The sequence below is a fragment of the Labrus mixtus genome, chromosome 4 (assembly GCF_963584025.1).
Source record: "Labrus mixtus chromosome 4, fLabMix1.1, whole genome shotgun sequence".
NCBI lineage: Eukaryota > Metazoa > Chordata > Actinopteri > Labriformes > Labridae > Labrus > Labrus mixtus.
In genome coordinates this window covers 25,379,259-25,595,968 of record NC_083615.1, presented here as the reverse complement: position 1 = coordinate 25,595,968, position 216,710 = coordinate 25,379,259, and the positions used below count along the sequence as shown (strand labels likewise).

Sequence of the window (216,710 nt, the reverse complement as noted above, 5' to 3'; positions counted from 1 at the left end):
GAGTATTAGCAGCTTTTTCTTTGAGTCCTTTCGCATTGTGATTTATATCAGAGCATTAACGGCACTTCAAAGACTGGTTACATGTTAGATTTAAAGTCTTCTTTAGCCCCAAATGTTAATGTTAAATCAGACTCTATAGTTTATAATATATAAAGACAGTTGTACTGCCACTTTAATGATTTACACGTTTGAGAACTTTATTTGGCCCACAAAGATAAAAAATCTCAGACATCGTTTATGAAACATTTCACATTTGTCCAAAAATGTGACAAGGTCAAAAATGTATATTCAATATTAAAGCCAACCATTGCCACTTACACACCTGCAACCTCCCACACACACATAACCCACACACACATAACCCACACACTCATAACCCACACACACATAACCCACACACTCATAACCCACACACACATACACAAAGTCAAACATCCAGATCCTGAGAATGCTTCCTGATCATGGCATCAAGCTTCTCTGTACCCCTCTGTACCCTCTGGCAGAGACCTGAAGCAGCAAAGTGTGACACGTGAGAGTGTGTGTGTGTGTGTGTGTGTGTGTGTGTGTGTGTGTGTGTGTGTGTGTGTGTGTGTGTGTGTGTGTGTGTGTTTAGGGCCAACATGGGCAGCTGCACTGCTTGTGTGTTAATGAACAGTGCCGTGCGTTTTCACATTATCATTCAGCACAGCTCCCCCCCCCCCCCCCCCCCCCCCCCTCAATAGCTGGTCCCCCCCCACCACCCCCTACTCACACACTCACAAATCCCTGCTCCCTCCGTAAAGGCCTGCTTTCCCACCATTGTGGGAGCGGGTGCTGCGGTGGGCCAGGCTGGGGGGCAGGGTGGGAAAGAGCCTCCAGACTAGACATGAGCAGATGCCTGAGACATTAGACTGTCGTGCAGATCACTGGGGTCGGGCGAGCCGCTGAGTTTTAATGTGTGTGCAAGTATATGCGTGTTTGATATGTGTGTGTGAGGAGGGGGGGGGGGTGTTAGTCTGGGCCATGACGTGCCACCTGACTGTTCATTAGTCTATTCAGCCTCCTCTGCATGTCTGAGAAGCATGGAGATGTAGCTTTCCTGCCAAATGAGAAGGATCTCACTTGAATTAGACATGCAAACATACATGCATAAAGGTGCATACGCTCAGGCCTGAAACACACAGGGGATTAGAGGTTATGAGGATTTGATACAATGACATATTCCCTCACATTGTATATACACTTTTGAGCATTTTAGAATATCTGAGTTAACACTGCTGGGTGTGATTTTTCTTAAATGCAAGCAGCATCTATCTGACATCATGAAATCTCACAGGACAGTTAGCATGTCACCAAGGATGACTCAGCTAAGGTGATGGGTGTGTCTAACAAGCAGAATGATGTAACCCACTGTAATGATTATTAATGAGCCTCGTACTGTACGTGTGCCTCCACATGATGTGTTAGGCATGTGCAGCCCACACATCAAAAGATTATTCCCTCTCTTTATTCGTGTGAAAGACTCAGAGCTGTCTTTGTAATTGCATTTGCGCTGCTCATCTGTGATATACAGTGCATTGCTTAAGGCACATTTGACAGAGGAGAGAAGAAGAAAAAAAAAGGTGAAGGCGAGGTATTAATCTTGGAGATACTATAGCTTGCTCCATCCTACATTTGTGATGCAATACTGTGCTGTATGTAAGAGAAAACAGAGGAAAACATCGGTGCATTTTGAAATTGAAAAGGAGAGCTTTGCATACCAAGAAAGGGTTAAAGACACATGTATGTAAAGGAGGCAGTAGAGGAGGAAGGTGTAGCACATCCGTGGCCATGTTTGAGACAGCGCCGTGCTACTTCTGCACGTGCTGATAAAGTTAGCTTGTGCTAGCCTGTGTAGTGCCACGCTGAAACGATTTGCATCTGCAAGGACCTGGGCATGGAGGACTGGTGTGTGTGTGCTTATTGGTGTGTTCACTTGTGTGTGTGTGTGTTAAAGAGTGTTTGAGTGTTGAAGAAGTAAGAAGAGAGGATTTTATGATGCTGTATGTGATAGCTGCAGCAGTCGACAGATAGGTCCATACAATCCTCTCTTCTTACTATATTCATCACACAAACACTATTTCACACACACACACACAGATATACATACATACACACACCAGCCCTCCTTCTTGCAGCTGCAAATCACTTCAGCATGGTGCTACACAAGCTAGCTAAAGCTAACTTCATCATCACATTCAGGAGTAGCAATGAAAGGTGATCAATGCACTCCTTCACCGTTCTTTGCAGTATTATGTGCACACAGAATATTTATGTGCGTTATGATTTCTATCTGTAATTCAATGAACACGGTTGGATAATAAAAACTATGCAATCAAGATGAGTCATATTTTGTTGCATGTTACAAAGACTTTGTAGAAACAGCTTAAGAGGTTTTAATCTGCTTTGAAACAAAGAGTTTTTCAATTAAGATTATCCGAAAAACAGAGCGGCCGACTGGCGAGGTCAGCGGCTTTGACACCGCGTCAGGAGGATTTAGGATCTGAGAGTGTCCGTGATTCTTCCTCTGCAGAAATGTAGTGATACAATGACTTTCAATACCTTCTTGTACGTTGCAAAAAAAATAATAAATGAGAGTAAAATGAATTCTCCCTCCAGAAAATGTCAGAATATAGATGATTACCTTTCTCTGCTTTCGCCTCCCCTCCCTCTTGTTATTCATTATTAACTATGTACTGATTTTTTTGCTGGGAAATTATTATGTGTGACATGATGAAGCGACAGTAGCCGGTTTCACTTCCAATAGAGTGCTGGTGAAGCAGCGTTAGCCATTGAGGTGATGAAATGTTAATACCATATAGCTCCTGGGTTACCTCTTTGGATTCTCCTCACTGTATGTGGACTGTATGAATGTTTTAACGCCTCCTCTGTGATATATAAAAGCCCGCCTCATGGGCCGCCCGAAGTCTTGGACGAGTTCCAATGTGGGTCAAGCGAGGCTCATCGGGTTTTTTTTCTAATGCAACTTTGGCCGAGACTAATCTAGCACAAAGCCTGACATTAAGTATCTTAGAGGAAGATGGAGAGAAGTTTCTCCATCTAAGGCTTTGCAGATTACGTCTGTTGGCTGTGGCGTCCCTGCGTGGGGGCCCTGTGAGCTCCAATGAAAGTAGACGAGAATTAGGTGACTGAGCCTTTAATACAGTGGCCCTTTGTAATCATATCAAGAGGAGATGAGGTGCTCGGGTGAGGAGAAAAAGGGGAATCCATTGGGTGACCTCATTTTCTGAGACGTGTCTGTACAGTACGCAAATGTAATAAAAGGTTACAGCAACAAAAAAGGGAACCATACCAAAAAAAGGATATTTTGTTTCTAGATGGATGTACGACGATGAATCACTCAGTAAGCAAGTCAAGTTCAAGTATGTGGGTGCAGGTGCTCTGTCCGCGGAGTAAAGACAGTCTGTGGCCACCCTGGTGTTCAACAGGAGGAGGAGGAGGAGGTGGAGGTGGGTGGATGGGGGGTACATAGCCTTTGACCTCTGCAGGGGTTGCTATGGGAAAGAGGCCCGTCGGCTCAGTAATGTACGTCTGAAAAGGCCGAACTGTCAGAGCTGTCTAGCAGACGTCAACCCCCCACCACACACACACACACACACACACACACACACACACACACACACACACACACACCAACTATCTCTAACCCATTCACACTCTCTCACAGATGGCACGGGCCAGCTTGGGAATGTTAGCTGCTTTCTGTTCATCAGACACCGTTATAATTCATCACCACTCTACGCTTCTCCCTCAGCGCTGGAACTCTTCTTCCCAGTCGTGTTTCCGCTTATGTCAAAGCAGTGTGTGTGTGTGTGTGTGTGTGTGTGTGTGTGTGTGTGTGTGTGTGCTTGTGTCTAGAATCTTGGCTTTTGAGACATCAAATACCATCATTGTGGCTGAAGCATCACTCTTCATCATGGTTTCCATCCCTTAGTTATATACGTTAAATTTGGCCACAATAAAAACTTCCCAGCTAACATTTAAGTCAGCAGGATTTAAGACAATTTACTCAAATGCACAGGTGTTGTATCAACTTTCATAGAGCACTAAAACGCAAAATTGACTATTGTCCTGGCTCTGAGTAAATAAAAGAAGAGTGGCCTTCCAATTGTAGAGGAAGTAACAGTCTTTGAGGATTTGATGCATATTTTCTAGAAACGATATGCTTCACATGACATATTGGTTATTTAAAGGAGAATATATATCTAATTCAAGCTCTTACTAGACATCATAGCACCCTGTTTTCTTTTGGAATCATATATTTTTGATAAATAACTAAATGAATGGGCCCACCCTTTCAGTAGTCTTTTACACCTGATGTTAATCCATATGAAAAGAACTACACATGCAGACAGTTACAATAATCGGTGATATCGGTAAACTATATTTTCTGTATGTCGATTTCAAAATAGTCAGTGCTCTATGTTTCAGTGACTGCATGTCAGTGAGGGCATGCAAATCCACTGATTGTAATACACGCTAGTTTCCATGCCGCCTCTGTAACTGTGTGCAAGTGTGTCCTCATTTAAGGCTGCATTCATTCAGGGGAGGGGTCTGAGGAAGAAAAGAGCGTGTATTTGCATACGCTGCATGCCGTCTGCAGAGAGGGAGCAGTCAAAAAAAGATGTCAGAGGTGCACAAAGAGAATGGGGACAAATCCTTCATTGTGAGCTCGGTGGGAGAAAGGGGCTCGTCTGAATTGGGGAGTGGGCGAAAATTGACAGAGAAAGAGTTTGGGCTGGTTCCCCGCAGGGATAAAAGCCTTGAGATCCCTCCGTGCATACAGCCTGAAAATGGGAGAGTAGAACAACACGCAGAGCACAGGGGCCTTTTTTTTTCTCTCTTTTTTTTTTTACATAGCATGAAAAGGAAGTTTGTTTTTCTGAAACACTGCCTGCAATTTGTGAGGTACAAAAACCAAGAAATCGCACACAAAAACAAACTCAGTATCGCCAAAACATAGCCGTCAGAGAGCTCTGCTTTTCAGAGGAATTATCAGCTAATATGGACTTGTTCTTAAATCTCCTTGGTCTCTTTGTATTTTTTATGTACTGTGTTAACCTGTGGTCCTTTCTTCTATTTTAAGTATACATGTTTTTAATGTCTACGTTTTATTAACCGCTTAACACTTTGCATGGTTTGGAAGCTTTAAAGTTTCAATTTTCAATTTCGGAGTCTTGACAAGAAATGAATGATCCTCTAATCTACTTTTTTAACATTCAATAAGAAAGCATGTCCTGTGAAAAAATCCTCTCATTTGTCTTTTATTTACAGCCTGAGTTGTGAAATGTTATCTTATTGAAGCTCATGCTGTGGAGGTTTGTTTGTGATGCTAATAGTTCTCTTCATTTCTCCTCAGGATGGGACAGGATCTGCAGGCCCCTCTTGAAGGAAGAGACACGAGGAGATCATGGACCGGACTCGCCAAAACGAGTCACTTGATCTTAAACCTGGGAGATTTATTATCTATCACAGATAGAGAAATTATATGTTAAAGGACTGTCGGACAAAAAAGATACTGTGTAACCCTGTAATGTATAATAACCTACAATCTTATAAATTATTTAATTTAAAGATCCTGTTATATGTGACTAGATATTTCTAGTACAAGTGTATTATTTTTCAAACGAAATCTAATTACCTTTCTTGCCTTTATAGGTTATACATATTTTAATTAAAATGTTTTGTTCATTACGATTAAACCGAATTCATATCTATGCATTTTTTAAGATACATTTTTTAAAGTTCACTGCTGTCAATGACTACTTCATGCAATAAAAAAACCAACAACTTTATATCTGTGTTGCAGTCTTGTTTTTAAGCAATATGGTGTTGTATTTAGTAGGAAACTGATAACTTTTTTTCTCGATTATTACATTATTGTTGACATATTTCAAACGAAATGGTTTGTGTTTCTTTCCTTTTTTTAAGTGGAACAATATTAGTAGCGTTTGGTCCATCATATTCAGGAGCAAGAATGTAAATGAAGAAATCGAAACAGGCCAGTGGGTTCAATAGTAAAGCCTACAGGGCCTCTTTCCTTTTTCTTATAGAGCCACATTCTAATGTGTGTGTGTGTGTGTGTGTGTGTGAGAGAAAGGGTTTGAGTGACCCCGTATTAAGTTTTAATTAGGAGGAGCAGACAGAGGAACGTGTGATGAATCATTGTGGGGAGAAAAAGTTCGTCACAATATTCAGCGGATAATATGATCCTGCCTGCTATTCAAATATATTGTTAGTTTTCGTTCCGTTTGTTGCCGATTTAAATTATTCAAGAACAACGTAAACGGGTTATATTTTTTTAAAGATACAAACACTGGATTTATTTAATTGAAGGCATTATCGAAGCATGAACACGTGTATCATAAATGTAACTTGGATTTAAACAGATATGAAACTCCCATTTGAAGTTTACTCCAAATCTAAATGGATCACTTCCCACCATGCAGCGCTCAGTTTGGGCGATTAATCGGGTTTTGATGGTTTTGAGGGATTACAAGCCGTCCGGGTGTCAGTCGGATGGTCGGACCTCAATCAGTGTGTCCGCCTGATCTGTGTCCGGAGTCAAACAACAGATGGACACGCGCGGGGTCAACAAGGGATTATTTCTTTCTCTAAGGGCTTTGTTGAAACAAACAAAACAATAATCAGACAGGTCCGTTAGTTACGACTGAAAATAACTCCGGAATTTAGTAATTTTCTCTTTTTAAAAACGAATAGCTTAGTTAAACTGAAAGAATAATAAAGGTTTATTAAATAGCGTGTTGAGACAATACAAATGTGACACGTAATGACCCTGATTTTTTTAGTGACATAAATGTTCATTCATGTTAAAATCATTTTTGTTTTACTTCACCTGTTATGCTACTGTGCTAGCTGTTAATTCAACCTCATAACATTTAAAATAAGCCTAAAATGGACCACAAAAAACCTCCAGCGAGCTGTTTGACCTACTTAATGTAAACATGTATTTTAATTTGAGCCCAATAATTCACTGCTTTCTTAGAATGTCTCATTTGCACCTAAAATTAATTTAAAAAAAGCATCTCAATCTGCTCTGGGAAGAGACATTAAGGAGGTCAGGAGTAAAAATTTATTTGGCAAAAAATTGCATGATATGATAAAACAAATACATTAAGCACAACAGGATCCAGAAAACAAGATGCTTATAATAATATACAACCAAAATAAGACTAGTATTTTATAAATATATAAAGAATATTCACAATTAACGTCAGAGAGCTACAACAAAAATAGATTAAAAACCATCACCCCATGTATAAACAGTATGTAACGACACTATATGTGACATAAACACTAAAATCAGCCTCATGAAGCAATGGAGATTTGTCTTAGAGGCCCATGCAGGAGTCAGCATGTTTTCAATCCATCTAAACATACAGCGGCTGATCTCTGTGATTAGTTCCCCTCTGTGGATGAATGGAAACCAATTAGTGAAATCAGCCTGTGTAGAAGTTGGCTGGAACGAAAGCCCAAATGATTCTGTAAAAACCTGGTTACACTGCTGTGAATTTCATCATTAAAAAGTGTTGTACTCTGTTTACTGCAACCTAAAAACTATGCAAAAGTTTGTAAACAAATGTTACAGAGCTTCATGTCAGCTTTAGTATCTTCAGTATCCTTTTCCTGCAGAGGTAATTGCCTAAATCAGCTTTTCTGGGTTAAAATATTGCTTTCTGATGAGTGTCAGCTGGTCAGGGACCTGTTGTTTAAGTCCCTACAGGTCAGAGGGGTCAAGAGGTCACGGTATGGACAGCCCCCCAGAGGACAATAAACAGGCTGGAGGGAGGCTGAGGTCACAAGCAGTCTGAGCCAGAGCAAAAGGTCAAGGGCCGCTAATTAAGTGGCTATTTCCTGCTATTCCCTAGTGACCACTGGACACATGGATGGACTGGAAAAAGCATGAAGGAGTCTATTCAGACTAAGTTAATAAAACCTGGAGACCAGTTAAAATAATGAGACAGGTTGAAATAGATGACTGGAACAACAGATAATAAAATGGAGAAACAACAGCAGGCTCACCTCTTGACAAGCTTTTACAGAAGGAAATAAGATATATGTTTAATCAGTTGTTTTACTTAAGTTTACCAAACAAATCTTTACAAATTTAGAAAGTTTTTTTGTACTAAAGTGTAATATATTTTTAACCTCATTTTGACTTAGGAACACGATTTAATCAACCACGCTGGAAGAGTTTCAACCCAATAATCTCAGATCCAAACTGACTTTTCTCCTCTAAAGAAAGGGGAACAGAGAGGGAGGACTCCAGGACTGTAGTCGAGGAATTCAAACATTTTGGAGGGAAAGCTGTTTATGCCTTTCCAGTCTCTGAATGGGTCTGTGTGCATGATCCCTTAGCATAAGAATAGAGATGAGGCCAGTGAACTCCTCTGACTCTGACCTTTCTCCCAGGATGTGAATAGTATCACTCAAGAGCCGCGCAGCATCCTTTCAATCCAGACCTGAGCCCTGCCCTCGCCTAAACTCCTAATCAGGCTGATTTAATGTCTCCTAAAAGTCCTTCCTCCTCACACACACCATTGCTGCTACAGAGAAGTTTTGTACTGAACTGCAGGCTCACCCACTCCACACAGCACTGCCTATGGGCCCCTTCGCTTTAGGAAGTTGGAGGAGAAGGTTTGAAACAACAGGGGGCTTCTCCCTCCATACAGTCTGGGTCTCTTATAATCAATTGGTTCCTCCTATAAGGAGCTGATGCTTAATCCGCAACTACTATGGGTATGCCAAACAACTGACAGAATACACACTACTTTAGAGGAAACATCCAGATTTAGCTGATACTGAAAGACAAAAAATTTAATAAACTCTTATGACAAATAATGCTGTAAACCTATAAGCAACACTATTATGTGGCCTACTCCTATTTTTTATTTATAGGATTCGTCATTTAGGGGTCTATAAACTTTATATAGCCCAATTCTGTCATGGTGTGTAAGCAAAAGGAAGCTCCGATGTAGTGCTGAAGGAACAGCGCCAACAAGGAGCCTACACTGATCCTGATCCGAACAGAACTCAAACTCAACATCATCTCCTGAAGAGGAGCGATGTGGAGTGAAATCTCACCCAAAACCACAAAAAGCTGTCCAGGATGACGGTCAAATCACAGCTCTGTCTAATCGTGTTAATATTTGTGTTCATTTCTGAAGTTTAGATATCGGCCTGACTTGGCTTTCAGATGATTTTTTATCACATTTGAAGGAACAGAATAGCCTAAGTTAAACTCTATGTGATTGTTAGGCTAATTTTATTTTATTTTAGTCGGACTGAATACATAGCCTATATGAGGCAAAAGATTACTCTCAATGTATTTTTGAATGTAGAAGTGTGTAAAAGAATGAGTTGATTGGATGTTCATTTCATCCCCTTTAATTACGACTTTAGTGTTTACAGCCAAAGACCCCTCCTTTGATACGTAACAGCGTCAGTGCAGCAGCGTGCAGCGCCTCCTGCCCGGCATGTACTGAAATAAGCTTCAGCCTACACCTTTTCGGTCTTATTCTCTTGCTTATTTTTCCCTTTTAATTCTAGAAAAGCATTAACGTAATGTTTATTTCGTTTTGATTTTTAGCAGTGTAGGCTATCTGATCTTGTACAAGTTGAATATGACGGAAACAAACTAATGTGCTGTAGTTGAACTGAGAGCAAACTTTTACCACCTCTTTGTATCTTACTCTACATCTTCTTCTAGATTCAAGATAATCTTATTATTAGTCCCAAAGTGAGAAATGTGTTGCTCTTCACCCATGCTGCAGCCATAAAAACAACACTACATAATTCACAGGCCACATGGCACAAAACAGCGGCCTTGTGGGCTTGTGTGTTAACATGAAGTAGCCTACTAAGACACGGGTTGAGGCCAGAATGATTTAATAAACTGCTTTTGACTGCTATCAGTCCCAGATAGGAAAAAGTCCGGGAATAGGGAACGCAAAATGTGTTTTCTCTTTGGTTGATAGTGTTCTGAAGTCTAAGTCTGTGTCCTTATTTACCTCTGTGTAGTTATAATTAAATACTATTTATTATTCTATAGTCTACACAAAAATCTAACAACTATAAAAAAATAAATAAAAAAAAACGCCCACAGACTTCACGCTTTTATTTTAGTAGGCCTAATATATTTTAAGGAGAAAAAAAAACCATCTTTAGATAGGCTATAGATGTTTCAATTCTGACTCGTGCGTGTTGGCTAAATGAGCTTAAACCAGATATAGTTGCCTACAAACTCTGTTACGCTGAAAGTCAATGTTAAAGCATATTCAAAACTCAGAAATTCGAATTCTCCGTAAAGGATCAATGAATTTACTCTCACATTTATAAATAAAAATGTTTTGGTTTTTTTAGCCAAATGTAAGATTTATAGTGATTACATTTTATTTGACTTAAGCCCAGTAAAGCTTAACTTATAAACTTGTTGTTCTACCTTTATATCTTTTGTGGGCTTGGACATAAAATAAAACAATAACATGTAGGCTACATTGTCATTTAGACTCCATCATTTAACATAGAAAGTGCACATCATTGTTATTCAACCTTTATTTAATCAGGTTTGTCTTCAGACAAGAATGACATTTTTTAGGAGAAACTTTAAAAATAGCAGCAACACTTAGCTTTAACATAAAAAAAAAAAACATACTGCCTTGTATGTAGATCTGATTTCACATACAGAGGCTGCAAGATTAGGGGCTACATACAGATGAGATGATACTTGACAGATGATGCAAATGCAAGCAAACTTGGTAAGAACACAGTGATTGTGTGGTTTGTACTACACGTAGTGACTTTCCTAATTGTGTAAAGTGACAAGAGGAAGCTTTGAGTGATTGTTATTTAGCTTCTTGTCATCTTTGTTATTATTTGCAAATCATGTCAACTGTGTAGAAACATCTGGTTTTGTATTGTCATTTGATGTTGCACTCCTCACACTCCTGACAGCAAAGGTTAAAAAACCCTGTATTTGCTTATAAGGAAGTTAAATGCTTTAAAAAAAAACAAAAAAACAGAATGATTGAAAGAAATCCATGTTAGCAGAGGGAGACTGATGCAGAGTTAAAATTGACAGTTTAAGAAATATTCTGATAAAAAGAGAATAAGTGCATGTCTGTAAAAGGTGCAGAGGCAGCAGGGAATAAAGCCAATGATGTGATGTGAGAGAAAGAGATGAGAGTCCATGTTGAGACGCTACAGCTCTGTGCGCATGCTCACATGAGGCGTGGAGGGGGCTCATCAACACAGCTCCTCTCTGTGTGGGTTTGCATCTTTCAAAAAGCTTCACAAGGATGCAGTATTCCCTTCTCTCACTGGTATGCCATTACCAAGGCATGCTGATAAATCTTGGCTGTGATTGGCTGCGAGGCTGTGAGTCAGCAGTCAAAGGTAAGAGGTCAAATGTAGCACGACTGCATGGAATTACTGTGACTGAAATCTGATTCATTTTAGGAATTAATAAATTATGTGAACATTTTTAACCAATTTTGAAATACAAATATGAGATAATTTCAGACACATTTTTATTATTTTGAAGTCAACCATCATGCATACCAAGAAAGATAGAATAATAATCAATGCAATCAAATAAATGAGTTTTGATGTTTGTCATCATAACTTCTATGTCCCTGAGGTCTTTGGGTCTGTCTCTGCAGGAATTCAAAGCCACATTCCAACAGGCTGATTTTAGGGTGATTTACCATTCAGCATTCATATGGACACAGGGGACTTGAACCGTGTCTGATGTGTGGCTGCTGTGTTAACCTGTGACCCCAGACTGTCTGGAGGGCCACGGTGACAGAGAGTCAAGGTCAAGGGGAAGGGGGATGGGGATGGGCGTGTGCAGCATCTGACGGGTGGAAGGGCTCCCCTGTCTGGGAGTGCAGAAGCCAGACAGTCCCAGACGTCTATGTGAGGGGAGGATGGTGTCGTGTGTGAACCCCTTCAGATCCCCACATCCTACCCTGTCTGTTCCCACTCACCTCCGTGGCCCTGGAGGGGGGACACAGGGGCCCGCTGATGTCTAGAGATCGGCGGGCTAATGGTTCTCAGGCTTGAGCAGGAGAAAGAAACATCTGAATATTTCTAACTCTACAGTTTTTATCATATTCTTTTAATTTGTAGTCTGCTTTCTGTTTAACTTACACAAAAGCTTTTAGTTATACCTGCGACAGAGAAGCTTTTCTTTTACTTATCTTCATTCTTTTCTTTCACTTTCAAACCATTATTTTAAATCAGTGTACATAATACCTTATTATCATCCAACAACATACGCATAACTGTATATTAACTTGTTTACACCACTTTTGTACACATATTACATTTTAAAATAAATTCAATAGATGGATTCATTGTGTAGTTCTCTTCAATGATTTTTCTTAATATCCATCCATGCAGTTCCACACAGTCTGTACAAGACGATGTCAGGTAGAGCTGCACAAATAGTACTAACTTGCAGCACAGGGTACTGGTCTCTTGAATTTTTTATTTAAAGTGTGCTCTTATTTCAGTATTTTTAAAGTTTGTTTTTTCATGGTGTTATCTTTCCATTGACTTCAATTTTCTTAGATTTGACAATATTTAAGAAAGTCTGTAATCCACTAAATGTGATTTAGAAAACGCTGTCATTTTAACGTTTGACCCCGTACAGAAAGTTGTCCACTTTGGAGCTCCCGTCATATTTCTATTAATCATAGCAGTTCCACCAACGGGTCATTTCCACTCCCAACTCCTTTTCACGTTTACTTAAAGAAAACATGATCGAGATTTAGCGACCTCCAGACACTTATATAAATATAGAATTATTAGTAATATTCTGTCATAGAAAACAAGGGTTACCAGGTCTCTTTTCCACAATTAAAATGCCTTAAGTTTCATAGCATGGGCATGTAGACTTCAAATCTATCATTCATTATCTATTACCTATAATTATCTAATATTCAATTCATAGTCATAAGATGATTGACTTTCAAACTGGTTTTAATGGCAGGATAATGCTCATTTGTGAACTTGCTCATTTTAGATTTGAGGTCAGCAGAGAGAACCTTTTCCCCAGGATACAGGTGGAAAAAGTCCTCTGGTGTCAAACTCTGCAGTAAAAAAAGATCTGCTCTGTGAAGCTTGAACATCCAAGTAAAGAAAAGCATATTCTAAATCAGAGTTTGGCTAAAGGAGGGAGTTTGAATTTAAGGACCATTGCCAGCTGCATACTTATAGTGGATAATAAACGGGTGATTGAACATCTTCTAGAAGCAGAAACAGCTCCCTCTACAGGTAATAATTAGTTCCCCATTTGTACAATGGCAGATATTTGATTCAATTTGCCCCAAACTGTCTGTTCTCTGTAACAACCCAAATATCCTGCCTTATACACATACACAATCTTCTCCACACATGCTCACACACACACCGGTCACAGATATAAGGCCTCCCCAGACCTCCCGGGTGATCCGCAGTGGAGCGTGTAGCCACCTGTCAATCACCAGATCTTGGTCGCCTTAAGAGAGACATTTCGTCTGAGACAACGGCAGCCTGTCCCTCCCCATACATTCTGCCTCCCTTAGCAACCATGGCCGTGTGACTGAGGGGCTTTGTCCCTTCACAACGGGAGTCCGCCATTGAACCCAGAAGCCCGTAGCAACCAGAATTAGAGGGTGCCAAAATGGGGTCTTTTTTTCTGTAACTGGGGGTGAAAGCTCTGTTCTTGTCCCTGCGTCTGGGATTCATATCAGGGGCCTGAATGGCGTCCCCTCCTCCTTTTAAATGCTGGTGTAACGGAGCGTATGAAGGGGCTAGCGGTGAGCGGATAGGATCATGGATAATCTGCTGTTCCTCTCCACTGTGGTCCGATAGGGACACTTAAGCAGCCTCTGTGGACAGTCAGTGGTGTGGGGAGGCCTGTGGATACCTGGGGCGGGCAGAGCTTGGGGCGTCATTGGCAGGTTGATCACAGAGGTGAAAAAGTGAGGGGCAGTGTTGGAAGTACTCTGAACATTTACTTAGCTAAATAGGCCTACAAAATACAAAAAAATACCTTTGAATAAGAGTCAAATGTTCAAGAGCTTATTCAATCAAAAGTTGAATTTGCCAAATCTACCTTTACTTTCAAAAGTTCAGGAAGTTGTTCTGCAGAAAAGTGAAAGTTCAGAAAGAAGAAAATCTCTGTAGGAACAGGGAACAGACGGTTCAGTAGAGCTCAGTTAACATAGATGGGAAATGTACGGGTGGGTTGGTTTTAGGGACTTTCTTTTATGGCAGAAACTTACTTAAAATAAGGGAGCAGCTCACCTTCAGTTACTGTATGCAAAATATAGAAAGCAAATTGGCCAGGGAGCACCTTACAACCTGAGCATATAAGATCAACTGTCAAACAAATACAGCATACAAATATCGTAATTGTTCAGAAAGGAATCTTCCCCCCAATTGCTTTTTTATAAGTCACCCTATGCTGTGTTTTATGTCACCAGTTTGTCAGAAGACCACATGATTTATAATCATTAAACACCAAGTTCAGTGTAAAAAAAGCCAGTTTTTTAAGACCTTGCAGCAAGACCTCTGTTTAAAAAGGTCCAGTAGTTAAAATATGATGAGGGGTACCCACAGGACAATGAGTTCACCCGTTCTTGCAATTCTATCAGTCAAATTCATGAAGTGCAGACGAAAGTACAATATTATCCTCTGACATGTTGCAGAGTACAAGAACCTCAGAACTGCACAGAAAAATATGCACAAGACTGATAGTGGGAAATTCAGGCGCTCGATAAGGCCCTGCACCAGGCATAAAAAATGGATCTAAATGGTCGGAAAGGGGAGTTTTCACCTGCTGAGATGTAACCTTTACTGGAAACTGCAGCTGTATGTGATGGAAGTGAAAAGAGAATAGAGGAGTAAGTGCTTGAGTCGTTTATGAACAGTTCTATGGACTTGTGGTTGCTTTCAATGGGGGATTTTACTGCTCTCTTTATGAGGGAGTGAACATGGATCCTGAACGCCTCTCTAAGTGCTGTAAATCTTCCGAACTGTAAAGTGAATTCAGAGGTGTTTTACTGCAGTGACTGACACATATCTGTAAAGATTAATACAATCTAATGAAAAAACTGGCAGGCAACATAATAGCGGTTGCTCATATCACATTGTTTTCTTGGAATAATAGGAATAAAAAGCCAAATAGCCATCCCCAGTTGCTCTAACTCGACCTCCCACGTTGGACTTAGCCCTGTAGTGTTCTGTCCACTTTGAATCACCATGAGTAGAAGATTACAAACTAATCTCAACCTACAAACAACAACTCTGGCATGCAGAGAAAACATGCTTTTCCTGGTATGTTCTTTATCATTAATGAGCGTCTCTGCAGCCCCCTGTATGGGAGTATGTTTTGTGCAGCTCCTATTATATACTCTGGTCCTACACCCTTCTTTCCCACCCTCGACCTGTCAATCAAAGATCATGATTGAGCCCGGATGGCAGGCAGTCAGTCATCAGCAATGAAAGTGAGGCCTCATTCTCTGCCTGTCCCTCCCCCTTTTCATGCCCCCTTGCCTCCTGAAGTTTCTCCTTCTCACCTCTTCTGGACCCCCCTCTCCCTGTACAGTTTGTGGAAGTCACATATGTGGTCAGCATCTCTGCAGTATCGGAGAATGAAATCTTCAGACATGGCCGCCATAAGGCTTGGCTCCCTCAAACTTGGAGAGGACAGCCAGGCATCATTAATAAATAAGTACGATCTAGTTTGAACAGGCCTCTGCATTTGCCCTTTAAGCAGCTAATGAATAAACATGAGCAGAGTTGGGCGGGAACTGCATGGGGGTAGCATGAGAAGAGGCCCGGTTTGTGTGGGGTGTATACGTGTGTATGTATTGGGGAGGAGGAAGGGGGTATTGAGGGCAATGGGGCAGCCTTTCTTCCCAGCAGGGCTGCATCTCTTTTAATTGGAGCACTTGTGGCACCATTACCTCCTTTACTCAAACACGTTACTGATGACAAAAGAAAACAGTACTAAGCCTGCCTTTGTTAGCTAGGGGACGGGATGAGGAGATGGATTCCTCGCTGCTACTCATGTGTGGGAATCGTTCACACTCCCACCGTAAACTGCTGCTGGCGCCTTCGACCAAGGGAACAGGACAAGCACACAGGCAGGACATGAAAATCACAGCGGATGGACAGAAAGGCTGTTTATCAGATACAGAAATAAACTGCACATTTATGGATGAGCATCAGGTTAACTAGGCGTCAGGGTTGCAATATTTTGTTTCTTTCTGAATGGATCGCCTCATGATGATTCTACCCAACAAATTGCAAAAAAAATGGCACCACTGATCAGTGTATGAATCCACAGGAAAACTCTCAGTCAACCTTTTTAAAATGATTGACTCCAGTGTATGTGTTGAGCCCTGTTATTGACCTTGCACTTTATCTTCCCTTTGACCCGAGGACATGAAGAGGCTGGTTTGTTGTTGGTCACCACAATGTCCCAAGAGAGCAATAAGGGCGTTTGACATTTGCCCTCAGTCTGACCCTACTGGAGAGGAAGCTCTGAAGGGTTCATAGATGGGACTATGAAGAACACGTGGGATCTGAGGCTTTTTTTGGGGGGTGATAAATACTGTTAAATCTTATTAATCCACTATTTTCTACAAGTGCTCAGAGATATTCAGTGTTGCACAAAAAATGCTTGATTTGTGACATTTGCACAACCCATATGACAAAGTTACAAGACAAAATAACTGTTTATTAATTCTCTTTTTGAATTCTCAAAATTGAAATTAAATTTCCAGCATGACATAAGTGTACCGATGCTTACAATTTCTAAATGTACAAATGTCAGGTGTTGACAAAATCGTTCATTGTTCGCTTAAAAAAAAAAAAAGGATTCACGCCTGACCTTACCTCCTCTAGCAGTACATAAACCTTTCATTAATGGGTTATATTAAACACTATGAAGTAGTTGTGAGCATGTGGGAATCATTTTTTAAAAATCCCTTTTTGTACTTTTTGTGCATACACCTACATTATACTGTTTGATAAATATTAATGAATGTAGTATGAGGTTGAAGTCAAAAGTGTTAAATATGTTTACATGGCAAACTTAACTTGAAACAAACATCGGTTTGAATTTACCGGTCCAAAATCAGCAACATAATACATCTCAGTGTAAAAGTTGTACATGAAGACAAACAAAATCATTTTGTTTTAAAGCATCTATTGGCACTACAAGGACAGGTACAAACAAGCCAAAAAACAACAACAAAGACGTAGAAATTTTACATAATATCAACAAAGAAATGAAATCCACAGCATTAAAATCCAACTTTTCTTTTCATATTTAACTGGCAGTCTGATACATCAAACAGATAGGGGAAAAAAACATCCAAAACAAGGAAAAACTAAGATGTGAAAGCCCCTGCAGAAAGTCCCTAAAGTGCAACTTAGGATGTACAACAAACTATACAAACACATTGTTTTACATGGTTTTCAATAATTTGGATCAAACATGCTGAAATGTTTTTGTCTTTCAAAAAAAGGTGTTGTTAAGACATATTCATCTATTTTTAAAGGAAAAAAATTAGTTACGTTTACCATCTTCTCATTTTTGAAATTAGGGAAATAATTATACTAGTATCTGGATTATTGCATTTTATGTTTTATAGAATTTTTGATGTTAATATCAATTGATTCTTTCAGGTAAAAGAAAAATAGAATTAGATTTTGGGACCTAATTAAAGGCCAACTAACCCATTTTAAGACATGAACTGTAATTAAATAACAGCTTAGTTATTGGGTGAAAATAATAATTACAACACGTGAATAATTCTGTCCAGCAGCAGAGAAGAAATAAGTAATGGGCCATGAGTGATGCAGGCCGCTCAGGATGAAGGCCTGGTGTCACTTCTGATCCATGTTGAAATTGGACTGAGCTCTGAAATGAAAAAAAAAAAAAAAAAATTCATTGTGCATGCCAAAAAATACTTAACCATTAAAACACTTTTAGTAAACAGATTACACAGTTTTGTTCCCGAAAAATTAATATTTTAATAGATTCAGATTAGGGTTAAGATTTGGATAAATTTTGTTTGTGCATAATCAGACATTTGGCTTGAAATCTTATAGATTCATGCTACATTTCTTTTTTTATTGATAGAATCATCTCTATTTCAAGTCAACATTACTAATGTGACCAAACATCAAGGTGACTTTGAAGAGCAGCACATGCGGAGCTGTGCTGTGAAAATCAACAAACAGCACAGGTGAGCCTCATGTGGTCTCACTTAGCTCAGGGTCAGCATCAGCATATCATAATGTAGCCCTCACAGAGTGACAGCAGAGGTGCCATGCTGTCTGCAGATACATCCTGGCCATATGTGTTCACACACTATGAACAGAAATTCCCAACAAAGGGCAGGAATAACACAGAGTCACATGCAGCTTGGGAAGTTTGGATATGCTGCCACCAAGAGGACACTGAATGAATCACATGTCACAGCAACAAAGGCACCATACCTGCATCATGCGTTGTGTAAGGAGAACAGCGTGTCTCTAGAAACAGTGTTGTCTGATGAAGTAAGGGACACTTACATTTCTTGGTTCAGCATGTGGTTGTTGTAATGAAGGACTGGTGGTTCACTCTCTTCATCGTCAGGAAGCTGTGAAAAATGAGACATAATGATTTTGTCATAGCACAACACACTTGTCAAGGTCATAAAATGGAAAATTATGAACTGAAATTCTGTAAATAGAGGACTGACGCAGCTCACTTAGTTTAAAAACAAAACAATGGAAAAACAGTCTAACTGGAAAGGAACACATAATAGTCAAATGTCGCAGAACAGGAATAGCATAACAAACTGTAAATCACAGCCAGGATGAAAATTATGTAAACATAAGACCCTTTGACTATCTCCTGTAATGCATTGTGGCTGAACTTGCTTCTGAATGGCTCTTCACAGAAAATAATGACAAAAAAAAATCGGATCAAATCAGAAGAAGACGGACGCACAGAAGTGCCTCGAGTCAGCAGGTTTGAATAAAAGCTGACTGACGCTGCAGATTATTCATGGTCAGGGTTTTGGCATGATGTGTCTCTAAATTTACTCAATACACAACATTTTAACAAAAAGAAACATGTTATGAAAAGTCAATTGAAGTTATTTTTAAAAATGCAATCTTGAGATTTCTAGTTTTTCATTTTGTCTGTAATCTGTAATAATAATCTACACACTAAATTGACAGTCTCTATCAATGTTCCTGTTTGAAATTGGAAACCTCTCGTTTCTTTAAATAATCATCTCTCACCTCCCAGTAGGACTCATCATCAAAACAATTGTCATCTGCAGGATCTCGCCAGATAGGTAATCTTAAAATACAACCTGAGAAGAACACAAATAAAGTCATTATTGTAACACGCTCAGTAATCTGTCAAGTATGTACGAGTGTGAACACACTCGTTTAGCTACAAACATTGTGTAACACCTATAAGCATCTGTTTGTTGCCACGTATATGATCCAGCTAAATGACAGTTTCAGTGGTTATTCCCTTACCGACAATGATGCCTCCACCTACGCCGAAGCAGATTGCCACACAGAGTGCTGCAGCCTGTAGACCCCCCTGCCGAGAGGGAACCGTGCTTTCGAAATCACCCTCGAAGTCAAAGGTGTTTCTCAGCCTTTAATGCAAAAAGAAAGAAACTTATAAAAGTTGACGTTAATATGTATGTAATACTATCACCACATTGTTTTTATGACCCTGCTCTCTCCTATTTGTAAGCGGGGGCCACTCACCCTTCTTTTCCATAAACTGATGCAGATGCAGCTGCAGCAGTAATGGCCCCCACAATGCCACCTATGACACCGGGTATGGCATGCAGGTTATGGATCCCACATGTGTCCTGGATCTTTAAATACTTCTCCATGAATGGCTGGAAGAGACATGATTCATAAAGAAGTCTTAGCTGCACAATTTGACTTTGTGCTAAGAGACATGGATTGTGAAAAACAGCTGATTTAAGAAAAAGTTACTGATAAAGTAGTGGCAGTAACACCTCCTGTGCTCAATAAGTTATCTATCAAATTAACTCTAAATCACCAAACTTAAATATAGAGAAAAATAATTAGTTAGCAAATAGAAAATGTATATTGAAAGTATTTTCTTCTTTTATGTTTCCTTGAATAGGTACATTTATAGCTTATTTCTTGGGTTGACTGATGCATCCTAACATTCATCTCATAAGAACTCAATGGCTTACTGAGAGGTAGATATAGCCGAGTGTGGAGATGATGCCACAGCAGAATCCTACGATCAGAGACCCGTAGGGCATTAGCATGAACTCTGCTGCAGTTCCTACTGCAACACCTCCAGCAAGAGTGGAGTTCTGGATATGAACCTGAGCAACAAGAAAAATAAATGCATCCGTTAATGACAGAAATATAATTGATGTAACTGTTTGTGTTTACTTAATGTGTAAAAACAAACGGTGCTGGACGTTACCATGTCTAGTTTCCCGTGCTTCTGAACCAGGCTGGAGATGGCCACAGTGGTGAGCACAGTTGAAGCCAAAGAGAGGTAAGTGTTTATGGCTGCTCTGTGCTGCCCATCGCCGTGGTCTGCGATGGCTGAGTTGAAACTGGGCCAGAACATCCACAGGAAGAGGGTGCCTGTATGCAGAAAGCAGGGTGGACTTCAAAAATCGAGCTGCTCTTCCAGAATTAAAGTAAATGTGAAAGTGTAAAGAATGGATATGTAATTGAATCATAATCACCAATCATAGCAAAAACATCTGAGTGGTACACAGAGACCTGCAGACGACTGCTCTGCTCCAGGTTTGGTCGATACAGCATCCACGAGATGGCAAGACCATAATAAGCTCCAAATGTGTGGATCACCATAGATCCTCCGGCATCTCTGGCCTTTAGGAAAGATTAAGAAACATAAGCAGAGTAATAGCATTAGAGAAAATGTGTTCTTGGCGGGAGGTTTATCACTTGCACTTCAAAAGTATTCTGAACTGACTTTGGCCACAATGTTTTGTTTTCTGTCTCTTCAAATGAAGACCATTAAACTGACTCCTCTTCAGCTATCCCATCTGGATGAAATTTATTGAATCCATTATTGTTTTAAATTCTTTACAACATTTAAATGGATTTGCTGATCCTGGATACCAAAAGATGTGACTTCCAGACCTTGATCAATCTCATCATTTGAATAAACTTCGCCGTGGTTACTCCTTAAGTGGAGGCACGGTTTTTCAGACAGAAAGTTGCTGAATGTCACAGCTTCTTGGTGATTAAGGTTCAACACATCTAGTACTAAATCTAATCTACAGTCTGTGTGTTTTGTGGGGTGTTATGTTCTGTTTTAAACCTATAGCTGGATATATTCATTAATTGTATAAAAGGAGAAAAAAATTCAACCCACATGAATGAGATCAATAATGATATACTCCTCCACAGCGAACAACGTGATCCCAAACAGAGTAAGAACCATTAGCTGGACTGGACTGACTTTACCGAGCACTGCGCCATAGGCGATCAAACAGCCTGCCACACAGAAGTCAGCATTGATCAGGCTGAAACAAAAACAGTTAAGATTCAGGGAATTATAAAGAAGCACCTGAACAAGAACCATCATACCATCACTTAACCAATAATAAACTGTAAATCGTATCTCACTCTCTTACAGAAACACACAGAAGTACAATTATTAGATACACACTGTGACTTGGTTGCACTTAAGCACTATCACCTCATGATAAATACATTGAGAACTTGAGAAAAACCTCAAAATTACTTTTCAATTCCTATTCTGATCTTTCCATCATCGTCAAGGGAGTGGAACCAGCCTTGCATTAGCAGCGCCCACTGGAGGCCAAAAGCTGCAATAAGGAAATTGAAACCCACGGCACCGAAACTGTACCGCTTCAGAAATGTCATTAGGAAGCCAAATCCAACAAAGATCATCACATGGACATCCTGGAAACCTATAGGGCAAAAACAGATAAAGGGAGAAGTAAGGAGGATGACTGGAGCTGGAACAATGAAAAGAAAAGACTGTGTTGTTATTCAATCGTTGGCCCTTTTCTGTACAGAGCTGGCATGCTCAACACTTACAGTATACAGTATGGATAATACTCTGGGAAGCAGACACAGCTGTTAGCTCATGTTTTATTTGGCAAATGTTTCTGGTCCCACTTCAGTAAGATTATCACCTGTCCTAATTCAGTTTTGATACAATAACTGACAGGTGAGCACACTCTGAATCTGCTTAAGGCCTGAATATGAACAAACTAGATGTTACTTCACTTGCAATTAGTAAGTGTTGGTTTCTTAATCCTGTCATGCAAAGCTGCAGCTGTGCATTATGCATAGAAACTAGATGTTGGAATTAGCTACCTATACTCAATGTAATGGCTGGTTGTGGTGTCCAGAGATATTATTGGTCTGCACCTGTTAATGTTTTGATTTTAGTTTGATGCTTTCTTTGAAAATATTTTTGATCTAAAAATATTTCCCTCTTCCTCTGTCAGTTTCATAGTCTTCCTGTAAACAGTGATCCTTGTACATTACAACTGGCTGGAGGTCATTCTGGTTGTTTGTGTCACAAAAAGCTGATTGAAGGAAAGAAAAACATAAACATTATTATTATTATTGTTAATAAGTAATTAAACTTTAATCTTATCTGACGGTGACTTCATAATATTGTTATTAGGGTTGTTATAAAGCATTATGAAAAGATGAGTATAAATGAATTACATGTACTTCTGCATGAATGCTACGCACGTGGAGACATTGTATACAGACAGTTTGCTTTGACAACATGAAGTCACCACTGTGCAAGGGCCACGTGAGGGGCATATTAGATCAGAGAGAGGAATCTCATGGTGATGACAAGGACGTCACTAAAATAAATTACCTACAGAAATGTTGATATTAGACATTTATCTTAAATGTATTAGCTTAAAAAATCCAAAGAGACAAGAAAAAAACATGATTTGCATCCATTGTAATGCAAAATTAAAATACTAGAACGAGAAGAAAAAAATTACATAATCAAGATTAATGGCTCAATGGTAAATGACAGCAACTATATCTTACATGGATATCAATGAGATTTGATTGAAAGCTTTGGAAAAAAAAGTAAGTAAGATTGTGCTGAATTTTTTTTTGTAAGATCACAAATTCACAAAATGAATCTTCAAGCTCCATTCTAATAATCATAACTACCGGTACTTTGAACATATATTGCACAGAGCTTATTTTTATTGTTGGTAATAAACACACTTGAAACCATTCAATAAGGTGTCTCTACTTTGTGGGACAGTCACTGTCTACTATAACCACTAAACAACAGTATGTGGACATACCAGCATAAACAATAAAGTATCCTTTTTCAACGCAACACTGGAATTGTTTGGCACACCTCAGGGAAACAATAGCTTCATGAATAATTTCCATCAAACACGGTGTAATGTTTACAGCCGAACAAAGAAAAAATGCATCGGACATGTCAGGCTTTACTCTTGACAATACAGACAGTGGGCTTAGTGTTACCGTGACGTTAGCATGATGTCTTATTAGTTTCCTGAGAGCAAACTGTGTCAGGACATACATTTGATCTTCTGACATCCAACACCAGATGTGAGATGTGAGATGGCTTCATGATAGCCAGACACTGACTGTTGAGCGAAGAGTTCACTACAACCACACCCATACAATACAATCACATGCACACACCCAATATACAAGCAATCAATAGATATGGTTACAATAAACAAATTCCATCCACAAAAAGAGGAAAGGTATTTCAGCTCAAATTAATCAAGAGAGAACAATCTGAGCGTCAGGGGAAATGTGCACCTGTGAGTGATCCTGCAGCATCTGATAGATCAGCACAGCCTTAGAATTATCATCAATTAGTTTATTCAAGAAGAAATGTATTATAATGCAATTAAAACTCATAATAACAGTCCACATATTCATAAAAGGAGAAAAATGTTTTGAGATGTTATGTATTAAAGAAAGTTGAAACTTAAGTATATTAGTGAAACAATTGTTAAAAGAAATGCAAAGTTACTTACTTGGATATCTGAAGTAGAAGTCATTCTCAATGTCACTTGATATATTGTTAATTTTCCTCTCCTCTATCCAGTGTGGATCTGATTCCTTGTTGTAACGAACAAACACCCCAAACAAGATGATCATGGCTGTTTGCCAAACGAAGCAAACCGCTGGAAGACTCAGACGGACGTTTGTGTTTTTTGTTCGGTCGCACATTTCCCTGAAGCTCTGAACGCAGCCCATTGTTTTTGGTTAAAATAAAATTCTCTAGTGTTCTTTAAAGGCCTTGAGCATCTCAAGCACAAGTGAAGATGAACAGAGAAGGGTGTTTGCTTTATTGTGAGGACACTCCCACTGTCACTCCCTCCACTAGTGTACTTGAAATGAACTTGACTTATTTCTTTAATGATCTGAAATGTTCATACAGACAAACATAAGAGAATAGCTTCAACTGCACTATTGCTAAGTGGTAATTTATCCCCCCCCCCAACTATTCTGTATGAGTGTTAAGCATCACAGTTTCATAAACTGTACTCTTACATGATACTCATAATAAAGGACAGATGAAACCTTGTATCAAACTGGAGAAAGAAGATATCTCGTGGGACATCCTGTAAACACATCGTGTTGGATACTAAACTGGTAAGGTTACACAAGGTCATAACCCGCCCAGTTAAAGAGGGATTGCATAGTTTTGAATTATTTTTATAAACATCCTCCCTTTGCGCAAAAACTCTTGTCAGAGAAAGATACACTATTTTGTACATGATATCCGATCGTAAATATTTAGACAGTCCTCTAGAGCACCTGTTTTTTCCTATTAGCAGTCAGAGGGGTGGGGTATTTTTACTCTCCTCTGCAGGGCTGATCTCTGAAGCATCAACTGTAAATAACGTGTATCCATGCTGGGCCCCATCAGAAAGATGCATGACAGGTTTGTCTCAAGTCAACCATCGCAGGTTCAAGGTGGAGACATGGCTTATCTTTATTCTTTTTACAGGGTCTGAGTTTCTGCCCTGTTTTTGAGGCCTATATAAAATAATCGATTTTACTTAAATTATTATTCATATTCTTCAATAAAAGTAGTCTTTCATTTTTTATGGGAGAGTATACAGTTATCTCTAAAGTAATGCATTAACACAAGGGAAATATGCCACAAGACTGTATGGTGAATCTGTCCAAGAAGCCAATGGCTACTGAGCTTAGCTTTGCATAAAGATTGGAAACAGGCTCAAAGCTCAACTTGCTCTATTAAGAGGTTTAAACAAAAATCTACCACTAAGTGTTCTGAAAGCTCACTATTCAACACAAACTACCATTATTCTATAGGACTATCTTTTGGATAGCTATATGTGAGTCAACGTATTCACATAGTGCCAATTTTTGTATATTGTACAAAAACATTGATTGGGATCACAAATTATGCTAAAATGTGTCGCTGCTGTGTTCCAGGTTATAAGTTGTTTATAATTCTAGTATAATTTCGCCTGCATTCAATAAATAAGCAACTTGAGACATAATTGATAATAAATTAGGAGGTTCTGCGGGCTGTATTCCCAGTTTAAACAACTCATTTGATAACCTTTAAATCTCAAGCTAGAAAGCTAGGAAGTGCATTGGAAGCTAACATTTCTAGCTATATTACTTTTAGCTAGAAATTAACCTTTCATAGACTACTGTATTATTAAACATTATCATACTTTCCAGCTAACGGTACTATAGCTAGTGAGGAGAATGCTAATCTTAGAAGGTCAATTTGCAAACTTGAGTGTTGCCAGTAGACTTACCAGGTAGTTTTGTCTTTTTCAGTTTTTAAATGAATATTCGCTTATCAGCTGCTGGCTCTAGCATTGGACTGGGCAGGTAGCATCACAGGTTAGCAAGTAAATAATAGGAAAGCAGAAAGTAATGTCTTTGGGGGCAGTTCCTGTGTTGATGTTTTGTCCCTTTGTCTTACCTATGGTGATGTTTAGAGTAAACTTCTCCGTTCTTGACCCACGCAACGTTTACAGTGGCAAAAGGACGAACATACACGCACATGACTGACAGGACTTTCTGGATAGCAATAGCCACACCTACCTCTTGTTTATTGTGTCAGGAAGGTCGAAGTCACAAAACTTGAGATAATACAGCAGCTTGTGAAACTGTCTATTTTCTCACATGTCCTCTTATGATGGAAAAGGGAATATTTGTCTTGAAATAATCGGTTAATATATTGATTATTTTTTAAAAGAAAGCAGGTGACTTTCTTTAACAATAACAGCTTTTATAACATACTGTAAATCCTCACTTACCCACTTTAAAATTATTTTTAAAACCCTTACTAAACCTCTGAAACATTGTATTCCAACCACTTAGAGCACAGACTAGACGTATCATCATTTTGAGTATTAAAGAATAAAAGATCAATGATCAAATATGGAATGAATGTTTATTTTTTTTTATTTTTTTTTATAAAATAGGCTTCCATGCAATTTAACATCAAATATTGTTGCCAAAAACCCTGAAAAAAGAGCTATAAATATGGTTAATACATTAAAAAACAGACTTCTTTTTAACAAAGTCCAAAGAAAATATATTTTACATTAAATGAATATGAATCCAGCTAACATATGGGCATAAGGAAACTCTTTAATTAAAACGAGTGAGATGGTATCTGTGCTCATTGATCTTACTGCTTAGCTGAGCACTGCTACCTTGGTGATGTAAATCTGGCAGATGATGCGCTCTTTGGGGATGATGTGTAGCATTGATAGACTGATTTATGCACTTTGAGCAGGCTTGCTGAAGCAGCTCTTCCACCTTGAAGGGGGAGAAATGTAGTCCTTTTTTTTGGTCCACAAGTTGTCCAGATATTGTACACGTTATGCAGTACGTGTTAGTATTAGAAGCTTAATTCTACATTCATTCGAGTGCCAGCTAAACATTTTAAATGTAGAAATCAGTGTAGATTTCTGAATACATCCTAAACACGCCAAGTTAAAAATAAAAATGGTTCAAAGTTATTAAGGAGCTATTTGAACATGACAGCTAATACCTTTACCCTTTCTTTTCTTCCACTTTGGCTCCAAGGCAAAATCTGACACTCACTGTTGTCACATCATGGGAATTTCAGTTTATGGAACTTTAATGTTGAAGCATCCCGTTTCACTTTGCTACAAACCAACAACCTGACAGCAACACCTTTTGTTTTCCATTCATCTTCATCTTGTAAAACAAACTCTCCAAACGAAGTTAAAAAGATGAGAAATCAGACGGATCAAGCTGTTAGCCTCCTGACCTGCTGCTGAACTGACAGACAGATGCAGCGCGCAGAGCTGTCAATCAAATCTGCCACAACCCTTACATGGGCATAGCCGTTTTCCTTAATAGAATAAAATCTGATGAGTTATAAAAAAATGTATAACTTAATTTATAACCCCCCACAGTGAGGTCACTAACTAATCAGATGTATCTCGTTTTTTGAACCAGGCTGTAAACATGTTAAGTCATGTGGTAAAAACGGGCTGTGGGCTTGTGGCACTTCCGGCGCTTCTGCAGCCAGCCTCAAGCGGAACCTCGAGGAACTGCAGTTTTTTGTACTTCCGCATTGGCTTCATTTTCCGAGACCGGAGGTTGCCCCTTGGTCTAACCACAAACCTGTTCACAATGAGAGGATAGAGCCCATGTCGCTAAAAATGCTAACTTAGACACTAGTCAGTGAGATATAAGTACAACAAGTACTCTAAACCACTCGACATCTAAGTGACCAAATCTCTGAATCTCATCAGAACAGCAATGGAACAAAAGACTGAATCAGAGTCCTTGAGCTGGGGTGATATCATGGACATGGAGATGGAGGCTGAGGACTGGGAATATACCATGCCATGGGCCAGCAGCAGCATCTTCCAGCTAAACCAGTCCAGAGAGGTCCCCATGAAACCACAAGATAATACTCCCTCTGAAAGGGTGGAGGAAGGCCAGGGGCAAAGCCAGCAGAGAGAAGTCCCCATGGAGCCACAAGGTTATACTCCCTCTCAAAGGGTGGAGGAAGGCCAGGGGCAAAACCAGCAAAGAGAAGTCCTGACCAAGACACAAGCTAATCCTCATCCTCAAAGATTGGGGGGAGGCTACGGGCAGCACCAGTACCCCTACCAGGGGCCCCCTGGTCCCTGGTATGCGAGACGCCCACCCCCTCCCAGATGGCAGGTGGAAAATGATCTCAGGGCTCGCCTGAGCGATGCAACCTACCATCTAAGACGAGAGAGAGGGATGAGGCAAGCAGTGGAGCACATCAATGCGACCAACCAGCGCAAGCTGCAGGAGTTACGACAAAGGTGGACGGAGGAGCATAACACCACACTCGAGCGTGAAAAGGATATCAGGATGTTAAAAGAACAGCTGAAACACCTGAATCCATCCTTCAGTGTACCGGACGTGAAATATTATTCCTGCAAAACAAGAGAGGAGCACATAGATGTGATTGAAGCTCAAAATAAAAAGCTCCAGGAGAGAGCCTCAGGGGGTCCAAAGTTGGATGAAACACTGAGAGCTGAAAACAACGCCCTGGAGAAGGAAAAAGGCCATGCAGGAGGAGGAGTTTATGAGACAGCTGGAGTTCTATATGACGGAGGCAAGTGCATCTGACTTCACTCTTATAAGGGAGGATTACACTGAAGACTCTGTCGAGGAAACTCCTGAGGAGGTCAAAGAAGAGACAAAAAGTCTGAGTCCATCCTCCAGAGCAACAGAGGAGGACTCAAATAGTGGCCTAATACAAGAGGTCCTCGATCTTGTTGCATCTCAAAACAACTACATGCAGGCTGAAATGTTGAAATCTGACTCCTATCAGATACAACTCAGGGAAATCAGGCATGAGCATTCAGAGGCAGTTGACCGGTACAAGAAGCTGGTGGAGAGGTTTACGTCTCAGAATAAATCCCTGGAGCAGGAGAAGAAGATTCTTAAGGAAGAAAACCGTGAGCAGCTGGAGAGCTTAACAAGTCAGCTCCCAGCTAGAACAAGGCTCTGTGACGAGCTGATCCTGAAACTGAACGTTAAGGAGGAGACAAGTCAGGTGTTGCAGAAGGAGGTGGAGGTGCTCCAAATGCAGCTGGAGCAACAGACGGTTAAGTGTAACAATGAGACCTCCATCCAAAAGGAAAACACCCAGGTAAACAGCACCCAGGTAAACAGCACCCAGGTAAACAGCACCCAGGTAAACAGCACCAAGGTAAACAGCAAGGGTGACACTCCAAATGTGGTCCAGACAACAGCTGAGACGGAGGAAATCTCTGTGTGGAGGAGGTTTAAAAAGGACATCACTCCAAAACACCGTCGCAAACACAAGCATCTCAGGGGGAAGATGCAGGACCAGCAGTGACAATCTCAGCACCCACCAACCACCCCAACTCCACCCTCCCCAGCAGGCTGTAACAGGCTGCAGGGCAGCACAGTGAAACATGTGAAGTCCTGACAAACAGAAGCCAGCAGGTTTCTTTCTGTCAGGACGTCACATGTTCCCATTGTGTCTGTGTGGGTTTTTTTCTCCGGGCGCTCCGGTTTATCCCACCCAAATAAATTGGAAAAGAACTTAATTAAAAATAATTTGGTAAATACTTAAATAAAAACTTAAAATCAATAATAAACCTTCTTTCTAGTTGGATTTCTGTAGAGTATTGTACAGTCTATGTATACTGTGTTTGCTGAGTATCAACTGTGTAAACAGAACAAATGTTCAAATGTATTGTTATTTTTAAGCCTTATGCTCCATAAGGTAATTTAAGTATTTTGAGGTCATCCAATGACACATACATATTAAACAGGTGTTATCTTCTGTGTCAAATGTCAATGAGGCCTTACATCATGATAGGAGGATATTCAGTCATAACAGTCATTTACATTAATTGTAGTTACAGCTTGCTGCCTCTGAGAGGCTGAGGTCATGTCATCATGCAGTCCAACTTCTTATCAAATGTAGAGTTTATTTTAACTTAAGTTCTCCTGATGCAGATATAGGACACAGACTGAATCTATGCTGTGTTAATGGGGTATATTAGAACTGTGTATGTCTGGTGGTTAGAGGATACTACTAAACACGTTACTAGATGCAATCTGACAAGAAGAACATTGAATTAGAGGTTTGACACAAAACTCTGAAAAAACGATAAAACAGGGTACTCAGTTCAAGAAATAGTGATATGGAGTGATAAGATATGGAGATGTTTCTGTCATGTCTCCTGACTTCAGGAGTCTTATTATGGGCTAACAAGTTACTAATGAAATCAATCTTGACCTTCTCTAAATGTGTTTGCAGCAGGATCCCCTAAACCCTTTTTCTTTACCAAAGAGATTAAAGAAATCAACTTAAAAAAACAACAAAAGGGGCGCTGGTGGCGCAGTGGTTAGTGCGCGCGCCCCATGTATGGAGGCTGTCGTCTCAAGCGGGCGGCCCGGGTTTGCTTCCCATCCGTGGTCTCTTTCCTGCATGTCATTCCCCACTCTCTCTCCCTGATATCCAACTCTATCCACTGTCCTATCTATCCACTGAAGGCACAAAAAGCCCAAAAATAAATCTTAAAAAAAAAAAACACTGGTAAATGGTATTCTTTCTCACGCCACTCAGTTGATTTTCCTGGTTTCCAGGTTACAAACAAAACAGAGGCCCCGAGGAAAATGTGTAACAGCTAAAAGCACATAAACTATGTTGTTAATTTGCAATATTTTAGCTTGTAGTTAATTCGTTTTTTCTTACAGTATGTAACGTCCCTCGATTACTTTGGGATGAGGGGAAACAACAATCAAAGAATGAAAACTGGGAATGGAGAAAAAAGATGGGGAATTATTTATGAACAACTTAAAGAAGGTGCACAAATGAAATGAAAATAAGCTCCTATCAAAAAACAACAACAAAAAAAAAGCATACCTTTGCTAAATTTAACGCTAACACAAAATCACAATCAACAAAAAGAACCACTTAAACGGCACGTCTAACAACATCCTTTTTGACCACTGAAGAATGAATCTCAGCTCTGGCTTCCACACATGATCACTGCATGACCCACTGGCTCCTCTCTCCTGCTTTTTATGCTGTAGGCCCTGATTGGAGAGCTGCAGCAGGTGAGTTCATAGCCGCACAGAGACGGAGGAGCAGCACCTGGAGAGCAAAGGAGAGAGAGAGGGAGAGAGAGAAAGGGGGGGTAGAAAACACTCAGCCCCCCAGAGCATGTCACCGAGTATGATTGAAAAAGTGTTTGGTGTGATTCTTATAACTTATAAGATGAACATATAAACTGTAAATAAAACTGTAAAACCTGCAGCAGGCTCCAGGCTCTGTCCTCCTCTCATTTTCAGTTCATCCTCAGTTCAAGAGACGTCAGTGGAGGAGAGGAAATCAGAGTCCTGAGAGAATGCATAAAGAAACCTGTGCAGTTTTACACACTCACAGCCCGTACCCACTATGCACTAACACATACAAACATAAAAATATACCTGAGTCACTCACTCTGACAAACACAATTTTAAAATGAGTTCGTTTGCAACTCTATGTTCTTGTTATCAATAATTCATATTTCAAACAAACAAACAACAACTTTAATATAAGGGGAGCTTAGCTCTGCAAAAGCCCTGAGAGGAAAGTGAGAAATCAAAATTCTGATCTTCATAGTTTTTCTCTGCAGTGTTTATGGCTTCAGAGCAGGTTTTTAAAAAAAGTTATCTTTATTAGTTCTTCAGTTGTTATTTCATCTTTGATTCAGGCAGAAAAGAAAGATACATATACACGTTTCTTTTCCTTTGATAATAATAAGTTGTGACACTCATTTTGTTAAAGGTCACATATTGTGCAAAATACACTTCACCATGTTCCTCTAATTCTAATATGTGTCTCTAGTCCGTCTACAAACCCCCCAATGATGAGAAAAGTCGATCCTCTCCGTCTTTAGCCTGCTCCACTTTCCTGAAAATGTGTGCTCAAACAGGCTGTTTAGAGATTTTCCCTTCATGATGTCACAAAGGGCAGTAACCCCTCCCCCAGGTGGGTGACACTCCCACTGCTAGGTGTTTGTTCTGCCCTCTGAGCCCTCTGAATGTAGTGCTTTTGTTTGAAGTCTTACATCAAATACATGAAACTGCTGCTCTCATTCAGATCGACTTAAAAAATATATAAGCATCAGCCGAGATTTTAACTTGCTTCCTTTGAAAGGCAGTAGAACTGTTTAAACTCTAAACTGGCTCTCTAAAGTGGTCTTTGGTCTCTGATTGTGTATGCAGAAGCTGTCCTGATTATTGGATGTGCAGCTCTCTCGTCATGCAGAAGTACGCGGTCACACTGGTCATCTGTACCGTGCTGTACCCAAGCACGATTGCCCCCCCGCAGCGCCATTCCCACGCTGGCAGGCGCGGCCCGCGGTCACACTACACAGGACTATCCGTGCCACGATTACCTCTTGTACATAACGTCGTAATACAACACATGCACGCTTTATGTTATTATGAAGCATGCTCAGTTTACAAACAGGCGGACGAGAGAGAGAGAGAGAGAAAGAGAGAAAGAGACGCACAGTCGAGTCCGCGTCTGCACATCAGAGAAAAACACAGAACATGACAGCTACTTTACTGACTTTACATCTTATTTTAAAACATTTTAATCAGACACAGCAATAAAAAAATAAAAAAATAAAATAGACGCGACCGGCCGAGTCCGCGCGCGAGTCCGTGCGTGAGTCCGCGCGGACGCCCGCACATCGGAGAACAACACAGAGAACATGGCAGCTACTTTGTGTCTTATATTGAGTCATTTTAGTCAGATACAGACATGAAACTCTGGATTTCTCCATAATGAAGGCTGTCAGCGTTGTTTACCCGCGTGCTTGTGCTCGTGCATGAAGTGTACCGTGCTGAAGCACACCTCTCCGAAATGTGCCAAAGCCAAGGAAGTGTACCGTGCCTGAGCACGATACGGAGCGGTCACACTGGTCAAACGAACTGGACTTTAGCGTTGAAGCGTGCTTGGGCACGGTACGGATGGCCAGTGTGACCGTGCCCCGGAGGACTATTAAATCAAGGAAATCAGGACTTTAGTGGGTCCTACATGAGCTGAGACGTGGCCGCTTTACCAACAGGGCTGAGCTACAATCATTATTCAGCTTTTACTGTATATGATCCACCTACTGAGAGCAGTGTGGGATGTTTTACATGGACATGGAGGCAGAGAGAAGTAGAGCCTGAGCAGATTCTAACATGAGAGAAATAATCAAACTAAATATTTCAATTACATTTTAATATAAAACACACTGATATTTATATTCTGGTTAAAGTGCTCCCTCAAAAGCCACGCCCCTCACCTACATGCACGAGCGCCGTTGCTCCAGAAGCGGACCTCAGCTCATCGCTTGCATAGTGAAACAATGTTGTCTGATGTCTCATTCAGCGGTACCTTAACAACACTAAACTTTATCATAAAAAAACATGACTATTGTACTACTCACAACGGCCAACAACTAATGCACTGTATAAACTCCCTCATTGTTGGCGCTTTGAGTGTGGGCTATAGACGCAAGTGGTAAAGAACGAGCAGGGAGACGTGATTGGTTCATCAGATTGGTACCTCGTGGCAGACATTGGTCGAAGTTTTTGCAGGCTTACAACTGCTACAGATGACTAGATTTTCTTTGTTCCATTTTCAGAGCATGAGTTATTAATTTCTGACAGGACCTAAAGACAACTTCAACCAAAATCTTAAAAAGTGGATCTGCAGAAAATGACCAACCTTGCCTTCAAGTTGAAAAATGTTGAATGTAGAGAAAGGTTGTTTTTATTAAAAAGCACCTATGACATAATGGTTAAGGCTTTAACGAGTGGGTTTGTGAAGTCTCTAAAAGATTCATGTTTTTTTTCCTTGTTCAGATTATAATGATTCTTTGATTTGAACCCCCTCTTTTCAGCCACACCCTTCTTTCACCTGAAAGCTAATGACGCATGACAATGCCTTTGTTAATATTAATTGCAATCAAAAAAAAAATTCAGCCATTTTCTAAGTTACCTGGTGAACTGGATCATCCTGCTAGGGATAATTCCCCGACATGTATTCTACAGATTTCCAACTGATGGAGGCGGAGCTTATATTCCTTAGACCATCACATAAATAGTGGAGCATTTCATTTTTCCAGTTTGTTTTACCTGTGAACAAGTGGGGGACACCAATTACAGATTTTTCAACTATACAAATATTTTATTCTACCCCGTTTTTTTATCTCCCAGCCTGACCATTCTTTCATAATGAATGCTATGAAGGCATGACCTTCATTCATTAAAAGTATTAATTTATTTTCATTAACACTATTTTAGAAGTTACCTGCTTGGTGCAAGTCTCCAACAAGTATTCTGCAGACGTCTTTATGGAGACAAATGTTCCTTAAATACTAAAATGGAATTATGCGCTAGTTTGAATCCACTGGTTATCTGAGTGTGTTCCTTTAATGACGACTAACTTAGACTGATCTCCAGATCATCATAAAGATTATCCCTGCCTCAGCAAAATGTGTCTCTATATATCTTCTGTTTCTATAATTAAATGTTACATCATGGGCCTTTGCACAACAGATATTTGCTGTATGATTAACAATGGGTCTGTTCCATTTTCTTTAACGCAAAAAAATCCCAAACACTTTCAACCAGAGCTTATGAGAATAGTAAAGGAAGTTGGTATATATTTATGAAGAATGATATTAATTATGCCTGTGCTATTCCAGCTTTCTTAAGCCAAAGTAAAAACCCCATTATGAACGAGGTCTGTCACAAAAAACCCATCCAAGTAATGGAACTCAGAAAGTAACTACAGAAACGTGTGCATTGAGGGGGAATGCTCCTGGTACTTTTTATTTTGAACCATTTAACATGACACAGCCATTGGTTTGATAGTTAGAAGAGATGGGTCAAGACATACAGCATACAGCATAGCACTTAGGGTATAATGGGTCGTGAAGAAACTCCTTTTTTTTTGGTAATGGCACAATATTTTGTGTGGAAAACGTGAGCTCAAGCACAGTTTTAACAATGATTTGATGTACGAATCATACATCCATCACAAGACGAGTAAGCTCCTGTTCCAATGTGTGAAACTCCTCATCAGACAGAAGATACTTTTGGATGGTTTCTATAACATCTCTCTCTGTAGTGAGCTCATAGTCCTTCTTGTTTTTAAACGGTAAATGTCCAGCCAGCTCACAAAGAGCGACATTGAAGGCAGACTCCTCCTTGGCACCAAAGCATGACATTCTGGGCCAAACAGCGATACGAACGCCTTTTCTTGAAAAGGGATCTTTTTCAGACATGGGCGGACATCCTCTTGTTAAAAAGAGATTGTGAGCAATGTTACCCTCAACAAGAAAGTCTGTGACAAGACAGACGGCTCTGGCCACTTTCTCCACCTGCTCTGATTCTGTGTAAAATAAAAAGCCTCCAGGAAAGTCCAGCAGGCGATAAAACCCCATTTCAGGAACCAGTGGCTTTCCTGGTGTAGATTCTATCTTGAGCTCGTGGTCCATGTAGTACCCATGTAGGTGTAAGTGATTGACTGACGCAAATGCTCCAAGACTGTTGAACCCCACACGGAAGCCAGGATCAGAACTTAGGAGCACAGACTCGATGCCAACCTGGATGGCAAAAGTGGTCAGGACCTGTGGGAAACATTGTGAGGGATCTGGAACAAAGAGACAATGTCCAAACTCCAGAGGGCTGACATTGACCAGCACAACCATCTTGCAGGGTTGCTGCAGCTGTCCACTTTCATTCCCGCCCTCATTGTCCTTTATCATCTCGAAGATGATTTCTTCATGATTTATTTTGTTGAAATTGAACTGTTTAGTATTGAACTCCTGTTGAATGCTCAGGATCTCCTGAGGCTTTCTTCTCTCTATCCCTCTTTGGATATTCAGCTGGGCCACAAAGCCATTCGGGCCTGGCAGTATACGTGTTTGAAGATCCCCCAGGTGATAGCGGAAGAGTCCTCTGTCCATCCTGTCTGTCCACCACTCTTGGATAGTTGTGTCAAACTTTGCTGGCACAAGACGGTTTGCCCGGTTACGACGCACCTCTGTGACAAAGTCCTGGCTGCTGTACACAAATGGCAGAGGCATGGTGGGGCCTGCTGGTAAACAATGAGGCAGACAGAGGTAATATGACAGTAAGGTGTCATTCTGCTGAATCATCACATAGAGAGTTGTTGTATGTGGAAACATTGAGCAGTGAAACCTAATCCTTCTAATGGGAACTATCACAGCAGATGAAGAAGCAACAAACTCATTTGAAAATCTGAAGCAGTGGATGTTTGCAATTTTAGCTTTTAACAAATGGACGAAAACATTCATCAGTAACCTACATTATTGCCAGTATAATCGATCATTATGATTTAATGATATATTGTTTCATTTCAGCTGTAGAAAACAGAGGTTGCAGCTTTGAAATATAATAAGCACGGTTACATTTGTGGAGGTCTGAAACATCATACTCATAAAGGTTTGTGACAGAATCTCCAGCTGACTATTAACAATACAAAACCTGAAGGCTAAAGCTGAAAGACAAACATACTTAGAGATATACAGTGTCGTGAAAAGATCGGCAGCCTACTCACCTGAGTGTCACGAATCGAACAAAAGATTAAATACATAAGCAAAGCCGCTACTAACTCTTCTTTTCATGGTTAATCATTCAGTTTTTATGGTGTTTCCTCCTAACACCGGGTTTTACCGGTTTATTTTTTACAGTCTATGGTTTCACAGTTAAAAGTATTCTTCTTCGTCGGTGTTAACTGTTGTATTTCTTCTTCTTCTTCGCCTTCTTTTGAGTTTTATCGCGGTTGGCAAACGATCTTAATGGCGCATTACCGCCCCCTGCTGAGTGTAAATCAGAATTTTGGCACATGAAAACAAAGAACATAATAATAATACATTTAAAACAATCTGTATATCAACCCTGTTCTTTTCATAAACACAGGTGAAGACACAGCGGACCAGGTCAAACTACACATGATACACAGGGCCAAAAACTACAAACAGGAAACACTCAAAACTAAACACAGGAATATCAACAGGAAAATACACACAAAACAGAGAAACATGAGGATATAAATGACAAAAAGGAAGGAAACCCCAACTAAGCACCAAAATAAAGAATAAACTAACTAAACAAGAGTAGACCATGACACATATAACCCACTTAAACCTTAGACCAAGCTGTAAAACCAGCTTATATGTGACTACCAAAGGTATAATAACATACAGTAAAGCCTTATTGTAAACCCCCTTGTACTGGAATGGTCTGTCTGCAATATTTAACTGTTGAGTAGCTCTCCAGTTTTCCCCAGCTGACACATGTAGGCTCAACTAACTTGAAAGAATGAGCAGCTGACCAATCAGGCATCATGGTTATTTTAGTCCCTGCATGCTTTTAGAGATAAAGCAGGCAGTGATTGGCAGACCTGTGTATGTCTGCCTCAGGATTCAGGGACTCACCCAAGTCAATGCATCTTAGCAGATCAACTGAACAAGCTGAATTCTGATATCATAAGGACAAGTACAATATAGGATGGAAGCAAGCAACCACAAGGTAAGTAGTTACCGCTGTGTTAAACAAATTCAACCCTTTAAGCCAGAGTTGTTAAAGGATTCTTGAGTTATGGCCAATTTGTGTTTCTTGTGTTTCTTTCTTGTGAAATGGTTCACCCTTGTGAGAGCTTTAAGAGTAAGACAATAGCAGTTTGATCGGTTTTGGTAGAACAGATGGCAGCCTGGTCATGAATGCCTCTAGTTATTTTAAACACCAACAGAGTGTCTATTACCAACCCATACATGTAGCACTCATTAAGCTAGCCAACATGTAATCTTGTTGTGAAACATAAAAGTTATTTTTGTCTTACTTTTAATAGATTCAGTACTCGTGTCAACTTTCTATTTACTTTACATTATACTTCAAAACATAACAAGATTTTGAAAAAAATAAACATACTGTCATGATCATGTCAGCGAGTCCTAATCTTTTATTGTCTGACCGTTTGTGTCATACTCTTTTTTAAGATGGGAGAGAAAGCAGACGAAAAAAGTCACACTCTAAATATAAATGTGACACCAGATACTGATGAAAACCCAACAGCAAATGAGACTCAGTCATCTTCAACAGTTGTTATCCAAGGTATGTTATGCATTATATCACTGGCTAGAAAGACCATTTGTAAAGTTTCTTTTGAATTTAAATTAAATCATTTTAAAACTGTTTGTGGTTTAGACATTTATGTATGAACTTGGGGTTGCTTTCAACTGGATTAATTTGTCTCATATATAATGCAAACAAAGGGCAAGAATAAAGTTAATGCTTTCATAGGCCTTTTATTCAAGTATTTTGAAAAATGTCTTGTCACATCTTATGATAAAATACTAAATATGTTGTGACTTCTGATTTTGTTTCTTCCGAGAAGCAACATTTTCACGATACAGAATAAATCAAATGAAAGATAGAACAGATTAAATAACTGATCAACATTTCATAACAGATTCCTTCAACAGATTTTGATTTTGATTGTAATACATTTTATATCTCACATAATTATTTGGAAGAACCATACAAATCACTCATACATATCCTGACTCTACACAGTGATTCCATCTAATGTTCTGTTTATTTAATGTTTTTAAAGGCCGGCCTGATCCTGACCCTGTGGTCCAACCTGGTGCTGACACAGATGTGAGAAATGCTATTAAGCCCCAACTCCAGATAACTTTAAGGACATTTACTGTCAAGAATGGTGGAGATCTGAAAGTAGAGATCCCAGTGGTCGGGCACCCAGCACCAAAGATTGAATGGAAAAGAGATGGCCAGGCAGTCAAAGAGACATCCAGGCTAGAGGTTTCAAACACGTCATCATTAACACTTCTTCATATCAGACATGCTGCTAGGGAGCACACTGGCCAATACTCTATTATTGCAAGCAACAGTGTTGGAAAATATACAGGAGAAATCACAGTGGTTGTCCTTGAAAAGCCCGACCCTCCAAAAGGCCCTGTGAAGATTGATGAGATCCAATCTGACTACGTTACCATCTCTTGGGAGCCACCAGAATACACAGGAGGCTGTCAGCTGGACAACTACATCGTGGAGAAAAGGGAAATCTCAAGTACTGAATGGCAGACTGTGTCAGTGACAACAGTTAGAACCACAATTAAAGTCACCAAACTGAAGACAGGAAATGAGTACCAGTTTAGAGTGTTTGCAGAAAACAGGTATGGGAAGAGTACTGCAATCACCTCTCCTTTCGTGATTGCACAATATCCTTTTAGTGTGCCCACTGCTCCTGGCATCCCCTTTGCATCCACTGTGGCAAAGTATAACATGGTGGTTGAATGGGAACCTCCAGCCAAAGATGGAGGAAGCCCAATCATTGGCTACCACCTTGAACGCAAAGAGAAGAACAGCATTTTATGGACAAAACTGAACAAGCTTGTCATACCTGATGCTCGCTTCAAAACAAGTGGACTTGAGGAAGGCATTGAGTATGAATTCAGAGTCTTTGCTGAGAATACTGCTGGACTCAGTCAAGCAAGCAAAATATCTGAATGCTATGTGGCAAGAGACCCCTGTGATCCACCTGGTAAACCTGAAGCTATTGTTATTAACAGAGAGAACATCACACTTCAGTGGGCAAAACCAAGGTATGATGGTGGAAGCACTATTACAGGCTATATTGTTGAAAAAAAGGAGCTCCCAGATGGCAGATGGATGAAGGCTAACTTCACAAATGTTATTGAGAATCAGTTTACAGTCACAGGTTTGACAGAAGACCAAAGTTATGAGTTTAGAGTAACTGCTAAGAATGGCGCTGGTGTTTGGAGTACACCTTCAGAAAGTGTAACCATCATTGCTCAGGATGTTATTGAAGGACCCACAGCATTCATTGATCCTAAGTTTAAGAGCACTTCTGTTGTTCAGGCTGGTGAGACATTCATCATTGATGCGGATTACTTTGGAAAGCCCCTTCCTGAAGTAACTTGGTTAAAGGATGGAAAAGAAATTGACAAAGTTACACCAAGAATGGAGGTCAAAAACAGTCTGACCCATACAACTCTCATCATAAGGGACTGTACAAGAGTGGATGGAGGACACTTTCTCTTAAGCCTCAGTAACATTGGCGGAACTACATCTGTCCCAGTTAATGTGAAAGTCCTTGATAGACCTGGTCCTCCAGATGGATCTCTGAACGTGAAAGTTGTCAGTGCAGAGAAGTGTAATCTTCACTGGAACCCCCCTCTAAATGATGGTGGTGCTAGTGTTTCCCACTTCATCATTGAAAAAAGGGAGACCAGCCGTGTGACATGGACAGGTGTGGATTCTCACATTGAAGCTGTCAGTTACAAAGTGACAAAACTGGTACCTGGGAAAGAATACATATTCAGAGTTGCTGCCATGAACAAATTTGGGGTTGGGGAATTTCTGGAATCCGACCCCTTCATTGCACAAAACCCATTTACAACACCTAGTGCACCCTCTACCCCTATAGCGAGTGCCGTGACTGGCGACTCTGTATTGCTAACATGGGAAAGGCCTGAGACTGATGGAGGCTCAGAAATTGATGGCTACATCCTGGAGAAACGTGACAAAGAAGGTGTTAGGTGGACTAAATGCAACAAGAGAAGACTTAATGACTTGCGTTTCCGATGCACAGGGCTCACTGAGGGACATTACTATCAGTTTAGAGTATTGGCTGAGAATGCTGGCGGTGTTGGGGAACCCAGTGAACCAAGTGAGTATATCAAAGTATGTGAAGCTTCCTATCCGCCTGGTCCCCCGACCAACCCAAAGGTGATAGACTATTCCAGCAGAACTGTGTCTCTGACATGGTCAAGGCCCATCTATGATGGTGGAGCAGCCATCAGTGGGTTTGCTATTGAGATGAAGGAAGCAATAGAAGATGAGTGGATCACATGTACACCAAACACAGGGGTAGAGAACACAAACTACACTGTGATGAGACTGACAGAAAATGCTTCTTACAATTTTCGTATACGTGCGATAAACGCAGCTGGGGTTGGAGAGCCTGTGGATCTGCCTGGGACTGTGGTAGCTGCTGAAAAACTGGAGGCCCCAGATATTGAGCTGGACAGTGCCTTGAGGAAGATTGTCAGTGTTAGGGCCTGTTCCACTTTACGTCTCTTTGTCACTATCAGGGGTAGACCAGAGCCTGAGGTTAAATGGTCAAAGGAAGGTGGTGCCTTCAGTGAGCGTGCTCAGATTGAGGTGACAAGCTCCTACACAGTGTTATTGATTGAGAATGTCAATAGAAATGACTCTGGAAAATACGTGTTGACTGTTGAGAATTACAGTGGTTCAAAATCAGCTTTCATCAATGTCAGAGTATTGGACTCCCCCAGCGCACCAACTAACTTAAAGGTGATGGATGTAAAGAGAGACTCCGTCTCAATCTCCTGGGAGGCACCTCTCATTGATGGAGGAGCAAAGATTTCGCACTATATAGTAGAAAAAAGAGAGGAGGCTAGAAAGGCATTCACAAGTGTCTGCAGCAACTGTATGAGAAACTCATACAAAATTGACAATCTCCAGGAAGGATGCTTTTATTACTTCCGTGTCCTTGCTGTAAATGAGTTTGGCACTGGCTTGCCAGCAGAGATCACAGATGCCGTTAAAGTGTCTGAGGCTCCACTTCCTCCTGGCAGGATCACACTGAGTGATATCACTTGCAATAGTGCAAGCATCTCTTGGGAGAAACCTGACCATGATGGAGGAAGCAAAATAATATATTATGTTGTAGAAATGCAGGCCAAGGGAGATAACACATGGACCACATGTTCAGAGGGTAAAGCACATGAAGTGACTGTTAATGGACTGGCAAAAGGAAAGGAATATTTATTTCGTGTGAGTGCTGTGAATGAAAAAGGGAAAAGTGAACCAAAGTCTCTTTTGGTACCAATCACAGTTAATGATACAAGTGCTCAGCCCATTATCAATTTGCTGTCCAACATATTCAGTGTGAAGGCCGGAAATGATTTAAAGGTTGATGTTCCATTTAAGGGTGTACCACCACCAACTGTAGAATGGAAGAAAGATGGCAACTTGCTGAAAGAGACAAGCAGGGTAAATGTGTACACATCTGACACATCATCCCAGTTGACCATCAAAGATGCAACCAGAATAGATGCTGGCATGTATGAGGTGACCGTAGCAAACTCAGTTGGAACCACATCCATTGAAATCCATATAAATGTTTTTGAAAGACCCGGACCACCAAGTGAGCTCAATGTGGATGAAGTGAGCGCTGACTTTATATCTTTGTCATGGCAGCCCCCACATTATACTGGAGGTTGTGAAATTAGTAATTATGTTGTTGAGAAGAGAGACACAGGCAGCACAATATGGCAGACTGTGTCAGCTACAGTTGCCAGAACATCAATCAAAATTCCTCGCCTAACACAGGGCACTGAATATCAGTTTCGTATTGCTTCAGAGAATCGCTACGGCAAAAGTCAATTTGCTGAGTCACAACATATTGTTGCTCAGTATCCTTTCAAGCCACCTGGTCCCCCAATAAATCTCCGTGTTGTAAATTCCTCCAAGTCCATCATGGTAGTGGCATGGTGCAAACCAGATAGTGATGGTGGCAGCCCTATTACTGGTTATCACATTGAATGCAAAGATCAAAGCAGTATTTTGTGGAAAAAGTTAAACCGAAATCTGTTGACTGAGAACCAGTTTAAGGTAACAAGTGTTGAAGAAGGTTTGATATATGAGTTTAGGGTCTATGCTGAGAATATGGCTGGTGTTGGACCATGCAGTACAGCATCTCAGCCTGTAGCAGCTAGAGACCAGTGTGATCCCCCGAGCAGCCTTACAGTCACCAATGTAACTAATAGCTCAGTTTCTCTCTCATGGGACAAGCCAGAATATGACGGTGGGGCTAAAATAACTGGATATGTTGTTGAGCGTAAACAGCTTCCAGATAGTTGTTGGCTGAAATGCAACTTTACAAATCTACTGGACACCTTCTTTGAAGTGACTGGCCTGGAAGAGGGTGAACAGTATGATTTTCGCGTGATTGCCAAAAATTCAGCTGAGCTGTTTAGTGCACCTTCTGAAACCACAGGAGCTGTTACAGTACAACATGATGTAGAGCCACCTAAAATTACAATGGAAGACAAATTTAGGCAAGCAGTTGTTGTAAAGGCAGGAGAACTCCTAAGAATAGATGCTGACATCTCTGGCCGCCCTAACCCTACCGTGTTTTGGTTGAAGAATGGTAGAAATATTTGCACCAAGGGAAGGGTTGAAATTATTGCAACAAAAACACATACCTCTCTACTTATCAGAGAGAGTGTTAGGAAAGACTCTGGACAGTACACTCTGACCTTACAGAGTACTGGAGGAACAACCAATAGAGCTGTTACCTGCAAGGTCCTGGACAGGCCAGGACCACCTGCTGGACCTCTGGAAGTCTCTGGACTCACAGCAGAAAAATGTACCCTGTCATGGGGACCACCTAATGAGACTGGTGGTGCTGAGGTCATGTACTACATCGTTGAGAAATGTGAAACCAGCCGTGTAGCTTGGATAATTGTGTATAGTGACATGATGGCAACTACTTGCAAAATAACCAAGTTGCTCAAAGGAAATGAATACCTTTTTAGGGTAAGAGCAGTCAACAAGTATGGGGAGGGCGAAACATTAGAAAGTGAGCCAGTTAAGGCCACTGATCCATTTACAATCCCATCTGCTCCAACGGATGTTGAGGTCACAAGTGCAACCAGTGATTCTATGACTATCTGCTGGAAGAGACCTGCCACTGATGGTGGTAGCCGCATCAGTGGTTACATTATAGAGAAGAGGGAGAAGCAGGGTGTTCGCTGGGGTCGTGTCAATAAGAAAGCAGTCTATGACTTACGCGTCAAAGCCTCCTGCCTGCATGAGGGATGTGAGTATGAATTCAGAGTTATTGCTGAGAATGCTGCAGGGCTAAGTGAACCAAGTTCTCCATGCCCTCTAACTCTGGCAGAGGATCCAACGTTTCTACCTTCCCCTCCTGCAAAACCCATTATAGTTGATTCATCCAGGTGTTCCATTACTCTGTCATGGAACAAGCCGCTGTTTGATGGTGGAGCTGCAGTCACTGGATACAAAGTTGAATACAGAAAATCCACAGAAGACGACTGGGCAGTTGGTGCTCATAACACAGATAAAACAGAGTTTGCAGTCACTGGACTCACACCAGGGGCAGTGTACATTTTCATTGTCAGATCAGTAAACAAGATTGGTATCAGTGAGCCCAGTCCTGAAACAGAACCTGAAGTGGCAATGGAGAGAGAGGAGGAGCCAAGGTTCGAAATAAGCCCTGAGATGAGGAAGACCCTGATTGTTAAAGATGGTAGCTCCTTCACTTTGACTGTGCCTTTCTCAGGCAAACCTGTTCCCAGTGTGACATGGGACAAGACAAATGTAGACCTTAGAGTGAGAGGATTGGTCAACACGTGCAACTCTGTGACCTCAATCACAGTGGAAGGGGCAACACGCGATGACTCTGGCAAGTACATAGTCAAACTGCAAAATGTTGCTGGCTCTGCCTCTTTGACGCTGAATGTCAGGGTTTTAGATTCACCTGGTCCGCCAACAAATGTAGCAGTTAAGGATGTGACAAAGAACTCTGCTACTGTTTGTTGGGATATCCCAGAGAATGAGGGAGGAGCCTCTGTCAAGCACTACCTTGTAGATATTCGGGACATCAGCAGAAAAGGGTGGACGAGACTAACGGACAAATGCCGCCGACTGTCCTACAAGGTATCTGACCTGGAGGAGGGAGGAATCTACTTCTTCAGAATCACTGCTGAAAATGAGTATGGGATTGGTATTCCAGCTGAAACCAAGGAAGGAACAAAAATGACAGGTACAAACATCTAAATTATTAGTAGGAATAATAAAAAAAAAAAGGATTGTAAAATGATCATCTTTCCCACATTGTTTTATTTCTTGCTTTAAGAATTATTCTCTTTGTGTGTGTTTCAGATACAACAGACTGGGAGACAAACCAAGGGGCTTAACTCTCAAGAGCTTGAAGTAATCATCTGCTGAACCTCCTGTCAAAATTCCTTGTCTATTTCTTCTCTTCATTCAGCTTTGTTCAGAAAAATTAGTTAGTATGCTTTTGTTACAGAAGATGTAGGCCTACCGGTAGTTTTTTTTAAATAGGCCTATTATCTTGTATTTGTTTTACGATGTTTTAAAGTAATCATTATTAAATATTAAAACATTTTGATGCTGTGTTTGTTTTGTTTTTGGCTAATAAACGATGATGTTAAGATCTACATCAAATGACTGGAACTTTACTTTGGATTGGTTTTCAAAAGTTATATAGCCTAGGTTACAATAGTAAAAGAGAAAGCAAAAAACAACCAAAACACAGAAAAAAAGACAACTGTGTAAAGATGAATTGTTTTCCATTGTAAAATTTGATGAAGAAGACTGACACTCCATTTGTATGATAGTTCATGGCTGCATCACATCACTAAAGATAATTGTTGTACACAAACTGGACATAGGCCAAAGCCTACTGCAAATCAACAACAACAATGTTGTAATGTATTATGTATAGGCTATATCTTACGTTTTTTAACACTTTACTCCAATTAAAAACAACATTTTAAGATTAAGTTTTCCATTTTGATGATTTGGATTTTTTTTTGATTAAGTTGATTGCAAAAGCCTAAAAAAGTAGTTTAAGAATAACCAGGGGCACTCTTGAAATTAAAGTTGAAAGGTAAAGCAGTCCAGTCTCCTTTACTTGTGAAATGTCTCAAATTAAAGACTCAGTAGAGTTAAATGTTTATTAGTAGCGCCCTGTTACTTGCAGCTGTTTACAAGTGTGTCACTATGGAAACCACTACGTAATCAAACAGGAAAGGGAATGCAGTGTGATACCGGAAGTACGCCTTGTAAAACCAACTACTTGATAATTCCGCCAAGGGTGAGAAGCCAACAACAAAAGTCGTTTTTAAGTTTAGAATATCAAGATGGGAACTACAGCAAGTCAACTTGGTAAGGATTTGCTTTCAGAATACCAAGTAAGTACCTGAAGTGATCCCCAAAAGCAATTATGTTTGTAAAGTTGATCGAGTACCGAAAGTTGCGTGCAGTTGTTGTTACGCCCTGTAATAATAACCAAGAATGACGTAGGAGCTATATTTTGGCATTTTAAGCACGTTTAGATTTACTTGAAGTCTGCAGTTGTATTATTTAGTTTAAAGTTAAACTTATCACTTTTAATAGGTTTTTCTTGAAGTGCCAGTAATCATGTCATGACGCCTGTAAAAAATAGGAAATGCAAATTTTGCGAGTCTGCATGCATTATTTAAGGAAGTACTATTAAACTATTAAACTAACTATTAAAAGTAACACACAAAACTTGTTTTAAGTTACATGTAGCTGTTGCCAATCTAATAATAACCACTTTGACTTTCAGGAGCTGACATTTTTGACAAAACAAGAAATTCTTCTGTGAGTGATCCTGCATGCCACAGAACACATTTTTTTTTTAACCAAAATCAGAATGTAATCAATCTAGCACTGCTTTTCCTGAGTAATCATTATCTTTTTGTTTAGTGCTCACAAGAGATTCACTGAACTGCTCACGAAAGATGAGAAAGATCTTCCAAGCGTAAGAGTATCGATGGGAAGGATTCTTGCTCTGCCAGAGCTAAAGGTGACAATATATTTAACATCAAAACAGACTGATGTGCTGCTCATTGTCTATTACGTTCATTGTTCAATGAAAGTCTTGAATTTCTGTTTTGTGTCTACAAGGAAGTGCTACAAGTATTTTTTTTGTACGTCTATGAGGAAGTGCTACAAGTACTGATAAACTGAACTGACCCTTGTACCTTTTGTCGTCACAGTCAAACCCTTTCAGGAAACGAATCTGCCATGTTTTCTCCACATCTGAGCTGAAAGATGGAAGCCTGACATTTGAGGACTTCCTCGACCTCTTGAGTGCCTTCAGCGACTCTGCTACCTTGGAAATCAAATCCCACTATGCATTCCGTATATTTGGTAAATAAGACTTTTTTTTTTTTTAAATGTAGTTATTGATTTAAACACAAGGATATCTGACTGTATTGTGCTTAATGATTTACAGACTTTGACGATGATGGAACTCTTGATTGTGGCGATCTGGAGAAGCTTGTTAATTGCCTGACTGGTGAGACAGATGACACAAGACTAACGACTGAAGAAATGAGGCAGCTCATTGGCAATGTGAGTTCACAATTTTAAACAGTAAGGGGGGCAAACTACAAAATTCAAACACATTTTGGTTGCAAGTCGTTAACCTTCATCCCCCCCATGTTCTTCAGATTCTTGAAGAGTCTGACATTGACAAAGATGGAACTGTGAACCTCTCAGAGTTTCAGCATGTCATCTCAAGATCACCAGATTTTGTCAGGTGACTATAAATCATATTAATGTCATCACTAATATGTACTTTTACAAAACAAAATGTTGTTTCTTGTTTACTCTAACTGCTTCTATTATACTTTGGTTTCCAACAGTTCTTTCAAGATTGTGCTGTGAAGACCTCTAGCAGGATGTGGAAAAGCATCACCCGATAAATCTCATTGTGTTTAATTTTCAAGTAGAATAATTTTTAGATATTTGCCTTAAATTATATTTACATGTACTGCCTTGTCATGAATTGTTTGTGAAATATAAATCTGTATTTTTTTTAAATTTCTTTAAAGAAAATTAAAAATATTTCCAAAAACATTTTATTATAAAAGTTCTTTGTTTCAACAAACAGAAGGGAATCCCATTTTAATTTGAAGTACAAGCTTTTTCTTCCGCCTTGACCACAGCAGCAAAAGTGTTCCACGCTCCGCACACAACATCAACCACACACATCTGCTGCTCCCTGAAGAACTCCACACGCCGGGGCTCATCCAAACTGAATAAACTCTGGTGTCCAAGTTGGCCGTAGTCACCTGAAATAGTAACAGAAGAAAAGATGAAAGTTTAAGACATACTTAAGATGTGCTTAAAGATAACCTATTGGTATCGGGAACATGCTACAAAATGTAAAGGATATAAATATGTAGGTTCAAATTTAAGAAGCTTACCCCAGCCCCATGTGTAGAGGTCACCTTCGGCTGTTTTAAGAACATTTGAGATAATGATCATGAGGACTTTTGACTTGTCAAGAAATTGTGCATCAGTTGTTCAAGTGGGGTTTCTTACTCGTTACAGCAGCTGTGTGTCGGCAGCCACAGCTGACTGTCCTGATTTCACACGGTGGAGTGACATCCAGCAGAGCCGGGAACGCCTGGATTGATATAAATACCTCTTCGTGTTTCTCTCCCTCTTGTGGCTCTTTGGCAGGAGGTGTGGTGGCATGCTGGCATGGTGCTCCTGATCCTGTGTATTCATAATTTCAGTGCTTAGGACTTTTTATTTAGTTAATTCAAGAGGCTAATATAAGCAGCAAAATGGGCGACAAACATGAAACAAAAGTTAAGAGGATGGTGCGTACACAAAGTTCCAATAACTCAAATGCTTTCTATACCTTAGTTTAAAGTGCAATATAGTAATGACATAGATAATTTAGTTAATGTTCCTTATAATTTCAAACATATATTTAAAAAAAAGGTAAACATGGATGTCCTTTCAGATAAAATAATGGAGAATCAGTCGGCCCTAATGACCCTAACAGTCCTCTTATCTGTTATTCTCCTTTAACCAATTGGCAGCATCCTTTACAGAAACTGCTGAAATGTTTGTATCGAAGATCAGGGTTTTACAGGCGTGAACTGTACCCCATATTGTATTTCTTTAATATCTCTTCCAATAAGGAAACATATGTACCTGCTTGTTGGCCTGTTTGCTGCTGCAGAGCTTTTCTTAGACCTCGTGATGGAAGTCCAAGCTGGCCACTTTCATTCCAGCCCCATACATAAAGGTCCCCTCCATCTGAAAAAATAAATAAATAAATAAACGTCATTGGAGGTCAAGATGATGCTATAAACTGTTTTAACATCCTGTAGGACACTCACCACTGATACACACAGAGTGCCAAGCTCCTGCAGCGACACAGCTCATGGGCATCCCCCAGAGTGCTTCAACTGCTCTGGGCTCCTCTTCAGAGGTCAGGCCTCCATGCCCCAGCTGACCATGGCTGTCAGGTCATAACATCCAAATGCAAAAGATCAAGGTATGCATGAAGTTCTCGTTGATCACATTCCATACAAAAAAAAGGATGTGAGAATTGTATACCTGCCAAGTCCCCATGTGTACACAGCTCCAGAGGCAGTGAGGAGGATGGCATGCTCTGCACTCAGTGAGAGACTCTTGGCTTTCAGATGTGGTGATAAGGAGCGATAGAAAGGTGGCTTCATGGCTATGTAACCCCCAGGGACCAATGGGAGACTCAAAGGGGGTCCTAAGAAGCAACAAGATGTTATATCCCAATGGAAGTATTTCAGGTGTAATAGAAGATCAGCAAAATTAAATGAGTTAGGGATTAGGCTACCTCTGGTGTCCGGTTGTGTTTTTATTTCCATGCTCCATGCCGGAGCCTCCACTTCTTTCTGCAGATCCCAGGACTCAACTCTGTCCGGGAAAACCAGGGTCAGGTAAGATTCACTGATGAAGGCATCTGTACAGCCACTGCTGTGTTTCACATAAGACTCTGCACAGAAACCTGCCAGACTCACATGGCTGTCCCCTGATAAATAGACAACAGAAAGAATACACCAGATTAAAACTATGTAAAGGCTGTGATTCATTTACGTAATAATAGTGTCAAAGTGGAGCGCTGTTTGTCTCCTGACAGACTTACCATCCAGAAGAGAAGATGCTCTTCGACTCCAGCTTGCTTTAATTTGTACAGATTTCCAGCAGCAGTCACTGCTTATGGTTAGCTCTGTCGGGCTACTCACTGTTACGTCCTTTACAGCGTCGCTACTTTCTCCTTTGGGTGCTTTGACGTGGACATATATCTGTCCAAATGCATTGAAGCCAAAGCCAAACCACCTCATCAGAAAAGCTTGGGCTTGGATTGGTTTCTCATTGAAGCGCAGTTATCCGCAAACTTTGAACGAGGATGTAGTTAGCATCGGGGAGTATTGCGCATGCGCCCTCGTAAGGCTGCATTTAACATTTGACAGAGGAGATTCAATTACTCATTACTCATGATTCATTACTTTGCATGAAGGGAAACGACAGTTCGGGTACAGAGATTTTATTTTTTTCTGCCCATGTGTTCAGTCAACAAAAAAACTACAACAACCAGCCATACAATTATCACACTTGGAATGTAGTGGAGTGACAAGAACTGCAATGACATGAAATACAGAAGCAGACAGTAATAAAACCATTGTGTTTCTGCTTGTTGTTCTTCAAGAACAATTATATAAAAATGAATTAAGTAGAAGATCGGTAGGATCGAATGGAAATTAAAGAATATATTTTTAGGAAGGATAGCCATATATTGTGTAAATATGAGGCATGTCAAGATTAAGTGAAGAACATATAGAGTGGACAATTTAGTCTCAATGTGGAACTTTCAGCATAATAAAGAAAAATAAAATGTGTGTAAAAACATTGTGAAAAAAACAATCAAAGCTCATTTGTGACACACTGTAAGTATGAGCTGGTTTTCATTGAATACATTTCCTCTTTTTTTTGAATGCCTTAAGTTTCTAGTTAAGACGTTGGAGTATTTCAGCTTGTGCCCCTCCGGACTGATTTTCTGCAAAAGTGAAATCACTTCACTGGTCCCATATAACCCTCAGAGCACTTAACTTTGCCTGGAGGCACATTCACATACTGCAGCGGTGCTTTCATGGTTCAGGTTCTTTGCTCTTTCCCTTTCCGTCCCTGGACATTATGATGTTGTACTCTATTGCCTTGTCCAGACATTTCTGAGCGATCTTAGAAATAGGCTCAGGCATGCCCTCTCCCCCCTTTGCCAGGACTGAAAGAATCTCCAGAGCTTCACTCTCTATGAGTGTCTCAGCCAGACTCTTCTCTGCCTGCATCATGTTGTGAACTATGACTACTCCACGATGACGCAGGTCAGATATTTCACTGAGCAACAGTGTCTGTACAATCTCGAGCCAGTGGGTTGTCTGAGAAGAGAGGACAATAAGGGGTCATAAAATAGAAATATGATTCATAGAAGTATGTGACAGTGCAGACTGGTGGAAGTCAGGGGGCAGTGGTATGCTTACTGTTCCAGGGATGCGGGCGCAGAGCTCAGGCAGCTCAGCTGTCAGCATGGCCAGAGTTCCTGCAGCAGCCTTCCGCAGCCTCTCATCCTCCTCTCCGCTGTACAGCACAAGCAGCTTCAAGCGATCGCTCCCTGTGGCCAGGTACAGCTTCTGCACCTGAGGACAACACCAAAAACTCACCACTCGAACTTTTCAACATGTATGTGCCACAGAATAATCCATGACTGTCTTTTTAAAAAAAAAATGTTTTACCTCTGTGCTTAAAACCAGATTACACATGCACTCTGTGGCAGAAGCTCGGACCAGTTCGTGCTCTTCAAACATGTAACCTTCCACTTTTGGGACGGCCTTCTCCTTTATGATCTTTTGTCTGTGGAACAACACAAGTCACCATTAAGTAAATGCCCTCAACAGTGAACAATAAATGTGAATTAAGACAAAACAAGGAAGGCAGAGTAATACATCATAAAGGCATATGCATTAAAGGGACAAATTCACTGAAATGAGGTCTCCTTAGTTATGTAAAAAAAAACAGGACCAGCTCACGACTTTGATGAATAAAATTAAGATGGCCAGCATTAAGAGATTTGTTTGAGAAGTTGATTTGCAGAATATATCAAAAAGTAGAAAAAGTAGTGACACTATTGGGTTTCTGCCAACAAGTTCAAACTCTTACAAAACCTGACCTGACTGCATTACATGTACAACAAGACATTGTATTATATTCTTAGGAGAGACCTCCCCCTAGTGGCAAACCTGAGTCTTTCACTGATGCCAGCCAGGTTGGTGATAGCCATGAGTGCTTCGAAGTTTTGCAGCAGGGTGCATTCAAGACTCAAAAGACTGACCAGGGGACGCACCACTTCATAGATCTGACAACAGAAAGTCAGACGAGGTTAAACAGCAAAGTTCTTTAGGTTTGTTTTCAACTTAGAAGCTTTTCTACAGAATGCAGTTGTCACCCTTTCTCCTGGGAAGGCGATCTCTGGGTTAGATGTGATGGTTATCTTTGCCAACGCTTGTGCTGCTTTGATTTTACCAACATCTGTGTTGTCAGACACCAGTGGTATCAGAGCCTGTGGAGTAGAGAGAATAATCACTGTGAACCTCCTAAAGGCAAGCCGTTTGGTCAGTGTGCAGAAAAAACACCTGTATATTTATCACAATGCTCTACCTTTCCTCCCCCCTGTGCCACCACTGTGCCTCGGTCCTCCTGTCGCTCCACCAAAGCCAAGAAGACTCTGCCAAGAGAAATGGCATTTACAGAAATTGTACAGGGTGAAAACAGTGACAGGGAAATAAACAAAGTGTAATTTCCCTACCTGCTTATACACTCCCTGCAGGCTTCAGTAAGGGCAGGACTCTCATTTTTGACCATACACACCAACGCAGACACCACACCAGCCTCCAACAGCTTCGCCAGTCTTTTCTCCACATAGGAAGAAGCATCCTGGCAGACAAAGACAGACATGTTTATGTAGCACAACAAATCTTTGAAAGAGAAATGCAGGCAGAAAAAAACACCTGAAGAGTTAGAGAAGTAAATAAGGGCATATTGTTTGATGTTAGTTCTACATAAAAAAATAATACCTTGGGGTGCTCCTCAGGCACATGCTGCTTTGCATACTTAGCCAGCTCCACCATCTGAGGGTCTGGTTTCTCAACATCATAGCTGTTGGTGCAATTCACTAATGTGGAGCCCACAGCAAAGAGCACCGTCTTATCTTCAGACTGATGGAACACAGGGAACAAAAAACAAGATCGTCAAAGCTCTTCTGGTCAACACAATACTTTTTTTTCGTATAATCCCATGTGAAGGTTTCAAATAGTGTCAAAAAAAAACTTCTGAGAGGGATCCGACATCATTGAACTAGTGTCCTGTTTTCACAAGTTGATAACCTTAAAATACATTCTCAAGTCAAACCTTAGCGAGTTCAAACATTCCCAGGAGAGCATTCTTGTCCTGCACCAAGTCCTCTTTCACATCAGCATCAAACGTGAGGTAGGCGAGGCCTTCCACCGACCACCGGCGGGAGGTTGCAGGCAGAGCCTCGTTACATAGCCACCTACAAGAGAAAAAAAGTACAGCTTGCTACATATTTTTATATGCAAGAAAAAAACACTTCTTAATTGTTGTTTTGAATCAGCTTTGCACTTTGTGGACACATCTTTCTTAATCTGTACCCAGGTTCAATAATCAACTCAGGCAAACATACTTCCTGCACTGCTTGGCGAGCTTAAGTGTGGATCCCTCTGCAAACTGCTTCATGCTGAAATCTGTCCCTCCTGCTGATCCAAGCTTGCACAAACCCTGTGTAACAACAACCACAAACCATAGTTCATTTATTATTATGCAGAGATGGTCTTTTCTGCATCTGTCTAAATAAAAATAGTTTTGCTGTGACATTTACCACCAGGGCTCTAACACGTATCCTGTCATTCTCGCTCTTCTTGTAGAGGTCCTTCAGAAGAGCAACACCATTGGCTGTAATGAAGGAGGCTCTCTTGGCCTTTCCTGCAGCATGGATAAGAGCCTCCACTGCCACCTGCTGGTGTGTAACATCTTCCGAGGCGCACAGAGAGATCACTGCATCCATCATTCCTGACATCTCCATGGTTCTGTTACCAACCTCACTCGGTCCTTGGAGGAGCACGGATACTGTCTGGATAGCCCGCAGCTTGGCCTCCGGGCCAGGTCTGCTGAAGTGTTGTCTACCAAGATAAGTATCAGATAAAAAAAAAGGTTATGGAAAAACAATCTACTGTTCATTCATAGCTGCAGCATGAAGCAGCCCAAGTAAATAAGACTAAGGGAGCTATCAGAATAGTTTCAGTGTCTGACTCACTGCACATATTCTTCACACAGTTTGTTAAAGTTCTCCCTTTCTTTGTCGCTCTTTAGGTCATCGTAGAGTTTATTAAGCAAGACAGAGCAGCTCATGTGGGAGTTGTCTGTAAGAGGAATCCCTTCTGAGAGCTCAGGGACCGTCCCAGCCACTTCCAAGATTTTCTTTAAACCTGACGGAAGACAAAGAGTTCATTAATGCCAGATAAAGCTAGTGGCAGAGTGTCTGAAATGGACATGAGGCTGTAGTTTGTTATAGGGATTTGAAAACCCACAGTAAACATTCATTCCTTCTTCATTTAGTAGTGTGAAATGTGTAATGGATATGTTTGGCAGAGGGTCTATATCTGTTTTGTATCCATCATAGCATAAGAGGTATGTGCAGGTGTGTTTCATACCCTGGTCTATCACCCATAGGGTGACCGAGTTATCTGGGTTTTTCAAAGACTTGCGAGGAACTTGTTTGACCAGGAGGTTGATGGCGCTGTCTCTGCCCTGTCCTGACACACTGGAAGCTGACATCATTTCCAAGAGGTGGCGTAGCATTGAACGTAGCTCTTTGGATGGTTCTGTGTTAAATTTATAGAGTCAAAGTTGGTTAAAAGAGCACATAGAGACAAAATAAAAAAAACCTTGTGATAGGTCAACTTTCAAGTGTGGCCAACTTCAAATAAAAAGAAGGCCAGAGACCAGACTCACCAGGAAGAATTGCTTCATCTTTCCCTCGAATTTCTTTATTCATTCCCTCTGTCAGAGCCTCAAACATAACCTGCAGCAGGTGGCAGGCAGCCAGAGACACAGCCGAGGCTCCTGATCCCATTACTGCACACAGCTGCTCCATTCCCAACTCATTCACTATAGCCATAGTCTAGGAGCAAAAGTAGATTAATAGTCAACAGTAGGCTACAAATCAGCACAGCAATCAACTAGCATTGTGTTGAGTACATTTCTTCTTGACCTATATGGATGTAGATGTAAATAAACATCTACTAATCTGTGCTATAGCAGACATTATACTAGATCGAAAAAAATTGATAGAAATGTAAGAAATATAATACAAATAAGATGGTCATCACCATGGAAACACTCCCTGTATTTACTTTAAGTTCCAGGCAGAAAATATATATTTGCATGCTTTGAATTCAGTAAAGATGCAATGGAAAGTCACACTTACTCTGGACTGATGCCCTGTACACAACCCCACAAGGGTTCTCAAGGCAGAAAGGACGATATCCTCCTGCTTTGATTGAAGAAGTTTCTGTATAAGCTTCACTCCATCATTTCGGAAGATCTGCTCAGCCCCTGCGTCTTCTCGAGATAAAACCACTAAATTCTGGGCAGCCTGAAATCACACATTGAACCGTGTTAATTTGGTACACTACAACTTTTCAGACAGATAAAAGTCAAAAATGAATACATACAAGTCAAAACACAAAAGAAAAGAGTGAACTATTGCAGGTTATTATGTCTGTTTATGTTTGAGCTCCCCTTACCTTCTGTCGATCTGAGTCACCTGCAGATGCATCTAAGAGGAGGGAGAACATTTGCTGCACACGAGCATCCGTGGAGTTTAGTTGCACCGACTACAAGTTCATGAGAAAATACTCATATTAGCAACACTTTCTCCAGGTCACTGTTTCAAATACAAGACACAGTTCTCATGCCCACTATCTGAAAACAAAGAAAACACCTTTTGCTGGATCTGTGCTCCCAGCTGTCTCAGCAAATCCTGGAAGGCTTTGTTTTTAGGCTCCAGCTGGGCACACTTCTGAGCATCCATAAAAGCTTGGTCAAGCCGACCAAGCTTGTGGAAAGCCTGAGCTCTCCTGAACCTGGCCTTCACATCACCTGGGTCAGTATCAAGGGCTGCAGAGAATACCAGTTGTCAAATTCAATACATGAATGCACCTAAAGCACATAGATATTTATATTTCCATATGGGGTGAAAGTTGTTAAACCAATACTCTAATTTTACCCGTAATTGCAGCTTATCAAACTACCATTAACTTGCTAGTACTTCCCTCAATCACTGATAGGTGTTAAGAGTAGTTCTGAAACATACTGTACCCAGGGGTCTAATTTTTATCATCATTTTATCATCTACCACAGTGTAAAAGAGTTGCTAAGCTGTAATTCAAATAGAATAGAATAGAATTACTTTATTGATCCCAAACTGGGAAATTGTGGCGTTACAGCAGCAGGTTATCCAAACACACAATATGAGTAAAAAACACAATGTTAGCAAATCTAAACACAATATAATATTAAATACAAAGTAAATAAGCACTAAAAATATCAAAACTAAGAATGTGAATATATACAACCAGGATTTAACTAAGCATGTGCCTTTGAATTGCCCCCTGGGGACAAATAAAGCTTTTTGACTTGAATTGAATTGATTACTAGTCTTAAATAGGAAGATTAAATCTGGAAGATTAACTCTAAATGTGCAAGAACAGAGTTGTAAATGATTGTAAATTAAATATGAAAGATTAACTCTAAATGTGTAAAAACAGAGTAGTAAATGGACAGTATTGACATAAGTTAAAGTGCATGAGTGTAGACATATTATAAGCAGAAACTATACAATAATGCACTATTTTTTAACACATTGCTCCCCAAAGCTGATGTCACTCAGCATCCATGTTTTGAAAATACATCCCAGATAAAGTCCTCAGCAGGATCTAGTAACTGTAAGTTACTACGCCTAAGGATGGAGCATTAAGTGTGATTACAATAGAGATGTATGATTTTAAATTATGGACTATTTCATAAAACTGACCTGACTTCATTTTGTTGGGTGATGTGAGGCTGATTTATAATAACATAAAAACGTCTATCTGTGATGTCTAACATGAGCAGGTGTTTACCTTTGGATGCATCAGCCTCTGCCTTGTTAAACTCCTCCAGCTTCAGGTAGCAGGCACATCTGTTGCGGTGAAGGACAGCTCTCTCTGTCTCTCTGTCACTCAACTTTAATGCTTTAGTGTAACAGCAGGCAGCACCCTGCATATCTCCTGCCTTGAACAGGGTATTCCCCTCCTCCTTCATAGCTGTCGAGTCCTGGGTTCAAGAGAAAAGGTTAGCTACAAGAACTCAGCATGAAGAAAATGATGAAAACTATCATCTGAATCAAATCTGCGAAGCTACAACAACAGACGACTATTTGGATAACTTACCTTTTCTTTTTCGCTAACTTCCATCTTCACTGTACTACAGACAATGCAAAAATTACTTTTAAGGATAATAAAATATCTAATTACACTCTACTTTTCCCACAAACAATGCTCACTCCAGTCAAACTACGTTACATCTTGCTTCGCTTCCGGGTGCCAGGAGCACGTTGATGACGTTTAGGTGTCGGTCCCGCCCATCTGCCCACACTACATGACCATAAAAGGAAGATATGAGCCTGAGCTTCCAAAGCGCCCTCTCTGCTTTATTTGGTTAAATATCCAGGCTGTCCACAAAGACACTGTGGGGCTATGAAGCTGCACATGAAATAAAATGAGGAGAAAAATTCTGACTCAATGTTTTTTTATGCATTCAGCTATGGTTCAATGAGCCTTTTTCTGTTTTTTTTTCTGTTTTAAACCATTGTCTAAAACCATACTGTATGAAGGGATTATAAATTGAAACTAATTGCTGTATTAAAAGTTAATCGATCATTAAATAAGGCTTAACAGTTAAGCAGCTGAATAACTTTTAGATTGAGTGACTGAGAAATCACTTTCTCATGACCTAATCCCTTCATAAACAACCTGTTTAGCATTTACAACTTCAGGCTTCATTAATGTAAACAAATTGTCAACATTTAAAGATGTAGACTTGACGGACTGGCCCCAGCGGCCATCGGCCACAGCAGCCAAAACACAAGACCAGCCTGTCGGCAGCAGCCGTCTCGCCGCTATTTTTATATTTTTTCGCCATTATCAGCTTTCTCCATAGAGCCTGTTAGCAATATGGCAGACATTAAGTTTTGATTCTGGGAGTGAGTTCCCACCCACTGATCTGTGATTGGTCTGTAGCTTCAGTGGTCGAAAATATGAGGAACTAGCATTGCAGTTTCACCCCGCTAACAACAACAGCTTCCTGTGACGCAAAAATCGTCATTTTGCGTCACTGGAAGCTCCTTTTCAGACTTAGAAATACAAAGATTTCCCATCTCAGGGGAAAATGAGGGTGGGATGCACGACCATTCAAAAATACTACCAGATTTCTAATGATACAAAGATTAATGCAAATGGATGAAGTATCCCCTTAAGGATTTCTAAGACCTGAAAGAAAATGAGAGAATAAACATTGATCAGAGGGATATTTTGAAAACCTGGCAACCCAATAGTTAGTTTTACCCATAGTTTGTTTTAGAGCTATGAAGCATTATTAAACAATGAATTAACCATTCAAGACTTATATAAAGGATGTTGTACCATAATTCTTTCAATTCAAAGTTTCAGAAGCCCAAAAACTTGAAATAAAGTATAAAGTAAAGTATTAAAAAATAGAAAATAACTGAAAAAGAATCAAATAAATCAATTACACAATAATCTGACTTAGTCTTAACCTGAAAGGTCCAAAATGTACAATACATTCACCACAACAACTTCCTTCAGTTCACAAGCACAAAAGGAAGTGCACTGGTGTGGTATTTCCCGCATCAGTCACTTGGGGACTCTCGTTTTCCAGGATGGGCTAGCATCATTGTTGTACACCTTAGTTGCCATAGAGACAAGGTACTTCCCTTCAGGCTGCGTGCTCAGATACACCTGTTCAGGCACTCAAATTACGATACCTGCTTTGTGACTTAGAAAGAAGATCCTTCATGGATAGTTGGTAAATATTTTCTAAAAGGCTGGGCTTGCTGTGAAACCTCATACCAGATCCACAGGAGATCCACGAGGCCCAGCCCCAGCATCAGTGAGCCAAAGAGAGGAGGCCCAATCTGAAATCAAAATAAAAACCAGCTGTGTAAACATTTATTCATCTTCACAACTTTGTTTAGAGATAGATAATACCTTCAGGAAATCTATTCATTAAAAAATCTTCTTTCTTTTAACTCTCTGAAAAACACTTTTCTCAACTAAATCATACAAATTTTGCTGTGGCAATGTGGATCACACCAAAATCTATCAGTCTTTCGTGACTAAACAAATCCAAAACAACACCATCTGTTCATGTCGTGTCCCACACAATCTGTTTAATTTATTAATGGAATGTCAGCTAAGCTCCAGTTTCCATAACCACAGAAAGAGCTTCTGAATGATCCGTCTAAAGAACTCAATAATGGGACTCGCCTGCAAGGCAGCATTGTATTTTACACAATGGACTTCTCAGGTTGTTGTTTTTTTTACCCGCGCAGTGGTGTTCAATTTTACAGATGTCACACAAGTCATTGATGATATAATAATCAGAAAAGGCAGCAATGTTTGAGCCAATCCATTTAAAGGACAATGCCTCAGGCAGACAAATTGTTGCATCATGACACATCTTCACATTACTTTTCAGGTGCATCCAGTGATCGAGTTTTTATTAGATCTGAATCTCTAAAAAAATAAAAACTCCACAATAGCAGATTTTTTATTTTTATTTTCGTACAACCTCATAAATAACTTGGTTTCATTTGCTTTTAGCCTAAAGTTTCAAATGAATGATTGACCTATGTTTATTTTATGCCCTGAGTTATCTTTTCATTGGACTTTTGGATTTTGGACCTTGTGAATAATAAAGGTGATCCAACAGCCAATACGGGTACATCCCACCAATACAGGCTTTATGATTCTTCTCGCCTAAAGGCTGACCATTCTGCATTTAGAAACAAAGGCCCCCACCCCCCATACAATGTTCGACCTGGATGAAAGTTTTGTGTGTGTGTGTGTGTAGGCTATCTCTAGGAAAAAAAGAAAGATTCATGATCAGTTACATAACTCAATGTTAAGGGTTCAAAACAACAGTTGTTTGCACTCCTGATTTACTCAACCACTTGTTTATACTGTTTTAAAAATACGTTTTTATATATAGTTGTTTTTATTATAAATTAGCTTATATATGTTCCCTATTCTTCATTTTAATTTTAATTAATATTTTTTTATTTAAATTGTACTGTGTTCACTTTCTGTCTGCAATCTTTGCTCTTTGCTGCTGTAACTCTGTACATTTCCCCGTTGTGGGATAAATAAAGGATTATCTTATCTTATTTTAATAAACTTCTCGCTGATTACATTCTCATCATATTCATTCATCAGTGATTCAGCCCTCAAAAAATTAAATCATGCTGCATTGCACGCTTTTACACACTGGATTCATATTTTTGTCTCAAAAGGAAATAAAAGGTTGTTTTTGAAAAGCTGCTAAAGCTGTTGGCCAATCACAGACTGATGCGCAGCTCCTCTCCTCCCATGATGCTTTGCAGCAGCTCAGTGGCGCTAGCTGCTGCAGAGGCTAAGCTAGCTGGGTCAGTCTGTAATCTGTCAGCCTGCAGCTAAAAGCACGCAAACCTCTGGGCTCCACACACTACCGGATTACTCTCATTTTACAGGTAATGTCTGATATACTTCTAATGTTGTTCACACAGAGGTATGGTCCCAAGGTCGTTCATCGATGTTAGCTGACGTTTAAAGACATATCAGTCACGTATTGTCTTAATGTTATCAAGACGATGGACATCCATGTACCAGCACAGGCTGCAGAAACACAGATGTGACTGCTGTTCACCGACGTTTATCATGACACATCTTCACAGTAACGCTGTTGTCTCTTGCTCACAAACCACTCTAATGTGGAAACTTAATAAAGGAAGGTGTCGGTGCTAGCGCTAGCTTGTTTAGCTGCGTATTCGTGATCTCCAACCAGAAGTAACCGGGATTACTAAAGTTTGACAGGCTAATGGGCTAACCAGCTAAATGCATTAACCATTTGCTGTGTTTCTGAGATCACACTGGGCAATGCAGGTATTTGTATTGCCCTTAGGTTTTACTGGATAGCTGCCCCTGTGGTAAAAGTCAAACAACATTAACCTCATCATGTGTGCCACTTCCCAGTCATTTACTGCATCTATGTGAGTTTCACAGAGCAACTTGTGATCTGTGTTTAAAGTGTGTCTCTTTAAAGCAGTGTCTGTCAGACAACACAGCGGACAATCTTCCATGTTGGTTGTGTTTATAATCAGCTCCAGATGGTCTGAAATACAATGTTAGTCCTGCTGACAGTGAGGCTGTTTGTCAGCCAGTCTGAAGAAATACGTGCAAGGTTTTTATCCCACCTCTCTGTGGGATTTCTAAGATTGTCCCAGCTTGAAGAGAGCCGATTAGAAACGTGTGGATTTGCACACACAGAGGAAAGCAGGAGCACCTATTAGAGAGGAATCAGGGGAGACTTTGCTCAGCTTAATGAAATTATCTTTCAGATCGTACACCGTTTTTCACTCTAAACGTAGCTCCTTTATTTGTGCTTTTGACAGTGACACTTTCTCTCCAGAAGGCTGTGTACATATTTTTGCATGCATTATGTTAATCAACAACTTTCCCAACAGTTGAAGAAGACCCTCTGATGTGATTGCAACTTTGGATCAGAGAACAGACTTACCGCCCGTACTCTCACAGTGGATCTGCTGTCACCAGGCTACTGAGAGAAGAATGACATTTGTCCCATTTTAATTCCTGGGGCTGCTTTGGACAGAGTTGAGGCTGCATAAAAAGCTGCTGCTCTAAGCCAAGTTGCTCTTTTTCTCAGCCCATTTCTTTGCAGCCTAGTGTGCAAGTGTTATGGCTCTGGAGGCCAACTAAGCAAAAGGACAAAACTGGAGGATTATGTTGTGCAGTGGTAGTGGGCAATGGACTAGGAGAGCACAGTGACAAACATCATGCTGTGGGGACACTAGGGTCCCTGTTTGAGCCCCCTCTGTGTGGTGCTTTTTTTTTTTTCTTTTCCTCCAGTCTCCTCTGTTTGGATGGTTGAACACAACGGCTACTTTGAAGGAGACCACCGGTGGCTGTGGTTTGGCCAAAGCTGACAGACTGCTTGCCAGCTATTGCTGATTTAAAACACTTGTCCACTTATACCACTGCTGTAGCCCACATCGCCGTGGTCTCCAGTATGGTAAGCGGAGGCTGGAGGCATCATAAGACTGGAACTGAACCATCAACACAGGGGTAGCTGGTTACTTTCCATCTTTTTTTCCCCCCTGCACTGTGAAGGATTACATTCCAGTTTTCAAGGACTTATTTTTTTCTCAGTGCTGACATAAAAAGCAGACATAAAAAAAAAAAAAAGGTCATAAAGAAAAAAGAGGACTGCTGCCTGGGAGGATGAAGCTGAGGAAACAGGTGACAGTTTGTGGTGGGGCCATATTCTGTGTGGCTGTGTTCTCACTGTATCTGATGTTGGATCGAGTCCAACATGACCCTGCAAGGCGACAGACCGGCGGGAACTTTCCACGGGTGAGAAAAATGGCTGTAGTGGTGTTTATCATGATGTGTGAAAGCTGCTTTCAGCAGTTATTGTTGTTGTATCCCTTTTTAGTGTGTTTTGTTGTGACACATGAGGTGTTAGATCTAAGCAGAAATTTACATAAAAAAACAAAGGCACAGGAGCCAATGTTGGCATTTTACCTAATCCTGTAACACAGAGCCCAACTAAGCTTAATGTGTTTTTTAAAATGTTTATTAAAATATTTATCATGTACCTATGTATCATGGTATAAAATGTGTTGTTAGGCTTGATAGATCTGCTTTTTGTTACCTTGTCTGAATCAAAGTTTTAGTAAATCACAGATTATGTAATTTCTAGTCATGAAACAGCAACAGAGAAGAAGAATGTGGGCTGGTTGACGGAGGTTTTACAACATTGCACAGCTATGCGATTTATCATTTTTGCTTGCACTTTTGTCTTTAGAGCCAAATCTCAGTTTTGCAGAACCGGATAGAGCAGCTGGAGCAGCTCCTGGAGGAAAACCACCAAATCATCAGCCACATAAAGGACTCTGTGATGGAGCTCACAGACACAGGAGCTGTGTCTCCTAGTGGCCACCTGCCTTTCAGAAGTGCCAATGGTTCCTGGGTCCTTCCCTTCGACGGCCGCCCCACTTTCCTGGCTGTTAAGCCACAAGATTGCCAATTTGCTGCAGGCAGCCGTGGTCAAACGGATGTTCAGGTGGGATGATACAAAAGACTTTTAACCTCAACCAAAAGGTGTTCTTATAGCCTTATCAGGGTTGATTTAGCATATTTATTTATGGGCCTTGTCCCGGAGCAACTGATGAGTTTGTGTTTTGGTTTTTAGATGCTGGATGTGTACTCCATCCTGAAGTTTGACAACCCTGATGGCGGTGTATGGAAACAGGGCTTTGACATTACTTATGAGCCTGAAGAGTGGGACAATGAACCGCTGCAAGTGTTTGTGGTCCCCCACTCACACAATGATCCAGGTGAGTGCAAAGACAGTCTGTGATTTCCCATTTCTGCAGATAAAAAAGGTATGGTCTGTAGGTAAGGCATTCTCTAATTGTGGGCTGGTGGTAGGGACACAGAAATCATTCTAAATTGTATTCACTCTTATTATTAATAGGATTGACAGCTTAGCTGTAAACATTGCATTTGACTTCAAGGCTGGATTGTCTGACATTTTGTTTTGGATTGACATGTCACATACTTAGCTGAAAGTTATGGATTATTTGACAGGCTGCTAAGACATTTACATTTTGAAAACTGGTTTTACTTTGAAGCTGAACTTGATTAAACTTTGCTTTTGTTAGAGTTATGCAGCGTTCAGTGTCCTGGGTTGACAGAACCAGAGGTCATATTGACAGCTGACACAATGTGAAAACAGGTTCACTTGTATTAGGCTTGATTTCGCTCATGTAGGCTTTTTTAATTTAGTTTTTTAGCAAAAAGCAACTAATCTTTTCTTTTACACTTATGAGCTCTGATTCCTCTTAAAAATCCTCATCTCAGTTGTGTTGATTTAGTATCCACATACCTGCAGAAAGATCCTGTGACATGGTGTATATGAGCTCACAATATGACAGATAAGTGACGTGTTTGTCACAGACTATGGTTAGACAGCATTGAACACTGAAAAAGTTCCTTTTAGCCACTTTCTTTTAAACCACTCTGCTGCTACATGGCTTTCTGAGAGGGAACGGCCTCACCTGAATAAAATATGACTTTATTTTTGATCCAGTGCAGTGCTTTTTCTGCAGAGTCTCTTACCTGCCCAGTTTTCTTGTCTTTTTTAATAGCCAGCTAGATAAAAAAAAAAAAAAAAGGAGTAGGGGTGTTTTGTTTCCAAAACAATCCAATTTGTGTTGGACAGTCTGTTTGCAAACTGTGGTGTGAAAATTGCTCATATTTATTTTGGCCTGTTAGGTTGGATCAAGACTTTTGACAAGTACTTCACGGACCAGACGCAACACATTTTAAACAACATGGTGGTGAAGCTGGCGGAGGATCCCCGCAGGAAGTTCATCTGGTCTGAGATTTCTTTCTTTGCCAAGTGGTGGGAGAGCGCAGACATACACAAGCAGGAGGCGATGCGCAAGTGAGTCACGGTTGATAACTCCTCAATGCCTGTTGGCCTTAAGTACAGTGTTTTACACAATGGGTAGTTTGTGCTGGCCGATTGTGGTCGCTCTAAAAATAGTTTATCTGCTTAGTGTGCTTCTCCCTCTTCAGGGCTGGATTATCATCACCTTGCTTTCTTAATCCTCTCTGTTCAACAGACTGATCCTTGGAGGGCAGCTGGAGATTGTGACAGGCGGATGGGTGATGACGGACGAAGCAAACGTTCACTACTTTGCCATGATAGACCAGCTCATTGAAGGGCATCAGTGGCTGGAGACAAATCTAGGTACACAGGAAAAACTTGTTACTGTTTTGGCCTCAATAACACTTCTCCATCCTTCATGATAAAACCTGTGCCTTTCATCCTGCATGTAGCCGGTGTAACCTCTCACTCAGTGGGTGATGAAGTGCTTTGTGCTATTTTCACTTCACCTGCTGAGGACAGTGTTGTTCTAAAAGATGCATCACTTCTTCGATCTCATCCTAAACCTAAACTACTTGCTGTCATAGGTATTACTCCCCGCAGTGGGTGGGCGGTCGACCCTTTCGGCCACAGCGCTACGATGCCCTACCTGCTGAAGAAAGCCAACCTGACCAGCATGCTCATCCAGCGGGTCCACTACTCCATCAAAAAACACTTTGCCTCCACCCGCAGCCTGGAGTTTATGTGGCGGCAGGCCTGGGGTGAGTGGACCAGAGATAGAGACGTCATATGATTCATGTGCTTATCTGTGTTGAGCTGATTGCACGATGAGTCACGAGTTCTCTTATCATGGCATTTGAAAGAGAGGGAAACTTGAGGAGAAGAATCAGTGCATAATAGCTTAAAAAGAGCCATCTTCGTTATGATTTCCTAATGAATTGAACATCTGCCTGAGATTCACAGTCCATTTGTTCGTAATGGAACAATCCTGGGATATTACACAGTCAGCTGCTATTAATCTGAGTTGATTTATTCTTTTGGGGATTCATTTAGTAATGAAGAGTTAGTTTTATGCTGCTTTGTCCAAAATGACTCTTGACTGTCCCCAGTGAACACAGTAGACCTACATGGAAAATCTGTTCATGTTGACGAGCGCAGTGTGTCTTTAATAACAAATGACATCCTTACTCATGGTAATATATAGATGTCTTAAGCAAGTCTTTTTTGCCTCATTGATAGACACTGGATCCAGCACGGACATGTTTTGCCACATGATGCCTTTCTACAGCTACGACGTACCTCACACCTGCGGGCCCGACCCCAAGGTCTGCTGCCAGTTTGATTTCAAGAGGTTACCAGGTGGTCGCATTAACTGTCCCTGGAAGGTGCCGCCAAAACCTGTGGTGGAGGCCAATGTAGCAGAGAGGTGAGACACGGGTTTGTGAGCTCTAACTCTGGTTAAGTGGTTAATCAGTTTTATTGTTGAGTTTGTTTAAGTACTTTCTGTTGACTTCATGCACCTATCGAGGGACTTCAGTTGATCGGTCAGTTATCAGTAAAATCATCCGCAGCTTCTTTGATAATCGATTCATTATTCCAGTACCAGTAACTAATTTAGAAAAACGACTAAATACTCTCTATATTCAGCTTGTGAACAGCAGGTATATCGACATGTTCTTGCTGCTATGCGATGGAGTGACATGACAAGGTGTCTGAAGGTGATTGGTTGTGTTTGGGAAATGGTTTGGTCCATTCAACCCCAGGCTAATGGGCAGAGCAATTGATGATGACAATAGTCGTGTAATGTGTATGTTGGCTGCTTGCATGACAATAAATGCCAATATGGAAATGCATAGGACATTATTGAGGTTATTTTGAAACACAACTACACAGTTTGTCAACCCCTGAGCACTGAGGTTTCAACTGTGAAGCGTCTCACACTCTATGCATCTTGGTCTAGTCTCACTAATAATGTTTTTATGTCTATTATGTACATTGTCAGAATCCAAAATCCACCATTAGAAAGACTTTATGATCTACAATACCAAAAACATATAACTTTTCTTGTGCAGTGTTTGGATACTGCTGTTGCACGTCTTAGTGTTGTGGCCTCTTACAAATAAACTTAACTTGAACTTACGCATAAGAGCCACAGAGAGTGGATGAACCAAAGGAGACCCACACAGACTGCAGATATTCACACAGTCTCATTAAACCTCTTTTTAGGGACCTTTAAGAACTTTCCAGAAGAGACATTTCAGCAGCTAATGGAAAATGTCCTCAGGGATAATTTGATCATCCTCTTTCCGAGGTCACAATGGTTTTCTGCAAAACTGGAGAACGAAAGTGGGATAGCTCAAATGCCAAGAAAGTGACCTTTTTTATTTAATTTCTCCTACTTTCTCTTTTCATTCTCTCATTAAGGGCAAACCTCCTCCTAGATCAGTATCGTAAAAAGTCCAAACTCTACCGCAGCAAGGTGGTCCTCATCCCCCTGGGAGATGATTTCCGCTACGACAAGGCCCTGGAATGGGATCAGCAGTACAGCAACTACCAGAAACTGTTTGACTACATGAATTCTCACCCCGAGATGCACGTTCAAGTGAGTGATGATTTGTCATCCGCCACAAACCAAATATATGTTGTTGTTTTATGCATCTTTTTTGATTTGTCTCTGTGCTTCCAAGTGTGTGATCTTATCGAGTGTCTGAGTTTACAACCTAACTTGTGATATTGAATCATGCTGTGGTATTTTAACACTCTGACGGAACAAAGAATCTGTCACGACTCGTGCTAGATGACAGGTGCATGCATAGTAATGAGAAAGGTTCTTTGTTTGTCTGTCTGTGCTTGGCTGATGTATTTTTGTAAGCGTGTCTGTTTGTAACGTCTGTGCATTTGCTATTTCAGGCCCAGTTTGGGACTCTCACCGACTACTTCAGTGCTGTATACAAAGAACACGGAGTGCCCCAAGGGTCCAGACCTGCAGACTTCCCGGTGCTCAGTGGAGATTTTTTTGCCTATGCCGACCGCGAAGACCACTACTGGACCGGCTATTTCACCTCCCGGCCTTTTTACAAGAGCCTGGACCGTGTTATAGAGTCGCACCTCAGGTGAGGCGGCTTTATCCCCACATCACTTACACATCCTGTTTTGAATACTGAAGCTGTTTCTGTTTTGCATGGCACACAAGATGAAGGTGTGGTGTGCTGTTGTTGGCAAAACACAGGATAGGAACATGGTACAACTTCAAATGGATAGAAAAGTAATTAAATGTGAAGTATCACTAAAACACTATCAGGCAACAATATAAATAAAGATATATATATATAACCTGGGATAGGGGCCGTTAACTTTCCATGTTGTGGTTTATGTTTCTCTTTCTACTGTTAACTATTTGAACTATGTTAGTCACATTAACAACAAAAATACATCCATCAAGCCAGTAACAGGTATTATAGAGTTGGATTGGATAGCAGTGGGCTGCAAACAACCACATGTAAGCTCTCACTCTTACAAAAGAATCAGCGGTTGATATGTGAACACCTTGAGTTGACTTAAAGATGTCTCACTTTCGATCGCTGGTCAGTGCTAACTGCTCCGTGTCCTTTAGGGGGGCAGAGATCCTCTACAGCCTAGCAGTTGCGAATGCTCGTCATGCTGGGATGGAAGGGCGGTACCCGGTCTCAGATTATGCCCTGCTGGTCGATGCGAGGCGGACTGTTGGCCTCTTTCAACATCATGACGCCATCACTGGCACTGCCAAGGAAAATGTTGTTGTCGACTACGGTACCAGGTAAGGATCTTAGGAGAGAAGGTCTGTAATCATGCCTTATAGTTTGTGATTTACATTATACAGACAGATTGTTCCCTTCTCTTTTGAATCCTCAGTCACTGTTTCTATTTTTAACTTGTTTGTTCAATACTTTGAAACAAAGAAAAAAAAGTTGCTGTGACTGCTGCAGTGATCCATTTAATGATTCTTCCTGCTCCTCCTCCCTAGATTACTGCGTTCACTTATCGGTCTGAAGAGAGTCATTATCAACGCTGCTCATTTCCTGGTGATGAAGAACAAAGAGTTTTATCGCTTTTACCAGACAGAGCCATTCCTAGAGACGGTAATATCGAGGAGCAATTCCCCAACTGAATCAAAAACAGTTTGAAAAACCTGCATGTTTAGTTCCTTGTGGAAGAACTCAGTGTGTCTTCCTGTTCTCTATTTTTTCCATTTCTGTAGGATGACAGGCGGGCTACCCAAGACTCTCTGCCTCAGCGCACTTTAATCGAGCTGGACCCTGCAGGGCCGAGGTATTATCTGCATCCCCTCACATCTTTAATCTCCCCCCTCCCCCTCCTTCAACCACTCATCCACCGTACTGTGTGTCTGATTGCTTTTCCCCTCTCTCTACAGGTACCTGGTTCTGTTCAACCCCATTGAGCAGGAGCGGCTGTGTGCTGTGACTATGTTGGTCAATACGGTCAGGGTGCGGGTGCTCACTGAGGACGGACAAACCCTGCCGGTGCAGCTGAGCGCTCAGTGGAGCTCTGCCAGTCAGATGAGTGCAGAGGTATTCGAGGTAAGACATTAAATTCATTAGGCACCGCAGGTTTCCGCATAGTACAATTGGCGTACCACCAGCCCAGCTGCAGTGTCTCACATTATGGTCTATTCACAAACTGTTCAGTCAGAAAACTGCTGTGCACTTAAAGCAATTTTCCCAGCTTTTGGTCCTTAGTCATTATTGTTACGTGCTTTAAATTGAAAGAATTTAGACCTAAATCCTCAGTCAGAATGATTTGTGTGAGAAATGTAAGCTGATGTGTTTAAAAGATGGACTTAAAACCACTACATGACTACAAATGTCCCATCTCTGAATCTAAATCTGACATTACAACTGTCAGGACACTTTTTTATGAACTAATATAACCTAAACAGTAAATAATTAAAATACAAAACATGTACAATGGAAGAGCTGTACAGAAACAGTGTCAGATGATGGTTTGTCTAATTTTATAGTGTGAGATATTTGCACTGTGTGGTGTGTACACAGACGATACTTTATGTCCAGGGTGCATTCCCATAAAGACACATCTGTTGCTGTTTGAGGGAATCGTTAAGGTCATATCCATCAGTATATAAACTTAAGATAAGTTTGATTTAAAGGTGTTTTTAGAGTGTGAAGCCTTTTGTGGCTTAAAAAAGAATCTCGGGGATTAGGTTTACTAAAGTGGGAGTTTACAAGACCTTTGTTCATGTTCTTCATTTCTGCTTTGGGCTGGCAGTCTCAGGCTACATAAGACACTCAAAGCAACACGGCTGTTCGAGTGTACTTTTGGCAATCAAGTTGCACTGTGGGTAAACAAGCTGTCTGACCCTGTGTTACATGAGGGAGGTTGTAGATCTGAGGAGAACTCCTTCAATTACCTCTGTACACTTTTTGTATAAAGCATAACTAACTTAAGCTTCACAAATCTATGTATGTGTTAAAATACCCTCCCCCCCATTTTTCTGCTCATACAGCTGTACCTCAGAGAGAGTCTGTGGTTGTTTGGTTGATTGACCCCTGACTCCCTAAAGCTGTGAAAGTATTGACAAGAGAATGTTTTTATTGAAATGTAAGAATAAAAATAGAAGTACTCCAAATAAAAAAAAAAACCTTCATTAGAAAAAGGCATCAGAGTGTGCTTCTCACCTCTTCCCTTTTGAAAAGTACCTGCGAGCTTGCTCTTGTGTTTCCTTTAATTTCTCCAAAACAAATTTAAAATTGGAATCAGCCTGAATCATTGATCCCTCCCCCCCCCCCCAAAAAAAAACTCCAAAAACTTTAAATGTATTTACAGTGCTTTATCTTCTCTCCACCCACAGTTTGTCATAAATGTAAACGAGACACAGAGAAACACAGGCACATTAGAACAATCACTCATCACATTTTAATTATAGCACACTGCTGCTAATGTGTAAATGCTTTTAATTTTTAATGAGTGCTTTATGGTCAACACTCGACATGCAGATCAAGAGAGAGAGAAAATTAATTCAGGGCTGTAAAACACAAGCTTTGAACACACAAGTGTTTGTTTGGATGTCTGGATTAATTGATTCCACTCGACTGTTCTTCCGCCCAGGCAACATTCATGGTTCGCCTGCCCCCCCTTGGTCTAGCTGTCTTCCACGTTTATGACGCTCCTGACTCGCCCATGACGCTCCGCTCCGACACCCTGCTGAGGCTGTCGGGTCGCGACGTCACTGCTCGTGCCGCTGATCCACTCCCCGTGCGCTCCCAGCAGTCCGACCCTCAGACCTTCTACATCAGCAGTCAGACTCTCACTCTGGGCTTCTCCGGATCCACCGGCCTGCTGGAGGTTTGTGATTTATCGATTCACAACTTCTGTTGAGGAAATCCTCGGTAGAGATTCAGAGTTGTGTGTAGTGACTTTGATCTTTTCGAGGATAAAAGAAGCCTGAGTTTGATTTCCCAATAAATCCCTGCTGCTTGATCAAAGAGAACATGGCATGTGTTGTTGCTCGTAAAAAAATCCTTTCATCTCCTTCTTTAATATATTGTGTTCTCCTTCTTCTTCCTCTCTTTTCTTTTTTGAATTCTCCAGAGTATCAAGCGTAAGGATGATCCTCAGGAAGTGAAGGTTCAGATGCAGTTCATGGTTTACGGCACTCGTCCCTCCAAAGACAAAAGTGGAGCGTACCTCTTTCTACCTGACGGGAAAGCGAAGGTATTTTCTCAGTTGTTGTTTCTCGGATGTTTACTCGCAGCTCAAAAGGCTTTGATAGCGTCTCTTCAGTGGATGTTGTCATTGTGTCATGCTGGGACGCTCGGGGGGGGGAGAAGGAAGGCACACTGGGTGCCGTTCCCTCTTTTCACTTGATTTTAAAGATAACATTTTAATGGCTTCCTTGCCTTACTGTACTGCATCACTCTTGTTTTTCTTAGCACTTCTTCTGATTTTCCCTCTCCCTACTTACAGCCCTACAACCAGAAGGAGCCTCCCGTGGTGCGCGTGGTGGAGGGGCCTCTTTTCTCGGAGGTGGTGGCACACTACCAGCACTTTCAGCAGACCATTCGCATTAACAACGTGCCAGGTAATAAACACACACTGAATGGAATCGGTTCAAATAGCTTTGTGAAAGCTTTTCACGTTCAGTTTAAAGGCACCAGATGGTACGATGCAACAAGGGCCAGTATGTTTGACAAAGCGACTATTTATAATTCAATTAGGTCAGCACTTTTCCTGTAAGCAACCTCTTTTATACTTTTAGAAGGCAAAAGCCAAATAATATCTGCAACAACAAGAACAACAACAACAAAGAGGAGTGAATGGGAAAATAAGATCTGAGTGCTTGAAGTGAACACTTTATGGTGTTTAATGTATTCTCTTCATATCAGGTGTGGATGGGTTGTCGATAGACATCAGCACCACGGTGGACATCAGAGATCAGACCAATAAGGAGCTGGCTATGAGGCTAGAAACAGACATCCAGAGTGGAGGCGTCTTTTACACGGATCTCAACGGCTTCCAGGTCGGTCAAACTTTTGACCTGTTTTTGATGGACACTCTTTTTGAAGCGGAGTGAAGTCGTGCGGTAAACTACCCCTGATCTTTTACAATTATTATTCATTTTGCTTGTAGATGCAGCCTCGTCAACACCACCTCAAGCTCCCCCTGCAGGCCAACTTCTATCCAATGCCCAGCCAGGCGTACATCCAGGACAGCCATCACCGCCTCACGCTGCACACTGCTCAGTCTCTTGGCGTCAGCAGCCTCGAGAATGGTCTGCTTTTTTTTTTATTGCATTTGTTAAATGTTGTCATTTTTCATCATTTTGTTGTCTTATTTTTCTCTGTCCCCGACCTTTTGTAGTACTATACCTTTCCCACTATTCCCCTAAGATCTTATCAGAGAGCAAACCAGTTCGTGCTCTCGTTAATGTACTCCGCTAATCCTTTTATCATCGTTATGTGAGTAATGGCGGCGTCTGTAAAGGACGAATAGCTAATAGTGTTTTTATGTCCGTTGAGTGATGTCTTTAAGTTCAATAAAAAGGCTCTATATAAAAGCCATTGTCCTTGCTCCTCCTCCTCCTCCTCCCTCAGGCCAGCTTGAAGTGATTATGGACCGACGGCTGATGCAGGATGATAACCGTGGGCTGGGTCAGGGCCTGAAGGACAACAAGAAGACGGCAAACCGCTTCCGCCTGCTGCTGGAGAGGAGATCCATGGGCAACAAGGTCAGAAAGATGACAGCGAAGGCGGTTATTGAAGCCGAGCGCTCTTGAAATTCCAGCCCACGTGTCTGGGTCTGCACTGTGGAATATAATAAGAGCTTCATGTCCTTCATTCTGTCTTCATTAACACCTTACTTCATGTTTTTTTTTGTTCTTATTACCAGCCATCTGTCTCTTGTTTAATCCTCTTTAATGTTACTTTCCATCTCTCCTCTTTCCCCCTCATTACATCCAGCATGATGGCTACTATGCCAAAGTCTCCTCCTTGTTTCACTCTTTCCTCTCTAAAATCTTGAGTGACCGAGTTCAAGAGGTAACGTTGCCTTGGTAACAGTGAGGATGCTCGTTAGTCTTCATCATAGCTTGTGGTCTGTAGCTCCTCCAGTTCTTTTTTTAGGTCTCCTCTACCTCGTAGCCGTAGCTAAACCAGGCCATCTTTAACACAGCTCCTTTTGAAAGTAACAAATGATAGAATCTGTCTGAGTAAATGAAATGACAAAAGCTGCAGTTTGATCATCCAGCTCTGTGGAGAAAAAAATGTTACTTAGTTGAAGTTTTCTGGCCTGATGAAAAATTAAACGTCTTTCAAAAAGTATTTAGAAAATGACATCACATCGTCTTCTGGCTGCATCAAAAATATGTCCAAATCGATTAGCTCTCTTTGTCTGGATTACAATTTGTAACAGTACGAGCTCTATTTCTGATAAATTAGATCTCATTCCCTCTGTAGGGCAGTCAGGAACATTTTCTAGAGTTGAGTTGTGGATGTTGTATTTGTTAAAGCGTCACTCCTCCCTGTGCCCTAAATCTGCCTCTGCCCCTCCTCCAGATGGAGGACAGTGCAACAACAAGCTTCCCGTCTATACTCAGTCACATGACCAACGCCTTCCTGAACCACGAGGTCCTTGCGCTGCCCGTCCTGCCAAAAAGACGCGGGATCCCTCCTCTGCAAACCTTCGCCCCTCTCAAGTCCCTTCTGCCCTGCGACTTCCACATGCTGAACCTGCGCAGCATCCAGAGCCAGGTGACCAGAACAGACAAAGAAAGTCATGTTGTTTTCAGATATTCAGTGGTTTTGACTTTGAAAAATGTCTCCTGTGGCCATTCTGTGTTGTGTGAGCAGAAGGACCCCCACTCTCCGTCTGCGTACACAGCTATGATTCTTCACCGTCTGGCGATGGACTGCGGCGTCGAGGCTCAAAACCTCGGCTTCAACTGCACCACCACACAAGGAGAGGTGAGGCTAGAAAATCACCCCCATTCATTTTGTATTGCAAGCTGTGCTGGGATACGTAGTGACACTGCCAGCCTGGCCTGCATTGCTATGTCACATTAGGACATAATCATCCATTTAAAGAGAGTTGATTTTTCCGTATATAAACCTTGTGGAGTGCTTGTTTGATTGAAAGACTCTTCGATTAGAGTAACCAATGGTGGTGGGAAGTGCCACTCTGGGTCTGTACTTTGCAACTTTCATTTAAGACTGAGAGCTGAACTACTGCACTGTTAAAGCTATAGCTTTATTTTCAGATTAAAATTTTACATTCTAAAAAAATATCTCAAATAATACGACAACTTCTTACATGATAAAGTAGTATGACTGCTATTTTTATCTACAACATTGAAGTGCTGCTTTAGTGTTGAATCCAGTGAACATTTTGATACATACAGGACATTTTGTTTCCCTGATTCCCTCATGCTTTACTGTTCGGCAATATTTGTAAATAAATAAATAAAATATATATATTTTTTAAATATTGCTTCTTTTGCCTTTTTTAGTTTTCTACATGCTGTTAGCCTCACTTGAGATGTGGCCTCCATATCTCTCTTTGTGTCTTATGTTTCCTTCTACTCCTCCCTCTACAGCTGAGTGTATCAGGACTCTTTAAGAACCTGGACCTGCAGCTGCTCCAGCCTGTCTCCCTGACTCTGATGCACTCCAGCACGCCTCTGGCCAACGACTCCTCCATCAGCCTTGATCCCATGGAGATCTCTGCCTTTAAGCTCAAGCTGCGCTAAAAGCTATTCACACTCAAAGAGGCAATAAAAAACAAAAAACAAACCATACTCCTTGGACCAAGAACCAGTCCGAAACTGGCCACATACTGGCAACAGAGGGCTCTGAGTCTCTCTGTCTTTGCCGAGCAGAACCACAAACACTACAGCTGCGAGAGGACGGCTCCACTGTAACAGGACCGACTGCACAGCAGGGGGCAGGCGATGGCTGTTACTGTGGATGTCTCTTGAGAGCAGGAAAAAAAAAAAAAACCTCCCTGAACTCGCAGCAACACATGAAAGACTGCATGGATCAGATAAAGTCGGGGATCTCTCTGTAATCAAAAAATGAAATCTGAATCGGTTCTGCTTTTTTAAGAACGTATGTCTTTTTTCTATCTTTGCTCCATCCTGGACTGAACTACTGAATGTAAATATATCCAAATGACCTAAGGGGGGGAGGGGGGCTGGGACTCGTGCCACATCAGAGTGCAATTTACAAAGCTTTATTTGGTGAATGGGTTTCTAATTTTTCTATGTACGCGGTGAAGGAGACGCATCACAGCAATCTTTTTTTTTTCTTTTTTTTTTTTTTTTAATATACTTGACTGCAATTTCATTATTTGTTCCCGACAGACTCGAATGCAGCAAAGAGAATGTGTTGTCTCTTCATCTCAAACTGCGGAACTGTGGCTCTGTAAGCTAACAAAGATGTCTGCGTCCGAGAGTCCCACGTCACCACGGGATAAAAATGCGATCTTTTATCATATCAGATGACTGTTTACCCTCTGTTGGCTGCTTGTACATAGTCTGAACACTTTCTTTCACTTCTCTCCCCCCCCCCCCCCCCCCCCCCCCTCCCCCCTCCCCCGAGCCTCGTTTCTGCTGATGACAAAAAAAAACAAATCTGTGCAGGAGGATCTGTGCATTTCAACGTTCCTGTCAGTCATTCCTGTGTTTGAACTTCACCACTGAGAGTTTGGCTGTGTTTACCACGCTATATGCAGTAGAAGAGTAGACAAAGACTATACCTCATTTATTCCACGTGGCAGATAATTCAGTGTGTGTCTGTATGTTCATGTGAGATTACAGTGTGCACTATCAGGGAACATTCACAGCACTGTTAGGCCTCATTATGTTAGTATGGATGTCTGTGGCAGGCAGTGGGGTCTTATCTTTTGAGGAGGGAGGGAGCTTTGTGGAACTATAGTTAAACGTAGTAATAATCTATTAAAAAAAACAAAAAACAGACAAACTAACTCAAGTGGTATCGCTCTCATCAGATGGATTTAGTTTCAGATATCTGCTTCCAATTTTTGTGTGCATATTGATCGACCCCTTTAAAAAAATGTCCAAATTACTGAAATTCGCTCGGGGCTATCGATGAACTCTGGAGTGTATCTAACCACAGAATAGCGGATATTTCTTGGAACAAGTTGCAGTCTCACTCACTAAATGAACCTGGAACAATTGAATTCATTATCAAGATTGCTGTTGATCTTTTCTTTTCTTTTTTTTTTATTCATTACTGCACTTTATTTGTCATTATCACCCTTATACAAGCTAAATGGAATATGAATTTTGTGCTGAAAGCATTAAAATGTTCTATTTGGGGGATAAAAGTGGACAACGTGCTGTCATTCCTGAAACGCTTTGCCATTGATCAGAAATATTTCACTGATCGTGCTGAGGCTGATTCCTATTTTAGGTTGATTCAGAGTTTGGTGTGTGATCATTTGAAAATATTATTTTTAGAAAAAAAGCGTAAAAAACCTGCTTGATTTCCAGTGTGCTGTTGGTGTGCACTCTGATAAGACCATGGGTTACATAAAAGAGATGGATGTTTCTCACAGCTGCACAAAATGAAAGCAGCTCTGCTACAGCAACATCCACCAAATCAAACAAAATATATTGAATAAAAAAAAAAAGGTTTTCAGCTATTGGCAATGTGATGAAGAGGTTCCAGGTTGCATCTCCTCATGCACATATAAAACAGCAGACTTTGTGAATTTCCTGTATGATAACAGAAAAAAAAACAACAACTATAAATGGGAAAGCGGCGGTGAGTGAAAACTGGGTGGGACAGTGTGTCTTGGAAGGAAATGTTGCTGCTAAATTTTTTAGATGTAATTTTTCAAAGCTGTGAACGCTTTGAGTCAAACTCCATTCATCTACATGGCTGGTGGCAGTCTGTGGAGAGGGTTTCTTTAAAAGTTCAACAAAAAACAAAAACTGTCTGTGCTTCAAGACCTCATTTGAGATAAAAACTTAATTTGGATGAAATGGTCCATTTAAGAAGTTGTATCCAAACAAACACAGGGTTTCTCAGTTTCTTCAAATGGAGCTGTTTTTTTGTTTTTTTTGTATTCCAGCTCCGCAGTGGCTCTTATCCCAAGGCCTTACTTTGCAGCATGCTCTGCCTCCACAGTGGCCGTGGAGGATGTGTTCATCTGTGTCCAAAGCTGAGGCCGAACTCCTCGCAGCTCACCTGTGTCACACTTCATGCTGCCCCGCTGTGTCCCATCATTTTAACCGCTCACCTGCTTCATTCTTCATGAGGCCTCCTGCCGCTCTCCTCCTCTCTGCCCGATGTCTGGTTATTATCACAGTTCAAAAACTCCCCTCTCATTCTCTTAACATTTCTGTAACACCAGACTTCACACTGCTCCTTCGATTGCACTTTCTCCTGCCATCTTCAGACCTTGCTACGACCTCCTCTCCCTCCTTTCTGTATGTCTCAGTCTCTGTATAGATGTCCTTTTTTAATTTTTTAGAATGTGATACCCGTGTAGCGCTGTTTCTGTTTGTTCAGAGGTAATATAAGAAGGTAATATTTCATCTATTTGTTAATTCATGATGGATTTAAGCTGCAGAGGAACAGAGGAGATGAATAAAAATCACTTTATCTGAAACTAATTAGATTCCTTCAGTATTTTAATGCACCTGTGAATCCTGACTATTTATGATGCTTTAATGTCTTCTTGTTATTAATAGAGCTGTTTTACTTTCTGTCAGTAGGGGGCAACATCGAGTCAGTGTAGCAGTCAACTCCTTCAGATGCTGTTAGTTTGGGGGGTAGAAGCAGGAATTGATTTATTAGTAGTTCCAGGTTGAGGACTGAGCAGGAGCAGAATCTTTTTCATACTATTTCATTGAGGGTCATTGAGAATGTCTCCACTTGTGTTTGGCAATAATGTTGAGCTTATCAGTGACTTCTGTGAGCGTGAGTTGAACACATAAGAGGCTTCTTTGTTCTTCTTGAGTCCGTTATGCATGTTTACACAGCATGAACAGAGTGTGGTGGCAGAGTCGCCTGAAGCCAGGCGGCTGATGAAGTCTGTGGTGGCACCCTAGGGACACTCAGCCTCTACATTTTTCCTCCAGACTCTGCTGCCAACTATATTTGTCTGTGGAGGAGGAACAAACACTCAGTTTGTCACAAACAATGTTTGCGAAGGATTAATTCAACTGGAACCTCAGAGTCCAATTGATCTGCATGTGAAAACGGCTAATGAGGAACTAATTTGTTGTTTTGATTAATCTAATATTTCTTGTTGTCAAGCCGAGTTAGCAGACAGCATTGTGCAGAACACGACAGCTAATTAATAGACGCTAAAGGCCACACAGTGAAAAAAACAAAAACAAGAATCATGTAATGAGGGTGTGAATGAAGAGTTAAAGGCTTTCCAACAGACCACCTTCCTCTGCTACAGGAGCCAATTAACACACACCTTTACATTCCCACATACAGCATTTATAATGCAAAGCTTGACACATCACAGGGGTGCTGAATTGTGCATTGAGTTTTCCCACTAGATCTAATTATGGACCACAGAATGATTGTACCGTCACCCATGAACCCAGTTACCTGCCTCTGTAGAGCCTGTGTTTGTGGAAAGCTGCTAATGAACAAAGCTGCGACTGGCGGGGAATTGTTTTTCCTGCATGCAAACAAACTGTCCCATTTAATTTCAGCTAAACTTTTAGGGTCCGTCCTCTTGAAGCTTGGGAAAACAGTGTTTGAAGGATTTCTGGCAGCAACTGGATCGCAGGCAGAAGACGTGAATACTGGCACTTGATGAAGCAAATCACCCTGAGTGAGGGAAACACAGTCGCAACAATGACTTACAGCCACGAAGAAGAGATGAGCCATCTGCTCTCCAGAGTTCTGCTGCTCGTGTCAGTGAGCTGAATTTGAGAAGCATAAAACCCTGAAACTTTTAAAAACCTGGCAGTAAAGACACTCGCAGTCTGTCTATGCAACAGCTAGTCGTTTTTATTCCAGCATGAAGCTGTTCTCCACAATATTAACATCCACTGTCAGTTAAATAAAAAAGGATATAAAACAAACATAGAAAACATCTCTTCAGTTATTTATCGCTGGAACCATTGTGGCCTTTAGATCCAAAGTGTGCAGCTGTGAGGCCACACTGCTTTAGAAGAGAAATAAAATGTGGGTTTGTCTTTTAATGTATGGCACTGAGAATAAAAAGGGAAAGAGGTTTATCCTGATGAAGACGTTCTGGTAGAGAAGCCCCAAAATCAATAAATACTCTGTGGGGGGGAAATGAAGAGAAAATGATTTTTTTTTTCTTCTTACCAGCGGCAATGAAGAAGACAAATGTTGTAAAGGTCAACCAAGCTGCTCCGGGTTCAGTATTTCTTCATTTGACTGGGAAACAGCTCTACCCTGCTATGAGTCAATGAGATTTCCTTGACTGATGTATCTGATATGTCAGTGCTGCGGTAGCAATTCCCACTGAGCCGTGATTGAAAACTGAGCATCCTCCGCAGCTTCCTGCTCATCAAACAGCCTGCAGGATATTTTATTATGTCGTCCCAGTACACTGCAGAAATCTTCCATTTAAAGTTTACTTGCAATTAATGAGCAGTGTGCCAACTTCACAACCCCAAATCTGCCAGGAATCTGACAAAACATAACAATGCCAATTCATTAGAGCTCCATCTGTGCTGATGTTTGTGTTGGGGGTCAAATCAAACGCTCATGTTGGGAAGGGGATGCACTATTCTCTTCAACTTCAGTTTATCCAACATAGAAAGTCAATTCAATTCTTACCCTGCTGTAAAATGTGCTGGAGGAATTTTAACAAGAGGTCGTTGATTCATCGTTAAAATGTGAGTATGTCAACAGGGTTATTTTAAGCTCTGATTGGTTGCTGGCCTTTAAGACAAACCATTTTTTTCAGAGACTGGGGGTGAGGAGTTTGGAATATATGGTTCTAATAAGCTGCCTTTGGGGAAATGTAGGATTCAGAGTTTGACCCCATTGATCCCATTATACTGAATTTACTGGTGTATAACAGTCAGTATATTTTAGCCACTGCTGGGGATATTAACCGATCCTTAATAAGAAGTACTTCACAGGTGTGTGATACAAAAAGAACTGGACAAATCATTATCAAGCAGGTCAAGTTAGTTTAAATTAAACCTTACGTTGGTGGAACAGGATGCTGACTGAATCTGACATCTGAATATGTATGATAAATAATCCAGGTTGAATAACTACATGAAATACACATGATAGACTCTGGAACACATTTGGACGGTTTGCTGATTAGGGCCTGCGTTTTTTTTCTTCTGATTCTGTGTTATTCTCATTTGTGTATCAGCGCCACACACTCAGATCTTAACACTGAAGAGACCTAGTTAGATGGAGCTCTGCGTCTTGATAAACGCTGTCCTCTCGCTGTGACCGTCCACCTCCTCGCTGTCTGATTCAGACTGGTAGGTGATCATGTCCTCGTCCCCCCACACAGTGGGGATCCCCCTGTAGCATATTCGTGCCTTCCTCTCACGTCCTTGGCTGAAGCCAAAACCAAAACCCACCCGCACCCCCCTGGTCTGTGAATAAACAGAGGGCAGTTTGGTCCTCCAGCCCAGAGAAGCGCCACCTGAGCGAATCTGCAGCAAGAAGAAGACGCCGACGAAGGCCGCCAGGATGAAGGCACAGCTAAGCACTGCCACGACAGTGGGCAGCTGAGTGGACGGCGTGACGCTGCGCCCCGGAGGTTCCTCCGCTTCTCTGCTGTCGTCCGCTTCCGACAGAGTCTCCTCCTCAAGCTGCTCTCCGTCACCCTGGAGTCCTCCAGATAGGGGGGATTTCCGCTGGACCTGGTTCTGGTGCAGGCAGGAGGTGAGGACCAGGTGGCTGTGTGTGGGGCAGGACAGGCAGTCTGTGGGTCCAGTGTCAGAGCAGGTGAGGCAAGTAGGGTTGCAGGGCAGGCAGGCCTGGACTGAGGACAAGTCCACCCAGTTCTCTAGAGAGAGATTGAGGAGCTGAGGGCCTGAGCTGAAGCCCGGTGGACACAACTTCACACAACCCTGCAGGAAGAGGGAGAAGCCGGGGCTGCACTCTGGATGGAGACATGAAAGCACAAGGGAGGTTAAGTCAAATTAAAACAACATCAAGTAACAACTTCATCATGAGTTCATCTGATTGTTTTCTTGATTGACTGATGGTCAGTTAGATCTGCAATAAGTGCACAATGACAATCACAGTTTTCCAAAGTGGTGTGACACATGACTGCTTATTCATCTCAGTGTTAAAGACACTCAGTTGGACTGCAGTTGGTCGATGCCTGGGAGCAGATGTTGATTTCCAGAGGATCATACTTGGAAAGAAACTGCTAAGCTAAGATCCATTTTAAACCATACACTATTTATTCGTTTAAAACCCACATTTGATATCGTTCATGACTAGTAATCTTTGCTGAAGTTAACATTACTACAAACACATATACACTGAGTAAAAGATGTTCACAATATTCAAAGGTCATGACTGGTATATTGAGCACATCTTCCACTTTCTGTTACAAAGTTCGCTCAGGAAACCTTTCAATTAAATTTGTAGGGAGCGGTTATAAAACTGGGACACTGTATAATAAGGCGTTCCTGCTAACGCTTGAAATGTTTATTGTAAATAAATTATGGAGAAGTCTGGGATGATTAAGAGGAAAGCGTCTGAGTGCTTCGGAGCAGAACGAGCTTCTGACCTCGTCTGCCTTTCAATGAGGGACTCATCGTTCTGAACAGTTGTTAAAACACGTCGCACCTCTTGCAGTGAAACAGTCTTAATCTTCTCCTGCTGCTCCTCAATACGTCCCACACTGATTCTAACTAATGTGACATATGGCAGTGTGCACTGAGTGTGTGTGCAAACAGATGCACAAGAGGCTTGTAGATGGGCGATTTGTAATCACAACATTTGCTTTTCACAAGTTGAAATACCCAAAACAGTCTGACCAAAAATCCTGTTTAAACGTAATCTGTGAGCCGGAAAGAAACCCAGAATCTCACCGATACAGATCTGCTGGGCATCGAATGTCTTGCAGCTGTTGTTGGATGGCCGAGGGAAGTCAGACGCTGCGGGGTTGACAACGCTGGATCCAGTGCCCCACAGGGTGAGGGTGAACTGACTCAGCACACCTGAGAGGGCAAGAGAGACATGGAGGAAGACGGAGTGGGATAGGAAGAGAGATGAGAATATCAATGTAAGACTGCTCAGACAGGGAACATTGTGAACCAGCTGAGAAAGGGATATGGGGGTGGAAGGAAAGGAAACAAGAGAAGAGGACCAACACTGGAGGAGGATCAACACCCGCAGAGGAAGATATGTTTTCTTATATCATTTCTCTACCTGCTCACAGGAAGAACAATCACAGGAAAGCTTCAGGACTTAATGAGTTAACTTTGTTCCACAATGTGCTGCTACAACTGCCTCTGAAAACTCAAAAGTTTTATAAAAAGCAAAACAAAAAAACATCCACAACACAATCAAGTTCATTGTCAAAAAGTTGCTTTTTTTTTCTTGAGGAATTTTTTTTCCTGCTGAGCAGCTGGAAGGTTTTAAACCGGTTTGTTTAAAACCTTCCAGCTCCCCCCGGTACCAAAAACGGTCAACAACGGATCAGAGAAGAAACGGGACAGAAAAAAGAGAAACTGAGCAGAGGAGACATTTTGAGAACCCAGAAAAATATGCAAGAGGACTTGAGATGAGGAGGGGGCATTGAAAGCTGGCACGAGTGTAGGTTTGACATGATGTGAGCAGACTGTACTATAAATGATGATGAGCAGGGGGTTACCATAGTCATGTCCAATAGGAGATACATTCTCTATTTCCAGCGTCCATTCTCCTCGGGGGTCCTCGTCCCATGAGTGGGTGGTCATAAAAGCCCAGTCGTTGAATCCCTCTGAGGAGAAGTCATTTGGTCTGAAAGAAGAAGAAGGAAGGAGCTGAAGTGTCTGTGGTGGTTTATTTTTTCTGTGGCAGAAAACACAAAGTCTGTTGTTTTACTTTTGGGAGTGCACAACTCAAACACACGATGTTGGTGTGTGTATTACAGTGTACCTGGGGAACAGCAGGGTGGAGCGTGTGCCCAGCGGGCTGATGAGATGAACGGCCAATTTGCCTCTCTGGTTGTGGGAGAGAGTGAGGCGAGCCTGAACATGTTCCAGAGAGCTGACATATTCCGGTCGCCCCCAGCAGGCATCCACACTCGTGCTGAACACCAGCTTGTTCCCGATGTCTCTGCAGGTTTGACACAAGGAGGGGAGAGAGGTTAATGTTGTGTGGCTGCATGAAGTGGACCCAGACAATAAGACAGTGCTACAAAGCTACCAGAGCGTCCAAGCTTTGGGCTGAACGAGGTGACATCCATCAGGCTGAGCAGAATGATAGAACAGCAAGTTGCTGGTAATGAGAGTAGAACTCACTGTGGTACACACACAAACTAACACACAAACACAGAGCTTTGAGTCGGCCCTCTTACCTCGGTTCTGCCAGCATGCTGTGAACACACTGATGCTGTGGCCCCACTGTGGTCCAGTTCTGCGCCAAAGCCACCATAGCTCCAGCATCCAGGAGACCGTAACCGTAGGAATGACTCACTGTGAAGAGAAAAAGGTTGAAGAGTTGAAAGTAACCTCACGTCAGAGAGAAATCACAGTCAGTCCATTATTTAGTCTTTGCAGTGAAACTAGAGCTTTATTTATTCATCTATTCTGCACTCAAAAATAGTGTGTTGTTTAATGACTTGTCAGCAGTTTGTAAATCAAATGATTTAAGAACAAAATAAAATCTAAATAAAGGAAATATCAAACACTCTTCTTTTCGTCTGTGGTAACTGAGATCCAGCAGGAGAACAAGAAGTCATGACAGTTAAACAGAGTAATGATGGCACCAGCAAGAGGACCAATGTAATATTTCCAGCTCTGTTTCTGCGTCACTTAATGTGCTGACTTTGCAACTTTGTGCAGAGGAGGGTAAAATTAAGAAATTAAATTACCACTATTCAATTATTTATCAAGGGAACTATTTGATGCAATAAAATGTGGCATGCTCAAATACATTTCTTCTTCTCAGTGTCTGATTAAAAAAAAAAAAAGAAGTGAATTATAACACATTTTCTGATAGGCTAAGATAGTGGCATACTGTCTGTAACACTTTTTTTTAACACAGTTTTGGTGAAAGAAAAAAAGAGCTCACAGAAGAGTGTTGGGGGAGCAAGTCTCTGAGGAGTGCACAGAAGAGGAAGCTTGAAACTAAGTGAGAGGGGTAATTATTATGTGATTATGTGCATAATAGCAGGCACTCACTTGAATTTACTTTGCACACGACAGATTTTTGTTTGCATGAATTAAAACCACTCTCTGCATGCTAATGAAGTGTCTGCCAAATTATTTATTAGCTTACAAAACTCTTCTCCTGTGCCCAAAATGTTCCACTGTGTACATGGGATAGAGGTACAAATATAAGCCCACGTGATCCCAGATTAGTCAGGCCTCTACCTCTCCGCCCCACTCCGTTGGTCCTCCAGTCTCCAGCGCTGAGGTGTCCGGGCCGGGACGTTCTCACCACCAGGTGCTGCATGTCCCTCCAGGTCAGGTTCATGCTGTAAATAAACAGGAAGAAAAAGCAGAGTGACCGGGATGACTTTCTGTTGTGCTGCGGGTATTACTCCCTACATAATGCACATTATGAGACTGTGCAACTGTGCAACAATACAGCAGAGGAAACATAAGGAGCTACAGGATGTGGAGAAGGTCAGGAGTCTGTAGCCACACCTGAGATGTGATCTAGCACATCATATATATAGAAAGGACAGTTTTACATTCATGAAATATTATACTCACACATAGCAGACGCCCTCAGGGACGTGTCAGTCACCCATAACAAAGATGTGAGCACACACTGTGGTTTTAACACCATCATAGAACACCATTATTAAAGTTACATCATAACCTACTGCGTGGAAAGGTCAGGGAACACAGTAAAAGAGTGAATACAATACCACAGAGAACAGTGTGGACTCTCTGTAATGACAATTTCTAATGAGGTCTGGGATTTGGGGGATGGAGTCACCTTCCAGTAGCAGTCCAATAAAAAAGTTTTTTTTTTAAAAACAGAGTTTTATTAAGAGGCACAGCAGAGAGGCATCCAGAGGAGATGCTTTTTGAGTGAGGGGAAGACTGCTCCGTGGGTTAAGATAATCAAACCATGAATCACTCAAAGCAACATCAGAGTTGATAGAAATGGGAACACAGAATGCACTGTGGCGCATCACCTCCGCCGCTCTCTGCATCAGCATTCACATCTCACATCCTCTCATGTGTTATTAATGGACAAGATCCCCCAACCACTCAATGTCACCCCGGCTAAAAGCGAGGGGGGGGGGGGGGAGAAATAATAAAATGAAAAAAAAACACCAGAAAGCCAAAACACCCTGTCTATTAAATGATTCCATCTCCGTGCCTCCAGTGTGATCCCAGTCTGATAAACCAGCTACCCTGTTATTACCACCGCCTGTCAGAAAGGGTCGAGATGGTGATGGGAGGGGGCTTGCTCACTGACAGAGACCGACTCCGGTGTTGCTGTTGAAAGTGAGAGATAGTCTACATGTTGTAAACATTCGCTCTGTCAGTCAGAGCTCCTCTCGTTTCATATCTGAGGTGACAGAGGCGAGATAAACCTGCGACACCGCGGATGTTTTCCTGAACTGGGCCGTGAGGAGAGACTGGATCTGATGCGACACCTGTCAGCTAATTGCTTATGTGGAAATGAAAAAGAGTTATGCAAAGTGAAGGAGTGTTGACAGATAAGAGAACTTAACATGCATGAACTATGAATAAAGATAGGGACATAATGGAGAACACATTAGAGCTGCTGACGGAAACTTGGATTGTGACACCCTGAGTGAGTGATAAAGAGAGACATCCTGGGTTTAAAATCTTCACTAGCGGCCCTACAGGTATTCAGATGTCTGTGTCTGTCTGTGTGGGAGGCAGCTGCCTTTTGGTCTTGCTTATTAACTGATTATCAAACGCTTGATTTGCTGAGGAAAGAACTCGTGGGCTGGGATTTAAGGCCAGCTCTCACTCCCAGATGCGTGTGTGAACTTTCAGACGTGAGTGCCAGACAACCCTGCATCCATACAAACAAACCTCCAATGGGTGCACAGTAGAGGATAAAAGATAAGGTCTATAATTAATTTGAAAATTCAAAGTCTTTCCTTTAGCACGTCTGTACACCGGCTTTGTCTCACACTCAACCCATCATTTACAACTGCCTTCTGCAACACACTGTTAGAGTTTAGCACCAGTTGGGCTGGGGGATAAAATCTGGATAAAGTCAGGGTGAAAGAAATAGTGAGATTTTCAGGTGTGCAGTGCATGCATGAAAGGGGCTGAACCTTCGATGAACCTCATCAAACTATAAATAACTACGACATTAACTGCTTGTTTTTTTGTTGCACGCTAAGGACTCATAAGATGTCAGAAATTTCTCAACAGAGGCACAGCATAGCCTGGCGGTTATATCGCTACAGTCCTCATCGAAGCCGCCGCAGGTTCAAATCCGACCTCGGCCATTTGCTGCATGTCACCCCCCACTCTCCCCTTGGGCATTTCCTTTCTCTCCCCTGCTGTCCTCTCTAATAAAGGCGAAGGCTGCTTGTGTTTGCTTTGTAGATGGATATACTTCTTGAAATAACAACGCAAAGGAATGATTTTATTCTCTGTCACTCCAGGTGGATATTTACTGTGTACCTCAGAGCTAAACAAATAAGACATGCACAGAAATATTCAGGCTGCTCTATAAGCTTACATGTTTGCACAGCACTGGTGAGTGATTATATGAACAGGGGTGTCTCTCTCCCTCTCAGACACACTGTCTTCAAAGCACAGATGTCATTGATTTGTAGTTAAAATGCCATTTGATAGCCTCGTTTTGGAAATATTGTCACAGGTTTAAATCAACAGTTTTTACATTTTCCTATCTCTGCTGTTCACAAGATTTGTTTGAAAATTATAATAAGATCATCTCATAAGAAGCCTTTCCCAAATATAGTCAGATTGAGTATATCAATTGAAACAAATAAAAGCCTGAGGTTTTAATTAAAGGTTTACAGTATTTATTTGTGGTAACTTTAATGACAAGTCTTTTATGTGCAGAGCTGATGCTTAAAGTCAAGGCTGGAGAGAGAGTGTGTCGCAGCTGCATGGGTAACTAAAAGAAATTGCATGAAGCAGAAATAGTGTGTCATGCTCACTCACTTTGCCTCCAGAGCCAGAGCAATGATCCCAGCAGCCAGCGGGGCAGAGGCGGATGTCCCAGTGTGTGAGTCTGTGCATTTTTGCCTCAGGTCTGTGGTCACCTTGGAGACAGGAGAAGAGAGAGAAGTGTACAGAAATTCAGAGGGAGACACACATTTAATATAACACACATTCAGTTCCCAACTTAAGTGTGACTGAGACGAGTGAGGGTAGAGGACGGTGTGAGCTCTGCCTGCAGCAGTCAGAGACAATACGGGGGGGGGAGGGGGAGGAAATTCATTCTCAGGTCTGTGGATTCTTGCCAAAGGGTTCACAGCCAGGGCACTGAATGTCAGCCAAATCAGGCCAGCCAGGGTCAGATGATGGTGAGACAAAGTATGTTATCACTCCAGGCGTACCTTTGCTCTCGCTCCCGGCCAATGCCAGAAAGCTAACGAGGCCCGTTCGGGTCATGACGGGGACACGTCGGAGATGACAGGAAGCCATAGAGGGCAGGGACAGCGGTGATGGTAAGAGACACTTTCTTGGTTTGAAACTTTTGGCCTGACAGATTGTGGCTCTAATGACCATTATCAGGGGAATGAAATCTAAATGTCAGAGATGTAACCAGCTGTTGATCTCAGAGCTAAAAAACCTTGAAGTTCTGTAATGTTTTATTCATCGTTTTTAATTGAATTCACCGACTTAGGGCTGAAATTACTGTTTCATACGGAACAAGATAACATCACCTAGAAACTTTTTGTTACTATTTCTAATATGTTATACAAGACCTGAATTTAGTAAAGACACAATGATTTGCAGAGTACTACATAAACCATTTGTATGCGATGCTAGATTTAAAAAAATGTGAGATTTCTAACTGTTGCATACAAAATACCTCAACAGACATCAGGGGACCATACAGTCCAGGCGGGATTTATTTGGAGCCCTGGCCTGCTTGTACTCAAATGCTCCAGACACAAATTCACCCGAAGTGATCATGAATACTAGTTGAGGATAAAAGAAATCTGTAAGCACTCACCCTTACAACAAATGACTGCTTCTGACAAAAAGCAACAGTACAAAGCAAGCGCTGCGGCACATTTCAAAAGCACTTCAGTTTCATCCATTTGATGAGTTGTGTTTGCTTGCCTGCAGCGTGCCTCTGGTTGATTTCGGATAGAATGGCAGATTCATGGTTGTTTTATGTTATTCGATGTCCCTGAGGCAAATCTTTTTCTTCAGCTGACAAGCAGCTTGAAGGAAGCATGTGGCATCTCTCAGTGTTTGTCAGCTTGGCTCACTGTATGTTGCACATCAGTCACTCTGATTCTGACAGTTTGATGCCCATGTTTGATTTGAGACACACAAGAGTAATGTGAATGCACACTTGAGGACGATTCATTTTGATATATCCACATCAGCTTGTTGGCCAATATGAAGTATGAGAAGTACTTGTGTTTTTCAGTTGCTATAGATTCCGAGTATAAAAACAATCCTACACAAAACTTGAGATAATAAGAGTTTTCAGTGTGTGTGTGTGTGTGTGTGTGTGTGTGTGTGTGTGTGTGTGTGTGTGTGTGTGTGTGTGTGTGTGTGTGTGTGTATGCACCCACTATCTGTTTCTCCCCCGGGTTTCCAGAGCTGAAGGTGGTAGCGAGGGTGGACGAGCAGGGCTCGCTGTACCACGGCACATTGCCGGACTGCGTGGTGCTGCTGATGGACAGGGTGTAAATGCTGTTGGTGTAGCCGTCACAGTTGCAGCTGTCCTGCTCCCGGCCACCATTACCCGATGCCCACACAAAGATGGAGCCAAGTCCTCCACGTCCCTGTGGAATACAAACAAATATATATCCTCAGACAAACACAGAAAAAAGGACGAACCAAAGCTTGTTGAATGTGAAAAATTGCCTTCGACGAAGACGTTTGTCTCGCTGCTAAAATGCCTCGTCGCTTATGTGTTCAGAAACAGTGAAGCGCTGTAGGCACAACCCTTATTAATACATCATAATGTCAGGCAGCAGAACATCAGATAACAAATAGGAGAGATGTAATTACAAGATCTACTCAAGCTGAATACAATTTAGGGGTTTGACAAATGACAGCAGGATATCTGGCAGTGAGACTGTGCGCTCTTAAAATACACAACACAATAAACTCACACTGAGTCCAGTATGGAACGGACTGCCAACATGACGGTTGACATCTCAGGGAGGTTTATGACTCAGATTAAAACTTAGTATTCAAGCAAAACAACAAAGAGAGTCATTTGTCAACTCTGAACATTACTGAGATTAGACTGCTCTTTTGGTTCTGAGACACACAAAGCCTTTGCTATGCATTTGTCTCCAGTAGATTAGATCACTATAACTCTTCATTTGCTGAATCGCCACAGAAATCGATGCACCACCCTCAGTTTGTACAAAACACAGCTGCCAGGATGTTCACAAGTTTTAGTTTTTGGGAACATATTCTGGATTCAAGTTACATTTGTCAATAAGAATAGATTTTCATGCTTTACTAATCATTTCTAGCACAAGGATTGGCCTTCCTACATGGCTGACCTTCTTATTCTCATTGCTGAACCTAGCCCGAGGTCTGCTGACCAGTTGGTGCTGACTGTCCCCCTGGGGTCCGGGTGGACAGAGACAGAGGGCAGCAGGTCATCTGCAGTCAGAGCTCCACAGCTCTGAAATATCCCCTCAGTGCAGAACAACCTCTGAGCCCTTTCGTTAAACTCTTAAAGACATATCTATTAAAAAATACTTTTAATAAGGTTTACATTTTCTGACACAATGCTTCACAAAAATAAAGAACCTTTTCTACTTTCTTAAACTCTCTCTCTTTTTACGTGTTCTTCTTTAGGCATTGTTTGTGTTCATGCAAAGAGGTAAACAACTTAAGCACAGACGGACAGTAAATACAGGTACTTTATAGTTATTAAATATTAAAGGATATGATTAACACACAAGGTAATTCAACGATACAAAAAGGAAAAACACACACACACACACACACACACACACACACACACACACACACACACAGAATGATGCCAAAACATGTTCCCACCGAGCTGTTCATCTTCTTAGCCTTTCATTTAATACAAACTTCTCAAAAAGCAATTTACTCATAATTATCAAAACTTTGTGGATGTATGTTCCCATGAAAGACTTTTTTTAACGAGACATATTTATAGCAAACACGTCGGCTCCTTTATTATTGTTTGTAAGTACAAGGGATCCAGATCCCATTGTGGTTCTTCCTTTGCTCGTGTTTCATCCTCCATTTAAATGAGGCTGTGACGTTCTCTGTAATCACGCTAACAAAGGAACAAACTGCATGAAAGCCTTCTTGGCTTAAGTTTGTAAAACTTTAAGATTTTAACTTTTCCTTTTCCTCCTACAGTCTGAACCAAGTGGGCTGATACCACACTCATCATGAAGAACACAACAAGAGACTAAGAAATTCACATGATGCAAAAACAGAGAGGAGAGAGTGGACGGACCAGAACAATGAAACAGGTGATGAAGAGGAACACATCATTACGATGAAGAAAACACATGTTGCCTTTCCTCTGCAAGAATGTTTTGCTGCTCCTGTTGTTGTTAGAGATTGTGATTATCTGTCTGTTCTGCGCTCTGCCTGCTTGAGTCCTGGCCTGGCTGTTAAGAGAATAAAAGTCCCATTACACTGTCTGTTCCACTATTTTTGGCTTCACACTCCAGACAAACACATAGATACCTGGATGTTTGCTACCTAACCAATGTTGTTTCTGTCTTCTCTGATGCAGATGATCAGATTCTAAGGGATTTAGGGCCTGATTTACGAAAGGTTTGCATGTCTTAAAACGTGTGCAAACTTGATACCACCAGCAAAAAAAGTGCTATCTGATCTACTAACGGCGCGCAGTGAGGATTGCGTCTTTCAAATGAGCAAAACAACATGCATTGTCCATTTAGTACGTTTGCCTTAATGAATATTCAATATGGGGCGTTTCTGCCCTAACGTGCAAAATACTGGGAGGAGAAAATGCAAACAAGTCAAGTTAGTACACGCATTGCGATTTACTAAACCTGACAAAAAACTGCGGTGATTGTGACGGTGTCTGTATTTAACACCTTTAAAAAGAACGTGCTAACCCAGGAGACCAGTGTTACACACAACAGGCTGCTGTTATTGAAGTTAGGAGGAGACATAGGCACAATAAAAGATGGCATATAGATTGTGATTTTCCCCACATGTGTTTACATGTTTCAAATGACAGAAAAATAAATGGCATGCATTTATTTTTTAATTTGATTCAATATTCTAATCGTTAAGGAAGAGAAACACCTGATTAAACTACAGGCTATTGTTGCCATATATTCAAATAAAACTGAACATCCACAGCCTCTGCATTGTATAGAATTTCAACATTGATATTTATGTCTTCCTATTTCCCTCTTGTCGCCAACATTATATTTTAAACTGGGGATTTCCTTTTTCTCGGGTTGCGCGTCTCTCCCCCTGCTCGCCCCCTCCGGTGCGCTCCTCTCCATAATGCGCTCGTCACCTCCCTCTACGGCCCCTTTATGCTACTCTGTAGGATACTTGGATGGGGGGACCTCACCACTGCTTGCACCTACATCTTCGACACCTCTTTCCAGAGCATTTATATCCGACCAGACAAAGCGCTGGCCAGCTGTCTGATGCGCAACAATGTGCAGAGTGTAGCGCGCCCGGTCCACAGAGGAGACAGCTCGCACCTCCTGCGCAATGTATGACACTTCATTCTTAAGATGAAGGGAAGAAAAGAGAGGCCCTGATTAATGCTGATGTTTCCTTATAACCATTTTTTTTGTAATATTCAGATTTATCTCCTATAACTCAAAAGTATTGTGCTTTTATTTGCCTCTCTCACTAATACCTATTTTGCGCTTGCAGTCATCCTGCTTTCTGTCCACACTCTCTCTAAACCAGTAGAACACGTAAAAACCTAACTTAAATAGTACCGCCTCCACAAGGTTTGCACCTGGTGTCATTCATGCAAATTTTCATAGTAGATCACCCGCAAAACGCCCACCAACCACACGTGCAAACTTTTGGAGTGAACACGCAATTTAGTACTCTTTAAATGGGAGCTGTTGTTTAGAGGTTTTAAAACAGGATTATTCATTTCATTTTCTTAAAGGATTCTGACATTTCCACAAAGAAGGAAACAACTGTACGTGTGGTGCAGCCTGAATCATACTGTATCGTAGCACAGGAGTCCTGAGCTGGAGCTAATACTCCTAAACCTTTCATCCACATTTGTGACCTGACGATGCCTTTGCTGCAGGTTACAGAGGCCAGACGATAACACTTCAGTGCCAGGAGGTTATCTCTCTGCCAGGAGAACACACGCTGAACCAGAAAGATCCTGTTGTGCTGCTGACAGGCAATTTCTCCTCACTAACACACCGTGATATGTGGAGCATTCCACATTTTGTGATGGGACTTATGAATCATTCTTTCCCCAAAGAAAATCTGCCGTTTCACTCATTTACTCGCTAATTGCTGCCTTCTTTGAATCCAACTATTGTTCGGCGTCAGTGCTCGCTGCTCATTTTCCATTTCCTCCTCCCTTACATTTATCATTCAGCTCAAGTCTTTTGATGTAGCATGCAGACACATGACGAATGATGACATTAGCCTGAGATAATAAGTCATACTCTTCGATGTCTCACTCTACCAAACTCTGAAGGACTAGTTTGAGGGCAATTAACACGCTCACCTTGAGGCGTCCTTCTCTACAGTTCATCTCAGAGACATTCCATCCATGAATGACTCAGGAAATATGTTCATGTCTCAGATTTCTATCATGCTTTTTGCTGACATTAAGGAAATGTATCTTAATGTAGCTTAAAGGACTTGACATTGGGGAGGTAAATAACAGCATTCCCTTCCCTGTATAGAGTTGGATGAGAAGATGAGCACTCAACTCATCTTAGTATTTTTTTTAACTTGAAGCTGAAGCCAGCAGTTTGTTAGCTTAGCTTAGCATAGAACCAAGAATCACAGGGGAAAACGCTGACAAGCTCCGTCTAAAGGTGTCAAAATTGCATTTGGTGTGAAGCTCAGTAATAACCTGTCATTTTTTTTCACCTTTACATCAATTCAGATGTAAAATGTTTCGTCTGGGATCAGCTGCCATGCTCTCATTGGAAATGACAGGTCGTTTACATGTCCTGGTGTAGCGTTAAAAGTCTCGCTTCAATATCACTTTTGGTTTCCCCAGACTTTAAACTGAGTCCAATTTAATCCTTCACTCCAACCATTCAATTTATGCAATTTTTAACCTTTATTCAATGCTACCTTAGCTACAATCATCATCCACTGAGGCAGACGCTGATGCTACAATGAAAAGAAAAAGCTGCGCTCATGATACACATGAAATGGCATGTTTTTGTTTTTAACGTACATTTTTGTAATAACTAACATTAGTGAGATTTGGAGGAGCTATTTGGAAAGAGATGGAAAGAGACCAGCTGTTTCACCCTGCTGACAGTTTTAATGCAAAGCTAAGATAACCCTCGGCTGGCTTTAAAGTCATACTTACAAGACAGATATGATTATGTTATCCATAATCGTACAGTAATAACCGACATGTCACCCTGATACGAACCTTTGTCTAACTGTAATAGAGCTGATGTGAGTTTGATAGTGATGCTGGACGTTATTAGTGATCAGCTCTGACTGACCTTGGTGATTCCCTGGAGGAAAGCCTCTTTGGCCAGCTTGGCAGGACCGTCCAGTGACTTGCCGTCGTCCTCTGGGCCCCAGCTGGCGCTATAGATGTGGATGTGCTGAGAGTTGAGGCTGAGAGAGTGGGCCTCCACCACGTCAGTCACCTCCCCATCCAACATCCGAACTCCTGTGACAAGAACACGCAAGGCAGTGCAAATGAGGTTTACCAAACTAAAGAGATGAAAAGGTGTGGAGAAAGTGACAGAATGACAGATGGTGAAGAGATACTGAGCAGATGAATTTAAGCCTCAGAGATAGGTGGAGAGGTATCAAACCTGAGGGGGGGGGGGGGGGGAAAGCTGTGTGAGATGACAGGAACAGAAAACTTGTCATAATAATCGCTCAGACTGCAAATTTCCATTTTATCTTCTGCCACAAAAAGAAAACAAACAAACACATAACAAACCAGAGAAAGTGAAAAAAAAAAAACTTCACAGAGTTCTAGATTTTAATGACTTAGCCTTCAAAGCTTCACCCACAAAAGCTGCTCCGACAGATACTACATGTTTCCACCGTCACATAAACAAAAAACTCAGCTGGTTGTTAAACCGAGAAAGGCCCTTACTGACCCCTGCGAAGACACAGAAAGAACAAGTAGACTGCAGATAAGAGAGAGCCACACATGCACACTCCCACCGACAGAGTTTACAGAGCCTCCAACAGACTGCTGTGTCCACGGGTTATCACCAAATGTCACCTTTCATCTGATCATACCTGAGCGCAACGCTGTCTGAGCCTTTGAAGTGAGCAGCCTCAGATCAGTCCTCTGAAAATTAATGGCTTTAGAGAGCCGTGAAATGAAACCACCCTCAACTAAGGTCCATTACTGGGAGAGGACCCCCGGACCCCCAGACCCCCGGAGGCATCAGCACCACTGCCGACGTCCACATTAAGACTTCAATAATCCATTCGAGACAACCTGTCTGGCCCTGCAGGCACAAACACATGCCAGTGGGGAAGAAGCCAAAGCTGTAATTACTCTGTTGGCGTCAAGACTCGGTGTGACACAAGTTTGAATACTGAGCAGCTTTAAAAAAATAAATAAAAAAATGTACTGGGCTTAACATGCAACACAATGCACAGTGTTTGTTTGGTGATCATTATACCGCGGCTGCATCGAGTAGTGATGATAATAAGTGTTGTAACAATGCTCATCAACTTCCTGCTGCTTCACGGTTACTTATTAAGAAACTGCAGAGTGAGTTCCCTGCAGCTAGTGAGTCAGAAATAGCAGGTAGCAATGCTATCTGTGTGTGTGTGTGTGTGTGTGTGTGTTTGGAGTACACACAAATACAGTAGGAGGGGGGGGAACCACAGACTGAGCCAAGTAGGGTCAATTACAGGTTTTTAACTCTAATCACAGATCATTGCTCAGTCAGGGTACACACATTTAGTTGTCCCAGTGAGCTCACATACACACACACACACACACACACACACAAACAATCGAATTGGGGAGTAAATCACAACTGTTTATAAACAAGCGACCCCAAATGACGTGAACAGATTCACAGCGGAGTTATTTATGAGAGCAGGGGCCAAAGCGTTGCTCTGTCGGGAGATGAATAGTAATGAAGACAAAGAAGGGGAGTTATGAGAAACATCTGTGAGCGAGGCTGCTCAGAGCTCTGCTGAGTCCTGCTGGCTGCCAGCGTGTCATTGACAGATTGTCTGGTGACAAGGAAATCTAAAAGCCTCGCTGGAAAACTTTATCAACCGCAAAGACTTTTTCAACCCACGATAAAGAAAGAAAATCTTTACGATTTAATTTGTGATTACAACAAGCATTATTGCATCTGCACGATAACAGCTTTACTTCTGTTTAAACATGAGTGTGCTCTCAGGGTCCTGTTTTGACTGTATTTTGTAAGAAAACTATTTACCATGGTAAAAGACAAGTGCAGTGGAAGTGAAGTTTTTTGGCTTCAGTATGCTTCCAAACTCAGGTTGATCCATTTTCACAAAGGACTCAAGCAAACTCTTAGAAAATCGAGCTTGCTTTTATGTGTTTGGCAGAGGAAAGACTCAAGGTTCAGGCGAAGCTCCAGAGGTTGTTAGAATGAAGAAAAGAAAAAAAGAGTCAAATTCACTTCGTCACAAACTTAATTCTGAAGCCTTAATGTTTGTATGATCTCAGTCTTTGTTATAAGAGCTTTAATACTGGTTGGGTTGGTAATATCTTCATATTATGTAAGAGACGTGATGCTGGCAGACTCGAATGAAGCAATGATCTACCTTATGGAGGAAAAGTAATCAAAAGCTTTTTAACTCTCTTGCAATAGATCAAGGACAGCTGAGTGCTAGTTCTATCCTATTCTATCTCTGCCGGCAAAAATATATATCAGCTGGCAAAAGAGAGTCAATGGCTTAAAAAATCAACCATAATGGATATCAGCTATAAAACCTGTGCTAGGTCTTTAATAAAATGTGAAAACACACCTTTATGTATGATTCCGATTCAGATCCCAGACTAATGGGACATTCCAGATTACATCTGAATTTGATGTGCCTTTCATCTCCAATTAAAATAACAGAAAAACTAATTTCAATGAATGACAATAAAAATGGCTCCAGGTTAAAAACCCCACAGGTACACTTGACTCACCTCCAATTCTAGCGTTAAAGGCCACACCTACACCGCAGACACCGTTGTTGGCTGCAGCTGCCACTTCTCCTGCACATCGAGTTCCATGTCTGAGGAGAGGAAAAGATTCACAAAGGAGATGTAGCATGAATAGGAGATCAAAAATTGAGGCTATTTACACATAAAACGAGGGGGGGGGGGGGGGGGGGGCAGGCATCACAGCAGCTCTACTAAATACTGGCAGTAAAAGAGGCATCTCCCTTGACTGCGCCGAGCTTTTAAACAATACAGTAGCTGAAGTGATGCTAAAAATACACCACAGGCAAAATAGGAGCATAGACCCAGCGGCACTTGTGAAACACAGTGAAAAGCTGCAGATGATGAGAGTTTGCAAAGATACAACAAGGTGTGATGCGGCCTCTGAATTAAAAGGTCACTGGCTGGAATAGATTTAGAATTCAAAATGTATAAAAGCACAAGAGTGCAATTCAAGCGGGTCATGATGTGTAATTAGAAGCGACGTGGAGAGGCCAGTGTTACAACAAGAGAGGGTGTACAATAGGAAGGTCAAATAACCATGTGAGGCATTAAAGCTCTCCTGACACAAGAAAAAAAAAAAATCAGTTCTCAACATTTATATCAAAAATCTGGTGGTTATTTACAGGTTTATTACAGGTTATTTGCGTCTGTTTCCAGCGATGTCCATCAAATCTGATTAAACTCAACCACACAGTCATGGCTAAGAAGTAGGTTTAGAGATTTCACAAATATTGTATATAACAGAGAAATAAGTCAGGTTTCAAAAGAAGGTCTATACAGTTTAACTCTTTTTCTTGTCAATTTGCTCACGGGCGAGAACACAGAGGCTTATTCCAAGAATGTGAAATGCTTCTGATTCTGGCTCATCAGGTCTTTAATAATAAAACAACATCTGCAGAGTTTAATATATTTTGTACACGTGAGTGCGACAGTGAATGTTGTGAGTTTGTATTAAAACAACTTCTTTGTTCTCGTCTTCCTTTTGCTTTTTAAACTCCCGTCATAAAGTCTACAGGGCGGCAGGATAAAGGCTGTTCCGCTCAAAAAGAACCCGAGGAGAAAAATACATAAGACTGAAGCCACAGCCTTAACTAACTCGACCTAACCTTGATGTTTTTGATGTACATACATTATTCACTCAGTTGCTCATTAATATATTCAACCAGTCTTGTGTTTCAGAGATCAGAGAGGCTCCCTACAGTGTGATATCAAGATGTCAAACACTTCACAAACAAACACACTCCGAGCCCCCTAAGAACCTGCTGTTTTTAACCTCCGGTTAGATCTTTTAAATGCAAAGAAAAGTCTCAAATGAAACCTTTACTGCTCTGCATCTTTTCAGGCGAGGAGCTAATAGTTAATGAAATGGGTTCAATGTGTTTCCTTGACTCCTGGGGACAGAGCGCTGTGATCAGACGGTGAATAGATGGATCCAAAAGAGCGTTTGGCATTTAACACGGGTCATTAAGATCGTCTCCTGATTATAGTGCAGATACCTGATTAGGAGGTGTACAGTTTCATGCCCCAGTCTGGGTCGTGCTGCGTTAACGTTATCTGAACAAAGCTAATTACACGGACAGCATTGTTTGAAAAGAGCCATAACAAAATGACTTCCTCTCTGATCTCCCAACCTCCCCCCCCCCGACTAAAAGGCAGAGGACAAAGTCGTTTTCACAGGGTCAGAGCACAGCGACGTCTCCAGCTGGGACCCTGATTAAGACTCTGTGGAGCTCTGTGATATATTAGCCACCTGCTAATTCTCAGTTTTGTTCACTGTAAAAACATTTGAGCAGAGGATCACTGCTGCTTTATTCCTAAAGTCTTCTCCGTTTTAACGAGCTCAGAGTTCAGGACGTCAAAGAGCTAAAAGGAACAAAAAAAAGAAAAACCCTCTAATGTGCAGTGGAATCCTGCCTCCTTAGAAATAGTTTATCACATGACGTGATCTGTCAATAACTACAAGCATTAAAGTGATTCCTGAACAAATAATCATCATGCCTGACAGGGCTTATTTCTCACTGACAGATATGCCCTTATCCAAGGACCTTGGCACAACATATGGCACGGAGCAATACATCACGAAGGCAATTAAAATCTGATGATTGCTATGGAGAGGTTAAACCACATTGCTTTACAGCTAAGTGACTTATAAATGGCAGCAGTTGAGGGACACTTTACGGCTCCCTTATGAACAATTTTTGAACTCGGGGGTTAAATCAGGACTGATTATGTGGCGAGACAATTTCTCCAACTTTTATGTAGCACAAGCCGTTTTTGTAAGAAAGGCAGCTTCAACCATCATAATCACCTAATGAGGAATGATTACAATCCATCATACAATTGATCTAATCATTAATGAAACATGAAACGGTTGAAAGGGCTGGAGGCGCAGTCCACAGTCTCAGTTATTCATATTCCAGATAAGTTGATGTCTGTTCAGCAGGACATCCCTGTCTGCATGTTAAGTGTTGAGGCCAGCTTTTAGTGGGGTTTATTCGCAGCACTAAAGAGGAACAGGCCGGCCCACTCATTACATTTCGAGCTCACCACTGTGTGCCTGACAGTCTCCGACTGGCTTTGCTATGCAGGCTCGTCCATACAAATCAGTCATGTTATTATGTGTTGAAACACTACGGCGTGGGTGCCGAATTGTGACTGTCAGTCATCTTAAGACAGAACAAAAAAAAAAAAGCTATGAGAGCAATAGCCGTTCTGAGACTGACTCGTGTTTAAGAATCATACCTTACAAGAGAAAAATACCAGTGAGAAGATTTTACTGCAAGATGCCAGGGAGAAAATCTGGGCATCAGTACTCAGGACAGAGCTGGCACAGTTTCACCAACAGCATGGTATTTATTCCCCTGTACCTGCTTTACATAGAAATACAAGTAGATGAAAACTGAATTTGAAGACATTAGTGCTTAATCCCTAATTTAATGTAGCAGCTTGTCATAGATGCACACTATTTACTGAGCTATTTTTCTCCGTAATAAATCTGAACAATAATAACCACAACTTTAAATTTGCACTTGTTTGTTTTTATTTCACAATTGAGATATTTGAGTAATACAGAGCAAACACAGAGAAAATACTGATTTCTAATGGGAACATATTCTTACACTACCCCTTTCATACAACAGCCTGAATGCATTGTAGCCATCAACACTGGCCAAAAACACACACACGCACACACGTGCTTGCACATACAAATTCAGTCAGCACCACGGCCGGTCCAGATGGCTCGGCACACAATATAACATGCTTGCTCTGTGCAGAAATGTGCAGTTGAATTGCACTGCAAATAGCAGCATCAAGCGTGACCTGTCAATGACTTTTGTTAAGGAAATCACAAAGAAAAAGCTCGCCTTAAAGCATTGCCTTTGGGGAAAAAAAAAGCTGCTGTGGAAAAGGAATTGTTTTCTTTTTATCCCGATCTGATTGGCAACTCTTGGATTTAGCTGCAGTGAAAGCTTCAGCTTTAACAATCACTCCCGTTATTTTCTAGCTATTATGGTGTGTTTGGGGGGGGGGGGGTCACCATTTGGGTGCAGTTATCTGCATTAACATGTAATAACTCATCTCCAGCATATAAAACAGGATTTTGTGCTCCAAACAGCACATAACCTCAGACCAAGAAGCTGTGGCCACAGATGTGAGGCCAGGCAGCAACTCAGCCAGGCCGGGCAGAGTACAGAGCCAGAGGCTTAGGAAGACATTTAAAGAGAGGACACACACACACACACACACACACACACACACACCACACACACACACACACACACACACACACACCACACACACCACACACACACACACACACACACACACACACACACACACACACACACACACACACACACACACACACACACACACACACACACACACACACACACACACACACACACACACACACACACACACCAAGATAACGCTGAGTACCATCTGCATGTCCACGCTCATGTGTGTGTGTGTGTGTGTGTGTGTGTGTGTGCAAATGAGTGATTGGCCTGGATTGAATTCAGCTAACACAGCCAGACAGCTTAATATTTCCAGGGAGGCTCAGATGTGCCAGAGCAGACAAAGGGATTTCAGATGAAGCCACAATTTTATCTGTCAAATATCCGTGAAATTCAATGATTTCCAAGACACTTTACTGAATGCCTCCATTCTACATTAATCCTAAATTGATTTTCGAGATGTCAACAGTTGGAGGTTGGAAAGAACTGTTTGATTACTTTATACCAGAGACGTGGGACAACAACAAAACATAAAAAAAAAAAAAACACAAACACAGTAAATAAATGTTCAGTATGTGAGCAGGAGGATAGTCAAAACTACAGGCTTTGTCCCAGAAAAGAAGTAACAAAGCTTGAACAAAGTTTAGATGAAGGCCGCTAATCTGAAGACATTCTGTTTTCATAGCCAAAGTGACCTCTCTTATCTAATCTGAAGGAGTGAAGGAACAGAATGAGGTTATGCTTTTATCTCTGCTCCTCTGCACAAGGCACCGTATTTGGTCAAGTCATCGCTCTGACATTTACCTGAGAATGTAGATACCATGCCCAACACCATCTTCCTGAACACGATGCAATGTAACCACAGACCGTACAGAGTCAACAAACTGTTCAGTATGTAGAGACATCCAACATAAAGATACTCAGATGTCCTTCAAAACAGAAACGTCTCATTGTAGGTGACACTTATATCGAGCCCTATATTTGATCTTATAGAAACATAAGGGAAACTTTGCTGTGTCGCCTGCAGGAGCTGAGATCAAAGCGCCGACCTTCTGATTGAGTCGTGTCCTGTCTTTCATTCACTGTGACGGACAGCAGATTTATACCCGAGTGTTTTTCATGTCTCTATTTGTCTCTATTCTCATGCTCTAAATCCGCATCTATTTGTAGATCTGCAATCTGAAACTTGAAAGGGGTCTAAGTTCCATTAGGTTTAGGGACACAGATTAAAGACAAAAACAAAAATGTAATCAAGTTGTAGTTTTTCTAAGATTTATTTTGGGGCTTTTAATGCTTTAATGACAGGACAGTGGATAAAGTTGGAAATCAGGGAGAGAGAGCGAGAGAAAAAGAGAGAGACAGATTGAGTTTGAAATGTCATGCGAGAAAGGAGCCACAGGTCAGATTTGAACCCGAGCTGCCTCTGTACATGGGGCTTGTGAGCTAACCACTAGGCCACTGGTGCCCCAGTAAAATCAAGTTTTAACCCTTAATTTTGACCCAAATTAAAAAAAATCCCCCATTTCCCACAATGCAACTTAACCGCCACATTCATTTATACTCATCCGATTCCTTGATCCTATGAAAGGGGTTATAGGTTTTCTAAATCTGTAAAAAAAAAAATTCATGCATGTAAATGTCTTGTTAAAAATACAAATAAAAACACTGAGTTGAAATAACTTGTGTGGTATAGAGAAATATGTTTTTTTTTTTGGGCCTTTAATGAAGAGATAAGACAGTGGAAAGACAGTGGATAGAGTTGGAAATCAGGGAGAGAGAGTAGGGAATGACATGCGGGAAAGGAGCCACAGGCTGGACTTGAACCTGGGCCGCCCACTTGGAGGACTATAGCCTCCATACATTGGGCACTAACCACTGCGCCACCAGCGCCCCCCTTAATTTATGACACAATTTCCAATACTGTGTTTTGCTTTTATCTGTTCAATCATTTACATCATCTATCGTACAGATTCTAGCAGCGTGACGCTTTTGAAGTCGCTTCACAGCCATTTCTGTAACACAGTTCTTAAGGTTAACATCTGTTTTTTTGGTCTTTCTTTGTTCACATCTTCAGCCTATAACACTAAGTCAGGGACATAAAAAACAACAACTATATAAAGCTCCTCCTCAGCCACCGACACACACTGATATTTGAACCGGCTGAGTCTTCCTCTTTGTGATGAGTAAACAGTGGGTGTTACTATTCACGGATATGAAGGAGAAGCACATTATAACTCTATGCCGACATGGCAAACCTTCACATACGCTAAATAAAACTGCGATGTGTAATCAAACACTGAGGCATTGAGTAAACAGTTGAAATATGACTGTGAACACACATAAACTTTCATTAAGTGTTTGGGTTGTGTTGTCGGGAGCTTGTGTGTTTATATATGCAGCACCACGTGTGACTGATGTCTAACCCCTTGCTCGGTTTAACTGTTGGATCCGTGTGTTGGCATTGCTTTGTTGGTTGATATCTGTTTTTAGAGGGTCTGAATGGGGTCTGCGCACTCCGGCTGCCAAAAGGATTAGGCTATTTTCTGCTCGGCTCAGCTCGACTGTGGCCGCAGGCAGGTCTGTTCAAATGGTTACACTGGAGTGTGAAGTGGATGTCTCGCCATTGTGTAGCTGAACACAACGGTGCTGTCTACAGCCTGGTGAAGAAGATCATCTTTCAGATCTCAGTGTGAGGAAACATACAACATAAAAGTAATAACTTATGACACTGATACCTATACGCAATTTATATCCTTTGGACATTGAGGGGAAAAAACTAACTTTAACAAAAGGAGGGACATAAATCTAAGTGCCTTTTATACTCTGAGGCAGAACAGTAACAGCTGTGCTTCTCCCTGAATAAAATCTATTATGGCTGTGCTATATGGAGCACCATGGCAGGAGATGAAATAAACTTTTTTAATAGGGCCATTGTGTTTGAAAGGACCATTACTCAATGATAAGGTATGTGAAAAAGGAGATAAAATGAAAACAAAGATCCACAGTGAATCAGAATGAGTTACTGAAAACAAACAAGAAAAAAGCCTGTCAAATAAAGTGTTGTAGACAAGACCGCACTGACCAAGACATACCAGAGACCAGAGTGCTCAGAGGCCGAGACAAGACCAAGACATTTTGGGATTTAGACTGAGTCAAAACCAAGACCAAGGCAGGAGGAGACCGTGACAAGACCAAGACCAAGACCATAAATCATCATCTTGGATTCAGGGGGGCGTGTCACTTATTTAGACTGTGACACCGAGAAGGTTGCAGTTGTAACCAGGGGGGGCAAACCAAACTACAAATGAATTGAAGTTATTCTTAGTTTTAGAAAGGGGCGTTTTTTTCTTCTCCTAATCACAGTAATGACTTGAGAAAGAATCAGTGGTGGTCTTGATTTAAAATCTGGAGTCCGCTCAGTCCAAGACCGATACAAGACCGAGTTAAAATGCTTGCGATTCGGAGACGAAAAATTGGTCTTAAGACCAACACCAATCTCGAGTACGACAACACTAGTCAAACAACAAAGCATGTTTAAGTCATGTAAAATCAAAGAAATGTGTTGGGAACAAAAAAAGACTCAACATCACCTGACATGTCTGAACTGGAATGTCTTTACACACCAGCCTTAACTTCCTTTTCAACAGTTTACTATCAACAGGGGAGGATAATAAACTGAGACCACCAGAAGTAACTAATTCAGGGTTAAGTGTTTTGCCCAAGGACATATCGGAAGTTGCAGTAGCTGGGTATCGTACCCTCGACCTTCCCGTTGAGAGACAACGACTCTACCAACTGAGCCACAGCCGCCCCTATAATACTAATCAGCTAACAGTTATCAGTTAATTACAGAATGGGGTTTGGTCACCTCCAATAACCGTGGGATTGCCTCTTGGAATTGTTTGGAAAACTGCAGCTTTCAATCATTTTCTCTTGTAAAAATTATTCAGAGGAAACCAGGCAACGAGCCAGAGGAATCAGGTTAGAAGAGTGAGGTCTCTGCCAACATCACCTCTGAAAAGAGTGCCAGGCTGTGTGGAATATAAACAAGCCTTCCCCAGCAGAATAAACAAGAGGAGGGGAATCACATTATTCAGGTCTGACAAAGAGTGGCAGCTTTGTAAACAATAATTGATAAACTTTGTATAAACAGGAGGAAGTTATCTGCAGCATGCGATGGCCAGAGTAAATAGAGAGATGTGTTTGTCTGCAGGTTCTTCACTCCTCTCTTGTTTTCTTGTTGTTCGTTCTCTGCTCACATTGCACACAGGCATCTTTAACAGGCTTTTTTTCAAACTGTCAGGCTTTGGCCTAAGAATGATGAATGAAGTCTTTTAAAAGGGCGCACAGAAGTTTCCCTTTTTCTAAAGTATGTTCACTTTGTACTTCAGAGTTTACTTGTTGGGTGGTTTTATTTTCAACCTCAGGATGTGATTCCTTAAACACACAAAGTGCTGCACTGGCTACAATCGGTCTGTTTCAAAAGCTCTTCTTCAACCACTGATGAGAAAAGTGACTAATTTTCTTGCAAAGATCATACTTGGAGTGACAGCAAGAATGTGGGAGCTGGAGAATTGTCTATTCCACTGAAATGTTTCATCCACAAAGTCAAGGCATCAAAGGTGAGACCTGCTGTGTCAAACACGGTAACAGAGGCGCTGAAGCAGACGGCGCAGGAGGAAGCGGTCCTCTTCGATGTGTGCTCTCCTTCAGTCCAACTTGTCCCATATCACACACTTGATGGCTCAGGTTTATTACCTCCATACAAACTAAGATATACATGCTGTGCATGTACAGCTGGGCTGTGGATTTGCAGAGCCCAGGACAGGCGTTGTCTTTTGAATTTACATATTTAATTATGCAGCGTTTCAGGCCTCAGAGGCCTCTTGTCTGGCAGAGTTTGGCCCCTTCTAACCCCTCCTTGATCATTTACATTTTTCTAGTGTTGCAAACAAACTCAAATTTGAAAATATATTTCTTTAATTTAAGCCAAGTATAAAGAATACTCCAAAGTCAAACAGTTGAAATGTGTTGACAATAAGAAACATTCCACTTCCAGAGTCAGTTTCCCGTCATATATTGATGTAGGCTACAGGGGATGAAGGGCTTTATTATGTGTAGTTCACAGAATTCTTTGCTATTGTAACTTATTTCTTTATGTTTTATTCATTTGACTTTATTGAGGTACATCAAAACACCACTACCTTGCATTTACATTTATCTGTAACTTTTTTAACTAAAACCTTGAAAAAAACACAAAAATAGACAGCCTTGTATTTAGACCTAAGGTCAAGAATTGTAATAATACAAATTAATATTTCCCCTAGACTGCTGTATTTCCAACTTAGCATTCCTAAAAAAATGATAAAAAAAGAAGTAATGAATATAAATAAATAAATAAACAAATATATATATAAATGAAATAAAAAATCTGGGATAAGATGATCTCTAGAGTTACATGGAGTGGTTACACCCACATTTTTTTTGAGCATTATACATTTACAAATGGACTAATACAAGGTTGGTATGGAAAACTCAAATTCAAGAGAATATTATCTACAGCAGAACTCAGAGCAGTAATCAAGCGGTGTGACAAAGACTATAATGCAAAGTAGAAAGATACTGAGATGACTGTAGCAGCCGTGTTAGAAAAATATTAAAGTGAAGGTACGGCAAGATTCAACAGACCCGTTCATACACACTGAATATTTGATTCAATATAATGAAACATATACATTAGACTGTTACTGTTGAGATTTGTTGCCTATGATGAGTTTGAGTGACCAGAACTTCAGAAATTGGGAGACAGAGTGGATCACAGCAACGTGCACAATAACTAAGAATGGAAAAACAAAAAAGTTTTTGTGGGGCTGAAGGAGAGATCCGGAATAGAGTATGAACTAAAAAGGCTTACAGACTTACACTGGGAAAAGTTTGAAAACAATCTCAGTGCTCTACCACACTTCAAGAGAATGTATAGCTTCCTCGACTACAGTATGCACCTTAAGGATAAGTGGGAGAGGGAAGTTAATAATGAAATAACAATCAACATGTGTGGTACAACACCACGACAGATTTAAGGACATTGAGAGAGTGATGCAGGAAAAATCTAATGTTGGCGGTTATGTTAGTAGTGAGGCAAACCATTTGCTCTTTGGGAAAATGTATACTATAATACAATACAATGAAAATGGGATATGCAAAACCAACAGAATGGAACGTTATGTACCATGGAAATATAAATGATTGTGTGATTGATAATGATACATACTTAACTAAGATATTATTATATACACGCAAGAAGACAATAACAAGAAACTTTATCAAGACTGAGAGAAGACATGTTTAGTAGAAAATGAAAGCAATGGATCATTTATGACACATTGAATAAAATGTACCCAAATCAAAGTGGTCAACTTCTTCATAATTTCAGAGCTTCACCTAACTCTTTCACAAGGGGTTCATGCCTGATGATGATGTAATAAGCTCTCAAGAACGAAATGAAACTCTGGACTCTTCTGCAGCCTCAGAGGCAGGCTTATTACATTTTTCTTCTCCCGTCTATTTCTGCTGAAGAAGCACTTTTATGGTCAGAGAAACAAACAGCCAAGTGCCACCAAGGGCAAAGCAATTCGGTAGGACGAGGGAAGCAGCGCCATCACATCAAAAAAAGCCACCACGTCTCCTCCTTCAGGTTCCAAACCTTGAGTTTGAGTCACTCTGGTATTCAGGTGTTAATGGGTTGGTTTGGGCTGAAGGTTACAGTCCTGTGCAGCACACACTCCTGATCATTTCTAATAAAGGCTGTCACTACCCAACGTTAACGCGGAGGCCTGTGGAGCTCAATTAATGGAACCCTGTGAAAAGTGCCTTTGCTAATGGCTCTCTACAGAGAAGTAAGGCCGTGGTTATTATAGAAAACTTAAAGAAAAGAAAAGCAATCACCACACCAATGATCTTAATTAAACTAAATCAACTCAACATTTGCACAGCAGTATGCAGATCTGACACGGTATGCTTACAATTATACTTGAATAATGGACTCATTACATTTAAATCTGAGGTGATTCATTCAGAAATATTTGACTTATAAAATGTTAAGTATAATGGATTCCATTGTTTAAATGTGTTACCAGTTTGTATTGTATTTAAATCCCCAAATAATCAGATACAATATAGAGTTTGATTCTGAATATAAACATCATAAGAATTTGCTCTTCTGTATAAATATATTTGGAGGAATGTCACATTTATTATAAAGATCAGTATCCTATAATGTTATGGCACTGCCCTCTTGTCACTATTTGAGTTTTCTTCAGTAATATTTCATACTGTTCTGCTCCACTGTCAGGCTGTGGACGGGAGATGAAATCAATCGTGCTCTGAGCCTGCCCTCTGCATCCACAATACACCGAAACAATCAGATGAAAAAAAAGGAAACCAAGGTCAAACATCTCATGATGATGCACAAATGGATTACGTGTTTCGCCAGACTTTGACCAACCTTCAAAATAAGCCTGCACCACCCTTCAACAAAATCTTCCTGAAGCTGTCAACTGGAGAGTACAGATCGTCTGGAAAATTCAAGAGCTGAGAATTCAAAAATCAGCCTTGCGTGTCATCTGTACAAATGAACTGGCCTTCACGGCGATGGAAAACGCCCGCCTCCGACTCCCATTGCTTTTTGTTGTCCTATGAATATATTCATATAATCTTATTGTGAGGGGGTTGTGTGCATTACTCGCTGTCAGCATGTATTACTCTGTGATGATTTACATAACTCATTGGATATCATTTTTCCACAGGTCAATTCAAACAGCGCAGCACCAGGCTGTGTGGACACACACTTGCTTTTCATTGCATGCCCATAAATTGATCCAGTCCCAGGTAATTGCTTTGCCAATTCCACTGACATGAGTAGAAAAGTGTGAGAGTGCAAATCTGTGCACTCAGTCATTCTGTTATATGTGTGTCTGTACTGTATGTTTGTGTGTGTGTGTGTGTGTGTGTGTGTGTGTGTGTGTGTGTGTGTGTGTGTGTGTGTGTGTGAGTGAGTGAGTGAGTGAGTCAGGCTTTCCAAGGTAAAAGCCTGCTTCGGTTGGGGAGTAGAAGTAAACCAGAGGCTGGGAGTAATCCCCTCCAGTAGTGCTTTGTTCCATCAGTAGGACAGAGTGGGATCTACATTACACTGGCAGGAGGAGCCGGGGTCGCTCCGCATGGCTGCTCGAGCTTTCGGCAAGGACGAGGAACAAGGCTGCTGCTCAGAAACCTGCTGATGCTAACCTCTTTAAAGATAAGTAAACACTGCAGATTAAAAGATGGCATTAAGATGATGACAGGAAATGTAAAGCTATCTATACAACAAATGCAGCTTAACAACTGTGCAGAAATGCTCCAGTTCTCACATAATACTTCCTACGATCTCATGAAAATGTGTTCGACTTATTTAGCTTGCTTCCTCTTACTAACTGGAAGCGAATGCTTTGATTTGAAAGCCAAACAAAGAACAACAAACAGCAAGCAGCTGTAGAAAAAAGGAGAGATTTGTGACAAATCCTGCAGTGTCTTTCAGAAGCAAGACGAAGCTTCTCATCTGCTCCAGCAGGACTGGACTAATGCAGAGGACCATGGTGTATGGAGGAATGGGTAGGGGTGGGGTAGGATTGGTCCCTCGCAAGAGCTTTAGTGTTCCATCATTAAATCTGGGTGACCACGTTTAATGCGATCAACAAACACTGGAAGGGAAGAGCAGGAACCTCTGAGGGCAAGTAAACAAGTATTGTGTTAGCAACAAATAGGTGCTGTAGTGGCTGTGGAGCTGCACAGACTGGACCTTGAAAAGCAGCTACATAAGCGCGACTTGTTTACTAATACAAGAGAAAAAAAGAAAGAAGAGTAATCGTCTTTGGAAAATACCTGCACCAGTGCTTTTAAACTTTGGACAGTTGGTTTGTGTTGCAATTGTGTCAACACTAGGGCAATAGCCGTTTTATAATTGGGGCTTTCTCACCAGTATCATTTTCTGTGAGGTTTCCATTTACATTCTCCTTCTTTCAGAATCAAAACACAAGAGTGAACAAGGTTTAAAAAGAAAAAAAATAACCCAAAAAAACCCCAAAATATATATATATATATATATATATATATCTCTAAGGCACAGTGCCAATTAATTACCTGTTCTCATTGCGCTGCGTGTATCGCGGTTGGGGGTCTGCATCTCCATCATTAACATCGTAGCTGGCCTCAGGGTCCTTAGAGAGACATGAGAAACAGTTTACACACACGTTATGTTATATTAACTCTCTCTTCAAGCACTGGCTTAACTTAGTTGCCAATTTTTGTGGACCTGAATGAAAGGGCGTCTTTGTACTTTGTATTTTTGACTTACATAATTGTCGATGAGGTCAGGATGGTCTTTCTCGATGCCATCGTCCAGAATAGTCACCACTACACCTCTTCCCGTGTAGCCTTGAGCCCAGGCTACCTTGGTATTCAGGTCTTGATGTGTTGGTGTGGACTGGAAGAGACACAGGGCTTTTGTTTAGCTGTCAATCTGCTGTGACTGACACTTCAAAGGCAAAGAGTGAGAACAGCTGAAATCATACCCGAAGACCTTTTACTCACTGCAAAATGTCATGTTCATAGAGAAAATGAAAATGCTCTCTTCCCTAATAAACAGCACGACATAAAAGAGAAAAGCAGAGGTGAATCATGGACACTAAGAATTCAGTTTTAATGAGTCAACCAGACAAGAGGTATCCTTCTGTAGGTACACTGTCAGAAAGATGACAGACAACATGTTGCAGGGCAGAAATCTTTGATGAGAGGCATCTGTCCCTCTTGCAGAGGCAGAGACAGTATGGGAACTTAAGAGACAAAGGGGAAGTAAAGAACGATAGGATATTGAGTGATAAAGCAAGAATTGGATGAATAAAGGAACATTTGAACAGTTCAGGTATTCAGAGAAGGGATTGCTCGAGGTGTAAGAGATAGGTTCAGATAAACAGGTGTGATGGAGAATGGAAAGACTTCACAGACAACTTTATCTACTCCCCTGTTTCCTACCGAGCTTCTGCCACAGGGCAAGACTCCTGCATGTGCACTTCTGTAGATGTGCACATGCAGATGCTGGGATGCTAAGTTGAGTGACTCAAATTCCTGACTGTCACTTTTGAACTGGCACAGGTGGCATTCAACATTTTTTTTCAGTAGCTATTTAGCACAAAGGATGTACAAAGTAATACAACATAATGTCCTCTGCTTACAATAAAAAGGGTTTTACAAAAAGAGAAGAATTTCAGTACTGATGGCTGATGCTTTAGACCGAACCATCTTTGTTTGTTTTTTTCATTCAGTGCTCAGTAGGCTACGTTAAATTGGAGAAAAAAGGTTCAACTTGTCAGAAGATTAGAAGAGTTTCATGTTGAATGGCAGAGCTGGCTTCGCTACTTCTGTTCACTGGTGATTTACGTCTGGGAGAGTCAAGGTTGTCATTAATCTGTTGCAGTGACAGAGGTTCTGTGCATATAAAGAAGAAAAACAGGGAGATTAAGGCAAATTTAAGCATTTTATAGAAAAAGCTTTGCATAACGACACTGACACGGAGCCAGGACCATTTGCTATCAATGTTTAACATGTGATACAGCTTGGTAGTGAAAGTCCCCCCTGACATTTGATTCTACATTAAACACAACCTTGGATGTATTGTGTTAGACGATTCACCTTGTGTTGGTGGTGAAGCCGATGTAACCATGTCCAAAAGACAGCGAATTCAATTTATGCTTATCTCACTGACCATAATGGAATGCATATCTTGTGCCACTGCGCTAACGAATACGTCTTTCAATCAGGTATCATCACAAGTCTCTTTAGAGCTGCAATTACACTACAGTGCTGTAGTCTTCAGCCAGGGCTGAACGAGACAACCTTGAGATTAAATGATATAATTTTTTAATCAAGAACAAAAAATAATAATAATAATGACAGTCAAAATCTCACACTTTATTAAGGGAAAAAAAGATTTGGCAAGTCTTTTATGGGCGCAACCCACATACTCAGCTCTGCTGCTTATCCCACAAATGCATGTTCCTTACAAATGTGGCACCATTTAACAGTAAGATTAATTGCCAAGAAGCATTGTTACAACAAAGAAATAATATACCAAACACAAATTTCCTTACTTTTTGTGCGATGTTTATGTATAAAACACTGAATGTTTTACATTCTGACTGTATATTCAGTGATGAAAGACTACTGAAGGAGTGGGTATAAAGATAAGAAACTATCACATACCAGGTACCACTGCTTGGGGAAATCAGGGTCTGTTGGCTCCTTGTAGACATCCCTCTTCTTCCTTTTTTTCACCACCTGCTGCTCCGTCCACAGGACCTGGGGTGCACAGACATACAGACAGATAGACACATGTTACAATGTTACAATTAAAAATCACATCAATCTGCTGTGAAGTCTCCTAAAAGACAGTAATATGCACACTTGGTTAACAACTACAACCACATACCCAGAATTTCATTTTCGTTTGATAAACTCCATCCTTAATCCCATTACTGCTCCTGCTGCGGCCCCTTCTCTATCTTCATACATTTGTGAAGATGTTTTAAACTTCTTTCTCAATCAAAATAAGGAAATAAGATCTTTCATCCAAATAGACTCAGAATCTTCAGTAACAAACCAGTCCTACCAGTCACTTCCAGCAGTTTCAACCGATGACATCATCTGAACTGTACGAAGTGTTTTTGCCACACTTTACCCTATTATTTTAGCTATAATCAATAGCTCATAAAAATGGAACTGTCCCTTATTCTTTCAAGTATGGAATTGTCAATCCATTATTCAAGAAAACACGTCTTGACCCCAGTGACCACAATAATTCAACGCTCATCTCTAAATGACCTTTGATCCCTAAGATTTTGGAAAAAGTAGTTTCATCTCAGATCTCGGCCTACCTTTACCCTATCAATATCCTTGACAAATTTTAGTCTGGATTTAGAACTGATCCCAGTACAGAATCTTCCCTGCTCAAAGTTTACAATGACATCCTACTCTCTGTTGACCCCAGTTATTGTGCTAAGCTTGTCCTGCTCCATCTAAGAGCAGCTTTGGACACCATGACATTCTTTTGAATTTACATTTATTGTATTATTATTATGTCTCATCAATGTCTGTTGTGAAGCACTTTGGTTCAAGTCCTGTTGTTATTAAATGTGTTACAGTATATTTAATAAAGTGAGTGACTTGACAATTGAATTTAGCAGCAGCTCTCATCCAAAGCGACATCCATCTGAGAGGATGTAAACACAAGCTAGGATCTAGACAGGCGGACGCAACATCAATAATCCCAACAAACAGCTTCATGTTCGGTTGGACACGTGATGGACGGCAGTACACAGGGTCTATAGAAAATATTTTTAGAGTTATATGTTTGGGCCATTTTTATTTTATTTGATAGGACAGCTGAACATAGACAGGAAATGTTGGGAGGAGAGGGTGGGGGGTGACATGCAGCAAGTCTGATTATGACGTGGACTATAGCCTCTGTGCCTGGGGCGCGTGACAGAACCTCGAGGCTATCCAAGGTTTCAAAAATATTTATTTTTTAATCATCAACAACAACAACAACATCGGCAGCTTTGTTAATATCATCATCACCATCACCAGCAGCATTAACATCATTAAGTGTGTAGATGTTCATGTAACTGCTGGGTCTTTAGCTTTTTCTTTAAAGTGGACATGGACTCTCTAGAACAAATGGAGCTTGGTTATTCATTCCACCACAGGAGGACTACAGAAGAGAAGAGTCTAGCTATAGAGACGTAGGGCCCTGTTGTGAAGGTAGGACCAGGCTCCTTTCATTGTCAGAGCATACTGGGTTTTGAAATCGAAGTGAGCAGCAACTGGAAGTTGGTTGGGGGAAACAACAAAGTGACATGCTGTTTTGGATGGGCTGAAGACCAGTCGTTCTGCTTGCAGGGAGACCTGCTAGTAAGGAGTAGCAGTAGTCATTGTGTAACACAACAAGAGCCTGTGCCAGGACTTAAATACACAGAGACACATCCCCACGCACAATGAGAAAGGGCATAGTTTGAACAATGACATTCACATGATATTAAGTTGTTACAAATGTTCTAATTCCAGACGCTGTTGCCATATCCTACTGACTGCAGATGCAGAAAACATGGCCCCAGCTGTGTTCAAAAAGTAATAACTTGAGAGAGAGGCAGAGATGTGCAGCAAATCTAATTCATCTCATTCCTGAGATGCAGAGGGGAAGTGGCTTTACTGTACTGTGTGCTGGAGTAGGGGCCTTTGAAGTCCTGGAGGCTGCTGGGATACGTACAGGATTGGAATGGTGACACTAATTGCTAATATCACACATAGTTAATGTCATTTAAAAGTTTTGTTTCTGAAGTTGAAGAAAATAAATTCCAACCAAGCATCCTTGCCAAAAGCCACACAATAAAAATCATTACTGTATGCGTGTCAGCTTTCCAGTAAGATGAGTGTGCACTAAGCTTTCCCCTGTTCTTCTTTCTATCTCTTTTTGGACAGGTACTTAAGCGCAGTGAGCATGATTGATAGTAAAATCACCCGACACTCTGTTTGAATAATTAAACACCAAAATATGATATGGTATAAGGAAAAAAAAAACATCATTTCATTTCCACGTCTTTAATAACTGAGACTTTGTTACACAAGATGAGTAAAATCAGATAGGGTTTGTAACGCCTCCTCAGAGCTGCTGTGAAGAATACTAAGAAAGACCACTCTAACACAAACACATGTCTGCTGCTCATTTAAGACGACATCTAGATTGTAGGCTGTGAAGTTCACGAGCTCGACATTAATGTTTAACTACTCTGTCTGCAGATGAAGAAGGTGAAGTAGATGGTTAAATAGACTTGAGCTTATAAAGTGCTTCTCTAGTATTCTGAACACTCAAAGTGCTTTTTACATCTCAGGTCACACCTACCCATTCACACCACATTCTCACACTGATGGCTGAGCTTTCTATGTAAAGTGTCCATCAGTATTAACTCATCCCATTTATGCACATGCACATGCCAGGACACAGAAGTGGGAGTGAAAAGGGGTTAAGAGTCTTGCCCAAGGGCACTTGGACATGTGGCTCCAGGAGCTGGGGATCAAACCCCCAACCTTCCAATTGAGGGACAGACGGCTCTACCACTGACCCCCAGCTGCCCCCTACTTTAAACTCTTTGTCCAGTAAACATGCGTTCATGTTTCAATGAAATTAAAACCAGTTGTTTAGATTTTGTTTTCTACAGAAGATAAAGCAAAGTCTGTTTTGTTGTATTCTTGTGCATGTTAAATGCATCCTTGGTTGAGTTTTGTCTTACACAAGTTCCACTTTTGTGTGAAGAACACCTGAGCCAAGTGTGCCTTAACCTACCAACTTCAGATTCTGAAAGTACAACTTGTTATTCAAGTATTTTGTCATTTCAAAAGTGTTTTTTTTTCTTCCTTCTGCTTGTTGCTGTCAGAGCTGTTTGTGGTGAGGATTTTCTCCGTGCTTGATTTCATGATTACATGATCTGACAAGGCGCCTGTCCAGAATATATATACATCCAGCTGGTGAAGCTCCCAACCTTGTGTTAAAACTTTGCCTCAGAGAATGAAGCCATTAACCTTATGCAAGTGACCCTAGACTAATTAACATTTATCTCATTCCAGTACATTTATAAGTGCACAAGGCTGACCTCATTGCACTGCTGCACACTGTGCAACAAATTATTATCAGAGCAAATTACAACTGGAAGCACGGACCAGGCCATGATCTATGTAAAGCCATCTACTGTAGGAATCAAAATCTAAAAAATACAGCCAAGTAATGCAAATGGTTTATTATAAGCACATTTAACCATTTATATTGAGCTTTCTTATATAATATCACTAGAAAACGGACATTCAGGGTGGAATACTCAATGAAACCTGTTTAATTATGACAAATTGTGGGATATCATGTGCACATGAATAAAAATGTAAATGCAACATAATATCCAGGTCACCAACTCCCTACGGCTCAGTAGAACAAGGTTTAGTCAATAACCCTGTAAAGAGCAAGTCAGTGATAAAGAACAAATAACCCAACAGAGAAGCCATATAAGCATTGGCCCCGAGGTCTGGATGAGGACAAAGAGCAGCCGAACACAACCTCAATATTGCAATCGTGAGACGAGAAGAACTTGTGCACATGGTCTAGGTCAGTAATCCACTGGAGTAATAAACGATTTGTTCCATCTCTTGCACAGTGTCCTGAGGGCCTTCCTGTCTGATGACTAAGAAGAGGCCGTGCTGGTATTGTTTGTGATGCAGAGAGAGAGAATGGTAGAGGGGAAAGCCTGCGCTTTGATCTTCTAATGTGTGTTTTCTACAGTGTATGGAAAAAAAAAAAACAATGTACACAGACAAGTTTGTGGCAGACCAAAACCAACGGAGAATTCTTTTGTCTTTGTAATCCAAAAGCATTTAATAGTTATAGTTCTGTGTTACATGCCGCTCCATTTGCAAAACAGACACAGAAAACCCTGCATGAGCACAAGCAGGGGAGGAAATGGACGGGTATTTCATGATACGTGACATATGGCCCACAATAAAGATAATATTCAGCGAGTCCGTGTTGACTGATATATTGCAAGACAATCGTATAATGACACATTACGTTATCTGATTAAATGGAGAATCTAAAAGACCCCCTAAAAAATCCTGTAAGGGTGCAGGATTTGGTGACATTATCCTGATGTTTTCTTCTTCTGTTCACTTTATTTACGTCATGAGTGCTTAAGATGCAACGATTCTGTGCACAATTCTTTCAAGGTCTGACCTCATGATTCAGTTTTGGGTTGGAATACAATTTTTTTAAACTTTTCCTTGATGGAAATTCAACTATGCTCATAATAAACTCTTACTGTTAATTAACTGTTTATTAAAAATATCTTCTTTAAAACTACACCAGCGACATGACCATCTCTCAATCTCATGTAACTCTCTTCAGCTGCATTCTCTTAGACTCCTGAAGGAATTATACATTTCCCATCAAGTTAATTCAAGTGGTGTCTATTTTTTGAGGCGATCCCTTGTAGTCTCTCACTTGTCTGCCTCAGTTTTCTTTGTATATTTTCTAAATCTAATTAGTCACATGCATTAATCTATAAAAAAGGCCTCGGGGCAGGTCACCATTTTTTAAATCACTCGCTCACATGATCAGGTTTCATCATTTAAGGATCCCAATGTAACGTAACATAACTGGAATAGTCATTCCAAAGTGTGTGTGTGTGTGTGTGTGTGTGTGTGTGTGTGTGTGTGTGTGTGTGTGTGTGTGTGTGTGTGTGTGTGTGTGTGTGTGGGGGGGGGGGGGGGTTATGACAGCCTAGATGCAAAGCAAAATTTGGAAGAGGTACTTTTGGGGAACAAAAGGGAAAGGGTCTTTGTTTTATCACCTCATGCCCAAACTGCTGACATGTTATCTTGTCATTTGTGAGGCTTTTTGTGTTTGTGTCACTGAGCACATGGCACTAAAGGTGAATCTCCTGTGAGTAATCTAAAATCAGCACAGAATCTGAGATTTTTGAGCAGATTCCAGGGTCACAGATCACAGCCATACAGGCTGAAATCAGCCAATTCTGATTACCATCCAGTTGATCAGTGCACATCTAAAAAGAAAAGCGCCACCAAGAGGAGTAATGAAGTTGTGACATGGTAAGTCAAATTCCAAGGGAATTTCGTTTAGTGTCATATTTTTCATTGTAAAACACTTGCGGACTGTACCTATTTCTAGGTCATTACATTGTTATCATAAAGAAGTGTTCCAAACCAAGAGCTCAGGACCCCAAAGACAGCCTGCAAGAATCACTTGAGGGGCCTCTAGATGATGGTGTTTTATTCATTTTAACAAATTTTACGGGCACAAGTAGTGCATCAAATCCGCTGCTGAAAATAATCCCAAACAACCCCCTTTTCGCCTGTCCTTCCTTTGACTCATATTCAAACATTGTGAGCTGAAAACTGAATGCTGATACGCAATGTAAGTCAGAAAATATTGAGAGATAAACTAGTGCATTGTTAAATTTTTTTTTTTTTGGAGGGGATTTGTTGACAAAAGCAAAAATATAGAAAATCACAAGCTTTTCACTGCAAAGCCACCGCAGAGAAAAGGCACATTGGACTCCCGCAGCCAGAGACAAACCCGGGTGCAAAAACTGCAAGAGAGAGGGATCAAGAGAAAGATGTTGGGTTTAGTCCCTCTGAAACCCAGCATGCAGTAAGCTGCCTTACACTGTGGTTTTATACAAAACAAACAGCAACCACCCCAAAACAAATCGATTCCTTCCCTCATAGAGAAGGCCGTGTGGGGTGTGGAGGAGAGATGACAAACAGTCCTCACGAGCATAATGGTAAAAGCGTATGCAGCTGCCAATGTCGTCATGCCACTGTGTGATTATTCAAAGGGTCTGATGATAAGTAGCATGGAAGAAATAACAGAGTAGAAGCAAACACACAATTGAGGAAATGTTTGAGACGGCAGCAGGATTACAGAGAGGAAACACTGTAACGAGCTCAAGCATAGCAATGACTAATCCAAATCCAACCATTATGTTCTCACTGTCTTTTTAAATCTGTTTCCTTTCAACCAGGTGGAGCGGAACCTTTCCTTTACCCTTTTCCAGGGATCAGCTGATCTCACACACACACATGAATATACCAATACACATTAATAAACACATGTAAACACAAACCCACTCACTTGTGCTGCGGTGGGTTTTGGCAGTGGCCACGCTTAGCCTGAGGTTCGGACTGTTTTCTGGTTGTGTGGGCGGGAAGGTAACCTGGGGACAAACTGTTGCTCCTTAGCCAGAAACCTGCTGCCCTGAATAGCTGCTGGTTCATGCACAGCGTTAGCTTAAACTCTACACTGAGATGATCCTGTGAGATGGAATCTCAAGTTGAACATGTCTTTATCTTCCTGGCTCTGCTGCGAGGGTTTCAGATTTCAATTCAAGATGCTTTTTTCCTTCTCTCATTCAGATTGCCAAACAGCATACAGTATTAAATATATACTCAATCTAGCACACAGTAAATCTCTCCTTTCCATTTTCCAGATTGATTGTGGTCCTTGCCAGCCCCTAATCATGACAACATCAACTTTCTACTGACTTCTTCTCATTAGTTTAGCTGTTCTGCATCGTGTCCCTCAACAAAGCATACAACTCAAATCTCCACTATAGCACAGCATTAATTCCCCTTCTTCTGCAAGAAAGGCAAAATCCCTGCCTCTGTCGCTGCTTGTACTAAATCCTATTAGTTGTAGATGTTGGAGCTCTCAAAACAAATCTTTTAACAATTTGAGTGCCATAGTTCCATGTGTGCGCCCACACAGACACCTGAACCTGTACAGTTATGATCTCAGAGCTTGTTAATGTCCATTTAGGCTGACCCCTGACACCACTGGCCGTAGTGAGTGTCACCATGTCTCACTAATGATGACTTGAGCCTTCAGCGACTGTCAGACCACATCAGTCCTCACTAAGCCAGTTGGATTTGGGCTGGAGAAAAGCAAGAGAAAGTCGTTGGGCTGGACTTGGCAGTCCTACCTCTCTAAAAGATTGCCCCAGTCTGTTCTCACCTTGTAACTGCCCTCGTTTTAGCACCAGCCAGGTACCTCGTAAGATGATTTTAAATAGCAGCAATTACCAGCGCTGCCTCCAGTGTTTCCAATGTAAACATTTCAGTAGAGTGCTGCTGAGTCAGGGGGCAGCGGGGATGAAGAAGAAGAGGATGCACAAACAGTTATTTGCTTCGTCTGCTGCCGGGGTTTTTTTTTTTTTAAACGTTTCTACCTCTGAGATATGACAGCAACTGGGAAAATCTGTTTTGAGTGTTATGGGCATCTCTATTTACAGTTACAACGGCAGATTTCACGGCTGAGTTAATCCAAATCACGAAGAAACATCTTCCCTTTTTACCTCCTGTGCTGCTTTATCTTAAAATGCAAGGTTGACACGGGTGGCGAGCATTTTGCATTTTGGCAGTCAGAGCATTAAAAAGGTTAAAAGAAAAAAAAAAGAAACTACAACTACTTTATAAATTTCAGGTGTGAATAAGTTAATGCAAACAGCCTTTTAAAGGTCACAGCATTCATACTTCATAAATCTATAGCTATCTTCATATATGTCTCAGTTCTGATCAAATATTCAGTTAATTTAAAAAGTGTACTTGCATCATTCATAACCTTGCCCTTCCTTGCTACAATCTTTAAAGCTTGGAAATTATCAGACAAAACAGATAAAAAGAATTATATTGAATGCCCTAAAATCAACATTTTATAACTTCTGGCCAGATGTTTTTTTGATGAAGATGAGACACCTTCTGATTTTGGTTTGGATCAAATCATCAGTGATGGCTTATGCTGACAATCTTTATTAGAAAGCGACCTCATCTTCACTGAAAATGAGGGACTCTGTGTACCATGCTATCATGCTCTGGCTCTGGTTTCCACACACAGCACATGATGGTCCTTCATACACAACAGAAGAATGGAGCACTGGTGCATCTTACTTTTTTGTTCTATTTGCATATATTTCCTGTTGCCATCTTTCACAAGACCTCTGTAATGATGATTTATACATTTCCCATCTAATAGCCATGTTTATGTACAATGAAATTGATTTTTTTCAAGATGTTTCCTCAAGGATTATTTATCTAGTAATGCGAGGCGGCTAGAGTTGATGTGCTTTGATCTGAGTGTGGCTGGATGGAAGACGTTCAATTTTAATAAATGAATAAATTCAAGAGCAATGTGTGTTTTTGTGTGTGTGAATTTAATCAGAGTATAGGCTGTTAAACAAAATTAACCAACATATTCAATCTGAGCCAGTGCTATGAGCGTCATTTTGTGAAGAACGCCAAGAACCTTTTAAATAGAGAAACAGGTTTCTGTTATTCATGCAAGCTGATTTACAACGGGACTGACTAAGTGCTTTCTGCCCTCCTCCACTCTCTCCTCTGGCTTCCACTGTCTTTTTCAAAGTCACCTGTGTGTCTTTGTGGGGGGAAAAAAACAACCTTGCTTTCTGCATAAGCTACCTTATACCCAGCTATGACAAGTGTTTTTCTCTTTGCTTTGAGAAAAAAAAAATCAATACAGGATTGTTTGTTTTTTAACCTATAACAGAGAGACGGTGGATACTGGCAAGAACAGTGCAAACATAGTATGGATATATATGAGGCAAAGTGTGACTGCTTATCTCTATGTCCCTTGTTATCTCCATGACGACTCAATTACATCTGGTGAACTCAGAAACAATTAGCAGACTTACAGTATGCCAGGTAGAAAGTGGTGGTATAGTGCTGTGTGCAAACTGAGTAGCAGATGTCCAAACAGAGATGACATCCAGTCACTGCAAATGTTCTTTCATTTGTTTTTGAGATGTTACACTAATGAGTGCCCCCGCTAGTTAACAAATAAGTTAAGTTAAGTTAAGATAAGATAAGTTCAAATAATGATTTTTCAAAAGTGGAGAGTCTAAACAAAAAGACACTCCCAGCTGCTGTGTTGTTCCCTTGCGTTTTATTTTGCATGGTTAAGGCTGTGTGGCTGCACCACTGAGGGTCAGGGGATGGATAGGGGATTGGTCGGGACTGCAAAGACTATGGAGTTTGACAAGCTGTCATTGACGCTGGCACCCGTATCTCTTTTCATAAAAACTCTCTCTTAGTGTAATCCAATCTGTCTTTTGGCCTTTTGTTGCCAACAGGGAGTGCTGCAATGAGCTGTGTGAGAACTGACACCCTTCTTACCTGTGGTTCTCTTTGCAGTCTGATGTGCATCCCCCTGTGGCCAGACAAAGCCCTCTTCTCCACTGCATGATGCCTGAAGTGATAATAATTTCCAAAAACCTGCACAAACACAAAGAGAAAGGCATTGAGTTCAGCGGCAGCAGCAAAGGGACTGCATAATAACACACTGAGTAAAAGAGGGCATTCATGTACTGACATATGCAGAGATTATGTTCAATCAAGAAAAATGTAAAAACACATTACACACATTTATTAAGACATCAGAGCTTGTCATACTCTGTCCATATCCAAGGTAAAAGGGTGTCTTCAAATGCAATAGCCAGTAGTCACACAAGAATCTCTTCTCTTTCCCACAGAAAAAGCAGCCATTATCTTATCAGAACTTATAACACATCGCATGAATCTCAGCCTCAAAAGTGCTGTAAAAACCGCATGAGAGTTGTAGTCATTTAATGCTAACAAAATGGGTCTTCTATCATCGTTTAAATGAAGTGTTACATTTCCGCTAGCCGCTACGGTGCCGATATCCATTTAAGGGTTTCAACAGACCAAAGAGTCATGTTCCGAACGTTCAGAGAATGATGAAAAGAATCTGCCGATCCTGCAGAGCCTCAAACCAAGAGGAACAGAAGCTAACCTGGAGGTGGGTAAAGGCACTCCAGCTCTCTGCAGATTGGCAAAAATGTCAGACGCACGCACACGCACACACACACACACACACACACACACACACACACACACACACACACACACACACACACACACACACACACACAGAGGTGCACCAACAAAGAGATATCCATCAAACAGCAGCAGATGGACAGTATCTTTCAAAAATGATTAGATGCATCCATTAGAGGTAGAGTCACTTCAGAGATAGTCTGAAACGTTCCGTGCACTGCTGTCATTGTTCCCTCACACGTTGTGGACATAAAAGAGCTTTTAAAGACAAGCAGTTTGCTGACAGCTGCCACCAAACTGGCCTTGAACCTCGGGGAGAGCTTTCTTTTAGTCAGCCCTGCTCTTATGTGACGCACGGAGCAGCCAGTGCCTCCCCTTGTCACAGTCAAGGACGGCTGACCTGAGCGCAAGATTGAGCTTAAATAATACAGACATCTAGAGATAAGTGTGAGGCAGAATCCAAAAATAAGTGAACAAAAGGTGGCTCAGCTGCTCTTTACATGGGTCTATTCACAGGAGAGGGGCCTCCATTCGAAAAAGGAAGTATTGCAATCTGTACAGTAGTGCCATTGGGGACTGGCTCACCTTCACGAGCCCAGTGGAGCGGAGGAAGAGAGGGGGGAGAGGAGGAGGGGAGGGAGACGCTGGGTTTGACAGGCCGACCAGGCGGGATGGATGTGTTTGAGGACGCAGAAGAGCAGACGCAGCAGGATGGAAGGCTCTCCAGGGGGCCGCAGGCTGATTCTGCCGGCTGGCTGTCTGTTAGCCGTCCAGACTGGAGGCTGGAGCTCAGAGGCCTTTTTCTGGCAGCAGAGATATAAAGCTGCCAACCTGGTGCCGTCCAATTTCACTTCATTTGTCAAATATTTGCAATTAAGACTTGATGGTCAAATCATTTTCTGCGATAATTTCCACATAAAAGGAGTGACCATCAGTCTTAAATTACTCTGCGCTCTAGAAAAATTATCTTTTTCCTTCCCAAGTTCGTGTTGCACATAATTATGTGTAGAACTGAAGAATTAGGCGGCTTTTGTGTGGGGACAGCTTTGCAAAAATGATCATCATTTAATGATTAAAAATGAGGTCAGTGCAAGAAAAATTACTCCATAAAATTGGATTTCATCGCCATCAGAACATGCAAAGGAGGCAATCTTATATATAGAAGCTGAAATGTTAGAGTTAAGACTGGTCAGAACGGTACATATGTGTCACTGTTACAGGATATTCTGCTAGTTCTGCTCAGTTGATGCTGACTTTGTGACACCTTCAGTAAATTAGACAATCAGTGACTGACCTAACAGAGACCCTGTCTCGAAAATAACGTCAAAGCCACGCAAGAGGAAATGGCCTGTGAATGATGCAAGATTGAGGTGCGATGAAGGATGTGACCCGAGAAATTAATGAGACCCAATTTCATATTGATTGCGGTGGGGCAGAAAGCTAATTCATGCAGCTCCAGTGTGGCTTTTCTGTGGTACAAACCTATTTCCTAGAGTGCTGATGTCCTCATTTAGACCAAGCGTCTGCGGGTCTTGGGAAATTGAGATGGAGATAGAAATGTTGCCGTAGCTGCCCCTAAGTGTGGCTGAGTCATGCCTCCCTTAAGTCTCAACCAGAATGAATCATATGGTGTGTGTGTATGTGTGCCAGCGATGATAATTGAGAGCACTGGGGGTCATCAGTCACCCTGCCACTGTGCTCCGAGTCTGCATAAGAGGCATATTGCCCTTTACACTCCTCACTGGGCAGTGCCGGAGGCTGCTTTTTCATGTTCATCCAACTTTTACTGTCTAGAACTTCATGCAGATTTCGTTCAAATCTTTAAAAGATAGACAAGATAGTTTTACATCCAGATTACTAAAGAAGACGATTCCACTTGCGCTGGTCTTAGTAAGTACTTTCTAAACGCACATGCTTTCATTTGGCTTTGATCAATGTTTTCTCCAGGGCTAGCATCAGAGCTTCTCAAAGTAGATACAACAAGAAAATAAAAGAAGCAAGGTTGATATCAGCAAGAATGATCTGACTTACAAAACATGTTCAATTAAACATTACATCAAGGATGCTAGCCACAGTTAATAAAGCATTTTCAAGTCATAATCTAAGAATCTAATTGGATCACAGAGAAGAAGTTTTGTATTCACAAAGAGGCTAAATGAAAGGTTCATTTGCAAATGACATTGAAGACAGTCTGTCAAGGCTGGAGAGACACACATCTTCGATGTTTTCAGCTTCTCTTTAAGGAATCATAATAAGGAGCATTTGGTGTTCTTGGAGAGCAGCAGCCGCACAAGGCTGTGAAAGTACGTTGGTATTCAACTTTGGCTCATCAGTAAAATAATATAACCACAGTTTGATATTGGATTGAAAAGCTGACCTCTAAAATGCAGCCTTGTGATAAGACTGCACAAGAGCCCTCATGCCACTGTAGCTCCCACAATGTGAAAGCCCTCTCTTGCTGTGGACGCCTCAGTGTACCCTCTTAAATTTGTTTGATTAATGCTAATTAGCATCGTACTTGGAAAATATTTCTCCATGTCTGTTTTGAGATGTAACCCTCGGTGCAGTTGAAAAGAAAGAACTAAATTCTGTGACAGTTTTTGAAAAACAACATTAGTCATGATCTGAGATGTGCCTTCATGAGGTTCATCTGATGTGAATGTCAAGTTTTTCAAGTTTTAAGGCTGAAGAAGTTTGAATATATACGACTGTGAACTCTTGGAACAGAGTGTTGAGTTTGAGTGCAACTGACATTAAGATGACTTATCAAAAGCTTTCTGTCAGTCCGAGGGATTTATGTGAAGCATCAACCAGTTGCTCTCAAGTTATTTCAACATTTCTTCTGCCCACGCACCACATCACTGTTCCTCTTCAGAGTATTAACTTCTCTAATAACACTTTCTGTAACCTGTTAGCTCTGTCTACCACTAGAAAGTTTAAACACAGTGTTTATCACAACAAGTTTCATATCAGAGGTCAAACTGGGCATTTTTTTCTATACACTCCACCAGGGAATTCAAGCTAGCTGCTGACGTTATCAGTCAAGAGATGTTGTCAGACTTCAAGGTGACTGAATGTAATGTCACGGTCTTCCTCCTACATCCCATATTCTGCTGCGTCCTGTCCTGGTCTCCTCGCTGGTGGCTTGTCTTGCCACCTCCTGCCACACTTGTTCAGTCAATATTGGCCATGGGGAATTGGTTTCAGATCAGTGGTGCTGAAAAGAGAAATGCAGCAAGCTTTCTTTGGGCTGTAGCCTCATGTTTTTACACATGGCAATGTGTGTGCATACAAGTGTTTGAACATATCCCAAATGTTAGCGACTCATTTGAATATAAGGAAACGTTTCTACCCACTCTAATCTAACTAGAATTTTGCGCAGCACTTGTTGAGAAAATAAGCTTGATATTTGAGTCATGCCAGACTTGCTGTGCTAGTCTCAAGTGCAGCGACTGAGACTAAAATGAGCTTGAAATGAAGGTCTCATTTACCTCATTGTCCAACTGACATTTTGCAGGGACACTTTCAATCATTACAATACTCAGCTAAGTGTTTTGGTAGAGGTGGTAGAGAATGATAGTATGGGTGCAGATGCCAGTTGGGTATAGTCATACAGTGTGTGTGATTGCATGAATTCAGCCTGGGAGATGAACATAAATATTCAGTATTGAGCATTGGGAGCTATAAGGTCCACTATGATGATATTGACTGTGACAGAGTTCCACATTAAGTGTATTCCTAAAGTGCAAATAGGCAAATCCACCTTATTGGACTTGGCATCAATCTGACCTATCGGTCAAGGAAAAACTCACAGCATCAATGGGGGGTTAGAGACGCAGCAATAACAGTAATTCACCCGAGACAAAGAGACCTTAATTCACAGCCTGTGATGGCTGATTCCTCTAACCTTGATAGAAGAGGCTACAGCGTGCACATAAATGTGCGATACACATATAGAAATGCACACAATGCTTTCAGCTCGTCTGTACAGTGGGAAGCGGCAGCGAGTGAGATACAAATCTCAGGGCCAAAGCAGCACTCACTGATTGCCACACAGCCCACCAATCTTTTCTCCTCTTTATGTTGTCTGCTTTGATTCAATTCCGTCACTCAACGGAAACACACTGCAGTGCAAAACCCTACACAAAATGTTTCTTCTTACAGTTTATACACACTGCTAATCTGTTTGGCTCTGGTATGGCGCGATATTTGTTGTTAGGCTTATAAAACAGTCATGTTATTATCGTCCGCTGAGCCGCTGGGCTGCCATCCTTTAGTCTAATTGCATCTGAAACTCCAGGTTCAGCTTAGCGGTACCAGCTCATTATTCTACTCTGAAATAGAGGCTAATTGAGTCTTTTCAAATGAAGGGTAATTATTTGTTTGCATCTTAGCTCTGATTCTGCATGTTCCCCGCCTTGGTGGAATTCACCCGCTCAGGGGACTTGTTTTTCTTGGAGGAAGAAATAAAAGACTGTTTTGACTAATTATGTGGCTGAATAGCAAGGACCTTACAAAAGTCCCAGGAAAACAGTGGTGCTGAAGTTATAGTTGAAGACAGAGGCGGCATAAAAGGTGTGAAAACCGATTTGGTTCATTCAGTACATTTATTCAACAACTTATAAAGAAGGGTGATTCAAGCAGTTGTGGAATTATCACTAAGACCTTGAAGGTAAGGAGATTCTAAATCATCATGTGTCCAGCCTGACCTAGTCCTATTCTTGGTAGGGCACAGAGGATATGGAAGACGGGAGGGAAATGAAAGTAAGGCAGGAGAAAGAAATATATCACGGGGGAATAGATGAGACGAGACAGAGGAGAACTAAGTAGGATATAGCTACAAAAGGCATGCGTCATGAAAGGCATTAAGAGAGCAGAAATATAGATCCCCCACGGATGCCTGACCTTTGGCTAAGACCATCAAATTTAAGTTTCAGATTTCTGTCACTGTAAATGACTACTGCCTTGTCATGTATATCAATGATGCTCTCCCCCTTATGTGATTATATGCCTGCTTAAAAGAGGGGGGAAATGCATGCCTTAATGCAAAGGATTCAGAGTTCAATCAGACAAGAAAATTAAATGGTCCGAAATATGGATCTCACGCATTAGCTGTAGAAATGAAACAAATGCAGAAAAAGTAGCATTACTGATGTTGCTTATCTCTGTGGTGGGATTTCTCAGAAAACAGATAAAGGAGAGAGCAGGAAGAGAGGGGCTTATCAAAATCACACACTGCACACACACACACACACACACACACACACACACACACACACACATGAACACACACGCACAGCCATGAGGAGCAAAGGTACATCATCAATCAGCCAAATCTTGCTCAGGGTGGCAGTCATGCATCCAGCTGGCACCCAAAATCCACAGACATGCAGGTGTTCAAAGTAATTCACGTGCACACACTCACACCAAAAAAATCTGAGCTATAGCCTCCAGAAAGACAGACCGAGTCAGATAAAAAAGAACTTGCACGTGAGAAAAGAGAGAGAGAGAGAGAGAGAGTGTGTCTGCAAGAGAGAGAGAGACACATTAAATATTTCAGATCCCTTCTTGCCATTTTAATTTGAGATTTATCCCACTGGGCTTATTCCTAAATCAAATCCCATACGTGGTCAGAGAAATTAGCGAACCAAATTGGTAAACAGCCAACCTTAGCCATGCTTCACCGGAGCGTTGAATATTCAAGGAGTCAAGGGAGAGGGGGAATCTATTGCTTTTCACCGTGCTGAGACCTGGTTTCTTCTTCTATTAGCTATATCAGTGATCATGCCATTAAATGTCTGTAATCATTCAGAGTGATGGTCTGTGGAGCCAAGGGACAAAGGAAGCTAGGCAGCAATCCATGTCATGCTGCTGTTACCTCTCACTGAGCAAGAAATAGAGGCATGAGACGAATCAGAGGTGAAAATAAAGAGAGAGGATGAGAGATAGACTAAGAATTTAGACACGTTGGTAAATAGAATCTTTACTGAAACTGCGGGCCACAAGGGGCCGTTTCCTCTTGCCACAAGCAAACGCAGGAGAAGCCTGGATGATATATGAAAATGACTTTAGCTGAAAGCAAAGGACTGAGATCAAACTGGGTTAATTTCCAAGCCGTCTGCAGAGGGGGAAAGTGCACAGACATTTGAACGGATGAACGGTACAAGGGCTCTTTGGAACTAGCAGAGCTGTTGAAACAAATGTGCCACCACCACTGTGCATGCACCCGACAAAGAGCTCAAGCAATGAAGCGTCACATTATGCAAATAGGGAAAAAGAGATGAACAAAAAAAAAAGGAATCTTGAGAATGTATTAAAAAAAAAACCTTGTTTCGACAGGAAATCTTGAGGATATTCCAGTGTTCGGTATTCAAATGTGTTGTGCCGTGCAAGAACAACCTGGTTGCTGTTGGCCTTTAGTTTGTACCTGCAGGCAGAACATCGCCTTGTTTGCCATGTCATAAAAATTTTAAACAATTGTGATCTGAAGTGAAGAGCACACACATGCAGCACTTCACTCTGTCGTGCAAAAAAAATGAGCAATTTTTTTCCGCTCCGCCTCCACCGCTCATTTTTGTGTGTGCTCTGATGGTTTTGATTTAACCTGTTGTCTGAAGAGTCATGACGGAGCACAGTTTCCCACAGAATCAAAAGCCTGCTGCTCATTAGTACAGTAAGTACAGTCCATAACGATCAAGGTGAAGAGCACTCAAACCGGTGTGCTATTGATTTTTCATAGACACAGACCAGTCAATCTATCATTGGTAGCTAGAGGGGAGGCAGGGGCACGGACTGGAATCCTGTGTGTGCGGCAGTAGTGATAGACCACAGGAAAGACTGTGTACAAAACGTCCTTTACCTAGTATTTGCCCTTTCCTTCAAGGGCTCAGCTCAGGAAAATGGAAGCTGTCAGCATCGTCAGACATTCAGCGAGGAGATGCAACCCTGCTGCCAAGAGAAAAGAATCACCTCACACTCTTACTTAAACATCACGCAAGCATGAGGAAAAAACACATGCTCACACAGTCACGCCTCCATATCTCTGTCTTCCACTCGACGTGTGCGAAGAGGTCAATAAAAAAAAAGACATCTGCAGCCTCCAGCTGTCCCCTCCGGCTCGCTCCTCAGACGGGGGCCTGTTTAAGAGCACCGGGATTCTGTGAGGCTTCTGGATTATTCATTTGCAGGGTGTAACTCAGCCCCGCTGCTCTTTTTCCACATCACCTATGCTGAATTCCCTGATGGCAGAAGAGCCTCAGTCAGGCTCTGTCACCCTAGTTTTTTCTGGAGCTGAAGTAAATAGGTTCCACTTCCATTTTCCATTCAGCACTCGTCAGTTTAATTCCTTTACTCTGTGTGTCTTTCACTCATTCCCCTGCGACTCGTCCCCTGGTTCCGTCTATTAATACCGACATATTCAGCGGCAGCGCTTAAATCGGATCCGTCTCCGTCGTGTTGAGTCCATATTTAAAATCAATCTTGCCTTCCTCTCTGTTTAATGTAAATTGAGTAGAAACTAACTAGATTCAGGTAGCATGTTAAGGTATAATAAATCATAATGTTTTTTTTCTACAGTAAACTGTCTTCACTCTGTAAAGGACATCTTGGTTTCTGTTTGTAGCATTCTTTTAGGTTGCTGGTGTTTTTCCTTTTGCCTGCATAGTTTTACATACGGGGGGCTTGACTTGCACTGAAGTAGGTTGAGAGGTGAATCAGGTTAGGCGAGTCACTGGAAATTTAATGGCGTTCTGCAATTTTGGTGGCAGCATTGTGAAGTCTGCTGCAGAGATAGGGTCAGGAGCAATTTGTTGTTGGACACCTCTTTGCTCTTCTTAGCTTTGAGATGGGGGTGCACACAATATAAATCACCCCTAAAGCCACACTATGTGTGTGCCTGTTTCACTTTCATTGTATACTCTTCAACCAGTGGACACATCTAATTGTGCAAAGCATTGGAAAGAGAGAACAGTGTACATATTGATTATATACAACGTTTCTTCCAACTACTGTTATTTGAAGTTACTGCCTGTTGTTCATTATACCTGCTAGACCCTCTCTTTAAAAAAAAAAAAATAGATCTTGTAAGCTTGGTAGCATATTTGGCTGTAGAATAGAGGTACAGGTAAAACTATCAGTTAGCTCTGACAGTACTTTGTGTTGGAAGCACATTACCTCTTTAACATGGGAATTTGATCAAGCTTCAGACACACCCCAGAAAAAATGGCTGCAACAATAGTGCGGCTAATGGGGATCCTAATAAACCAAACCAAACTAAACACTAATTAAAAGTGAATGTTAATAGATTCTTTCTAATCCCAGCATGTTGCCCAGTGCCTCCTCAGAGGACGTGTGGAACACTCCAGTGTGCTTGCTGTTCATGTATTGTGAAGGGTTGAATGGAGCAGAGCAGCAAAGATGGTAAGCTGGTTTAACAGGAATCAAAGACCTCTTTAGTCTTCTCTAAGATATCAGCTTTTAATGCTGTGTTACATTAGAAGTTGTAATAGACCATCTTCTATAAAACTGTAATGTGATCAAAAAAGAACTACACAGGTCTGATAACTTGAGCAGCTCCAACATTCAGCTTTGCTTCATTTACACAATAAGTTGATGTATAATGGATGTCCAAGAACTACTCAGATCTGATACGCCGCCTTATTGATAATATGTAATCCCGATCAGTTGATATGCTACCATAGGTTTACACATACATGCACAAATGCAAAACTGTACAGTTACAATACTAATACCATTCACTTTGATGAATCTGATATAATTATTGCCTTCAAATTTCAGCCTGATGATGTGATATCTGTATTTATTAACCTTTCAACTTTGAGTACATAATTAATGATTTCTTTCCCAGTTGAAGTGTACTCTCTTATTAACCTGCATACCACTAATAGGCAGCGCTTTGAAATATAACAGTGAAACCCAGTGTCACAGTTCTTAAACACATGTTTCACTGAATAAATTATTACGTGGTTTAAATGGAAGGATTATGTTTTTCTTTTACGTCTAGTTAAATGATTCACACAATGCTTGTGCACACAGGAAAAAAATGATAGTTTACTGTGGCCCCAGATTAAAGAAAAGACTCTGAAGACTCAAGTCTGCAGCTTCTTCGGTTTGTTTCCCGAGAGAAAAGCACAGGACCAAAAACAGTGGCTATGGAACTAGCAGAGGAAGCTGGCTACAAGACTGCAGGGGTGCCCGGCACCGCAGCTTTGAACCAAGCCTCGTTCAGATTCATTGAACATTAAGCCCCTTCCTTGAACCTTAGATGCATAGAGATCAAAACATAGTGTCTTCGGAGTTGTCTGTGTATTGGGAATGAGAACATGTGATCTGCATAGCTTCATAAGAAGCCTTAAATAACCTCTGGAAGGGAGCTGGCTTTGTGCCCAAGTCTGATGGCACGATGGAGCAATTTGAAGCTCTGGGCTATAATGAGTCACTGCACAAACTCATCAGACATCAGAACACAACATCCAAGTTAAAACTTGAAAAATAATTTATTAAACTTGATGTTTATTTCAAGTCTCTTGACACTCTTAAAATGTCTGTAAATCTGTCTCTCAGAAAGTAAAATATATATAAGATTTATAAAAGATCTTACAGTTGAGAGTCTCGTTAAGGACCCACTCAAATCTGGGTGACAATCAGTGAAGTGCCACAGTTAACAAAATGTTTGAGCTGTCTGCGTCACATTCAGAAGAAGAAGTCTGCCAACAGAAAATGTTCACTTGAACTGTTCACTCAGTGGCTAAACACAAAATGTTTAGCTATTCACATCTTAGCAGTTCATGAGCACATGAAACACTAGCAGGAATGCTCTTTGCTTTTTTGTTCTCAGATCTATGAATGTTAGGCTAAATGTATGACTCTGTAGCAGAAAGTATTATAACTGAGCTTTACTCCCCCTGCTGATGCTCATCATCCACTGCAGAAATAATTAAGTAATGAATATCTCAGCTTAATATGCCCAACTTAAACCAAATATAAATAGAAAAATATTTTAGTTTTATCTGAATTGATACTACAGTTCTTAAACACTATGAGACTCTTACCATTCATTATACTGCACAATGTTAGAGGGCTATTGTGGGTAAAACGCTTGATATCACTGACAAACTTTTTACTTTTGAATCTATTGTTATCCTCACCCATGATAGAAATCGGTGTTTCTGGAAGGGTAGAAAATGCTAACTGTTGGATCACTATATTAAAAAAAAACTTAGATTTAATTACAGCATGGTATAAGCATAAGGAGTAGGGCCTTACCGATATGGGATTTTTGGGCCCGATGCAGATATCCATATTAGGAAGAGAAATAATCAAATACCGATATATCGGCCGATATCCTTCTAGGATCTATCTTCGATCTTTAGAAGTAGCTGGATATAAATTCATAATGTTTTCGTGTTGATCCCTCAAATTCATTAATGAAACACTTGTGGAAAAGATATACAATGAGCAAAAGATGGTCAATCAGCTGAAAAGTAGCCGCGCATGTACGTGCATCACCACTCTGGTGAGTGATAAAGCTTGTTGAAATCCATATAGCGCACTCTGCTGGTGACAGCCAGAAAGAGAAATGCTAGTGTAATACAATGACACTCAAATGAAATGCTATTTGACAGGTTAATAAATCTAGTAATATTGAAGCATGATCATATTAGCCGATACTGATAGTCACTGGATATGCTAATATCGGTTGTAAGTACAGGCTCTAATAAGGACTGTGTTATTGTTGTGATAAAGTTCAACATATTCAGTGAACAAGCTTAGATGACCTGTAAGATCTATTACATGACCTTAAGCCATGGCAGGTTAGCTTTTACAGTGTTATTTTAGACGTTTTATTCCTTTGTTGCAAAAGGGTAAGATATTTTGAACTACTTTGGATCATCAAGGCACAATGCGATGAGTAGAAGCATGCATAGAAGGCTTTAAGAGGAGGCAGTATTTAGAAATTTTGCTTTTCTTTGTGGTTTGAGAAACGTATCATATATTAACAGGGTTTTTCAATTTATGCAGCTGAAACAAAAGACTAAATTTCCCCTCATATTTTGCTGTGTGTGGTGTTTTCATTTGTGTGGCAGCACTGAAAATATGAGAGAACAGAGCACTTATTATAAAGGACTCTTGTGCAAGGTCCCACGATAGCCTTCATAACAATGATAAATGACTCAAGCATTTTGCAAAGCTACATCATATGACTATAGCACCTTCAGGAGAGGAAGTTTTTCTGCAAAACAGAACAAGGATTAACATCCTGGGAACCTTTACATATATTTTCTAACCTTATTCTGTTTTTTTTTTTTTTTTTTTTATTTCTTCCCATACATCCGTCACAGAGACACAGACATTTTCTGGGGAGGATTGAGACAGCCTGGTGTGCTGTTTTTTTTGTTTTTTTTCCCTTTCCACAATTCTCCCACAAAACAACAACAACACTAGAGCTGGTAGCAGAATGTCATTAGGTCTATGGTGAGAAGCTGAGGAGAGGAATTTTCACTAATTTTTGACAGCGTCTTTGATGCATTCTTGTTGATAGATTGAAAGAATCGTCTCTGTTGTGTGTGATGATCTCTCAGCCAAATGTATTCCACCCTTACATCGCTTCAGAGGGGTGACTAAAATATGTTGTGACATTCTGTTTTTGATGTCAATTTGCCTCATAGACACACCAAAAAAGATTTTATTCATCCCTAAAAATGTAATATGGGAACCGCCGCGCATTACTCTAGATCTGTGTAACAAAAACAACGTCTGTATAATGGCCTGGCAGCATGAAACTTCAACAACCAACAGGTGTTTGGAAACATAAGAGTTCTGTGTTAAGATGTCGAATCACTGCTATTGTACAAATTCTGAGGTGAATTAGCAGGCAGCCTCTAATGCAGTATAATGCAGCATAAGTGTATGAGGTGTGGAGCTTTGCAATAGCTTCAAGTGAACACAAAAAGCAGACATAAATAATGCAGTCATCTTTTCCCATTACAGTATAACATAGACTACAAATTTATAGTGCTCCCTGTTCCACTAAAGCTCCTAATGAGGAGGCATTTAAGTAGAGGGTGCATTAGTCCTTATTATGAACCAGTAGCACACATAAATAAACATGCTTGTCCAATATCTCGAATAAAAGCATGAATCAACATGTTTGGAAATGGTGTTTCTTTTAACCACTCTGAAGTCAAACAAGCTTTGGTGCAGAAGAGAAAGTAGGTTCAGCGTCACGAGGGATGACCATCATTGGCTGAGGACGCCCATGTGAATACAGGGAACACGTTTTCCATTTAATATCAACCATATAGTGCCAGCTAAAATGACTGTGTTTCTCAGACAAACTCTTTATCATGAGCTAAGAGGCAGAAGTTTCTTAAAGTGCCATTTGAACAGAAAGCCCCTGGCTTTTTCTGGGTCAATTGCTCCATTTTTTAATGTCACTTTGATTTTAGAGAATACCATGTGAAGAACCCCAGTGTCGTTTAAATTTTAGAGAAGGAGCTGCTCATGCGGCACCGCTGGCAGTCTTTGCCCACAAAGGACTCTCACAGCAGAATGAAAATGGAACAAACTCTGTAAAAAAGTATTACTGCGCTCATCCTCCACTGTGAGCGCTACTCTCTCTACATAGAAGACACTCTTTCTGCGTTAGTCAGGCTGAGAATGAGCTACCTGAAATATTATTAGAATGTGACTACACACGATGCATTCATCTTGGAATATGTAGATTATTAGCCCCTTGCAATTTTAACAGATTTATATCTATACAATTACGAAAATATTTGTTTTTTATCTTTGCATTCCTGTCAACACCACGAACACAGTTTTATTGTTGAAACAGCCTTTGATCTAGCCAAAAATGCGAACAAGTGCTAAATCCATTAATTTAAATAATGCATCAAGCTACTCTACATTGCCACTGTTAAAAAACTCACTGCAGCCTCCAGAGAGAAGCTAGCGGATCACCAACAGAGCCGGTGTCAGGGAGTCAGAGAGGGCCGGCTGCCTTGTTATTTCACCATCACTCTCTGTCTTGTCTCTGCTAAATCACATCAGCCTGCAATTGACCAAGTGTCACACTTCAGAGGGGAGCCTGATATCTCCCGGGCTGGAAGGCTTTTTACTTCTTCATTCCGCCTTCCTCCAAAGGTCATATTTATACTTTTACAGCGACACCAAAAGTACACATCGCTCTGCAGAACTTTTTCTGGCGTCTTATCAGCCTCCTCTTTTGGATAAGGGGGGGCTTTGAGAGAAAAGAGCTCATGGAGTGCGGTCTGAAGCCTGACTGTGTAATGATGAAACCTTGTAGATACTTGTAGTGTTGATTGATAAAAAAGTTTGACTTGATTTTTGTTTGACTTACAAATGGAAAATGAATACATTATTTCTGCAGCAGGGAACACAGCAGAGAGAGAGAGAGAGAGAGAGAGAGAGCACAGTCATGTGTTTGCTCGCAGAAAAGAAAAGTCACGCTTAATGACTGAGTTTCACTTCTCAACAAGACCCCCCGAGGTTAAATAAAAAAAGACGGCATGCTGGTCCTTGATCGATGCAAAAGTCTCTTGTGGAAGATCACAGATGTCAAATATCAGACACATGCATAGTGAAAATTCAGATTTAAAAAATAACCTTAAAATGGCCATCTCTTCTTTTGGAGTAACTGTTCAGTGAGGTGCCTCCTTGTCTTGAGTAAAGACGTGAGCTTGATGGGCTTGTTCCTTCAGAGGATGTGCTCCCATTTTTTAAAGAATTATTTTCAAACAACCAGTGATTCCAGCATGTTTCTAAAACTAAAGGCATCAAACGTTTAACAACAGTGGTGTTTCATTTCACTGTCTCAAATCAAAAGAGAGAAATAGAATGACTGCAGCACAGACATTCAAGCATAATAGCCCCTGCTGAATATCTGTTCATAAGTCCCTTTTATTAAAACTAACTCTTTGTATTAAGCTCTGATTTACATTTCATGGGTTCTTCAAGTATTGATGTTGCTTTGACAGGTTGCACATAATAACAAGAAACCCCCTGGTGTCACTCTGGCAAACTGCAAACAGGATGTGAAATAAAAGGGGGAAATTAAATCTCCAGAAAAAAACTAAACAAATAAAGGATATTTCATGGCCGACAGAATCTGGGCACACAGCAGAGGAAACTAATAACTTCTTGATAACTCGTCTCATGTCCTCAATAACAGTCCAATAAATGATTATGTGTGTGTACTTGTGGGCTACGCCTTGCCTTTTCTCTTTCATGTTTTATTGGAGCAGGGATAAAAAGGAGAGTTTCAGGGGCTGAATGTAATACTGGCTGCAGCACTGATCTGATCTCTCACACTAGCACCTCCAAGTAACAATTTCACCTCACCTCTAACCGCATTATTTTACCTCAAATTTGTGTTTCTCACGCCTACCCTTGTTGATACCAGCACAAATGACATTTCCTGTAATATTTTCTCATAAGCAAGGATACGAATGTGATGTGCATGAGAAGTGAAAGCCAGAGAAGATAAATGTTATATGACTGTGCTAAGTTACCAGTGGACAAAAACATGGTTGAGGAGTGAGGTACTTTTTGCTTGCATTGCTCAAAAAAACTTCTGCTGTCTGGCATGCAGAATGCTTAGAGGTTATTCCCCATGTAGCGTTCCCAAGGCTGACTCAAGGTCTCTGCATATTGTTCTCACTTTTTTTCTCTCCAAGCAGTAGGCAAAATAAGGGATGAGCTCCCAAGCACCGCAAAGAAACTGCAAAGAAAGGCCATCTTTCTCAGACATTCGAAATGCTCCATAGCTCTGTGGATTAATTGCTTCACAACGATTTAATTAAATTATCCAGGATGGCAATGCATTTGAAGAGGAATTATTGTTATTATGTTCTTTTCTTGAAGTCATTCAGCTCTGTTTTAGGAAAAAAACAAATAATTAAGTAAGTAATAAAAAAAGTTCCTTCCATATTGATTAACCATAAAGCTAATTAACAGCTGCACACATTGCAGAAATGTGTTTACTTATGATTGCCTTAACAGGGCTTGGCACACACACACATTTTTCTCTGTGCAGTAACATTACTTGTAGTTGTGACAGCAGCAGCAGCGGCCTCAATAGGAGTGACATTTGGAGCCGTAGTATTTACTGGGCTGTCAGTGGCAGCAGGAGATGCTGCAGTAATGGCAGTATTTTACTGTAAAAGAATGTGAAGGTTCAATTTGATTCTTGCGATTCAAAGTGTTCAATTTGATAATTGCGTAAGCCGGAGCAATCAATGCAATGAATTGCCGTGATTGTAATTGATGCAATTAATCATTACCTATAGAGCAATAGGGAGGCACTGCTTTCTCCAAGTGTTTCACAGTCATATAACAGAATACCTGCAGGCAGCCTGACGCGATGGTGTTCACAAAAGCCTGAACCACTGCAGCAAAACATCTCTGACTGCGCGCCATGCATACTACTTTTAACCTGTTTCGTCTTGTCGTTGGCTGTTACACAAATTATTCTGCAATGTACACCCGAGTGCTTCATGCACAGTGCAGGGAAACACTATGCGTGTGACAGTCTTCTTCTCACACACACATAGTCCTTCTTCACTGCAAAGAACTATTCAGAAACGTTCAGTTAGCAGAGACAATACGGGCAGCCAGAGGAAGTTGGTAGGTACAACATCTTTTGAAATGAAACAGTCCTGCCACAAGTACTACTTCCTTTTTGAATTTCAAATGGTTGAGCTGAGCCAGCGAAGTGTTCACTCAACAGTGTAATAAGTTTAGAGGATCTGTTTTCTAAAGCTGACCCTGTCTGACCCTATACCACCTCAAATCAACAAAATCAACTAAGCCCCCTGAAATGATCATGCAGGGGAACACAAGACAGACAAAGTAACTCAACAGCAGGATTAGACTCATTATGAAAGTCATTGTTCTGAGGCCCTTTTATTGAATAGCATGACAGTGAGTTCTAAATAACAGGTTAAAGGTTATTCACAACAAATCTCTTGGCTAAATTGAAAAAAAAAAAAAAAAAAATCTAATGAAAAAAGATAGAGTGTCATGAAGTGTGACAATCTGCCTTGTTGTATTCTTAATCAAAACAGATCCATAAAATAGTCAAGAAGCCCAGATAGCCCAAGTGCAAAATACTTCTTTCTAGTGATAACCAGCGTTGTATATGCAGTGCTTTTACTCTCTTTATAATACCCCAAGGTAGGACTGGGTATTTCCCTCAACCTCACGATACAATACGCATCACGATACAGAGGCCACGATACGACACATAACGTGATAAACATTGATTTTGGATAATGACCATGTCATACAAAGAATTCACTACAACAGCCGTTCTTTGTTGTTCAGAATAACAGCAGAGACGTAAGGATCCTACAACTTAAAACACTTCAAATGTTTTAATCCCAGAGCTATGACTATGGTGTTATTTTGAACTGCACCATAGGTCAATTGTCTTTCAAAACTATCATCACAGCATCGCAGTCATATCCACTCTGTAATATCTGCATCAATACATGTGTTTGCAAGGAGCACATGACGATATATCGCCATATGTTTTTTTTAGCACAGTCCTACCCCAAGGGCCAACCACTGCCTTCTTGTGGATGCTGACATTAATGTATAAATGCACATGAATGAATGAATGAATGAACTGATGTGCAAGAAAACAACAAACTGCTTGTTTTTTCTCAAACTGTGCCTGCACCTCACAAATACGTTTCCATCTAGTCACAGTATAGAAATACTGCAGTGAAGATGAACAACCCAAACCACTACAGCTGTGGCTTTTTGTAGTTGAATCGTATTGTATCTGCACTTTTTTTCCTGCGAACAAAAGGCGATGCTGCTCAAAAGGGAAAGTTCTATCTCAAAGCCATCCTGAGTCAATAATGGAGCAGATTATGAATGTGTGTAGTGTTAAAAAAAAAAAAGAAGAAGAGAGAAAAGAGCCTTGAGTGAAGCCAGACAAAGCACATGCATGGCTGGTTCCATATCTCAGACAAACAGAGAGCAGCCTGATAGCCCTTATCCTGTTCCACACACATGATCCATACGGCCTGGTCCTTCAGCCCCTAATGCAAAAAAACCTCTTAAAGATGGGCTGTTGGCAGCATGTGAAGCTGGGGTCTGAGTTTTGTAAATAAAATAAATGAAGCATTTTTTCTTGTATAAAAAAAAGTTCTGAGTACCTCTAGACTCATGATTTTTTGTGGGTCTCTGGAACAGTGCCACTCATTTTCTAGGAGACAATTTTAGAAACAGCTAAAAGGTCCGTGGCTGCAGGCTCCATATAATTAAGTGGTGCATTTAAATGAGACAGCTCGGGGACTAGGAAGTACTCTTCCCTCAGATCAGAAAACAATGAAGGAAAGTGGAGGCTAGATGATGAAGAAAAAGCAAAGTGGGGATCAAAAGCCCAGAGGAGGAGAGAGGAAATAGGGAAACTGCCTGGAGACCAGACCTGCAAACCACCTGCAAATATTGGAAGTTTTAAGAGAGGATGAGATTAAAAAGGATAGGAGGTAAAAATGGCTAAGAGCCACAGAGGGAGACGAGAAGATTGCAGTGGACCCAGTGGACTTTGTGGGATATTGTGATAGCAAAATGGTGATGCAGGAACAAAAACAACCCTCATATACTTGTAAAGCAAAAAAAAAATGAAGTCAAGCGAAGAAAGAGAAGTCTGGCCTCTGTTAGGAGGCTCATCTACATTTTCTAATTAAGCACAAACACCAGAAGGATGAGGAGTTTTTTTAAATGCCAAATGGCCTTAAGATCCCAGAAAATACATGGTGTTGTACTGCCAAAAAAAAAACACCCCTCCCCCCCACCAAACAATCGACTAATATTAGCATATTATTATCATTATTATTAGTTTTCTCCATGGTAACTCTAATGCCAGAACAGGCTGTGGTTTGGTGTGCCAGTGGGCATACTGTAACAGTATGGCTTTAAGGCAATGAGTAGGAGCAGAGGGTTACACCAAATCTAGAGATAACTACCTAACCATCACAAAAAATAATGTGTACGGTCGCATACATGCACACAGAAAAAGAGTGAGAGAGAAAAAAAGGCATGCAGCTACCAAACGCAGAGGAAAAAGACCAACACAAGGTTCAAGAATTTCTAACTATCCAATAAAAGACAGACGTTACAACTTGTGTACAATATTTCAACACTACTCAATTATTTTCCTTGAAAAGACTTCAGAATGAGGCAGCAGCTGGATGTGAAGAAACAGCTGTGGCTCGCAAAATAAGAAAAGAGAACTTTTCTTATAAATTCTCACGGGATGCAGCAATCGACATTTCATGCTTTTTTATTTTTTCCTTCTATTGTTCCAACAACAAAGATGCTGTGCTTCTATACGAGGAATAAGAAATTACAGACCTAAGATTCTTCTGACTACAATCAGGTTCACTGCCATTTTAATTTCAACAATCTAATTAAAAACCCAGATTTAGATTCCATTGTGCATCCTGGTGCTGCTAGAATTGGATTTGTCTCCATTAAACAGGTCTATTGATAAAAAATGACTGAGCCACATCAAATAGTGCTTTTTAGTCAATGTTTACTATAATTCTAATACAACAGTTTTATCATTTCTATGAACATGTTTCTATTCATTTCTCCACAGAATTACAATCTCAATCAGTTTGATTTTGTGAGGATCATAACCTTAAAGTTTAAGGGGGAAAGGCGCAGGCGTGGAGGGAGGCTAGAGATCCAAAAAAAAGGGAGGAAAGAAAGATAAAAGAAGATTTATAGGGCAGAAAATGGAAGGTCTTGGGGCTCTCATCTTGAAAATTGTTGGTGTTTTATCATGCAGCTTAATGATGTTTGGGGGGGGGAATGGTGCTGCACGAGTAGAATTGAATATGGGCAATGTTTGCAAATCAATCTGCATACATTTTAGTATTCTGGATTAAGAAAAAATACACTTTCAGTATATATCACAGAACAAGATGAAGCTATAAATGCACTTTTCAGCTTAAGCCTAGAGCAAACACTTGACGGTAAATGTGCTGTAGTGTTAGGTTCCTTATTATTACCCTGCTGCTTCATATGTCGGTTTATTCTTGCAGATGACGTCAAAACCAGCTCCAGTATTATCCACTGCATGAATTAACAGCTCATCTTCCTCCTCTAAGAACATTTTTTGTAACAATGTTGATTTTTTTTTACCATCATGTCTATTTAGATGACAAATATGACACCAATATATGATCTACAATTAAGTCAAACGGTTTCATTAATTTGTATTCCATGCTAAGTAAGTACATTTATTCATTAATGTTAATGCTTGTTTACATGAGGGATTAGACAATTTGAAAAAAAGTAATATAAATATTCATGACAAACGTTTAGGAAGACAGACAATTATTCTGATATTGACTTGGGACCACAGTAGCCTATAGAGCCTTCCGATTCTGCAGTGATATGAGTGTAACTCTGTCTTTGAGTAATCTCCTGGTAACATTATTATATATCAGCACATCTGCAGACACTTTCCATCAAGATCTGTTAATGCCAACGGCAAGACTTCGCTGCTTTCACTCTGTGAGACTTCCTTAAATTTCCCTGTAAAAAGTCCTTGGGGAAATAGAAAACAGCCAATACTGCAGTTGCAGACATCGCCTGTCTCCGTGCTGCAGAACAGTCTCGTGTGGCTTTAGTGCTGAAGTCTGACGATAGCAACATCTACGGAGAAAACTATACAGGCAGACAGTGAGATGAAGACAGAGGACAATACTTTGATGTTCCATTAAAGCAACGATTACACCTAATTCCAAAAATCAGCAAGCTTAAGAAAAAAAGCTGACACACACACACAAACAAAAACACACACACACACACACACACACACACATACACACACACACACACACACACACACACACACACACACACACACACACACACATACACACACACACACACACACACACACACACACACACACACACAGACAGATACGCAAAGGAACATTAACACTTCCTCATTGCACTCAGGGCAAATAGAAGTGGAATAAAAGCATGACACTATATGATAAAAGTCATCCAGACGGTGCTCTCTTTACAATAACATCTGTACAGAATATAATCAGACTCTCCACGTCTCCACAAAACCACCTGCCCATGTAGATTCTTGTAGATCAGTGTCATTTCTATAGCAGTATAATAACACCAACCCAATCCTGCAGTGCTAGGACCATCTCACACCGAGTAAGTAGACCAGAGAGGGAGGAAAAGAGAGCGAGAATTTCATGTATTTATTTTGTTACATTTCATGCCAATACAGCTCATTTGGATTGAATTGAATCCACACAGATAAAAAGAAAGAAAGAGAGCGAGAGAATGAGGGAGAGAGCAAGAGAGAGAGAGAGAGAGAGAGAGAGAGAGAGAGAACTGGCCAGCAGGTGTGTGCATCACACATTTGGCAGGGCTCTATGTGCAGCAGAGTAATGAACAATGGCAGTTGAGCACATTACGTTGTACCTAGCACAGAGCGGGTGTGTGTGTGTGTGTGTGTGTGTGTGTGTGTGTGTGTGTGTGTGTGTGTGTGTGTGTGTGTGTGTGTGTGTGTGTGTGTGTGTGTATGTGTATTTTGGGCTGTGATGGTATGAAAAACAAGAGAATTTTCAGCAGTATAATTGAATTTTGAAGGAATGCATACCGGTAGTTAAATTAGCTAGTGCAACGGGACTGCAATCTAACATTTTCCCATTTACTTGTGAATGACCTGTTGCCCATGTAGCACAGGGGAAGTGTGCTCCTGCAGCTTGTAAAAAGGGGTCACGGCTGCTGGAGAAGACAGTGGGAAGCATGCATGTTGGCTTTCCATCAGATTAAACTATAGCTGCATTTTTTAATCATTGATAGAAAGATATGAGGCAGATGGAGAGATATAGTCAAAGAAATAGAAAGACATGGACTAAGAGAGGCACTGGCATTAGATGTCTAATCCGCACAGCGGGTTGATTCGGTGTGTCAACACCCACAGAGCCTGCCGGTCCTCATAAAAACAATGATTCTGACTCTGCTCAGCAAGAAAACAACATGACATTTAGGACTAAACCCTGGTATCACACCCCCCATGCAGCAACAAAAGCATTATTGAAAAACAAAAGAAAGCACTGCTTAAAAGATAACGACCAAACCGACGTAAAAACAACCTTCTGTGACAATTTGTAAAATCTTGATGACATTTATAGTTTAATCCTTGTTCTGAATGCACACACACACACACACACACAATTTTACCCCTGTGCAAAGTCAAAGAAAAAGCTCAAATAAAAAGAGGGAATCTGCCAATGCATAAAACTCGATAATGAGGCATCTCTGAGCACTGAACAAATCATCTGATGATCCTATAATCACGAGTGATAAAAATTCCATTACCTGCAAAAATACATCAGCCTCTTTGCCTTCTTTAAGTGCCCTGTAACAACCTACAGTGATAGAAAAAATGACTAGAAGGTTGTTCCCCATGCACAGCCTCACCTAACCCATACCTTTACATAAGCCTCACTGTGCTGTCAGGGCACAAACACAGCACATCACCTGTACGTCGTCCTTTTCCCATAGCAAACACTTGAGGACTAGGAAGTAAAATTAAACTTATTTGTGTCCTCCTTTGACACAATGACTGAAGATTTTACGCCCACACAATCGAATACCAGACAGTGGATAATACTAAATGTCACCCTTCCAGCCATCCAATGCTTATGGGCTTTGGTTCATAATATCATACTCCATTAGCTAGCTTACTTTTTTTTTCTTTGTACTTCCTCCCACACGGCCTCAGAGGCGACTTGCTTTCACCACATCATGTCTCACTTCTAACCTTTTCTTATTTTGTTCCAATGGGAAAATGTCAATTATCACAATTATTTTTAACCTACCTTTTTAACATCCACCTTCACCCTCTCTACACTAGCAAACATATATATGAATAATATAGAAAAATATAGAATCGCTGCTGGAATATTTTCCTCTCACATCAAAACTTCAAAAAGAAGCTCCACTCGAGCATGTCTTCAGGGTGAAACCCACATCTGTAAAGGTGACAGACATCTTGTGGGCTGTGGTGTCAGGCACCTTGAACCGTGGAGAGCGACTGTGGGTTGCTTGGGATGACGTAAAAAAAAAAAAAAGGTAGTGTTTTAAGCACCACAATATGCAATGTGGCTACCCTCCTCTTTCACGCTCTGGGACCCCAGAGACTCACACATTAATGTCACATCTCGCATGCTCTAAAACAACAAGCTGCCATATGGCATCATACTTTCAGTAACAGACAGCCATCTCAGAGGCTTGTGCCTGTGGCTAACTCTGGCTCTACCCCTCTGATGCAATCACTGATTAGCAGAGGAGAAAAAAAATGAAGCTTTAGTTCTTCCCATTAATCTAGTGGTTTGTCGCAGAGAGACGAGGCTGGAGACGTCTCTGTGCTTTGGTGAAATTAGGGAAGGAGAGATAAACAAAAGGAAGACAGCCAAGTTTTTTTTGGAGAGTGATCACAAACAGTGGATATGAAAGAAAGAAAAATGGCTTTGCTCAGAAGAACACACTTTTTTTTGTGCTCCTAAGTGATGTCTCCTGGGTGATTGTTGGAATTTCTAAGTGTGTTCAGAAGTGAGAAGAATATTGAACATTTCATTTGATCAAAATCGCTAAGACTTGAGATTGATTCACCATCCACAAATTTACTGAAGCAGATAAGAGTACACATCAGTTAGGGGCCATTACACCTAATGCACGCTTTCTTTTCTAGCCGGTACAATAGTTTGAGGCAGTTGGAACAGCAAAAAATGTCCAGATCGATACAATAACAACTCCAAATTCAAGCAGAATGGAAGTTTCTAAGAGCAGCATTTCGGAGGCCCGTGGATATATAATATTTTACATTATCGGGCTGGACAGTAAAGTGCATTTAATAATGCCACACATCTAATCTCTTCCACATTGGCATAAACCCATGTGACAACTGTTCCCTACGATAAGAGGGAGACTAACAACATGTGGCTTTGCACTACAGACAAAGCTTAATCTCTGACATATTAAGAAAGCAAAGATAAGCCTGAAATTAATTCTGAAAAACCTTTCTTTTAGAAAATCCTCTTTATTCAGGGTGGGGAGAAGTGTGGTGGGAATATGCAGAACCTCCTACACATATTCCTGAGGAGTAATCCAGAAGGCTGTTCACTGGCGTGTGTAGCACTCCACAAAGACGCATGCAAATGAAGTTAAGTCTCAAGTGGAGAAACAGGGGGGAGAGGGGACCAAGCAGTGATTCGCTGCAACCGCTGAACACAAATATGGAAAAAGCTTAGCCTGGAAAGCAGTTTGATATTCAAGGGACCTAACACACCACTGAGAGGACAATAAGTCACTACCACTTCTTCCTCTCCCCGCCCATTCTTCACCTCAGTTCACTGTTTATTCTTCTTCACAAACACAAACAGTAACACAACAGCTTTCACTTAATTAAAAAGACTTCTCAAAAACAGGAGCTATAGTGGGAGCTATAAAATCTAACTAGCTCTATTACTATAAAATATAACAACCTTCCTTGAGACCCCAAAATAACAGCCTTATTATTCCAGTCTATTCCTAACACTACTCTGTAAACACAAGTGTCTGCCAGTGTATTAGGAAGCCATGCATGCCCCACTTAAGCTACAAGAAGTGGAGGAGGCCACACTTTTTGCAATCCGCTACACAAACAGGATCGCCTGGAGGTGTTGTGATAGGCTCTCTGATGCTCCGCTTTGATGTACAACAGTTTTGTAACATTGAAATTCACCTACAAGACGCAGCTTTCTCTGGTTCCAGCCCCTCATGGGGTTATTTAGATAGATATCATACGAGACACAGTTTTAGTAACAAACATGTACATTTACGCAGACATACTGTAGACTTACATTGCCGAGGTTGATGAATCCATGTTCTCTGGCGATGCGGCCCGCCTCCTCTGGCCCCCCCTCGATCTGGACAGCCCAAGCATTGGTGTAGACTTTGGCAGCATCAATCCACTTCAGCTCTGTTGTCAGGAGGACAAGGACTGCCCATAAGTGCAGCAGGACCACCCTGGCATCCATGAAAAGGACAACGCTTCTCTGGGCGGCCTATCTGTCCGTCAGTTGCTGCTTCCCAGTCCAGAATGGGGCGGCGCTACCTCACAGCAGCGAAGTGGAACAGTGGCCTAGAGATGAAAGAAAGGACAGAGGCGGTTCTGAACACAAACATGGCCTTCTTAACTGGGTCATTCTTGGGCCTGAATTACCTACTGCAGATACGATTCTATAAAAAAGAAGATGAAGAAAAAGAAGAAGCCCAAAACTGCAGCAAAATATAAACAGCACCACCCACAGCGTTAGCATGCATCATACTTTGCTCACTGTCATCTGTCAAACCAGAGAGAGAAAAAAACCGAGTTCATAAATGTGCTAAGCATAAATATCAGGTCAAAACAGACAGGGGCTCTGCCAAAATCTGAACTATATTTTCCAACCTCCCTTATCGTAGTCAGACCTGGGATGGTAATGTGTGATAATGATATGCACAAGGCATGTTCTGCAGTTCAGGACGAGCTGAAGCAAGCCATTACATAGCGGCATATACTAAAGGAAGAACATCTGAGGAGAGTATCTCACAGACTCTTCTCTTATTTTTTGGGATATTCCAGTGTTTTACTTCAACCAACTGCTTATTAGGTCTGAAAATGTTCTGAATCTATTATTCTAAATGAATAGTAAAATAACAAGCAGGGTAAAAAAGGACCTTTATTCTAGCAGAGGTTCAAAACGATTCTCAGACTGGTACATTTGGCTGGCTTTTCATTTGCAGCTCTTTTGAGTCTGAGCAAAGGAGCCGGTAAGTCACACATAAAAAGGAAAGCTTTTTGGTAGGTAAACTGACTCTGAGTGAGAAAAAGATGATAAGGTGTGGGAATCTGCTAAGTTTATCTGTTCATCCTTAAAGAAAGATGAAGAGGACGGAGCTTTAGTGGGTCTAAATGCCTGTCCACCAAGCTGGTATCAGCAGCGGGCTTAATTATGCACTGATGTGAGAGGAATAAGAAGCAGATTTAGAGTCCAATCTGATGCTTTTATTTTAATTCAACACGTTTAAGTGTGCTGTATTTACTCTCCCCTGACAATAATGGGAAGTTGGTGAGTCAGTCCAGCACTTTAGTCTCCGGGGAGCCCATCCGGCTGGAGTTAACTCTGAAATAAGTCAGCACCAATGAGCAATGAAAGTGACTGAGGACATCCATTCTACTTGAAAAGGTTATTTCTATATTCTCACACCTAAAGAAGTGTCATGCTCCGATCCTACATCATACTGGCAGCTGTGCTCACAAGACAACTCATGTTTCCAAATTGTCATGATCTTCGCTCAGCAGTTTTGGGGTTCTAAGAAGATAACCCCTTTTGGTTGTCTAATAACCTAATGCTCCCTCCCCCCCCCCTCAATGGCCAACCACCCATAGGACAAATTAACATTTTTATCCCCACTCCCTTCAGGCTCAGAGAAAAGCAAAATCAGCAGAATGGTGTTCATTCTGTCAAACTGTTTCAGACTGTGGAGGGTAATGAACATTGGAGGCTATAGACGCTGCTATGGGGCCTTAGACTTTCAGTCTCGTTAATGGATTTTAAGAAACAATGGAAGCCCGTTTCTCCTGCAAGGTAAGGAAAACCTGCGGCGGTGCAGAATGTTTCACAGACTGGCTGAGGTTTCACACTTCACACAAGCATTAAAGGTGAAAGAAGAAAACATTTCTATATCCGCATTGTTTCCAATTAAGAAGGAGGTACTGTGGCAGGAGGTTGCAGAGTAAAAGGTCGGTGGACCTCCCAACACCACTGCAATAGAAGACACACATGAATACTCACAAACTGCACATACTCACAAACAGTTAGCGATATGATATACGGGTTGTGCTGGCAATAGAGGAAGAAATTGAAATATGTGATGGCTGATCTAGTCTTGTTATTGTGCGTTTTGAGCAAGTAATGTGATTGGACAAAAGATATATCATGAGCACTTCATCATAGTTGATCAAGCTGGTACCACAGAATCACTCAGCTCACAAAAGCAGCTGTCAACAGAATCTTATTACACTGTTTGCATGATGAACATAAACATAAATACAGGTAAATGTACACCATACTAAGGAGCTGGTACAAACATACACAAAGTAGTGAGAGTGCAGAGAAACGTTTGTGATGCTTGGCAGAATTCAGGAATTATTCAAAAGTCCTAAAATTCAAAGTGGAGCTGTTGTACTGAGTAAGAGCACAGCTGTGGTTATCTTCAGCACTATAAGCCTGGGGTCTCCTGCCCATGACCAAATCACATCCATGCTGGTACTTAGAATATTTTTCCCAATAATTTTTTAAGGGGATTGTGCACAGATTATTATTTTTTTTTACGTTGGAAAGGAACACTCTGGCTGTTTTCCCAAACATATGGAGAAATATTTAGCATGTTTAGAAATTACATTTAACTTGAGAATCCCAGTCTGGTAATCGTTGATGCTCTACTTCATGTGAAGCAGTCATCGCTGAGAATACTGTAAAGTAAACTGTAAATTTACTTGTGCTGGACAGATTATTACTACTTTACCCCCAAATATGAAACAAGGGATAGAAGGTTTTTAGAAAACACATGTTGATATCAATATTTGTGATAGGCCCATATCATAAAATAAGCCTTCTGATATTTCAGTAAGGCTTTAATAATAACCTATAGCTGTACAATAGGACTTGAACATATCAGCCTTTAAATACTTTTGGGGAACAGGGCTGAGGTTTGTTGCAATTGCTTAATAATGGATTGTGTTAAACTTCTCACAAGGAAAAAAAATCCCCTTTTTGGCGAGCCATCTATATTGATTTTCCACACTGAATACGGGTGCTGTCAATTTAACTGGCTCTTTCTTGCAGACTTGGAAAATTAAACTAATTAGAAAAATGCCTTCATGTTGTCAGTGGGTATTTTGCAATGTAACAATGTGCTTGGTTTGCAGGAAAGCTTTTGATTTTGCCTTAATTTCTCCAAAACCAAAATCAATTTGAGAATTGAATATTCAAAGGAGGAGAAGCTTACTGATGCATCTGTGGCTATATGATACATTTAGGAGTGGGTGTGATTGGAGCGCAGCAGGAGAGGTGGTGGAAACATGACCAGGGGCTGTCACTCTTCCTGTGGAGCAATTCTTCTAAGCTCATTAGATGCTGCGCTTGAGTCTCAAAAACTGGAGCATGATGTATGCTGTCACTTAGAGGTCTGAGATAGGGAGGAGTATAGGGAGGAAGAAAATGAGAAAGAGTGTGTGTGTATGTGTGGGTGTGTGTGTGTGTGGGGCGGTCTCTCCTCCATAGTACAGCGTTGGGGAAAATAACGAGCACATAAGAACATGACACCCAAAACACCTTGTCTGAAAACAAAGCCTGGAGTGGAGTTAAGAAGAAGCTGCTTACTCTTACATTATACATCAAAGGCCTCAAACTTCTACTTAGAAAAGGGGGAAACTTAAAAGTTTAGAATCTCGACTACAATGAAAACAAAAAAAATCAGTTGCGTAACCTCTGAGGATCAGTACCACTCTCAAGTGAGTCAAAATGTAGACGAGGATACGTGACCTGCTGTATGCTAAAATAACACGACAGCCTTAAATTATTAATTTAGCACCTTCTGTTTCGCACTATTGACAGAACTCCAAGTTTAGCTCAGCATCTAGTTGTGATAAGGATGGTGAGAAATTTGAATCAAAGACTCCTGCTCTTCAAAAAGCAATCTCTTAATTATGGGAAGAGAACCAGAAGCAGCATTAAAAACAGGTTGAACCTCTGAAAACTCTCTGCCTCGACTTTCTGTCTGGAAAATTCATAATGAGCAAACCTCACCTCTGCTTCACAAACAAAAGCTCAGGTGCACTTGAGGAGCACACTCCGTCACTCAAAGTACACCAGTGGAGCTGCCCAGTGGCCAACAGGACAAGACTGTGTTGAACAGGCGAACTTCAGAGTAATTCTTGTCCTGCGACGCCCACTCACTATCCCCTCAACACTGTGCTTTTATTATTGTCTTGATATCAGCTTGGAGCCCTGGGGCAACAGCCTCTACTCTGCTGGATGCTCTACTGACTCTCTTTGCTTTGAGCAACACGAGCTGTAAAGACGTGTAACAAGCGAGACAGCAGAGAACTGAGGAAGGGTTCGATAGATCTGGGGGTGGAGGGTGGTGGTGGGGTTTCAAACACAGCAATACCAACATGAATAATGTATCAGCATGTTGTCTTCTACATATCTGACAGGCTGGACTTATCTGTTCATTTGTCTCACTTGTATCCTAAACTTTAGATGCATCCTGAATATCTACAGGAAATATTAGCAAATATCAGCTTTTTGCAAAAAGTACATTTTATTACAGATATAGCGCCCCAAAAAATAATAAAAGGGGGCGAGGGGGGCTTTCAACGTAAATTAAAGAACACTTTCTATGCTGCAGGAAAAAATACTTTATTCATGATGGTTTTGATTTTCATTCATCATCATTGTAAGTAATATTAATTCTAATAATTACAATAAAATATAACATATGGTTTAATGTTGATTTTCTTCATATCTTGTATTTACTGGTCGACCATGTAGCTTATTAAGAATTTTGTTGAACTCTTAAACATCTGGTTGCTGTTGACTACATGTCACAAATCACTCAAAAACATATCTGAGAGATCCTTGCCAAAGATTCTAAATATAAAAAATCATTTAAGCCAAACACACGCCACTCTTTTAAACCTAAAAGGTATGATCATTGGAATTGGTTACAAAAACACATCTGTCATAGCCTAATCAAATAGTTAACGGGAAGTTATCTCCTAGGGCCATTACTAACACTTTTGTTATCAACAGTTTTGCTGATAACATTATTTTATTATCAAAATCATGACCCCGAGTCAGGCACATAAGGATAGCTACATTTTGAAAGTTATGCTCAGATCCAGAGCTACCTCTTATAAAACCTCTTTGTCTGCCTGCAAAGAGTTGAAACTAAGGGAATTGGATTTGAGAGCAGAAAGTTGCCCATTTTCCTTTCCACTTGGAAAATGTGTGTGACCTGAAAAACACTTGACCCCAGCTGCAGCAGAGAAACTGCTCAGTGAACAGCAGCAGCAAGAGCCCGGGGTGATACAGCAACATGTCCACTCTTGAGAAATATCATGTATCCGACTAAAAGTATATTTGCGTTAAGTTCACTTTGACTACATCTCTGACAGTATAATGGATCTGCTCTTGATGGGGATGAGCAGGCATTCTCCGTTGCTAATGACAAGCATGAAAAGCTGTGACAGACCATATGCAGCACTCCAGCTCTATTTCAGGCTGCCCACCAGCCAAATCAACACCCACCATGTGCTCTGAGCTGCCCTCTCATAGAAAAAAAAAACCCAGGCTCAGGAGAGAACTGCAGCATTTGTGAAGCACCGCTGACAACCAAGCATCCTCTCCTGAGAAGATAATTTGCACCAAGTTAGAGCAGGATTGGAAAACCAAAGACGTTGCACAGGCATCATGCGAGGGGCACTGCGAAGTGAGAGAGAGAGAGAGCGAGGACACCGTGACTGAGTACCACTAAACCCTGATCTATCTTTTCTCCCGTAACCTATGAGCTACGGAGATGGAAAATCCTGATAAAATGTTGTCTAGGGCAGCAGCAATGTGTCCAGGAGGAAGAATCAATTCTCTAAGTGATGTCCCACAGAGACATCCAGCCTAGTTTTTAACAGCCATCTGAATCTTGGCATTGTTCCCCGTGTCAAACTTCCTCTCTCTGCCCTAGTTTATAGATGAGTTATATTGTTTGACAAGTTTGTCTTCCTACTTCTTTTATTCTCCGCTGCAATCCTATTACATGCTTCTTTCAAAATGTGGGAATCGTCAACTGTTGTATTGTTAAAACCAGAACGGGTGACGAATCAAAGGAGCTTGAAAGGTGACGTCTGGGGCAAAGTGTGGCATGTGAACCGCTCAACCTACAGTAGCTTCCTCTGGTGACATAAACATAACGCTGGACCAACCCTTTAAATAGCTTTGATCTCTTAACTGGCCCTGGCACAATTTCAGCCGAACACAAAGGGTCCAAAAGATTAGTTCAATAGGCAGATCTTTGATGTGGTGAGGTAATGCGATTGAGGAAGAAGCTGTTTGCCTCAATAGCTGGTGACCTTGGCTTCCTCCCAGTGAGAGTTGTGTAAAAAATAACACCGGCAACCAGAGGACAAAGCAGGATGAGTTGGATCACCTCAACTTTTCCACCCTGTTGGTTCAAACTGAGCTTGCTTTGCTTGACTTAAAATAGTCACACAGATGTCATGCCAGTCGGAAGAGAATTAGTGAGTAGAAAGGTGTTAAACATATGCCTTGCCTGAGATGCAGCACTTTATGAAATATGCTTCAGCTTTGCATTTTACCACCAAAAGATTGGGGGGGGTTTATTACACAGGGGTACACACAGATAAAAAGGAAGAAAGCAAAACACATTTTCTATACAAAAAGAGTCATATGAGATATCCATGAGTGCAAGAAACAACAACACTAATAAGATAAAAAAGAAAAGAAAAACCATGCTGTTATCTTACCAACAATTAACTTCAGAAAGGAAGCGCTGCCAGGGAAAGCTGGATCATCATCAAGGCATGTCTCCTTCAACCAATGTGGGTCCTGGTTTAATGTATGTCGAGACCCGGGAAGGGTTTACCTGACTGGGAAGACTGGTGGTAACTGTAGGCAGCGCTGGCATGAGAGTCGTTATGGTGAAACAGCCGTCGCGCTTTCAGAAAATACTCCCATTGTTCCCACCCACTCTGCCACTTCTGCCCTCCCTGCTTTGAACACATCCAACTAAACTCTTGGATGCTTTTACAACAACGAAGACGCCAACAAGATGCGAGACGTCATGCCTCCTCCATCCTCTTTCTGCTTACCCTCCGGGCGGGCGGAGACTCCCCTTTCTCCTGCGGCTCCACTTGCAACTTTACATCTAACACCTGACGCTGTACACCTTCTTCTTGGTCCAGGAGATGAGTAACAATGTCACCCGCACACACCCATCCTTCTCATAAAGTGCTGAATTCAACTAACTCGTCTTGTGTGGAATCCGCCCCCAACTTGGCTCCACCGTCACCATGGTTATAATGTGCCTGTTAACTTCACGTATTTCGGTCTCCCGGTTACTTCAAGCAGTTTCAGTTCATTGTCGCTGCTTTTACACGAGTTGATATTAAATCTTACTCGCAGAGAACGCACACAGAAAAGCAGAAAAAGATGGGATAACGGGCTACGTGCGTTTACACTAGAGCGGTTCACTACTGGATGGAGATGACAACAAACTGCCACAAATCCTCCTTTTCTCCAGGAAATACGTCACAATTACAGCCGACTGGAATATCGTGTGCGCTTGATTCGCTTTACCTTGGCCGCTGACATGGGCGGGTAACTATTTCTATATAACAATAACCCCTAATAACCAACCAAAAACCATGAAATATAATTTTTCGCCATTGTGGTGTAAGGTTTTAACATGTAAACATTTAGCTGGTGCAATGCGTATGTTTGTGGCATAATCTTAAAACTATAAAAACCACTATGTATAACATCTTAAAGTAAACACACAAGTACATAATATGTTGAACCAAACCCTCGATATATGTTTTAAAGTGGCATGAAAAGAAGCTTTACCTCTCTCTAAATTATGTTTTTATGTAATTGTTTCAAGCTAATTTTATTATTATTCTCGTAACAAATAATACCGGGGCACGCCTGTAGCCAAAACATGCATCTTTGCTTTCCAGGCTCGTTACAATGTTACAATTCACTTAGCAGACGCTTTTATCCAAAGCGACGTACATCACCATTCATACACAGTAACAGCGAGAGCAATGCAGGGTTAAGTGTCTTGCCCAAGGACACGTCAGACACGTTGCTCAGCTGGGGATCGAACCCTCAACCTTTCGGTAGAGAGGCGACGACTCTACCAACTGAATTTTACCCGTACCGCTGTGTGCGACCGCCATCCTGTGGATATCACAGAAACGTACATATCCCGGTAAGACACCACTTCGTACGGCAGAGGGGGACAATTCACGTAGCTCTCACTTTGATTCTGACTCGCACGGCTGGGTCTACCCCTTCCACCCCCCCTTTAGCACGGACCAAAGTTATCCCGGAATAAGGACAGCACGCATGTGCAGTCAACCCGGATGTAGATATATGTGTAAGCGTCTTCCCGTATTCCCCAGTTCAACCAAGTTAACACAAATTTAGCTTTTGAGAACGTCTTCTAGATTTTAGTCCCAACTGCACCAAGCTCTGCAGTTCCAAACCAGTTCAAACCGGGTTAACCAGCCACTGAGCCACATGTCACGTGACTACTCGTATCACATCTGAGTGACAGCTGGACAACAAACGGAGAACAGAAGTGGGTAAAATGATGTTCAAATATGCACTGTTCACATAAACTAGTCAAATACATGTAAGCACGAGTCAATGCCCTGTCGTTTCTCTGTTTGTCTGAAGTTTGGAGGTGAATCTTTTTGTTGGTATTTTCATCCCCTCGTCCTGTGTTTCACGTTTTGTTACTTAAAGGATGGACTTCCGCGGCCGGAGACACGAGCGAGGCAGCAACTGGACCGACCCGGAGATAGTGGAGCTGCTCCAGCTGTGGTCCGACGAGTCCATCCAGATTGAACTGGAGAGCTCGTTGCGCAACCAGCGTGTCTTTGACCGTATAGCCAACATCCTGCGCGAAAAGGGCATCTATCGTACCGGTGACCAGTGCAGGGAGAAGATCAAAAAGATGAAGCTGGAGTACCGTCGCATTAAGGACAACTACAAAATAAAAACCTGGAAGTTCTTTGACGTCATGGACAGGGTGCTGGCTAACCGACCCGCCATCACCTATTCCTCTTTGGGTGGTGCTGTCATAGCTCAACAGGTGTTTGCCACACCGGGCGGTCCTGACTCGTACGCTCAAGGGGCTCCACCCGACACCTTTGGCCCTGCCTCCTCAGGAGGATTTCTGTTTGGACTTCCTCCAAAACCTGGGGATCCCCATGATATTAAATGTGAGGATGTTGATGACAGTATGCTGAACTCGGGTGTTGCACCACCCGAGATGTATTATGGTTCTGGAGATGACCAGGACACTGATGGGCATTCTCTGCTGGATGCAGAGAACAACCTGGTTCCAAGAGACCACTCAACAAATGCAAGAATCTCACCTTCAGGTTGTCAATGCAAATACTATCACAAATACTGTCATTACCGGTAATATCAATATTAGGTGTTAATCACAGGGTGACTCTACACATGAAACTACACCAGATACATGGCCCATGATAACAATTTTACAAATTATGAAGTGATTGTTGGATAATTTATATTTTGCATGTCACAAAACCATAGTAAAAAAAACTTTAAAAGTAGAGTTCAGTATTTAAAAAAAAATTAAAATATCAATATTTGGACTTGATAACTAAATCACATGAGTCAGGGCAAAATAAATAACGCCGTATCTGTATAATTAACATAGTAAGAAAGTGAAATGTTGTGATTTCTCTGTTCATTTCCCCTAGGTTTCAGTGACCTGAACATTGCTGGCTCTGCCACAGCTGCTACCCAGGCTGTTAGGGGTCCAATGACAGAGGACCGATCTGAGCAGCTCAATAAGAAGGATCCTCACCGCCCCTCCTCTACGAGACAGAGGAAGCGTCCCCTGGGTGGCAGAACATCTTGGGGCCACGGCGCTAGATGTGGCAGTCAGGGCCGTCTAGATAAAGCCCTGGCCAGCTTCTTGAACTGGCAGCAATCAGCAGAGGAACGCCTCCTCTCCCTGGAGGAGGCGCGGCTGGAGAGAGAGTTTGAGGCAGAGGAGCGCAGGGAGCAGAGGGAGGACCGAAGGGCAGAGCAGGAGCGCCAGCATGAACTCCGCCTGTTTAGCATGATCACAGGGGCATTGGCTGCTGTCAAGCAGAGTGCAGCAACACCGACTGACCCCTCCCTCTCACCCGTCGCTCCTCCGTCAGCTTCCATGTTGACCACCCCCTCTGTCTCCTCTGTTTTATCTTATCCACCTTCACAAGCTGCCACATCGCATCCTGTTCCCACTCAGGACACAGTCAAATCAACACTGCCAACATCTGTGAAGGCCTGCAAAATGTCTCAGAGTGACTTGACTGTAGAGAAAGTTCACAAAACGCCTGGACATAGCGTGTACCTGTCCAACCGTGGAAACAGCATCAGGCAGAATCACAACATTCTATACGAGGGATTTTGTCGATATGGAATGGACAAACACCACGACACAGATAACCCTGATGTGAGTCTGAGTTATGTAGTAAATAACTTTAAACAGGTTGAATGTGTCCAAAAGTTACACTTAAAGGCTTTATATGCGATTTTTCACACTTAAATGTAACAGAAATCAAGTATATAAATAACTCTGTGAGTCATGACTGTCTACAATGTAAGTAACACCTGAGTCCCACTGTCTGACTCCTCCCCTTGCGTATAAAAGTTGTTTAATTGAGGGACTAGAGAAAAGAAGAATAACATACTGTAATCACTGCTTAACTGTGTTTCTAGATCACACTTATTTCAGGTAAATTTACATGCAGTGTGAAGATACGAGCATAATAAAGATCGCTAGCATTAGCATGCTAACAAAACAATGCAGCACAAGTTGTTTTGGGTTCATGCTGGTGCTCAAGGGCGACATCTGCTGGATGAAAAAAATCACATATAAAGTCTTTAAACAATGATTTATATGTGTGTACTATTTTTCTCACTCTTAGGGGATTATAAACCTGGGCACCAGTGAGAACAAATTATGCAATGATGTTCTTCTTAAACGGGTAAGATAAACACTGATTGACGTAATACTGTAAAAGGTTATATATAAACCTTTTTACAACCTAACTTTGCTTGCATTCACAAAGAAATACATTTTATTCTCTGCAACAGATGACCAAGCCTGACATGCTTCATGTTGAGCCATCCCTGCTGCAGTATGCAGACCTAAGGGGACATTTATTGTAAGCTATGTTTTCATTTTATGAGGAGCACATTCACATATATTCAAACCAAACCTTTGTTATTAAACATTAACCCTCTTAAAACGTTTTCCTCTCTGCTCTTATCAGCCTGAGAGAGGAGGTTGCCAGGTTCCTGACTCACTACTGCTGTTCTCCAAAGCCACTGACAGCTGACAACGTAAGTGAAGATTTTTAATGTGTAAGACAAATACGACTAATGTGACAGTACGTACCTCACTAGAGGCACGGTGAGGAAAACTCTGATCATGCTGTGCTTTGTACAACATGAATGATATCATGACTAGATAGATAGTGGCAACTTTGCATTAATGATTTAAGTCTTTCATTCATGATTTTTCAAGACAGAACCCTACAGGTGAAATGAAATACCAAACTCCAAGACTCATCCGAGATGAGCCTTATGATCCCTGCTGGAGTACAAACAGCGTCACGCTCTGATACTTGTAACAACAAGTATGGTTTTAATAATTAGATTACGCTAAATATTTACATTTCATTCTCTTCTTGTGACTCTAAATTACATGCAGGACTTTCACTTAGTATTGAATTAAATGCATTTTATTTGATATGGACGATGTAATTTAACATTGGTTCAAAAACAGAGCATGAAAGTGATTGGTCGAGCAGAGAGTTGATAGCTTTTTCTTATTTTCCAGCCCTTGTCCCATGTTGGGCCTTTAAATATACAATGTAAAAGTTCAGTTACATAAAACCACATAACACAAGAAGATTAGAGTACAATAAACTTAGTCAACTGCTCTGACATGATTGTCTTGTTTCTTTATGGGTAGTATAGTTACATACATATCCACCAGTAAACATACAGTTTCCTCCCCTTTTTAATTGGCTCTTCTGTACTTTAACTCATTGTGGATTTCTCTGATTTGTGTTAAGAATGCTAATTCAAATGACTGATACACAGTCCTGGAATAGAAAAAGCCTTCTATTGTGATGTATTATACTGCTGCTTCACAGTTTGGATTACAGCCATCCATTTTCAAAGATGACAGCAACAGAGTAAATGAAGTTACATGATTTACACTGTAATGATTATAAAAAGGCCAAATACTGCAAATTAACTAAGATGTTTTTTTTCTTCATAGTGACCACCTTAATTTGCCTGTGTAACAAATGGCTGTTCCAGTGGGTGGATGAATTTGTAGCTTATTTATCAGCCCCTTTCTCTGCCTTAATTGGGTCTTTTATAACACAGTTGATGTGTGTGGCGTTTTTCTTTTTTTCAGGTTATGGTGATGAATGGCAGTACTTCTCTGTTCTCGTGTATTGGAGCAGTAATTTGTGACCCTCAAGGTAGGTTCACACACGAACAACACATGCCTATCGATACTGCATGAATTCAAATGTGTGAACAGGAAGTATTGCTAGGCTTTTTGTCTGTTTAGTATTGTGAATTATTCATATATAAACAAAACTATTCATGCAGCTACATTAACTTCTAAGTATTTAATGCCACTACAAGCCAGGCCACATTTTTAGTAGCCTAACGTAATTATGTTTGTTTTGCTCAATAACTATCTTACAAAGCAGCGTTCTTCTTTTTTTTTTCGCTGCCAACTTTCATCAAACATTGTAAGCTATTCATTTGTGCAAATATGCCTGACAAATTTAGATAAGTACATTTGAGTCATTCCTAATTAGCTTCCAATCCAGTGACAAAAAAGAACACAAATAACCGAAGTAGTAGCTCATAAGGGTGACACTTTTCAATTATCTAATTAATGTGTATTTCTTTACTCACAAAAGAGAAGCTTACTGTACAAACACAGGGGAATTAGAGACAGCAAAAACAACTGCAATGTGACTGCTACGAGAAATGATGAGTCGTAAAGGTTCAAATTATAGCTAGATAATTCTATAAAGGGGAAAAATAGAAAAGGAAGAAAAAAGGAAGCAGGGTATACAGAATATCCAAAAATGAAACGTTCTTAGTCAGAGGTTTCAGTACTTATTTCTTGGTTTCTGAAGAGAGAGATTTAAACAGAGATATAGCTTGTAGAAATTGTCTGCTGGTAAAGCCATTAAGTTAATCATATATTTAGGACCCTTATCATCTTTGTTCTCAGAGTAACTTATAATATCATATCCTAAAAATGAAGAGCAGAAAACAAAGCTGAAAGCTTCAAACTAGCTGGACCATAGATCAATGGAAAACTTTTTTAATATAACACAATAAAACAACAAATTAAAAATGATTACTGCGTCATTAATCTTTAGGTTTGTATGTATGCATTTGTACAAAAAAAAAAGAGTGTGCATGTGGGGCGCTGGAAGCCTAGCGGTTATGTTGCGCACCCCATGTACAGAGGCTATAGTCCTTGTTGCAGTGGGTGTGGGTTAGAATCCGACCTCAGCCCTTTGCTGCAGGTCATCCCCCACTCTCTCCTGCCAACTTTTTCTGTCTCTCTACAGCTGTCCTATCCATGAAAGGTGAAAAGGCCCAAAAATCTCTGGGATGCATCATGTGATTTTTTTTGTGTTTTTTCAATGTCGCAGATGCCATTCTCATTGCCACTCCCTTCTACGGCTCTATCACCGAGGATGTCCTTTTTTACGGTGGCGTAAAACTCTTTCATGTTCCTCTTGACTGTGAGGTAGGACCGCAGAGCCTGTGTGCACCCTAATGTGTTACATCAACACAACCTCGACACTCTCACGCATGAAGGTGTGTTGGAGTTGTTTGAATGTTTGTAATGATTGTTCATCTCATTTTTTTTTTTTGTATAGGCTGATGAAAAAGACAGCCGACCCTTCCACCTTACTGTAGAAAAACTAGAAGAAGGTCTGAAAAAGGCGAAGCACGAGGTGATTCATGAATATTTCTTTTCTTTAGCTCTTTTAAATACATATAAAAAGAGGCCAAAGCACTCAAAGCATCCTTTGGCAAAGTTCCTTAAATAGATAAATGCCTTGGTTGCTCTATTTATCTCTGTGATGTGTAATTCAGACTTGTCTTTCTTTATCTGTCTGAACACTGTGAAGATACAGGAGCTCAGTATACGTGCACTTAAAAGATGGTTTGTCTTAATTAGGGGGTGAACATCAGAGCTGTTTTGCTGATGAACCCCCACAACCCTTTGGCTGAGATCTACCCCACAGAGGAGATGATTGCCTTCTTGGAGTTTGCCAAAACGTATGTTCATCCCACACAGGAGGCCTAACACTGTAATGCTGCATGTTTGCTCTCCGTGGCTTCCATACACACACTCTGATAGCCCTGCATACATTTCTTAGTGTGAACACATTTGATGAAAAGGAGCTCTTTCCAGTGTGTGGAATTTCATGCGCCCATGATGGAGTTTTAGCACCTCTCTTAACCATCAGCATATTGTCAAGTGCAGCCATGTTCCACAGAGACTCTGTAAATGATTTGCTGCACTGACATTTAATAATCAAAAAACACTGTCACAGTCTCGCTTATCAGCTCTGAACTGTTTTATCCTCTCTCTCCTTTATTTCCCGCTTTAGCAATGAGCTCCACGCCATCATCGATGAAGTGTACATGTTGACAGTCTTCGATGAATCTCTCACCTTTCAAAGTGTCCTCAGTCTAGACAGGTACTTCTTGAACCAAACCTCTGCATTACAGCTCTTTCTGACCCCTTAATCTAAACATTTGTGGCAGAAGACAGCCTCTCACCTGCTAATGATAAAGTCTTTTTTTTTTTTTTTCAGTTTGCCTGACCCGCAGAGGACGCATGTAATTTGGGGGATGAGCAAGGTGTGTATGGTCTCTGTGAGACTTTTGTTTTTTTATATATATATATATTAAAGTGCAGCCAAATCCCAGCGTTTCTACAGTGGTATTTTTTTTCTCTCATAGTATACATTCTCTCTGTCTTTTTAGGACTTTGCAATGTCAGGAATGAGAGTAGGCACTCTGTACACTGAGAACAGAGACCTGGTGGAGGCTTTGACCCAGCTGGGTCTGTTTCATAGTGTCCCCGGAACAACTCAGCACCAGGTAGCACAGCTGCTTGGGGACAGAGGTATGGATGACACTTCACATGTTCTTCTGCAAACACATTGTATTAAAATCAAAGTCCTTGCATCAAACGCCAGCCAAAATCAGCAGATAATTGTAGTGCCAGATTGCACCAATATGGAGAATGAATATGGAGAGAAGCTGTCTGCACCTTTACTCTGCTTGGAGCACCTGTGTTTATGAATGAGGCGCTTTTCGTATTTAGGCTGATTTGCACAGAAAGGTGCCTTTTCCCAAATAACATAATGGCTCATTTAAATACAATACAATACAGCGCTGGCACACAGAAACGCTGCTTGATCTGCAGCGCACTTAAGGGTGCGTTTAACCCTTTGCATGTTGGACTTATTAGTACAGGCAGCACAATCCTTTTGTGATTCAGGCCCAAAGTGTATAACTAAATGTCAAATGTATTTAAATGTTAAATGCAAAGAAACAGTTCCTATAAAAAAGAGAACCGATCGAAGCAATTGTGGAACATTGAGATAACAAACAAAAGTAAGCAAAGTAGAAAAGTAATGGCTGTTGCATTGACAGTTGTATTGGCAGTTATGATGAGAGGTGTTGAACAACCGAAGTTCCAACAGTGAATGAATGTTAGCAAGCATATAATATTAAACATGAGTCTAAATAAATCCACATCAGTCCACATGTTGAGCAATTGTCCTGATTGAGTTAGAATTACTAAATGCTATTCTTTACAGTTTTAACATGCTCTTGCTGGCCATTTCCTTGTTTTCGAGAAGCACTCCTCTTTTTCTTGCTCTCCTCTGTATGACAGGAGCACATTATGGGCTTGATTTAACCTTCCATGTACACTCACCTTTCATCTCTCATCACTCGTGTTCTAGGCTGGATCGACGAGGAGTTTTTGCCAGAGAACAGGCGCAGACTGAAAGCTGCTCACAGATACGTGACGGGTGAAATGCAGAGTATGGGCATCCCCTACCTGGACTGGCCTGCCACACTGTATGTGTGGTTCGACCTCAGAAAGGTTCGCTAAGATGTTTGGTCATATATTTTTTCTGTCGACCTGCTAAATGATTGTCTATAACTCCTCATTATTTTTTTTCCTGAAAGCATTCCCTGAGGCTTGATGTGTCACTTCTGTCTCTCTGTTTTGGTTAGTACCTCACAGAGTCGTCGTCTGAGGAGGAGCTTTCTCTGTGGAGGAGATTCCTCAGACACAAGCTGCTCATGAGCTGTGGTCAGGCCTTCTTCTGCTCCACGCCCGGCTGGTTCCGCTTAGTCTTTGCAAACCAGCTGAACCACCTTCAGCTGGGTTAGTATGTAGTGTATGATACAGAACATCATACTGTGTGCAGCATTTGTTTTGGACTTTTTATAACCACTGAATTGTTCAAACCATCGCCATCAAATTCATTTATTGAAATAATATATTTTGTCTTAAGGTTTTTAGCTATCCCTCTAATTCCAGCTTCCTGACTTAAAAAACACTTGATTAGACAATATCTAATTATTCATTTGTCCAGTTAATGTTTTGTGTTTATTCAGCTCATCTCCACATTTGTGTCATAATCTCTGTATTGATCAGATAACAGTTGCTGACTTTATCTGAAACTGTTTTGTGTTCTTTCAGGCCTGAAGCGATTCAAGGAGGCTTTGAAAGAAATTGAAGATAAAAGCACCAGCTCTGATTCCAACTTTATCAAAGAAGCGAGTAACAGGAGGATAAATTCAGTGGAAGAGGACCGAGCAGATTTAGACAATGCTGCGATTGTGAATTCGACATCATCGCCCCAGCGCAAGTCATCTGACCAGCTGAAGGAGATGGACCGTCCTGTCTCTGACACAGCCTCACTGGCCAGTGAGGAGATTGTGTTGCTGGACTGCCAAGCATCAAAGCCTGAAGAGGGTCTGGACTCTCTGATTGGTACTCTCAGGCACCAGATCCGCTCCTCTGATTGGCTGGAGAAAAACACTCCAGAGCTATCTGCCGGGGAGGACCCGGAGATTCTTGATGTATTCAAGGCCCTGCTGCAGAGAGCCAAAAAGTAAGACATGAATGTAGCTGCCAAATCTCAAGAGGCAGCACTTCGGCTTCCAGCATCTCCCCCCCATTCATTGTGAAGAGCTTGATACAAACACCCGACACAGGGTCAAATCTGATGCCTGTTTCTGAGTGAAGAGGAGGAACTCCATGAGTGGAGGCTAATGAGAAGGAGAAAAGTGAAGCAGGCAAGAACAGGAAAAAGTAGCAATCTTTATCTCGGGGCCTTATGTCTTAGCTGCTATGCGAGGTGACCTTACCTTTGTTTGTTTTTTGGGGGGGGGGGGAAGATTCAAAAGATACATATTTATTTTGTCATATTTTCAGTGAATGTCAAATCAGCCAAAAATAATTTTATGTTCTATTCTTATACATTTGAAGTCTTTTAATCTGAATTGAATATCTTTATGATTTAGTCATAGGCACTTTATCATAATGTTGATATTTGTTTAAAGTTAAGATCTGTGAATAAAATGATGTATTATAGAAGTGTTTTGTGACTAATCTCTATTATTTAGAGTTAATCTTTATCATCCGGTTATAGATCTCTTGACAATCCCTTTATTCACAGCTATTTGTTAATATAATGTTTTATTCTGTATTATTTCATAATAGTTCCATCTTAGTTTGCCCTCAGTGGGACATTACAAAAAACGTGCTTTAGGTGGGCTTTGAGAGCTGTTCCATTGCAACAAAGGAAATTGAAGGGGGAGGTAAAGAGGAGGAGTGTTGACGGAGGTTGAACCATCAACAACCACAGTACATGAGCCCCCACTGTGTATTATGACAGTGGGATTTCCTTTAAACTTACATATAGCCCTGCATAAAGACAATCAACCCTAGATACCCAAACACACAGTCCCTTGGTTTGATTTCAGAGTATCTCTCTTGTTTTATTTTAACAGACACTCTTCTGCTTCCTCATACACTGAAAGGGCAATTGTTGTTGTTGCTTTCACTTTCCCCCCGGCATGAGCTGGTGGGCCACAGTGGAGAATTCACGGGGAAATTTAGCCGCTCGCTGGGGGAGTTTCCATTACAGCAGAGGAGGAGAAACACTGAAAGGGTTTGCTCTGCGAGTGAGGGCATGTGGTCACGAGTAGTAGGAGTACAAATGCGTCAGGCTGTTCAAACTCTTTATTACAGCAGTGAACACGAGTAGTTCCTGTAGTGTAACTGTGGTCCTGCAGACACCTACCAAACAGGATCGTTCCTGAGACCTCTCTGCTCCCTACAACAACAAAGGTAAAATTACATTTCAAATAGTCCACACTTTAAAAGGATTTAGAAGATTTCTTTTAAGACAGATTTTCTTGTTTTCAACTTGAATTGACCATAATGTCTTGTGTATTTTCTCCCTGTCTCCCCTGTTGTTCCTGTTCTCTCTCAGGTGGTTTACAAACATGACGTTTCTGGAGCTGGGGGACGCCATCGGTCGCTTCAGGTTTTCTCAGTCCTGTGTTGGTCTGGCAGGTTGCCTGTGTGTGTGTTATGCAGTCTGCACGCCATTCTGGCTGAATGAGAGGGGACTCTGGGCGCAGTGGAATAACACTAAAAGTGACCATATCATTCGTGAAGATGGCACTGTCTTTAATGGTGAGCAACAAGCTGTGTTATCCTCTTTGTCATGTTTGCAGTCAACACGAGTCACCTGTCTCAATCTGTGCTTTAGGGTTAGGTTTAAGATTAGACTGATGTAAATGAGGAAATATGGAATTAAATGCGTGAGCCGGGAAGCAATTTAAATGAGGCATTAATGTAGGCACTCTGTTGGAGATTAGCCTGAGGGAGCGTTAAGTCTTAGAGGAGATCAACACCAGGTGGAGCAGAAGTAAACAGGTTTGAGCATGTGCCGGTGCCTGAGCAATGCATTCTTTGTATCTGCTGAAGCTTTTGCAAGTGGCTGAAGAAAACTGTGCTGAACTCTTGCTCAGCTGAAATCTGGTTTTGTCAGTTACACTTCTTGTCGACCAAAACAGTAGGCTCCATGACAGTGTAAGCCTGTCATTTACATTTTTACATGCAAACTCACTTTAAGAGAGAATCTAAAAAGCCTTCTGCCTTGAATACACAAGCAGTAAACTAATGCACTTTTTTTTGAAAAAGTTGGAGAAAGCTGCTATCATTTTAAATCAATTGGAAGCTTTTCTCAAACAACAAATGTGATGACAGTTGTTTAAAAAAAAGAAAAAAGAGATAAAGCATTACAATTGTACTTTAAAATTACAGTGACATTTTAATACAATGGAATCTAAACATTCAGACTATGTTAGCTTTTCTAATGTTACATTGTCCCTGATGCCAGGAGGAAAGAATTATAGCCAACTCATAGGAAGTACAACATTGTGCTAAGTCAAGTGAACATACACCTATAATAAAAAAAGTTGAAGTAAAAAAAAGTTAACGATCACATTAGTCCAACAGTAATAGATTGAAACTTTATGATGTACAACACGTAGTAAAAAAAATAGCCCCAGTCAGCTAGCATTACAGTCAGAAACAAACTGCTAACCTGATAGATGTGTTAGATGAGAACACAGACAAACTGAAATTAAAAAAAGAAACAAAAAAGAAGATACAGCCAATGTTCAAATTATATTTGATCCTCTTTTTAAAAGCTTAATATCTCTATATCTTTTAAAAGCAATATCAAATTTGGTATACACAAAATATTCAACCCTACATATTGCGAGACAAATTTCTTGATTTATATCTTCTTTATATCTCCCTGGTAGGAGAAAGGCTGATACTGTTTAAAAGAACACTCTACAAACAACTCTTGGCAATTGTTAACAAAATAATCTGTCCCCTGTAAGTGTTTAATGTGTTTCAATGTCTTATATGATTGGGCTAACACACATTTAGAATGATCCAAATGTGGTGTGAAATTACCAGAGTTATCTCGTTTTCACAGAAACTACCTAAAACGTGCATGACCTCTTGATGTAACTGTGCTGGTTTCAGTTTTAGAAAGGGAAATGTTTGGGCTTCCAGAGGATTGTGTCATCCACCCACTGTGTTTCACTTAATCATTCTAAGTACTAATATTAGAAAATCCTAAATGACCATCAATTATTCTGGTTTCTAAGTTTTACATGGTGGTTTTGTATCTCACAGCACTGGAAGCGGAGAGAGTGTTTGGAGTTGTTGCCTTCCTCATGGCAGTGAGCACTGGTGCTCTGTGCTTGGTGTTCGCCCTCTGCTGGACATCTGAGACGGTGCGCTCCTACTCCAACACTCGCTCTCTCCTCATGGCAGGACAGGCACTTTTTCCAACCACTCTGCTGCTGCTCACCATGGCCTCCACAGGTAACACTACTGCATTAATCAAATATGTAGAACACTTGTTGGCCTGAGCTTCAAAAGATAGTTTGTGTTTCACCTTATTGATATTAAAGCTGGGGTTTGGGGAGTTTTAAAATATAATAATACAGTCCCATTTTAATTAACCTCTGAAAAGCCTTTTGGTTTGTGCAGTTCAAGTCACACACCTCCAGAGGATCTTTTCTTTACTGCTCATTTACATACACTGCAGGGCAGCAGTTTTGAAAGAGACCCTTCCTTTGGAATTACAGTTCATTATCATACAAACTCTTTTCTAAAGCTCCAGGCAGACAATAATTGACCTTAATTACTTTTTCATTTTCTTCACAATAATTCTTGAGTTGACTCATATACCTCTTTTATCTACAGGTTTCTTCTTCCTTCTCAGCTGGTCTTTCTTCACTTATCAGCACAAGGAAGAAATCCGTCAGGACTTCTCTGGCCTCGGCTCTTCTTATTGGCTGGGGGCATTAGGATGGGTCCTGCTGTTGATTGTGGAGGGGATTGTCTTCATAGCCGAACAAGCTGTCGTGCCAGACATCCTACCAGACTTAGAGAAGGCTGTGGAGTTGTGGCATCGTTCCTCTCAACTTAAGGCCGCCAAACGCTCTTTCAGCGATGGTTATCATCGTGGTAACAGCTTAAGCAGCATGACCCAAGAGAGGTTAATGTCAGGATCTTGAGAGGTGAAATATGAACATGACAGAGAAATTAAATGTGACTGTCTAAATTGCACATTAATGCTCTAAGACTCAATGAGAAACCAGCAATTCCTCACAGTGTTAAAGACCTGTAAGACCGGTCTGAATGGTGCTTTGTGAGGAGTTTAGTGTCCGCTTCAGGATTTGAGATCCTACATCCCAAAAGTCAGGAAGGGGTGAGCGCTCCAGCTTCAGAGGAGCTGATCTGGGTGGTCGATCTACATTTTGTTCTCAGTATGGACTGAAATAAAAAAGAGAAACACTAAAGACCAACAGCAGTGACTGAATGCTAATGCCTTTCTCTGAAAAGTGATGCGTACATATTACATGAATATTTCTACAATGTAGTTTATATACAATAACTCCTTTTTATTTTTAGATGACCAAATGACACTTTAGACCAGTGGTTCTCCACCACCAACTCCTTCATGAAATTTGTGACCCAAATTTTGGATTTTTTTTTTTTCAACCAATCACATAAATTTAACGAAAAATAGTGCACCTCGATGGACCTGAGATGGTATGAAATATGTGACAGAACAAAGAGAAGGAACAAAACCAACATGTTTTAAGAGCTCTTCATAGACTTTTTGACACTTTTTTTTTTCTAGCCACATGCTCGTGACCCACTGAAAACAGCTCCACGACCCACTTTTGGGTCTTGACCCACCAGTTGAGAACCACTGCTTTAGACCATAGTATATAAGAAAATCATAATTTCCAAATAGTAATGGAAAACATATCAACTGTGACACACATGTATTCAGAGTATCTCCTACTGCATTTCAAATAAGCACTCAAATGGGCACCAGAACGTGCTGCATGTACTGTAACTATAAGTCTGAATGTGTTATCTTGTGCTGGCAACAGCTTAATAAAATTGAAATCCCTAAACATCCTTGTGTCTGTCTTTCAGGCAAACGAGAATAACTAAATAAAAGTTCACATCCGTGACAAAATGTCTGTCTTAAAGGGCAAAGCTCGTATTTGGTTTTGACGGTTCACTGCTCGGACAGTTGTGCTACATCAGCCCACAAGGAATTTCATGTGTAATGAAACAGATTTTTTGCCAGCTTGTCTCCCTCTTTTTTCAAAACACTCTCCTCATGTATTTCCAGCCCACTTTTCCCCAGCTCTGCAGCGGGTTTGGACCACCAAACAACAGACTGCCTCCAAAGTCGTTATTTACTTTTCTCTCACACGTTCCCAGTGGAGAGGAAGCACTCTGACGCTGGACTGCTTATGTTTATGCTCGCAACCTGCCAAAGTGGGGGAGAATTAAGTGGCTCTGGCTCTGTTAATTGGGCGTTAATCAGGTGTTGCTCTAATTAAAAGGCAGTTCCGCCCTGTTGGGCCCTGTTAATGAGTTTGTTATTAAATCCACAGAGGATTTTTGTCTCTTTTTCAATTTACCAACAGGGTAGTGCTTAATTGCGGTGTAAATGAGGGGAATGTCCTTGAAGGTGGTCTTGCATCAGCACGCAATCCATGAGCAGAATTGTTCCAAAGAGCTTCCCCTGAATAGCTTCAAATCCATTCAACCCTCCGTCTGTTGACCTCTCGCATCCCGCTGAACCTTTTAGAAGCGGATCTTATTAAGCTCAATTCAGATTTTTTAAAGAATCCTCTCTAAAGCATTTGCAAAATGGCGAGAGTAGGTGACCCACTTTCTTTTGTAAATAAAAGCCCTTTTTAAATTGATTTCCTTTTCATCTGAAGTTGCTTTATTCTCCCCGGTAGGTGCCGTTTGGACCATTGAAAGCGTGCTGTCTTTCATGGCTGCCCGTGTCTCTTTAACAAACCCTCCACTTTTCACCTCCCACCACCACAGACGTTGCTCCTTCCCCTTCCTGGGAGAAACACGACAAAGGTTGAGAATGCCTTCAGAGAAAGACAGGCCGAATCAATGCAGAGATGGAAAGAAAGAGATAGTAAGATGTTTCGGCACAAAGAGAGAAATGACAGATGAATGGTGGAAGATGTTATACACAGATAGACAGGGGGCCTGATAGACACAGAGAGATCACGGGTACTGATTGTTGAAGGGCATTTGCTACAGAGACATCAATCAGAAGATGGCACAGAGATTGAGCAGGCCACCGTTGTTTCCTGCCTGAAGCCGGCAGCATGTGTAAAACACAACCTGGCTCCAACCACAGCTCTTCATATCAATTAAAGACCAATTATACAGCCATGTCCTACTAATTACGCTGCGCCGCCAGTGTGCCATCCCCCCAGTAGAAAGTGTGTGTTTCTCTTCTCTCGTGTGGGTCTGTGGTTGTGTTCAGTGAGATAAATAAATAAACTTGCCGCTTGCCAAGAAGAAGCATCCTTAATCTGATTTTCAGCGCTGTAAATTTGTATTTTGGAAAGGAAGGAAAAAAGAAAAGAAACTGTTGTTTTTCTTTTTACCTTTTGGTGGTGCTGGTGTAACATCTATGTCTCTGCCTCTTGCAATGAGTCTGGTGAAATGTGTGAGACACTGCTCTCATTTGATGAGTAATGCAACCACACACATAGGGGGGGGGGAAAAATCCATGTATGTGTACATCTGTGTATGTCTGTGTGTGTGTGTGTGTGTGTGCTGTGGATTTTTATTTGCGAGGTAGACAAAGTGTGATGAATATTCTCAAGCATATTTCTGAGGATTTTCAGCAAGAATGTGCCGGACTACTTAATAAGTCAAGATTTTATTTGGCTGGATCTTTGAGTGTGATGAATTATGAAATAAAGCGAGGCGTCCGTGCTTTTTTTTTTTTTTCCGGTTTTATTTCTCCGTGGTTTACATTATTCACTCAGAACATTTGTAACTTTCTGACAGGTTAATGCTGTCGGGTTCAAAGTGAAAGCACTGAGGAAATACTCAGAAAGAAAAGACATCAGGGGGAGAGACAGACATAGAGATGAGAGGCGGAGAGAACAAAGGGGGGAGAGAGGATTTGAGGTGTCACACAATAGTTTCACACTGTCCCTGAATTCTGTATAGCAATGTGAGGTGTCAGATAATGACAAACCTTGTACCTTTCTTTTTTCCCAGTTCTCTCTATGGGACTGAATGTTCTCATGTAGTCAAAATCAGAGCTTGACCACATGTGCCTTTGCACTGCATTGTCATCAGTATAAGTGGACACTCTTGAAAATGGGGGGAAAAAATGGGATATTTGATGTCTGCAGTGCTACAGTCTCAGAAAAAAAAAGCGGAGGGAGGGAGGGAGGGAGACAGAGAGAAAACCTTGTGTCCTTCAGTCGTCTTTTCTTGCAGGGACTGAGTTCATCTCGCCTGTAGAATCTGCAATGAGCCATTGCTCTTTGAGACTGACATCCCACCCAGACCACCCTGCTGATTACATTTGTTCAGAGGAGCTGACTGCTGACAGAAAGAAGTGAGACAGAGCTTGCATCAGGGAAAAAGAGTTTCTTGATTCTTGTGCTTTTACTTCCATCGATTTGATTTGCGAGAGCAGGTGTTCTTGCATGGTAGAAGTGTCTTTGTCTTTTCTAACATTGTTTCTGTGGCATTGAGTATACACTCTCCTAGCCTGTGTATCTACACTCTGGTACCCTTGTTCATGAGTGTTGTCGTCATGGACATCTCGGTCTTTACAATGAAGCTGTAGTCCCATTCTCGTTGCTCTATTCATTCCTGGCCAACTGTAGCCGCTCCCTTCTCTTATCTCTGTGTGACCAAGGAAATTAAATTACAAATATAATCACTTGGCACCAGTTTCTCCAACAGTGCGTCTCTGCTTTGCATATAGAGTGTGCTTGCTATGGAGACACGTTGTGTGAAGTTACTTATTGGCCTATTTACGATAATGGGCTATGCTCTGCTAGTGGAGTCACACACACCTTTTTCTTTTTTTATACAATGACAGTGAATGGCACGAGGAAGTGAAGCAGAAGGAGACTGAGGGAAAAAGAAAGAGTCTAACAGGGAGATGCTGAGACTTAATTGCAAGCTGCTTGGTAGAATAATTTGTAATGGATGATTTATCTAAGACAGCAAAGATGAGATCTATGAAAGAGGAGACAGAAAGGCAAAACCCCTAACTCACTCACTTAATCAGGCTGCGTCCAAAATCACTACACTGCCTAGACCACTAAATGTACTGTAAAGGATTACTTAGTTCAAATGTGCACTATATAGTGTTATAAAATAGAGGTGAAAGACAACTGTGTTTTTTTCCTATGACTAGAGGGATCCTTGTGAATGTTGTACAGATCCCTACTTTTACTGCTGCACCATTAGGAGCTGAGTTTAACATGTGCAGTGGTTGGTTTATGACAAATTACCTGAAAGCTGAAGAAAAATTCTGTCAGCTGTACTTGGTCTATGGATCCAATTGCATTTGTTTGCCTGTGAGCGTGGTGGCATTCTCACATTAAGTTGAAAGCCATTAAGAAGCCACTAGAAAGCCACAGTTTGCAAAAATGTATTTTGTGTCGACTTCATGGTTATCTGTTGGAGATGTAATTTTGGCAACAGGTGAGTGTCACTGTAGAGGATTTAGTTCCCTAACAATACTGCACTAGCTAATGCTACACAGTTATCATTTCACTTTGCTTTCATAGCTTTGGAACAAATTGGGGCATCTTAGCTGACTCTCGATATGTATGCTGACTGCAAATTTTGATAAGGATAGTAAAGGATTTTGTAACAAACTATTTGGGGACCATTTGAAATGATTACATTTCAGATAAATCACATACTTGTTAGGGCTGAACTACACGTATTGTTGTCAAAGTTGTGAAAAGAGTCGGAAAGTTGTCAATTAAAATATAATCAGCCCACACAGTCTCGACAAAAAGTTAAGCAGCAAATTAAGCTATTTTATTTATTTATTTATTTTGCTGAGACTCTCAACTTTGATATCATGTACATTTCTCTATATGAAGCAAATGTCAAGAAGCTGAGCTTATCACTGTCTTCATTCTAACCACTCAGAGCCACTCAAAGGCAACTAATTGGTGAAGACTCTTGGTTATATTGCTATTACCACAATTAAATGTAATGTTATGCCTCAACAGAATTGCACAAATGTGCAAATCCTACACCTGTCCATATGGATTAGGTCGGGACCTCTGTTCGATGCTCCACTCTGATCACCCCCCTGTGACTTGGTCCGGATATGATCCGCAGACCATTCACTGTACTAATAGGAAGTAAATGTGTGTGAGTTTGTGTCAGCCAGGTGTATAGCTTGAGTTGAATGTCGGCATGAATTTAGCCCGTAAATGCCTTGAATAAGATACATTTAGAGAAAAAATTCCTGACCTCAGTCAATCTTCTAGAGAGTAAAGTGAATGAGTGAACAAGGCAGTGATTTTAGTCACAGCATCATTCACTCACTTGCTGATGCCAACTTCCATTGTGTAGACAGCTTCCTCTTCAGCCCGAATCTATTCCCCTCATGTTAGACCATCCGACTGTATAAACAGTCCTCATCTCTCTAGCTTTCCCTCTCACTGCCTCTGTCTGTTGCAGGTCTTTCTCAGAAAGGGAATGTATGAAAACCTGTGTATATTAGAATGATGTGCGTCCCTCAGGAGCACAAAGAGAAAAGTTGGTAGACGGAGAGTGTGAGGAGTATGAATAGAAGAATAGCATTTTATCATTGTTATTATGAAAAGGCCATCACATGCTTCCCATGGCTATATCCCTTTTCCCCTATTCAGTCAGAAATGTATTTGCTGATGCAGAGACTGTTGCTGCCAGTACAGGCAGAACAACACATACAAAACTGTATCAATGCTTTGTGCTCTTCCTGGACCCAAAGCACTCCAGCAGGTAGATGCAACATTTATTTGTGATCTGTACGTATTCGTGCTAGTTACTACAGATACAGATTTTGGAAACATTTCTACAATATTGCCTAAATGCAATATAGGGTATTGTTCAGTATGCAAGTCAGTGCACTGTGAGCCCATTCCATAATGTACAAGCCTCCACAGCATTATGGCTGCCAATAGCAACTGCTCTTTCAGAGAAAGCAACTCAATTTTTATTACAAAACACCGCAGCCTTCAGCTTGTCTGCTCAAACACTGGCAAACTCAGCTATTAATTGTTGTGGCCAACATATCGTATATACCAAAATTTCTAAGCCTAGACAGCATTATGACTGGCAATAACAACTTCTCTCTGAAGGTTAAGTAGCTAAATGTTTTTTAAAAACCGAATCAGAAGACTTTTAGAAAATAAATAGCAATGTTAAGATAATTAAAACAATTAAAACACATACAAAATAGTAATACCAGTTTGGTAAACAAGGTTTGACTGACACATAAAAGTCAAGAGAGGCTGTTGGGAGATCAGATGCTGACGTTAGCTTAGCTCGCTCATAGGTTAGGATTCTTTCAGTGCGCACTGTTAGGCCATACACCAATAAAATAAGTCATACATGGTTAGTAGTAGAGCCAACATAATGTGAATACTTTTTTATTGCAATAGTGTCAGTGGGTTAGCCATTATCAGCTAGCACTTAAGCCTAAGAATTCAAGTTGGTTTCGTAGGAAAATTGGTACTGAAAGACCTCTATAAGTTACTCTCCCCTCTACAGGATCCATATGTTTGTCAGTTCTCTTGCATATACATGTCCTGTGCAGTGAATAAACAGCATATGACTCTCAGTGTAATCCACACACTAGATCTGAATTCTGAAAGGAGATGGGACTTTCCAAACTATAATCCTTGAAAAATGACTGTGTACGTCTGCTCCTGTGCTCATACAGCCCACAGCTATCATCATCCTCGCCACCAGCAGGTTGCCGTGAGAGACCGGGGCGGTAAAATAACGGCTCCCCGCTGGATCGTGTGAATCATTGCGATGACTGGTTGATAAATGCTCCACCACCAAGGCTCTGGCTGCAATAGTAATTTCTCGCTCCAACTGGACAGGCTGCCAAATGACAACAACCTCCCAACTCGAACCCCCCTCCCTCCATCCCCACCACCACCTATCCACAGCATCTCTTCACAGCCCATCCCTCCCCTTCCTATAATTACTGTACTCTGTAAGTCGGGTTTAAGACCAGTCACTTTAAATCAGCCTTGAATCACTGTGTGTTACTGGGCCCATTGTTCCCTTGTCTGAGCTCTGGCAGAGCTAGTGCAGAAAAGGGCACTGCTGTCCTGGCATTTCCTATAATGGACTTTGTAGTTAAAAGACAGCGAAATAATAAGCAGATCTACGTGTGGGAAAAGGGCTCATTGTGTTTGGTGGGAAGTTAAGACCAGGGACAGTTGGGGGTTAGAGTTGACGGACAACAGCGCTGCTCTTTTCACACTCCTCGACACATAATGGGACCAATCTTTCTCTCTAGATCTCTCCCTAGGGGCCATGATTTGCTCATTTCATTGATGGAGGGAGGCCGGGGAAGTAAACACGGGAGAAAAAGAGGGAGAATGACCAGTCAAGAGACAAATAGCGTGGAATTTATTAGTGCTTAGGATTCAGTTTTACTCAAAAACTGTACAGATAACCCACTTTTTTTTAAATGTGTTTCACAACTTCCTTAGAAATTCTCCCCTCAAGGATGCTGAACGTTTGAAATCTTGAGGAGTTGTTTGCTAAATGCTATCCCTCAGCTGACAGACCTGCTGTGTAAACCTGCACCAGACAGTTTGGGGAAAAGAGGACTAATACATGGTTAAACACAAGACAAATCCAGTGAGTGGATGTTTATGCGACTGGAGGGCTCCTGGCATCAAGAGGACCGTTGTGCAATCAGGGAAATTTACATTTAATTAACATAGAATTAAAGAGTATTGTTAGTTTGATTAAAGACACTGGTTTTGTTTCCCCCACTCTATAGTGCTCCTGAATCCGTCTCAGGTTTCATTTCATTTGCTATACTGAGAGTGGATCAACATCCATCTGGATTGTCTGCTCAGACGCAGGTCTTGCTTTTTCAGAGGGCTGTAAAGTAAACTCCGGCACAATCACACTATGTATTCACTGCAATCTCAGCATGTTATTACCCTCTCTATGGCCTATCTTGCTATTGTAATAGGATTTAAGAAAGAAAAAAAAAGAATGTTCAAAGTTGCAGTAACTTAACTTGTTCTCCATTTTGTCCATCTCACAAGAACAGAGAAGATGAATGGAACCGGACCAGAACCAAAATAACACTGCAGTGCCTCAGGGAAAGTTATAAAACAAGACTTGGAACAAATTAATGCCGTCCCGAGACTATTCTATCCAATAAAATGAATATTTGGATAACTGGACGTAGCAGATATTGTGGTGTCAGGCTGTCAGCAGCTTGTGGGGATGTTGTGGTTTGTCTCCGCTCTCTGTTAAAGCTCTATCAGTCAGGATGAGCCGACAGCAGAGTCATAGGGGGTCACATGAGGCCTCGAGATGGCATCACTCAACCCAGCTGTCCTCTGGCTGTCACTGTGTGATTATAGGCACATTACAGAGGAAGAAGAGCCAGTAATTAATCACCTCATTGGAATAATCACATAATTGATTATTAACAAAAGCTGAGGTGAGGGTGAGAGGAGAGGGGAAACAAGACTTTGAGAAGGAGAGACAGTGGGAGATGGATGATGGGGGAATTGAGTGGTGGGGTAAGGGGTTTGTTCTGGCAGGTACCTTTGACGAATAGCTCTGCATTAAAGTCCACCTCTTTGAGTATTAATCCTCAGGATCATGTCTGCGGGACAGAAGAGGTGGACAGTGGGGAGGCGCCTTGGTCTGGAATCGGCTGGGCAAGGCTGAAGAAGTTGTTGCACGGGCTATGAAAATGCAATTAGAAATTTGCATACCACTCCATATGTATATTGCATAACACTCAGTGGAAATATGAGAGTGAAATGCCCTCTTTACCCTGAATACAATCACAAAGATGCCTACATTCTGCATGACATTTAGAAATATCATGCAGCAATTTTGGTCGGTCTATTCAAATGTGGACGACGCTGACATTTTATTCCCTGTGTGGAAGATACAGAAGCTGCATGTGGAATTCATACATTCACTACCCATCTCTGCTATTGACACTTTTCCTTAAGCTGCTGTGTGACTTGAGCTGTCTTTTTGGACCTTTGGCTTACAAAGTTCTGCCTGGAAGGCTTGATCTCTTCCCCCCTTTTCTTGTCACAGACTGCAATCAGCCTTAAGCCTTTTTGTGTTCTCCTCCCTGAGCTAATCCTGTTATCCTGTGCAACTCCTTTACACAAGATCACAACTATATCCCCCTCTCTCTGTCTCTCACCTCTTACACCTTTTCTCTCGTTCCCCTCCTTTGTTTTACACATACTGACCCCAAATGTAATGGTTCTAAAGTTTCTCAAGGCTGGATTAGAAGGACTTCTTTAGAATTATTTGCTCTTGTTCCTGGGCATCAGCTACACACCCGCACAGACTCACAAAAACAGACACAAACACAGATAATCCAGCACTCTTTTCTTTCTTTCTCCCCTAACATATGCGCTGTCCCTGCCATATTCCTGCTAATCCATCCCATTGCACACACCTGCAACATGCTTATGCACACACATTGCTCACTGCTGTTGTTAGGATTCATCACTTAAGAAAAAAAACATCCTCTCCCAGCGCAAGATGTGAGTGCACTGGTGCATTGCAAACTCCTGTATGTCCTCCTAAACTGCAGCCTCTAGTCCCATGGGGTCTGCTCCTCACATTCATAACACTCCGCTCCATGCCAGGTGGCTGTCTCCACAAGTCCTCTTCCTCATAAATCAGACTGTCTTTGAGTTGATCAATAACAAGTCAATTAGCAGGCACAGAGAGATGAGGGTCTCAGGGGGTCAGCGCTTGTTTGTCATGCAGACATTTGCAGCTTTGTCCCTGTCTGCCACGGAGCGAGGTGTGTCGTTTACCTCTGGAAACATGTGGCTAGCTGGCGATCATAAATCTAAATATCAACTATAAATAGGATGGGAACATCTTGCTACAATCCATCATTTGCTTGTTCTTTGATATGTAATGAATCAAGCATTGTGTACTTCAAATCACCCAGCTGTGTCTGATGGATTCGCCTGGGGATAAAAGCACTTTTGTTAACTTTTCTTTTTATTTGATCTTGAAGATTTTCTGTGAATATACATCTTTGTCACAAGAGAACAAACTATTCTACCAATGCTGTCTGGGGGTCAAGTACGACCATATGCACCAAATATGAGTTGCAAAGTCTACTTTGTTCATCCTGTTCCACTGTTAAGCTGACAAGAGTTGGCGAGACCCAACTGTTACTTGGTGCCCACTGACTGTGTATCTAATGACTTGGCTGGTGAATCCAACGCAACAGCAACAGGCCCCTGTGGCGAATACAGCAGATTAATCCCCTGGATAATTACAAACAAGAATGATCTTGGGCAAATACCCCCCATACCTACTGAGACATTACAAGAGATGATGTTGTCCAATTCTGACTCAGTATAAGTGATTATATAGACACAGCCTTTGAAGAAATAGAAGCAATGTCGCTGATGATGAATAGAGAAGAAGATAAAGAAGTGAACAAAAACAAGCTCACAACATACACACAACCAATGCAGTTTATTGGAAACACGTTGTATTTTACCCATACAAGAACAAATTAGTGCAGTGCTCATGGCCTCCATATGCTAATGTCTAAGATGTCATATGCTGCTTTGAAAACTCAGATGACAAAGGTGAGCACATGCTGCGAATTTGTATTCAATTGGACTTGACATGACTCACTCATGTGACTGCCTTTGTCATTTTAATTCACAGCAGTCACCACCCACGCTGCTGTTGCGTCAGCTACATACAGGTTTCAATAATACAAATGTAATAGAAACATTCATAGATGTTACTCACTTTCTCTCTGTCTCTCTCATATGTTGTAGTGCCATGTTTTATCAGTAACACTTCTCTTTATCGCTGCTGCTTCCCACACACAAAATATATCAATTTAGAATTTCATAAATCATGTCTGCCTTTATAAATGCCTAATTATATATCCGTTCATTTCATAACCCTCTGTAAGTACTGTCTTTGTAAAATCCTAACAACTAACATGGACCTCCAAACCAATACAAACACACAGCCCTTATCATTTGCTCCTGCTCTGACTCAGAATCCTGTACTCTGGAGGTTGCTCTTCTATTAATTCCAGTAGTAAATTAGTATTTTCAAGATTATAACAAGATTAGCTATATTATTTGTGGTAGGCTTTTAATTTGTTTAAGGGACATTCAGTGCATAAACTTTATGTTCTGTTGTGTCTCTGCACTATTTGACTGAAGTTTAAGAGAATGTGTTTTCTGTCAGGCAGAGGCCACCTGGATGTGCTCAGCCTGCAGTTACATATGACAAAGGGGAGATAAAGGTGACATTAAAGTGTTTCCAGCTGAGGATCACTGCGATGTGGTAGAAATGTTTTTTTGTTTGGGGTAGTGCTGTTGGATTCTGTACGTACACATCTTTGCAACTGTTGACCTTGTTTTTTTTTTTTCTTCAAATCAGCTGCATGTATCAGGTGTCAGGAATTGACTGTTAGGATCCCACCAAAGGGTATAAATACAAGACACAGGAGCTATCCCACTGTATTGAGCCACAACTCCTGGTAACAGATGCTCCACACTGTGACAGACTCAAACATTTACTGTATGTGTGGTGTAAAAGGCCTGGCTCCAGGGCTTCCCTTGTGCGCCCATGCGAAGAAACCCCCCAGGGGATCTGACGCCAGCTGAGACTGAAAAACAAGGTAAGAGCCCAGCTGACACACATGCACCCAGGCTCAGCTGTTTGTCTCAAAGGAGAGTTCAGTCTGTGAAGTACACTGAGGGCCTGGAAATGAAGGAGACTGCCAGACTCAAGGCTCCGAGCAAGAAAATGTAGAGAGACTCTTAAAGATGGATAGATGGAGGTTGCTGGAGTGTGAGCACTATAGGAGTGCAATGGTAAGATTGTTTTCTTTATTGTCTGATCTGGTAATACAACCTAGATAGAATGGAGGGAGATTAAATAAGGTCTGTCACAGCAGCTGTATCATTGATCTTACCTGTGACACATTATAACAGCACCAGGCTGTTGAAATACAGCTTCTAGATTGAACTGTTTTCTGTTTGGAAATAATCATTCTGTTGGATCTTTGTTCTATATGATGCTTTTTTGTTTTCTTTTCCTTCGTGGTTGGTCAATATCTATGTGTTATGAAATAGGTTCCCTGTGTCTCCAATTTCCCCCCGCATTTTAAATGCCAATCGAAAGGCTCTGGGGGGCTCCTATTCTCTCTCCAGCCAAGAAGATGACTAATATAAATGATTGACAGCCTCGCAGGGATATTGTTGCCCATTTAGCAAACTCGCTGTGTCAAAGAAAAAAGTCACAATGGCTCCCTGAGTCATGGGATTGTAGATGAGAGAAATGAAGATTTTGGTGCTGTATCGATTCCCACAGCACTTGTCTCATGCATTTTACACAAGATCCAAATGCCACTTATGGTATAATATAGCTTGGTTCAGGGATGGCAACTCCCTTGTCAGTGGGATTTCAGGGTACCTGGTGTATAAATTCAACAGGAATCAAGTAAAGCTGTTAGATTGTGTCACAGGATCAACGCTAAGAGGGCAACAGGGATGTCTGAGCATTTGAAACATCAAATCTTCTCTCTTTATCCATTAATAAGCCTCTCCTGGACAGCTGGAATTATTGGTATGCTTTTCTGAGTCCTTGTATTAAGCTCTCTTCTCCTTTTCAGGGTCTAAGATCTGAATCATGGCGGAGGAAAGCCTGGAGACAGATGATCCCAGGTCCTCCATGCCGGCTGAGCTCCACCATCCCCACTCTAAGTACGCTCAGTGGAAGTTCAAACTGTTTCGAGTGAGGTCCATGGAGAAGGCCCCTCTGCCCAGTGAGACCCAACCTGAGAAAGGAGCCTTGTTAGGGATCTCACCTACTGCAGCTCCAAATATAGAGATAGATGATGGTGCGAGTCCGGGCAGCGTCATGAAATTGTGCCTAGGGGGAAAAAGCAAGGAGAATGTGGAGGGCCCAGGCCGGAGGGTAGATATGAAGCTACAGGAAATGGAGACCCATATGAACTACCTCAGGTAATCCAATGTTAAATACAATAACAACGACAATTCATTATATCTATTTCTTTTGAAGAATGTGACAAATTTGTTGTCTCTCTTAAAAGGTGCTTGTGTCGTCTCTGTGGAATGACCTTGAGAAAAGTCAAAGGCCCGGTGAATGATGTTCATAGTGATCTGGATGAGGCAGGCAAAGGTTCCCTGCGTAGAATGGGCTGTAGGTTTACCAGCTGGCCAGATGTCATCCTCAAAGTCTTCAAAGTGGATGTGACCGAGGACACAGAATCTACCCACCCTTCGTCTTTCTGCCATCGCTGCTGGATGGTTGCCATGCGTGGAGGGGGTGTCTGCAGCTTCTCCAGAACAAGAGTCCCCGAGTGGAAACCTCACTCTTCCCACTGCCACCTTTGCTTCCCCAGGAAACCTTCACTTCAGCGGACTGGTAGGAAGAGGCAGAAAGCCATTCGCAGAGCCCAGAGCCTCGCAAAAAGGATAAAGAAGGATCATGGCAACAGCATTGTCATTGGAGAGAGGAGGACTCTGAGACCGTTTGGAAGCAGTCATCAGGGCCCTGTGCTTAGGGGGTGGAGGAAACCCAGCTTACAGAGGGAGCAATGGGTGAAGAACATCACCAAATGCCAGAAAGAGCACCTCAGTACTAAGATGATCTCTGAGAATCTCCCTGCAGACTTCCTTTATTCTTTCAGCTGTATGGTGTGTGACCACCTGCTCTCTGATCCTGTCCAGTCCCCATGTGGGCACCTCTTCTGCAGGGCCTGTATCATGAAGTATCACTACGTCCTGGGACCTCATTGCCCGGCCTGCAACTTGCCCTGTGCCCCTGAAGATTTTATAACGCCTGCCAAAGCATTCTTATCAGCCCTACTTTCTCTGCCTCTGCTCTGCTCGAGCAGTGGCTGCGGCAAGCAAGTAAGCCTGGACTCATTCAGAGCTCACTGTCTGAGTCATGAACTGGATGAGCAGGATGCAAACCAGCAATCATCAGAACTTGACAACTACCTGCTGACCAACAAAGGCGGACGACCCCGTCAGCACTTGCTAATGCTAACCCGCCGTGCCCAGAAGCACAGGCTGAGAGAGCTAAAGAACCAGGTGAAGGTGTTTGCGGACAAAGAGGAAGGCGGTGACCTGAAGTCTGTGTGTCAGACTCTGTTCCTGCTCGCGCTGAGATCTGGGAATGAACACCGACAGGCAGATGAGCTTGAAGCCACGCTGCAAGGTTATGATTCAACTTCAATAAACATTTTCTGTGATAGCCGAGAGAGAGAGAGAGAGAGAGAGAGAGAGAGATACATGAATTAAAGGGAAATAGTTCTTGCTCTTTCATATTTCTACCTACCTTTGAGGATAAAGTCAGCTAATAAATCATCTGTGGAAAAGCTCACCACACCTCAGAATTTTTGCTGTGAATTTGATTGTAAAGCATTTCATTATTGTCCATCTCTGTGTATTGAACCACTGCTGTTCTACGCCCAACCCCTCCCTTATTCTCTCCCACTCTCACTCTGCCTGTCTGTCAGTCCCTCAGTCTCACACTCCCTTTAATGCACAATAACAACTCTTGTGAAGGGGCTGTTAGAATCAAAACAACATCAGCAGCTCTTGTATCTGCAAATTACACCGACAGCACCACCGTGCTCTCTGGGGAATAGAAACCAGCTGGTGTCTGTTTTCATCTACAGCCAATACATCACTTTTGCCAGCTTCGCTGATTCACCCTCTGTCCCCTTATAACATTTTTAAATTAGGAAATATTGGATTTTGTAATCATGGGCTCGTGGGCTTTTGACAATGATACATTCACATTTGGGTATTAGAGTCTCACAGTGTAAATGACACCAAATACATGATATCAAATGAGGAAATTTGAGATATGGCAGTTATTTTCAAAGCCCTGAAAATGGGCTTCCACGGTTTGGTGTTAAATTATTCTCTTCAAGTCAAAATCCTTTCTTCTAGTCTCACTCCTTCAAAATTTCCTCTTTCTGTCTCACTCTGGTACTTTCTCTGATCTCACTTTTCTTTCTCTCTGCAGGCAGAGGCTTTGGGTTGCATCCTGCTGTGTGTTTAGCCATCCGGGTCAACACTTTCCTGAGCTGCAGCCAGTATCATAAGATGTACAGGACTGTCAAAGCCACCAGTGGCCGCCAGATCTTTCAGCCCCTGCACAGCCTCCGAGCTGCAGAAAAGGAGCTTCTCCCTGGATTTCACCAGTTTGAATGGCAGCCAGCGCTCAAGAATGTGTCTACATCTTGCAATGTCGGCATTATTAATGGGCTTTCTGGATCGGCCTCCTCTGTGGATGACTCCCCAGCTGACACTATCACTCGCCGGTTTCGCTATGATGTGGCATTGGTGTCAGCCTTAAAGGATCTGGAGGAGGACATCATGGATGGGCTGAGAGAGAGTGGGCTGGAAGACAGTGCTTGCATGTCAGGCTTCAGTGTCATGATCAAGGAATCCTGTGACGGCATGGGCGATGTCAGCGAGAAGCACGGCGGAGGACCAGCTGTTGCTGAGAAGGCTGTACGTTTCTCTTTCACTGTTATGTCAGTCTCTGTCCTGGCAGAGGACAAGGAGAAAGGGGTTACCATTTTCACTGAGCCAAAGCCAAACTCAGAACTGTCCTGTAAACCCCTTTGCTTGACATTTGTGGATGAATCAGACCACGAGACACTCACGGCAGTCTTGAGCCCTGTTGTTGCAGAGCGTGAGGCGATGAAAGGAAGCAAGCTCATCCTATCCATGGGTGGACTCCCTTGCTCCTTCAGCTTGCACTTCAGAGGCACAGGATATGATGAGAAGATGGTGCGTGAGATGGAGGGCCTCGAGGCTTCAGGGTCCACCTACGTCTGCACTCTTTGTGACTCAAGTCGAGCAGAGGCCTCTCAAAACATGGTGCTCCACTCTGTCACACGCAGTCACGGGGAGAGCCTCGACCGTTATGAAATATGGAGAACCAACCCTTTTTCTGAGTCAGTAGATGAGCTTCGAGACAGGGTCAAAGGCGTCTCCGCCAAGCCCTTCATGGAGACTCATCCAACCCTTGACGCTTTACACTGTGACATTGGTAATGCCATTGAGTTCTACAAAATCTTCCAGGACGAGATCGGGGAGGTGTTCCAAAAGGTCAACCCTACCCGAGAGGAAAGGCGCAGCTGGAGGGCAGCCCTAGACAAACAGCTGAGGAAGAAGATGAAGCTCAAACCAGTAATGAGGATGAATGGGAACTATGCCCGCAGGCTAATGACCCTGGAGGCTGTAGAGGTGATGTGTGAGTTGGTGCCCACGGAGGAGAGAAGGGAGGCCCTGAGGGAGCTCATGAGGCTCTACATCCAGATGAAGCCTGTTTGGCGCGCCACCTGCCCAGCAGAAGAGTGCCCTGACCAGCTGTGTCAGTACAGCTTCAACTCCCAGCGCTTTGCAGACCTCCTCTCCTCCACCTTCAAATACAGGTACAATGGAAAGATAACCAATTACCTGCACAAAACCCTGGCCCATGTGCCTGAAATCATAGAGAGAGATGGATCCATAGGGGCCTGGGCAAGCGAGGGGAATGAGTCAGCAAACAAACTGTTTCGGCGTTTCAGAAAGATGAACGCACGTCAGTCGAAGGCCTTTGAACTGGAGGATGTGCTGAAACATCACTGGCTCTACACCTCCAAGTACCTGCAGAAGTTTATGGAAGCTCACAAAGACTCTGCCAAAGCTTTCCAAGCTACCATTGACCCTGTAGAGAGCCAGGATAATGAGTACTTGTCTCTGGAAATGAATGAGTTTTGATTATTCTTTAATGTAAAACTTGAGAATTAGGACTATATTTAAAATGATATTTTACCTACTTCTTTTAGTAAATTGCCCCGTTTAACAAAATTTCTTTTACTTTCTTAACCTTTTGATTGGTGTAATAATAACAGGGGAATGAAGCCAGTGTCTGGCCGGAGGCTGGACATAAAATAATTGGAAAATAAATTGGAAAATGTTTTTCTCACACCATGGTTTTAAATGCATGTTATTCTTGTGGTTAACCTTTACTTGTATTGTACTTGTACTCTGTCTTGTTGCTGAAATGTGCTTTACAAGGACATTTAGCTTGCCTTACATTGTTAGCTGTTAATTACTGTGCAGACGAAACTGCAGCGGGATATAGAAATAACACATGATTCTTTTCTCCTGCTCTTAGTGGAGGGATTCTTTTTATTTTTTTTGTCTTCACCGTCTGTGAAATATGGCACAGTTTATTGTATTGCAAGGGTATGACACATTTATGAATTTATATGGAGAGGATATTTATGGAAACAGATGAAAGAGCTGTAACTCATTGAGGGAAATTGTGTTAAAAAGACCACATTTGTGGCCATCGTATTAATATATCATTTTGAGCTGAAGCGAAATGCAATCACAGAGACCCAAATGTTCTTTGTTTCATGAGCACCCTATGAAAAAGATTACTTTAGTGCTTTATCTTAGGATCCCTGAGGGCCACAATAGATGCCAGGTCACTTTGAACCAATTTTATCTTTTTTAGTTTTTGCACACAGTGGAATAGATGATACTTATTCCACTTCACGTAAAATGAAGCATATACTGACCTTTTTGTTGATATCATAAAACACAGTATGGTCCATTACAGAGCCTAATACTCCATGGACTCTCCAGAAGGCAGGGATTTGTCTTAAGTCCTGCATAGAAGCTGGCTCTTTTTCTCTTGCTGATATTTCTTCATTGGCTTTGCTGACAGAAAAGAGGGATGGGAGGGAGCCCGAAAGATCTCATGTAAACTGATTTCTTGGCAACTTTATTTGTTTGATTGATTGATTATTTTTATTTTTCTGCACTCACAATTTTGTGTCTTGACAGGCAATTTTGTTTTCTTACTTGATTGAATGAATGTTTGATGTCATCAGCTTAACCACACGACAGCTGTAAAACATTCACATTTCATTCCACAGTTGTCACAGACCTACAATAACATCATGTTTTAGAGTACATAACATAGCAATTTTTCACATATTTGTATTGTACCGTAATAAATTGCATATCCAAAGTAATGGGTGATGGATGATTCACAGCGTCTTGCTTTCCTCATCTTTGTTAGCATACAAACTGAGGTTGCAGGAAACTTCCAGAAGAGGTTTTTTCATACAGTATTTAACTGAAGTTTTATTGATTTTATTTCAAACTTACCATCTATTTGGTTTGCTTTTGTGTAGGGGGGACATTTTAAATATGTTGTCTTTGTTTCCATCAAATAATAAAATAAGTAAATAAGTAAATAACTTCTCCTGCTTTGTATCTTCTGAACAATTCATTTTTGATGCATGTTTTAATATTGCATTCAACTAACAGAATTCAGGTACATCTAGTCCTGGAACACATAACATGTCTCTGCCTTATATTCATTGTTTTCTCTGAATATATAATAATAATGAGCTGTTATACATCTAATGACTATATAAACAGGATTATTATTATGAATCAGTAAAAATGCTGTCCTTTACACATTAATGATTGTGAAAGCCTTTTTTGAGATAAACAGCCTTATAGATATTTAGATTGTTCTTTCAGGTTGCATTTCATTATTTGATCTAATATTCAACTTAAAGAACATATTGCAGGTTCGTTTTTTTATAAATTAACACTCACAAAATATGTACATATTAGATGTCATTTGGTAATTCTTTACTTATCAAAACAATTTGTTGGGAAATTTGAAAATTGATGGAATAACTTTCCACAAATTGTTTGCACTAGTTAAAAAACGAATTGCAAAATTGCAAGGAGACAGGAGATATGTAATTTAAAAATATTCATGTTTCATCAAGATATTTTGGTGACATAAAGTGTGAATAGAAAAAAACAAGAAAAATATACTGATATGAGAAACAGAATTTGTTTATTTTATTCATTTAAATGAGCAACGATAGACATAAAACACAAGTCATTTTGTATTCAATTATCATCAGTATAACTCTAGTTTATATAAAAATTGCATTTTGCATTGGAAAAAGTGTAAAGAAGTAAATCCTTTAAAATTACATTAAATACAAAATTACAGTTAATATTCAAACAGTCAATAAAAACAGCCATATAAAAAGTTACATACTTTATTACATAATGTAAAAGTCTTAAGATACTCAACTGTCACTGATGATGAACATTTTTCAAACTGAGCAGAGATCAGGGCTGTTTCATTTATTGTCATTATGATTGCTTCACTTTGAACACATCAGTGACACATCATACATTGTACATCACTTTTTAAACAGTGACCATTAGAACAAATCATAATTAAAACAAGATTCAGTCAAAGAGCCGCCGGAAAAAGCTTTTCTTTGCAGGGGACATTTTGATTGTTGGGGGAGTCTTCCTGTCCTTAACCTTCAGGGGGGTCCGCTTCAGAGGCGTTACCTGTCGCGGCGGGGTCATTTCCTGGTAAGGCAGGCCTCCGTGGTCCAGACAGAAGTACCTCTTGTTGCCCTCTGAGAGCCTGAGCAGCAGTATCTCAGACAGCTCCATACATTGAGCGTGGACCCAGTGTCCCCCCTCCCCTCTGGAGCAGAAGATCATGGCCGGTCGGTGTAGCTCTGTGGAGTAGTACGGCTCCCACTTGTTGGGATCTACCTGACAGCCAAGACTGCATTTGATCCAGTAGCCTGTCTGTGATTCATCCTCCTCATCATCCTCTTTGTAGGCATCTTCTTCTCCATCGCTACTCTCCTCCAGCTCATGTGGCTCACGGCCAAAGTAGAGTTCCTCTGAGTCTTCAAGAGGAGTGGAGTTGTCGTAATCAGTTGACTCTTGGCTGCAGCCCTGCGTTCCTTCTTCCTCTTTGCCGTCTTCCTCTGTCTGAAAGCTCACATGATAGAAATAATGCATATCTGACTGAGATGGCCTTCCCTCTGTAGGTACAGCTAAAAGGAAGCTTCCCTCCCCCACACTGCCTCCAAACCAAGTGCGACTATGGACGATATCTTGGGTCCACTGAGGTGGCTCAAATGGCTCTAATTGAATCCCTTTTTCATCCAGAATCACAGAACTGCACTCCATTCTTTTCTGAGAGTCTGACTTATACCCACCCAAGACAATATATCTGTGGGCTGGACCTGTGCGGGTGATTATGGCACTAGAGATGGATATACCAGTGTGTAGAATCTCACAGGAAAGCAATGGACTTCCCTGCAGAAGCTCGACGCGCAGGCAGAAGAGTCGAGGGGGGCGGGAGTCAGACGTGATGGAGTGACCCCCCAGGAAGTACACGCAGTCTTCTCTTGAAAAGGCCAAATGGAAAGACTGTCCATCACTGAGCTCCGGTAGAGTGTGAGCTGAGGAGCAACCGAACTCTAAGTCGAATAGGAACACCTGAGGAAGACAGTCCACGACGCTGTTCCAGCTCTCGGTGGTCCGCTCTCCGGCTGGCATATAGGATCGACCTCCGAATAGCACACATGCTGTCTTCCCGTGGCTCTGAACTATGCTCACTGTGTGGCCATATCTGGCGCCCGGCACTTCTCCCACTAGTTCCTTCTCTTTGCAGCGAAGGGTGAGCTTACGATTGCAACCTCTGCTATCCATGGTGAGCAGGTACAGGCTGGAGGAGATCTCGTTATTTGGTGTGCGGCCACCGTGGATGAGGTAACTCTCTGGAAGCCCATCATAGGGGTCAAGGCGGCACACTGCTGGACACCGCAATGGCGGAAGGTAGCATGAGTCATTGGAGAAGGAGATGGCCCTCAACTTCATCTCGCCGCTCTTAAGCCGAATCCCAAAGACACCTGTTGGGCAGGAGCGCTTGGGCCAACCTTTCTGGCCAAACAGGAGAACTTCCCCGTCCAGCTGCAGCATAGAGCAGCCGGGCTGCAGGAGGCTGGCACAGTTCACTGGAGTTACTGGTTGCAGGGTCATTTTTCAGCAGGTGCCTGTATCCAAACAAAACACACAAAAACAATATGTCAGTCAGCTGTTAGTTGTTTTCTTACAAGGGTTTTAAATTTTGACTTCCTGTTTTTTAAAGGGACATCTGGCGGACCTTGATTCTCGTAATCATCATGTTTACGAGGGTGTCCCCTGAGGTAGGATGTGACGTAAAGAAAAAATCTATGCACCTTGCAGCAGTCACATAATATAAACGTCACAATCCCCCTCCAATTGGCTCGAGGCGAATTATATGGCTAATTTCCTGCGTCGTTCTCACACCAGCCCACTTGGACCTGCTGCGGAAAAAAATACTAATGGTCTGGAGAGAAACTGCAGGTGGAGTCCGAATGAAAAATGTGGCTGTTTGTGTTCAAACATACAGCTCCTCAAGCAAATATCAGGAGCTTTTCAAGAGTTTTCTGCAAGTGTGAAAGCCGTATATGTAAAATAAACTCGCCTTGTCTAAAATACTTTTATTAAAGCAACATCTTCATCACTTGTGTCATCGTCACTATGGTATTTTTAAGTTGCCCTGAGTGTGGTCTGTAAAGTGAATAATAGTTTATAATCATTATGTAACCTTACACCATTTATTGACCTGACACTGTTGATTCAGAACGATCTGAAATATGAAACCATATGTGCTGACCAGTGTACACAAAATAATGTGAGAACTTGGTGAGAAGATGGATATAAGGCTGACACTGATCATTGTATTATTCGGCTTTGTTACTTGTAATAAAGTCTCGTCAGATCCACAAATTCTGCTATTTGTCTGTTTGCTTTTTAGATTCTATATGGGACCTTTTAAACCTGACATATCATTCTCAATTTAAAAAATTAAACAATAGCAGCTACTTATTATCATTATCAAATATAAAGGGAAAAAAATGAAATAAATATGGAAGAATGGTAACTAGACATTCACTTTTAATGTAAATACTGAAAACTCTACCTCATGTAAATTAACCAATCTTTCACAGAACTGCATTGTTTATTATCATTTTTACTTCAGCATCTTTTGCACTACTCACCACTGCACTGTTTATTATTTAGTCTTTTACATATTAGTCTTTGCTTATTAGTGTTTATTGTTGATATTTAATGTTATACTTGTACATAAGAGAGCACAGTTCACCGAAGTTAAATTCCTTGTGTGTGTGTGTGTGTGTGTGTGTGTGTGTGTGTGTGTGTGTGTAAGCATACCTGGCCAATAAAGCTGATTCTGATTCTGATTAAAGGAATACAGAGAACAAACAACATGTTACATAACCAACAACTCTGACAATTTCAAAGGTAAACTTACTCGTACAACTCCAAGTTTCCTGCTTTACATATGCAGCTTCTTCTTACATTAGGCTACCTATTGTATTCTTGCAATTTTTTGGTCAAACATAGGCAACAACAAGTAAACAAAATACAGCAGAATCTTGTCCTCTTCATAGGGCCACTCTTCTCTTTAAATCACTTTTCTCTTTGAATCACAAACAAAACCTTGCAGTGAAACTTCATATTTGAATGAGTTTGTGCCCTCTTTGGAGACACAAACAAACACTGTGGCAGGAGCTGCTGTACTGACTCCGTTACTTTCTGGGAATGTTTTCAGAACTCAGCCTGACTTTCCTAGAAAATGGCTCACAATTGGTGCAGTGCATTATTGGACAATGGGCTGCACAGCGAGGATGTTGTACACAAGGTAATAGTATGGCTGGTTTTACTTGGAAAGTGGAATGAAATACAAACTATACTGAATGAAATTTACAATTGAATGACTACTATCTCTTTTAGAGTTTCCTCTGAGTGTGAATGAATAGCATAACAATTTAATTTATATTATAACCAGCTTTATTAATTATCATTTCACCTCAATGAGATGAATGGAGTATACAAGTCTTCAAACAGTAACAGCAGCACAACATTAATTCAAATCGCCCCAGAACTGTTCATTCTTCCCTCAAATGGTATCATAATTTTAGTATGCTTACCTTATGGGCAGGGATGAGATGCAGTGCTTTGAGCCAACCTTAGTGTGAGTCCTCACACTTCAACAATTGTTAACATGAACCTAAATCGCTCTTTATGTAACCAAACTTTGACAAAGGCAGACGCTGACAGAGTTTGTGAAGCTTCGTTGACTCACAAACACTTCCAGATCTTGAGGTTAACAGTCTGTGACTGCTGCTCAGTGGCAGGTGTGCTGCCTGAATGCATTTAGTGATTCGCTTCATTGATATCTCAGAATATCAGATATACCAAAGACAGGACAGGGAGCTATTGTGAGAGTTTTGCTGTCTGTGGAACAATCCTGACCTGTGTAATACCCTAAGAAATCAACCCTGTGGTGACTCCAGGAGAAGGTGTTGTTCAAAGTGTCTTAGGAACTTGGGTAATTTCTGCTCTGCAGCCTAGATTCACATTTTTAGCTTTGCTTATAGCTTGAATAGTACAATTTGTTTCTGTATCTGACATCAGCTTTCTTATGATTTTCCTTCATATTTCACCTCATCATTTTACGTTTTGTTGGCATCAAAAATGATCTGTTCCTTTAAACACACATTAATCTTTAAGCATACTGTAAGTTGCAGTCTGCCTTATGCATAAAAAACAAACTCTCCTTCAGCTCTGAATGCCACACTGTGGCAGGAGAAAGGAGAATCTAAAAGTCATTCTTCTATAATGATGAAGACATTGTGACACACGTAAAGTCAGAAATTATTTATACACGTCTTTGTTTTGAATATTTGACCTACTATAGGTGAAATCACTGCTTTATGAGCGACACACACATAGATGCCTAAACACCCAGAGACAACAGAACTGGAAGCAGATGTCCACAAACTCATTAGCATAATGTTTTTGTGCACTGAGCGGCAGAGAGAGAGAGAAAAACTTGAGGAGTGTGCAAAACAAAGGCAGAAACCACAAGTGCCTGGAAGACCGTTACAGCTTGAATACACAAAACAGCCGAGCACCTGTGTGTCTAAACTGACGCTCACAGGGCTGAGTGGAAGAGAAAGAATTTACTCCTGTTATCGGAGAGGAGATAACGCATGAATTCAGATGTCAGCGGGATATGCAGAGTGTTTCTTCTTGTCTCTTTATTTTTCCGAGAAGTTTTTCCATCCGTATGAATTCAGCCTTGGAAAAACAAACCTTTCTAGTCACCTCGAGGCATCCACACAAAGCACCGTTGAAAAGCACTGCCTGCTATGTAGCCGCAGCTGGGATGTGCAGTGAGTGAGTAGGAGGCACAGCAGTGGTGTGTGGCAGACCCCAGGCAAAGCAAGGATTTGTACATAATTGATAGAACAAAGTAATTAGAATCTATGGTAGCACCTGTTTCTGTCCCATGTAATGTATCACTACCTGACTGTTGGTGCCCTGCAGCATGGTTTTGAAGGATGACGCGGTGACAGCTCTGATGTTCTGACGATCACTGTGCAGTGGTGTTTATCACTATTTAATGCTCCGGTAATTGCTCCCTTTGTGCTGATTGGTACTGAGTGCCAGTGGGGCGCTTCCATCTCACTGGTTCATTTTGCTGTGGTACAGTGGTTATTATGTGATTATAGGTGACCTCACCTGTAATATCACAAATGTAAAATCACGTTTGGAATCATTGTTTTCAATGCTACGACTTTCTATTGGATCACAAAAACATTAATTTAGGGGTTTTCTTTCCTCTCGAGATTTATTAACAATGAAAAGAACAGTTACATGTGATGTTTAAGGAAATCAATGTTGTAGAAACTTTGGTCAACCTTTTTAGAGGTTGAAAAAGACTCAAACAAAATGGTAACTAAAATGGCCAAGTTAAAAATGTATTAAAATACAATCAAAATGTGAACATCATTGCATAATTTCACCACTTATTATGTGTGTGCAGTCACAGGAATCAATAGCATTTATTTCAACTTTCTAAATAAACGTATCATATATACTTTAACATTAAATAATCCAAAAGGTTTTGTATTTCCATGTATTTTTTTCAAAAACTTTATAAAGTAAAAATCTTCTTGGCTTATTTCTTTGAGGATTCAAAGACAAGATATGTGTCCGAAATCATAATTTAGTGACTTTAATTTATAACTAAAGAAAATGTGCTAAAACTACTAGCAGCAAGTACCCAAGCATAGTTTAGGATTTTGGCTTGGGACCTGGGGTGGCCAAACATGTTTCACAGGGGGCCCAGCCCACCCATTTTGCCACGGCCCTGGTTAGGCCCTCTGCGCCACCCCCTTTTATTTCAGTTGAGGCCCACCACAGTTTGAGAAGCCCTGTTTTAGTCTCTCTGTGTTTGTTCTCTGCTCATAACCTAACAGCCTGTTTTAAGGGAACATACAGAATTTTGACTGTAGGTATTATAAGTTGTTGGGTATCTATTCTATTTATACAGGATTCCCTTGGCTCTTATTTATAATGAACTTTAAAATTAAATGCTATTACAAATATAATACTGGTGTACTGTAAAAACTAAGACTGTGACCTTTGGGCTGTAATGTAAAGCGTAACCTTCGATTTATTTTTATTCATACAATGAACCCCTTTTTATGTTGTTTTGCAAAGTTCTCGAGAATGACTTACAACTTTTCATCATCAGAAATTTGATTCAAATTCAATGATAAAGGTTCTCTATTAGTTAGTTAGTTGGATATTCTAACGGCCAGCATCTTGTTCACATGTTAGTTATTTATCTTCATAACTTTTTGAGCTGCCACACAATCTAATAGGCATGTTGTTTTCAAGCAGGTTTGATATACAAAATAGTTCAAGCTGACTTGTAGCACACCACAGGACTTTTTCAATATACGGATGCCTACTCTGAGGTGTCTCTGTAGCCTAAAGCTAATGTGTGGGACACGGTAAACAAATCCTGATCTCTTTCATAACAGTCCTTTGCCTTAAAATGTCACTTTATATGTGCTTTATAAAATGACACTCCTATTATTACTATAGTCTGGCTCTTTGTATTGGAAAGGGACTGCCAATAATCAGGATCCAGGTAGAATTTGTTTCCCTGAGTTCATATTCAGCAAAGTACCCTATGTACCCTTACAAAAGTAGTTTTGTAAGACATAGGGTTGTTGAATCTACAATGCCTCTTCCATGCTCGGTGTTTCTTTGCTCCAAATCCCTTGTCTCCTTTCATCCTTTCCTATTGTTCTTGGATTCCTTGCTTCTCTTAACGTGTTTCCCCTCAGTTGTCCTCTGTCTGTGTAGGTGAACAGAAAGGTTTGGTTCCCTCGCTGTGTGGCAGGATGCCAGGAGTGCAGTGTGCCTCAGATACATTGGCACCAGACCAGACACTGCTGGAAACCCTGAGGTGTTTTTTTTAGGCTTCCCATAAGCCCTTCTAAGTCTTCTTCATTCAGCTGTCTTCATGGCAGTGTCACAGTTCATGGGTTGTGACGGTTACATGATGAGGAGGTAACCTAAAAGCATGTTTTAAGCTGATAAGCTTGGATCTGCACTCACCCAGCCGATCTCTTCTCCCTACAGAGGAGACTCTGAGAAGACAACATCACTGTGACCCTACAATTTACCTCGCTCCTGTGGGAGATGGAGAGATCAAGAAACAGAGGAAGATCAGGGCAGGATGTGACAACAGATAGACAGCTCTGTGGCTGGATCTTGTCCATGTATCAGGTTTTGATCAGTGTCATGTTGACCCTTAACTGTGGTAGCTGATGAAGAATTGAGAAAGAAAACCTGCTTTAAAACTCTTCCATTATTCACGCTGACAACTGTAAACTCCTCGAGTATTCATTATTTAATGAAGTGTGCAATCTGAATCTGTCCCATAACACAATGTGCAATCCTGAAACATACTGTCCAATACTTGTGACATCTTACTGTTAATACTGCTCTTTGTACATGCTAATTTCTTTCTTTAATTTCTGTGATAATCTACATTTTATACATACCTTATTCTTCAATAACATGCACTTGGTGCATAGCTTTATTTCTTCAACACTCTTGTACTTATTGCTTTACACTTCTTATTTGATGCATATTTACTGTATATTACTGCTATATTGTGTTTAACTAACAACAATTGATAAAGTATTTCTTGTCTTGGTCTCGGACTGAGTGGACTCCGGATTTTAAATCAAGACCAGTGAAGACTTTCACTGATAGGCTATTTTGTGTTAAGTGTTATCTCGAGACGCTTTACAAAAGAGCAGGTTTTTATGACCATACTCATAACTTCAATTTATTAATCATTTCATTGTTATCCCCAGGTTACGGCTGCAACTCCCGGTGTTACCGTCTAAGTGAGTGACACGCCTCCTGCACACAAGTTGAGGATTTTTCTGACACTTTCTCATTCCCCCTTTCACAGCCCACACAGTTGTGGTAGATTGCTGTTCACCAATGAGTCTGGTTCTGCCTGTTAAAAGGGATTTTTTTCTTTGCCACTGTTTTCACTTGCTCACACTGTAAAACACAAAGTAATAATAACATAACATTTTAAGTTAGTTCTACTTGAAGTCTATGAAAATATTCTTTTAACTCAATATTATACGTTTATGTCACCTCAACTAATTGAGAAATTAATTTTCAACTGTGAAAAGTGATTCATATTAACTGAAAAATGGCAAGCTCTGTTGAACCCTCAACATTAATAGTAATTATATATACAGTGTGTGTGTGTGTACTGAGATCTCTCAAAGCCCCCTGTCTCTCACAAGCTCCCTGAGACCGGGGGGAGGGAGATTTTGAAGTTGGTGCCTTCTTTTAAGATTTTTTATTTTTGGGCTTTTGTGCCTTTAATGGAGAGATAGGACAGTGGATAGAGGTGGAAATCAGGGAGAGAGAGGGGGGATTGACATGCGGGAAGGGGGCCACAGGCTGGATTTGAACCCGGGCCGCCCGCATTGAGGACTACAACCTCCATACATGGGACGCGCGCACTAACCACTGCGCCACCAGCGCCCCCGTTGTTGGTGCCTTCTTGACCGAGAAAAGGCAGAAAGTGTCTTTTTGGCTCATGTGGATGAAAGAAACCAAATCCCAGAATGCACAGCACCACAGGCCACTCCCACTAAGGTCATCTATTTGCAGACTACACATACGGTCGTTTCCTCAACTGATTCCGAGATTTCATCCAGAAGGAATTGGCATCTTGGAAATTGTTGGGAGAAAACGGTCTCTATGTCTGTGTTCATAGGCAAACAATGAGAGCACCGACACTGTAAAATTTTGAATTATAAAATAACTATTAATAATTCTCCTAGTAAATAGTGTGAAATATAATATTTCTATTGTCTATTTTATACTGTATTCGTTGTTATCAGATATTCGTTGTTGTAATTTCACCCGATAGAAACGTTTGAGAACAGGGTGCCAATGTTATTTCAGCCAATCAGAAGCCACCAACGGCAATTAGTCCTGCGCACCTATTCAGGTTTGTGGGTAGCAGGGGCGCGTGCCCGCTATGTGTGTGCAGTTAGACAGAGTGCATAATGTTGAAGCTGAGTTGATAAAAAGTTAATTAAACAACAGAAAAACAGGAGAAAACTAGGAGATACATTTAAAAGGGATTCTACTGAAGATGATAGAGGTATTACCAGAGCGGTCATTTGTTAAACTATTTACTCGTGAGTTAATTCAACTTGGTGTGTTTGTAACATGTTGTTAGCTCTTGATTGTTAGCGCTATCTTAAAGTGCTAAACTGCAGCTAAAGTGCAACTTTTGATAAAGTATTTTTGATTTCAAGTCAAAAGAAATTGATGGACCATTTTGCCTTAACTAGATAATTTCACAGGAACTGAATTGTGATCAAAAGTTTTGTTAACTTAAATATTTCAGTACAACTGACAACTGGTTCATCTGACTAGAAAGTTTTATTTCTTTGGAATAATCAAAAATTTATCTCAACATATCTTTTTAAGTTCAGTTAAGTTTAAGGCAGCCTGGACATTAACTTTTTAAAGTTATAACAACTTGTTTTTTACAGTGCATGGTGGATTCATACTTGGTCCATAATGTAATACAGTTTGACAAAGAGAACCGCCTTGACCGGCTCCTATGTGTAGAGTGCATGTGACGGCTGTGCTAATAACTAGAAATGAATAGACTGGTTGAGAAGAGTTTCCATTCATGTTGATTTTCCTCGTTACTTAACCCCTCCTGTCTCATTGCATCCCTCCTTTGTCTCTTTGACATCGCTGTGAATCTCCACAGTCCTTTCTGATCCAGCGAGTCTCAATTTTCTTTAAGCAAATGGCCCGATTGTTTCAGCGCAATGGAGTTTACTTCGGATGTGTACACTGAAGCTTGAACAGGACCTCAGGCAAAGCCAGGTATTGATTTTACCATGATTCTGATTAGGCTCCCTGTTGCAATCGATTCCATACATCACCGAACTGCACGCTGAAACTGATGGTCCCAGATAGGATCCCATATTTGGTTTCCAATTAATTTATTTGTTGATAAATTTTAAGATTAGAAGGCAGTTGAGTGAGCACAAGATCCCTCGGCATAAAAACATTTCAGCATGAGAGGCTCTCAACTGTCCACTCACATAGAGCATTGCATGTAACTAACACAGTCAATAACAGCACTTGATCATCGGGATTACATTTTATGGACTGCTAGACACTGCAGACTGTATGATAGCAGTATGAAAGATACTCCTCTCATCCTGCTTTTTTTTTCACTGACGGTCTTATCTTATTGTAATGAATGATGGGGCTGCTGCTTTGAGAAGAAGCAGCCGGGGAAAATGCTACTGCACTGGAGGAGAGCCTGGAGGTCCTGATCTACACAAGTTATTAGAACTGTATTATTGATATTCATGATAGGGAAATATTTCAGACCTTATTCACATACTGTATACTGCATTTGTTAGATGTGATGATTATTTTTTAAATTCATGAAAACTATAAATATTTATTTTTATCATTGTTTTTTCTTTTAATTTTAGCCAATTATCAGAAAGTAGTGGAATATCTTAAGACAAGTTAATCAAAATTTTCACATCAACAATGGAACAGATGATTAATTGTACTGTAAAAAGCATTAATTATAAAACTCAGTTACAGACACATTGTGCAGTTATCCCAAACAGGACTGCTCTACTTTCATGGCACACAACTTTAGCTATTTGTTTACTATACACAGTGACCATCAACTTGTTTTTATGGGCTGCTTTCAGCGGGAAATTAATCTGACAAACTTGAGGTCAATGCTTGTCCAGCATGAAATTCAAACAGACAATGTTAGCACTTAGCTAATGAAGATACATGTCATAATTTACTATTGTAAAGTTTGTGTTTTCATTGTGGTAGTTGCTTAGTTGTGATTTCCTGTTTTATCTTGTCATCTGTATCCTCCTGTTTCTCTGTTTCCTGTGTATTTTTCTGTTGATATTCCGGAGTTTAGTTTCCTGTTTTATTTTGCAGTTTTTGCCCGCCTGTGTAACATGTTTAGTGTTTCTTCCTGCCACTGTGTTTCCATTTAGTTTTGATTGCCCTGATTGTCTTTTTTAAGGGGGCTTTGTATGCCTTTATTTAGAGATAGGACAGTCAGAAATCAGAGAGAAAGAGAGTGGGGCATGCAGAAAAGGACCCGCAACTCGGATTTGATCCCGGGTCACCCACTTGGAGAGCTATGGCCTCGTACATGGGCAAGCGCACCAACCACTAGGCTACTGTTGCCCCTAAGCGTTTTATTCAAGTGCTCATGTTCACATTTTAAGATGTCAAACATTGATGGGGATAATAGTAAACATTACCACTGGTACTGAAAGATTACCAGAATGCTGACATAAGAACTTAACGTTAAGCAGATTTTGCTGAAATTAAACACAATCTTAGCAGAGTCGCTAGTGGCTGTGGACTAAATTGTCTTGAGCAAAGTTTTTTTCTTTTTACCTGAACTTTGATGAACTTTATGTTTCCACCCAAGAAACTTTTCTCTGCCTTTTTACTCAGTCATGCAGATTCAGATGGGCTTATAAAGGGAGGTGTTCTTTAAGTAGAGCATAATGACATTCTGGTTATTTGAAAATCAGCTTGTTTAATTGTGTGTATGGATCTTCATTTATACCAATTTATCCTACTTTTTATCCGATTATGCTGGAATTAAAGTGGTAGAATATTGCCCTGCTGCATCCATATGAGACGACCAAAATGCTATTTCATGGAGGATGGTTCTTTTAATCGAGGTACTGACAGTAAATAGGATTCACTGCGCTTTACCAATTTATACAAAAAAGAATGGAAAACTCAATAAAAGTCAAATGCTTCTTTATTCAAGAGTGTACTCGACAGCTCCACACTAAGCCTTTGAAAGACAATTACGTGTCAACCTTTAATTTATTAGGAAATAGATGATATTAAATGCTTATTATGTGGGTGATTAAGGGAGCCATTTCCTTTTAAATAGTCTGTATTAACATTTTTATGCTCAATCAACATGCAGATTGTGTTTCTGTCCTGCTGTTAGTGTTGAACGTGCAGCTCTTCCTGTTTCATTATTCTCAGTATGGCATCCATTTCAATGCTCTGACCTTGATCACAGACTTCAAAACTTTGTAATAGCATTTTTGTGTGTGTATATTTGTCTCATGTTTTGCACAGTGCAGACGTGCCCAATCAACAAACTATGTGTGACTCAATGTCGGCTGTTGGACACAGCGGAGTGGCATGCGAGGATTGTTGAATGTTGGGGGGCGGGGCGTCTTTGTAATGTCTGCCAAATGGTAGAGGAGTGATTTGGCTGTTGACTCTCTGTTGCCACTCCGAGATGCTGACATAATGGAATAGCTAACTGTGAACTCCCACCTTGATTAGCATGTGTAATTATAAATATGCTGCCGTAAGCGTAAAATCCGAGTGGAAGGAGGCTTTCTGGAAAGTAGCGGTGTCTCTTTGACACTGAAGGGGCCTGTAATTGCCTCGACCACATGATCAATGACTGCTCAGCATTTGGCACTTGCATGAATCAGCCTGCCTCAAGGCTATTTGGACAAAATATGTCCAGTTTTAGGAGTTATATTTTTATTTTAGTAACTCATAATGATAGTTAACAACTGAGAAAGACCTCAGGCAATGCACACAGTCATTAAACATTCCTTGAGCCAAAACGTTCACAGTATTTTAGCCCTTACATAACAACAAGTGACAATAAATAAATGAGAACAAATTATATTAAAGTTCTGTGTGTATTTGTTTAAGGATCTATCAAGTCTCTATCCATGTTTGGGGCTGACTTAAACAGATGTGTGTGTAGGTACATGGCTAACATGTCAAAAAAAAAAAGGATCATCCTCAAGAACAATGGTAGTCCATTAAGTGTGGCATGGTGGAAGACAACCAGCGCTGAGCAAAAGAGCCCCCATGATACTTGCACTCGGAGTAGCATGTCAGAGTGCGCTCAGCAGGACATGTGTACCTCCTCCCCTTGTCAATTTCCCTCCTCCCTATCCTTGGTTTTGGGTGTGCAACATGTATTCTGATATGTCTATAAAACATGTGACGTGATGCTTGTATTTTCTGGCTGAGAGGGACAAAGCAAGGATCAAACGTTGTATGAGACATGAGAAAATATACTTGCATATTACAGAAATCCAGTTCTCAAAAACAAGAAGAACTAAATTGATATAAAACTGACTGCAAACATGTAAACATGTCACACACTTAGAAATACATAAACAAATCCAAATAAACAATGAATGATGGATGATGAATGAATTGCCTAATCAATAGACAATAATCAATAGAAACAAAGTAAACAAAAAATATGTTTTAAACAATCTGATGTCCAGGTGTACCCCTTCTCCAATCCCCCTATTAGTATCTCCCAATTCTAGTATTCAATTCTAGTATAGTTTTGCATCCATTCCTGTCCACACTCCAGTTCAGAAGGTGGCGGTAATGCACCTATACGCCGTTAGCCAACCGCCAATAAACAACAGAAGAAGAAGAAGAAAAAGAGGGCCATCTTTTGCAGGATTCAAGCCAGGGGAGATTGAATAAACAAAATAGAAGAAATGTAAGCATTACTTTTGACAGAATGTTTAACCATATCACAGTATGATCATTTATATCTTGTGACGGCCTCAAGGTTGGCCTCTTCTGTTTGTTTCCCTTTGCTGGCTGTGTTCTCCTTGTTGCAGGTAGATGTGGGTGGAGTCAGGAAGGACTCTAATGCAGTACACCTGAGCTGGCTGGTTTGGGAGTCTACAAAGCAGACCTGCTCAATCTACTCTGGTCTCTTCTCTCCTGCAGACTGCTGGTAACATTTGTTTGTTTGTGCTTTGGTTGGCGTTTGATACTCCTCACAGATGTAACACTGTTTAATTTACTAATTTAATTAAACTCCTTTGAATAATGTTGCCGACGATGTGTGGTCTCCCTCTTTTGTCACTGCTATGTTGAGCCAGGTTGTGACAATCTGTGTACCCACACTTATACTGCTGTAAATAAATGTAAGAGGTTGGATTGTTAGAACAAAAAGACAGTTTGTGGTGTGTGTTTTGTTTGGGGGAAATAAAACATCTAACAGTAGAATGTAAACCAAAGATAAAGAAATACTAACGCTGGTTCGCTGATGTAGCATCACAGAAAACTCTAATGATTGAAATTCTACTACAGTGTGGAGGAGGCTAGCAACATGTACGCCTGCACTGTTTTGTCTGTGGTTTTCAGGTCATTGTAAGGATGTTTTACTATGGATATTATGCTAACAGAGCTACATTGTAGTTATTAAATGCAGATAAATCATAGGAACAATGGAACAATGGCAGATTTGAAAGAACAGTCAAACCTTTAGCATCACTTTTTGTACTTTCTGTGTCTGTGCTCGTCTTTGCTTTTTCTGTACCGTGTCTCTGTGGATGCAGTAGGCTGGAAACAATTTTAAGGTTGATGGCTCATCAAGGAGTGACAAAAGAGGAAAAACAGTACACTTCATATGTTAAGGTTAAAAGGTGCATGGTGACACATTCACCCATCCATCAAGCCATCCATCAGTCTAAGCAATGCAGCTAAAATGTCCTTTTTCATACCAATTTGATCCTGCAGGATTCTGGGATTATCAACACGTCCTATCAGTGAGGTGTACTGCTGTATTTCCTGCGTCTCCTCCTTCACAGAAAAGTACCAAGCCCATCTCCTGAGTGAGCTCATTGTGTCAAGGTAGACACCCCCCCCCCCCCCCCCCCCCCCCCCCCTTCCCTCTTCTCCCTTTAACTGGAACAAAATAAAACGTTCTGAATCTTAAAGTGCTGGTATCATTGGATGCTTTTAGGGGGATTTTTAAGGACTTGGAGACAGGTTTTTCTGCCCAATATATGTACAATTGTGGTTGCTTTTGACAAATATTTGCTGTTTTTCTTATTGTTATTTCATGTCATTTTAAGTATTGTCCTTATGAATCTTTTACTATCTTTGGCTGCTCATTGTTTGTCCAAAACCTTGTGAACTGTGCTGCCACAGTAGTTAGTGTTAGCTTGTTGTCTACCTTGGTTCTAGCCTCTGGGAGCGACAGCCACCTTTTTGGGGCCTTCTCTTGTGGCCATATTAGCAATTAAGGACTTGCAGCCGAGACTTTCTTTTCCATTTGTTGCCATGGAAGAGATAGTGATAGAGCTGGGACCACATGCCTTTGTCCTGATTTAATTTTTTTTTATTCTTTAGTGCTGATTCGATTGCGATTCTGAAGTATTGCGATGCAACATGTAAGTGGGTGCTGGGTGCAGTGGTTGCCTTCCAAGTACCAACACACTTCTGATTTTTGCTCTCTCTTCATTGAGAACAGCTCTGAAGAAGGTTAAATGGACTTACCTAGCATGCAAGCGAATAGCAGCTAAAGCTAGCGAGTTAACATTAATCAATGTTCACCTCACCAGCTTTCTGCTACAAGCATTTCCTGCTATTTCTGTAAATTGATATGATGTCATGATAATTGATTCCAGAAAAATTATGTTTGCCCCCAAAAAATTCTAAGATACTTCAGTGAATGTTTTGTTTCCCAAGAGATGGACTAGATTGTTGTCATGCAGATATCTGTGTATGGAGATCAATAAATGATTTTTATTTCTTCCAGTGTTCTATTATAGCAGCAGGTTGACCAAAGCCCACTGAAACACTTTTGGGAAATCGACATGGATTATAAACGGAAAACAGAACTCTTCAGATACCCCAAATTCCATCACTTAACCTAAATATTATATAGTCCAATTAAAAATCAGATTATTCAGCATATGACATGTAGATGGTATTTTCTTATAGAAGCCTGATTAATGTCACAAAGTTGTCACAAAAATATAGAGAGACTGTTTAATTATGATCCACATCGTGTCTGTGATTGCCAAACTAAGCAGGAGGAAAGGTTAGTGAGCAGCAGGAGGAGAGTTTCAATATTTAATAGTGTTGGCTCCTTGAAATTGATTGAAATCCCCTTTTATGAACACAGGGAAGTACATACAAATTTCCCCTCGTCTGTCTTTGACAGTTACCTTCTGCTCCTTTCAGTCTGCCTTGTCTCGGCCTTCACAAGTGCAGCAATGCTTTCTGATATTATGTCTATCCACTGTTAAAAGGCATTTTTTGTGTGTCATTCTGTGTTTTCTTTGCTTGTGGTGTCTATTGTTCTGTTTTCTACCCTTTGTCTGCTATCTGCCTTTGGATTCCATTAGCACAGTGACAGAGACATGATTACAGCCAGCCCAGGTCTTTCAATACAGATTAAAAGTAATCTGTGATGTCTGCCATCATACTGTCCTTCAAGTTATTGTCTGGGGGCTCATCCCTCCCCCCCCCCGAGCTGTTGATATGGCCCGCTGTATGCTTCTGTCTATATTTTGTGCACTTTGCCATGGTGAATATCGGTATTTGACACAACTAATAAGGCCTTTCAAGCTGTTTGCTCTGGCGGTGGGCGGAACTGAGAGACAGATTGTGCCAAACAAAAGTGTTGTGTTTGGCAGCACTCAGTTCCACTTCCAATTCCTTTAGGTTATTAAATGCATGCTTGCAATGTCTACTTGTTGAGAGCAAAAGAAAGGTAAATAATTACTTTGCAAAATGATCATTTCCATGCATGATTTCCTGGTGATATAATTCAATTACATTGATAAGGAAGTCATTCAGAAACAACTGGAGCCTGATTTTAATTGAACAGCGAGTCATTTCTCATTTCCACTGATTTGATTGTCACACTCCTGAATTGCGTTTGATGATCCCACAAAACAAACCCAATGAGATAATCATTTGCAGTGTAATGCTGTACTTATTCTAGTCTAAAGGAATACAAGGGGTTTGCCATGCAGGTAAGAGAAGCTGTCAGTCCTAATCAAGCGGAGCCAGCAGAGCATTCAGCACGAAGATGGGAAAAGCTAGAAAGCAGGACTTAATGGTTTTGTCTTTCCACATCTCTCCATGTGCCTGTCTGCATGCAATTAAGGGTCCTCTGGTGGCAGCATTCATTACTCTGTCGGCGTACCTGGAATGACTTCAGTTGAAAGCATTTACATTTCTGTGCACCTCTTACCCATAATGCTCTTGTATGGCTGGTTGAGGGAGAATTGACAAAAAACTGGATGATTCGCCCTTTGATTGTCATTCCATCATCATCTAGTTGGTGTCCTACTGAGAAGGTGAGGATGATGTCGCACTGACACACCTGCTTCTCTCACTGGGTGCATCTGTAACTGACCCTCACTGCCAGGGGCCTTCGGACACAACGTCTCAGCACAACTTTTGCTGATAATGACACCTGACAGCTACACAAATATAATGGTGTTAAAGGAAAAGAAGCTTCATGCCACAACATTTCTCTGTTTTAACTGCTGTATCTTTGTCAAATTAAGAGAAGTCAACCTCCAAAAAGGAGAAGCCAACAATATGTATCTGCCCCTTACACATTTTCTGACTGCTTACATGTTCCAAAGTTATCCCAGATTAAGTGTGCTTAACAGTCATCATTCATATGGGAATTCCAAGAAAAGCTAACATAGCTATTTAGTTAGTTAGTTATGTTGCACCGCCCAATTTTATTTAATCTTACCCGGTAAAGAATCGACTTCAACAGAGTCAGTGTTTGAGTGGAACATGTGTAGCAACTGACATTAAGCAAGCCCCTAGCGAGGGTGTTTGCTCTTTTTCCCAGTTTCCCACTCACTTTAATATGTTAACAGCGGATTGCTTTACCACTTTCTGCCATTACCCTGACCTTCTGACCTTTGCTAGTAATAATTAAGACAAGACAAGAAGGCTGCTTGAAAAATATCTGACTTGAAACCAAAATTAAAAAGTTACCAATACCAAAAAGGTAAAATTCATGTTGGCATTGTCCTGGTTGGATAATTGTAGTATAGAAGTCTTCCATGAGGGATTTAAATCTTATACACCAAAGTCTTGTTATATTTTCTAGACATTTGGTAAATTAATTGGTATACATTTCAACCAATCTAGATGGGATTAGGGACATTAAGGATTTAGGTTGAAGGTCCCTTAGTGACAAAGAACTGAAGGATGTGTGTGTGTGTGTGTGTGTGTGTGTGTGTGTGTGTGTGTAGGATTGTGTGTGCATGCGTGCGTGTGTGCTTGTGAGTGAATAAGGAGTGCTCTTGCAGGGTAGTTATAGCCTTGGTATAATTTCAGTTTTTCTGTGTTTGTAGCCCACTGGGTGAACATGCAGCACTGTAATTAATTTCATGTCACCACACTCTGGGTCTCAGTGCTTTTCTGTAGAAACAAATGGCTAACAGAGGATGGAAACCTGGGAGGTGATGGCAAAGTGTGTGTTTGCTAATTAAATTTCGGTTGGATTTATGTGTTAGTTCCTCCCAATGATTTGACTTTGCTGTGACTTTTTTAGCACTGTAATTATTTAAAGGCTTAAGTTTTGTTCCCTGACTGGAGCCGGCTTTCCAAGACTCACTGTTCAGTGTCATCAGTCTTATGTGTCACTCCCTGATGCTGTTCTCTTTTGTACCTGAGATTGTGTTTGCCTGCATGATGGCCTCTGTACTTGTATTGTTGAGCGGAGAAGAAGGGAAAAGAAATGTTGGGTTTGTGCTAGAGAGAGAAACTAAGTGTGCGTGACAGGATTAGGCTCGTGTTCATTCTGCAGAAAATGGGGACAAACATTTTGCAGCACGCATGTTGGTCGACTCTACTTTAAAACATTAAGAAGAGTGTGTTCACATGTGCGTACTGAGTCTTGAGCGGTGCATATTTAGTGTCCGTTTCTGTCACCTTAAATTTAATTGGTGGATGGCACAATGGAGACCAAAGGAAAATAACTTTCCAGGCTTATGTTTAATACTCAGAACAGGAGGGAAGAATTTCACAGCATTGACACACATTTCTTTGGCAACATTTTGTATTATAAATAAGCACATTATCCATTGGTCACTCACATTTGAGTTAGACAAAGACACTCACAGGAGATCATTTCCATAGCCGACGTTGTGTATTCATACTCTTGTTGAACTCTGTATTTGTTTTAATTCAAAGCAGCAAATTAACTGAGAAATAAGCTCCTGATTTTCTTTTTAATTTACAATATATATTGAGATGATGAAGCCCTGTGTTTTGTTCACATTTGTTTGAATGCTCCTGTTTTTGTTTGTTTGCTTGAACAACATGATCCAGTTCCGATAAATAGGCTTACTCTTGCAGGTCCCTTACCCCACCAGGTGGTGCCCCTGCCTGTGGTTGCTGAGAAGTAAAGAGCCATGACCACAGCCTTTCAGTTGGTGCAACCACGACAGGAGAGATGAGGATTGAGATAAAAGGGCACCCCCAACCCCTGTGTGCCCCCACTGCTGTTTGCAGGTGCACTGTTAGTGGGCCACCAACAGTAACACCCAGGTGATCAGGCTCAGAGAGGGCAAGTCAAACATAAGAGAGGCATGGGGCCTCCAACTTGCACAGCTGTGCATAGTGTAGACCTCTTTGTCACTCAAAATTGAATGTTGTTAGGTGTAAGATAAAATGTATCCATACTCACATGGGTGGGATTTGAACATGGGTCGCCCGCTTGGAGGACTATGGCCTGCATGGGGCGCGCGCACTAACCACTGCACCACCAGCGCCTAAGACAACACAAGAAAACTGATAAAATGGAAAAACATAATGACAATCCAAATTCCAAATGATAAAATACAGTTGTAATAAAATGTTATGCACATAAAGAATGACTATGCTTTTTCACATGTCCATTGTGTTAATTTCCAAACACTGAGAAACACCAGGCCTTGGCTTTTCATTATACTATATTTACCACCCTGATTCAACAAGCAATGCTGCCATTTAGCCAGTTAGCTCGATGTTCTGCCAAGCAGACAGCAGCTGGAGAGCCACGCCGCTGAAATTGTACAGGCAACATTTGACATTCACAGGACATTCACAGCAAAATAACTTTTAGCTAAGCCAGATGGATAATTGGTGGGAATCATGGTAATTGGTTAGAAAGTGTTGTTTTTTTGATGACACACAGAACCTCAATGTGTACACGGCGGATGGTGGAGACGACTGTAACTCACCTGCCTGGTGTTATTTCAGGCCTGGATGGAGGACAAAGTAATTTGTTCATTTCATGGGCAGATGGAAACCAGAGTGACAGATGATTCACTTTACTTCATCTTCTCTTCCTGTTATGTGGCTAATTCTATCCCAGATCCTTTGTTGATGTCTATTATAGCAGAAACAAACAAGTACAAACACTGTACAGTGCCATGGCGCTCCTGTGATGATGACAGACCCTAATCGGCTCAATTACAAAGTGAAAAACAGCAAAGAAACACAAACATTGTGCTATTAAAAATAAAACCAATGAAAGCATAAAACTGTTTTTAGTACACTGTTGGTTAGTATTCATAATTGTTTAAAGGTTACTTGAGGAGGAGCTTATACTATAAGTATGGTGTAATAGTTTCCTGTTCAGCAATGCATTATTTTTATTAATTATTTTTTATTTTTAAAATCTTTATGTACAAGTCAGAGGAATTATCACAAGAAATGACTGTTATAAAGGACATTCATTTCCACTAAATATAGTAAAGTACAGTCATAAAGTAACATAAAATAGCAATAGCAAGTCAAGTACAAGAAACTTACAATAGTCAAGTCCACTATTTCATCAGCTTCATTTATTGTTCTTTAATTTTTCGACTTCTGCACTGAACAACAGCCTTTTTTCATACCAAAGTCAAAATGACATCTTAATTTGTCATAAGAAAACAATTATCCTAATAATCATTACGATTTTATAATGAAAGACATGAATCAATGAATCAGTGTATCATTCAAAGCATATGTATCTTTATTAAAGGGAGTTGGATGTCGTGGCTTATCAGATCAGATTTTCTTTCAGGTAATCAAAAGACTAATATCTGAGTATTGAGAACATAGAAACCTTATTTTTCTTCTTTGGGCCAATCACTGAGTCTTGTTTACAGCCTTGAGCCTCAGCTTACTATAGCCAACACTCTTCTCACAACCTGCAGTCCCACAGGTCCTCTAGAAGAAAAAAACATTTTATGACTCATGGCCATTTTAAAATAGGTACCAAGATTATGTGTCAGATTTAAATCGATGACAAAGATCGTAAAGATCACCCTTGGGATTTATTTTCTTTTAAAAACACCCTGTTGCAAGAAGAAAAAAGAGACTTCAGACACTTCTGTCAGGTAAACACACAACAGTCGAGCACATCGGTTAAAGCATTTAACGTCTTTCTTTGTTGTGCTCTTGCTGCAGAAAGTTTCTCCTGGCCTATTTAAGATAGGGATTTAAAAAAATTGCCATTAATATTTTATAGCATTACCCTTGCCCAATACGTCTCCATGAGCTACTTGCAGGGTACAATCAGAGAAGGTATAGCAGGGATTTGTTTCCCCTCTGGCAGAAAAGAAAAGTACATTTCTCCTCCTGTGGGTGTCACTGTTACTACATCTCAGGCACTAAGCTGGCTCACCTACTGGTCCCACTGCACTAATGGGTTATGGTGGCGGCTGCACACACAGACCAACAAATTTCTGCAACACTTAACACATGCACACACTCAGTGAAACACATACATGATCCCCTATACGTCTGTGAGCGTCTACACGTCTAACAGAGAGGGAGCTCGACACTCAATGTATGAGAGTGTGCTCAGGCTTTGCTTTCACTGCAAGGACAAACTCAGGCAGACAGCCAAGCAATTGGTCTTAAATAGCTGCAATAGTAAGTACATTTCATAGCTTTGAAGATAGAGGAGAAGGCCACAATGGACCATTCTGGACTGTTGTCTTACTCGAATCAGCAGATAAATGGACTTTGGTGGTTATAGCCGTTTTCACATATGTACTCCGGATAATATCTAGATAATTACAGGAGGACTGCTCCGAAGATTCTCCCGACCTAGCCGTTCACATATGCTCCTCACAGCAGGGGACTATCCCTGTCAGTGGGGAGGGGGGTGGGGGATTTTTTGAGGTAAGACGTAATGTAAAAAAACAACGCGGAAGTAGCGGCCGAAGCAACAGAGTCCGCTACACAACATTATAATGAGAATATTTGCCTTTATATCAATGCTATGTGTAATCCAATGGAATGACAACATCCACAAAAGAGTGGAGAACAACATACTGACGAACAGAAAACATAATGCAGCCGTTTAATTACGTGCACGGAGATCGTAGTGGTCGCGTGCAGACACTTTAGCCGGTCACTGTATATAAATGTCATTCTCTGCCTATTGGCTCGAGGTGAATTCTCCGGAGTATATGCTACCGCGTTCTCAGATCAGCTCACTCAGACTTTCTAGGGAAAAAATACTAGGGGTCTGGCCGGAGAAACTCCGGGTAAAGTCTATGCGAAAAATGCGGCTGTTTGCGTTCACACATAGCCTAAAGTCCCTCCGAGTTGCCAAATCTCCAGAGTTTTTCAGGAGATTTCCGTATGTGTGAAAAGGTTTTATGATTCATGGAGGGATCCTTCTACCTTTGTTGATTTGTGAACATAGAAGGTTTATTTGATTTATTTTACACTTGATTGCCCTATAAAAACACATTTTAATGTTCTGGAGCATGCGTCTGATTTATGATTAAATGTAACGATGCAGTTATAAAAATGCATGTTATTAAGAGTGGCACCCAATATTTTAGGTACCAAGATTATGCCCAGGATTAATGTGTTACTAGTTGATGTCCTTACATTGGCTCTTTACCCTTAAGCACTTTTTTTTGGTTTCAGGTCCTTTATTGGAACACCTTGTGTCACTTAAAATGGAAATTCACCTGCTTTACTTTAGCTGCAGGGCGATATTTATTTTCGTCATTAGTTGTCATTAGCACTTTTGGTATGTTATCGACTGGCGCTGTACTCCTGGGCCTTTCTCCAGCCCATGTTTGCACACTCGCATGAAATACATATTTGGCAGATAAATGAAGATTTAACAAAGTGATATTGGATTAAAATCAGTAGAATTTACTTTTAATTTCATGGGGACTTTAAACTCCTTTTAATAAAATGAAAAATAGTAGTATCATACAAATGGAAAAATGGGCCAAAAATTTAGGGAACTAATTAATGATTTTCTAAACTTAAAAATGGGACACATGTTTATTTGATAAATGTGTTGTGTTAAGAAAATCATCTTTTATAGACCTACATCAGATTGAAAACAAGCAGATGGTAACGAAATGTAAATTCTAACAAAAGAGAGGTTTTCTCATACTGTGGAGTGATTTTAATGAGTCTGCCTAACATAATTTATGTAGACAACTTGATGAGCGTCATGAAACCATGGTTACTCCTGTTTTCAGTAGGGAAGGAGGGGGATTTGTCCTAAAAGTTTGCCACTGTATATTCCCTTCACTTTAAAAGAAGGGTACTTCATTCAGCTGTGGGCTTGCTGTCAAATGGAGATCACTCCATGCTGATGTGAGTGGACTGGTTTGAGAAAGGCTCCTGGTGTAGCAGGAAGTTAGCCCAGTCATTAAACAGTAGACAGTTAGCATAGAAGTACAACACACTGATGTTCATAGAAGACTGGTAGCTTATGTTTGCAGGTGAGAAGAGAGTGCAGGCACAGAACACGTTTTTGTTAATTGTGGAGCAATGTTGGCAATGTTTTAATGTTGTTGAGTCAGAATTTGGGGCAGCTAATGTGCACTAGCATTGCTAATGTACACATGTGCATTGGACTAGCAACGTGGCAACTAATGACCTACTTTTCCTTGACAGATGTTGGTATTATGTGAATGATTTGATTGATAAGAAGTATTTCTGGTGTATGTAAGCTAGCATTTGTTTTTGTTTCTGTTGTAGCTAAACTATACTGTTAACATATTTATTTTTGACTGTAAAGTGAATTAGCAAAAGGACGCTCAATCAAAAGAAAACCAACATTACAGGAAGCCATTGTTTATACCAGACCTTTTTTTGTGTGCAGTTGCAGTGGCTGTAAATAAAGACACCTTATAAACCAAAGTGTCATATTGTGTGTAACATATGGCTACATATCAGTGCATGAATACATAAAGACAATGTAATGCACAAGAGAAACCATAGTTTATTATGCAGGATTTGATCTCTAGAGCAATATCTTTCAGAGTTGCCTCTGTCCCTTTATAGCAGACAGTCACCTTGCCAGTACTCAGTACAGCACCACCTGTCAGGGCTTGTCTTGGGTCCCAGACAGAGCCCTCTGTGGTCCAGACTGGATTTTGAGGGGGATCAGTGGGATTTACGAGAACAAACAGACTGCCGCTGTATACTTCCATGTTTGCTGCCCAAAACTCAATTTGGTTACACTGCTCCTCATCTCTACTTTGCTTGCTTGACTTCTGATGAGGACAGGGACACCAGGGAGAAAAGCAACAGAGGGAGTGCGTGCAAGCTCAAGTCAATATCTGGAGTCTGTAGTGATTTTATTAAGCAATTTCTCGGCTTTAAAATTGCATCTTCTTGTTCTTGCCAGCTGATTTACAAGGCAGCGTTTAAATGTGATTTGAACTTCTTAATTACAGCTGGTATTATGTCTAATGAACTTGACCTTTTGATATAAAGTTCGGTCATTAACATGGATCAAAGGAGATTGGATGCGATGACATATGACAAAACCAGCTCTTGACCTTGTGCAGCCATGCATGTCTTCATTTTTTTCAGTACACGTGACATCAGGGGTCTGAGGCAAGATTATCTGCATTGGCTCTGCATTGGCCTCTACCCTTACCAGAGATTTGTCAGCTCAGATTAATAAAGAAGACATAGATTGTAAAGCTATAGCATTATCTTAGGGATGCCTTACTGGGAAAAAACTGTATCTAATTGCTAACGGCATCACTTCAAGAAGCTTTCTGGGACAAAGCTTACATGCTGATGTAAGCAGAATAATACAGTATAAAGAAAGTAAACATGGTTGTTTGTGCGTATAGAATAGAAACGATTATTAAAAATGTTAAAAAATAAATGATTTCCTTAGATGTACGTAAAGCAGTTGAACAAGGATTAAACATCAGTGAATGGAGAATAAATAAAAGTATTTACTCATTTGAAAGAAGCACTGCTATACAGGTTTAAAAAATCCTTCTTACATTCAACTGTAGACTTTAAGAGCACAATTTTTAGGGCCCGAGCACCGACCTCGGAGCGAGGACCCTATTGAAATTGAAAGGAGTTTTTATTCTACCTCGCCACAATGAATCGCTTATTTGGGGGCTTTCACGTGCACGAAAACTCACTAAACTTCACCCAAAATCCAGCCTTGCATAAAATTTATGTATGAAAGTGGTTTGGTGCATGGGTGTCACTGAATGGCTCCACAGCGCCCCCAAACGTCACTCAGGCATCTCTTTTTTGAACGCACTTGTCTGAGGGCGTTCATCTGATCAATTCAAGTTTGGTATCAAATGAAAGTAGACAAGTTCAATATTCAAAGTTGTGCGAACCCTGAGGTTTCACCATAGGATGTGACGGGCTCAGTGGACCAGACCGGCATATGCCGTGGCACATGAGTGGACCAGACCTCAGTGGCACTGAGGTGACCAGATCGGCATTTGCCACTCATATGCCACTCATATGACACTCATATGCCACTCATATGACACTCATATGCCGCACATGAGTGGACCAGATTGACATATGCCGCGGCCTTCCACGTAAGCACGTGAAACCGCAGGGAGATCCTAGAACAGAGCCATACCACCAAATATAAAAAACTGATTCTGGTTTTCTCTATCTTCCTCACTTACAACACTTCATATTGCAAACAGAACCATGGTCTCATAGGATACCTTGTACCCAAATTGCCTTCTAGCTAACAAACCAAAGATTTTATACCGGTACAAAAACATAGTTGAGTGGTGTCGTTCAAGAGAGCCTTTGGATGTGGTTCTATGCAACATTCTCAGTTTGTGTGCTCCTCTGCAGATTCTTGGACATACGTTATGAATACCCTGCACTACTTCTACTGATATTCATCCTTTACAAAGACTTCAAGTACTTCAAACAGTATAAAAACAACAAGTGAGGCTGTGTTCCTGGCCAATAACACAAGCCCATCCAGTAACCTGCTGCCTTTCAATTCAGCAATTCAGCACTGTCTCCTTCCTCACCAGGGAATTGGTCTTATGTGACACTGCTATATGTTTGTAACATGCTTCCTCTCCCTGGTTGGGGCTGCCTTGTCAGCCTTAATCTCTGGCCTCTCTCCCTGGTGGCTCTGTGAAGGCTCACGACAATCAGCACTTGTGTCTGTTGAGGCAAAATGAGAGGCGAGGGATTTTGCCGTGATGCTGAAGCTCTTCTAGGATCACTCATCCATCTCGTCCCTGGGAGGCCCCGTGCAGGCGCAGTGTGGGGCATGATGAGAGGGAAGGTACGGTGTGTTTGGAGGTCAAGTATTCCTTTCATTTTTAATAACCGTCTGACGTCTGGGCATCTCGAACTTACAATATTTATGAAGCCTGTATCTGTTGCAGACAGGATATAAAATGCAATAAACGTTACTATATTTCCGATGAACTAATTAGGCCCTGAGTCGTGGCTATCAATGTGACCCCACTGAATGAGACTTCCAGGCCAGCCACCGTGCTGAGGACGAAAGGAAATTGGGAAATGCATGGCTCCTTGCATAATGGGCCCCGCTCACAAGCCCTGCTCAGCACAGGCTTTCACGGTGGCCTACACAGAAGGTGAAAAAAAAGCAATTTTGTGTTTGGTTTACGATTGGAGTCTAAGGGCTGAGCGATATGTATCACCAGAGGAACATTTTGTGCTTTGAAACCTCATAGCGGCTCTAGCAGACAGGAAATGAGACAGGTTTTTCATTTCCCTGTTGCTATCTTCACTCACAAACTAAATAAGGACCCCTTTACCACCAGGCCCCCCGATTACATCCACCTGTTCACATTACGAAAGGAAGGCGGCAGTTCTGTAATCACGAATGTAATCTACATCATGAATTTCATATTCATGGTAAATGCAAAAAAGCAACAGGGTCAGGGGGAAAAAAAACAGGGCAGGTCTAAGATAATTGATTTCACTTGCAGCACAGTCTTGGTAGTGGTGGGCTGTGAGAAGGGTTGGAGTGATTGACACGTCAGTAAGCTGTGAAGATGCATGCTGTATGATGGATAGATGTCATCACTAACATTACAAGCAAAGCTGTCTGATTTTATCACCCTATTATTTTGCAGTGGCTGCCAGAGGGGCAAATTGCTCTCGTCCTCAAGTCATTTCTCTGCTTGCACCTCTGTTGCATGTTATCTATTTTTTCAAATCAATGTATGCATCAGTTTTCTCAATCTATAGCCTTCCATTTTTTTAGATTATTTAAGCAGCACAAGCAGGTTTTTACTTTGGCGATTGTCCTTTACATTAAAAGCTGCACCTGTCATGTCATGTTTAGTCATTTCATATTTACTCTTCCTCTGTTTTCCACCTTCTTTCGCTTGCTTTTACTTCCACTCTCGTAATAACCGCTGAAATGCTCTCCCAGGACACCTCCCACATGCCCTCTCCTATTTGTCTCTCTGATTAATATAAAACCTGCTCCCTCTTGCCCCACTATTTCACAGAAAACCAAAACAATTGGTGGCTATTTGATTGGCCTTGGCCTTCACAGATGCCGGGGGAATTGAGGAGAAAAAGAAAAAAGCATTTGATCTATTCATCCATCCGCATGGAAATCAATGTGCTCCCTCTCTCAGACACACCCCCACTGTCCACAATCACCTTTTTTTTACCACAGGAATTCTTCCCACCATCTGAGTCAGCCGCATGAGTGTAAAGTGGACCACAGTAGGAGTGTGAGCCTCACTGCTGTAATAAATACTGTCATCTGCATTCATTCATATGATATGGTAACACCTTGAAAGATAAGAGACTATCATTCCTTAGAAAATACCCATTCTCAGACATGAAGCCGTGAAGCAAGATTAGAACAGTTTTTACAAGAAGAGGAGGGACGTGAGCAGGATTGGCAGCAGAGAGGTTATAGAGAGCTTATTCTGGTATATTGTATAGCTACTATTCACCACATGCTTCTGCTCTGCCCCAAATCAGACTAGTGGCTTTGCCCCAGGCTTCATTGGCTGCTTGTTAACCTTTTACATGGCAATGAAAAGGTTACTCTGCTCATTGTTTTTCTGCCCTTTGATTTATAAGTTTACTCTCGTGTATGAGCTGAAGCAGGTGCAAAACTGTATATGCAATTTGCTTGTATTACACACTAACAAGAAGGAAAACTGTCATCTCATCATTGTAAAATATGGTGTAAAATCATTGCTACATTTCAAAAGTTATTGTATGTACATGATAACATAGTAGTACTGCAGATAGACTTCAAAAAAATAGATTCTATATTCAAACTTCTACGTTCAGGCTGCCCAGAATGCTGCTCTTAGGTTGCCCTAATTTAGTTTATCTTTAAAAGGATGACCTAGCTCTGAGTTTTTCCTTATTGCTACCCAAAAGTTATCTTCAGTCGGAGCTAGCTACAGAATTTTCTGATGATGATCAACTTACTTCCAATCTATGTATTTCTAACCCCTCTTCAAAATGATAATTGTCCATTAAATTCACCGTACATTATGTGCTTGCACTCTTCTTGAAGAAAATGTGTTGCGTCTGATTTAGGCTTCTATACTATGACCATAAATACCTCCGAGTAAGGAGAAAATCTCAAAGGCTTTTTGGAATTAACTTTTGCTTAGTTTCTTACAAAATGGAGTTTTTGTAAGTTTGCACAGATATTTATAGGGATTTATAAGAATGTCTGCCTGCACAAAAACAAACCAAACTACTTTAATACCAATTTACAACAATGATAGCTAAGGTACAACGGGTTCACTCTGAGCTGTTGAAAAGGCAGTGTTGATTCACTTTTTTAATGTGCTCCTCACTTTTTTGCCAACTACGAACAAACTGTTTAAGTGTATTTGTTATTGTTATTGATAAATGAAATGTGCGTTCTTTCAGTTTTTTTCTATTTAAACTAGCTAACTTGAACTTTCTAAACCAGTCTTGAGTTATTTCCTCTCTTCTTGAAAGTCCATATGCCCCATTACAGGAATTCCCAGCTGCACATCTTAGTTGTTCAGTGATGATATAAACAGGACCACATTTTTTTTGATTTCTAACCTAATTTCTGTGTATGCTTTAGGACATCATGACTGGTAGGCCCTGGCATGCACCATAAAGGACGTTAAAAAAAAAAACCTGAATGTTGTGTCAGGGCACATTCTGAAGGAAGGGAGAGACGCAAAGTGAAATGCTGATTGAAAAGAGGAGAAAAATCAATCAAGCGAGCCTGTCTGATTGACAGCTTGCCAAGGTGTTTTCTGTGGAGGTGCCAAGAACAGCACAATTGCTCTCCGCCCGTCCTCCCTCTCTCTTTCTGCCTCCCTTTCTCTCTCTCTCTCTGTCTCATCCATCACTTGCCTCTTCACCCATCATCATACTGTCGTCTCCTCCTAAACGTCTCACCAAACTCCCTCAGTATCTCTCTCACTTTTCACTCCATTGTTCCTCCTCTTCAACTATCCCTCACATGCCTTCCCATTCTCTCTTGCAGTCGCTCCTTCATTTTCTTAGCAGAGAAACGTTCAATGCCAGCCATTTAAGCCTGCAGACTGACACTCCTTAAATTTTGTTGTTCGGTAACCTTCAGAAGGAAAGAGAGAGCCACTCCACTTGTGTTACCCTTAAAAAAAATACACAATCCCATCCTGTATACCCACACTTTCTCATTACTCAACTCCACTACTATACTTTTCTGTGTTATATTTGTTTTCATTATGCTCTTAGATACATTACAGAGGAAGGATGGACTGAAACAAAGAGCAGGGAAATGGCAAAAGGCCGCCAATTTGGCTGGATGTAGAGTTAAAAGATATAAGGCATGGCCACGTTAGGAGCTACACGTCATCAAAATACTTCTGTCACTAATGACGCCATGAAAAAAGTGTGAGCTGCTTTTTCCAGTGTGATTTTGGCTCGTTC

At 41.1% G+C, this 216,710-nt stretch overlaps 12 protein-coding genes across 16 annotated transcripts; 6 read left to right on the top strand and 6 right to left on the bottom strand.

Annotated features, from left to right (window-relative positions):
• Positions 1-16,771: 16,771 nt before the first annotated feature.
• Positions 16,772-24,426, bottom strand: rhcgb (Rh family, C glycoprotein b). The gene is made up of 11 exons (XM_061036596.1): positions 24,132-24,426; positions 21,845-22,034; positions 21,473-21,623; positions 20,817-20,964; positions 20,546-20,712; positions 20,304-20,441; positions 19,840-19,976; positions 19,600-19,724; positions 19,354-19,427; positions 18,637-18,704; positions 16,772-17,980 (listed from the first exon to the last, which is right to left on the bottom strand). Exons 1-11 carry the CDS (start codon positions 24,352-24,354, stop codon positions 17,947-17,949), a joined length of 1,455 nt encoding a protein of 484 aa, XP_060892579.1. The 5' UTR covers positions 24,355-24,426; the 3' UTR covers positions 16,772-17,946.
• A 10,515-nt stretch (positions 24,427-34,941) lies between these two features.
• On the bottom strand, positions 34,942-36,881 carry gdpgp1 (GDP-D-glucose phosphorylase 1). Of its 2 annotated transcripts, XM_061036594.1 has the most exons (3): positions 36,862-36,881; positions 36,722-36,830; positions 34,942-36,235 (listed from the first exon to the last, which is right to left on the bottom strand). In XM_061036594.1, exon 3 carries the CDS (start codon positions 36,225-36,227, stop codon positions 35,163-35,165), a length of 1,065 nt encoding a protein of 354 aa, XP_060892577.1. In that variant the 5' UTR covers positions 36,228-36,235; positions 36,722-36,830; positions 36,862-36,881; the 3' UTR covers positions 34,942-35,162. The 2 variants fall into 2 exon arrangements, with proteins under 2 accessions (XP_060892577.1, XP_060892578.1); XM_061036595.1 differs by lacking the exon at positions 36,862-36,881 and having other exon boundaries at positions 34,942-36,238; positions 36,722-36,833.
• A 121-nt stretch (positions 36,882-37,002) lies between these two features.
• On the top strand, positions 37,003-45,677 carry LOC132973497 (titin-like). Its single transcript, XM_061036986.1, has 5 exons — positions 37,003-37,695; positions 38,163-38,277; positions 38,780-39,791; positions 40,311-45,025; positions 45,145-45,677. The coding sequence occupies exons 1-5, from the start codon at positions 37,675-37,677 to the stop codon at positions 45,177-45,179; spliced, it is 5,898 nt and encodes a 1,965-aa protein (XP_060892969.1). The 5' UTR covers positions 37,003-37,674; the 3' UTR covers positions 45,180-45,677.
• Positions 45,678-46,041: 364 nt separating this feature from the next.
• Positions 46,042-47,895, top strand: LOC132973246 (calcium and integrin-binding protein 1-like). Its single transcript, XM_061036592.1, has 7 exons — positions 46,042-46,199; positions 46,598-46,632; positions 46,738-46,837; positions 47,031-47,184; positions 47,270-47,388; positions 47,487-47,575; positions 47,682-47,895. Exons 1-7 carry the CDS (start codon positions 46,149-46,151, stop codon positions 47,701-47,703), a joined length of 570 nt encoding a protein of 189 aa, XP_060892575.1. The 5' UTR covers positions 46,042-46,148; the 3' UTR covers positions 47,704-47,895.
• Positions 47,679-50,267, bottom strand: LOC132973245 (RCC1 domain-containing protein 1-like). The gene is made up of 8 exons (XM_061036591.1): positions 49,961-50,267; positions 49,652-49,846; positions 49,396-49,561; positions 49,176-49,297; positions 48,988-49,092; positions 48,364-48,540; positions 48,246-48,275; positions 47,679-48,110 (listed from the first exon to the last, which is right to left on the bottom strand). Exons 1-8 carry the CDS (start codon positions 50,157-50,159, stop codon positions 47,944-47,946), a joined length of 1,161 nt encoding a protein of 386 aa, XP_060892574.1. The 5' UTR covers positions 50,160-50,267; the 3' UTR covers positions 47,679-47,943.
• Positions 50,268-50,346: 79 nt separating this feature from the next.
• Positions 50,347-57,550, bottom strand: unc45a (unc-45 myosin chaperone A). The gene is made up of 19 exons (XM_061036590.1): positions 57,378-57,550; positions 57,069-57,261; positions 55,889-56,064; positions 55,692-55,781; positions 55,373-55,540; positions 54,898-55,066; positions 54,597-54,767; positions 54,200-54,371; positions 53,765-54,065; positions 53,570-53,664; positions 53,278-53,419; positions 52,944-53,084; positions 52,676-52,803; positions 52,528-52,594; positions 52,316-52,429; positions 52,110-52,225; positions 51,606-51,723; positions 51,354-51,509; positions 50,347-51,251 (listed from the first exon to the last, which is right to left on the bottom strand). Exons 1-19 carry the CDS (start codon positions 57,399-57,401, stop codon positions 50,964-50,966), a joined length of 2,829 nt encoding a protein of 942 aa, XP_060892573.1. The 5' UTR covers positions 57,402-57,550; the 3' UTR covers positions 50,347-50,963.
• Positions 57,551-60,591: 3,041 nt separating this feature from the next.
• On the top strand, positions 60,592-77,827 carry man2a2 (mannosidase, alpha, class 2A, member 2). Of its 2 annotated transcripts, XM_061036582.1 has the most exons (24): positions 60,592-60,733; positions 61,727-62,633; positions 63,088-63,345; positions 63,475-63,619; positions 64,560-64,731; positions 64,913-65,040; positions 65,265-65,438; positions 65,917-66,103; positions 67,102-67,279; positions 67,588-67,790; positions 68,291-68,473; positions 68,681-68,795; positions 68,915-68,985; positions 69,089-69,254; positions 70,801-71,037; positions 71,284-71,406; positions 71,659-71,773; positions 72,078-72,211; positions 72,322-72,463; positions 72,786-72,919; positions 73,152-73,229; positions 73,746-73,940; positions 74,040-74,153; positions 74,783-77,827. In XM_061036582.1, exons 2-24 carry the CDS (start codon positions 62,502-62,504, stop codon positions 74,933-74,935), a joined length of 3,537 nt encoding a protein of 1,178 aa, XP_060892565.1. In that variant the 5' UTR covers positions 60,592-60,733; positions 61,727-62,501; the 3' UTR covers positions 74,936-77,827. The 2 variants fall into 2 exon arrangements, with proteins under 2 accessions (XP_060892565.1, XP_060892566.1); XM_061036583.1 differs by lacking the exon at positions 73,152-73,229 and having other exon boundaries at positions 60,593-60,733.
• Positions 77,828-79,167: 1,340 nt separating this feature from the next.
• On the bottom strand, positions 79,168-153,910 carry furinb (furin (paired basic amino acid cleaving enzyme) b). 2 transcript variants are annotated; one of them, XM_061036587.1, is made up of 16 exons: positions 152,777-153,910; positions 146,049-146,329; positions 121,424-121,522; positions 111,884-111,979; positions 109,980-110,108; positions 109,766-109,842; positions 96,834-96,922; positions 94,183-94,355; positions 89,077-89,289; positions 87,482-87,582; positions 84,719-84,822; positions 83,701-83,818; positions 83,280-83,459; positions 83,014-83,141; positions 82,229-82,357; positions 79,168-81,285 (listed from the first exon to the last, which is right to left on the bottom strand). In XM_061036587.1, the coding sequence occupies exons 2-16, from the start codon at positions 146,223-146,225 to the stop codon at positions 80,579-80,581; spliced, it is 2,520 nt and encodes an 839-aa protein (XP_060892570.1). In that variant the 5' UTR covers positions 146,226-146,329; positions 152,777-153,910; the 3' UTR covers positions 79,168-80,578. The 2 variants fall into 2 exon arrangements, with proteins under 2 accessions (XP_060892570.1, XP_060892571.1); XM_061036588.1 differs by lacking the exon at positions 89,077-89,289.
• A 512-nt stretch (positions 153,911-154,422) lies between these two features.
• accs (1-aminocyclopropane-1-carboxylate synthase homolog (Arabidopsis)(non-functional)) lies at positions 154,423-163,547 on the top strand. 2 transcript variants are annotated; one of them, XM_061036586.1, is made up of 16 exons: positions 154,423-154,614; positions 154,713-155,422; positions 155,771-156,513; positions 156,989-157,048; positions 157,158-157,228; positions 157,337-157,406; positions 158,494-158,560; positions 159,764-159,861; positions 159,995-160,072; positions 160,300-160,400; positions 160,736-160,825; positions 160,943-160,988; positions 161,115-161,256; positions 162,104-162,246; positions 162,381-162,534; positions 162,853-163,547. In XM_061036586.1, exons 2-16 carry the CDS (start codon positions 154,783-154,785, stop codon positions 163,269-163,271), a joined length of 2,922 nt encoding a protein of 973 aa, XP_060892569.1. In that variant the 5' UTR covers positions 154,423-154,614; positions 154,713-154,782; the 3' UTR covers positions 163,272-163,547. The 2 variants fall into 2 exon arrangements, with proteins under 2 accessions (XP_060892569.1, XP_060892568.1); XM_061036585.1 differs by having other exon boundaries at positions 154,424-154,614; positions 154,782-155,422.
• Positions 163,548-163,886: 339 nt separating this feature from the next.
• si:ch211-256a21.4 (uncharacterized) lies at positions 163,887-167,894 on the top strand. Its single transcript, XM_061036589.1, has 4 exons — positions 163,887-164,508; positions 164,654-164,859; positions 166,381-166,572; positions 166,957-167,894. The coding sequence occupies exons 2-4, from the start codon at positions 164,667-164,669 to the stop codon at positions 167,268-167,270; spliced, it is 699 nt and encodes a 232-aa protein (XP_060892572.1). The 5' UTR covers positions 163,887-164,508; positions 164,654-164,666; the 3' UTR covers positions 167,271-167,894.
• Positions 167,895-178,829: 10,935 nt separating this feature from the next.
• rag1 (recombination activating 1) lies at positions 178,830-185,625 on the top strand. Its single transcript, XM_061036581.1, has 4 exons — positions 178,830-178,990; positions 179,987-180,338; positions 180,428-181,560; positions 182,377-185,625. The coding sequence occupies exons 2-4, from the start codon at positions 180,004-180,006 to the stop codon at positions 184,122-184,124; spliced, it is 3,216 nt and encodes a 1,071-aa protein (XP_060892564.1). The 5' UTR covers positions 178,830-178,990; positions 179,987-180,003; the 3' UTR covers positions 184,125-185,625.
• A 616-nt stretch (positions 185,626-186,241) lies between these two features.
• rag2 (recombination activating gene 2) lies at positions 186,242-190,579 on the bottom strand. The gene is made up of 2 exons (XM_061036579.1): positions 190,244-190,579; positions 186,242-188,260 (listed from the first exon to the last, which is right to left on the bottom strand). Exon 2 carries the CDS (start codon positions 188,244-188,246, stop codon positions 186,645-186,647), a length of 1,602 nt encoding a protein of 533 aa, XP_060892562.1. The 5' UTR covers positions 188,247-188,260; positions 190,244-190,579; the 3' UTR covers positions 186,242-186,644.
• Positions 190,580-216,710: the final 26,131 nt, after the last annotated feature.

Coding starts and splice junctions, on each gene's coding strand:
- rhcgb (XM_061036596.1), bottom strand. CDS start 24,354: ATGGGCTGCGTTCAGAGCTTCAGGGAAATGTGCGACCGAACAAAAAAC. Junction 20,713..20,816: donor AGATGTTTTTGCTATGATTG/GTGATTATGATT, acceptor TTCTGCATACAG/GCACCCTCTTCCTGTGGATG. Junction 19,428..19,599: donor AGGTGGAGGCATCATTGTCG/GTAAGGGAATAA, acceptor TGTTCTTCTCAG/GTTGTATTTTAAGATTACCT.
- man2a2 (XM_061036582.1), top strand. CDS start 62,502: ATGAAGCTGAGGAAACAGGTGACAGTTTGTGGTGGGGCCATATTCTGT. Junction 71,407..71,658: donor TACCTGACGGGAAAGCGAAG/GTATTTTCTCAG, acceptor CCCTACTTACAG/CCCTACAACCAGAAGGAGCC. Junction 72,464..72,785: donor CGTCAGCAGCCTCGAGAATG/GTCTGCTTTTTT, acceptor CTCCTCCCTCAG/GCCAGCTTGAAGTGATTATG.
- LOC132973245 (XM_061036591.1), bottom strand. CDS start 50,159: ATGAGGTGGTTTGGCTTTGGCTTCAATGCATTTGGACAGATATATGTC. Junction 49,298..49,395: donor TACACATGGGGACTTGGCAG/GTATACAATTCT, acceptor ATGACCTGACAG/CCATGGTCAGCTGGGGCATG. Junction 49,093..49,175: donor GCACTCTGTGTGTATCAGTG/GTGAGTGTCCTA, acceptor TTATTTTTTCAG/ATGGAGGGGACCTTTATGTA.
- si:ch211-256a21.4 (XM_061036589.1), top strand. CDS start 164,667: ATGACGTTTCTGGAGCTGGGGGACGCCATCGGTCGCTTCAGGTTTTCT. Junction 164,860..166,380: donor AGATGGCACTGTCTTTAATG/GTGAGCAACAAG, acceptor TGTATCTCACAG/CACTGGAAGCGGAGAGAGTG. Junction 166,573..166,956: donor GCTCACCATGGCCTCCACAG/GTAACACTACTG, acceptor TTTTATCTACAG/GTTTCTTCTTCCTTCTCAGC.
- LOC132973246 (XM_061036592.1), top strand. CDS start 46,149: ATGGGAACTACAGCAAGTCAACTTGGTAAGGATTTGCTTTCAGAATAC. Junction 46,200..46,597: donor ATTTGCTTTCAGAATACCAA/GTAAGTACCTGA, acceptor TTTGACTTTCAG/GAGCTGACATTTTTGACAAA. Junction 47,389..47,486: donor TGAGGCAGCTCATTGGCAAT/GTGAGTTCACAA, acceptor CATGTTCTTCAG/ATTCTTGAAGAGTCTGACAT.
- LOC132973497 (XM_061036986.1), top strand. CDS start 37,675: ATGGAAGCAAGCAACCACAAG. Junction 38,278..38,779: donor TTCAACAGTTGTTATCCAAG/GTATGTTATGCA, acceptor ATGTTTTTAAAG/GCCGGCCTGATCCTGACCCT. Junction 45,026..45,144: donor GGAAGGAACAAAAATGACAG/GTACAAACATCT, acceptor TGTGTGTTTCAG/ATACAACAGACTGGGAGACA.
- unc45a (XM_061036590.1), bottom strand. CDS start 57,401: ATGGAAGTTAGCGAAAAAGAAAAG. Junction 55,541..55,691: donor GTGACTCAGATCGACAGAAG/GTAAGGGGAGCT, acceptor GTGTGATTTCAG/GCTGCCCAGAATTTAGTGGT. Junction 52,804..52,943: donor TGCCTGAGGAGCACCCCAAG/GTATTATTTTTT, acceptor TTTGTCTGCCAG/GATGCTTCTTCCTATGTGGA.
- accs (XM_061036586.1), top strand. CDS start 154,783: ATGGACTTCCGCGGCCGGAGACACGAGCGAGGCAGCAACTGGACCGAC. Junction 158,561..159,763: donor AGTAATTTGTGACCCTCAAG/GTAGGTTCACAC, acceptor TCAATGTCGCAG/ATGCCATTCTCATTGCCACT. Junction 162,247..162,380: donor TGTGGTTCGACCTCAGAAAG/GTTCGCTAAGAT, acceptor TGTTTTGGTTAG/TACCTCACAGAGTCGTCGTC.
- rag1 (XM_061036581.1), top strand. CDS start 180,004: ATGGCGGAGGAAAGCCTGGAGACAGATGATCCCAGGTCCTCCATGCCG. Junction 180,339..180,427: donor ACCCATATGAACTACCTCAG/GTAATCCAATGT, acceptor CTCTCTTAAAAG/GTGCTTGTGTCGTCTCTGTG. Junction 181,561..182,376: donor GCTTGAAGCCACGCTGCAAG/GTTATGATTCAA, acceptor TTCTCTCTGCAG/GCAGAGGCTTTGGGTTGCAT.
- rag2 (XM_061036579.1), bottom strand. CDS start 188,246: ATGACCCTGCAACCAGTAACTCCAGTGAACTGTGCCAGCCTCCTGCAG.
- gdpgp1 (XM_061036594.1), bottom strand. CDS start 36,227: ATGCCTCTGCCATTTGTGTACAGCAGCCAGGACTTTGTCACAGAGGTG.
- furinb (XM_061036587.1), bottom strand. CDS start 146,225: ATGGATGCCAGGGTGGTCCTGCTGCACTTATGGGCAGTCCTTGTCCTC. Junction 109,843..109,979: donor CTGACCTCATCGACAATTAT/GTAAGTCAAAAA, acceptor TGTCTCTCTAAG/GACCCTGAGGCCAGCTACGA. Junction 82,358..83,013: donor TCCTATTGGACATGACTATG/GTAACCCCCTGC, acceptor TTGCCCTCTCAG/GTGTGCTGAGTCAGTTCACC.